This window comes from Furipterus horrens, unplaced genomic scaffold, assembly GCF_987537825.1.
Source record: "Furipterus horrens unplaced genomic scaffold, mFurHor1.1.pri manual_scaffold_1, whole genome shotgun sequence".
NCBI lineage: Eukaryota > Metazoa > Chordata > Mammalia > Chiroptera > Furipteridae > Furipterus > Furipterus horrens.
Window position 1 is genome coordinate 30,110,944 of NW_028327171.1, and position 288,358 is coordinate 30,399,301.

At 34.7% G+C, this 288,358-nt stretch overlaps 1 pseudogene; it reads left to right on the top strand.

Moving 5' to 3' along the window:
• Nucleotides 1-44,854: 44,854 nt before the first annotated feature.
• Nucleotides 44,855-191,566, top strand: LOC150020825 (U2 small nuclear ribonucleoprotein A' pseudogene; annotated as a pseudogene).
• The last annotated feature ends 96,792 nt before the right edge of the window (nt 191,567-288,358 follow it).

Sequence of the window (288,358 nt, forward strand, 5' to 3'; positions counted from 1 at the left end):
GAAAAGAAAGTTCTAGGGCCATATGATAAAAAGATAAGCATGGATTATTTTTTTAATGAAGACTGTAACAACAAATGTCATCTAATTATTATTTTTTAACTCTGTGATTATCTATTTTAAGTATTGTTTGTTTTCAGTAGTAACAGTGAATGAAAGTATTTCCACATTACAAATTTCCAAATAGCTAACACTGAAAACATGTATCTGGTTGGCCATTTATTAAAAGGTGAGCAGCCTGAGGGAAGGAACAGTGCAAGGAACTTTTTCCTTTGTTATCATGATTTACAGCTGTGGGAGGTCATATCTGGGCTGTGTTTTCTGAGATGGCTTTATATTTTTATATGCTCCTTCCAGGCTTCTCAGAATATTGTTAGTCATCCTGTTAAAACTTGTGTCAAACAGACAAAGGGAAAGCCCAAAAGGACATCACTGTTCTTGGAATGGTTCCTTCTAAAGATTGTTCATTTGGGTTTTTGTCAATAATTTAAATGTTAACATTACTATGGCCAACAAACCTTTGTAAAGATGAAAAATACTAAAGACACCACACCATGTGTGTGGGTCCCCCTACAGGCAAGCATTTCCAAATCTGTGGTTTGTAGTTTGAAATTTACTAGCTCCTGTGGTTAACACAATTAGATGGGTGATGGACAATCAAACAGATTATTTTCTAAGCGCAGGACTGCAACCCACTGCCTCAGAAAATAAAACACGACGATGGTTTCTTTAACAAAAATTCAATTTGGAAAGTCAATGCTTTTCTTGATAATGATGGGTAAATAAGAGTACATCTTGGGAGTCATATGTTATGTTAACAGGGATCAGTCTGTAGTTGTTTGGTTTTGAAATTTTCCACATAAAAGGAATGAGAAAATTAATATTTTTGAAAAAGAATTTGTTCTTATGCACAATGAAAGCAATATTTAAAGCCTGTTTGAGATGAAACTTCTCAAGAATGTCATCTTTTGGGGGAGTAGCTCTTAGGAATAAATGTCTATCAGTGAGTTCCTTTGCTCCCTTGCTATTTCATAACGCCATCATGGAAAAACATCAGTGTGTAGGTGGGATTCAGCCAACCTCCTGATCCATAATTGTGCCCTGGCTATTGAGCCTATATCATAGGAGGACAGAGTGGCGCTTATTGTGATCCTCAATCATTTTGGCAATTTTTTATTTATACCATATTGTAAATTCACATGCCTGTAGCAGAGCCCCCTGTGACTTTAATGTCCCTAATATTTTTGGAGCTATAATTAAATGATTTAGTTCACAATTAGGCCTTTGTTCACATGTTAACTGCTCTTGCTGATCAAGTCCTTTTGTTTCAGGAATGTAGTCCTAAATTGCTGACGTGTTCTCTTTTTGTCAAGCAGGAAGAGATCGCTTCAAGGTTGCAAGGAAAATTCGTAAGTATGTTTTCAAAGTAGCTGCTGCCAGCTGCTGGCCCCGGGAGTCTAATGCAAAAAAAAGACTGTCCTTGACTAAGGAAACACAGACTTCTCTCTCAGTTCCCTGGAAGTCTCCTTCCTCCTTTAACTTTTCTGCTTGGTCTGGTTCTTTAGAGATGGCTTGTGAGCATTAGTCTGCCATCTTCCTAGGCAGTTGGCTTCCTGAATAAAAGCAACCTTTTCTTTTCACCCAGCACTTGCCTGTCCAGTATTGGCTTTAAGTGGCAAGTAGCCACACTTGGGTTTTCCAGTTGCATATTTATCCTTTATAATCATTTTAACTTTTCCCCATTCTTCTTAAATGGGTAGTAACTTTAGGTCACCCATCCATTTCAGCAACTGACTTTGCTATGAGATTGAATCTTCTATACTCACCCACATTCATTTTAATTTTGTTTTATTTTTTCCACCTGTTATGGTAGAAAGGCATGGTTCACACTAAGAGCCATCCTTACATTTGTGTTCTGACTCCCATCTTTTCTATCATTACATAAAATGCATTGTGTGACAAATGTCAGTACTTAACATTGGCTGGTACAAGGGTCTCTGACAAGGAACATGTGACTATTTACATTAAATACAAAGAATCAACTTACATTGGGGTATTGTTTAAAAAGTTAGAATTTTACTAAGAATTTTTTGGGCAAATTGAAGAATCACTTTGTGTAACCACTGAATAGAATTTCACTCAGAAACACAATTTAAAGTGTCTATTGTCTGTTCCTTGGTTTCTTTAAACTGTTGCCAACAATATGTTCTTCTTTTCCTTCCTGTATAAAGAGCTCAATAGTTTCTGCTCCCAGATATTCCACATTGGATCTTAGTATCTCTCCACCCCCACCCCCCTCTATCTATCTGTATCTCTCCTCTATGCAGTTAAGGTTAGCTAAGTCATATTTCTCTTAAATGTATACTTTCTTCACCTCTTAAAACTCTGTTCTGCTAAGTAGAAAGTCATTGTTTTGACAATAACCACTTGTACTCAATAGTCTAAAAACTCTCCTCTTACCAGATACCACTTTCCTTAAAAGGAAATGAAAAACTATAAATATCCAAAAAGTAGTTTAGCTACACAATTATTTCATTTCACTACTGTACTAAAACTTTATTTTCTTCTTTGGTCCATCTCCACCACATTTACATATGCTTTAACTGCTTCCACTTTAAGGGAAAATCAAACATTTGAACCCACACCCACATACATACATTCAATCCAGAGGATCCATTACCATCTATAAACAGGTAATTCCCTAACTCTGTCCTCTCTATATGCTAATGAATAGCTCATATAACTCAAAATAAGAATGTCCAAAATAAGATTTACCCATATTTTTCACAAATTTGCCACCGAAGTAATCACCTGACAAAGTTATTCAAGATATTATAATCCCCTAATCTTGGGGAGACCAATATAGTAGAATGGAGTACACAGAGAAGCAGTAGGGGATCTGGTGAGAGTGAGTGGGCTGCAGGTGGCTGTATGTTCTAATTATTTTCTGAAAAGCATTTTTCATGGCAGTTATTTATTGGATCACTTATATGAATATTAAAATATGGTCACCTATCCTTACCCCAGCTACACAAGGGCTCTGAGAAGAGGCAGCTCCTGCTGTCATTATGTACAGACAAAGGACTCTAGAAAATGATTAAGACATACTTCAATTTTAAGAGGTACTATCCTAGGACTTCAGGCAGCCTATGGATGTTGAATCATTGGAAGTCATTCTCATCTACACTCAATGAATAGAAAATGCTGAAGAAAAAATTTGAAGAAATTCAGAGTTGAGATTTTAACTGAAGATTGTACAGGCTGTTTTGTATAAAATATTCCTATTATTGCACTGTTGGCATTTACACTCTTTTGTTATAAGAGATTATTATTATTGTTTAACTTAATTATTAATAGTGATATTTATGAATAATTATTAGCCACTATTTTCCATGTTTAGTACTTAGACAGTGACTAAGAATTGGTGTAATTATTCTCTGGTAAAAACTTACACATGGAGATACAACCTGAACTGGGGTACTAGAGAAGTGAATGCCCCATTACAAACATTCTATAGATAATAAGTATGAGTCTTGTTCTCACTTAATCTTATTGTGAGTGCTTATTTTGAGAGAATCACTTGCTGGGTTTCAGGAATTCAGATATAAGTTACAATGCCTTCAATAGAAAATATCACATATAATTTCAATAATAATACAATAAATATTACAGTAGATGTAATTTTGCAGTTTTATGAGTATATAGAGAAAGTTCCCTAACTTAGCCTGTAAAAAAAAGTGATAAAGTTCATATATATATATATATATATATATATATATATATATATATAATTGATGTTTGGTTCAGGCTGAAATGTAGATGATATATTGGCAAAAATTAACCTGATTTCAATTTTAACACCAGTTTAACAAAAGTCTGATGATTCAGAAGAGAATTGACGGTTTCCAGATCTATAAATTTTGGCTTGCATTAAAGAAAACAAGGTTTATGATTTTTTACTTTAACTTAAAATATAAATTCCTCCAGCACTGAGAAACTTGTTTTGCTGCCTGCCTCTAATCTACGGTTCTCGTTTCATTTGGCCTGAAGAAAACGCAGTTTTTCAGCTGCATATGTTATGGTGATTAGAGAGTGTTGAGTGGAAGATGCATCTTAATTATGAGGCCAAAAATATCTTCCAAATATTTACTGAGGCTTTTTCTGTCAAATATTTTTGGGAGTAGTTTTCGCCTATTTGGAAAAACAGTGAAACTTCTACCAATAGTTGAATTGAACTTCCATCTTACCCATGTAAGAGGGGTCAGCATTCTGTGTGCATAAAACTTTAGAGTCTGTTTTCATTTTTTTATTAAAGTGCTAATATAATGCCTTTGTTCCATTGAAGTTGATAATGTATAACAGTGGGCAAATATATTTGTTGTTTCCAAGTAACCAAAATAAAATAAAAACTGATTGAAAATAAGAGAAAGATTTGTGTTATGGAATCAAAAGGTATTGAAATTGCTGAATTACAAGAATGGAAATATAGCTGAACCTCAGTCATTACTAAAAACAGTGACTCGAGACTCACAAGGACTCTTCAATTTTTTTCTATGTTTTTCTTGGAGTATTGGTTATTTTTCCTCCACTTTTATATGTTCATATTCCAGGAAATATGACTGATACCTTCCAAGTTTTAAATATAATTTCCATTTGGGAAGAAGTTATCCAGAATCTCAGCTTCCAAAGATTATTTAATTAAGCTTAGATCAGATAAATTCTATTCTGATCAATGTGGCCAGAGTCTGAGGTTATATAACAAATTAGAAGCTTCCACAATAACAATAGTTATTGGATACTTGTACCAATAAAATTAAGAAACACCTGGGAAGATACTTTCATTGATGCCACCCATAATATTTTGCAATGAGTTTCAATGCTAATGGATGTCATGCAGAAAGTAATACCACACAGTAGTGCTACATAATAAAATCAAAGAAACTAAGCCTCTCAAGTGTTTCCTCAATGTTTAGAACCACCTATTTTTATTCTACTGAATGTTTTGTTTGACAGAGATATTTTTCAACATGTGAAAGTTATAGACTGCCTTTAAAGTTTTCAAAAAAATTAGTTTAAAATTAGAATTTTTTCTTCACTATATTAATAAGATGGTAGCCTGATATTGGGAACAAGGAACAAAAAATTATTAGTTTTATCCAGTTGCTTAAGGAAGAAAACTGACCTACCTCTCAATAAGAACAAGGTATAAGTCTGTGGTAAAAGAAAGTTTACAGTTGGACATGTGAAAAATAATACAAAAATAAATAATAACACCAAAATAAATTCTATATTTGTGAACTCACAACTATAAATCTACTTATGTGCCAATCTGTATATGCATATATTAGTAATTCTTTAATAGAGATCATTAGTAAGTCTTCAGTAAATGTCATGAAAAAGAAAGCTTTGTTGCTTTAATTTTGCAGTTAGAAATTGTTAAACTTATTTAACAGTTTGAATGAATAATATCATAAATTACCATGTACCCACCAAACAGATTTAATAATTTTCCATGTATATCCAATTTACCAGTATCTCTCATCCATATGTTTTCAAGTGAATACTAAGCATAAAACCATTTTCCAGTAATACTGAAATATGTATATCCATAAGAAAATAAGAAATTTAACTTAGTTTACATGGTTGTTTGGATTAGAGTCAAAAAGATTTTTATACTATGTATTTGTCTAATGAGTCTTTTATATCTTTTTAAAGTTTTTGTTCCAAAAATTGTACGTATTTCTCACATTTTAAAATCATCACCCCTGTAATGGGAGTAATTGCTAATAGATAAAGAGCTTCTCTTTGGGGTGGTAATGACTGCATAACTTTGTGAATAGACTAAAACCATTCAATTGAACATTGTTATATCGTGAAGTTTATGTTATATGGATTATATTTTTTCAAAAGGGAATTAAAATTAAAACATTTAACTGGAATAAAATTAACATATCTTCTGGCCCAATGGTTTCCAAACTGGCTGAGTAATGAAATCACATGAAGAGGTTTCTGTATAATCCAGATTCTCTACACATTCTTACTTCATTGCCTGAGGTGAGACATAGAAATACTATATTTAAGAGAGACTGTTTGATTATGATTACCATTTAGGTTTCAGAACCATGAAGAGGAAAATAAAGCACAAAGAAAAGTGACATGTCCAAGATCAAAGAGCTAGAAGCAGCTGGAACCAGAGGCCAAATTTCCTTTCCTTTTCTTGATCTTTTCATAATGCTGTGCCATTTCCTATTCCAGGCAGCTTCAAATCAATTCAACTGATAGTCATTTCTTTTTATGTCTCTTGTACATCACATGGTGACTCAGGAAAAGCCATCTAAGTTAGGTTTCCTTCTCATTTACCTTAGACCAGTGATCCATCACTTCCTGGTTTCTGCCCTCATCTCTTCAAAATTCCTACTTCTCCCTGTTCTCAGGAACAAGAGAACTGTGGGGTTTATGTTGAAAATTGGAGCAATCATGCTGATAAAGAGGAAGTGGATGTATTAAAAATCACAATTCTGTTTTTTGCTGCATCATTATTGTTTTACATTATTGCTTTTTTCTCCTTGTGTCTGCTTGCCTTTTCAAGTCTTGGTCTCTCCCCCCACTCCTTCATCTTCCCCGCACTATGTTTTTCTTTTCTCTGCTCTGAGACCATATTCTTAACTCCTGAGGAGGATGTCAAGCATGCAGAGTTAATATTACTATGTTACATATGTTATTAATGCCTATACAAATACTTTGTAACTAAAATCAAGGTGTAGTTGTATATCTAAAAAGAATGGAAGAAATAAAAGAAAAACTCTAAGAGAATTATTAGTGTGATTTTCACTTTGACTTTTCTGATTACAAAATCTTCATCCTAGTTGATCTAAAGACCACATCTGCCAGAAAACAGTCTAGCATTCTTTACAGACTTAATCAAAGGTGTATGAGGTTATGATTGAATATGGCGATTAATTTAATTACATGAGTTAATGATTGTACAATGCTTAAAATATGTATGACACATAATGTTTTATAAGCATTAGTTATTATTACCATTAGCATTTCCGGCAGAGTCAAAACAGATTTCTTCCTTTGGTATAATAGTGAAGTTACGACTTCTGCCTCGGTTCTTGAAACCACAGGGTTTGCTTCTCTGTGGGTTAAGTGTAGTTGATACTAGGGGATGATGAAAAGAATTCTGGGATGGGAAATAAGAGATGCAGGCAGGCAGGTACGTTGATAGAAATCAGAACATTTAATAGGCAAAGCACCAAGGACTCCCATTGTTTCCTGCCAACATATGTTTACATACAACTTTCCTCAGACACCTTCTAGAGAGTAAAGCAGGAAAGAACAAGGCTATTGAAGAGACTTAGCATTTTTCCTAGAGAGACTGAACATTAAATGAAAGGACTACTTAAATAATAGAAGGAAGAAAAGGGACTTCCTACAGTTATTTCTTGACTACCATGTTGTATATGATGTTTTCTTCTGAGCATCTCTCATCCTTTCTTCCTGAAATTGCCTCTTTTAGCAATCTATGTTCTCACACTTTCAATTTATATGGATGGACTGACTAATTAACAGATAGAGTCTATATTGCAAATCCATGCATTTCTTTCCACTAGAAATAAAAATTAGCCCTAGGCATGTGATTTAAGCCAGTCCAAACTTAAAGTGATGCCAATCCAAGAATAGGATGATAATATTGTTACTAAAAAAGAAATTGCATTTGTAAATTGCTTTGCATTTATTGAATGTGAGTGTGTTTAAGACTTAAGGAATTTAATAACTACATATATAACTTCATTTTGGTAGTTCCACCTCTTAATTGTATATGTGTTTTTACAAGAGCTGTGATCCTATTTTTGTTAACATTAGTATTAACAGTTGATATTTTTCTCATCTAGAATTCAATGCAAAAGACTTAATAGTTTAAATTGACAGTTATTCTTTTTAAATTAACACAACAGCATCAAAGATAATCCTGAAGCAGCATGCTTGAACTCACAAAATTTCTCACATGGAATTTATTTTTAATACATTTTTTAGTAGTTACACATGACTAGGAGTAACATACCCTTCTTGATAAGCAGCTTTTGAACAGGGATTGTATGCTGCATTTTGTATCCCTTGTTATGGGATAAAATTAATTTTCCCACTCAAATGTATTTAATAAACTACATGATCTTTGTTACCCACTGGTGTCTCCCCACCCTTTTCATTGGAATCATAAGTTGCCTTTGATATGAATGCCAAATGGACAGTGTTAAGGCAATTCAAACAACCATTGAAATACATTTTTAAGGCAAAGATGGAACCATTTCTTCCTGAGGTGTCACATCAGCAAATTGAAACTTAAACAACTTTTTTGTTCCTGTAAATGACCCATTGGACCAGAAACACAGTATATCCAGATAGCCAATCCTCAGCTGCCAAAAATCTATAATTATTTTCTTGTTCAAACTAAGGTCAGATATAAAACCCTAGCCAATAAACTTAAGCCAAATACTGTCCTTAATTCTTGATTCTCTTTCTCAGCAAAATGCAAACTCCTTCCTTACTTTGAAGTTCTCTAAACTCTTGAAAGTGGAGACCATCCTCATCATGCAGTGTAAAATAAAATTGTCTTATTCAATTAAATTGTTTTCTTTGATTATTTTAGAATATCCTGTTATTTAATCTTGCTGTTAGCAAAACATGCCTAAAAGTTTCATGCCACTTATAATTTTGTCTTGCAAAAGGTACCTGAGAGGAAGGTTTTCTTATGGAAAAGAGGAGCAGAAAAAGAACCAATAGGTAGAGAATATTAGTTCTAATCTGATGCATTAAGGGCTGTAACCTCTACCATTTCTGATATTAAAAAAGAATTGAGAAACATAAGATCATTGTCATTAGAATATTATGATGTTTATAGAGAGACTCCACTGAGCCCTACAAGTGAAGCCTGGTGCCTTATCCAGACAAATAGGAGTTCTATGATGCTTAAGATTGTGCTGAAAAGTGTTCATTCCATCTCTTCCACTATTTGCTTTCTGGATTTAGAGTTTCACCAAGCTTGCACAAGAAATATGCATATACTATTCAAAGAACTAAGTTGTAAAAAAGTAACTTCTGTAATAAAGGGTTGAAATTATTTTTTACTATTGCTCACCCATCTCTAAATGAGTGAATAAGTGAATGAGTGAAAGAACACCATTTACAAAAGTCTGAGTATTTAGATAGCTTAATTTGGTTAACTTGGTATTAAAAAATAAAATTAGAAATTGTCATGAAATAATAGAAGCTATCTTACTTTGGTTAACTTGGTATTGAAAGATAAAATTAGAAATTATCATGAAATAATAGAAGCTATAAGCTTCAATTGTGATTAGGCTTTGGGGATCACCTACTGTAAATTTACAATGTTTAAAATAGGGATGTTTAAAAGAGAGGAGTCAATAAATGTTTGATACAATTAGGAAATGCATACTTTCTGACTGTGCAAAAAAATATTATAACAATGTAAATCTAAGTGAGTACTGGCCAGTAATCCTTTGCAGAAGCAAAGTTATTAAACAATCTTTCATTATAAGGAAGAAACCAAGTGACTTAAAAGGGGAAGGGGATAATCCAAGAGCGTGTATGAATGACTCATGGGCATGGACACAGAGAGGGGATTGACTGTGAGCAAGAGGAGTGAGCTGGATGGATGGGGGCAAAAGGGAGAAAAATTGGCACAACTGTAACAGATATATTAAACAATTAAAAAATGAAGTAGAGAAAAAAGAAAAAAATTAAAATTCCCATATCTCAAAACATGGTATTTTCATAGACAATTATTATCCTCTTTTTCTATGAGTTCAGTTAATTTTATACTTATGTGAAACTTGATTATGGAAAACCAGATTCTGTTCAATGAACATCTACTTGCAATAGATATTCAGAAGATTCAGGTAGAAATTTAGCTCATTGGTAAGATCAAAAGGTCAATGACCCCAAAATTGGAGTGTGATTATTCTAATTTCTCATTTTTTAAGTAAAACAATATTTAAAAATTATTTTTTAACTTGGATGTCTTTTATTTCTTCTTGTCTGATCACTGTGACTGAGATTTACAGTTCTATGTTGACTAGAACTGGTTTGATCCTGATCTTAGAGGAAACGCTTGTAGTTTTTGCTCATTGAGTACGATGTTTGCAGTAGATTTTTCATATACAGCCTTTATTATGTTGAAGTGTGTGCTCTATATTCCTACTTTGCTGAAAGTTTTTATCATAAATTGCTGCTGAATTTTACGAAGCACTTTTTCTTCAGCTATTAGTATGATCATGTGATTTTTATATTTTATTTTGTTTCTGTGATGTATCACATTTTATGATTTGCAAATATTGTACCAACCTTGCAACCCTGGAAAAAATCCCACTTGATTGTGGTGTATGATCTTTTTAATGCATTGCTGGATCTGGTTTTCTAATACTTTGTTGATAATTTTAGTGTCTATGTTCATGAAGCATATTGGCCTATAGTTTTCTTTCTTTGTGCCTCTTTACTTGGTTTTGGAATTAGGATAATGCTGATCTCTTAAAAAGATATTGGAAGCCTTCCTTTTCATGAATTTTTAGGAATGGTTTGAGCAGAATAGGTATTAGTTTTCTTTGAATGATTGCTGAAATTTGCTTGTGAAAGCATCTGGCCAAGACTTTTGTTTGCTGGAGTTTTTTGATAATCACTTCAATTTCATTAGTTGTTCTCAGTCTACTCAGATGCTCTACTTCTTCTTGATTCAGTTTTGGGAGATTTTATGACTCTAGAAATTTATTCATTACACACACGTTGTACAATGTCTTGGCATATAATATGTTCTTATAATCCTTTGTATTTCTGTGATATTCGTTGTTTCTTCTTTTTCATTTCTAATTTTATTAATTTGGGTCCTCTCTCTTTTTTCTTTAAGAGTTTAGTTAAAGGTTTGTCAATTTTGTTTGTGTGATTTGAATCTGTTGGTTGAAAGTATGAAAATATAGTATTCATTGATTAGTTATAAAAACAACCTATATAAAATTGAAAAGCAACAGGTTGAATATCAACAAAATTTGGCCAAATTGGTAGATGGTTAAAAAAATATTTATTAAGAACAGTCAATGAGGACATTTATTAATTTAAACCTGTGCATATCTATGAGTTATTTTTCAAGTAAGGCAATGAAAATTAAACTAATTAAATTTAAGACAAGAACTTCAAATCACTACATCACAAAAGATTAAACCAAGCACATTTGGTCATATTAGTTTTATTTAAAAAAATAAAAATGAGTTTCTCTGAAACAAGGTAGTGTTTTGTGTTGTTAACAAATAAAATATTTTAAATATGTATTTCATCATGCTTCTTTGCAAAATTTTTATTTTTATGTCATTTAATAGAGTAGTACATAAATATAACTTTCAAATAAATGCATACACATTTATTAGGATGCACATTCAAGTTTTCAATTGATAAGAATCTTGTCAAAAACATTTGGAGACACATAAAACAATTGTCTTACCCCATGGTTACCTTAAACAGCAAAAACAGATGCTCACAGGGTAAACATTTCTGGGACCAAGACAAGCATTCACCAGACACACTGAAACACCACTTGACATTTTTTGTTATCTTCTTCATCTCCTTCCCTTTGCTCATTTAAATATTTACATGTCTTTCAAAACATAAATGTCACATGTTTTAAACCAGTGTTTGTTGAGATAAAGGAGAAATTGGGATTTTAATCTAGAACATATGACTTCAGAGCCAGTGTTCTACTGACTACTCCTATTTTTCTTCTTTGTTTCTAACACAACTTATATTTCATAATTTTGTCAAAATTTATTATTGAAATGTCAATAACTATGTTAAATTAAATATATTCAGAGCATTATATATATATTTTTTTTTACTGTGAATGTTTTCAGTGTTTCCTTATTGAAGATGATGTTGGTTACTAATTAGAATTGATATTGATACAAGCTCTATAGATATAGTAACAACTATTTTTTTTCTTAGATATTTAAAGAAGGTTGACAAAAATTGAGTGTTTATATGACATTTTGTCTTTTATCACAAAAATATATAATTTTATTCCTTTGAAATTTCATTGGATTTATTAACTTCTTAAGTGTACCGTGGAGCTATTCATATATCCACAGTGTAAAATTTAGTTGGTCATGGTATATTATTATTCTTAACATACATGTATATAAAATTTTAAAAACTTTATAATTTGTATCACTTGGTAGAGATGAATCTGTGTATTTATTCTATATTCATCACCTTTAAAAATTTTTCCCTTTATTTACTCTATGTTAGATATTTTAAGTAGCATAAATATATTATTTTTATGTTTTGAGTTCGAACTTACCTATTAAATAATAGCACAGCATATTTAAATGGGATGAAATTTTGACAATATGTTCATTTCCTTTCAGAGGTATTGGACTCTTGAAGTTTCCTAAAACTTCTAAAGTTAATTATAAAAATTCACATTTTCCTTGGAAACTAGCAATTCATCTAAATATAACAATTTATTTTATAATATTATGTAAAATTACGTCTGAATTTTTATTTTTTTGTTTTATGTACTTGAATTTTATTTAACACATTGACTGTGATATAGTTCACATGCCACATAATTATTCCATTTAAAGTAAATAATTCAATGGTTTTATGTATTCACAGAGTTGTACAACTACCACCATAATTTAATTTTGGAACACTTTTATTACTCTAAAAAATTTCAGTAAAAATTAGCAGTCATTCTCCTTTCTTGTTCCCACCCTCAGGCATAGTCAATCTTGAATCTACTTTTTATCTCATAGATTTGCCTCTTTGAATATTTCATATAAATGCAATAATATAATTTTTGGTTTTTTCATCTGGTTTTCCACATTTAGAATCATATTTTCAAGGTTCAGTTTCTTTGTAGCATGCATTACTTGATTCATTTTTATGGTTAAATAGTATTTCATTGTATGATATATCAAAATTATTTATCTGCTTATGCATTCATTGATATTTGAACTTTTACCAATTTTTGTTTATTATGACTAATGCTACTATGAATATTCATGTACAAGTTTTTGTGTGGATGTACGTTTTAATTTCTTTTGTATATATACTGGATTGGAATTGTTTAATTAAATCTAATTTTAGTAATAATAATAATTTAGAAAATCAACAGAAATTAATCTAGAATATCTATTGAACTCTTTTATGCTTTTATATTTAAAAAATAAATAATTTTCTTCTGCTTTTTATGAACTGTGCTGAAATTTGAAGAATAGATAGATATTTATGTATATTTCTCATCTATGAGAAATCCATATGGGTTTGTACAGGGAAATAAACTATTGATTTTACTCCTTGTTTTCTTCCAAAAATATACCATGTAAGATAAAAATTAGAACCACAAAAGAAATTAAGAGTTGAAGCAATGGAAATTGATAAGATTTCCATATAGAAATTATATAACATTAAACAAACATTAGTCAATTATCTATATGCTCAGTTACAATTGATTTAAAAAAATTTAACCAGGTAACTGATATATACCAAAATGTTGTGATCTTACTGTTGAATTATTTTACAAATAAATATTTTATATTCTGTTATTGAGTTATTTAGGTGTATGTTTATCCATATGTATCTATCTGTCTACACACACACATATACATGTATTCACTCACAGAAGATATATAGATATAGATACAGAGTAGGGCAAAAGTACATTTACAGCTTTGAATAAATGGAAGTTATTATTCTCATATTATTAAGTATTATATTATTTCCCATATGAGTTACTGTGAACATATATTTGCTCCACCCTGTATATTAATCTCTGAAATAACAGGTCTGAACTAAAACAACTGATTTTTGGCCCTTCACTGAATGTCTTTCTTCACCTTTCTTAACAATGTTCTTAAAATCCACCAAAATTCTAAAAATTGTTTAAAAAAGAACAGTCTGAGTCGTTTTGATTTTTCTCCCCGTAAAGGTCCTTGCATGGTCTAGATTCAGCTTATTACTCCATAATCACCACCATTTTTCTCCCTATCCATCAGCTCTCTGTGACAATCCATAACTGGCCTTTTCGGAAATCCTACAGTACTGTTTTCCTCCTTTTGCCTGAAATGTTTGATTGACTTCTTGTTCTTCAAGAATCAGGTTGGTTCCTTCTTCTTTGATCACTAGAATTTCTCATTCTTAACCTGGTTTAATTCTCTCAGATCACTCACTCATCAACAAAGTGAATTATTTTGGGGGGTGTGTGTCTTTACTAAAATACAGGCTCCACTGAGTAAAAAGATCGTGTCCTTTATAGTCATCTTGCAGAATTAATATTAGAAATGATAGAACAAATATTTATGGATTGAAAAAATTAAAAAAAGAAAAAGTCAAGTCAAGCCCTGACCAGTGTAGCTTAATTACTTGGGCAGCACCCTACAAAACAAAATGTCTCAAGTTGAATTCCCAGTTAGGCCCAAGCCTGGGTTGGGGGTTTGGTCCTTGACTGGCATCTACAAGACTCAATTGAATGATGTTTCTCTCTCATATCAACGTCTCTCTCTCTCTTTTTCCCTTCCTTCCCCTCTCTCTAAAAATAAAGTCTTAAACAACAGTTCAAGTGAGGCTTAATTTGTTGGCAATCCATAGAAAGATTTATAAACAAATAATAAACTATCACTTCAGACTCAAAATGAATGACTTTTACTGTTATATTTTTAAATAACACGTTCTTATTTCCATATGTGCAAACTGCCAAGAAACATATAAAGTGCATTTTTGTTAATTTCAGGGAATTTACAAAGGTAAAATAATTTCTTTAAAAATTAAGATTGTCCTGTTCAGATGTCTCAGTTTGTTGGAGTGTCCTTCTGTGTACCAAAACATCGCAGGTTCAATTCTGGTCAGAGCACATACCTAAGTTATAGGTTATATCCCACGTCTGGGCATATGCAGGAGGCAACCTATGGATGTTTCTCTCTCACATCAATGTTTCTCTTTCTCTCTCTCTCTTTCGCCTTTCCTCTCTCTCTAGGTCAACAAACATCCTCAGGTGAGGATAAGAATTTTAATATTACATGCAAGTTAAGGCTAAGAAAATTTTTTTTCTCGGCAGTGATTGTGAAAGGCATGTAAGATTTATCCTTAAAATTATCAAACATATGCATTGTAGAGAGAGTAGTGCATAAAGACAATGTAAGACCACACATTTTCCCCAAATATGCTGACAATGTTTGAAATATTTTTGGATCTTTTTTTTTGGGATTGTTCTCAGAGGCCACAGGACATTCTTTTGAATATTCTCTTTCTTAGAAAATGTTTACCATTTAAAGGTGCATTCCGTTTTTGGAAACCACGAAACCAATTTTGAGTTAAGTTTACTAAATAAAAAAGGGGTTAAGTTGTAAGATACTCCTTAAAGGAAAGAAAAAACAATATAACCAAATAATAAGACCGAACTTCATGATTAGCTCACAAAATTAAATTTTAACGAAATCCCAAGAAATAAATGGCATAATTTTTGAGAAAATATTGTAATGGTACTGGAATAAATTTATTGCATCATAAATGTGAATTATACAGGCCTGTCTAAATTTCAACCTCTCCTTATTAGCAATATTCTGTTGAACTTTCAATATTTTTAACCTGTCCAATGCCTTATATTATCCATTTCAGCTTTGGAAGCCTCTTGACTAAGTAGCCATAGTCACTTTGATTTCTGAACAAGACAGTGGGGCAGGCGTCCTCTGATTCAGTTAGGCTTACATGAGAGCAAAAGTCTTTGAGGAGTCTGCTTCGATCAGGAGCATCTGTTCCTTGTGACCTGGTTTCAAGATGAAGGCTAAGGAGAATTTCCATAGGGCAAGACTGCCTGTCACTATTTATATAGATATTTTGAGTCAGGTTCTCTAGTCAATTACCTGCATCAACACTGGAAAATCAGTCTGGAAAATAAAAGCCCAAATTCTAATCGATGGTTTGTGTTTGGTGTACCACAAGATATTATCTTTCTCATGGGACTTTCGCATAGAGAGACAGAGCCCCCTTCTAGTAGCCAGGAACTACTACCTGAATCTATAAGACAAGGAGAACTTCTAATGTCATGCCCAAATGGATCTAATGATGTTGGCATGATAGACTACAGGAAAGGCTGAGCCTCAAGACAGAATATCTATTAACATTCTTTCCTTAAGCATCTTGCTACCTCATCTCTCAAGTAAACTAGTATATGTTCCGATGATTCTTCTAATTTATTCCTTGAGCAGATGTGAATTCCTCCCATTCCATGCAGTGGAGGTACACATCTCTGCAGTCTTCAAAATGTCAGAACCTTTGCCAGCTGAAGACAAAGCTCAGTACTACTTATTACAATGGAACAGGGTATAAACCACTGCCAAATTAGAGAGAATGTATTCCTGCCCAGAGGACAGTGAGCGACAACTATTTCAGCTACCTTTGAACCTATCCTGGAACTCACTTTACAACAACCTTATAGTTTGGTCATCATTTTCATTGTGGATTTGAGACTTCTCTCAAATCCTGCCAATTGGTTTATGAAGCCTTTCATCCATTCTCTTTCAGAAAGTCATGTATTTCTCATCCCATTCCCATTACTAAAACTGACAAGAAATATGCTTGGTCATATTTAATTCTACTCTCAAGTTAATAAGTTAGTCCGTCACAGTTTTATAAATGCTGAGAGAAGACACAAAACTCCTGGGTTGTCAATGAAGGAAAGATTACTTGCATAGCACCAGTGGTAGTCAGAGAATCAGTATGTTTGCATTGGTTCCCAGAGATATAATTCCCACAGGGCAGAGAAAATAGAGCATTTGATACTTAAACATGGAATTGGTTGTGTTATAAGAAAGAAACATGGAGAAATTCCTAATATTTTATGAAAGGCAGAAAGCACGCCTATTTTTTTCTCTGGCTTCCAATCTCTAGCTTCCAAGGCTGTTGGTTACATAAAAATCTATGTATGGATGTATGTATGTAATGTATATATGTATCTATCTACCATCTATCTATCACCTAATATATATATATATATATATATATATATATATATATATATATATATTATATATGTATATAAAGAAAATCTGAAGCAGCAAGAATATAATATATCAGATATTACTGCCTCTCACACAGTAGCCTTGTCAACATTCCCTCTAACATCCAATTTATATACTAATCACACCCAATTTCACATTCAGCATGTCCACTATTTATTTATTTGTTGTCCTTACATATACCTTACCTTACATAGTGGCTTAGTATCATAAAATTGATTACACAAACTGAAACTACACAAAACATAATTAATAGTCAATAAGAAAATTACATCATTTGTTGACCTTTAAAAATGTCAAAATACTAAAAACTGTGTTAGATTGGTTATAAATAAGCAACAAAGGAATAGTAAAACACTCATTTAGTATAGGTTAATTTCAACATTAGAAACGTTGAGAATTAAAGTGTTTTTTATTTCTTTGTTAAAAAAAATCTTATCAAGTAGTTGAACAGTACTTGACTTTTTCTCACCTTATAACTTATGATGGAGAGTGGATTTTTTCCTGTCTTAAGAAATTTCATACTTCTGAGTTTGGCTTAGCTTCCAACATTTGTCCTTTGCACTTTTAATGTTATAAAAACATATCCAAGAGTCACTTTAATATGAAATATTGTGCTCATGTCACTTTCCCTAAGACACCTACATTCCTTTTAAACAAAATCACTTTCTTTATTTATGTTAATAAGTTTACCTTCACTAAGTTCCTCTGGCTACAGATCCAGTTTCTCAAACAGTAGACTTGTCAACATTTCCACAGGCATTTATCTTTTAATCACATCCAATTTCATATTTGGCATTTTTACTATTTATTTCTCTGTTAGACTTTCATTTTTGCCTACCAATTCCCTCTTTTGATCATTCATTTTTTCAAAATATCTGTAGGTTTATTACTGATAGGCCAGGAGGTAACAGAAGTTCACACATGGCTGTTGTGCATGAAATGAATAAAAGATACACAGCCCTCAATAGACAGTGGACTCGAAAGAAGTGACGTGATTGGACACTGATGCATATTTGTTATTTACACAGTGATTACAGAATGAAACCTAGTGGTAAAAAGTGTCTTTAATGCAATTACTCGCAATTAATATTCCATGGTAACTAAAATCTGACAGAGAAAGACAATGTGTATGCTCTATATTTACTGTTATTAATGGACTTGCAAAGTTCTCATAAACATAGAGGGTACTTTAAGCCTACCAGCTTTTTTCTCTTCATCATGGAGTGAAGTTTTATTCTACTGGCTTATTATTTACTCCAGTTGAAAGAGTTGTGAGATTCTTTAGATTATGCATTAACCACATTCATCCCAGTTGATAGACTGAGAACCTCTGCTAAATTATTTAATTCTCCAGAAAAAGTCAGAGATAATTTCTGATGCAACAAATTTATAAAATAATGTCAATTCAGGGTGCCATTTATTTTGGAATAATTTATCTTTAAAGAATTCAAGGTAATATCTAATATAAAGTCTCCTTATATACTCCCCATATATTTATTGGCAAACATAAAATTTTATTTATTTGCTAATTAGAATGTTAATATGCGTATGAAATCATTTGAATAATAATATTTTAATAATTTTAAAACAATTGTTTAAATTTATTATATTTTCCCTTGTAGTTTCATTTTTAGTGTCATTTCCCCTAATTATATCTGCTGTAACTTGAATCAGTTACAAAAATTTATGTATAACATATAGTCTTGCAAATATTAATATTTAAAATAGGAAAAGCATTAAAAATTACAATAATTAGACTTGATTTTAAGTAGTCAAACAACTGTGGATTTTGAATGAAGGGAAGTATAATAATATTTTTATTATATATTTTATTACTTAACACAGATTACTCCATATAATTTAGTTGTGATCTGATAAGGGCAGATAAAAGTAGATTTAAAAAATAATAATGCCAAGTATAATGTCACCTTATATTCATTGAGACTGATGTTCTTGAAATAAAATATTTTCAAATAATATCTTCTGCAGTGCAACACGTAAAATAACTTTCTTATGTTTCATCATATGAAGGGTGATTTTTGTTTATAACTGAGCATTTTGGAAAAAAAAGTGTTATTCCAACTTTGATATATATTTTTCAAAATAAATTACTTTCAAGCATATGAAAGACTTTAAGGAGGTCTCTGAATAATGATGGTAACAGTAGAAATTAAATAAACTTGATAGCTTGTATTTGTTTTATTGCTAATATATTTTATGATTCAACAGCATTGCAGTGTTTTCTTAATTTTTGCTACAAAGGGAAAGTAAAACAACAGTTTATTGTGGCAATACTTCATATTGGCCTACTTCTGTAAATTGTCTTTAAGCTCTAGGGTACAGAGAGGAACATTCATGTTTTTAAATTGGATACAAAAGCAGTTCTTATCCTGTAGCTGTTGTAGCATAAATTGTCAAATAGAGACTATTAGAGATGTCTAAACATATTGCACTCAGCAAATTATAAACACTTGTTTTGGTATGCTTTACCTGGGGTGAGCTTATTTAGATTTTTATTGAATATTTTAAAGATACAATATAAGTTATTAAACATTTTCAGTTTGCAAAAACATAGTTCTTGTGGTATGTGATGCCAGCTCAGTGCTGTTTCTTCAACATATGTCTTTTTGAAATGGAATATAATCAGTGTTTCTGGGGGCAGGGGTGAGATAAAAAGGGAGGAAGGTAAGAAGGGAAGAAAGGAAGGAAGGAAGGAAGGAAGGAAGGATGGAGGGAGAGAAGGAAGGAAGGAAGAAAGGAAAGAAGACAAGGAAAAATAAGGGAATCAGAATAAGGAAGAAAAAATAAAATAAGAATTAAGCAATTATGCACAGTTATATTGAAGATATGGAAATATGGGCAGGCATTACAAATATTAAGATAATGCCTTCAAATTAATCTCAATAAGTAAGCTTCATAATTAAATACCTTAAAGATCTATTTTGTGGTTTGAAGGGAGCCAAAAGGTTATTTCTGACATGTTCTTTTCACTACAGATGGAAGTTCCTACTGCCATGGTTACAATCTAGTTTTTATATAAATATTTAGTGAAATGAGGTAGTAATTCATAGTGTCCTTCTCTATGTAAGAAAGCACTAATTTAAAATTTGTTTCTTTTATATCTTATAGTAAAAAAAAACATTTTTTTAAATTTCTGTAGGTGCTTATTTTTATATTCATAATTTGGGAACTAAGAGAAAGGGAAAGTTGCAGGATTTTTAATCCTTGCCTCTATATTTTCATTTTTATACTGAAATTGCAATAAGTAAAAATAATGGTTTTACTGGGTTGGTTAATTCAAATTAAAAAAAATGACAATTCAGTGGTTCTTAACTATGTTCTCAGAATAATGATTAACTTTGCCCTTTCCTACCTATGTTCAATGAATATTTCTGTGTAGTTATACTTACAAAAAACCATTTGCACTCTATGTGAATTCATCTAATAACTTCTAATTGTAATGTAGGACTAGCCATACTAATTTTAACATTGTTTATATTGCTTTACCTAGTTTAAATTTTCAATATCACTTCTGATTTTAATTTTTCTCTAGGCTATGTGCCACCTTATGAATGGCAAACGTGATGAGAATATTGTTGTTTTCATCACCTATTTCCAACTAGCCTTTCTACTCTGAGAAGAATGTTTGCTCTACCAGTAGTCAGTATATGTCTGAGGGCAGACTTTCTCCTTATTAGCTTTCATCTGAACTACGTTATCAACTCTGATAAGTTTTCCTTATATTTTTCTCTCTCTTTGAATTTGAGACAAGCAGCTCTTAAAAATCAATGGGGATGGGCTCTCTCATAAGATATCAGCTATCCTCAGAGGGTAACTGCCATAAAATTACATTTATTATAATAGTAACACACATATTCTGCATTTATCTTGGCTAGTTTCTCATTCCAATGAGGTTTCTATGTTCTGGTGATATTTTTTACATAAAGAATGAATGAAAAGAGTGTGTGTATCTCTTCATCATGAAACACTTATAAGTGAATTCTAAATGCAATTCCTTAAGTGTATAAAGACTCTTTCTATAAGAAATTTTAAACACTACACAACATACTCCATTCATTTCTCATAATAACAGCTCTGTCAAATAAAGAGGCAGGTCTGTTTGCAGTGCTATCAATGTATGCCCTGAGAAAGGGCAGCCTATCAAGTTCAAGTATAACTTTAAAGAAAGCACTTGAAAGTTATAACTCCTGCTCTGTGCTTGGAGTTTTGATGATTGTAGATTACCTCTAGTTAAAGGATGCCCATGTTACTGTTCTAAGTTATACTCTTAAGTGTTTGTAATCCAAAAGAGTTTCAAAAGTAAATTTATTGTAGAGCTTGTGCCTTTTGTGTAAATACATATCTGTATTAACTTTATTTTTGTTTATACTAAAATTTCTAATTGATAAAAATAATTATTTTAGGTAAGGATTATGCTTTATTGATGACTGTGGATCATTCTATTTCTCTGTCTTCATACTTTCACAGTGAGCTGAAGAGCTACCATTTCTTTGAAGCCTTTTCTGAAAAGTAAACCTACATTACTTTCTCTCTTCTCTGTCTCTTTTAATATAATTTATTTTAAATAATCAAAGTTTGTATTGCTTCTTTACCAACACCAAACAGACACAGGACAAATTAAATAAAGGGTTCATAAACATTTTTTCTCCCTTTGAAAGTAGATGTAACATTTTGCATTTAGAGAATGACTTCTTACAGTGACAGGTAAGAAGGCAAGCAAGTGTTATAAAATATAGTTTGTTATTGAGTCCAGGGTTTAAAGGGGTATAATGCAAATTATATTATTATTTAAATAGGTGTTAACTACACAACAAAATTAAATTTCAGTAAGCTTAAATCTCTTCTTAGCCATTGTTTTAGGCAACTAGGGCAACCAAAGCAAGATACCACAGAGTGGAAAGCTTAAACAACGGAAATTCATCTTCTCACAGTTCTGGAGGTAGAAGTACAAGATTAGTGTGCTGGCAGGGTTAGTTTCACTCCTCTATGATATGCAGACTATCACCTTCTCATTGTGTCCTCACATGTGGAGAGACAGATCTCTGGTGTTTCTTCTTCTTATGACACCACTCCTATTGCATGAGGGTCCCGCCCTATAACCTTATTCATATTGAATTACTTCTTTACAGGTCCTATATCCAATACACTCACTTTGGGAGTTAGAGCTTCAACATATAAATTTAGAGAAAACACAGTTACTGAGTATGTTATTGTCAAACATCAGTTCTCAACCAAGTTAATGCTGGACTATTAAACAAGACCCAAATAGAAAAACACATGTCTGATTTATGAAATGTGTCTCCTTAAGTCATATAACCTAGTAGAGTTGACAATAAGCACCTGTAATTTAGGATATAATTGCATCAGGAAAATGGGAATCCAGTTTGTTCTTATGAAAGGAATTGAGTGTAGCCTCATAAGCATTCTGAGCCCTCATCACAGACTGACTCTGCATCGCTGCAGCTATTCTGTTAGGTAGACACTCTCAGGATTACCTCCTGGTCCTCTGACTTTCAACAAGATATTGTATGAGGACCTAAGCAGCCTAACAAAGACTTCTTAATACTCCTGTGCACGAAGAGGCTGAGATAGTGACAGGTAGAATTTTTGTCTTTTTTTTTTTTCTTGCCCAACATTACCCTCTTTTAACCACCTGATGTTAGAGTGCTTAACCTGACATAACAATGTGGGTGTGTTAGGAGGAATAGAATAAAGAACTCTAAGTTACCTTAAGGTAACTAAGTATATCATCTGCTACCATGAACCAGGGACATGGACAGAGATGAGAGAAAGGGGGTTAGAGGATGGAACTCTGCAGCTTCAGTCTATTGCTCACAAGTTTTGCTATCTTACTTTCACGCCTGCAGAAGAATATCATGTAACAACATCATTAAATTGTTTTGAGGAGTAGACATGATGTCTACAATATAGTAGTTTGCACATGATAAAGACAATAAAGATTGCTGATATCCTTCCTCAGTGCTATTGTCCTATACCAGAGTTTCATTTTAGGATTACTCTCTAGAGTAGGAATAACTCTAGGGACATGGTTAAACAATTTGCACTGTATTTGACTCTGTCACAATGTAGTACTCTAAATGTAGCAATTATGTAAAAGCAAGCAAACAAACAAACCAGCACATGCTTTATTGATTGCATTTTAGGAAAAATTACTGTTCATATTTTGTAATGTAAGTCATATAGTAATGAGTTTTCTGAGAGAGTGATTAGAAGACAACCCTATAGTAAACTATGGCTTCAAAAAATTTCAAAGTAATAACATGAAATAAATATAATGAATCATTGTGAATCTGTTTTTAACAATGAGAAATATTCTTTATTTCAGGATCTAGTTTCAGATACCAGCTCTGTCATTGGGATTGGTGTTGTAAGTGGGGTGAAAACCAGGTCTCGAAATATTTACATACTAATTATTCTGAAGTTAATACTGAAGGATATGTAGCCTAATCTTTAGATTCACTCTTCTTTTCTTTTGAATTTTTAAAAGATTTTATTTATTTATTTTTAGAGAGATGGAGAAGGGAAGGAGAAAGAAAGGGAGAGAAACATCAATGTGTGGTTGTCTCTTGCATGCCCCCAGCTGGGGGGGCCTGGCCTACAATTCAGGCATGTACCCTCACTGGGTATCAAAGTGGTGACCCTTTGGCTCAGAGGCTGACACTCAATCCACTGAGCCACACCAGCTAGGGTTAAATGAACTTTTCTTAAGTGTTTATGGGTTCCTTGATTCCTTCCCCCTAAACCCTTGTCTGTCATTTGACATAACATGAAGAAATAGTAGTAATTGGATGATGGGTGTAAGTGCTGCATTACTAGTGAAAAGTTTGGGCTGCATTAAGAGTTCCTCCTGCACAGATTATAATATACTCAGAGTAATTTTCAGGCTGGTTTACAATTTGAGGTGCTCTGGTGAATTTGAAAATTATTATATAATCAGTTGCATACCTTTGTGTATTTTTTATTCCACTTCAGTAAGTTCAAAGCAATTGCCAGAAGCAGTCAACCTTAACAAAATTGTAAAAATGAGTTGAGCTTTCTTGGTTGTTTACTAAGAATAACTTTTCCTTCCACCTAGTTATGACATTTTTCAGTTGTCCAATATTTTTTTTTCTGAAGTGTCTCTCCTGAGGTCAATATTTGGAGGCCGACCAGATCTTAATCTTCTAGACATCACTTTCTTCTCTATATATTAACATAGTATTTAAGACCGTGAGCTTTGGACTGAGAGAAAAAAATGTATCTAAATCCCAACAGCAATCCTACTAGTTATGTATCCTTGGTAAGTCTCAGTTTTTCTATTTGTAAAATAAGTGTATTAATAGTTATAACAGAAGGATTTAATGTATATATTTATATAACAAGCTAAAGTAATATCAAGAAAGAATAATACTAAAAAATGTTGTCAGCAATAGTGGCATGAGGAACTCTGCCAACCTTCTCCCATAGAAATAATTATAACTGATCAGTATTATAAAATAGAGCAACCATTTACAGTCATCGAAAATTGTCTTAAGGACATAAATAGGGAAATAAAGTAACATGTTGTAAGCAACCTATACTGTCCTCTCCTTATCCCATATAGTACTAAGCACCCTCTATTTTTCTAAACTATGCATTTGTAGAACTCATCCTCTTTATTGTAAACTTTTGATGGACAAAGACCATGACTGTGTGCATGGCATTCAATAAGTCTATGTTGAATATATGGACAAAAAAAAAACAGAGAAATGTGTAACACATAATATGGTTTTAAAAGCTTAACTATAAAATTAATGTTAAAGAATAGTGAAAGACAATCAGAACTTATAACACCACAATTAAGTTATATGAGAAATTATTTCTCTAGGTGAACAAATATTAAGCAAGTGCTTCATACAAGTTAGCGTACATCAGAATTACCTTTCCAAAACACAGATTGCTGTGCCCTCACTACCAGATTTTCTGATTCAGTAGGTCTTGATGCTCAAGGCTTTATTTCAAGGGAATTTACAGATAACTCCCATAATATGGAGTTGGGATACACTTTGAGAAACACTGAATTAGAATTATTTCTCCATCATTTTAATCTATTTTTTTCATCAGGTAAGTGTAGCAACTATAAATATACAAGTTCCCATGTGGCATGGAAAAAAAAAAGTCACAGATGAGTGAATATGTTAATGTGGTGGGAAGAAGCATAATGCAGTGAAAAGAATACAGGATGTGGTTATATTAAAAGCTAACTTTATTTTCTGGCTCCATATCTTACTTGCTCTTGGCCTTAAACACATCACTGACCTCTGAGTGGATGATATATAGCAGCTCTCAATTAAGAGTAACACTATAAGGGAGTGATAGAAAACAATATTTTAATGGTCTTGACTTGTGTTTTTCTGATCAATATTGATGTTAGGTATCTTTTCTTATATTTGTTGGTCATGTGTGTTTTCTCTTTCATAAAAATGTGTATTTCTCTTGACCATTTTTAAATATGTTTATTGGTTTTAGAGAGAAAGGAATGCAGAAAGAGAAAGAGAGACATTGATGTGAGAAAGAAACATCAGTTGTTTGCATCTTATATACTCCTCGACTGGAATCAAACCCCCAACATTTTGGTGTACTGGGCAATGCTCCAACTGAGCCATGCTGGCCATTTTTGTATTGGGTGCTTTGTTCACTTTTAATTGATTTGTGTTATTTTTATATTTTGACTTGTAACTTGTAAATATTTAGTTTGTAACTTGCTATTTTTAGTTTCTAAAAGTTACTTTTGATGTAAAAATGTTTTATATTTAATTTAAGAAAGCATTTATCTTGTAGAATAGATCTTTTTGTGTCTTGTTTAAGAACTCTTTTCATACCCAAAAGTTATTATATAGTCAAAGTTTTCAAGTTTTGTTGATGTCATCTGTCCATAATCTTCTAGGTTAATTTTGTGTAACATGAGGAACAGATCTATTTTTAGCCTTTTTCCATATGTATAATCAATTTCAAATATCAGTTTTGGTGAAGAGTTTCTATCTTTCTTATTTGATTGCTTTTATAATTAAAATTAAAAGCAAAGGAATATAACTAACAAATTCACTCAGCCTTTTCTTTCTCTGTCGGCTGACCATCATGGTGACACCATGCAGTCCTCACTGTGAACTGAGGGTGTACCTCAGCAGTAGACAGGATTAGAACTGCTCTTTGGTCCTGCTTTTTCCTTGATCATAGAGCTTTTTCCCTGATCATAGATGTACTTTTTCCATTTTATTATGTATTGTTTTTGAGCATACCTGATCATGCAACACAAATAAGTCTTAGAGAACCCGGATTGTTATCGACCACCCCTCAAAATTTGGTTTGAATGTCCAGAATGATAATGTCACACATACAGCAAAAAACTGTGAAATCTTCTTTGCTCACATAATGAAATATATGGAGACCAGGGAGGCTCTCTAGCAGGTTGAAAAATAGATTAAGAGAGAGAGAGGAAGGAGCCTCGACTGGAGGTTTTACTGTGGTTAAGGTATGGGACTAGGATAACGGTTCTTGCTAATGTCAAAAGAGGGAACATCTGGGCTTTTCTATAAGCTGGCCAAAAGATTGGACACATGAAAGGGGGGTGTTGGTGAGGATTAAAAACTATCAGCAAACAACAACAAAAAATGGAGTCAGACTCCGTATTACACAGGTCATTATGGGACTTATGTCTCCATGACCATATTGTCTTGTGGCCCAGTAGCATAAAAGGAGCTCTGTTTCAAATAGTGCGCTGACTTCATTTTTTTTTTTTTTTTTTGATATTTGATGAAAGAAGACATTGTTCAAAAACCTGAAGGCCTACCCTCTCCTACTGGGGCTCTCTGAAAACCTCAAGCAGTGTCTTGAATTCCCATGCATACTTTAGTACTGTAGGACATCCATGTAACATGGCTGCTTTGCACCTCAGCCTGAACCTGCTGCTTTCTTTAGATATAATTTAAAATTAATGGGGATTATTTGGATGGTTATCAGCTGGAAGGGGAAGGGGGGGAATCGGGAAATGGTACAGAGATCAAGAAGCATAATTGGTTGGTACAAAATAGACAGCGGAAAGTTAAAAACAATATAGGAAAGGATGAAGTCAAAGAACATATATGCACAACCCATGGAAATGAGCTAAGTGGGGGTGGAATTGCTGAAGGGAAGTGGGATACTGGGTGGAGGGGAGCAAAGGGGAAAAAATGGGACTACTGTAACAACATTATCAATAAAATATACTAGGGAAAAAATGGGTTTACAAATAATATGTTGCAGAGTTAAATGAGGTAATGTATTTCATGTGCTTAACACAATGTCTATCAGATGATAAGGGATCCACACATTATTATTATTGTTGTAGTTTTACCATAAAGCAACTGAAACTAAACAAAATTGTAAAACTAAGGAAATTTTAAAGTTATATTAGAAAGTGTAATAGATTCTGCACTATCATACTTAGGAAATAAAAAAAAAACTTATTCATTTTTTAATGGAGGCTTTATTTTTATAAAATTCCATAAAATTAGTGGAATTTTGTGTGACTAAAAAATGGATTGGAATAATATCTCCAAATATGAAATATACAACTTTCATATTTCAATAAGTCTACCAAGCATTATTATTCCTTTTTTGTACAGTTAAGTGTGAGATGAAATAATATATTAATTCCTTGGCATGTGACTCACATACCACCAAATGGAGACATACCACTAGATGCCCCCCTCCTTCCCACCAAATTTACTGTTGTGAGGGTTGTGAATCTTAATAAACTTTATCCCCTGCCTTTTAGGGCATCAAGTGTTATAATGTCCCCAGTCATACTTGCCAGTTTTCACTTATCTACTCTGATTACCTTAATATCAATATAGTAGTGAACAGAATAATTAACCTAGCCTTCGGGCAAAAAACATAATATGTGTAATTATCCTTCCTACATAAATGCAAGCTGCTTAAAATTTTTCTTATTAATAGGGAGTAAATTGCTAAATCAATGGCTGTGGACCATATTCCTGAGACTGTATTAGTTTCTCTAAGGAATCATCCATCGGCAGCCGTCCGTCTCGAGAGACGATGGCGTAGCTTCTTGAGAGTCTGTCTGCACCGCCGAGAATGGCTGTGCAGTCCGACTCGGGAGTGACAATCCCTGCCGCACTTGTTACAGGTGAAGGCAGATGGCTGTTGTTGCTGCTGTTGATGCTGCTTCCGCCTCGATCTTTTCTGGACCGCCTCCTCATTGCGCGCTGCCTCTGCGTGTGACGTACCTTGCCTGACCGCGAGCCTCCAGGCTAGGCGGTCGTCTGCTTGAACTTCCCATGTGTTGAGATTGATGGAGCATTGTGTCATATCCTTTTTGCAGATGTCTTTGAACCGCAGTTTTGGGCGCCCTGTCATCCTCTGGCCTTCTGCTAGCTCGCCGTAGAGGAGGTCTTTGGGGATACAGCCTGCATCCATTCTTTTGACATGGCCGAGCCACCTGAGGCATCTCTCGCTAAGAACTGCATGCAAACTGCTCATGTTGGCTCGCTTCAGTACCTCGGTGTTGGGGACCTTATCCTGCCAGGCGACATGCAGGACACGTCGCAGGCACCTCATGTGGAAGCTGTTGAGTTTCCTTTCGTGCCTTGCGTAGGTGGTCCACGTCTCGCTGCCATAGAGGAGAGTGCTGAGTACGCAGGCTTGGTAGATGCGCAGTCTGGTTTTCTCAGTGAGGCTGGAATTGTTCCACGCTCGCCGGTTCAGTTTGGCCATAACTGTGGCTGCCCTGGCGATTCTCCGGTTGACCTCCAAGTCGACTGACAGAGAGCTCGAGATGGTGGACCCGAGGTAAGTGAAGTCGTTGACAACCTCCAGGGTGTATCCGTCGATGGTGATGCATGGGGGAGTCCCCGTGCCTTGAGCCATAACGTTCGTCTTCGTCAGGCTGATGGCTAGTCCGAACTCCTTGCATGCGTGGGAAAGGCAAGTGACTAGCTGCTGGAGTCCCTCTTCGGAGTGTGATGTCAAGGCTGCGTCGTCGGCAAAGAGCATCTCACGGATGAGCACCTCTTTGACTTTGGTCTTGGCTCGTAGACGGGCCAGGTTGTAGAGCTTGCCATCGGATCTGGTGTGAATGAAGACACCCTCGCTGCAGTCCTTAAAGGCGTATTGGAGGAGCATGGAGAAGAAGATTCCGAACAGCGTAGGCGCGAGGACGCAGCCCTGCTTTACTCCGCTGCTGACTGGGAAGGCCTCAGAGGTTGCGCCGTTGTAGGACACCGTGCTGTGCATGTTGTCGTGAAAGGACATGACCACAGCAAGCAGATGTGGTGGACAGCCAATCTTCCGTAGCAAGCTGAAGAGTCCGCTTCGACTGACCAGATCAAACGCCTTCGTGAGGTCAATAAAGGCGAGGTAGAGTGGTTTATGCTGCTCGTGACACTTCTCCTGCAGCTGGCGTAGGGAGAAGATCATGTCCACTGTTGATCGGCCAGCTCTGAAGCCACACTGGGACTCTGGGTAGACGCGGGAAGCAAGGGTCTGCAGGCGGGCAAGAGCGACCCGGGCGAATACTTTGCCGACGACGCTGAGGAGAGAGATGCCCCGGTAGTTGTTGCAGTCGCTGCGGTCTCCTTTGTTCTTGTACATGGTGATAATGTTGGCGTCTCTCATATCCTGGGGGATGTAACCCTCCTTCCAGCAGAGACAGAGTAGATGGTGGAGCGGCTATAGCAGGACTGGTTTCCCGCTCTTTAGGATTTCTGGAGGGATTCCGTCGCTTCCTGGTGCTTTCCCGCAAGCGAGGCGGTCGATGGCTTTGCCGAGCTCTGCCGCAGTAGGTGGGGTGTCTAGCTCCTCCATGACTGGTAGGTCTGGGATGGCGTTAAGAGCAGTGTCTGATACGGTGTTCCTCGTCGCGTACAGCTCGAGGTAGTGCTCGGTCCACCGCCGCATTTGCTGTTCCTGGTCAGTGATGACCTCACCTGTCTTGGACTAAGGGGGGCGATCTTGGAGGGGATTGGGCCTGTTGCCTTCTTGATACCCTCATACATTCCTCGTGCGGTGCCTATATCGGTGGCTTCCTGGATGCTTCTGCACAGGTTTAGCCAATAGGTGTTGGCACAGTGGCGGGCGGTCTTCTGGACTTTGTTCCTGGCAGCCCGTAGAGCTTGAAGTGTACTGGGAGTGGGCGTGGCCTTGTAAGCCAGTAAGGCCTTCCTCTTAGCCTCGATCACGGGTTCCATTTCTTCCCAGTGAGCCTCGTACCAGTCAGCGTTCTTCCGCTCTTTCTTCCCGTAAGCAATAATGGCGGAGTTGTATATGGCATCGCGGAGACGTGGCCAATTGGATTCGATAATGTCATCTGCCGCCATTCCCTCGCCGAGTGCATCTTCCATCCTGTTGATGAATTGCTGGGTCTTAACTGGGTTGCTGGCACAACTGGTGTTGATGTGTGGGCGACCCTTCATCTTGGAGTGGTGCAACCTCTTCGACATTATGCGCACCTTGCTTACCACGAGGGCATGGTCCGTGTCGCAGTCTGCACTGTGGTAGCTGCGGGTGAGGAGGGTGCTGCCAATATCCGTTCTTCTGGTGATGACGAGGTCAAGCTGGTGCCAGTGGCGGGAGCGGGGGTGCCTCCATGACACCTGGTGGATCTCTTTGCACTTGAAGAATGTGTTTGTCATGCACAGGCCGTGGTGACACAAAAGCTCAAGCAGTCGCTGACCATTCTCATTGATCTTTCCTCTCCCAAAGTTTCCGAGGCAGGTGGGCCAGGCCATGTGGTCGGCTCCTACTCTTGCGTTGAAGTCTCCAAGGAGATAGAGAGCGTTACTTCTGGGAATCTTGGATAACGCTTCGTCCAGTGTATGGTAGAACTGTTCTTTCTCTTCGGTGGTGGCGCAGAGGGTTGGGGCGTACTCGCTAAGAATGCTGACTGGGCCGAAAGTTGTTGACAATCGGAGGGTAAGTAATCTCTCTGTGCCTCCTGTGGGTGGCTCTATGGAGTTAACAAGCGTGTTCTTCACAGCGAACCCAACACCGTGCTGTCTTGGTTGGTCCGGAGACTTCCCTTGCCAGTAGAAGGTGTAGTTGGTTTCTCTGATAGTTCCATTGTCAGCCAACCGGGTCTCCTGTAGAGCCGCAATGTCGATGTTTAGTCGTGCCAGTTCCCTGTCGATAATGGCGGTTTTCTTGGCACCATTGATCCACGGAAGGTCTGCAGTAAGTCCGGGACTCATGGTCCTGATGTTCCAGCTAGCGAGGCGAAGAGCTGGAGGCTTCTTTCTTGTTGTTTGCTTGGAATTGTCTGGTGCGAGTGTTTTGTGGCCCACTTTTCAAGAGACGCCTCTCTGATCCCCACGCACCCAGTGGGGCAGGTGAGCCATGGCGAGACGGCACCTAATTGGCTGGGGGCTGCCCAGCTTGAGGCGGGCGGTAGCTGTCCAGTGAGGTGCGATGACCTCTCCCACAGTCAGAGGAGACCCCTGGCGCTCGTTTCCTTTGCCAATCGGATGAGCTTATAACCGGTAACTGTCTCCTCCCGTGTTGAGTCGACATCTTGCAATGACGCTGGAGTGTCCTCTCCAGTGAAGCTACAAAGCCTGGGCAGGGTGATATGGAGGGCCAGCTGTTGCCCATGCAGCAGACCCCCCTCTCTTCGCAGCTGAAGGATCCAAGGGGAAAGACAGAGTCAATACAGCTTGGCTTCAGGTGCGCCGCAGGAGTTGCCGGTGTTGACTACAACGTCAAACCGCCTTAGGGACTCCGGCTCTGGATTTTCTGTCGGGGTTTACTCCCTTAGCCTTTCCCCTGAGGAGGTATGCCGCAAGGCAGCGGAGGATTTTTGAAGTCAGAGTTTTCCTTCTCTGATGTGCCCTGACTGGAAGATCGAACCAGCGACACTTAGCTCGCAGGCCGACGCTCGATCCACTGAGCCAAACCAGCCAGGGGGCTCTAAGGAATATACCACATCAAATACACTACATTGAGATTATTATTCGGTGAAGATGACATAATCTATTATCTGCCAGGATCCACATGAGGAGTTGATACCAATGTCACTGTCCATGGTGTTATCTCTGTGGCATAATTAACTGAGCTATCTAATAGCTGAAAAATCTAGTTTTAGCTAACAATATGAAATTAATGACCACAGGCCTGACTGCTATGCATCCTACCCCTTCCTGATTTCTTCACTGATGTTTTGCAATGCTACTCTTATCCGTTGGTGCTAAGATGTCCAGAAGTAATGAGAAGGTTGCTAGGAGGGCTGTGTGGTCCATTTACAATGACTTTAATATAAACACACTGAAATTTCAAACTGTGTGTTCCGCATCTCTAATAGGTATAAGTTATTCAGAGAAATAAACACATTTCTTTCAACAAGAAAGAATGTACTTTCTTTCATTCTCTTTCTTGAAATTGAATTTTAGAAGAATCACCTAACAAAGAGACATCATAGGGAAAAAGGTATGAGCACAGATAACAAATAGGACTAGATTCAAATTCCAGTTCAATCATTTGTTGGATAAGCAATGTTAGGCAAAAGGTGAAATCTCTGTGAACTTCTCTTTACTGATCTCCGAATGTAGATAGCAATGAATTGGTTACAGTGCCACAGGGAGTTCTAATTTAAGATAACACATGAAAACCAGTTGGTACAAAGCAATTTCCCAGTTGCTTGATCTTAAGTACCATAGAGGCCAGCTGTCTGAGACTTGAAATAAAAATCATGAGCTTAATAATAAATTTGGTTTTCCTAATTTTTTTATATAAATCAGTATCACATGACAACTGCTTTGATATATTTGTAATTATTTACTATCTAAGGAACTTGTGTCTAAGAGTTAAGAAACTTCCTAAAAATGGCACCCTTTACAAAGGCAGTCCCTTCTTCTACATTTCAATTTCCAAATCTTGTTTGTTCTTTATCAAGGCCAGCAGGCACTAGCCAAGGCAGGGCTTCCTCCTGCAGCAGTCATTGCAGACATCTTATTTCACAGTTGTTGACTAATCTAATCGCCGGTAAATTCTGTTAATTTAGAACACAATCTGCTTCACACTAATTTCTAACACATAATCTTAGTTTGACTCTGGAGCCAGACTATTTGCTCATACAATTTGCTCACGCTAAATATTTCGAGAACTATTATTTTCTTCCTATTTTCTCTTTTCCAGATGTTACTCACTTCTGGAGAAATCCCTATTTGAACAAACATCTACAGAGGATTACAAGACAATATATTCTATATACTTCTATCAGATACACTGCCAACAGCTGTGGTGCGGCCAGTCAGGACTCCCCTGTGCATGTCATCATTATGAACATTCAAGCCAAGTATGATCTGCTACTTCAGATGTGAATATACTCTTATAAAATAAGAGGTTGGAAGCTTACTGTCATAAAAATAGTCACAAAATAAGTTTAAACTAGATCATGCTTTTGAAAATACTAAGCCTTTTTGCAGACAGAATTATCAGACCCAGACATGTTAAAAGAAAATTGGGTAAAAGCAGGTATTCTTGTTATCGGTATCCCTGAAAAGGAGCTGGAAATGCCTTTAAATAAATTCTTCTGCTTCTAGTTCTAATATCTGAGCTTTTTGCATTATATCTTGCTTCACATTCACCTCAACTGTTACAGAGCATAATGGTAATGAAACACAAATAATACTGTTTACAAAAAATTTAACTTTGGATTTAGGACTTCAATATGAGAGAGTGCATTGCAAGTGGAGCTCATCAAAACTTCATAAATTGTGTGTTTGAAAATAAAATATATTTGAGAATAGTGATGGTGAATAGTTCCCTAGGTTAACTCAGCAAACCCAGTCAGTTTTTGTACAGCTAGAAATTGTGAAGCATGATCCCTGTTAATCCAATATGTTTGCATGTGCCAACTTGAATACTTTTCTGTCTCCTTGCTCTCCCTTCCTTTAAATATTATACTCAAGCTTATTACATAAATATATGTTAGATTACCAATATTAGACAAAAACCAAGTCAGCCATTAAGTTTGAGTACATATTTCAGCAACTGATAAAGCAACTAGAGAAACAAATTAGTTGTATAAAATAATAATAACCATTTAGACTTAGTAATATTTTATAACACTTCACTCACAACTGCAACATGCACATTTTATTTTCAAATTCATATGATATATTTGTCATGATAAGCCATATGCTGGGTCATAAGGCAAACAAATAAAAGAACCTTAATATATTTTAAAAGATTTATATCTTACAAAATATGATGTTAGTCCAGAATGACATTGAATTAGAATCATGACAAAATCTATATATTAAATATCACTTAGATAGATACCAATAAGAATTTTTATCAAAAAAGTCTCAACTTTATAGAAATATGACACACTTCTAAATAACCCATATGCCAAATAAAATTCTCAAGAGAAATTAGAAAATATTTTAAACTAAACATTAATGAAAATACAGGACAAAATTTGTGAGGTGTCACTAACACGTATAGGGCTTTATAATGATCCAAGGCAAAAACAGAGGCACATAATATTGACTCACTTTCATTGAGACTCCTCTCTTTTTTGGGTTCTTGGCTTCTAAGTTGTGACTGTCTTGGAAGCTTGTTAATGTGCTCAGACATTATATATATAGCCTTTCTAGTTCTCAAAAGTTATTTGTTTGCTAGCAGGTGCTCCATCATATTCAGAAATGGAAGTAATGAACAATCACCTTCAATATCTAGAATTAGGAGATCAAGGTAAACACTAACGATTGTGGCAAGGGCTAAACTGAGATCTTATTTAGTTATCTCAAATTTTTGCACAATTCAGAAATCTTGCAAATATCTAAAAAAAGCTAGATCTCTTGATCTTGATAATTCTGATTTAAGATTGGTACTATATTACCTTGGGGGATAAATTATTTCTTTACAAAGTTGCCCAGAAATATTATTTTCATTGAATCTTACTTCAGCTTTACAGATGTTAGTCTTGATTTCTATATAAAATTTGCCAACACAACCTTGAATAGCAGATTTCTTAATTTAAATTTAAGATGTTATTTTGTAATCATATGAGAGTTAAAGTTTCTTACAAGTTGTTAATTTGTTATACAAATGTCTCAATTTGATTTAATAAAAATAAATAGTTCCCTAATGCTGTTGCTGTAATTAACCATAAAAAGCAATTAAGAAAATTAATTGAACAGTAGCTGAAATTCAACTTTCAGCTGAACCAATAAGAGCAACAAGCTTATAAAAAATCAAATAAACTATTACTTCAATAATGGTAACTCTATCATCAAATAAAATATATACTTGTTAAAATATTAATATGAATTACTATTATATCTATTTTAAGCAGCTTTAATTATCATTTTAAATATTTTATTGGCAAAATGTGTACCATTTCTTTGCTGTGATTTAAACACTGTGAAAATATGCTTGAGTGTTGTATATCATTGCAAATAACTATAGTTTAATCAGAACTAGGATATGATAGAAAGGGAGGAATCTAGCAAGGCCCATTTGCTCAAAGTCCTGTCTGTATCCCATTGCTAAAGATCTACCAAACATTTGCATTTCCAGTTCCAAATGAATTGCCTTCCTGTCCTTTGAAGTCCCAAACCACAACTGTCCCTTTCTTCATAGGTACAGAATGCCATATAAACATCAACGGCCCGATGCCTCTTTGGGTCTCATATCTTGAATGATATCTCTGGTGTGTACTGTACATTCACAATAAACTTTGTACATTTTCTCTCATCAATCTGTCTCTGTTCATTTGACAATTAACCAAGATTAAAAAAGGTGGAAGGTGGGAAATAATTGTTTTCTTCACTCCCTTGTACAATAAAAAATTATTAGACCCAAGATTTATTCCACTTCCTTGCATTAGGTTCAACAAAACTATGAAGCTAATATTGCTGAGTAAATTTTAGAGGAAAAAAATTTAATAGTGAAATTTTTTAATGCTTGTTTTATAAAGAAACACCATTTTACTATTCACAGAAATGACTCTATGGAAGATATTTTCAGACAATAAACAAGTCACCTTTTAGACTGTTGGCTAAACAATAAGTGAATACTTGCATTATTGCTTCAGGTATTACTTCATATTAGTCTATGTTTTTAAGGGTAATTTTGATAGAAACGAAATATGACTTCAAATTTGCTCTGCTGGATGCAGTTTTGACTTTATTATTACTCTACTTCAGAAGATCTCATATAATTTATATTTTGGAGTACTAGTATCATATATGATAAATTTAATTAGCACAGAGTATTTTAGGGAAACTTCCACTCAACACTTATTAAAATAATTCCTGTTTTAATCCTTACTTTCATCAATGTTTGGCTTAAATAAAAAAATGTAAGCCAAAAACTATTACAATTTATACCATAACTAATTTATATTCTCAGAAGTTCTGCTATGTCAAAACACTAATGCATTTTAATAGGTGTAATTCAGACACTATTTGGTGATTAAAATAAAATATTTAGTAATTTTAAACATTAGTTTCTAATGTAATTTATTTTTTCCAATTTATATTTGGCTGCAGCCACAATTTAGGGATTCTTTAGTAATCCTAAAACAAAACCTGACATATTTTATTGACATCTGAAAGAGTTCATTTGGTAGTTGGTTATGTCACATAACCACACATTTGAATCTCTGAGAGAAAACATGTATTTCCATTACTGATAATATTAATGGTAGAACAGTATCACTGCCTATGGAACTAAGGAGATACTATGATGCAATGCTTTACAGTGATAGGAGAGACCTAGGAGAAAACTATGTTTTTTGATGTCCTTATAACTTCTTTTTGTTACCAGTTCTCTATACACTCATACTATGTACCTGGCAGGGAGTAAACATCAGAAGCACAGTGCCAAGATTGTGATTTGGAAAAAAATTAATTAGATTCTCTGTGAAAGATTTTTTCACATTAAAATACTTTTCAAGCATTCAAAGATACCATTGTGAATAGTGATTTACAATTCACCAAACACTTTCCAAGTAAAGAAGAGGATGTTTTTAGAATTTAATTGAAAACTCGCAGTCCAAGATGAACTATAATAAAATAAAAAGTATTTTTAGAAATGCACATAATGTAATAAAAAAATGTAAAAGGCTATTTTTACTTTATTGGTATTATTGTTAAGAAATTAAGAATAGGAAGGGATCCAGAATGAAATATGAGAACTTTTATTTTTTGAGGCTTAAGCTGAACATTATTGTTAAAATAACATCAACAGGATTTTATAAGCGTTGGTCTACAGAGCAAAAAGATTCATCTTTTAAGAGTTAATTTAATCTAATTTTCTTATAAGTTAAACATTCTTTTTATCTAGTGTTCTCTCAGATGTATTCTTTTGGCTATTTTTATATAACATGAACTTGAGGTCTGTGGGCATCCTGTGTCAATGTGAAACAATCTGTATTGCTACAGAAGTGAAGCACATAGGTAATTCTCAGTACATTCATCCATGTACAAGTATTTGTTAAACACCTTTTACATGTTAAGCCTTCTAAGTCCTACAAATACAGCAGTCAACTCCATGCCCTCAAGGAACTTACAGATGTGGTAATAATCACCGAGTGAGATGATTTCTGATGTTAATAAATATTATAAGTAAAACCAAAGAAGTTACAGGAGGGGTAGTATTGGTATAGAGGTTTGCCCTCAGGTAAGGCCTTTCTCAGGAGCTGACATTGGAGTTAAGAGCTTTTTGAAGAGAAGTGAACTTGTAAAGAACAAAAAGATCATTCTGGATAGAACTGAGCAAGTGAGCTGGAAATGTGCTGAATATTTTTGGAGCATTAAAATAGTTCAAATGTTATGTGACTTGGTCAATACTGTTTAATAAGTGAATTCAGTCTACCCTCAGAAAAATAATTGTGGTGGTGTTTATATTCTTCCTCAACAGTAAAGTATAATTTTCTATAGATACAATCCTCTTTCTATGTATCTTTTCAAGTATAACAAAATAATTTGGAGACAGATGTTACACTTCATTTTAATAATCATTTTTCAATATAATAGGTAACAAAGTAACCCTGAATCTTTTGAGAATGCACAATGTGCAACTCTGTTCCAATGACTGTCTGAAAAAAAAATTATATATGTTTAAAAAATTCAGCCAAGTAAATTTGGCTTTATTAAAAAGTTCATGAGTCCGGCAGCATCCTGAAATGAAATCCAGGTTCAGCAGCCTACCACAATGAAAGCCAAATTCATGAAACAGGTGTCGATGAAAAGAAAAGTGATTTATTTGAGTGCTGGGATTTTGAGAAGATGGGGGGACTCTGGTTATCAAAACCCTATCTTAACATCTCTGATCTACCCAATGATTCCTATAAGGAGTTGGTGGGATTTCAGAAGGGGGGAACTCTTTAAGGGGAGTGTGGACATGTAGTTTTTTTTTTTTTTAATTAAATGTCCTGGAGTGACAATAGTTAATACAAATATATAGGTTTCGAGGTACATTTCTGTAATACATGACCTGTGCATTACATTGTGTACCCACGACCCAAAGTCAAATTATCTGTCATCATATATTTGACCTTCTTCACCCTTTACTCTCCCATCCCTCCTACCCCTCTTCCTTCCAGTAACCACCATGCCATTATCAGTGCCTATGTGTTGTATTTGTTTGTTGTTCTTCTTTGTTCATTTGTTGCTTTCAGTTTTATATGCCACATATGAGTAAAATCATTTGGTGTTTGACTTTTTTCTGTCTGTCTTATTTTGCTTAACATGATATTCTCAAGTTCTCATTCTAAATAAAATTTATACATCAGTACTGACTCCTGAGTTCTAAGTTGTTTAGATTAGAATTGCCCACTTTTCCTTTCCCTCTGTGTCTGCACTTTTTAAACTAGATACTCATACATAGAGCAGAGTAAGTATTATACATTTCCTGGGGATTTGAATGAAAAAGAAAACAGTTTTATAAAGAACCAGACACTGATACATCATGGAGTAAAACTCAAAAACCCAATACACTGTAAGACAAAGCTCATGATAGCAAAGAAGCATTACTTATGCTCCCAGGTTCTTGAATTTTCATTTTGAGAAGCAAGATGTTGAATTATGTGTTTGGGATTTGTCTGTTGAAGGAAGAGTTTTTCATGGCATAACTGTGTTCTCTTTACTATTTCCTATTCTCATCACATTCACTATTCAACAAATATAAATATAACTGTGATAGTGTTTACAATATCCATTTATTGTTTTCTTTCTGGGCTAGCAAGAGAATATATTTTGCAGCTTCTTTGACATTAATCAGGGCCTTGTGGCTAGTTCTGGTCAAGCAAACATAAAATAAAGTAAAAAACGTCACTTTTGTTCTGAGACTACAAAACTATACTTCACAGTTGGACAGCATCCTTATTCTTTACTTCAGGAATGGTGGAGAGTATAACCTTCAGTTGGTACAGTTAAAAATCAGTACACAGAGCAGGGTACCACATTAACCTGTGTATGAACACATTTTTAGGGCATGTTGCATGAGCAAGAAATAATATTTTGTTATATTAAATTACTAAGATTTGGGGATTTCTGATAAGGCATTATAACATAACCAATACATGTGCCACTGGATTTTAGGCATGGTTCCATGTCCTTGGAATTCATTGAGGGCCGAAAAAGAAATGAAATTTCCTCCCTTGTTAGAGATTACTATAAAAAAGATAACATCATTTATAGTAAACATATAGCAAATAAGGGACTGGTGAAAAGGAAGAAAAGAAAATGTAAGTAACATAATGGTTATGTTAGGTAGAATAATGGCTCTGCAAGATATCATTTCCTAGTCACTGAGAAGTGCAAATATGTTCCCTTATATATCAATGGAGCATTACAGATACAAGTAGGTTAAGAACCTTGAAATGGGAGTTTATCCCAGATTATCCAAGTGGTTAAATGCAATCATAAAAGTCCTTATAAGAGAATCAGGGAGTTCAGAATCGGATAAGGAGAAGTGAAGAGGGTGACAACGGTTGCAGTGACACAGAGACAAGAGCCAAAGATCATAGTAGCTTCTAGAAGGTAGAAAAGGGAAAGGAATACTTTTATCCCTAAAAGATTGAGGAGAACGTGTCTTGCCGACCCGGTTTAGACTTCTGACTGCCAGAACTGTAAAATGATGCATCTATGTTGTTTTAAGCCCCTAAATTTGGGGGAATTTATAGCAACAATAAGAAAAGAATACAATGTTCTAAAAGATGTTTTACAAGATCTGGTAACCTCACTTCACTGATAAACTGAAGATTTGCCTTCACTGAACAGTACTGGCATTGATTGACTTTATAGCAAAGGTGATAAAGGGTTTAGATATCTTGGAAGTCTTCCTAGTAATTCTTTCTACTCCAACTGCATTATCTTTCCTCATATGCAGAATGCTTTGTTTGTCCTCTACTTTGTCCTCTTGGTACTTGTCACTACTTATTTTATTGCATTCTTCTCTCTTCTCCAATACCGACCAGACTTTGTACAAGGTAGTGTTTTCTTAACTCTCCAATCCCATAACATCTTCTAGAAATAATTTAAAAAAAAAACACTAATTTAGAGGGTTTCACTTTTGAAAACCAGACAAGAGATAACTAAAAAGGTTAGAAATTGTTCAAATTTTTATAGCCTGGATTGCAGGCCAATTTTTAAAAGTTCTCACTTGGCGTGGGAGTTCAAAGATAATTGCAGCTTTTGATATTGATTTATGAAGTTTTCACTCAAAATTGGTCCTGTTCTTAAGAAATGAAATTTGTTCTAAAGATATTCACAACATGTAAAATCAGTGCCAATTGGTGCTACTAGTCTGAGACTCAGTTTAACAGTCCTGTATTTAGGAACAGAGTGATTCTCTCTCAGTATTCCTTTATAGAGCTTCACTCCGTTTTGCTCATTTCGATTTTATTCCAAGAAAACATGTATTTACTAAGTGTATAGCTTTCATCTACTTATTTTGGGAGAGAATCCCTTACCTGCCTCTCCCAAAAGCAAAATATGTATTGTGATATGTACCTGGGTCACAAGAATGAGCCTTAATAGGCTTAACAGTTAGATATCTCCTTATTCCTGCACATAATTTGCATAACATATTTGAAAGTTGGGAATACATATGTACCACGATTGACATTGATCAGTTTTTCATAGAAATATTCATAACCTGTTTTGAAAAGGTTGTGAGGTGTTTTGGTTTTGTTTTAAAATTGATTTATTTTAGAAGTTATGAAGTGTTTTGATCCCTAAGACTGAATATCTGAATAATAAAGAAGTGGAATCTTGTACCATCTTGAGAAACATTCAGCTTATAAATATGTAAACAAGATTCAACAACTGCAGTATTCTTCCAGCCTCACCAGATGTGCTTTCAAAGGGCTGTTTAGAGCCCTTCTTTTATGCCTTTTTCTTTTTTTATTTCCTGCTGCACGAAATATCAGGGAATGGGTAAGTGATTAACACACGATTTTCTTCTACCTATGAAATATGCATGAGATCTGTTCTTACTAACAGTTTACATTTGCCCAGCTGGTCTAAAATGTTTTTGGGGTCTTAGCCTTAATTGCTTCATTAGACCTCCTGCGAAACAGATTTACATAAGAAATGGGAGCTCAATTTAAATAATCCATATGTCTTATAAGAACTCTTTATAAGGAAAGTGCTTTTCTTTCTTAAATAACATTCAAATAAAAAGTAATTTTAAAACTTTGAATGAAAACTGTCCTCTATTCAGGGAAACATCTTTTTTTTTGTTCACATATTTTATGATTGTTTTAATTCTATAACTTTAAATTGCATGAATCTTTGCAATATCATTCTTACTCATGTTTATTCTAATCTTAAATTATTACTGATTTTTCCACAGATTGACTTTTAATCTCAAGACATGAACAAAAATGTATTATGTTTAAATGTTGTGACAGTCTTACATTCATGGGTGGTGTAGTAGAATATATTAAAATAATCAAGAATATTCTAATGTTCAATTATAACACATTTAACAAATAATGACTCTTCTATACTGTATTAAATATATTTACTGTGCAATAACCTTGAGAATGCAGAAACTTTATGGAAATCTTACTTTTTGTAAACAAATTATTTCTTTGTTTCAATTATTTATTTCATAGCATTTATTGAGTGCCTACAAGTTACAGGCACTATTCCCGGTTCTTAGGGTGCATATGTGAATTAAAAAAAAAATTCAAAAGCTCCTTATAGAGAAAATCTTTTAGTAAGGGAGACACTCTGTAAATATAAATGTAATTCTGAAATGTTAAAATTATTGTAATATATTAGAAGATAATGAGTACCTTGAGAAAACAACAAATTAGGCTACTGACTAGGGCCTGGGAGTGAGTTACTATGTAGATTTTTAGAGCATATACATCGTAGAAATAACTGGTATAAATTCTTAAAGTGGAAATGATCCTGGTCTGTTCCTGAAAAACCAAGGAAGGCATTCTGTGTAGTGAGATGACAATTTACTGTAAGAAATTAAGTTAGAGAGAAGTAGTAATGGCTGGGGTGTGAGGGACATAGGGCCTCTATGCATTTTAAGGACTTTGACATGCCTTTTATTAAAATAATGATCCTAAGAAATTTTTTGAGCAGAATAGTGATATGTGAGTTATTGTTCATAGGATTACTCTGATAATTCTCTTGAGAATAGACTATATTTGGGATTGTAATAATCAAGTTTGAGGTGATAATAGCTCAAGTATAGTTGGTAAAAGTGGTGAGAGTGAGAAGTAGTAGGATTTCATTTATGTTTTGAAGGTAGGAATTTTCTTATTGATTAAATGTAATATGAAAAAGAAGTCAGGAGTAAGTATGAGTTATGTTCTGATAAAATGGAAGTACAGAATTGCCATCAACTGAGATGGCATAAACTTCAGCTGGAACAGATTTGAGAGGGAGGCCTGAAGATTAACTTCATTCATGTTCAATTTGAGATGGCTTCTGAGTATCTAAGTGGAAAGTCATAATAACAGCTAGGTATCCTACTCTGGAATTTGGGTGATACATCTGGGCTGGAAATATAAATTTGGGAGCCATTAGATGGTAAATGGTGTTTAAAGTCATAAGACATTATATACTTTTCAAGGAAATGAGTATAGTATTAGAGATTTTTATAATGAAAGTAAAAAACTAAGCCTCGGAATTCCAACAATAAAAGGTTAAAAAGATGAAGAAGAACCAATATTAAAGACTGAGAAAGAACAACCATAGTAGGAAAAAAGAGAGAAGGTAGTGTCCTGGAAGCCAAGTGAATCATAATTCTCTTGTTTTATTCACTTATTTTATTTTCATTAGAAGAGAGTGAAAGTTATGCCAATACCAATGATAGTTCCACCATATCTAGAAGTTGAATACTGCATTTAACAACATGTAATACTTGACTGGTTGAGATAATTTGGTGGGGTGAAAATCTGTCTGAAATGAGTTTGAGATAAAATGGTAGGAAAGTATTTAGAGACAGTGTGGGAAGACAAGGTAAGTTAGATTTCTTTTTTAATGTGAGATAAAATGATGTCATATTGTATGCTTAAGGGAAATATATAACAAAAAATGTTTTGGTGTAGGGAAGAGATGTTCAGAGTGAAGACTACAGTGTAGGGTAAACAATGGGATCCAGCGCAAAAGTAAAGGGCTTTGCCTTAAGTAGGAATCCTAGGACTGCTATACAAGAGGAGACAAGGGAGAGTACTGTTTATGGCAGGGGTCCCCAGCCACCGGGCCACGAACGACATTTTAAATTAGAGGGCCTGCCCCTTTTCAAATAAAGCAAGGGTCAGCACTTCGGATTTCTTCCTTTTGCTGGTGATTTCAATCTTATATTCACGGGAAAGCGCCTGCCCCAGTAAAAATTTCTTCTTAGACCCTTAGACTAAAACAAACAAACAAACAAACAAACAAAACCACCCACAGAAAAAGAAAAAAAGAAAGAAAACAAAAAGAAAAAGAGGGAAAGGGAAGAAATGAAGAAGAGAAGGAAGGAGGAGAGAGGAAGGAGAACATGAAAAGAATGAAGGAGAAGAAGAAAGAGGGAGGAGAAGAAGGAAGAAGAAGAAAGAAGAAAGATGAAACAAAAAAGAAAAAAAGTGCTGCCGGACCATTCAACCTCAGCCGCGTCAGGAAAGTTGCTCAAGGCAGTGTTCTCCTGGTGCTGCTTACCCTGAAAGACTAAGGAAATCAGAACTCCCAGAAGCTAGTTTTCAAAGTCATAAAACAGAAAATGGAATCTTTCTGCTGCCAAATCCCAACGGTGTGTTGAATCGCTTCTTCCTGGGAGCAAGCCGCCCACTGAGACGGTCAAGAATGCGTTCAGTTCACGCACTTACAGCCCCCAGCTTCGCAGTGACAGGGCATCCTGCGCCCGTCTCTCCCAAGTCACACTAGAGCACAGCACAGCTCTTCTCCTTTCTGGATTCTCCGGTTGGAGCTGATGATAATTTTGTGTCCTCTCAGAGGTCACCACTGCAGCCACACAATTAGGTGAACATGAACGGTTGAGGTATCTCACAGGCCCTCCCGTGAGTGTCGTATTGATCGCATGGTCGTTATCTATGCGGAACGTGTACACGCTACGGTTCTGAGACTCACGAAGTTTCTCTTTTCTGTTTGCTACTTCATTGCGAATGATGGTCCCAATATATCCAATGACCATGGCGTGCTTCCTGATGTCTCTAGGAGCGTTCAGGCCCAGCGCCTGAATCTGAGACCAGGCTAGATACCCAGTGGATTTCCACTCAGTCTTCATCTTCTGATACCGCGATGGTTCGGAGTGGACGACCCGAGGGGCGTTTGGTGACTGTGCTTTGGAAGAACTTTAAAGTGCTTGTGCTGTTCAAGGCGTGAGGCCTCTTGACATGGGTACTCATTTTAGGTTCAGGACCCGCACAACCTGCGGGGTTAATAGCAAGAGGGAGTTCCGTGATAGGGTTTCGGCTGTATCAGAAGGTGTCATTTTCACAGGCCTCAACCCCAGGGAGTGATTCTGCCAACCGAGCCACTGCACACAGGCCAGACAGATCACCTCCTTTCAAATACGCTCAGAAAAGCTGGAGCATTTCAGATTTTTTTCCTCACACGTCACAGGCTCCAAGATTTTATCCCTAACACCTTTGGGGGCGCAGTCACTCGCGACTAGCTCTGCATGGCTCTGCTCCGCAATCCTGATGGCCTGTTAGGAACCCAGTCGCACGGCAGGGAGTGCGCGGCAGGCAAGCTTCATCTGGATTTACAGCAGCTCAGATCCCTGCAATACCGCCTCCACCCCCTGGCAGATCAGAGTGGGCCTTAGATTCTCCTAGGAGCCGAACCCTACTGTGAACTGCACCTGTGAGGGATCAAGATTGTGTGCTGCTTATGAGAATCTAATGCCTGATGATCCGAGGTGCAGCTGAGGCGGTGATGCTAAGGCTGAGGAGCGGCTGCAAATACAGATTGTTATTAACAGAGAAGTCTGACTGCACAGAGATCATAGTAAATCAATTGCTTGCAGACTCATATCAAAACCCTATCAGTGAGTGGCAAGTGACAAGCTGTATCTGGTGGCAAGCTATAGAGCATCACCATCCCTACCCGCCCCCCCCCCCCCGTGCCCCCTTCCGTGGAAAAACTATCTTCCACGAAACCTGTCCCCAAAAGTTTGGGAACTGCTTGCTGCTTTATGGGTTCAAATGCTTTTCTATGTATATATGATGGTGGAAATTTATAAATTTCTCCTTTGATTGCTTTTATTTTCTCACTTCAATAGGAAATGGGCTTCGTAAGTAAAGACGACATATATTGGAGATTTGATGACAAAGGATATAATGTTAAAAAGACTAACAAGAGAGGAGTCAGGCGGAGAGCGGATCTCTGCCCGCTGGTAGAGACGGGACTCGACCAAGTGGCATTGGCGCTGAAGGACAGGAGACAGCGTGCTACCGGGCAAGTGAGAACATAATTCTCCTTTATATTTTTCTCTAGTGGATGGTGGAGACGGGAGGAAAGTTTGGGTGGGGTAGGCCGTTCTGGAGGAGCCCAGGCGCACGGGCGCGCTAATCCACTCCTCAACCCTACCATTGGGTCGCGGGGGCGCACATAGGGAAGTGCTCTCATTCACTGGCCCAGGTGCGCCGGGCCGTGAGTCCAGGCGTCCCTCGGACATTCCCCAACGGACATAAGATCAGTGCCCCAACGGGCACAGGGAGGGCCCACTGAACACGCAGAGGACTGTGCACAGACACCCCTAGACAGCTCCCATGGGCGTAGGGCCCCAGGCCGGAAAGCAGACCACTAGCGCAGGCTCTGTTTGTGCCCGCCCAGACGGGTGAGGGAAGGCGGGCGGCTGCAGCACGGGAACAGCGAGAGGCGGAGACCCACGGACGCTCGATTCCACTGAGCGCAAGTGTCCCTGGCCCTGCCCTAAGAGGCGAGAGACCAACTCCCGGAGCTCGGCTCAGCGGGACTGAGGGCACGGGGCAGCGTGCGAGCGTGAAAGCACCTCAGCCCGGGGTCAGTGGGAGCTCTCTGGCCGCCTGTGCGGGCAGGGTCACCTTGGCGCAAACGGGGAACCGCCGCGGCCCAGCGAAAGAAGGAGCCAATCCCGGGGAAAGCGCTCGGGCCGTCCGCGCGGGCAGGGTCACCTCGGCGCGAACGGGGAACTGCCGCGCCCCAGCGAAAGAAGGAGCCAATCCCGGGGAAAGCGCTCGGGCCGCCCGCGCGGACAGAGACACCTTGGCACGAACGGGGAACCACCGCGGCCCGGCAGCAGTGGGCTCCAACCACGGGGCAAACTCTCGGGCCGTCAGAGCGCGCAGGGGCTTACGCGCAAGGGCACCTCAACTGGCTACAGCGGGCAGCAAGGTAGCGCGCCGCGCCGGCAATCGCGGGCGCGCACCATAGCGGCAACCGGGTGCGCACACCAGTCCGGCAAAAGAACAAGAACCTCTGACCTGCCACACTAGACCAGCTGCGGACCCAGAAAAAGAAGGCAACACACCAAGGCTAAAACGCAGTAAAAACATCGTTTTTTTTTTTTTCTCCAAATTTTTTCTCCCAAATTTTTCTCCCTTGTTCTTTCTTTCTTCTTAATAATTTCTTTTCTTTCCTTCTTTCTTTATTCTTTTCCTGGGGTTTTTTTTGGGGGGGGTTTTGGGGGGTATATATATATATATATATATATATATTTTTTTTTTTTTTTTTTTGGTTCAATTTTTTTTTCTCTCTCTTTTTTCTTTCTTCTGTATTCTTTCTTTTCTATCTTTCTTTGTTCCTTTCTTGCTAAACTTTTGGGGTTTTTTGGGGGGGGTTGTGGTAAATTTTTTATTTTCTTCTCTTTCTCTCTTTCTTCTTTTCTTTCTCCTATTTTCTTGGGGATTTTTTGGGGGAGTGTTTTTCCTCCACCTCTTCCAATAATAACAAACTTTATCTCTAACGTGTTGCATATAACCTCTCCTTCTCATCCTTTCTCTTTAATAGTGGTTTATTCGTTTGTGTGTCTAGCTTAGCCCCCCTATTACTTTAAATAATACAATATAATTACTATATAAACCCAAATACAATACAATCCCACTTTCTTACTATACTAAGTATTTTTCTATCCTTTTCTTCTATTTTTCTTAACATACAATGTAAATATTACTAACTGGCTTGCACAGTCTCAACTATTATTAATCTATCAACCCCTCTATCAAAAATTATATTTTTCCTCCCCAAAAACAACTCGTATCTATTCTTCTTATAGTATAAAAGCTCAAATCTCTTTACATTTATATTAATACGGGCTAGTTGGCTAACGATAGCAGGATAGAGTGGGGGATACTTTCTGAGGGTGTGGGTCTCCTGCCTGGGCTGTGTGTTTATGTCTTTAACAGCATATCCACAAAAGAACTCAAGACAAAGCAGATAGAGTGACTCTCAACCAAGTAGCCAGAAGGAAGATCCTATCAAAGAACATCTGAAATATAACCGAACAGCATAAACAAACGACATAAAGGGTAACTTAAGACCATCAGGCTCAGGATATCAAAGAGACTGCACCACTGAAACTCCCAGACCTTCGATAAAGAATATTACACCACAAAGGAGGGAAGTCAAAGCAGACTACCCCCCCAATAAATAAATAGATAAATAAATAAATAAATAAATAAAAACAAAAAGAATCCAACATGGTAAGACGCAAAAATAACCCCTCAATGAAAAGAAAAGAGGAATCCTCAGAAAGAGAGATAGATGAAATAGACATAGCCCAAATGTCAGACATGGAATTCAAAACAATGGTGGTAAAGAAGCTCAATATACTCGACATCCTTAAAATCAACTATGACAACCTTCAAGGAAGTTACCAGCAGCTCCAAGAAAATTACAGGGAACTGGCAGAGAACTACACCAGCATAAAAAAAGACATAGAAATCGTTAACAAGAACCAGGAAGAACTTAAGAATACAATCTCTGAACTGAAAAACACAGTAGAATCAGTCAAAAGCAGACTAAACGAAGCAGAAGATCGGATTAGTGAGTTAGAAGATAATGTAGAGAAAAACTCCCAGACAATACAGCAAAATGAAAAACGATTGAAAAAATATGAACAAGATGTAAGGGAATTACAGGATAGCATTAGGAAAAATAATTTAAGGATCATCGGAATACGAGAGGAAGAAGAAAAGGAACATGGAATTGAAAATCTGATAGGAGAAATAGTGACAGAAAATTTTCCGAACCTGATGAGAGGAAAAGCTATGCAAGTCCAAGAAGCACTGAGAGTTCCAATCAAGAGGAACCCCCAAAAACCCACTCCAAGGCACATCATAGTTAAAATGGCAACATTCCAAGACAAAGAGAGAATCCTAAAAGCAGCAAGAGAAAAGCAGCAAATAACATACAAGGGAGCTCCGATAAGGCTATCAACTGATTTCTCAACAGAAACATTACAAGCCAGAAGGGAATGGTCAAAAATATTTCAAGCAATGAAAAACAAAGGCCTACAACCAAGAATACTCTACCCAGCAAGGCTCTCATTCAAAATAGAAGGTGAAATAAGGAGTTTCTCAGACAAAGGAAGACTGAAAGAATACATCTCCACCAAACCAGCATTGCAAGAGATGCTAAAGGGACTGTTCTAGGAAAAAACAAGAGAGGAGAGGAACAGAGGTACAAAGGGAAATGAATAAATACACGTCAATAATAACCTTAAATGTAAATGGATTAAATGCTCCAATTAAAAGACATAGGGTAACGGAATGGATAAGAAAACAGGACCCACATATTTGCTGTCTACAAGAAACACACCTCAAAACAAAAGATTTACACAGACTGAAAGTAAAGGGATATAAAAAAATATTCCAAGCAAACGGACCGGAAAAAAAAGCCGGGGTAGCAGTTCTCATATCAGACAAAATGGATTTCAAAGCAAGGACAATAAAAAGAGACAAAGAAGGACATTTCATAATACTTAAAGGAACAATCCATCAAGAAGATATGACTTTGATAAACATATATGCACCCAACATAGGAGCACCCAAATACATAAAGCAAATACTAGAAGACCACAAAAAGGATATCAACAACAACACACTCATAGTAGGGGACTTCAACACTCCATTATCAACAATAGACAGATCATCAAAGCAAAGAAACACCAAGGATATACAGGCATTGAACAACACACTAAACCACATGGATCTAACTGATATATATAGAACTTTTCACCCCAAAGAAGCAAAATATACATTCTTTTCAAGTGCACATGGGACATTTTCAAAGATAGACCACATGATAGGTCACAAAACAAGCCTCAACAAATTCAAGAAAATTGAAATCATATCAAGCATCTTTTCAGATCACAATGCCTTGAAACTAGAAATCAACCTCAGAGGAAAAAATCAAAGACACCCAAACTCATGGAGATTGAATAACATGCTATTAAATAATGAATGGGCTAACAATGACATCAAAGAAGCAATCAAGAAATTTCTAGAAACTAATGATAATGAGCACACAACAACCCAAAACCTGTGGGACACAGCAAAAGCAGTCCTGAGAGGGAAGTTTATAGCAATACAGGCATATCTGAAAAGGCTAGAAGAATCTCAAATAAAAAACCTAACCACAATGCTACAAGAACTAGAACAACAACAACAAACAAAGCCTAGGGCAAGAAGAAGGAATGAAATCATCAAGATCAGAGCAGAACTAAATGACATAGAGACTAAACAAACAATCCAAAAGATCAACGAAACTAGGAGCTGGTTCTTCGAAAAAATCAACAAAATCGACAAGCCTCTAGCCAGTCTAATCAAGAAAAAAAGAGAGAAGACACAAATAAACAAAATCAGAAATGAAAGAGGAGAAATCACGACTGATACCTCAGAAATACAAATGATAGTTAGAAATTACTTCAGACAACTGTATGACAAGAAATTTGACAATCTAGAAGAAATGGACAAATTTCTAGAAACATACAACCTTCCAAAACTGAATCAAGAAGAAGTGGAAAGTCTCAACAGACCAATAACAAAGAAGGAAATTGAAACAGTAATCCAAAATCTCCCGGCACACAAAAGCCCTGGACCGGATGGCTTCACAGGCGAATTCTACAAAACATTCAGGGAAGAACTAACTCCTATCCTCCTCAAACTGTTCCAAAAAATCCAAGAAGAAGGGAAAATCCCAAACTCTTTCTATGAAGCCAGTATTATCCTAATCCCCAAACCAGGTCAAGACACAACAAAGAAAGAAAACTACAGGCCAATATCACTGATGAACATCGATGCTAAAATCCTCAATAAAATATTGGCAAACAGGATCCAGCAACACATCAAAAAGATCATACATCATGATCAAGTGGGCTTCATTCCAGGGATGCAAGGATGGTTTAATATTCGCAAATCAATAAATATAATACATCACCTAAACAGAATGAAAGACAAAAATCACATGATCATATCAATAGATGCAGAAAAAGCATTTGATAAAGTTCAACACCCATTTATGATGAAAACACTCAGCAAAATGGGAATAAAGGGAGCATATCTTAACATAATTAAGGCTATATATGAGAAGCCTGAGGCCAACATCATACTCAATGGACAAAAACTGAAAGCATTCCCCCTGAACTCAGGAACGAGACAAGGTTGTCCACTCTCTCCACTCCTTTTCAACATAGTGTTGGAAGTCCTAGCCACAGCAATCAGACAAGAAAAAGAAATAAAAGGAATCCAAATTGGGAAAGAGGAAGTGAAACTTTCATTATATGCAGATGATATGATAGTATACCTAGAAAATCCTATAAACTCCACTAAAAGACTACTCAATATAATAAGTGAATTTGGCAAAATCGCAGGGTACAAAATAAATATACAGAAATCCAAGGCATTTCTGTACACCAACAATAAAATAGCAGAGACAGAGACAAAAAAGAAAATACCATTTACTATAGCAACAAGAAAAATAAAGTACCTAGGAGTAAACTTAACCAAAGAGATAAAAGACCTGTACTCTGAAAATTACATAACATTGAAGAAAGAAATTAAGGAAGAAACAAATAAATGGAAGCAAATACCATGTTCTTGGATGGGAAGAATCAACATCATCAAAATGGCCATACTACCCAAAGCAATTTACAAATTCAATGCAATCCCTATTAAAATACCAATGACATATTTCACAGACCTAGAACAAATACTCCATAAATTCATATGGAACCAAAAAAGACCCCGAATAGCAAAAGCAATCTTGAGACAGAAGAACACAGCAGGAGGAATCACAACACCAGATATCAAACAATACTACAAAGCCACTGTAATCAAAACAGTATGGTACTGGCATAAGAACAGACATATAGATCAGTGGAACAGAATAGAGAGTCCAGAAATAAACCCAGGCCTCTATGGTCAACTAATCTTTGATAAAGGAGGAAGGAACATAAAATGGAGTGAGAAGAGCCTCTTTAACAAATGGTGCTGGGAGAACTGAATAGGGACCTGCAAAAAAATGAAACTAGACCACCAACTTACACCACACACGAGAATAAACTCAAGATGGATCAAAGACTTAAATGTAAGCCGTGACACCATAAAAGTCCTAGAGGAAAACATAGGCAAGAAAATATCAGATATCTCACGTAACAATCTCTTCACGGATACATCTCCTAAAGCAAGAGAAATAAAGGAAAAAATAAATAAATGGGATTACATCAAACTGAAGAGTTTCTGCTCAGCAAAAGAAAACAACAGCAAATTGAAAAGGAAACCAACCATATGGGAAAACATATTTGCCAATGACATCACAGACAGGGGACTGATATCCAAAATATATAAAGAGCTGATACGACTCAACATCAAGAAAACAAACAACCCAATTAAAAAATGGGCAAGGGACCTGAACAAACACTTCTCCGAAGAGGACATACAGAAGGTCCATAGACACATGAAAAAATGCTCAACATCATTAGCCATCAGGGAGATGCAAATAAAAACCACAATGAGATACCACCTTACACCAGTCAGAATGGCCATCATCAACAAATCAACAAGCAACAAGTGCTGGCGAGGATGTGGAGAAATGGGAACCCTACTGCACTGTTGGTGGGAATGCAGACTGGTGCAACCACTATGGAGAACAGTATGGAATTACCTCAAAAGATTAAAAATGGAACTGCCTTTTGAACCAGCGACTCCACTACTAGGATTATACCCGAAGAATCTTGAAACACCAATTCAAAAGAACTTATGCACCCCTATGTTCATAGCAGCACTGTTTACAATAGCTAAGTGCTGGAAACAACCTAAGTGCCCATCTGTAGATGAGTGGATCAAAAAACTGTGGTACATTTACACAATGGAATACTATGTAGCAGAAAGAAAGAAGGAACTCCTACCATTTGCAACAACATGGATGGAACTAGAGAGGATTATGCTTAGTGAAATAAGCCAGGCAAAGAAAGAAAAATACCATATGATATCACCTAATACAGGAAACTAAAGAACAACACAGACAAAGGAACTAAATAGAACAAAAAGCAGAGTAGCAGTCAATAGGGGGGAGGGGAGAGGGAGAGAAGGGGGATAAGTAAGGGAAGGGTTTAATTAAAGAGCCTGTATGAAGGACTCATGGACATGGACAGCGGGGAGGGATATGATTGCGGGAGAGGGGGTGGGCTGGGTGGGGGAGAGAAATTGGGGGAAAAGGGGACAACTGTAATTGAAAAACCAAAATAAAAAAAAAAAAAAAAAAAAAAAAAGACTAACAAAGTAAAGGAGTAAATGAGTCAGACAAATATACTGTGATACACTATAATTAAAGGTTAGAACCAGGGACCACATAAAATTGTGGGCTTGAATGTAATGTGTCATTAGTTAGCACATACCCCAAAGTCTAGTAAGAAACCTGTCCATAAGAAGTCATCATTTGAAGAACTGATGAATAAATACAAAATGTTTGAAATTCTTCTAAAATTATGACACTTAATTTATATTACAGGGGTGACCTATACATGTTTGACTTTCTACTTACTATTATCCCCCAAAGGCCAATTTTTGCACTAATCATGGAGAGAATAAGAACTACTCTATTCCAATTGCCTGGAAAACCATCTCAGAAATCTGCATAAAATATGTTTATTGAGAAATATTTCTAGGGAGCAGAATGGGTGAGTTGAATTGGGCTGTGTGGTGGATTGGAATGTAGTTCTTATAAAGGACTCAACAGATCTTATAGGAAGTCAGAAGGTATCTTGACAAGTTTTTTCAAGGTTCTCTCTTATTCGGTAACACCTGATTAAGCTATGAATTGTTACAAAGCCTTCATGGTCAAAACTATTTAAATGTTTTCGTTAAAAAAAAAAAACTGTAAAAATGAATCACATCATTTTCATAATGTGTAAAGTTCTGTTCCTCAATATTTATATACTTACACTACTTATTTGCATATAAACACATCTGACTAAATATATTCCTGCTTATAAGGTTTTTTTGCATATAAATTCAAGACTGTTAATTCATTGTATGAACACAAGTTTTTATAAATTCAGTATGCATGAGTTCACATTTAACCATTCATAGTTCATTTTTACTCTCAGACTGTAAATTGTCATTCTGAGAAGTGTATTGTCTGTCACTTTACTATGCACAGAAGCTACTGTTTTAATAATAAAAAATGAATATGTGAATCTTTTGTAGTACTACATATTTCATTAAAAGAAAATACATAGCTGAGTGGCAAGGATAACAGAAAATTACCTTATTTTCTGGTATCATTCAATAGAATAAAACTGAATATTTTTTTCATGATTTTTCCTAAACATCTTTTTAGAAATAAAGTCTTTATTTTTACTTTGCATTAAATGATACAATCATTTTGTTTTACTAATCTTTATCATAAAAATTGTTAAAAGTCAGTGTCTTTAAAAATTATTCTTAACTTCTTCTTAAAATTTTATAACTTAATGAAATTTAAAATCAAATTACCTACCACCCAAAGTCAAATCTTCTTCCACCATTATATATTTGACTCCATTTATATAGATGGTACATCATGGAATTGTAGAGTTGAAAACTACCTAATTTTATTAATCAAAGTAACCTCAATAAATTTGATAAAAATAGTAAAATAAAAGTCAATTACTAAATATTAAAGCATCATGTTTAAAACATTTAAATTATGAAAAGGAAAATATAAGTAATCCATAATATGAAACATATTAAAAATTTAACATTCAATGTAATGATCTTAGAAAATTTTGACATTTTTCAATTTTTATAAAAAGTTTATATTTTTAAAAAATAGAGTATAATATCTTCATTTGATTTTGTAGTAGTTTTAAAATTCATGCCAAAACTAATTTGGAGGAAAAAAATACAACATCAAATCAAAGATAATTTAACTTATAAAGCTTTCCTTTCTAGTTCATCAATAATTATACATCTTCATTTTCAAAAATGAGAAGCAGAAATATTACAGAAAAAATTCAATAACTGTTGCTGGCAATAAAAAAAGATTTTAAAAATATCATGAATGCAGTAAATAGCTACGCTCTAAGATTATTTTTAAAAAAATTCATCAGGTTAACATTTGTTCAGATTAAATATAAAAACTATGGTATCTCTGAGTACAATAATTTAACCCTAATGTTTTTTAGTATTAAGAAAGTAAGATTGAACAAAAAGATAACATATAATTCAGAATATACACTGAGACCTATTGTGAATATTCCAAAGATGGCATTATAGCTGAGCAAATGTACTGAAATATTTTCTTTTTCAATTTATACACCTACTTTTAAAATGTGATTTTGTCTTTTTTCAAGTTTCACATAATTAAAACATTTACATTAAATCCAACAGAGAAGAAAGGATGTTATTGACTAAAAAAATAGTAATTTTGTCTTGAGTTTTTTACAAGCTACTCTTAGGAAGAAGGTCATGTTAACAATGGTCATGATTTTCTAAGCTAATACAGAAGATCCAAACATGTAGCTATATAGTTTATCATTTGAATTAGTTTGTATATTGCTAACATTGTTTACAAATATTTGTTTTCCACTTGAAGTGGTTCATTGTGACTTACTATTTTATTTATCATTTTTGAATTAGTTAATTGCCAGCTTAACTTGGCAGAAAAATCATGACTGAAATATATTTACTATCCATACTAAAATAATATAGTTGTCTTAATACCATGGTATAAATATAATCTAATAGATACAGATCTTTCTTAGTCATTCCGATCCTATGTTTTTACAGAGTATAGCACAATATTTTCTAGAAAGAAATGTCTTTGGGACTCAACTGTACAAGAAAGTTGGGGAAATATGTAGGCTAGAACAATTGCAGCAGACCATCTCTCCCATAAATAGTATTTAGAAAAGTTGTAGCTAAACTAAAATCAACAGTTTAAATACATTAGGGTACTGCTAGAAGACTGTAAAGGAGGAAAGAGGAAGGACATCTCTAAAATCAGAGAAGGAAAACTCTGACTCCAAAAAACCTCCGCTGCCTTGCGGCATACCTCTTCAGGGGAAAGGCTAAGGGAGTAAACCCCGACAGAAAATCCGGAGCCGGAGTCCCTAAGGGGGTTTGACGTTGTAGTCAACACCGGCAACTCCTGCGGCGCACCTGAAGCCAAGCTGTATTGACTTTGTCTTTCCCTTGGACCCTTCAGCTGCGAAGAAAGGGGGGGTCTGCTGCATGGGCAACAGCAGACCCTCCATATCACCCTGCCCAGGCTCTGTAGCTTCAGTTTCACTTGAGAGGACACTCCAGCGTCATCGCAAGATGTCGACTCAACACGGGAGGAGACAGATACCGGTTATAAGCTCATCCGATTGGCGAAGGAAACGAGCGCCAGGGGTCTCCTCTGACGGTGGGAGAGGTCATCGCACCTCACTGGACAGCTACCGTCTCGCCATGGCTCGCCTGCCCCACTGGGTGCGTGGGGATCAGAGAGGCGCCTCTCGAAAAGTGGGCCACAAAATACCCGCACCAGTTAATTCCAAGCAAACAACAAGAAAGAAGCCTCCGGCTCTTCGCCTCGCTAGCTGGAACATCAGGACCATGTGCCCCGGACTTACTGCAGACCTTCCGTGGATCAAGGGTGCCAGGAAAACCGCTGTCATCGATAGGGAACTGGCACGACTAAACATCGACATTGCGGCTCTACAGGAGACCCGGTTGGCCGACAACGGAACTATCAGAGAAACCAACTACACCTTCTACTGGCAAGGGAAGTCTCCGGACCAACCAAGACAGCACGGTGTTGGGTTCGCTGTGAAGAACACGCTTGTTAACTCCATAGAGCCACCCACAGGAGGCACAGAGAGATTACTTACCCTCCGATTGTCAACAACTTTCGGCCCAGTCAGCATTCTTAGCGCGTATGCCCCAACCCTCTGCGCCACCACCGAAGAAAAAGAACAGTTCTACCATGCACTGGACGAAGCGTTATCCAAGATTCCCAGAAGTAACGCTCTCTATCTCCTTGGAGACTTCAACGCAAGAGTAGGAGCCGACCGGAGATCCAAGATGGCGGAGGAGTAAATGGAAGCTACACTAACCTCCTCCCAGGACCAGTCTGGGTTTACAACTTAATTTTGGAGAAATCATCTGGAACAACCAACGAACACTAGCTGGAAAGAAGTCTTATAACCACGGAGAGACAGAAAAGGCCGCTACATCACAACGTGACCGGTAGGGAGTGCGGAGACGCGGAAGGGCTGGCTGGGCTCACATGGGTGGCAGCTGAAGGGACTGAGAAACAGCTCAGCAGCCGGGGATTCCCCCTGAGAAGGGCAGGGTCTAAACCCCCAGCTGGGCTTCCCAGCCTACAGCAACAGAGTGGAAAGTAAAACAGTATCAGCTGTGAAAAGCGAAAAGCCACAGGGTTTCTTGCTAGCCGGAGAGAAACAGCAGGAGAAAAAGAGCTCTTAAGTGGATCACATACGAAAATATTTTGGCCACCACTTACCCTGGGCTCAAGCAGAGGGAAGGCAGAGAGGACTGGAGACACTTGGGGAGAGTTTGGCACGGTGGCTTTGAGGGAAGAACTGGAGGAGCAGCCGACTGGGTCCCAGTGCTGACTCATCCCCAGTACTGCGGGTAGACCATTCCCCTCCAAGTGGCGTCAGCCTGAGGGGAAGCAAAAGCCCTGCTGACGGGAATTAAGCTGCCACACCCACAGTCCTTAAGCCTGACAGCTAATCACAGATTGAGCAGATTAACAATCAAAGAAGACAGACAACAGCAGTAGATTCCTGGAAGTCTCCAACAGGCTGCCTAGGGCCAGACTGGTACATGATCTGACGCCACCAGAGGCAGATCCAGGAAGTGCAGATCATTCTAGGAAGCACCAACAAACAATAGGAGTCAAAAAAATGGGGAGACAGAGAAACAACCTCCCATCAAAAGGAAAGGTAGAATCCCCAGAAAGAGTGCTAAATGAAATAGAGGGGAGCGAACTATCAGATATGGAATTCAAAACATGGATTATGGAGAAGCTGAATGAGCTCAGCGGAAACTTCAAAGAACTCCAGAAAAACTACAAGGAACTCACAGAAAATTACGTGAGCATGAAAAGGACATAGAAGCTATCAATAAGAGCCAGGAGGAAATGAAGAATACGATCTCTGAATTGAAGAACACAGTAGAAGGAATTAAAAGCAGGCTAGAGGAAGCAGAAGATCGGATCAGCGAGCTGGAGGACAACCTACACAAAAACTCCCAGACAATGCAACAAAATGAAAAAAGACTGAACAAGACTGAAGAGGTTCTAAGACAGCTGCAGGACAACATGAAACGTAATAATATCCGTATCATAGGAATTCCAGAAGGAGAAGAAGAAGAGCAAGGGATAGAAAACCTCTTTGAAAAACTAATGACAGAAAACTTCCCTAACATGACGAGAGAAAGAGTCACGCAAGTCCAGGAAGCACAGAGGGTCCCAATGAAGATGAACCCCAACAGGCCCACCTCAAGACACATCATAATTAAAATGGCAACATTCAAAGACAAAGAGAGGATCCTAAAAGCAGCAAGAGAAAAACAACTAATAACATACAAGGGTACTCCAATAAGGCTATCATCAGATTTCTCAGCAGAAACACTACAAGCCAGAAGGGAATGGCAAAAAATATTCCAAGCAATGAAAAACAAAGGTCTACAACCTAGAATACTATACCCAGCAAAACTCTCATTCAAAATGGAGGGTGAAATAAGGAGCTTCCAAGACAAAAGAAGGCTAAAAGAATACATCTCCACCAAACCAGCAATGCAAGAGATGCTAAAGGGTCTGCTCTAAGAAGATAAAGAAACAGAGAGAGACAGAGAAGAACACAAGTACAAAGGGGAAAAATGACACTGAATAAGTACTTATCGGTAATAACCTTAAATGTAAATGCATTAAATGCTCCAATTAAAAGACATAGGGTAGCTGAATGGATTAGAAAGAATGACCCACATATATGCTGTCTACAAGAGACCCACCTTAGAACAAAAGATCTACACAGACTGAAAGTAAAGGGATGGAAAAAAGTATTTCAAGCAAATGGGCATGGGAATGACTGGGAATGACTTTCAAAGGTAATAAAAGCCCGCGAAATAAAAGGCCTGCTGCCATGGTTGGTTGTGCGGTCCACAGCAATCTCTCCAGGGAAAGAATGAAGGTTGTTTTCCTGAAAGATGGCTAGAAGGGACCTTAAGGCACAATGGAAAACCATAAAGACTTGGAAAGGACAGGTGTGTACAGGCAAGGATGAATGCCAGGTATGTGGCCCAGCTTCTGTGCCCTGAAGAGCAGACTGAGGGCCACCCTAAATGTTCCTTGGGTAAGTTCCAGCAAAACAGAACTAAAGATCATAAGTGATCATTTGCTGCTCTTGTTATGTTTATGCAAACGAACAGGATAAATTAAAAATGGACTTAATGTAGCCCCTTTAAAGACAAGGAGAGTAATCTTAGGGAGAAAAATCATTATTCAAGGAAAATCACAATGATCAGTGGCAGACTGTAAAGTAGGGCAGCTAACCGTCTTAAAAGTTTCTTCTCACTTAAAAAATGGTTTCACTTGAAAATTAAACCATATCTGTGATATCACCAAAGAGATTCAAGTTGCAGGCAAGTAGAATGTCAAGTGCCTTGCAACTGGATGTCTTCCCAATAAGACAGTCTTACAGATTTAGAGACTTGTTTGTTGGCTATGTTACATAAATTAACATGTGTTTTCTGTTTTCAAAGGGCATAAGCCTATGACCGCATTACCTCAGTGATTGTCTGTACGCAAAAGGCTCACTTAATCCTCTCTGCAGCGCTGCCTCCTGAGACTCAACGGTTTGGCTGAACTAAATGGCTGGGTTGATGAAGAATAGGGTGGTCTGTGGGCTTCACTTTAAAACTGAATTCTCTTTTCTATCCTAATGGCTTGGACAGAAAGGGCCCAGAGGTCTGAGAAGGGGGAAACATAAACTATTTCCCTCAGCCCAAACTAAATATAATGGGCAAAAGGGTTTTGGACAGGCGAGATGTGCCTAGCACACCTTCCTCCAAAGAAGCCCCCCCCCCCTTTTTTTTCTCCTAATGTGGAACATTGAAAAATTAATCCCTGCCTTTTGTCACCTAGTAGTTATGGATTGAATGATGCTTTTTAACCCTTTTTGCCAAATCTGTTCCCCCCAGAACACAACAAGGATGCCAACCTGCTAAACCAAGCACGCCGTTGTCCGGAGACAGCCAACTGACCTGGAGTCTGCACAATCCTTCCCCATGTGGGAAGGCCACCCTCCCCTCCACACCCCCACTATTATTAGGGATTTCTGGACCCAAGGGTAGGTAGGACGACGACCATGTCCAGCTTGAAGCAGCTAGAGGAGCTTGAGACCTTCGCCCATTGTCCTTTACAAGATTACAAAGGGTCTTAATATCTGAGAGGGAGGGATAGTTATTTTTTACGAACCATGGGTACGGACTTGGGGGGGGATGCTGGGGGAGGGAGATACTGGGTGGAGGGGAGTAAAGGGGAAAAAATTGGAACTACTGTAACAACATAATCAATAAAATATACTTAAAAAAAAAAAAAAAAAAAAAAAGAGTAGGAGCCGACCACATGGCCTGGCCCACCTGCCTTGGAAACTTTGGTTGAGGAAAGATCAATGAGAATGGTCAGCGACTGTTTGAACTTTTGTGTCACCACGGCCTGTGCGTGACAAACACATTCTTCAAGTGCAAAGAGATCCATCAGGTGTCATGGAGGCACCCCCGCTCCCGTCATTGGCACGAGCTTGACCTCGTCATCACCAGAAGAACGGATATTGGCAGCACCCTCTTCACCCGCAGCTACCACAGTGCAGACTGCGACACGGACCATGCCCTCGTGGTAAGCAAGGTGCGCATAATGCCGAAGAGGTTGCACCACTCCAAGATGAAGGGTCGCCCACGCATCAACACCAGTTGTGCCAGCAACCCAGTTAAGACCCAGCAATTCATCAACAAGATGGAAGATGCACTCGGCGAGGGAGTGGCGGCAGATGACATTATCGAATCCAATTGGCCACGTCTCCGCGACGCCATATACGACTCCGCCATTATTGCTTACGGGAAGAAAGAGCGGAAGAATGCTGACTGGTACGAGGCTCACTGGGAAGAAATGGAACCCGTGATCGAGGCTAAGAGGAAGGCCCTACTGGCTTACAAGGTCACGCCCACTCCCAGTACACTTCAAGCTCTACGGGCTGCCAGGAACAAAGTCCAGAAGACCGCCCGCCACTGTGCCAACACCTATTGGCTAAACCTGTGCAGAAGCATTCAGAAAGCCACCGATATAGGCAATGCACGAGGAATGTATGAGGGTATCAAGAAGGCAACAGGCCCAATCCCCTCCAAGATCGCCCCCCTTAAGTCCAAGACAGGTGAGGTCATCACTGACCAGGAACAGCAAATGTGGCGGTGGACCGAGCACTACCTCGAGCTGTACGCAACGAAGAACACCGTAACAGACACTGCTCTTAACGCCATCCCAGACCTACCAGTCATGGAGGAGCTAGACACCCCACCTACTGCGGCAGAGCTCGGCAAAGCCATCGACCGCCTCGCTTGCGGGAAAGCACCAGGAAGCGACGGAATCCCTCCAGAAATCCTAAAGAGCGGGAAACCAGTCCTGCTACAGCCGCTCCACCATCTACTCTGTCTCTGCTGGAAGGAGGGTTACATCCCCCAGGATATGAGAGACGCCAACATTATCACCATGTACAAGAACAAAGGAGACCGCAGCGACTGCAACAACTACCGGGGCATCTCTCTCCTCAGCGTCGTCGGCAAAGTATTCGCCCGGGTCGCTCTTGCCCGCCTGCAGACCCTTGCTTCCCGCGTCTACCCAGAGTCCCAGTGTGGCTTCAGAGCTGGCCGATCAACAGTGGACATGATCTTCTCCCTACGCCAGCTGCAGGAGAAGTGTCACGAGCAGCATAAACCACTCTACCTCGCCTTTATTGACCTCACGAAGGCGTTTGATCTGGTCAGTCGAAGCGGACTCTTCAGCTTGCTACGGAAGATTGGCTGTCCACCACATCTGCTTGCTGTGGTCATGTCCTTTCACGACAACATGCACAGCACGGTGTCCTACAACGGCGCAACCTCTGAGGCCTTCCCAGTCAGCAGCGGAGTAAAGCAGGGCTGCGTCCTCGCGCCTACGCTGTTCGGAATCTTCTTCTCCATGCTCCTCCAATACGCCTTTAAGGACTGCAGCGAGGGTGTCTTCATTCACACCAGATCCGATGGCAAGCTCTACAACCTGGCCCGTCTACGAGCCAAGACCAAAGTCAAAGAGGTGCTCATCCGTGAGATGCTCTTCGCCGACGACGCAGCTTTGACATCACACTCCGAAGAGGGACTCCAGCAGCTAGTCACTTGCCTTTCCCACGCATGCAAGGAGTTCGGACTAGCCATCAGCCTGACGAAGACGAATGTTATGGCTCAAGGCACGGGGACTCCCCCATGCATCACCATCGACGGATACACCCTGGAGGTTGTCAACGACTTCACTTACCTCGGGTCCACCATCTCGAGCTCTCTGTCAGTCGACTTGGAGGTCAACCGGAGAATCGCCAGGGCAGCCACAGTTATGGCCAGACTGAACCGGCGAGCGTGGAACAATTCCAGCCTCACTGAGAAAACCAGACTGCGCATCTACCAAGCCTGCGTACTCAGCACTCTCCTCTATGGCAGCGAGACGTGGACCACCTACGCAAGGCACGAAAGGAAACTCAACAGCTTCCACATGAGGTGCCTGCGACGCGTCCTGCATGTCGCCTGGCAGGATAAGGTCCCCAACACCGAGGTGCTGAAGCGAGCCAATATGAGCAGTTTGCATGCAGTTCTTAGCGAGAGACACCTCAGGTGGCTCGGCCATGTCAAAAGAATGGATGCAGGCCGTATTCCCAAAGACCTCCTCTACGGCGAGCTAGCAGAAGGCAAGAGGATGACAGGGCGTCCAAAATTGCGGTTCAAAGACATCTGCAAAAAGGACATGACACAATGCTCCATCAATCTCAACACATGGGAAGTTCAAGCAGACGACCGCCTAGCCTGGAGGCTCGCGGTCAGGCAAGGTACGTCACGCGCGGAGGCTGCGCGCAACGAGGAGGCGGCCCAGAAAAGATCGAGGCGGAAGCAGCGTCAGCAGCAGCAACAACAGCCATCTGCCTTCACCTGTACCAAGTGCGGCAGGGATTGTCACTCCCGAATCGGACTGCACAGCCATTCTCGGCGGTGCAGATAGACTCTCAAGAAGCTACGCCATCGTCTCTCGAGACGGACGGCTGCCGACGACGACGACTGCTAGAAGAAGGAGGAGAGAGCCCTCAATTTTGGAGAGTAGAGGTAGGTGCCAGCTACTGTAAATCACGATTCTCCTGGTGTATTTTCTGATTCTTTGGGCAGACAAGAGACAGAATATTTGATTGCCTGGACTCGGGACTATTGTTGATAGAAACCAGATTCTGCTGCTGCTGCTTCTCCTTCTTGTTCTACTTTAAAATATATTCTCTTGCTATAAAATGTGTTCAGGCAAATCAGAAATTTAGAATTTTATTATTTTCTTTTTATTGAATTTATTGGGGTGACACTTGTTAACAAATTGGCACAGGTTTCAGGTGCACAGTTCCTTAACAATAATCTATACATTGTATTGTGTGTTCACCACCCCAACTTAAGTCTTGGTCTATCACCATTTATAACCCCCATATCCTCCTTCACCTTCTGTTCATCCACTGACTCCTCTCAGCAATGACTACAGTTTTCCATGTTCATAAATTTTCTCTCTCTCTCTTTTTTTATGTTAAGTGAAATAAGACAGTCAGGAAAAGACAAGTAACATGTGATTTCAGTCATATGTGGAATCTAATGAACAAAGTGAGCTCACGAACAAAATTGAGACAGACTCATAGATGGAGAGCAGGTTGACAGGTGGTAGGGTGCAGGGATGTCAAGGAGGTACTGCCAGGTGGGGGTAGAGAGATTGAACAAACAAACAAAAAAATAGAACTTCCTGAGGCCTCAACCATATTTTCTTTTTAAAAATACCTGCTAAATTCTGAAGCTGTGTGGAGGCTTCAATAAATTAATCAGAAAGACAATAAAAAGAAGAGAAGAGATTTTTGGCAGCCCTATGATGCTGAAGAAATAAAAACTAAGATTCAGGACTCCCAAAGAAAGGGAACTTGATGAGTGTGTTATGTTCCAAAGTAAAAGTCCTGGAGGGTTGAACCTTAGATTGGATGGCGGTAACTAGTACCCAACCACAAATGAAACATAGACTTGATTTAGTTTTTTTATTGATTGAATTAGAATGACGAGTCTCTTCTTTATATTTCTATCTGAAAAAAGGATAAAGTCACTGAAATATAGTAACATCTGTAGTCTCTCCAACTTTTTTATACACAGTTTCTAACATTTGGATAAAAATAATTTGTCAAGCCCGGGAACAGGACCATTTGACAAGAAACAAAAATAAAAAACAGACAAAAATATAATATACGTACATGTTAAACTAAAAAGAGGACCAGATAAACCCAAAAGGGCCACAAGCTATCTAGGTATTGAGCAATACTTTAAATAAAAGCAAATTTATTTAAGATAAATTTTAATTATCAAATAGAAGAGATGTAGAATTCCATCAGAGTACTGAAATTTATTTTTAAAAGATCAAATAGAATTTCTATGAATGCAACATAGTAACTGGAATCAACAATTCAATAAATGGGTTTATCAGTAGAGAACAGGATTAGTGAATGGGAAGCAAGGTGGGTAGAAATATATGAACTAAAGCACACAGATAAATACAAATAAGAAACAGTGAATAGAGAAAAAATGAGATATATAAGGAATGAGTTTAAATAATGAAACTGGATTTTCAGAAGGAGAAGAGAGATGGAATATGTAAAGATGAAATGATCAAATATTTTTAAAGCCCTTGAAAGATCAAAAGCCATAGATTTAAGAAATGAAATATCAGACAAATATATGTGATGATAAAGCTATTGTGAAAACAAAGACAATAAGAAAGTCTTTTAAGATTTTGAGATTTTAAGAACATGGAAAAATAAATAACAAATGGGCTTTTGAAGAACCTGCATACTGTTTTCCATAGTGGTTGCATTAATTTATACTCCCACTAAAAGTGTATAACAGTTCCCTTTATCCACATCCTGGTCAATATTTATTATTTAAAAAATATATTTTGGGATAATAGTCACCCTCACAGATATGAGGTGATATTTCATTGAGATTTTGATTTGAATTTTCCTGAAGATTAATGATTTTGAGCTAATCTTCACATGTCTATTGGCCTTATGTCTTTTTGGTAAAATGAATTTTTAGTTCCTTTGCTTACTTATTAATCATATTATGTAGGTGTTTAGCTATTGAGTTATAGGAACTCCTTATATATTCTGGCTATATAACCCTTTGTCATATATACGGTTTGCAAATAGAGCTACCGCATGATCCAACAACCCCACTTCTGTGTATATACATAAAGGAATTAAAATAATAATCTTAGCAACATCTGCACTCCCATGTCCATAGTAGCATTATTCACAATAACCAAGACATGCAAGCAACCTACATGTCCATTTATGGATGAATAGATAAAAAATGTGGTATATACCTACAATGAAAACAGCCTTAAAAAGAAGGAAACCCTGCCATTTGTGACAACATGAATGAACCTGGAGGACAATATGTTAAGTGAAATTAGCCAGATTTAAGGCAAGTACTACATGATACCATTTAGATGAGGAATCTAAAATAACCAAACTCATAGAAGCAGAACAAAGGTGAAAGATGCATACAAGTATAGATTACTATCAAATTATTGCAATCATAACAGTGTGTTTTCAGAATAAGGATATAAAACTGGACACATTGAACAGAATGGGATGTCCAGAAGCAGATCACACATATATACCCCACTGATTTATGACCAGAGACAATAGTTTAGTAGATAAAAGATAGTGTTTTAAAGAAATGTTACTTTGAAAAAATAATGAATCTTTAACTGCTCTCTCACACCTATAAACAAAGACTTTGTAACTGAATTATTGATCTAAATATAGAAATTAAATTATAACTCTTTCAGAATAAAAATTGATTAAATAGCTTCAGAATCTTGGATTAGGTAAAATTTTTTATCTAATATCCAAACACCAATAAATCAAAATAAAACACTGTAATACAGACTACATTGACATTAAGGACTTTTGTATTTCACAAGACATAATTAAGGGTAAAAAACACACCACAGATTGGGAGAAAATGATATATTTTTATATTTCAAAGGATCTTTGGATAAATTAAAAAAAAAAAAAGAAGGTAGAAAACCCCAAACCACATGCGCGTATGTGCACGCACGCACACCCACACAAAATATTTGAAAAGTTTTGTACAAATGAGGCTATCTATTATCCACATGGCTGTACATAAGTAAAAGGTGCTAAACTTCATAGAAACACCAGAATGGCTAAAATGAAAAACAAATAGACAAACCAAGGAAAACATAAATAAATAAATAAATAGATAGATAGATAAATAATAAAATAATACAAAGTTGGCAGTGATTTAGAGCAGCCAGAAACCTGATGCACTGCTGGTGAGAGCATACATTGTTAAAATGCCTCTGGAAAACTGCTTGGCAGTACCTATTAAAATTAAGAACTGCACATTCTTTCCTAGGTCAGTCAGGTGGCTCCACTGGGTGGAGTACTGTCCTGTACACCAAAAGGTTGTAGGTCTTAGTCCTGGTCAGGGTACATGCCTAGGTTGCTGGTTCAATCTTTGGTTGGGATACATATGGGAGGCAGCCAATAGATGTTCATTTCTCACATTGATGTCTGTCTGTCTCTCTCCTGCCTTCCTCTCTCTAAAACAAATAAACTATCCATGGGCGAGGATTTTTAAAAATGCACATTCCATGCATGATACCTATTATCCAGCAATTGTACTTCTATGTAAATAAGCTACAAAATCTATTACAAAATTTATACATATATTTACCAAAAATTATAAATAATTAGTTGTATAATAACACTAACCACACATTGGAAACAACCCAACTATACATCAGCAATAGGATTAATATATGGTGATATATGAGCATCCATACAATGCAATGAAAGACACCCAAAAATCTACCCCCAACACAAGATTGGATAAATTTTACAGAAACAATATTGAGCAGAAAATAAACAAACAAAAATCCCCACAAAAATCAAAGACCAAAAAAGTAACAGCCACACAAAGTACAAGGATACTACTATTCTATTTATTTATATAAGGACGCAGATCTACTTTATTGATGTTGTTAGAAGTAAGAATGATGTCTGCTTTTAGAGGGGATACTGATGGGAAGAGACCATAAGAAGGTATCTGAGGTACACATAATGTTCTGTTTCTTGATCTGTATGTTGGTTGCAACGTGTGTGCTCAACTTACAAAACTTTATCAAGCTATATACCAACGACTTTTGCATCTTTCTCTGTGAATGTTATACTTCAAAACTTTACAAGAAAAAAAGCTCACACTATACCTAACAGTATATAGTAAGCAAATGGATAACATTGTTAAAATTTGTGTTATGAATAATCTTCAATATTCACAAGTCAAGCCCCAAGAAAGTGCTGAAGAATCAGACCCAGAAAGAATCCTCAGTTCCTTACCATCTCAGCAAGTAAACAATGTGACTACTGGTGTGGACACAGATAATGTAGCTATCAAAGTGAAAAGGAAGTGGCTACTTTGACAAAGTTGCTACTGAATTCCATGGACAAAAGTTTACATGGAATACAGAAATTCATCTAAATGGGTGCTTTTCCATGTATTTCCAGGCCAGCAGCATCAGTATCAGCTGGTACTATACCCAGATCTACTGCATCCTAAACTCTGGGGGTGGGTATGAGCCATCTTCGTTTTAACAAGTCCTCCAAATAATTCTAATGCCTGCTAACTTTTAAGATCCGTCAATTTAAAACAAACCTTTTATAATGCTAAGCAAAATGAGTCAGAAAAAGTCAAGGACCATGTGATTTCACTCATTTGGGGAATATGAAACTGAAAGCAACAAATGAACAAACAAGACAAACAAAAATAAACCTCATAGACACAGAAAACAATATACTGGTTACCAGAGTTAAAGTGAGGTGAGAGGGTAGTGGAGGGTAGTGGGGGTCGAGTATATGGTGATGAGAGGAGATGTGACTTTGGATGGTGGGCACACAATGCAATATACAGATGATGCATCATAGAGCTTTACATTTGAAATGTATATAATTTTATTAACCGATTCCACATCAATAAATTTAATACTAAAAAATTAAAAAGATAAAACAAACTTACAGGTATTCTACATTTTTCTGTTTTTGTTGTTGTTGCTTGTGTTTTGCTTTGTAATTTACCAAAAATTATCTGGTACATTGTTAATAATTAATAAATATCAATAGAATGAATAGTGTTTCACATGTTAAATTATATGTAACTTTTTATTGAATTGTATTTAATTGTACCCCATATAAAGGAATGGATCAACAAAGTTTGAATAGTGTTCATGTTGTTTTTACAAATTTTAGTTCAATAATCATGCATTAATATGAGAAAAAGAAAAAGAGAAAAATCTTTTTGTTGACACTTGAGTGCCATATTTCCAAAGAGATGTTGATGTATCCCTAAAGTTTGAAAAAGAATACTTCACAGAACTTCCTGATTAAGGATCATTGACTTGGAAACAAGATAAAATAAAAGTGGGAAACAAATTAATCATTCAAACACTGACTTGTGAGGATTTTTACTTAAAAAAACAAAACCAAAAAACCTCCAATGTAATGAAAGGGTGAAAATAAAAATCCTGCAAAATGCAGAGACTACAGAGTATCTTCCTATTAACTGCCATGGATTAAAATGAAATACCTAAAGCTATAGCAGGTAATCAAACTAATGAAACCAGAAAAAAAGTGATCAGTTTACTTAAATATGAATGCCTAGTTCTCTGTACTCTTTCTGAATAAAATTCAGATGTAGCATCAGTCTCATAGAATAGAAGAGTAAGCAATTTGATCATGAGGTGTTATAACTCATGAATCCATGAAAATTTCATGAGCACCAAAAGTGAGTTTTTATTAAAATGTTTTGAAGCCAGGGTCTCAGATCATTAAGCAGCTACTTAAGTATAAACCTTGCAATTAAAACCATCAAAATTGATGTGCAGCTAAGAGTCCTTCATGTATTAGTTGGATGTTAATCAGAATTTGGTTCACTTACCAAACTGTACATGTCTGTGAGAAAATTTCAGTTTTTTTTTCAAAACTATGAATAGTGGCTTGAATTATACATGAAACAGATATTAGAATACTCACTGGCTTTTGAAGAGGGGGAAATATTTAATAAAATCGCTTTACGTCATAATAACTTGTATGTATTAAAACAAAGAAGATACCCACCAAGCCGTGTGTGGGGCAGGAGTTCAACTCCAGCCATATTTACCATGGATTCGGTGAGACCGAAAAATGACAGCGGAGCATTGGAAAGGGAATTCATAACAAGTTCCTTCTCGTGGCAGCGGGCAAGGACAGCAACCAAATCTGCCTTTCAGTTTTCCTGGCGGTGAGTGAGAACAGGGGCCAGAGAATCATTTGCCTTCAGTCTCGTCCTGCGGAGGTGGCAGAGAACATAGGGAGTCGTGGGAGCAAAAACTATCCACTCTGCCTGAACAGCGGGGACCTGTTTATATACATGAAGTTAACAAAGGTGGCACCTGGCCAGTCTGAGCTGTGTAATGCTTATGCAGAAAGAATTCTCTTAGATAAGGATGACCTAAGAAAATGAAAATATGTGCGTGCAGAGGCGAGGATCCTGGCTACGGTTACCCTGACATGACACTGTGTTTATTCCTTTCTTTTATATCAATCACTTTACTTAGGAGTTAATGTCACGGATATGCAGAAGAAAGAGGATATTTAAACATTTTAGTTTAAGTACTCATTATTTAACGTTTCAGATTAAATATACAAATTGATTGAATGATTGGTCAGCTGATCTATCTACTCACAGTTTACTAGTAAAAGTATATAAATTTAAACTCAAGTCTCAGCGTAAGTAACCTCATGTTTCTATATTTTCTTCAAGTAAATTATGCTTCAAACACTATCTCTATTTTTTAAATATTACTGAACTTCTAGTCAGATCTTGACTCCTTTGGGTAATTTACTCATAGCTTACGCCAAAAAAAAAAAAAAAAAATTCCCTCTAAGAAGGGATATTAATATTAGCCAAGTATTAGGAGTTCAAGATTATGGTTGAAGGATTAATTTCTAATATTTTAAAATGTAAAATATCCCTACCAGTTATATTTTTATCCTCAGGCACTCTTCCAGTATTAATTCACATCCTCATGAGTTCTTTCCTTCTTCACTGTAATGTAACTTCAAGTCAGTGCCTTGGAAGCTGAAACAACTCCTTTAGGAAGAGATGGTATTCCCTTTATAACAGAATAATTAATATAAAATTGCCATTTAGTACCTCAAAATTACTGAACATGATAGTTTTTCATTGTTCAACCTAATAATAACCATGAGATTTATTGGTTAAACTGATACCAATTTAAATACTTTTCAGATTTAATGAGGTATAATTAACAAATAAAATTGTAATACATTCGAAGTGTACAGCATGATGATTTGATATACATATACTTTGTGAAAGAATTCCACCTATTGAGTTAATTACCACATCCATCACCTCACATATTCTCACATATTTACTCTTTTTTTTTTTTTTTGGTGATATTTAGGCTCTTTTCTCTTAGAAAATTGTAATTATGCCATATACTGATTTTTATTATATTCACTATGTTATACAGAGGTGGGCAAATGTAGGTTTACATTTCCATTGTGACATTCTTTTTAGTTAATAAAACCATTGTAATAATCATAACCCACATGCCTTTTTCCATATGAAGATCTGTAAACCTACTTTTGCTCACTCTTGTGCATTAACTAGATCCTCAGAACTAAACTCTTTTGCCAAACTCTTTTTATCTATCCATCTCCTAGCCCCTGGAAGCCACCATTTTACTCTCTGTTTCTATGAGTTTATCAGTTTAGAAGATTTTTTTTAAAACATGCAGTATGTTTCAAAAATTATGTTACATATTAAGAGTACTATGGTAAAAAAAATGATCTCACATGTATAGAATGGCCCTATAAGCAAAGCTATAATGCTAAAATTTAAGTTTATTTTTAATATTGTTATAATAATGCACATATTCATATCTAGAATAAAAGGAGGAAAGGGAAATTTACAGTTGAATCAGAGGAGCCGGCAAATAAGTCTCAGGGAAGAAGGGAACTAATGTGCCTGCCTGCGCCAGCTTAGGTGAGATTCTTCAGTCCAGTCTAATGAACCCAGATGTCTCTCAGTAATAATTACTCCCTCCCTTTTATAAAAGAATCTTTTGTTATTTTATCTTTTATTGTATTTTTTATTCAAGCATATAGGTTCAGATAAGCCTTCTTAACTTTTATTTTATATCTTCTTTTACCTTTTCCTTTCCATCACAGCCAAAGTGTTTTTGGATATTCTGTTATTTTTTATTTCAACATCTTCAAAATATAACATTAAATAGATATAAAAAATATATAAAACATATGTTATAAACATAATGTAAAATGGACAGTTGTAAATTCTATATAAACCAGGAACAAGAAGATAACCAACATTATATCCCCCCCCCAAAAAAAATAATTGTTTTAAACAGTAGAAAACATATCAATAGGTGTATGGCATCAAACGAAGAGTACTTTGAAAGTGACTAAAGTTTAAACATGTAAGAATAAATGCACAATTTTTTATAAATAAATTCTATTTGGGTGAGTCTCCCCTTGTATGTTGTGACTTAGAAGACCAGACTTCCTAGTTTGAATTCTGGATCTGAGAATTTTGGGGTGTAAATAAAGTGAATTACTCAATATATATGTCCCTCCATTTCTTTTTCTGTGAAGTTGGAATACTACTTTCTAACACTTATGAAGCCAGCTGCTGGCATTGTTGTTGAAAGATAGCCCTCATAGGTCAGCCTGTGACCTGGGGGGTGGGGGGACTCTGTTAAAAAGAGCTGCCTCACCCAGTCCCCTTCCCTAGAAAGTCTGGCATCCAGTGGTTGATCGACATAGGGTAATGAAGTCCCAGGTCTCTGTCACCTCAAATTAGTTCTGACAGTCGTTTCATTTTGAGAACTCAGATGGTAAGCTATAGGATCTCTTGAAATTACATCACATTTCTGATTTCTCCTGCTCAATCTAACTTCTTTTTTTCCCACAAGTGTTGTTCACAAGAACAATCACTGATAAACCTCCTGCATATTAATCTGCATCTCAAAGTCAACTTCCTTCTGGATGAACCCAACCTCTCACACTACCTCACGGGAATTTTATTTATGAGAATCAAGTAAGTTAATATATGTAAAACTCTGGAACACTGCTAATTACCATCCAGCTTAAACAAAGACAGAGCAGGGAAGGCTTTTGGAAGAAAACAACCTCCTTACTAAAACCGGAACGTTGAGCAGCTTTTAGCAAGTTTATGTTATAGCGGGTAGAAGAAAGAATGTTTCAAGCATTGGAAACAGCACATGCAAAAATTCTAAAAGAACTAGAAACTGAAAGATGTTCGTCATGGCCTGAGCATACTATGGGAGGAGATGAAGTGATCAAAAGCGAGGCTGGCAGGTAAGCAAGAGTTAGCTCTTGCAGTCTCATCAACTTTGCCTAAATATTCATATATTTTATTAAAATAATGAAAAGAGGCCATGACACGATTTTATAAAAATCAGTGTTGTATATTTGCAAGATTACTCCATTTCCAGAAAATCGTATAAATTAGACAACAGATATTAGTTTGAAAACTATAGCATTAGTCTGGTTTAGTAATAATCCTCTACTCCCTCACTCCACTCACATTGAGCATATACCTGGGTTGATATTTAGGGATTTGCAAGAGACATAAAGTGCCAGAAAATCCAGAACCAAGTAGTTAAGTTCTAACAACAGAGAGGAACCACGATTGCCGTGATTTAGTAAATGATTTGTTAAGGAGAGTGTGAGAGACTGTTGTCACTGTTGATGCTCTGTCCTGTGGCTTCAGTAACTGCATATATGATGGACTTGCTCTTTGTTGAACTAGAAAAACAACAGGAGGAGTTTTGACATGAGTGGAGAGGTTTTAATTAATATTTAGATATGTATTAAGCTACCTATTGGGAAACTCACACAATTAAAAAAATTAAGATTGTATAAAAAAGACAGGTGGTAGGTGTTTTACACATTTTAGTGTTATGACCACATATTTATTAATTTAAATTAGGGAGACAATAAACAAAAAGTAAATATCAAAGATGCTATCACTTGTACAAAAAGGTATTTTTATGACTCATGCATTAGACAATGGAAGTTATTCAGTGCTAAAAGGAAATGAGCTAACATGCTATGAAAATATATAAAGAAAATTGAAATGCATATTACTATGTGAAATAGGCCAGTTCCAAAAGGCTACCTACTATATAATTACTACTATATGACATTCTTAACAAGACAAAAGTGTAAAAAAATGAGTGGATGCCATAGGTTAGGAGAGAGGGACAACTGAAAAAGCAGATCACAGAGGAATTTTAAGTCAGAGAAACTACTCTGTAGGATGCTATAGTGATGGATACATTAAATATGTCATAATACATTTGTCCAAACCCAAAGAATGTACAACGCCAAGAGTGAAGCTATGTAAACTATGAACTTTAGGTAATCATGATGTGATAATGTAAGTTCATCAGTTGTAACAAATGTACCACTGTGGTGAGGAATGTTATTGATATAAGGGAAGCTCTGCTTGGGGGGTATGGATAGGGGGTATATAGGAAATCTCTGTACCTTCTGTTCAATATTGCTGGGAACCTAAAACTGCTCTAAAATTAAAGTATATTTTACAAAAAGGTATTTTATGTATATTTTAGTAAAGATCACTGCTTATATGGCCTATGTCAATGGGACAATAACATAAGTAGCTTGCCAGTTATTTTTCTATTTTGCCTCCTTTCAAACAAAAACAATAAAATATTATCTATTAAATGACAATTCCAACTTAAACCACAATGAAGACATCCATGAGCAAATTTATAAAGAATTTCTGCCGTATGGCTTTTAAATTTTTAGTGACATGAATCACACCCTAAAGAATTAACATAACAGACAGTAAACTGTGGACTTTATTAGAGAGGTAAGTCCGGAAGATAAGAAATTGAATAGATTATGATGAAGGGAATTGGAAGTTTAGGAGATGAAGTCTGCTGGAATTTCAAAGAGGATGGTAGTATGCCACATTAAAGTCTTTTAGCAAAGACTTGAAAAAGTTGCAACTTTTAGTTGAGACAAAGGGAACAAGCAATCATGACCACAACTTTCCCAAACACTTACCTATCCCATTGGGTTTATCCCGATTCCTCCAGGAATGCCAGCATTCTTTTTCAAAATAGAACATTCTATTTTTAAAGAAAAAGAAATCTTTCTTCTCTGCCAGGAATCTGTTAACCTTGAACTTAGCAGAAATCCCTGATCACAAGTTTGCTAAGACACTGTTTCAATTTTTAAATAGTCATGTGGATTTTGCACAATTTTTATTTTAAATTGGTCATAAATCTGGTGTCTGGTGAGATAGCAAAGAAGATAAACCCCTGTTTATGTTGCATGTGAGTCAGACGTCACTGTTCGATGATTTCTAAAATAGTTTAGATATTAGTCTTTCACAGAAGACCTTTCTCTCATATAATTGCTGTGTCCAATGGAGATTAACGTACCTCATTTTTATTTGAATTTATACTTTTTAATTGAGAAAAACTCTAGATAGATGGATATCAATGAATGTAAAATATTACATGCTTTCATTCAACATTAAGTAAAATAATATTTACTCACATTCATTACCAGCCATTAAGAAGTTGATAAACCTATCCAGCAGATGGCAGTGTTACCTCAATTTGTGAGTATTTAATAGATAATTTTGGTCAAAACAGTGGGGGTAGGGGGTCCCGTTTAATTTAAAGGGAATCAGGTATAAAAAACATAAAACCCATCTAGGCAGAGAATCAATAATGTGCATCTTTATTAGGTTTCTCCTTGCCCAGGAGCTCCTGAGTTGGACCAATAATATAAATCCACCAACTCGCTATATTGAAAAAAACACCTTATGTTTTTACTTATTTGTACAGTGGAAATGGATATCTATTTAAAGTACTAATAAATGTGTCTGAGAAAAAAAAAGAAATTGTTATGTGTAGTAATGTAAAAAATATAAAGAATAAGAACACTTTATTAACTTCAGTCTTTTCTAAAGCAATTATGCATGTTACCCTAGTAGAGGAAACTATTGAAACCATATCCTTAAATGTATATTTTCTAAATGGAGAAGGAGGTAAAGAAATATGTTTTCTATACAAAGGTTAAATCACAATAAAATGCAAATAAAAAAAATAATAAATGTGACAAATTCAAATACAAAGATAACCACATTATACCTTGCTTTTGGTTATGATGAAGTAGCTCAAAGCAATACAACTCTCCTACTGAAAACAATTAGAGAAAAACATAAGGAATTTGGAATCCATTTAAGAACATGAGAGCTTCTAGAGAAACTAGGTCTGGAGTGGGCCCAGAATGAAGAGCCAAGAACACCATGGGGAAGTGAGCTAATATTGTAAAGCCATTTTATCCACTCTGTGTGCAGTACAGAAGACTGAGAAGAGGAACATTCTGTAGGCAGAGAGAGGTTGCTCAAGGGAAGAAAGCCATTGAACTTCTTGGAAACCCGGTTCATTGATTCAGGGAGACAAAATTAGAGACTTTGAAGAACAAGGACCAGTAAAAAGAGTGAAATAAAGAACTAAGCCCAATGCACAGATAGTTTCCAAAAATATATCTTAAGTTCTGAAAATGTGTGGGCATCCAATTAGTAAATAAACATTTCAATCCTTTTTTCTTCCCCTTGGCATTATCTATCTGCAGTGAAATACTGTATTTCAGACTTTTCTCTCTGCTACTTAAGCCATTCTAGTACTTATGGAGTGTCCTTTTACAGATTTTTGGTTTTTTTCATCATCAGTTTATATGCTACTTATATGTCTAAACCTAAAAAATATATTTAAAAGTACAAAAGAAATATTTTAAAAGTGTTTGTATTTCTAATAATTTTTGTATTAATTATTTAGGTGCTTTTTTGATGAATACATGTGTTTTGTCATCATATAACCTTTATTTTTTGCCAGTTAAAAATTTTAATCTTAACTTTTTATATTAGTGTAATCAATCTGGATTTTTAAAGTTTTATCTTGTATTTTTTGACCATCCTGTTATTTTCAATCATTCTATTAGATTGAGCTTTCTTTCTTTTTCCCCTTGATTTAATATATTCCTTCTATTTTGCAAACTTTTTTTTCTCTTTATTCAGGTACCTCTCAGGTCTTTTCCTATGTGAGTCTTCTCTTTATTTTGTCTATAATTAGGCTTCACCCTACTTACTTCAAGTCACTTAAAACTGTTCCAAATCAGGATGAAGTCATATTTCTTATGCTTCCATTTACAACAGTTTTATTGTATTTCATACAGTACTTATCCAACGTTACTTTAAATTAGCATTGCTTGTGTATTTGTTTTATCATGTTCAATGGTTTATAAAATCTTTTTCATAATACTGTTTTAATGTTTATTTCATCCCTTAGACCTCTGTATAATGCCTTGCAGATGAAGTTCTAAATGAAAACCATAAAACAGATTTCATGTGGAGCAGGTTATTTTATTTAAATCTTCTTCACTAAATAAATAACAGGCTTAAACACTTAATTCAAATACAGTTCACTAATGAACATCATTAATTTCAATGGGCAAGTAGAACAAGGAAAGTGAATTTATTAACTAGGAAAATAAATCCAATCAATCTTTCCTGCAGTATATAATAAACTTGGGTAAGCTGTTGCCATATGCAAAATAGTTGATATAAAGAAGCAATACTTAAACTATGCCAAAATTTATTAAATACTATACTTACTAGATTGGACTAATTGATTCTAAGACCTGAAATCCATCAGACACTTCTTCTCTTGCATTTTAATAGCAAAATGTCCCCTCAAATATTTGCTAACCTGTAATTGCCTCTTTTAGGTCTGCTAAAATTAGTACCTATTTAGTGTTTCTAATATAAAGAATATTCCAAGTTATGGGAGCAATATGGAAATTTACCTACGCTATAACTTCTAAATTAGTCCTAGCAGGAATTTTATCTTTAAATTTATCATTGCAATTAGTATCTTCACATCACTTTTATTAAACGTATAGCGTAAGATCTAAATATATAAATGTATTATGCATGATATTAAGTTCTGGAGGTAAAAAATCTAATGTGATTTTCACTGGGCTAAGATCAAGATATCAGCAAGGTCACGTTATCTCTAGAAACCCCAAGGCAAACCTTTTTTTTTTTTCTTTTTTTCCAGCTTTCCTGAGTACATGGCCTAATAACTCCAATGCTATGTGGTTCCAATGCTTTCTTCCCTTCATTTCTTTCTCTCTATAAAATTACATAGGCTTGAATTTAGGACCTACACAGATAATACAGAATAATCTATCTCAAAACCTTAAATTTAATCACAAAACAAAACCATTTTTTTGGTCATAAAAGGTAGCATTCACTGGTTTCATAAATTAGCAAATAAATATTTTTGGGGGGGCACTATTCAGCCTAATACACCTTTTTATTCAAATTATGTTCTTAATTAGGTTGTCAGAATATGTAGCCATATTTAGCATCTACAGATACAAGTAAGCATTTTTTTTTGTAATATGTGATGAAGATGACACAATAGAAAAAATATCCCTTTTAAATAGTCCTTTTGTTTAAGCTTCTATAATTGAATCTATAAGTAAAGAATCAGTTATGTGATATCCTTATCAGAAAATTGTATTTATAATTCATATACTAAAATAGAAAAAAATAATTTATACTTACTTAAACAACGTTTATATAGTTGGTAAATGCAGTTGAACATAACCTTTCATTTTCAAAAGAAAAATGACAGTTTTGCTATAAATACATTTTGTCTTCTATGAGATTACCTCAAAAGCTAGTGTATGGATGTACAACATGTTATTAAAATACTAAGAAATGTATACTTGTTTTGTTTCAAGTGTGTGAAAACCATTTACATTAGTTAAGGTGAAAGATAAACTGAGTTAACAGAGGTTCTAAAATTTAGTGGCTTAAAGATAATACATGTTTATTAACTTATCATGTAACAAACACATGAGACAATTCTGGTTGGTAAATAGCTTTGCTCCACCTGGTAAGTCTGGGAAACTTTTTTTCTGGTTGTTTTGTCTTCTCCTAAGGTATTGGCTTCTTATGCATGGTTCCCAAGCATATTCATTTTCTTGTGTAAGCTAAGAAGGAAGGTGACATGTAGAAGGGCCATGTAATGTTTTAAGCCCTAAACCCGAAGAGGAGATCGGCACATTTCTTGTATTAAGGTCTTAATCCCATGACCCCATCTAATAGCAAACATGCTGAAAATATCTCTATTTAAGAAACTATGTGTTCCACTAAAATTGTCTAAGTATAAAATACAATATATTTCATTTTCAATTTTTTCTTCCACATCCTCAAGAACAGATGGTAAAATAGGTAGTATGTTGAACCATGTTGAAAGTGTCCATTTTTAAGAAAGACATTTGAGATAAAACTTGAATAGACATATTATATTAGAGAAAAACTACCAAATTATATTTAATATTTAATTTATTTATTCAATTACTTTTATGCCTGTTATATGTAGGTCCTCAGGACATAAAGGTTAATAAGATCTTTGCCTGGTATCCAGAAAACTCACAGACTGGTTATCAAAATAGTCCAAAATGAAATAAAATTCAAAATAAATGACTTAATCACAAAGGGGGAACTCAAAGCATTTTGAGGACTAAAGAGCACTTATTTTTAGTGCAATTCTGAGATAATTTATTGAGATTGTGTGCAAGCTTCCTTTTTACAGTAATAGTTGAAAAATTAGTCTCAATTATTGGACACAATTTTGGAGAAATATTGGGCTTTCAGTTATAATAAGATGTAAGAGCGAACAAGGTGGTCTCTCAAAAGGTGTTTGTGGGAGCAGGTGGTGATGTGTGTCTACATCCAGTTGAGAAGTTCTAGACATCAAACATGCAGTCCAACAATTTGTACCAGTGTCCCTGGTGTCTGGCTTCCATAATGTTCCAGAGGCTTCCACAGGCTCACAAGCTAGTGGCTTACTCAGGCCTCTGCCTCAACCTTCTTTTGCACTTCCGCCTGTGCATTTGCTTCTTCCTCCACTTGACTCTGATGGTGCAGAGGTTACTGAGAAGATGGTGCTGAGGCCAGAGCCATCATGTTCATTTCACTCATGCTGAATTGCTTTAATATGCTCCACTATATAATTAAAAATGTTGCAATGAGTAAAATTTGAGATAAATTTTGACTCCACTACTAATCAGCCATGTATGCCTGGCTAATTAAGCTGAACTGTGTGACCAGTAATGCTCATCTTGAAGGTATGCTGTTACTGATACAGATAGACAGGCTGACTGGACTGCTGGGAGGGAGCCGAAGGCAGGTAACAGATGGATCTTCGGGGGAGATCACCAACCACTGGGGGCCCTGGTTAACAGCACCAGGTTCTACAGGTGAGGCTGTATTGTCCATGTAACTAAGTGCATGCTTTCCCATCACCAGGCAAGATGGAAGCAGGACCAAGTTCTTACACTGGGCACAAACAAGACTAGCAAGATCATTGGGTGAGAGGAATAAAGCTCTCCTACTCCCTTGCAGTACCAGATTGAGGGTGGGACAAGGGGAAGGAAGGCACATGTGCAATAGAAGTTAAAATGGCCACACGGGGAGGTCAGTGAGTCTAACCAGGGGAAGAGACGATTGGTTGGAAGGTAGACCCACTGAAAGCATAATAGTCATTCTGAGAAAGTACACGGTCTCTCCCACATCCAAAACTAATGTAAACCCAGGAGAACAAAGAAAGTTCTCTCTTGCTCATGGCTGTCTTCTTGAGACCTGCACTCAGAGTGTGCACTGGCTTTTCCTCACCATGTACCATATAAGTTTAGTGGTCATGTGCCCCATGGCCTCAAGAAGATCTGTCTCTCTTGATGAACTGGTGGAACATTTGCTGATCCTTTTGCATGATCTCTGGTGCAGAAATATGAGACCTTGAGACCTTAGAAGTTTCATGGGCCAATGGGCAACTGCAAGAGGAAGCCAGAAGCCTGACAGCAGCTGGAAGCAAGCTAAGCTTCCTGGATGATGACTTAAGAGCTGCTTTGGGTTACAAAGGATAGTACTTTAAAATGGAGCAGGAATTCTGGGCACTGCTGTTTGTTTTGGTCTTGGTGAAGAAAACCAAGTTTTTTCCTGGGTTTTGTGGAGGAGATGAGCTTTAATATGTGGAGTTCTCTATTCCCCCAAATTTTTCAAAATTCAAATAAAAATCTTTTTGCTTTGTCACCTGCCTCTGTCTCTAGAGTTTGCATTTTGGTGGCAGCTGACAACCAAACTCTACTTTTGTCCAGTAACATTATGATTGTATAAAATATGTATCATTTTATCATAGCTAAATATCAGTTTTCTCTTCCATAAAGGTATGATGAAAATTGTTTTGATGATTATTTCAACTCACCTATAAAGAATACGGTGCACAGCCTTACCAGTGAGAATGCATGGAATTAATGTTGGTCATTAAATTAATTGCTTAGATTGTTATAGACATTAATAAATAAAAGGATTTTTAATTACAACCAGACCTAAATTTTATTGCTTGGATTAAGTTTAAGGTCTTCACTAAATTCTACAATATGCATTGTTTTTCATTCATTAAATTTCAATGTTTAAATATATTTATACTTATAATTCATAAAATGTACTATTGTTTAAATGCTTTTATATTTTGCCATAATCTATTTTGTAACTATATTGTTAAATTCATAACAATTCAGATTATTTATATCATCCTGGTATGTGGACATTAAGCAATAAAATTATTTGAATCAAGTAATTGTTTTTTTAACCTTAAAGTTTAATTTGTAAGACATTAATATTGACTTTTGCACTTATATTTGAACAGTGATAATTTCATTAAAACAACTTCATTTTTCTTGTATTCCTTGTGTTCCTGGTTAAAATTTATTGCTTATAAGCCTAGTGTAGTAAAAGTCTTATTTAATATTAGGTACTAAGGTCAACCATGGTTTAAATTATTGGTCAGATGTTTTGCAAGTTCCTTTTTTTAAAGTATGTTTTACTGATTATGCTATTAGAGTTGTCCCAATTTTTCCCCCTTTGCTCTTCTCTTCCCTGTACCTCCTTTTCCTTTCAGGAATCCCCCATCCTCTTAGTTTATGTCCATGGGTCATGTATGTAAGTTCTTTACCTTTTCCATTTCCTATACTATCCTTAACATCTCCCTGTTTATTTTGTATCTACCAGTTATGCTTCTTAATCCCTACACTTTATCCCCCATTCTCCCCTTTCCCCCTCCCCACCAACAACCTTCCATATGATCTCCATACTATGATTCTGTTCCTGTTCTAGTTGTTTCCTTAGTTATTTTTAGATTCATTTATTGATAGTTATGTGCTTGTTTTCATTTTAATGTTCATAGTTTTATCTTCTTTTCCTTAAATGTGTCCCTTTAACATTTCACATAGTAAGAGCTTGATGATGAACTCCTTTAGCTTTACCTTGTCTTTGAAGCACTTTATCTGCCCTTCCATTCTAAATGATAGCTTTACTGAATAGAATAATCTGAGTCATGGCTTCTGGCTGTTTATCACTTTGAATATTTCTTGCCAGTCCCTTCTTGCCTGCTAAGCTTCTTTTGAGAAATCAGCTGACAGCCTTATGGGAACTTCTTTGTAGGTAAGTCTCTGCTTTTTTATTGCTGCTTTTAAGATGCTCTCTTTATCTTTAAACTTTACCATTTTAATTTTGATGTGTCTTGGTGTGGTCCCCTTTGGGTCTAGCTTGTTTGGGACTCTGTGCTTTTTGGATTTGTATGTCTATTTCCTTTTCCACACTAGGGAAGTTTTCCTTCATTAGTTTTTCAAATAAGTTTTCAATTTCTTGCTCTCCCTCTTCTCCTTCTGGCATCACTATGACTTAGATGTTGGTACATTTAAAGCTGTCCCAGAGGTTCTTAAGGTTCTCATTGTTTGTTTTTAATTCTTGTTTCTTCATTCTGTACTGGTTGACTGTTTATTTCTTTCTTATGTTCCATGTTGTTGGTTTGAACCCCAGCTTCCTTCCCTTCACTATTGGTTTTGTGTGGATTCTTTTTCATTTCACTTAGTATAGACTTCACTTCTTCCCTTATGCATTCGCCATACTCAATTGTGTCTCTCCAGTCTGTGAACATAGTTATCACCAGTGTTCTGAACTCTGTGTCTGTTAGGTTGGCTATCTCCTCTTTTCTTGGTTCTTCTTCTAGAGTCTTGATCTGCTACCTCTTTTGGGCCATGCTTCTCTGCCTCTTCATTTGACAGACTTCTATGTTTGCTTCTGTGTCTTAGGTAGAGCTGTTGCACCTGTTACATTGTAATGGGTGGATCCTTAGGTATTTGTCTATGCTGGGTGACCCATATCACCACAGTGTTGTGCTGTATGGATGAGCATTGCTTCTTTATATATTTGTTTGGTGGACTTCCATGCAGTTTGATTTTCTGGTAATTCTAGTTGGGTCTTATTTTGAGGTATATGCAATCCTTCTTATAGTTGTGGAAGGAGGTAACGCTTGTCTACCTATGTCTCTATCTTAGCCAGCTCATGTTCTATGATAAATCAAAATGGGCTTAGTAATCACAATCCTCAGAAACCATTCTTCATTTTTATTGTGAAGGGAAGGGTATAAATGCCAGAACAGTTGAAAAAAGGCTGAGCCTAGGTTTCAATGTTCACCTGCCATAGGTCTTTGGACAGCTTTCTCCAATAGTTTTATACCTGGTATATGTAGAAACTGATATTTTAGGTAAGTAGAATTAAAATACACATATATTTTATCATGTAAAGATTAAAATTTTCATCCTGTTTATATACCCTGATCATGACTACAATTAAATATATTGTTATTTGTCAAAAGTAAAGTTATTTTACGTGATAAAAAGAAACCAATCATTTTCTTCTGAAAAGCATGATTCAGTAATGAAAGAAAAATGTATATTGAATCGCTCTATTAACAAATATATGTTTTTATCTTATGAAAAAAATATAAAATCAGAAGAGCAGATAAAACAATTAGCATCCAAACTGTTCTTACTTTTTTTCTGATTTTGATAGCAAGTTTTCTTTCAGAAAACTCTACTTAGATACTATTCTCTTGGACTGATATAAAATTGACCAGATCTGATTAATTGAATTATTATAAACAAGTGAGACTTCATTGTTTTAAGTTCATCTATCTTCAAAAATCATATATGAAGCAAGTACTACTGTTTTTTAGGTGATATAATTAGATTATATAATTATACAAGATGTTTCAACATATGGTATGCAATGATAAAAATAAGAAATAATGTTTATTTGATAATATTACATAATAACCATATACTTATTGTGAAAATTTGCCAAGTATAGGCATTTCCAATGAAGCAAAATTGCCCATAACCTATCACATCAAGATTATCAGTGTGGATAGTATGATGTGATCAGTTACTTCATTGGAAATTTAATCCTTAACAAAATACAAATCTGGTTTCCACAGGTCAATTTTCAACTGGAAGAGAATGTAGGACCAGGATTTACCACAGGGTTATAAACTACTGTTAACTTTCTTACTTCTCTTCATAAAAATATATCAAAGCCAATATGATTCTTTCCAGCATTAATTGACATCGTGTTCTGACAAAATCTAAAGAAATAAAACAAATTTCTAAAAATTTAAATGATTGTGTAACAGAATTTGCATTCTAAGAAATCTTCAAGAGGTAATGCCTCAGTAAAGTATTTAAATTATTGAGTTAAAGAAGCACCAACAAACAATAGGAGTCACAAAAATGGGGAGACAGAGAAACAACCCCCCATTGAAAGGAAAGGTAGAATTCCCAGAAAGAGTGCTAAATGAAATAGAGGGGAGCAAAATATCAGATATGGAATTCAAAATATGGATTATGGAGAAGCTCAATAAGCTAAGCAGAAACTACAAAGAACTCCAGGGAAACTACAGGGAACTCCAGAAAAACTACAAGGAACTTACTGAGAATTATACCAGCATGAAAAAGGACATAGAAGCTATCAATAAGAGTCGGGAGGAAATGAAGAATATGATCTCTGAATTGAAGAACACAGTAGAGGAAGTTAAAAGCAGGCTAGAGGAAGCAGAAGATCAGATCAGTGAGCTGGAAGACAATGTAGACAAAAATTCCCAGACAGTGCAACAAAATGAAAAAAGACTGAACAAGACTGAAGAGGCTCTAAGACAGCTGCAAGATAACATGAAATGTAATAATATCTGTATCATAGGAATTCCAGAAGGAGAAGAAGAAGAGAAAGAGATAGAAAACCTTTTTGAAAAACTAATGACAGAAAACTTTCCTAACATGAGGACAGAGTCATGCAAGTCCAGGAAGCACAAAGGGTCCCAATGAAGATGAACCCCAACAAGCTCACTTCAAGACACATCATAATTAAAATGGCAACATTCAAAGACAAAGAGAGAATCCTAAAAGCAGCAAGAGAGAAACAACTAATAACATACAAGGGAGCTCCAATAAGGCTATCCTCAGATTTCTCAGCAGAAACACTAAAAGCCAGAAGGGAATGGCAAAAAATATTCCAAGCAATGAAAAACAAAGGCCTACAACCAATTATACTCTACCCAGCAAGACTCTCATTCAAAATGGAAGGTGAAATAAGGAGTTTCTAAGACAAAAGAAGGCTAAAAGAATACATCACCACCAAACCAGCATTGCAAGAGATAATAAAGGGTCTTGTTTAAGAAGATGAAGAAACAGAGAGAGAGAGACAGAGAGAAACACGAGTACAAAGGGGGAAAATTATAATGAATAAGTACTGAAAGAAAGAAGGAACTTCTACCATTTGCAACAACATGGATGGAACTAGAGAGACTTATGCTTAGTGAAATAAGCCAGGCAACAAAAGAAAATTACCTTATGCTAAAACCTATTACAGGAAACTAATGAACAATACAAACAAATGAGCAAAATCGAACCAGAGGTATGTAAACAATGAACAAACTAACAGTAACAAAGGGGGAGATGGGAGGGAGAAAAGGGGGTAAGAAGAGGAAGGGTTCAGTCAAAGAACATGTATAAATGACCCATGGACATGGACAACTGGGTGGGGACTGAATGTGGGAGAAGTGGGGGTGGAATGCAGGGAAGCAAGAGGGGGAAAAAAGTGGGACAACTGAAATGGAAAAACAAACAAAAAATTTAGTGGGGGAAAAAATGATAATATAAAGAATGGAAATGGAAGTTCAGTGAATATTAGAAGGACAAGGATTTTCCTTCACACTGGATATTTTTCTCCCTATCTGATCCCTCCAGAGTGGCATTCTAAAGAAGTAATGGCATAAGTGTTTTTGCAAAAAACTAATAAGACCAGTTGTTAATAGAGATTTTTTTGACTAAGAATTTGACTGGAATGTCATGCCTAAAGGAGACATGCTTGGGCTCTGGTCATTACCAAAAAGCCCTGAGGAACTGGGATTGACTTTCAAAGGTAATAAAAGCCCACGATATAAAAGGCCAAGGCCTGGTACCTTGGTTTGATGTGCAATCCATGGCAATCTTTCCAAGGAAGGAATGAAGGTTGTTTTCCTGAAAGATGGCTAGAAGGGACCTTAAGAGACAATGGAAAACCAGAGGACTTGGAAAAGACAGGTGTTTACAGGCAAGGCTGAATGCCAGGTATGTTGTTCTGCTCCTGTGCCCTGAAGGGCAGACTGAAGGTCACCCTAAATGTTCCTTGCGTAAGTTCCAGCAAAGCAGAACTAAAGATCATAAGTGATCATTTTCTGCTCTTGTTGTGTTTATGCAAATTAACAGGACAGATTAAAAATGGACTTAATGCAGTCCCTTTAATGACAAGGAGGGTAATCTTAGCGAGAAAAATCGTGATTCAAGGAAAATCACAATGCTCAGTGGTAGACTATAAAATAGTGCAGCTAACCATCTTTAAAGTTCATTTTCATTTAACATTTGTCTTCATTTTAAAGTTAAACTACATCTGTGGTATTATCAAAGATGTTTAACTTACAGGCAAGAAGAATGTCAAATGCCTTGCAACTGGATGTGTTTCCGATAAGACATTCCTACAGATTTAGAGACTTGTATGTGGGTTATGTTACATAAATTAACATGTGTTTTCTGTTTTCAAAGGGCATAAGCCTATGATCTCATTACCTGAGTGATTGTCTGTATGTATAGGACTCACTTAATCCTTTCTGCAGCACTGCCTACTGAGACTCAATGGTTTGGCTGAACTAAGCAGCTGAGTTGTTGAAGAATGGGGTGGTCTGTGGGCTTCGCTTTAAAACTGGTTTCTTTTCTGTCCTAATGGCTTGGCCAGAAAGAGCCCAGAGGTCTGAGAGGGGGGAAACCTAAAATATTTCCCTCAGCCCAAACTAAGTATAATGGGCAAAAGGGTTTTGGACAGGTGAGATGTACTTGGCACACTTTCCTCCAAGGAAGCCCTTCTTTTCTCTAATGTGGGACATTGAAAAATTAATACCTGCCTTTTATCATCTAGTGGTTATGGATTGAATGATGTCTTTTAACCCTGTTGCCAAATCTGTTGCCTCCAGAATACAACAAGTATGCCAGCCTGTTAAATCAAGCATTCCATTGTCTGGGGACAGCCAACCAACCTGGAGTCTGCACGATCCTTCTCCATGTGGGAAGGCCACCCTCCCCTCCAGATCCCCACTCTTATTAGGGGTTTCTGGACCCAAGGGTAGGTAGGATGATGACCATGTCCAGCTTGAAGCAGCTAGAGGAGTCTGAGACCTTTGTCCATTGTCCTTTATAAGATTATAAAGGGTCTTAAGTCTGAGAGAGAAGTATTGTTATTTTTTATTGTTAAAATAATTAATTAATTAATTTTTAAAAAGAAGAAGAAGAATATATGAAAGGGTGAGGCAGGAGAGCTTGTATGTATGACCCATGAGCATGGACTTGAGGGTGAATTGTTGGGGGAGTGGTGGTGCTGGGTGGAAGGAAGCAAAAAATTGTAACTATTGTAACAATATAATCAATAAAATATACATAAAAATTATTGACTTATGTTTATAAATTGGAGATAAATGGCAATTGTATAGAATCATCAAAAACTAAAGAGTTAGCAAGGAAAATGGGCCAGACTCATAGATGGAGAGCAGAATGACAACAAAGTGGAAGATGGTAGGGGGTGGAGGGATGGAGGAAAAAAGGGAAAGGGATACACAGACAGGGACAACTGTGTGGTGATTGCTGGGGGCAGGGGAGCATAAGGGGACTAAGTGGTAAAGGAAAAAAATACAATAAAGATAAAAAAGTAAAGATTTAACTAATGAATGCATATTTGATATGAAAAGGTTGTGATAAAATAGAGCAAGGGTTAGAAACTTAAATATGGGTAAGTTTGTAATGAGTGAAGCACTGTGAGTGTAAGAACCTTGAGAGGGGTTGTTTTGAGTAGAGAGTGGGCGTGGCACATGCAAATGGTCACACCAGTCAGCTCAGAGACGCTGTCTTGTGGCAATGCAGGTCCAGTGTTAACACTGCTAGATAGTCTCATTTTTCTAGAGAAATGGAAAATCTGGATCTTTAAGTGAAATATTCTATCTTTATATTTTGATGGGACACACAAGCGAACTACTGTGAATCAACAGGCATTCATCTTCCTCTAAGGCATTTCCTATTGACGTCTGGTATAATGAATTTTTTTTACCATTGAAGTAATGTTTACCACCATTACAATGCATGTAAAAAAATTAAGAATATAATATCGCAGCCTATATTTGGAATTTATAATCCAAAATTATTTTATGACTTTTTTCTCCTAAAAATAAACAATATTTTAAAAACAACCTGAGTGCCACTTGATGAGCCGTTTATTATTTTCAGACTTCCTCAGATTGATTTGTAGGCCCAATTTTTGATACTCCTAATTTTTCTTTCTCAGACCTTCTGTTCGTGAGTCATAGAAGAAATATTATTTTGTTTCCCATGTCATACAACAGAGGCTTTTAACAGTGTAAGATATTTTTCTCCTGAGCACTTCAGGGTGATCCACTATTTATATTCTGTAGCTACAGATCTTAGTATATATAGATATATAGATATAGGTATAGAAAATTCAGGGAGGATTACAAGGAGGGAGAAAGTTTTTATTTTTGACTCATAGGATAATGTTACTTTTGTTTGTTTTTAAAAATATGCTTAGTAATTCCATCCAAATGATATTTGTAAACAAATATACCTTGAAAATTTCTTGTCTTTACTTATTATGTATGTGGGTAGAGGAATAATTTATCTTTGTGAATAGCAGTTGGAAGGTGGCTATGAGAGGATTTCCTTACGCATTTTCTCGTGTCTGGCATAGGATTAACTAGTGGGACTTTGCTGGACTGAAACAGGCTTTTTTAAAACCATGTCTATTTCTAGCATTTAGTTACACAAAGCGCATTTTTTGCTCCAGTTGCTCTTAGTCAGGTGGGATTGCTTATTTTACAAATAAAGTGCTTAGAAAGCTATACTTTTTTCTGTGCGCTCTTCTTGTCTTTTATGTTAGGGAACTGCCCCTTCACAAAGCCTTGCTGTGTTATCTTTGAACATGAGAAATGAAGCCTTTCGAGTCTGACTAAATGGATGACACATGACTCTGGAACTTTATAAGGCGTGGAGGTCGATTCTTATGGACAGTGCAGATTATTCCTCAAGAGACTTTGAACAAATGGGAATGAAGTGTGGGTATAGGTAGGCAATGATCAGCTATCTGCCATGTGTTTCCCATCAATCCAAACTCTTGTGCACCATGGTGAAGAACATATGTGTCAACTGTTTTTTGAATCATAGTAATTCTGGTTGCAGTAGTTACCATAAGTCTTACAATACTGTGTAAATTAGTGACTATCTTCATTACATTCCAGTGAAATTTTAAGTTTTATTAACAACTATTTATAAGTATTGTAACAAAAATAGTATGAAATATTATAAAGGAATGCCAGTCTGATACCATCTTTATACAGAACTTAAGTTATCATATTTAAAATTCTACAGTATGACATTGTTTCTAAGATAAAATAGTGTTGTAAATAAAAATTAGTAATAGCCAATACACACTGGCATAGTGTATATACATAGCTGAAATTCATAAAAGCCATAATAAATACAATAGTTTTTATATTAAAAAATGGGATTTAAGCTTCTTTCTAAGTGATTACCAAAGAGAAAATTGCTATAATTTGTGTGCTGTGGACTCCCAGAAGTTCCATTGTTTACTCACTGACTGACATAATAAGTAGGCTAATTTAAGTTTAATATCTTTTCAGTTCATCTTTTATTAGTGGTGTGAAAGAACATTAAAAAGACCAAAAGCTCCTCTAGCTGCTTCAAGCTGGATGTGAGCTCGAGACCTTCGTCCATTGTCCTTTATAACATTATAAAGGGTCTTAAGTCTGAGAGGGAGGGATTGCTATTTTTTATTGTTAAAATAATTAATTAAATAATAAATTAATTAATTTTTAAAGGAATAATATAGGAAAGGGTGAAGCCAGAGAACTTGTAGGTATGACCCATGGGCATGGACTAGGAGTGGGGTGGGGTGGGGATTGCTGCGGGAGGGGTGATGCTGGGCAGAGGGGAGCAAAGGGGAAAAAATTGGAACTATTGTAACAATATAATCAATAAAATATACTTTAAAAAAAGACCAAAAATCAGGCAAGAAAGAGAAACAATAATATATGCTTAATTTATTGAAGTGTTCTGATAATACTGAATATCTGAGAAACATATATATTCAAATTACATCATTCTTATGTTTAAAACCATACATTTTTTACATGTATTAATATATAAAATACTGTTAACTATATAACTTTTATATTATGGCTTAATCTGTGGAAATAAAGCAGAAGAAAATCAAACAGAAGTCACTGATGCTAAAAGAATTCACAGACAATAATCAGGTAAGTTTTTGACAAACATGGGTAGATGTGTGGCTATAAAATCTTAAACAATGCTAACAAAGACTGACATCATATTAATTAGAATAATCACTCTAACCAAAAGATACTTATACCAATTTAATATAAATATCAAAATTTTTGAGCCTAGCAGGTGTGACTCAGTGGATTGAATGCTGGCCTGTGAACCAAATGGTCACCAGTTCAATTCCCAGTCAGCGCACATGCCTGGGTTGTAGAGCAATGTCCCTAGTTGGAGGTGCATGAGAAGCAACCACACATTGATTTTTCTCTCTCTTTCTCCCTCCTGTCTCTCCAAAAAAAAAAAAAAAAAAAAAAAAAAAATCTTTAAAAAAAATTCTGAGATTGTGCTAGTTTATATGTATTTAATTTAATATTTTAAAGTTATTTTAAATTACAATATATTAAAATAAAAGTTTAAATACACCATATGTAATAGCTATGAAAGTTTAGAATTCACCAAGGACACATTGGAAAAAAAGTTATCAAAATCTAGAAGTGGGGCATAATTTTTTTGTTGGAATCAGTCTAAAGGATAGAGTTTTATTAAAAGGCCATCTTGGAAGACAAATCATAGAATTAACTTTGTAGACAGATCAAAGAAACAGGAGTAGGAAGAAAATCAAATCTGATAATGTTGGATGGAAAAACAAGCAAATCAATCAGGTAAGGTTAATAAGGCCAAGTATCGGGAACCACAATAGAATAAGGTATGTTCCATTAAAGGGTGAGGGCCAGGGACAAATTTGAAGAATCAGTTTATGACAACAAAACATAAATTTGTCATCTTGTTTTTGTTAAGGTACTAAATACTATAATCTTTGCTCCATTTCTCTCTGCCTTAGACGAAATTAGTTTTATGTTTCATGGGTTTGCTTCAGATTTCAGGAAAAGAACATAGTATTAATCTAGTTTGAGTTCAGAAGGTCACTGGATGCAGCTTCTCATATTATCCTTGATAAAATAATTGAATAACAAAAGCTTGATGATAAATAGGTAAAACTATAACTATTTGTATGGTTCAATTTTTAAAAAGTCGATTACTGGAGTGAGGTCAAGCTAGAGGAAAGACAGTATAGAAGAGTCAAAGGACCATGTGATAGTCAATGTATGTTTAAATTATATGATAACACAGAAAACATGATTAAAATTTGTGGATGAAATTGAGTTGATAATATTGTATTAACCAATGCATTGAATAAAAATATTAATATCTTCATCATATAGAAAATTAACATGAAACAATGAATAAAATTATACATAGAAAACTAAACAAATATATTTCATCCAGGATAAAATAATGAATTGACTAATTTAAAAATGTTTTAAGCAGGTTGGCTAATAATTTATGTTAATATGTTATATTAGTTATCTCCTTAGAAGATAATTTAAAGTCACATGACTTTGAAAGAGGTGATCTGGATCATTCTCTTTGGTATAGGACTGATCTATTGCTCTAAATGCTGGGATCAGGAAAGTGACAGAGAATGAAAAGAAGATTGTCAACCATATCATGTAAATAAATGTTGTTAGAATTAGAGTTTATTTTAGCAAAGAAAACTGTTGGTGAGGGAGTGGTATTGTCTCAGTCTTAATTTTCTTACATTGATCAAGTTCTTCCATATTGAATGTGCCAATACTTATTTATGTTATTATTTGATGACACATGCAATCTTGTTGTTCAAGTTGTGTTAGACTCATTGATCTCAAAATTAAAGTTTAAGTGAATTTAAAAGGTTGCCATGGGAAAGAAGTAGGCTTCTCTTTTTACTCTACAGCACGAAATGGTAAGATAAATCAAGGAGGTGATTTTTTATCTTCATTTGTTGAATAATTGTCTAACAATTCAGCACACTATCAGTAATATTTAAGCAAAGGCTGCATACATAACCATTTTCAATCACATGATATAAATAGATTATTTTTTAACAAGGCAAGTAGTCTTATTAACAACCGTCAATGTCCATTTCAAATCCAATATTGTAATGTTTTAGTTTGGTAAGAAAAACACATTTGTCAAACAAATTTTTGTCTGCAATAAAAAATAGCATCAATCAATTAATCACAATAATAATTTTTTAAAAATATAACCTAAATACATTGACTCTTACTTTCTTGATTTTCACTTTTATCTGTACCTCATTCAGCAGGCAACTTTTAGAATTGACATTTTTCATATTACCCATACCCAGCACATCATATTTAATGATTCAAAATATTCTGTCGAATTAGAGAGGACAGAGAAACATCATCATACCCTCAAAGTCAATCTACAATTCTACGGTTTTTACAACTAGTATTATTTTGAGTAAGATACTTCCTAAACAATTATGGTAAAGTACCTAGTTCACTCACAAAGAGAACATGAACATATTACTCATGGACTAACCCATTATCTAGCAGACTGGAGCCTTAGGAAGTTAAGTTTGAAGGTTCTAGAGTAAGATGCACTGCCTAAGGAAGACAGGTTCTGTCATTTTAATGGTTTGGGCTTCTTTTATTGATTAGATTGTTGTTAAACTTATGTAACTACTAGAAAAAATTGAGATAAGCTTAGTTTGCTACACAATGTTGCCTTGTTCTTGTTTATAAAAACTGATAAACATGGTAAATATTTTTATTGTGATAAGAACACATCATGAAATCTACTCTCAACAAATTTTAAGTGCAAAAAATAACACTGTTAACTATAAACATAATGTTATACACTAGATCTCTAGAACTTACTCATCTTATGAAATTGATACTTCATACCTATTAAACAACAACTCCCATTTTCCTCTTCCCAAGCTCCTATCAATCACCATTCTATTCTCTAATTATATATCTTTGACTATTTTAAATATATCATATAAATAGAAGCATTCCACACTCATCCTTCTGTAACTGGCTTATCTCACGTAGCATAGCGCTGACCAGTTTCATCCATGGTGTCACATATGAAAGGATTTTCCAGTTTTTAAATGCTGAGTAAGGGTCAAATATACCAAATGTTATTATCCATTAACTGTTGATGAACTTGTAGGCTGTTCACATATCTTGGTTATTGTGAATAATGTTACAATGCACATGGAATGAAAATATCACTTTGAGATCCTGATTTCAACTACTTGAAGTGGAATTGCTGGATCATAAGGTAGTCCTAATATTATTTCTTTTGAGAAAACTCCATACAGTTTTTCATAGTAGCTCCACCATTTAGCATTCCTACAAATGGTGTACAAGGATTTTAATTTCTTCACACCCCTGTGAACTCTTTTGTTTGTTGAAATAAACTCACACATATAGAGACAACTAATGTTGAATAAGTGTGTCAGAAATAAACAATAAGAGGAAGATAGTTGGTTCAATAAATGGTATTGGGAAAATGGATATCCCTATGTAAAAGAATCCTTTTACTATACACAAAACAACTGAAAATAGGTTAAAAATGTAAACTTAAGACTCAAAACTGTAAAGCTCTTAAAAGCTTTATGACCTTGGTCAAGAAGATGACTTCTTGGATATGACACCAAAAACACAAGCAACAGAATACACAGGTGGGACAACAACAAAGTAAAAAGCTCCGAATGGCAAAGGGAACACCCAACATGGTGAAAAGGCAGACTATGAAATGGGAGAAAATATTTGTCATCCAGATATCTGAGAAGGGGCTAACATCCAAAATATATAAGAAACTCCTATAACTCAGTAGCAAATAATTAAAAAACCCAGCTAAGAAAAGGACAAAGGAATAGAATAAACATTTTTTTTTAAAAGAAGACTTCCAAATGGCCAGTAGGTATAAAAAAATTATCAACCTCACTAATCACCAAAGGAATGCATAGAAAAACTACAATAAAATATCATTTTATAAGTGTGAGAATAGTTATTATAAAAATTGATTTTTTAAATTAAGACTTTTTTTTTCTAGTCACTGGTATATAATCAAAAGAATTTTAATATATCCTCTTTATATAATAGTACTTTTCTCTCTGTAATTATTGCTTCTACATTCCTTTGCTCTAAAAAAAATTAAAGGATAAAAATTAATATTGCTTATGACAAAAAAGTCTTGAGAGTGCTTACAGTAAAGGTTAGCATGACATATAATCTGTAGCTAAGAGCACATGATCTCAAACCACAGTGTCCCTTAGTCAGTCTTTGCTAAATATCACTTCTCTTAGTCAGGCTTGTGCTTGCTGCTGACTAGAAGCAAATTCAAAGGTAGAATTCTGAATATGATGTCAGTTGAGGGTATCAACATGAGCTTTGTTTTAATATCTTTGGACGAACAAATAATGATTATCATAAAAAATTAGTTTTTCACAAAAGTATACATGACTGAAGAGAATCAATATAATACTTATCCAGGGTTTTATTTTAAAATATATTATTTTATTTAAAAATAACTTTATTGTATTTTTAAATACCAGGCACTATTCATAGAACTTTATATCTTTAACATAGCATATGTAATATGCATAACAAAACAAACATAACATAACAAAAAGCAAATAAGTCACATAGTGAGTAAGTAGAAGAGTCAGGATTTGAAACCAGGCATTCTTCTTAGACATTGTCCTTCACCACAACTTTTGCAAAAAAATAAAAAAATAAAGCGTACAGCTGCTTCTCAAGGCAAGGGCACCTGGAAAGTTGAACCTTGATGTGTTCTTTATAATTAATCCCTCAAAATATTTCATGATTAAAGATTCTGTGGTCAAACATATTTGAGATCATACAGACTCTATTCCACATGCCCTTGAAAAATCACAAAGCATATTAGCATTAATTATTAAAGGCTCTGAAACATCCTGAAGAAATAATTCAATGTGTTTATCACTACATTTCCCAAACTTTATTCAATAGAACCCCTAGAATCATATCTCTTAGACTTCTGAAAAATTAGCCACAATATCCAGGAATACACATTGGAGCATTAACATTTGTTAAAGAGTTGATAAAATATTTTAGAGTGAACGTATAATGTCTTATATAACAGTGCATAGACAAAGACCTTTGTGAACTTTTAAAAAAATCTCATTTGAATAGTGATTTATAATTTTGATGACCTTCAAGAAAATGATTTACATTCCAAACATGAGTTGCAAAATATTCTTTTTCTTTTTAATGGGTGAGCCGATAACCTCAGAAAAATTAATTGGTGCAACCAATATCTCAGAGCCTATACATTACCTTTTCTTCCATGTTACTGCAGTGGGTAGTGTATCATCCTTAGGACTGTTATATTTCTCATTTATATAATGTGAGAGATTGTTTTTTTCTTTTTAACCCCAATGCTCTACAAAAGTGTTGACATTTTAAAGCTGCTCTAGTTCAATTCCATTTACTGCATCAGTGCCAATTTCTCCAATTAGTCTTCTGACAACATATGTAGTCACAGTAGTTTAGGTGTCTTGGAATCATTGATCCCAGGACCGAGGATAAATACTGCTAATCTTCAAACCAGTGATCAGAATGGCCTTTCTAATTACGGTTGTACTCTTTCCTTTTAACCTCTATGATACAAGCATTTTTAACAGACTTGAGTCATCTGCCTAGAGGCTATTGTCATTATTCATTAGTATTTCACAATCAAAGGTAAAAACAAATTTCTTGGTTTTCATCTTTAAACCAAAAAGCCTTAGAAACAATTTATTTTTTAATGCTAAAATTAAAATTGTCTTTCCCATTTATTTAATAGTTCACAACTTTATTTTTTCAAAGAAAAATCAAAATTATTATTATAATTTTCATCGTTTTCTACAAGTTTACTAAATATGTTTTGACCCCCCATTTATATGAGTATATCATGACTCGGTCACTTAGGAATAATAATCATTTGACAAATTAATCTACAAATATCTCTGAGTGCACCAAAGCAATATAATTTTTTTGGAGTTTTAAGTTAAAAAATATTAAAGAAAGGTGTGCTGAAATGAAACAGCTTTTTATTTGCCCACATTTAATTACTTAATTAGACATAGATATAACCATGTAGATTACTAGTTAGCTTAAAACCCAAACTCTAGGAGTGGCATTCCTTTAGAATGAGGTAACTTGAATATGTGTGTGTGTGTGTGTGTGTGTGTGTGTGTGTATAAACACACACACATATGTGAGGTTATTCCAACTGAGGTTATTCCAACATGCATTTGTGAGAACTTGGGAGAACGATTAGATAACAAAGGTAAGTATACATTATTTCAGAATTAACTTATAATAATGGTTTTTAAATTTTTATGTGAATCAGAATAATCCATGACACATTTTAAAATATAGATAACTGGACCCCTCAGAAAATCTCAAGGAGTAAGATCTATTAATCAGATTTTAAGTTCTCAAGTAATATTTAAGCACTGTTCACAAAAAACTGTGTTTGAGTGGGCACAAAATATTTTTAATATGTAAAAACCAATATGCATAAAAAACAGGGTTGGATAAATATGTACTGACATATAAAGAACTAGAAAGAAAATAGGACAAGCACATTGTGGAAGAGCTTTAGTTACGATTGGAAAACTGGGATTAGGGTATCCTCTATGAACCCAAATAGACATTTGGAGACATTTTGGAGATTGAAATAAAAGGAATAAAAATTGGTTATTTTCATAACTAAGTTTAATTTAGTGGAAAATGTAACTGCTAAACAATGACATTCATTTTGCCCACCTCCACCTACCCACCACCCCACCTTATGCTCTTTCAAATTGCCTCTTGTTTTGGAGTTTTGGAGACTGACAGATTATTCCGCTGCAGACCTTGGGGTCTGGAGCAAACCTCTCTGAGATTTCAATAGTTCCCAGCTAGCACGCATTTGTGGCTGCCATACTTGCTCAGGGGCTAGCAGCTGTCACACCGATGCTCCCCGCTACAGGTTTGGAACAGATGTCTCAGTGACTTCTGAAGATGCTGAGCTGGGATACGTACTTCATAGGTATTCTGCTCACTTGGAAACTGGCAGAATTCAGCCACCAGCATTCCCTATGACCTGCCATTGCCACTAGAAGAGATGTTTTCCACTACTGTGTGCTTTGTGTGGGTTGCATAAACACTATTTTCTTTTCCTTTTTTCTCTATTCTTTTCCTTTCTTTTATTTTCTTTTATTTTAATCCTCACCCGAAGACATGTTGATTGATTTTGGAAAGAGATACAGGATGGGGTGGGGGGAGAAAGGGAAAGAGAAGGGGAGGGAGAAAGGGAGACAGAGACAGAGACAGAGACATCTATCGGTTGTCTTCCAACACTCTCTGACTGCGGATTAAAGCTGCAACCTAGGTATGTGCCCTGACCAGGAATTAAACCCAAAAACTTTTGGTGTACTGAATGATGCTCCAACTAACTGAGCCACCTGGCTTGGAGGATAGACATTATTTTAAAAACAAACAGCATTGATACACCTTGAGTGTATACTTTTATAATCGTTACCTGTCCTGTGTACATGATAGTTATAGATATACACCATGTTATAAAACCAAATCATTGTCATGTATTATAAAATCTTGACCCCAGTATTATGGTATTAGTACTTGCAACCTTCAGGAGGTAATTATGTCATGATGGTGGAGCTTCATGAATGGGATTGGTGTTCTTACAAAAGAGACCCAGAGAGCACTCTCATTATGCCATCATGTAATGATACTGGCAGAAGACAGTTGTTCATGAACCAGGAAGAAGATTCTCACCAACATCAAATCTACTGGACCCCTTGATCTTGGGTTTCCTAGCTTCCAGACAATGAGAAACAAATGTATGTTATTTAAGTCAACCAGTCCATGGTATTTTTGTTATAGCATCCCAAATAGAACAAGACACATTATCAATGCCGTATGTGCCACTATAAAATAAGATTTACTGAGAAAAAAAATATTAGCAGAGAGGTAATAAATCTTCGCATTTTCTAAACTTAATAGCACATCTTTTTCCAGACATAGATTGACTTTTATATTAAATCAATTGTTCAGTTAACTGGGATCTTTTCCCCTAATTCTTACTGTATTTATAGATAGTGAATGAGAAACCACTATATGATTACATAACAATACAAGTTCCCTGGTAGGGGAAGGAGTCTTCTCACAAAGCTACAGAAAGAAATACCTATTATCAACAATAAATTTTAATAATGCACATCTGTTTTACATCTTTAAGAAAGATATCTCTATAGTATCACTAATAGTAAATTATTGATAAATCTCTTGTACAGGTAGAAGTAAGCATTTTCACTTGGCTGCATGCCAAGCAGTTTTGCTTCCAGAACCATGGCATAGTATGGTTGAATTGAATTTAACTGGATATTGACACCCTTTCTGTTATAATAGGCTAATTTTCTACAAAAGCAGCATTAAAAGAGGCAAATGGGCTTGAAAGAGATGTAGGATAATAGCTTCTAAGTGCCCCTTTGTCTATTTAAATTGCCCTGAAGGAGCAAGGTAAGAAATAAAAAATAAAATATGCTGGAGCCATTAGGAAACTTTAGAACATTTTAGAAATGTCTATTCCATCAGAGTAATTCAAAGTCCTTCATTTTCCAGAAGTATATTCATCAATTAACAAAGGCATATATGCTATATTAATTTACTAGTTAGGTTCTTCAGGAGATTCTTTTATATTTTAAAATTAAATAATTCATATCATGTAAAGCATGTTTAAGTGTTATTTATTTACCTACTTAAAATGATAAGCTAAAGTATTTCATGTTAAGCCACTGGTGGTAACAGCAATGTTTCTTTATTTTTTCAATATATCACATATCATATTAATACAGAAGCATTTGTATGTACAGAAGCATTTGTATGTACAGAATTAAAAGTATTCCTGGAAAACAACCTTCAGTTAGAGTAAGGCTTTAAAATGCCAAAGCTTTAAATTAAACATGACATCTTGCTATTATCTTATCTGTCTCTTATTCTACCTACAGACATTTATATACTAATGACAATAAACTAAATATTAAGCTATGTACTGCCAATGCTTCCTTGAAAATCTTTCTTCTCTTGACATATATAGTTATATTCTAATGTCTTCTAACATTCTGTTTTTAACACTGTTGTTCTAACAGTTCAATGTAATATACTACATTAACAAAACAAAGGAAAAATCATTTATGATCTTATCAATTGATGCATAAAAGCATTTGATAAGATGCAATGTCCATTTATGATTAAAACACTTAAAATGGGTATAGAAGGATAGTACCTCAACATAATAAAGATCATATATAACCAACCCTCAGCCAATATCATAATTAATGGTGAAAACTGAAAGCTTTTCCTCTAAAGTCAGAAACAATACAAGGATGCCCACTTCCACCACTCTTATTCAGTGTAGTACTGGAAGTCCTTTTTCCCTCAATAAACCCATTGCCTGATTCCACAGGGGTCTCCAGGTGATTTCTTAGAGCAAGGCCACCCTGACAGTCCAGGAAAGGCACAAGTCCTAAGAGAGTGTCCTCTCCGTATGCCCTGAGTTCCAGGAGTCCAGATAGAGTCCTTGGTGGCTTTGGAATCAGCTGGAGCAGGCATGGTCAAAGCAGCAGCACGCTCGCTTTCCTACTAGACCAGGCCGCACAACGCAAACTACATAGCTGCTACTTCCCTACAGGCGGCATGGCTGGATTCCCTTCCAGCTCATGGCTCTTTCTTCATGGCCACTCCTCGTCTTCTCTTCTACACTCACTCTGCCAAATGGCCTTCTCTCATGGCAGACCAGCTCTCCTACAAAGTTGCCTAGCTGGTATAACATGCCTCTCTTGCTGCACACCAGACTTCCTCGCCAACTCAATGTGGCTCCTCTCCTTTTATCTTCATGGCTCTCCCTAATGTTAAATGCTGACCTCAAGCACCATAGTTATTGTTACTAAAAGTATCTTAAGCCTATTATCTGCCCTTTCACTCTGAGCTTCAGCACAGCTATTATCTAGTTACCAGTTTGCAATAGATATGCAAAGTACCTTAAAAGCGATACTATCTCCTTCCCTGGTCCTTAAAACAATGAGCTGTGGGTACTTTGGGGAGGGCTTCTGCTCTGTTACAAAATTATGTGACTCAGCAACCCTTTTCTGGGTATCTGTCCAAAATATTCAAAAATATCTTTTCACAAAGATATATGCACCCCTATGTTCATTGCAGTGCTATTCACTGTGGTCAAGACATGGAGACAACCAAAGTGTCCACTGATAGAGGAGTGACTAAAGAATATGTGGTGCATATATACTGTGGAATACTATTCAGCCATAGGAAAGGACGAAATAATGTCATTTGTGACTATTCAAAAGAACCTTGAGAATATTATGCTAAGCAAAATAAGTCAGAAAAAAACAACAACTAAGAACCATATGATCTCACTCATATGTGGGATTTAAAACTAAAACTCACAGACACAGACAACAGCATGGTGGTTACCAGAGGGAAAGGGGATAAGGGGAGATTGATTTTGGGTGGTAGACAAGCAATGCAATATACAGATTATGTATCATAGAAATGTAAACTTGAATACTGTTCAATTGATCTTTTAACCTAAAAATTGATTGTGTCTTCCAAGTTGCATTAAAAATATTGTCAGAAAATGGATCCTCAAAATACTATGCTTAATGTCTTTCTTGACTACTTTATAATGGCTTCTAGCATCACTTCATTCACATGAAAATGCTAAAATTCATTATTTATTTGCCTACATGATTTTCCAAATTGGTTATTACCAGAAATAAAAGCTTTTATTCAAAATGATATAACTCAGAAGTAGAAAAAAGAATGGAGAATACAGACAAAAACTTAGCACTCTCTTTTCTGAATCTACTTCAGGTTCTGTTTTTCATCAAATACAGAGAGGCACAATGGTTTCTCATTTTCACATAATTATAACTTAGGGTTTCATATTTTGAATTTACAATTAGTAAAAAGAAAAGGAGAAACAACAACTGTCAGCATATTTGGAAATTTCTTATATTAAATATTTTCATTGTTTTGGAATAATTACGAGTGATAGAAGAAGGTTGCTGACTAGATATGGTAAGCATTATTTTTATTAATTTTTAAAATTTTATTGTTGACACTATTACAAACGTCACCCATTTCCCCCCTATTACCCCTCTCTAGCAGGTTTCTGTAGTCCCCTGGCCTTCACCGTATTGTTGTTAGTGTCCATGGGCTATGCATATATATATATATATATATATATATATATATATATATATATATCAGAGAAGGAAAACTCTGACTCCAAAAAACCTCCGCTGCCTTGCGGCATACCTCTTCAGGGGAAAGGCTAAGGGAGTAAACCCCGACAGAAAATGCGGAGCCGGAGTCCCTAAGGCGGTTTGACGTTGTAGTCAACACCGGCAACTCCTGCGGCGCACCTGAAGCCAAGCTGTATTGACTCCGTCTTTCCCTTGGACCCTTCAGCTGCGAAGAGAGGGGGGGTCTGCTGCATGGGCAACAGCAGACCCTCCATATCACCCTGCCCAGGCTCTGTAGCTTCAGCTTCACTGGAGAGGACACTCCAGTGTCATCGCAAGATGTTGATTCAACACGGGAGGAGACAGATACCGTGTCACTCCCGAGTCGGACTGCACAACCATTCTCGGCGGTGCAGATAGACTCTTAAGAAGCTACACCATCGTCTCTCGAGACGGACGGCTGCCGACGATATATATATATATAATGTTCTTTGGCTAATCTCTTCCAGTCCCTCCCACCCCCTGCCCTCTGAGATCTGTCAGTTTGTTTCATGTATCCAGGCCTCTGGTCCTATTTTGTTCATCAAAGTTCACAATTGTAATATTAAGTAATTGGTTGGCCTTTTTTTTGTTTCTTTCTGTCTACATGTACGCGTATGCTCATAAATATGTGTATGTGTAAGAACATGTATGTTTATACGTGTCTAATGAAGGCAATGTGTTTTCATGTCTATGAAAATGTCAAAATATTATTTTAAGTATAATCTCAGAGAGTTTTTATTCTCACATTTGAATATCCATACTATTACATGTCATAGGTAGTCCTTGGAAGTCTTCAAGTGGTCTCAACAATTTGGTGCTCTAGAGGGGCTCTCAGCCAGGTTTCACATTTAAAAGTAGTAGCATCAGCATTATTGCAATCTTGTTAGAAATGCAGAATCTCAGTCCCTATTCCTGAACTATGAAATAAGAAACTGTATTTTAACAAAATTCCTAAACAATAACAGGTGCAATATTAAAGTTTAAGAATTGTACTCTAAGCCAGGTGTTATGTGAATCAGGACCATTTCAACATGAAAAATTCTGTGAGAAACTAAATGCTGATGACATTGGTGTTAATTTTTTGAATACCTGGCCAAATGAGATTTTAAAGAGTCCTAGAATCAAAGACCTAGTGAGTTTTGTCTTACAGTTGAAGTTGAGACATGTGCTCATCCATACACTGCTGCATTCAATTCTAGAGTGCATTTCATGGGTTTGTAGTTTCCTTTTTCGTCTGTATAGAGAATGAACAACTTTGGTATTTTTTATGACAAATAAAATAAAATGTAATGAAGGGTTGTACAGTGGCTTATTATTTCTTAATATATTCATACTGGGGTTTTGACGGTTTGAAGTCGCTTCCCAAGACCTTGTAAAAATTTTGGTGTTCTTAGAGCTTTATGAATGTGAAGCTAGTAGCAATTAGTTTTAGACTCAGGGAGTAGTTTGAACTAAAAGAAAAATAGAAAGAAGAAAACCTTGATAATTTTAAAGTATTGTTTGTGTGTTTGTACAGTCTTTAAAAATAAATACACATTTTAGTAATAGTATACTAAAAAAACCTTCTTGTCTCTAATTTAAATTTGCGATAGCTTGACTCATTGTGATATAAACTAAGTTTAAAAAAAACCTGAATACTATTTACTAAGAAAATTAGAATGTATCATTTAATCTTTTCAGTAGAAATGTAGGATGCAAAATTATCATTATAGATGGTTTGCTCATTACCTGCTATACTAAAAAAAAAAAGCATTAGTTACATATTTTCTTTCTTATTCATTAACAGTAATTGTCCATAAGTTCTGAGTGATTCATAAATATGTATTGACAGAAAGAACATGTTTCAATAAATATTGTCTGCATTATGATCTCAAACCTTTAAAAATATATTTATCATAAAAATGTACCATCAAACATTTTAAAATTTGAGAAGTGAATTGATCATACAATTGATTCTGATTTACTAAATAGAGACTTGTTTTGTTTGTGGATGAAAAACTGTGTCTTTATTTTTCATTTCCTTTTCGTTTCCATTCCTTCTTGTATGCTGGCCTCTGTATATGACATCAATATAGACTGCGTTCCTGGCAGTGCAGGTAATGCAGTCTTCCCATGTGCCTCTTGCTCCCCTCATTACATTCCTTCATCATTCTTTCTTTTTTCTTAGACAGAAACCCAGAGATAAATATGTACTGAAAAATGTTTCTAATATTTGTTTTATCATAGAATTAGGAGAAAGAATTCCAATTACTTGGTGTATTATGCAGGAATATGTCTCTTTAATGTATGGGTAACAAAGAAATATTAAATTGTGCATTTTATTAGAAAAACTATTGCATCGAAGTTATTTATAGACCTTAGAGAAGTAACACATTGATTAGAGAAGAAGAGAAAGTAATAAATTAGCTTCCTCATTACAAGTAGAGTATTTTGTATTCAGGCCTAAACAGCATATAGTATAAAAATAATTAAGTGTTTACTGCCTAAAGTTGCTGCAATTTATATACTTATAAGATAAGGGGTTCTTTTTCTGACTAAATTTAATTCTCCATATAACTCTAACACATTATTTACCCTTAAATATGTTACCATAAACATATTTCTTTTTCTTTTTTGATTAGAAACGTGGTACAGAAAACAAAGTATTTTTAAAACCATCAGTGAAAAGATGAGATCTAGTTTTTATTTTTAAGCCATCTCAGAACTCAGAAATGTGAAAATAAACTCTCCAGAGGCAATTGTGAAGGAAGGAAAAGCAATAGGAATGATAGAATGAGTGCACAAAACACAAAAGGCATTATGTTATGATATTAATGCATTATAATATAAGTGTGATTTGTAAAGCAGATGCATCAGCTCTGACTGTGTCTTAGAAACTTAGAATCTTGGGTTTGATTCTCAAACCTACTAAAAGAAAATCTTTTGGGGTGAGGTCCAGAAATCTCTGTATTAACAAACTTTTTATAAAAATGCATATTAGTTTTCTAAAAAGTGTTGTACTAGGTTCTAAAACTTCAAGTTTATTTACAATTGGTACCCAACACCAGCCACATAGCAGGCAATCAGAGAGTATTTTTTGAAAGAAAGTATCACAGAGAAAGAGTGCTATGTACTGTTTGGGTCACCGTGGCATAAAAATAAGACTTCCATCAAAAACAAGCTGTGGAAATTTTACTATAGGCTTCTACAGCTATCTATTATATTTTCAACTTCTTTGCAGTTTCTTGCGCTAATAATTTATTATTAGTTAAGGTGCCAATAACATCTGGAAATAAATTTTTATATTAGAATTTGACATTGTGCTTGATGGCATTATGGAGGTTATCCTTATTTCCCTACCTTAGGGACATCCTGTACACTCCGTATGTAGACATGAGTACTTGAGACAGAGCTTATATGGTGTTGTTCATGGTTAGGGCTAGGGTTGGGTTTAGGGTTAGAGTTAAGGTTAAAATTAGTGTCTCCACCAGCTTGACAACAGTACTTTGTTTTTCATTCAAGCCATGCTCTGCTATCTGTTGCATTCTATGTATACTTTTGTGAATCTTCAAGTGTTGTTCACAATGGCATGTGACATTTTTATCACAGTTAACTATATGCCAAAGAGTTTAGTAAAAAAAATGATTACAAGTAATTATTATAGTTGTCTTGATACTTTGAAAATACTTTTTGAGTTATTATTTTTAATAAATATTTTACATTAAAAAAGACAATGATTATCCATAACTTGGGAGAAAAAAGGCTTAAGTAATTGATATGTATGACAAATTATTGTCCACCAATATTGTTCATTCTGTACTCTTATGCATTAGATTGTTAAAACTCAGAAAACATTCACTATTTTAAGTTTTAGCTATTGCTTCTGCCATTTATGAATAAGGATATTAGCCACAAGTGAAGTAACTCAAATTTAGGTAACAAATGTAGAAGAAGAAATGGTACCAAAAGAAAAGGACAGGTTACTCAAATTCTGTAGTCCTTTTCTAAGTAAGTTCAGGGCATGCTTTACATAAATGCACATATGCATCCTTTCTAAGAATTATGCAGTATTAAGTTTTATTGTTGTTGTATTCATAATTGAAATGTAAGTAGAACAAAGTACCTTTAGTTAGAGAATGTATTATCAGCAAGGGTGATAACTGCACCCAAGGGAACAAAACTTAATTCTTAAGAAATAATACAAAAGTCTAACTATTTTGTATATGTGTAGCACAAGTGTACATATAGTATACAGACATATAAGTTTGTATCATTAAGTTTTCATGTGGGATGATTAGAAAAAAAACATACTTATAGAGGCTTCATATGGGAGTGATAATGAAAAAAAAAAGTAGAGAAATGCTAGCTTGAAGGAAAGTTAACTACAGTGGCAGCTGTGATAACTACAAAATTTCTATATTTAGGGGGAATAGAATGTCAGCATGGCAATCTGTCTGGATGTGTAACAAGGCTAAGAATTGCTTATAGGAAAAAATTAGGCAACATTGCTTGAAGTTTTGTTCCATTTGCATATTGTGGTAGTCACAAATCTAAGATGATGCCCAAGATTCCTGAATCTTGGTGTACATGGCCTCTATAATCCAATCCCCTTGAGAGTAGGCAGGGTCTGAAAATATGATAGATGTTTATCCCATGATTAGATTATATTGCAAAAGGTCAAGGCTTTGTGCAAATGAAATTAAGATCCCAAATCAGTTGACTCTGAGTTGATCAAAAGAGGGATTATGCTCAGTAGGCCTGTCTTAATCAGGGAAAGTCACTAAAAGAGTGAAGCATCAGAAACATCCTCCTGGTCATCTTGAAGAAAGCAAGAGACCATTTAGTGAACTGCCTATAAAAAGATATGAGCTCAGGAGCTGAGGGCCAAGTTCTACAACAGTAAGAAAACATGTTCTGCCAACATCCACATAAGCCTGGAAGAGCACAGTATGCTTCACATGAGAATTGCAGCCCCAGCTCCTGATAATATTGAGGTGTTCTTAGGCCAGAGAAAAACCAGTTAAACTGTTTCAAGATGCTGATCCAGGGAAAAGGAGAAAATCAAGGGGTGTTTTTTAAGCTGGTAAATTTGAAACAATTTGTTACAAAGCTGTAGAAAACTAATATACAGTTTAAATACATGATTTTTAATTAGATTTGTATTATTTTATACATATTTGGAAGCTAATATGGGTAGTAAACCTACTGCTCAAACCTTTGTTACCACTGACAAGAAAGAAGTTTTATAGCAAAAGAAATACTGAGTGAGAAATTAAGTGCTAATCACCCTTCCTACATATCGTCCAGGATAAACGTTCTTCTGATGGTGAGGTCAAATGGATCTTTTTAAATCATGAAAACTCACATCACACTTAACATTTAAAAATGTGTTTTGATATACATGAATCTATTTGTCTTTCAACCTAAGGTAGGTATTGTTAAGTCTGTCTGAGAGTAGGGAACAGTATGACCAAATTGGGTAACCCCAGATGAGATGGTGCTTTGGTAGTGGCTCAAAGCCTAGAATGTAGGCCTTCTGAGGGATTAGACTGTCTCTCCTATACTTTCTTACTTTTGTTCCATTCTCATAATAGTTTATTTATTCACTTAGAATTCAACCTTTATCTGATTTCTGATATTACTTACCAGAAAATTCCACTTTAGGAGAAATGAAGAAAATCGTGTTTTATTGCAAAGGCAGATAAAAATGAATGATGGGAATAAATATATACGGCTATGTTTAGCACTTTAATTTTATGATAAATGCTGTTAATTCTCTTAAAATGGCCTTAGACGTGATGTATTTATGATTTAACTGAAAACTGACATATCCTACAGCAGTGGCTCTTTTACAAGGTAAAAAATTTGATTTTCTATTCAGTTCCAGATCTGTAACCAGGTTATTTATTAAGAAGTTCTATGCTGTAAGAGATTCTCTCTCACAAAATGTTGTAAAGAAACAAACAAACAAAAAATTGAGCCCTTCTGAGATATAGAGAAAAGCCCCATATTCTGAGTATGAGAATATCCATTTAATAATCAATATTTAATAAATTTCCTTACCAAACATTACAATTATTTATTTTTCTCAAAAATTATGGATCCAAACACTTCAATTTCTAAATTTCTCATTATACATCACACAGTTTATATATACTTTTAAAGATTAATAAATGCTTCTTCTTCTGACATGTTAATTCTTAAGAATTGAAAAAAGGATCCTTACGTAAGTTGAGCACATGGTATCTTTTAAGTTATTTTTAACTTGTACATAGCAATGCTACTTGTAGTCCCTTTAGAAATCACTCCTATACAAATACCTAGGGGATATTGATATACTATGGTACATACTGTGTTCCTTTGAAAGATTTTGAGTAATCCAGGATGGGAAACTTTGATATTAACAGCTTTGATGAGTACTGTAGAAGTATTTGAAGGCAAAAGAGACCTTGTTCCAGCCTGTCTCCCCATAAGGGACCACAGAATGTGACACTATAGGACTACAGACTGAGACTTTGACTCTATATTTGAAAACACTATTTAAGTTCATGACTTTTGATATATGACAAATTTAGCTTCATAACAATTTTGGACACTTCATATTTCTTCCCCTTAAAATTATTCCATTTGCCCTCCTAAAATAAATATGTAGGAGAAAAATTATTGTGTTCATTTCTAGTTGCTGATGAAATACATTACTGCAAACTTAGTGACCTAAAATAACACACATTTTTTGGTTTTGTTTTTGTTTTTACAGTTTGTAGACCAATTGTCTGAGATGGTTCTCAATGGATTAGAATCAAAATTTCATCTTGGATTGTTCCTTGTTTCTTAGATGCTAGAGGCTGTCAGCATTACTTGGTTCCTAGTTATACGTATATATTACTTCAATATTTGCTTCCATAATCATATCAGTTTTGTTCTCTCTCTGATCTCCCCCTTATTTTTAATAAGGACCCTTATGATTACATGAGGAGACATAGTTTCCTCATCTCGAAATATTTATCTTTAAAAATTTTATTTACTTATTTTCAGAGAGAGGGGAAGGGAGGGAAAAAGAGAGGGAGAGAAATATCAATGTATGGTTGCCTCTCACAAGATGCCACCCATGGACCTGGACAGCAACCCAGGTATGTGTTCTGACTGGGAATCGAACCAGTGGCCCTTTGGTTCACAGGTTGACACTCAACCCACTGAGCTACACCAGCCAAGGCTCAAAATGTTTACCTTAATCCCAATTGCAAAGTTTCTTTTGCCATAAAATATAACATTGACTGTTTTGGGGGATTAGAATATGAACATCTTTGGAGGGGCAATTATTCAGCCTATTACGATCATTAAATGTTAATTTTATGAGAACTGCTTGTGAGTCACCATTTGGTGACCAGCCAAAAAGAGCCCACCACAAGGATAAATACTTGGAAGGATGATGTTTGAATTCACTAGGGAGCTAGCTGCTTGGTTAAACTGAAAGGGGAAATACAACACAAATCCATGAACTGAAGACCACTAGCTATTGATATGATTGTTCTCAGATCTCTAAAAAGTTGTTTTAAAAAATAGGAGGATTTACAGTAATTAGAAAACTACCATGTCACCAGACTCATGTTTTGTTTATTCAACTGTAGTATTGGAGGCTATATGACTACTGGTCATGAAGGATGGAGAAATGTTGATGTGGCTAGCATGCATACATTATCAAAACATGGTCATGAAGTTTAGAAGAGCATGTAACTTAACTATCACACTTCGGTAATACCAAGGTTCTCTTCTTCAAGACCTGGAGGGCTTCAATTTCCATAGAGTTATCAAATGCACGAGACATTTCTAGATTGCAGATGTAGAACTACATTCATGATTATTTAGTTCCTTTTTTATTTTGTTTGATATTGAATATGCTGTTATTAAGTGGATGTAAAAGCAGCTAGCAGCTAGTAAAGGAAATGTTTAATAGCATAATGTAATAAATCTAAGGCACTGAATTTTCTTGTCCTGGATTTCAGCCAACATACCCTCCTAAGAAAGTATTGAATAATGACAATTATAGGTAATCTTGTATGCTTTTTGTACACTTCCAAGTGCTTTAAATTTATCAATTCATATAATTTTCCAATGTAACATTATGTGGTAGTTGCTATTTTAATATACATATTTACATATTTAGCAATAACAGAAAGCCTTTTTTGAACCCAGACAATTTTGCTTCAAATCTGATATTCTTAGCAACTGACACTATAAATTCATATACACCTTTACCAAACTTCATCAAAATCTATTCCTAAAACCCTGAGAGGAATTAGTTGAAAGAACTAATGTATAAAATGAAGGAAGTAATAAAAATTAACACAATTTGACAAAGAATATAAAATATATACATATGATGACCCACAGTCACAAAGCAAACATCTTCGTGGAGAACTTAGGACTGGTATGGCGAGAAACCAGATCTTTCTTCTCTGGTTCCGCACTCTTCTCTCATGGTGGCCTCATTATGCTTCTTCATTGTATTTAGATCCATTACTCAACATTAATTTAACAAATATGTATTAAACACTCTAAGTAGTAGAAACAGTGTCATCATGAAGTCAGAACGTCTAATAATAAATATGTATTCTCAAAAATATTTTTGCTACAATGTTAAAGGCTAAAAATACCACCACAAAATATCATACTTGTATCCTAATTAATGTAATAATTTCAGAAAATATTTAGTGTGAAAAAGAAGTCTTAAAAACTTAGAATTTATCTTTTCACTATGCAGACTATATCCATTGTATCTGTATTGCTTTAAGCATCTTTTGAGATATGCTCAAATTGTTACAAATATAAATTGTCTCAATACTAAGGCACTCTACAAAGTTACCTCTGCTTTCAAATCTTATTAGAAATCCACAAAAATGCGATAACCTAATCTTGAAGTTAAGAAAATATTAGCTGGTTAAAAATAGTAACATGGCTTTCCGAAAACATGTTCTATCTTTATTGCCACAACTCCCTTCTCTTCATTCCTAATATTTAATTGCTAAAAGCCCTACCATTTCTCTCCCTGGCCCCACTTCTCTCCAGCTATCCATCTAAACATGCAAAGTCCGTACACACCTTTTCCATACTTTAATTGATCTAACAAAAATGGCATTTTTTTTCCCTGGTATTAGAATGCCAACATGTAAACTTTCCACTATGACTGGAATTCCAGATAATGTTGGTCATTTTTTTTTTCTGTTTCGGATTCTCAGCTCACAATCTTATCACCTCTGCTAAGACTATTTTCTGTTTTTGTTTGTTTGTTTGTTTAAAGGTTGTATTTATTTTTAGGGAGAGTGGAAGGGAGGGAGAAAGAAAGGGAGAGAAACATCAATGTGTGGTTGCCTCTCACACGCCCTCAACTGGGGACCTGGCCCACAACCCAGCCATGTGCTCTGAAGGCTACCTACTGTTAATGCCCTAGTCTTATACCAGAATTTATCTCTGTCCCTGTTATACATCACTTAGCTAAAAAAATTCCAGTAAAATGAGCTAAGTCCTAAATGATAGATGGAGTATAATTTTATAAACCTCTTGAAATGTGTATATTAACATGTCTTGGCTGCACACTGTCCATAACATTATCTTTATTGAGTGAGAACACTTTCTTCTCTAGTTGATTTTTGTTACTTAGTTGTCTTCTAGCTATAGTATCAGGCATTAAAAACATAAATATCCTTGCTAGAAAATGTCTTCTTGCTGAGGTCTTACAAGTTGAAAATTGATGTTTTTGTTTACTAAAAATATAAATTGTGGTTTTAATACAGGTTATTATCACCATGCTATTAAAGCTGTCAAGCAACATCCTTGTTACTTTATGTTTATTCCCTCTAGTTTATTCTCTTCTATTTGTAACAGATCCCTCTGTTCTTAGTCAAGTATTAAAAGTGAGTTTTGCTATATGTATTATGATTATAGAAATATAAAATACCGTAATGACCACAAAAAAAGTTAAAATAAGTCCATGATGGCTAATATAATGGGTTCTAGTTATAAATATCAAAAATCAATTTAGCTGACAGAGGGAAAAAGTTGGATTTTAAAGCAAGTTTCCTCTATGGGACTTCTCCCAATTAAAGTAGTTCAGTGCATTTTCAAAAGAAAATAGTTAAAGGAATATGAATTAAGAAAAAAAATAAGTGCTCTAGATACCTTTTGTAAAAATAAATTTAAAATTTTTTCTCAGCTAGCATATATTTTATCTTAACTATCTCAAGCAGCAGATCAAAGTGAATATAGTTCAATTTATTTGGGCAATGTTTTTTTTTGTAATTATTTTGAAGTGAAGAACTTTATTTCATACAATTTTCTGACTACTAAGTAGGACACTGTCTTTTTTTTTTTCATTAACTGTGAAAGTTAGTATAGGGCCATAGTTCTAAAGACTGCTTTCTACAGAAACATTTCTCAGATGCTTTGGAATTGTTGAACTGAATATTACCACCAAAATGTAATGCTAAATAAAATAAAATAAAAATAAAATAAAATAATAGATTTCTAAAGCTGTGGGGTATTATCATTATATACCTAAAAGATAAAAAAAAATGATAAGACTTTATGTGGATAATAAAATACCATGTGGAATTATAAATTAAGGAGGTAAATTTCCCATGTTTTAGAGTATTTAGGGCAGTCTCTCTCTCTCTCTCTCTCTCTCTCCCTCTTTCTCTCTCTTTCTCTCCCTCCCTCCTTAGGCTATGTGTATTTGTGAATACAAATATATTATATCAATGAATCTTGAAAAGGGCCATATCTTCTACCTGATTGTTTTCTATCAGTTCACTTGTCTTCTATAATGTTTATATTGCTCCTTGTTGGATCTGGAACTTCATTATACATAACACACACATTACTACGGGGACCTTAACTGCTGCATATGCTGCAGAAAACAAGAGACTGATGACAGAGACAAATACTTTTATAACAAATAGCACAGCCAGCAGCATGACCTATAGCATAATTGTGTTTTTTTTTTTTGCCCCTCAGTCTCATGGGGCCAACATGAAGCATCCCAGCAGTCCATGGAGGCAGCATGCATGCTGAGTGCACAGTGGTCTTTTTCACAATTGAGGAATGCTGACATTGAGGAATATACTGCTCTTATATCATGCAGTAAGCAAATCTGTTACCAGGCAGGGACTAGCCCTGAGCGGGTCTGCCTCAGGCAGGCCTGTAGTGTGTGGGTTCCTGACTCTGTGTAGGAAAGATTTCGAGAGAATGTTTTTAAAGTCGGAGACAGTGAAACAAAGGAAGGACTTAGGGTAGAAGAGGCAACAGAAGAGAATCTGGGCAGTGCTCTGCTTTGGCTCCCTAAAAACATTATAGGAAAAAAGTGAGCCAAAGCCAGGCTCCTCTTAGCTCACTGGGAAGTGAAGGTCACAGTGACAGAAGTGAGCTAAGGCAGGGCTGCTTTTAGGTCACTGGGAAGTCAGAGAAAAGGGGGTCTTGGAGACAAGATCAGGGGTAAGCCTGGGGCGAGCTGCTCACTGCTCCCCTGGTTGCACATCTCCTGGTGATCTGTAGAGTTTAGAGGGTAGTAAAAAGTTCCTGCCTGAGAGGGGACATGAGCGTGTTCTAGAGCAAGCCTGCACCAGGTCTTTGTGCTAAGGGTTTTTAATCTTTCTTTTGTGGGTGAGAATCTTAGGGCAGGGTTTCAGTGGAATTTTTATCAGCTTTCCAGGTGCATTTTTAACATCCTGTTGCATCAAAATGAGAGTAAAGGAGGGGTTCAAGGTTATTATTTGGTCTGCTTCACTGTTTTACTTTTATCTTGGGTCTATCTGGCTCTAACGGGGATTTTGTTATTTGTTCCCCTGACTTCATCTGCCCTGGGGTTTAGTTTGCACAAATGGTATTAATGGAGTCTCTGTTCTTTATTTCCCTGGTTAGGGTAATTTAAACTATATATTCTCTGGTTAGGGAAGAGAGGTATAAACCATTCACTCGCAAGTGTCCTTGGTTAGGAGAGATAAGGTCTTGTGATTCACCAGTTGGCTGTAAGTTGTTCAAATGGTTTGACCTTATTTAATATTCTTCTCTCAGTTTCCCCATTCCACTTGTCCAGGACTTTTCCCAGCTTCTTACTATCCTGTCACAAACCTACTTTTCATTCCATAATACCTCATCCCTCAAGGTTGCTTACTGCAAAAACAACCCTGAGAAACAGCATAAAGCACTGTCAGAGCCTTGTCATTTTGCCATTCTCAGCAAGATATAGGAAAAGAAGCCAAAAGTAAGTATGTTTTCAGGACTCATCCTGCCCTTTCCCCAAAATAATAGATGCAATTGATGACTAACTTGTTTATACAACTGTAGTATACTTTGGAAGAAATTTTAGAGTTGTAACAATGTACTACTAGTGCATGACTATATATTTTTAAATGAATTTGTTCTATTTTAGAAAAGAGACTATTTGAATAAAATTTAAACAGCAAAAACACCTATTTTTGTTTAAGTTCTAGAAATATAAAATTCTAATAATTTTTAAACAAAGTAACTGCTAAAATTATATAATACGGTTTTATAGTAGTCCAAGGTTTGCAGGTAACTACGAAAGTTATCAGTATGAAAATAAAACTGCTATATAATTACCTCTCTACCAATTTTATCAAAAATAAAAATGTTCTCTAGATGAATGTAGGGAGAAAATAGATAATCAACTCTCATATTTAAAACTTCTATTTATCTGAATACAAGAGGGCTAGAAGAGACAGTAGTCAATATGTAATTTTATAAGTAATAAAATAGGTTTGTAAATCTGAATAAAAGTTAAAAAGATATTCAGAGAGATAAAGTATACTCTAAAGAAATAAAGTATTATTTTATAAATTACTTTATTTTCAGTGCCAGACAAAGTATGGGAATGTAGGTTTTATCCATTTTAATTTTGAAGAAGCTGAAGTTCATATTATTGAAGTGGCATGTTTAATTTCTAGGACTGAAGAGTTGTTTGCAGAGACAACAATTTTAAAATTGAATCTTTGAAGGAATTCAAAAGATGAAAAATTACATTATTTCTTCTTCTTGGCTTGAAATAAAGAATATATAAATCAGAATAATTTGCAATTTATTGCTGGTCTATCAGTTACCATATAAAATAATATATTAAAATCCACAGACTCTACAGTTGAATGGTAATTGGCATTTTATATATGCATGTCTTACCTTCACATGGAGTTTATTAACTACTTGAGAATAAAAGTATATAAAAGTATATTAATATAAAACTATTAAAATTATTTATTGAAATATTGCTTTATATTTTCTCCCCATATGCTCTCTGTTTTCTTTACTTTAAACTGCTTACAAGGGACTATAATTGCTTGCTGTGTAGATTTTGCCCAGGCTTAATGTTTGGAAACATTAAGCAACAGCAGACCCTCCATATCACCCTGCCCAGGCTCTGTAGCTTCAGCTTCACTGGAGAGGACACTCCAGCGTCATCGCAAGATGTCAATTCAACACGGGAGGAGACAGATACCGTGTCACTCCCGAGTCGGACTGCACAACCATTCTCGGCGGTGCAGATAGACTCTTAAGAAGCTACACCATCGTCTCTCGAGACGGACGGCTGCCGCCCCCTCCGCCGCCGACGAATGTTTGGAAAACTGAGAAGAAAGTAGCTTCTCCAGGAAACTCTGAAGGTAATGGTAGCTTATGGTCCAATTTCTATTTTTTAATGAGTTCTTTGCTGATCTTCTTGTTCAACTCGATTATATTGTTTCCCACCTTAGTCTCCTCTTTTTTTTTCTATATAATTATTACCTTCTTAAGATACCATACAATTTACTCATTTGTTGTGTATTGTGATAGTCAGCCTGCCTCTACTAAAAGAAAGTTTCGTGAAGGCAGGGCTTTGTTTTGTTAGTAATTGTTTCCTACTTTATCTACCATCAAAGTTAAAAGAATATTACCCTTTTAAAAATGATGACTAGCAAAATAAAAAATAACTTCAAAAAACCTGGAAAAGTCTTACTTGTAAATGGGAAAATTAAAGATTAAAATAGCTCAGATGTAAAATTTTAATTCAATAACTTTTATATAGGTATATGAACTATACCTACTTATTTTATAAATCAATAAAAAACTGAGTTTTTAATTAATTAGATTAATGGATGACATAGATGAGATGCAGTATATGAATAATTTAACAGGTTAAGGTTACACTGAGTAACTGTTTAACTATAGAAAGGTAATAGTTATAGTGTATGAAAATGATTATAAATAGGAAGTCTGTCCAGAAAGTATCCAGGCATGTGCTTTGAGAAAGAGAGACATTTTTTGAAGAAGATACAAGATACAAGAAACATTGTACATAGGACACTGACACCTCAGACCCTTTCAAAGTAGGCACCTTGGGACCTCACACAGTTCTCCCAATCGCTTTCAGCTGTCTTGTCGTATTTCCCTAAATCTCATCAACAGTCTGAAATCTCTTCCCTTTCAAAGGTAATTTTAGTTTTGTGAAAAGCTAGAAGTCACAGGGCACAAATCTGGTTTGTAGTGGGGCAGAGTCAGCTAGGTGATTTGATGTTTTGCCAAAAACCTGTGCACGAGACGTGATACATGAGCGAGCGTGTTGTGATGAAGCTGCCAATCACTGGTTGCCCATAGCGGCGGTCTTCTGAGTCATCTGAATAGTCTCTTTGAAGGAATATTCAAGTGTAATGAAAACTCTGATACAGATTTTTTTTGGTCTACTCAATCAGTTATTTTGAATGTGATGGCCACACAGTACAAATACTCACACAATGGCATCTACCGCCTCCACTGACTAGTACAGAGAAGTCATCATTGTTCACACATGCACATTCCAGTCCACTCCCCTTGGCTGCCAGGTTACATCGATGTCATGCAAACCTATTTGTTATATTAACAATGGCTAGACTTTTTCCAGACAGACCTCATATACTACTTTATCTCTTTATATAAAAGAGAAGATTGTGAAAAACTGCTTTATTCAGAAGATAAAGAAAAAGATCTATTTTTGTTAGTCATATATTTAAAAATCTATTTTGTAAGTAGTTTCTTTTTCTATGAATATGTATATTTTAAACAGAGAAAATAATTTGAATTTCTTTAAAATTGTTCTAGATCAAGATCTTAAAAACCTATAAATGGTCAGATGAGTATTTTTAGTCACACACACAAAAAAGAAAAAATATATAGTGATTGTTCATTGAAGCACATTTTTAGTGTTTCCATTTTAAAATACACCTGAAAATCATGAAATTTGAATGAAGTAATAATAATCTGTTTTTCTCTGTTTTACTTCAAAATAGTTCAGATAGAATAAAAATGCTCCTTAGCCTGTCAGAATCTAAAGGTGTATGTTTATATCTTTATTTATATCCAGTTATTTTTAAAAAAATTCTATCTAGCACAGTGACAGAGAACAATATGCTAAATCTTATCTCTGTACTTCCTCTTCTATATTTTAATTTTTCTTACTTCAGAAAGACATTTCAGAATAGTAAAACAACACAAGATACTTGAAGGAACTATAAATTCTAGTCCATTCATTAAATCCATATAGTAACCAGGTTAAATTTTCAAACATTTCTGGGACCAATTTTTCTTTTGGTAAAAGACAAAAAGCAATCATGTGTCACTTAACAATGAGGGTATGTTCTGAGAAATGAATCATTAGGCAATTTCATTGTTGTACAAATATCATAGAGTGTACTTACACTAACCCGTTTGTAAAAAGAAATTCTTTTTCCCTCATGAGATGTGACTGAGTTTGAGGGAAAAAGAATTTCTTTTTACAAACGGGCCCAAATCCTTGTGGCAGATACGTGGAGTGTGTTAGAGGGAGAAGGAGATGGCTGCTTTAAGGACATCTCCAGTATTACTATGTTTGCTGACTATCGATTACCTCAGGTTCTTGTTCACCTGGGAGCCCTGAGATACTCTGATGAACTACTGGAGAAACTTCTCAAAGGACAAATGCTCTCGAATGGGAACAGGCAAGAGGTGGAAATCAGAGGGTGCTCACTTTGGTGCGTTGAGTTGATCCGAGATTGTCTTCTGGAACTTATTGAAAAAAAGGGTGAAAAAACTAGTGGAGAGATCAATTCCATTCTTCTGGATTATTTCTTATGGGACTATGCCCGTGATCACAGGGAGGATATGAAAGGAATTCCATTTCATCGAACACGTTGTATATATTATTGACCCAAAATGTAAACTGATCCAAAGAAAACTTGCATTTTTATATCACATAATCATTGATACAATTTCACTCTGATATTAAGAGAAGATGGTGGGGTTAATTTCTCCTGATACATCACTGAGTATTCCCAAATTTATCCTTTATCTGCTTGTTTAGTTTTAACTCTGTTTTTCCTTTTTGTGGACACATGACAAATAGTGATGGAACTTTAATGCTTTCTTTAAATCTCAGATTTCTTAAAGTTAATCATGTCATAATGTGATTAACCTTCAGTGACAATATTTCATCTATTCAATTGGTATCTTTTCTCAAGGTGTACCTTAATCATTGCTTCCAGTCAGGGCACATCAGAGAAGGAAAACTCTGACTCCAAAAAACCTCCGCTGCCTTGCGGCATACCTCTTCAGGGGAAAGGCTAAGGGAGTAAACCCCGACAGAAAATCCGGAGCCGGAGTCCCTAAGGCGGTTTGATGTTGTAGTCAACACCGGCAATTCCTGCGGCGCACCTGAAGCCAAGCTGTATTGACTCCGTCTTTCCCTTGGATCCTTCAGCTGCGAAGAGAGGGGGGGTCTGCTGCATGGGCAACAGCAGACCCTCCATATCACCCTGCCCAGGCTCTGTAGCTTCAGCTCCACTGGAGAGGACACTCCAGCATCATCGCAAGATGTCGATTCAACACGGGAGGAGACAGATACCGTGTCACTCCCGAGTCGGACTGCACAGTCATTCTTGGCGGTGCAGATAGACTCTTAAGAAGCTACACCATCGTCTCTCGAGACGGACGGCTGCCGACGACGACGACGACTTACACTAACCTAGATGGCACAGCTTGCTACACACCTAAGCTATATGGTATAAGTGTAAAATATGAATCCATAGCTCCCCTGGGGAAAATTAAAAAAAAAAAAAACTGGAGAAAAAGTTAACATGGGTCTTGGCAATGATATTTAGATGTGATACCTAACACAAACAACAAAATGAAATATTAATGAGTGGGACTACACCTAACTAAAAAGCTTCTGTACAGGAAAAATATGATCATATTTAAGAAGTAACATATGGAATGGAAGTAAATGTTTGTGAACCATATACAAGTACCTGATAAGGGGTTTATATGTAAAATATATAAAGAACTGATACAACTCAATAGTAAAATAATAATGACTATTATTATTATTATCATCGTCATCTAATTTAAAAAGACAGAAGATCAAAATAGACATTTTTTCCTAAGAATATATTCAAGTGACCAACCAGACATTAGGAAAATGCAAATCAAACCCACAATGATGTATCGCTTCACACATGTTAGAAAAGGTATCATCAAAATGACAATGAAAAACAAATGCTGGAGAAGATGTGGCTTGTTGGGAAACGTAAATTGGTACAACCACTATAGTGAACTGCACAGAGGTTTTAGAAAGACCTGAAAATAGATTACCATATAATCCTCACTTCTATTGGTGAATATATATCTGAAGGAAACAAAATCATGTGTCAAAGATATATCTGCTCCTCCATATTTTTTGCAGCTTACTCAAATAGCCAAGGCATAAAATCAATGGAGGTACCCATTGGTAGATAATTTAATAAAGAAAATGTGATATATATACATATATATGTATATATATATAACTTTATGATATATTTTAGCTATAAAAAATAAAGAAATCTTGCAATTCACGACAATATGAATAAACCTTAAGGGCATTATGCTAAGTGCAATAAGTCAGACAGACAAAGATAAATATTGTATGATCTCATGTGTGGAATCTGAGAAACAACAATAAAAAACAAAAAAAAATCAAAGTTGTGGTTATTGGGGTGAGGGAATTGGGTGATGGTGATGAAGCAGTACAAGCTTCTAGTTATAACTATTGGAGATGTAATGTACATGATGACTATAATTAGCACTGCTGTATGACCTACTTGAAAGTTGCTAAAGTATTGTATTCAAAGTTTCTTATCACAAAGAAAAAACATTATATTTATAACTACATGAGGTGATGAATGTTAACTCAGTTTACTGTGGTAATCATTACACAATATATGTAAGTAATTCACTAGGCTCTACACCTTAAAATTATGCAGTGCTGTATATCAAGTATACCTCAATAAAAAATAAAGTCAACCAAAACAGAAAAGTGAATTAAATTAACATTTATTTATTTTATCCCCTTGGACAAACTTTGATTTTTACGGGAGTATTTTAATAAATGAAAATTAATTTAAGTTTTATTTATGTTTTTTGTATATTTTATCAATTATGTTGTTACAGTTGTCCCAATTTCTTTTCCCTTTGCTACTCTCCATCCAGCACCCCCTCCCTCTAGCAATCCCAGTCCCCCTTAGTCCATGTCCATGTGTCATGCATAAAAGCTCTTCTCTACATCCCCCTGTCTATTCTGCATCCTGCTACAATGTTACTTAATTCCTTCACCATTTCCTTCTTTCTTCCTGCTTCTCCTTCCCAGCTGACACCCCTCCACATGTTCCCCATACCTATGATTCTGTGTCCACTCAGGTTGTCTGCTTAGTTTGCCTTTGTTTCAATTCCGTAGCTTCTGTTTTTGATAATTATGATTCTGTTGTCATTTTAATGTTCATAGTTTAAATCTTCTTCTATTTAAAATTTTTTCTAAGAAATATCATGGAATACATTTTATCTTATTTGTTAAAGTATATCAAAGATAATTCACTGGATATTTTTATTAGCCTAATTTTTTATGGCAGGTGGGATGTTCTGAATGAATCGAATCTAATATAAAACGCTCATATTGCATATTACAATTTGCCAAGCATTATGGGACTATTGTAGTAAGTCTGCGTGTGTGTGTGTGTGTGTGTGTGTTAGTGTGTGTGTGTCTGTGTAGTTAATGCGAGTAGGAGCAAGGTGGAAAAGCAAGGGAAATTCTATAAAGCTCTTTTGAGTTGGGCTCTATAGACTTTCTGTAGGCAAAAATAATATGTAGAAAGAATATTTTAGGCTGAGAAAACAGTGGAAAAATTCAAGGTACATTGGGGAATCTGTAAGTTTTTTTTTTTTAATCAAACAGGAAATTCTCAAGGAAATTATGATGAATTCATCATAGTCTTTTCATCTCTTGCTGAATGCTCTGTCTCAAATGCAGGCATTTCTTGTTAAACTTTAAAGGGATAAGTCAAAACATGAAAAGAAAAAAATCTTTAAAATTATTCAAGTTATAGCTACCAAAATAAAATAAAATTCTGAATCAAGTATATGAAAAAGAGAAACGTCAGACCCAGAAAGATAATTACTATATAATATCACTTATATGAGGCATTTAAAATAGATTTAAACTCATAAATACAGATGGGAGAAAGGGGGTTGGAAAAGAGGGAGGTGATTGTCAGAAGGTATGAATCTTCAGTTATGCAAGATACATTCTGGAAACCTACTATGCAGCATAGTGCCTATAGCTAACAATACTCTATTGTACCCTTAAATTTTGCTAAAAGAATATATGTTATATTAAGTGTTCTTACACACACACACTGTACATAGACACAGCAATAGAAAGAAAAGAGATGGATGTGATGGTATCTGTGTGGCCCTGAAAGTGATGATGGTTTCATGGGTGTATATTTATCCCCAAATTCATTGAGTTGTATATGTTAAACACATACAGCTTTTTACATGTTAGCCATACCTCAACAAAGTATATAAAAGCATATAAAGTGATTTTTAAAAAGTAAAAAACCATAAAAGAACACAATAATACCATAATCTCAATTAAGATCTCAAAACTGTTAACAAACATCCTACTCCACTGAGAAAACCAGATTTCTAGTCAGGGATTATTGTTAGCACTTGAGGATGACCTTTATGGAATTTAAACAGATGAAGGTGGAAAGTGGTGAAGGAGTTTTATTACAAAACAAACGGAGCAAGAAAAGGGATGAGACAGGATAGTAGGATATCTCTGGGAAGGAGTAAGTCAACCAGTTGCACTTTACCAGGAGAATCCTGTAAGGAGTCACAAATTGAGCAGTAGATTTTATACATTGGTCCAATAATACCAGAATGAAAAACCTACATTTTATTCAGTGGAAAGACAGAAGCTTCTGGAAAATGTGTGTTTGTTTTCCTAATGTATGTGATGGTTAATTTTACACAAGTTGACGGCTTAAGAAATTCTCAGACAGCTGGTAAAGCATTATTTCCAGGTGTGTCTATGAGGGTGTTTCTGGAAGAGATTGGTATTTGATTCAGTAGACTTAGTAAAGAGATTCACCCTTACCAATGTGGGTGGGCATCACCCAATGTGTTAAGAGTCTGAATAGAACAAAAAGGCTCAGGAAGGGTGTGCTCACTTTCTCCTTTCTTGAACTAGGACATCCATCTTTTAAAATAAGACATCAGAGATCCTGGTTCTCAGGCCTTTGGACTCAGTCTGAATATATACCACCTGCTTTCCTGGCTCTCCAGCTTGCAGATGGCAGATTGTGGAACTTCTCAGCCTCCACAACTGCATGAATAAATTCCTACAATAAATCGCTTCTTTTATTTGTCTTTATATATTCTATTGGTCTGTTTCTCTGGACAACCCTGACTAATGCAGTGTGTGTTATTTTCTTATAATGTTTTAAAAGGGAAAATGCAGTCTGTACAAATATTTAAAATTGCAAGAAGAAAGTAAAAACGTGATGGACAAGTAAGTAATAAGTTAATTTAATAGAAACATTTTTAAAATACAAAAAATGTATGCTTATTGTGCAAATGCAATAGTAAAGTGTAATTTCTGTCACTTCCAGATGTTTATAATTTGCATATATATGTATACATAATGTGATTGTTTTTATAGTTTCAAAATTATACATATAGACTTATACTGCATTACATCTTGTCTTTCTCTCCACATATATTATAAAGTCCTTTTGTGTTAGTATGTATAAAACTGACTCTGTTTCTCACTTTTTAAAATGTTTTATTTAAGTACAAATGCACACAGAAAAGTGTATATATAAATGACAGCTAAATGAAGGTCACGAAGAAACCTTCCTAAAGAATCAGGTCCTTCCCTGATTAAGAGACAGAAAATTAGCAGTCTTCCAGAAGCCCCAGTTCCCCAACCTTCTTTGAAATCTAAGTCCTTTGCTTTTGAAATTTAAAGCCTTTGGTGTCAGACTTCATTTGCTCAATTTAATGTTTGTGAAATTTATTCATATTATTATTATGTATTACTATAGAATATTCTCATTACTGTTTTAGTATTCCTTTGTTCAATTGTATTATATTTATACAATCTATTGTTTGAGACACGCATATACATATGTACATATGCACATTTGTATTTCTGTTGTACTAGAATTACTGGGTCTGGGGATATTCATTTGTTCAACTTTAGTAGATAATTGAGAATTGTTTCCCAAAATATTTATATACACAAATATTCCCACCAATACTGTATGAAAGTAAGAGTTGTTTTACCTTCTCTGCAATACTCCATTTCTTCTCTCTTTTTTTATTCAACATTTTCCATAAGCTTTTGATAGTATTATATTGTGGATTATATTTTACATTTACCTATTGGGTAATAAGGTTGAGCACTATTTCCTATGTTATTACCACTTTGTTATTCTCTGTGTTTTATGAACTTAAATATATCTCTTGACCATTTTAAAGAATTAGGTTACCTGTCTTTCACTGATCTGTAATAGTGCTTTATATATTTTGCACATAGGACCTATGTTGGATGTATATAGATATTTTCACCCACTCTGTATCTTGCCTTTTCACCTTAAAATGTGTGTATATCTATGCATGTTTGTGTGTCTTATGGGCTATTTTAAACATAGTTTTAAATTTATAGAAAAATTTAGAAGATAGTACAGGGAGATCCCATATTCATTCATTCATTCATTTTGCCCTATTATAAATATCTTATGTTGTGGTGCACATTTTTTTGATTAATAAACCAATATTGATACATTATTATTAATTAAAGGCAATTGTTTATTCAGATCACATTAGATTTTATCTAATGTCCTGTTTATGATCCAGTATACCTTCCAATAATACCATGTTACATCTTTAAATTTACTTTAATTGTCTTTTTTCCATTACCATTTATCCCCTTTTTATACCCCACCCCACAATCACCACACTGTTGTCTAAGTTAATGAGTCCTTTCTCTTTTTTGCTCGATCCTTCCACTCCCTAACATCCCCCCACGCAGAGCTGTCAGCCTGCTCTCTATCTATGAGTATGTCTCTATTTTGCTTATTAGTACAGTTTGCTCATTAGATTCCACATGTGAGTGAAATCGTATGGCACAAAGGGAAGTGGCAGTTGCTTCATCATTGTAGCTGGTGATGAGAGTCCTTACACTCCACTGTGTCTCTTCTGACAGTATCTCCATGAAGAGAGAAAGCAACACCTTTTCACTGCTGGGTATTGGTGGAAATCCAGGCTCCTCAGTGGTCTCCGCTGATACTGCAGGACAAGATGCAGGATGGAATTGCTGACCTTTCCCTTTCTTACTCGACCTTTTTGAGACCTCTTTTGTGATGCATGGTTACAACCTGGCCTTTGCTAAAATGGACAGAGAGATAAGGCCACCGTTGAACTATTTGTGTGTGTCCATGTGTGTCTCTGTGTGTGAGTGAATTGGCTATTTGGTTGGAATAGATTAGTAATTACCCAAAGGTTTCTGACTTTCTAGGCTGTTTTATTTCCTAGTATCTTTGCTACAAGGACTCAAATTGTGTTGGACGTTAGTTTCTCTGTGCTTGCTGGCATTTTGGAGTGCTAGAAAATAAACAAAATGAAAACCCATGGAACACACTATTTTGCTATTTCTTGTATTCTGAGGCCCCTAGCAAGTTTGTCTTCTCACCACTTTTCAAAGACTTTTTATGCCTGGTTTATGTGTGACATACGCATTTGTTAGTTATACTAAATGGAAGAATAGGGGAAAATATGTCTACTCAATCACTCAGAAGGGAAAGCTCAATATGTTTGCTTACTTTTAAGTTAGCAAGGTTTTCAAGGATTTTTATTATTTATATTTCCTATATCTCTTTTATTTTATTTTTAAAAGACCTACTTTTTTAAAGAATGTGACTAACTTGTCTTTCCCAAGAAGATTCAAACACTCTCTATCACATCCTCACCCTGGAGACTTCAGTATTAAAGAATAATTTCAACAAATATATGCTGTTATTTATCCATCTGTAGCAGCTTAATAAATCCAAAGAAAGAATTTCCACAGACTTAAGTCAGCTCAGATGCCAAGGAAGATTTATTAATTTTCTCTGCTCTAAAACACTTCATATTTGTACATGAAGGTTTTGTATATTTATTATTTGATTTCACTTTTCTTCAGATGTAAACATTTGCCTAGTTTTCTATAGGATCATTATTTATCTCATTTAGTGATGAATGTTTTGACTTACAGTTATACATATTCAAGCTAGATATATTTTTTAGTATAATAAGAAATTATTCACAAAAGCATTATATGTTCACAATTTAAAATATGTAGATAAAAAGGTACAATTGAATCATCTTTTCAATGTACTAAAATGAACATTTTTGTTACTATCTTTTAACATGTCATATTTTGCTTAGCAATATCTTGTATATTGTTAATACTCAAAGTTTTACTTATTTTTATGTATATATTAAGAATTTGTCATATTTTATTAACACACCTTTATTTTGTTGTTAAATTGCAACTTTATTTGAAGTTGTTTTATTTTATTTTATAAAAACAGATTTTAAAAATGTTTTAAACCCAAACTATGTGACAGTTTCATTTGTAATCCTTCAACAAATGACTGGTTGTAAAACAATGTGAAATATAAACCCTTTTGGATGAACAGTTTTTATCAAATGCTAGAGTTATTTTCTAAAACTTCAGAACATATACTGCAACTCATATATATGAACCTTATGTAATTAAACTTTTATTAAGATAGATAGGAACAATATAATGGCTATAGCTGTTTAAATGTAAAAAGATAAAAGTCTTACACAGTTTGGAAAAGAACAATGGTTGTCTTCCAGACCCATGTACCTTTTCTACGGACATGCAATTTTAGGGTACTGCTGTTTTGTAGCTGAGTGTGGCTATTTTAGTAAGCCCTCAGGGTCTAATGTCACTAAAATGGTGTGGGCGATACCTTGTGTGCGCTCTTCTCCGTTCTTCTTTTCTTTCTTGTGTGTACAGTGATGATACCCCAGCAACCTTATGTCATTTACTGGCAATGGCAAAGCTATATATACCTTTTTCTTCAACTTCTGTGTGAAACATTTCACTCTCTGCCATGGCCACATTGTTGGAAAACTCATTTGACATTCTGGAATGTCAAATCAGAGGAAAGGAAACCTTTGAGTTTAAACCACTATGGTCTTTGTTAGACCAGATTAGCCTAAATGAATACATAAAGTAGTTAATTTTTAAAAACCCATTGAACTCTAAATAAATACAGATGATTATTATTTGCATATAAGTATGGTATTTTTCGTTTTTATGTTGCATGTGTTAACCAATAAAGAGGTTCAGGCTATAATAAAGAACAAGAAGCATTTATTTGAGCAAAAGGATGGCAATCAGAGAGCCATAGATTCAAGATCAACACAGACTGTGCTCTGGAGAGAAGAAAGGCAAGATTTATAAATGCAAAGACCACAAAATGCAATTCTGTCATGCTAATAAAGAATCTTGGTTATGTCACCAGGAATTGGTTAGTTGCAATATGCAAGGAAGGAAGTAAAGTCCACATGCATCCATACAGCGATTGTTCTAGCTTCTCCTTGAACTGTATTTAATAACATTTTTAACAACTCAGTAGCAGCAACTGAGGCAAAAGATGTGCACAGTAATAGGACAAAAGCCCCTTTCTTGTCACCTCTTTGCCAGAACTAGCTGGACCCCATAAAGCATGACAGACTCTAATTGTTTTAATCCTCAGGAATAGAAAATTAGTGGAAGTGCCCTGAAGACACAGAGGTTCTGGGAACTTACGAAACAGGACAAAACAGACCACAATGACCCGGACTGAACCTTGTGCCCAAAGATAACTTTGAAACAAGTTGCAGTCCAACTGAAATATCCTGCTCTACAATCGCCCCATTACAGATAAAAGACCAAAGTCGTAACCTCTGGGGCTGGTGCATTTCTCTGCACACAGCCCTCTCCCTCCCTTGGGAAACGGAAATATAAAAGCTTTTACTCAGTGCACTTTCTTCTCTTTGTCAATTCTTTCACAGTCCTCATCAAAGACCACCCTAACGCACTGGCCCCACTTTTGATAGCCTCCTGACTACTTTAAATGACTATCTTAACAATGTTTATTCCATTTGATTTTCTCCATTGTCACTTTTTATATCAATATAACTACAGAATGTGGGAATTCTTGAGTACTTGCCAAAATGTAATATAACAATTCCCTTCATTTATGCAGCTTTATAAATTTTGCTTAAATGATAAATAATATTGAGAGATAATAACAAGTCCTATACATATGCAATTGGGGCATGTTAAATGATATTTGTTTTCATTTAGTAAAATCATGGAATTTAATTTTTTTCTCAGATTTAACCCAATGGTCATATCATACTTTTATAAACCAATATACAAACAAGTTTATATTTTATAATCGTGTCAGTCACACACTGACGAGAAAACCTTTTACGTTTGCACCCGTATAGTTGTTGATGTTCTCCAGTTAAAGGCAAGTAAAACAAACACCTGCGGTTGAATAAAGTTGGATTTATGGGCTCATCGCTGTGAGAGAGATCCCATATGATGGGTAACCATAAAGTTTCTCAATAACATAAAATGTATTCTAAATTTGTGAAGTAGTTTGGGGGAGGGTTAAATGAAACAGGATCTTGATGTTGATTGAATGCTTTCGGTAAGCTGGGATAATTTTTATATTTGGGTATCTAAACAATTTTTACTTGGAAGATGAGAATAACGAAGTAGAGCTAAAGCTGCAATTAATAAAGTGGTGGCAATCACTATATTAGTCAGGAAACGGGTGTTTAGCCATTATTTTAGCTTATACAGGGTTACTGTTTTTGTCTGTGCTTAGACATGATTATGAAGTTGTTACTTTTTTAATTCTTTTTCCATCATGGTTACAAGTGGCTTAGCCTGATGTTTGTGTTTTGTGAAATTTTATATGTTCAACAGGAGATCATCCACGCTTAGCTGTGAGCATCAGATCAACATCCTGCAACACCAAATCTTAATTGTCAGTGTGTGACAATTGTCAGGGGTTACCTTTCTCTTTCTTAGCTTTTACTTTTGTCCAAGGATAGATGAAGTGAGGAGTTAAGATAGTAACCTCACTACTGTCAAAATTTTGCTCATCTGGTTGTTTTTCACGCACGTTGTTTGTACTTTGAATAGAATTAATCTTTTCCCGTTCATTTTGATGCATTTGCAATGAAAGTAGCATTTGCAAGACTGAACAGGATCCTTTGGGGAACTGCATCAAAATGGTTATTAATATTTGTGATAGGCGTTAAATATAAGGCCTGAATAACCAAACCTAGGCAATAAAAACATGGCCTAAATCCAGTGGTGCCGTTTTTAAAGCTCCGGTCAGGACTTTTTTTTAAAGCATAGTCACAGACTATTCTATGTAACCTGAAGTATTTATATTCGTGCAGCAAGAAGTGTTTCCCCTTGGCTAAACAGAAATCAAGGGCTATACATTTGTCCATATTAACTTTAGCTAATAAACTTAAGTTTAAACTGGTTTATTGGGCTTTTAGAGCGGAAGTTATGTTCTCATTAGAAGTGCAAATAACCTTGGAAATATTCTGTATGTCATCAGGATGTAATCAATTATTGATTCCTTAAGGTGCAAACATTCTTTAAATGAAGTTAAACTGTTCTCACAAGAGGCAGACAAAAATATATCTAAAGGGAATAATCTAACACGTGTAGCAAAAATAAACCCAATATTACTTTCCATTCCTGGTGGTGGGATAGGTTTTGTTGGTAAGATTGTAATACCTTAGCACAAATATCTGATGATGTGGGTTCAAAGCTCAAAATTAACAAGATCGGAGTTTGAAATTAATTATGTGAGGACATCAGCAGAGAACTTTAAATGATGTTATCTCCTGAAATGTTTAAAGGAAAGTATATATATATATATATATATATATTTTTTTTTTTTTTTTAATTTATTTTTTTGGTCAGTATGGTTAGGTGGGGAATGACATATCCATTAAGTGGTTATATTCAGAGCAAACACCGAAGATCATAGTGTTAAAAGTAACAGAATGAAAGGAAGAAAGAGCACATTGAGAAAACTTTTGTTAAAAGAGCATATCAAAATGTAATAGTATGCAAGATTAATGATAGAATAAAAAGAAAACAGAGGCTACTGAAGAATTAGAAAATTAATCTTGTTCTTTCATCTTGTTCAACAGCTGTCTACTTTTGTAATCATTAACTGGTTTTGCTGTCTTAGATAAAAGCAATCCACTACTATAGTTAGTTTCTGATGGATTTTTAACAATTCTAAATTTGAAATTTCTTAACAAAATTAACACACAGTAATCATGAAAAAGTTATATACCGTATTTTTCACACCATAAGACACACTTTTTCCCCCCCAAAAGTGGGGGGAGATGTCTCTGTGCCTTATGGAGCGAATATTGCATCACAAACCGTGATGTGTATTACTTGACCTGTCAGCGTTGGCAGCGGTTGTTAGAAGAGGAAGCAGAGGGCCCACGTAAAACCTCTGGGGACACTTAAATATCCCACTTTACTGCTGAATCTCAGGGCATCTGGTCAGTATGAAGATAGCGAAGAAAGTGATATCAGTGATTGTGAGCAACTGAGCTTCATAAATTCTGACACTAGCGATGATGAGTTCTTGGGGTTCTCAGAAAACTAGAAGAGTACTTGAACCTAAAGTCTCTCCTAATTTGTTAATGAGAGTGGTGATGGTTCTTTTTTTTTTATATATATGTGCCACCTCTTTCTTCAGTCAACTTTCTTTTTTTTAAGTATATTTTATTGATTATATTGTTGCAATAGTTCCAATTTTTCCCCTTTGCTCCCCTCCACCCAGCACCCCCCTTCCCCAAGTCCATGCCCATGGGTCATACATACAAGGTCTCCTGCCTCACCCTTTCATATATTCTTCTTCTTCTTTTTAAATAATTAAATAATTAATTATTTTAACAATAAAAAATAACAATCTCTCCCTCTCAGACTTAAGACCCTTTATAATCTTATAAAGGACAATAGGCAAAGGTCTCGAGCTCCTCTAGCTGCTTCAAGCTGGACATGGTCGTCGTCTTACCTACCGTTGGGTCCAGAAATCCCTAATAAGAGTGGGGGTGTAGAGGGGAGGGTGGCCTTCCCACATGGGGAAGGATCATGCAGACTCCAGGTTGGTTGGCTGTCCCCGGACAATGGCATGCTTGATTTAACAGGCTGGCATCCTTGTTGTATTCTGGGGGCAACAGATTTGGCAACAGGGTTAAAGGACATCATTCAATCTTAATACCACTGTTGACTGCTGTTCACTTGACATGGTTGGAATATTATTCTGTTATAGTTTCTTAAATATTTTAGTACACCATTGGTTCAGATTTTTTTTCTTGTTTTGCTCCTCTAAACCTAGGTGTGTCTTACAGTTAGGTGTATCTTATAGTTCAAAAAAATAAGGTATTTCTTTTTAGCTGGAAATCAGAAATCAAAGGATAAACACTATGGGGGTTCACTGTTGTGTCAATTGTTAATAGTAATCGATAAGCGTCTTTTCAATTGCATGCAAGGTAGTTTTTCTTGATATATTTTTGAGAAAATCAATTCTTGTTTTAGATCATGTAAGAACTATTTTGGTGATAATTTTGGATATATAATTTGAATGTATTTGTACTGAACCTGTAGGTATCATACAGGTTTATGAAAATATTTAGTCATATTAGGCAGTAATAGAATAGATACCTAAAATCCTCAAAATTTAGGGACAGCCTATTGTTTCTTTTAAAACAACAACATGTTTTTTATTTATTTTTTATCAATATATATTTTTATTGTTGCTCTATTATAGTTGTTTCACTCTCCACCCCATTGCTGTCCCCTGCCCCACCCAACCTCACCCCTCTCCCACAGTCAACCCCCACCTTGTTTTCCATGTTAGCCTATTATTAACTCAGAAAAACTTCTGTGTGCTAGATGCAGTTGATATTATTACCATCAAGGATACAGACAATACTTTGAAACCTGTAAGTGTTAGACTTTCAAATACTTTTGATGCTTATAATTGTAGAATTTCATTACAGTTTCTAAACTTAGTGAGTAATAAAGAAGGTATATTTTATAAGTAAATGGTAAACTTTTGAAGTTCTTTAATAACAGTTCCACTTAAAAGTGCATATTTGTTACTGATGTCATACAATGGGATACTCAATGAAAGTAATACATATCTTTCCTGCAAGTAAAATCCCCAAACCACTGGGAGAAAATGTAACAATAACCAGAAGGTAGTTATAACCTGGTGGGAGGTAGTCAAATAAGCTTAAGGATTAGGTTCTTGTCCATGACCTTTGTACTCATGCCAAAATTATGTAATTGGCAAGTAGGCCATTCATTGGAAAATATGCTTAAATCACTCAACCAGTTTTGGTTCAGTATAATTGCCAATTTATTTCTGCTATCATGGATATTTTCAATAATGGTTTCTTTTTTTAAACTCTGACTTTCTTAGGGCTTTTCCTTAAGCAATTGCAAACTGCATCCAATTTTTTAAATGTGTTGTACATTTCTATAGGTGGTTTCTGTAGCCATTATAAAATAGCTGCTTCTAAAGTATTTTAATATCATCATCTAACCCATAATCATGCCTACTATTCATATTAATATATGTATTTTTATCATATGTCAGCTGCAAGTTTTTGGTGAGGACAATTAATTGAATTGACTAAACTGATTTAATTTATAGAATAATTTTATATTTCAATAATAAATGCACATTAATGATAGCATAACTTGATTGGTAATTTTTGTCGAAGTTTAAATACCGTTATTCATGGATTTTTTAAAGATTTTGTGCATATGTGGTTAATACTCACAAATAATTAATCAATTATTAGTTAATCCTCTTCATATGAGAGAAGGGAGTTAACTCTGTTTAGAGTATTGCACCAATTAATAATGATATGTGAAGGGGAGACAACAACACTTTCAAGGAAAGAAAGTCAACTAAATGGAGAAGTGGTATTTCTGGTCAATAGAAAAGTCCATTGAGTAGACTATCATTATGTTTATTGGAGATCAAGAAATAAAACCAGCCGAAGCTTTCACTAGTTTTGTTGCTACCACCTTGGATTTTGGATTTGATGAAATATTGAAATAAACAATAGCTCTTTGATGATTCTTAAGAAATAAAGTCGGGATCTTAACAGTGCCTGCCCAAATATTTTATGAACAAAAATGGAAAAAGATATTGTGAACCTAAACTCTTAGAAACCAGTCCATTTGTAGACTTAATTTACCAGTCTAATTCTAACCTTAAGCACACCTTTCCAGCTTGAAAAATAACCATGCATTTCTGCTCTGCGAAAAACAATGCAGAGAATAGGAAGAGAGGGAGAAAATATTTGAAAGGACATATCTGATCAAAGATTGATTTCCAAAATACACAAAGAATTCTTGAAATTAACAATATGGAAGTGAGCCAAAGTCTGAACAAAAACTTCATAACAGACATTACAAATGACAAAAAAAAAAAAAAAAGAAAGAAAAAAAATGCTGCAAAGCATATGTCATCTGGAAAAGGCAAATTAAAACAACAATGAGATGCCATTACATACCTGCTAGAGTGGCCAAAATCTGGAACTGCTAACACCAAATGCTGGTGAGGAGTGAAATGATAATAATTCTCATTCTTTGCTGGTAAGAATGCAAAATGATACTGCCTCTTGGGGTGACAGTTTAACAATTTCTTACAAAGCTTATCCTATTTTTACCATATGACTCAGCATATCTATTCCTTGGCACTTAAACAAAGAAGTTGAAAAATTTTACCAACACAAAACCTGCACAGGGATGTTTATAGCAACCTTATTCATAATTATCAAAACTTGAGGGCAAACAAGGTGCCTTAGGTAGGTGTATGTATAATCAAAATGGTACATGCAAGGAATGAAATTAAAATATTTTGTTCAAAAAAGAAAACCATTAAGCCATGACAAGACATGGAGAAATCTTAAATGATCTTAAAAGTCTTACTAAACGGAAGAAGCCAATCTGAAGTGTCTACATACAGTATGATTCTAACTATATGACCTTCTGGGAAAGGCAAAACTGCAGAGACAGTATAAAGGTCAGCGGTTGCCAGAGATTGCCCCGGGAGGTGAGAAGAATAGGCAGAGCACAGAGAATTTGGGGGGGGGGGGGCAACAGAAATACTTTATATTATAAGTTAAAGATGGATATATTTCAATGTCATTGTATGTTTGTCCAAAGCCATATAATATACACTACTGAGTCCACCCTAATGTAAAGGATGAGCTTTGGGTGACTAATATGTTTTGATGTAAGTCCATAAATTGTAACAAATGAACCACTCTGGTGGGAGATGTCACTAATGGGGGAGGCTAGAGCATGTGTGGGTGGGAAAATGGTGTACAGTCGTCGTCGGCAGCCGTCCCTCTCGAGAGACAATGGTGTAGCTTCTTAGGAGTCTATCTGCACCGCCGAGAATGGCTGTGCAGTCCGACTCGGGAGTGACACGGTATCTGTCTCCTCCCATGTTGAATCGACATCTTGCGATGACGCTGGAGTGTCCTCTCCAGTGAAGCTGAAGCTACAGAGCCTGGGCAGGGTGATATGGAGGGTCTGCTGTTGCCCATGCAGCAGACCCCCCCTCTCTTCGCAGCTGAAGGGTCCAAGGGAAAGACGGAGTCAATACAGCTTGGCTTCAGGTGCGCCGCAGGAGTTGCCGGTGTTGACTACAACGTCAAACCGCCTTAGGGACTCCGGCTCCGGATTTTCTGTCGGGGTTTACTCCCTTAGCCTTTCCCCTGAAGAGGTATGCCGCAAGGCAGCGGAGGTTTTTTGGAGTCAGAGTTTTCCTTCTCTGATGTGCACTGACTGGAAGATGGAACCAGTGACACTTAGCTCGCAGGCCGACGCTCAATCCACTGAGCCAAACCAGCCAGGGGCAGGTTTACAGTATTCCCTCACTTATTGTGGATATTACATTCTAGACCCCTCCACGATAGGTGAAAATCTGCAAAGTACGAATCTAACATTTAATACTTATATATATTTTAAGGCTTTATAAACCCTTCCCACACACTTATAAACCATTCCCAGTCCCTTATTAACCTTTCCCACACTTTTATAAACACTACTTATGTTCTTAAACATATTCTACACTCTTAAACCTACGTAACTTTAACAACATATGCATACAGTACTGCAAAAACCCACGATATAGTGAAAAATCTGCGCTAAATAATTAAATACAATATTTTTAAAAATCCCGTGATACAGTGAGGCCGCAATAAGTGAACCATGACATAGAGAGAGACTACTGTATATGGGAAATGTCTGTATTTTCCCCTCAATCATACAATGATCTAAAAGGCTCTGAAAATAAAGTATATAGCACTGACTGGAGAGACTCGGTTGGACGTTGTACCTCAAAGCGAAAGGTTGCAGGTTTGATTCCTGGTCCAGGCACATGCCTGGGTTGCAAGTTTGTTCCCCAGGTCAGGGCACATGTGAGAGGCAGCTGATCAATCTTTCTCTCTCGCATTGATGTTTATCTCCTTCCCTTCTCTCTCTAAAAAGAAATAAATAAAATCATAAATAAATAAATAAAACTTTAACATATATTTAGATTAATATATTTATATTAATATATTTTGAAAGTAATTACAATTTTGAGATTTCTAGACAAATCTAATTATTCCTTCTCATGAAATGGATTGGAATAATCTTTGTGTTAATGACAACTTTAAGATGATATAAGCATAAAATAACATATATTATTCAGAATTTTGGGTCTGAATTTGAGAAAAATAAATTTAAGGGCAGTTTTAGGCAAGACAAATATTATATATATATATATATATATATATATATATATATATTTAAAGAAAAAAGCATCCATAGACATCGTTGTGACAACATTTAGCAATAAAATAACCATGATTGTTAGAAACAACATTTTTAAAAAGAAATACGTTAAAATTGTATTTAACAATATTTCAAAAGAGTGACTTAACAGGATATTTTGTCAACCAAAAGGAAGCTCTACACGTGGGCAGAAAAAAACAGCCATTTTACAAGAAATAAAGTAAGCACAATTCTAACTTATTTTATGTATCATTCATGAAAAATTATATTAAGTATTAATATGCATTTATATATTTGTATCAAGGTACACAGAGATATATAAACATACAAATAACCAATCAATTTAAAGCTTTAACTAAAGCTTTAAAATATGACTAACTACCAGTATATTAAATAAAACAATGTCTGTACCATTTAATTTGTTCCCTTTATAAACTGTAAACAAGAAAAAATTATATTTTATACATATTTGTATTTTTCTGTAATTATTTTATTTAGGGTGGTCATTCATTTATATTAGTCAACTTTAAATAATGATTTAAACCAAATAATGATTAACCAAATCAATGATTTTATTTTATTTTATGACAAAGGGAAAAAAAACTTAAAATTAAAATATATAAACAACTAACATTGGTTATTGTATTTTTTTTTTGGCATGAAAACTGATTTTATATTATTTTAACAAATGTTGAGGTGGCAAGAAAACCAATATCTAAATGTAATATTAGAAAAGGCTTTTGTATGTTCTCTTAATTTTAGTCACTCAAATAAATAAGGTAAATTATAATTATGCTTATTGACAAATGTTTAATGCCTATTTCTAGTTAGATATTGTCCTGGTACATAAATCTTATGTATTAGTTAACAGTACTTTTAGCTTGGATAGTATGAAATAAACTCTTTAAAAGGTATCATTATTACTCCACTTATATTATATATAATATAAATGTATTACATATTATCGTGTATTCCATTTTATGGTATAATTTTAATTTTATGTTATGAATGTTATGTTACATTCAGTATATATAATTTTAACTAATTATGGACACCTGATAATTTACTTAACTCATACATCTAATGCAGGAAGTTTAGGATGTCTAATCTAAATATTGTGCTGATCTAATAATACAATTATTATCTCATCAATATTTAAAATTTCAAAAGTGATGAATGAGAAGAAAAGAGGAGGCAAAGCATCCTACTTTATGTAGCTTATCATGAGTTGTATATCATCATCTTTACCTGCATAGTCTGTATCTTTTGCATATTTCTGTCAGTTATTTTCACACTTGTGGCAACAATATTATAATTTTCTTTTTTTGCCTGTTTCTGGACATTTTAACAACTCTTAAAGACAATTAATCAGAGGTACTTCTAACTTAGATATTTATGTTTGGCTCCATATCAAGTTGTGAGAGTTTTGGCAAAATAACACGTTTTGAATGAACATAAGCAAATTTGGACATTCAATTAAAATTATTTTTCTTTTATTAAAATAAATATCATTACACTATTAGAAGTAAGGAACATAAAATTTCCTATCCATAGCCTTATTTCTAGATAACAATAAAAGCCAATTTTAATATTAACCATTATAAGAGTAGACTTTATTTATTATCAGGTAGGGATAAAATTCCACTTTGTTGGCTTGATGCAATTATAGGTGCTGTATCAGTCAGGGTTCTCCAGAAAAACAGAATCAATGACATCAATAGGAGATCTCTCTATCTATCTCTGTCTCTCTCAATATAATATTTGTATGTATATGCACATAGATAATGTTATAATGTCATTTATATTATAAAATATGTAAATATATGTGTACATATGTATATTAACATATATAAAGAAACAGACAGGCAGACTCTACATACATGCACAGAGGAATTGGGTCATACATTTGTGGGAGGTGGCAAGCCTAAAGTCTATAGGGGAGACCAACAGGCTGGAAACTCAGATATGGCTTCTATATTATTTTTTTGAGGTAGAATTCCTTCTTCTCCAAGACACCTGTTTTTGCTTTTAAGACCTTTAATTAATTTAATGAGTTACACTCACATTATTGAGTATAATGTCCTTTATTTAAAGTCAATTTATTGTAAATATTAATCACATCTACAACATATCCTCATAGCACCATTTAGACTAGTGTTTAACCAAGCAACCAGGAATCAGAGCCTAGCCAAGTAACACATAAAATTTACCTTAATAGATGCTAACCATTCAAAAATGTTCATTTAAGACCCCTGAAACTACTTATTGGCATCACAATTTAGTTAAGTATCTAGTTGGCATCAAGTGTCCCCAAATAGGTTATTTTACTAATTCTGTAATTTGTTTACAAAGTGCTTCTTCTTCTGGAATAAAAGTATATTACATTAAATTTTCCTAGGCTCTCCTTATGTGAAAAAGATCAAACTAGAAATTATTTGCATAGCTCCTAAAAATACATCATTAGCATACAGTGATGCAAGAAATAAACAACAGTTATTGAAAAAAAAAACAACAACCATTATCCCACAAATGTACAATAAGATTTTTATTTCTAGCCAACTTACTTATCAATTACCAAGTAAGAACTTCTGTAAAAAGATATTAGACTATATTTGGAAAGACTGTAGAAATGTTTAAGAAAATTTCACTTTATAAGGTAATTTAATTTAAAAACTGATTTTTTTTCCCCCAAGCATACAATTATGGTCTTTTTGTTATGAACTTTTTATTTCTTAAGATTGTTTACAAGACATGAAAATGTTTTACATGTCTTTATGGTGACATTGATTTTTAAAAAAATAAGCAACATGGATTTCACCTAAAATAGCATTGTCCCTTCCCTTAAGAAATAGAAATCTTTAAAGATAACATGGATATAATACAATATTTATCAAAATATTATAGTCTATATTGCCATAAACGTTTTTTTTTCCTGTGTGTTCAGTAAATTTGAGTAGCTCAAGTAAAATTTTAAAAAGGCAGAATATAATACATTGTAATAAAAAGTAGCCAAGTTTTGCTAGAGGAAACAAAATAACAAATCTATGAAAATAAATTAAAATTTTAAAAACATTATCTAGATATATATTTCCAATTTCAAAGTACACATAAAATAATTCACTTAAATATCATTGTGTTTTTTCTTAAATGTAGAGAATTGCTGGGAAATAATCTCATTCAAAAAGTGTTAAACTAATAAATATGTCATTACTATGAGTAAGAATTTCAAATCTCTTATTTCATTGCAGAGAAAAGGTTATTGTAACTAAAATAGAGCATATTTGATTAAGTATCATTTAAAGTGAAATAGAGTTTTGTAAAACCATTGCACAGACAATACTACAGAACCATGTTTCTATCAGAAAAATGACTTGCTTATGCTATTTACACCTAAATATCTATGCATTTTATTTTGTTGAATAAATCTGATTTATCTTAAATGTATTCATTTCTGAGTTTTTGAGCTTATTTTCTATTATTTGTAAATAATTTCTTTTATTTTGTATCTTCTCCAACATTTTAATTGTTTACTAAAATGTGTCATAACATCATTTGTGGCACTTTTAATCTTTTTACTTGCATGAAAAATGTTAGCTTTTTAATATTTCTTAGGCACCAGAATATTCATGCATTCATCATAGAATTTTGAAAGCGTCCATGCTTACATAGTCCAAAAGGAAAAACTTTTTAAGAGGAAGGAAACAGACTCTGTTATCCAAACAAAAATAAAATTTTATGGAAACTTTTTCTCCAAGAAAATATTTATCTTTAGTATTGCACAAAGAACCCTGAATAATTTTATACAGTAAATAACAGCTTCAAATATCATTAAAAATTATTGCCTTAACATTTTCAGTAGACTGATTGATTTTTAAGGAAAGACGTGTGCATGCCAATAAACCGTAATTAAGTACTGAATACATTTGACAACAAATTGCAGTCCATAGTATCATTAAATACACTTTACTTTCAGAACTGTCCCTGGCTGGTTTGGCTCAGTGGATTGAGCGTCAGCCTGCGAGCTAAGTGTCGCTGGTTCGATCTTCCAGTCAGGGTACATCAGAGAAGGAAAACTCTGACTCCAAAAAACCTCCGCTGCCTTGCGGCATACCTCTTCAGGGGAAAGGCTAGGGGAGTAAACCCCGACAGAAAATCCGGAGCCGGAGTCCCTAAGGCGGTTTGACGTTGTAGTCAACACCGGCAACTCCTGCGGCGCACCTGAAGCCAAGCTGTATTGACTCCGTCTTTCCCTTGGACCCTTCAGCTGCGAAGAGAGGGGGGGTCTGCTGCATGGGCAACAGCAGACCCTCCATATCACCCTGCCCAGGCTCTGTAGCTTCAGCTTTACTGGAGAGGACACTCCAGCGTCATCGCAAGATGTCGATTCAACACGGGAGGAGACAGATACCGTGTCACTCCCGAGTCGGACTGCACAGCCATTCTCGGCAGTGCAGATAGACTCTTAAGAAGCTACACCATCGTCTCTCGAGACGGACGGCTGCCGACAACGACAACTTTCAGAACTTAAGTAATGCTAAAATTTAACATGAGAATTATTGATGGTGATTGATTTTGAGTAACGGTTAACACAATAAAACACACTTCACATGACATAATCATTTCTTTTGTTTTCAGGTCTTGATGTTTCTTATAATGAAGAGCATGGTTTATAATGTCAGATTCAATGATGTTCAGAATTTATTGCTTTTGAAGAGACTAATGTTCTTTTATTAAACTAAAAAGAGTTCTTCAGATTTCATTATAAAATTTGAAAGAAGTCTTGCTTTTAGTTTGAAATATTATCTATTAATTATACAGTAAATTTTATTTTATGTATAACATAATATAAATGTCTAATTAAATAATATGTATGACTATATGTTATTCTTGTGTATAGAATATTCTATTATATATATGTGTGTGTATATATATATGTGTATATATATATATGTATATATATGAGTGATTGACCTTAGTTTGTTCTATTAAATGAAGACTTTAATCCTCCTGACTTTTTAATTTTAGTTTATTAATTGAATATATATCACTCATTTATATTTTCAAATACATTATATGTGAAATGGTTAAAAAAGAAATTATAATTCACCAGAAGCATTTAGAAAATAAAAAAAGATAATAAGAAAAAATAATGAATGCTTTTTCAATGGGAGATTTTTTTTTCTCTTTTGTACATACTAAGAGAAGAATCTGCTCTTTCTATAAATAGACCACTATTCTTAACGGTGCTCTTGTGTAAGCGTCAACACGTGGCATAGCTTTTCATAGCACAGTTTTCCCTTTTCTATTGGAAGCGATCATTACATTTGAAATACTGTCAAAAAACACCCCTTCTTCTCTTCTTATAAACCAGTTCAGTTACAGGCATGTCAATTGCTCCTTAGAGTTGGCAATAAAGAAACTCACTTACAAAACCTAAGGTCCTAGGAGATAGTTCAGAGTTACATCAACTAAATTTATGCCGCCTCTCTTGTCACATCATTTTACTACTAAGTATGCCATCAAATTAAATATTAAAACTTTTTTATAATGTTTAACCAGTAAAATGTATGTGCTGTCTCACAACGTATTAAATTATCCCATTGGACATAGAGTCATCCATCTTACTCATGTCCAGAGCTTGGATCTCCCATGTCATTTCCCATTGTCCCCAATACATACTCTTCACTTCAGAAAGACAGCTGTCCTCCTTTCCCCTTAACGTATCATGGTCATTTACAACTCAAATTAATTATCTCTATTATTTATTATCCTGAAATATTTTTATCTTTTATTACTGCTCAAACATTGTTATCACCTGCCAATAAAGACTTTCTGGCCACTGATTTATTTTTCCTGCCCCCTCTGGCTAACATCCCTGTCTCACTCCCTGAGCTCTATGATACTCCTTTATGTAATGACATACCCACATAAAGATATGTCTCTGAATTGATTTTAAACATATATCCAGCAAGCTCTGCATCTAATGTAGACAATGAAAACTCTTCAGTGCTTAGAATGGATAGACTATACACATGAATGGGCTCAATAAATACCTGTGGAGAAAATTTATTTGGCATTCAAATTACAGAGGGATGGAGGGATCTATTATTTTTGTTCTTATCATTGATTATAAATATAGAGATGGTTTAGGTTTTGTCTATTTCTGAATCCATGATTGCCACCATTGCATTCTAATTTTCATGCTTATGACATTTAATATTTTGGCTTCTAAATGGATATAACATTTCCCTATATATGGCATCATTGGTAGGAAGAATATTTTATTTTAGAATTTTAAATGGTCACTTTTCCCATAGCTGATTAAACCACACCCTGTTGAAGTAATTTTATTTCAGTTCCTTCTACTGGAAATAGAATTAATTAAAGCGCTGTTCTTTTATAATGCATGATAGGTTTGGAAGAAGTGGCTGCATCTTTACTATATCTGAGGAAAACTATAAATGTACCAGTAGCAAGATCACTCGCCAAATATAGCTGTATACCTTTTTAAATTTTAGTGAAGATTAAAATGTTGTCATTTCAGTTCATTACTCAAGTTAGCATGTGCAATAACATTCTCTGGTGAATGATGAAAGGTAGTGATATAATAACTAGAAAGGCATAATGGAAACTGCCTGGGAGAGAAGCTATCCTTATTTGAGTTTTTTTTTTTTTTTAATTCAAAAAGTCTTATAAATATGTGCTTATGAAAATTGTTCTGTGATGAACTAGTTCATAAAAGTATAGTCTTATCTGTAAACTGGGAATAATAATACTGCTGATAAAAAGTTAAAAATACCTTCTAAGAGAGATGTTTACTAGTGCAAATAACTGAGGTCCTGACCAGGTAGCCCATTTGATTAGAGTATCATCTCGATATGCCAAGGTTGCAGGTTCAATTCCTGGTCAGGGCACATACAAGAATAAGCAAATGAATGCATAAAATGAGTGGAACAACAAATTGATGTCTCTATCTGCCTTCCTTTCTCTCTAAAATCAATAAAAAATAACATTAATTTTACTATTTTTGTACTGAAGCTAAACTCATAATGCAGTTATATGAATGAACCTAACAATAAGCTTCAACAATAAAGATTAATGAATTATATCTTCAGTCATTAATTAATTCATTTAAATCTTTTTATTATATGCATATTTTACATATTTATATATACAGTATAGATTGTGTTATATATAACATGTATCATATATATGTTATATAAAATAAAGTATATATCTGTAGATATAATATTTTATTTTCTAAATAGAAGATTCTGATTGTATGTAAACACTGTCAATTGATGTATTTTTGTATCTGCTTAATAATCTGTTCCTGTGATATTAAATACTGTATTTCTCATCTAATGTAGATACCAAGTTCTTCTTGGTGTACATAGAAATTTACTGACAGACTGAAAATTTATTAACACTGAATATCTTCTTACTACAAAGGAATATTCTACTAATGTTAACTACATTTTTCAAAAAATATGAAGTATATAATTTTGCGTGACAATGAAAATAGAATTTTGAGGATGAAGCTCATATGTGAAGTAGCAACATTCCCTTTTTCCCTTTACCTTTACAAAAACACTACCCCTCCCTGCTCCAGCCATTTTTCCATAGAAAATTTTATTGTAGTCCTCTTGCTGCATTGCTCATCAATTATTCTCTCACTCTTCCACAGCCTCACTTCATTGTCCAATGATTTTCCATCTTTTATCCTGCTCTGATACTCTAAAATTTCAATGAATATGATGTGCAGCATCGAGAACTAAAGAGGAGCTTTCCTAAAATATCAAAATGTGATGCCCAAATGGCTATGGGATCCCTGTATATCTTTGAGTACCCAAAATGCTGCTTTACATGTTTTGCTGCAAAGAGTAGTGTCCTTTACTATAAAAGATGATCCTTACCTCATGTCATTAATTTTTTCATTATAATGTACTTTTCCTGTTATAACTGCAAGAGACTTCAAAAGAGACTATAATTGAACCACAATGTGACTCTCCTTATTCCTCTCACTCTGGGAAGTCATGCTATGTGATACTTATGCAATTAATACTACAATGCAAGACATCTGTAATGTAAATGGCTAAAATAGGACTCAGTATTGTGACTCTGTCAATACAAAATGAGTGCAAGCTGATGGCAATAATGCTGCTTTTTCTATTGGCTTTAAATAAAAATCAAACAATTGGAGCATTAGAAAAAAAGATAAAATTCAGTTCCAAGTATTACAAGTGCAAAACCAGGGTGTAAAAGAGGATGTAAATTCCTGTATAAGAGATGATAAAGTATCCAATATCTAAATTGAGGGACAAGTAAGTGTAGAGTGAAAAGATGTGCAAGAAGCTGCCACTGTCCATGAATGCCTTTGAATATGTGAGAGATGATAAGAAATGTATAGTGGAGGAAAAGTTACTTTGTATGTGTGTGTGTGTATGTCATGAGACAAACACCTACTCAGCACATTGCATTTGAAAATATCTTGTTGATTATAATATTTAGAGATCTTAGAGAAGAGAGTGATACTAGAAAAATATACAATGTCTTGCTGCCTTGCAACTGTGACACTATTTTTAAAAATTTGTAATTCAGAGGAATTCATAGTAAAAAGCATCATATAAATGAGATCAAATGATAAGAAAATGGTCGGTGATGAAGAGATATTAGAAAGCTTCAGAAGCTTGTGACACCCAACGATGCAGCTGGTAGCTCTCTAGAACATTGCTATAAACTCTCATTACCCCAGCTTGATGACAATTGTTCCTGCTTTTCACAGCTGTTTGGGTTGCCAGAGCAGCTGTTACCTGCAAAAGATTATGTAAAGAGATTAGTCTCCTGTAGACCATCCAGCAGCTCTCTTAAAAAGAGTGAGACGTGGATGAATAATGCAGCAACAGAAGTAAAACAGATACAAAGTTAGGTCTAAGGTGCCAATTGAAATATTGGCAATTCATGAGGATTAGTGTTTTGATTTCTCAAATTTGTCTCACCCACTGAAGTGATTTCTTTCTTTTTTTTTAATGTGTTTTATTGATTATAATATTACATTTGTGCCAATTTCCCTTCCCTCTGCTCCCCTCCACCCGGTGGCCCCCCTCCCTCCAGTTGTCCCCCCCTTTTAGATCATGTCCATTAGTTGTGCATACAGTTCTTCTCAACCTCTCTCTGTCTATTCCATTCCCTCCTACCATGATCCTTAATGCCTATATCATCTCCCTCCCTCTCCCCATTCCCCCTCCCCGTTGACCTCCCCCCAACATGTTCCCCATACCCATAGCTCTCTTTCCAGTCTCGTTGCCTGTTTAGTTTGCCTTTGTTTCAATTCCCTAGCTTCTGTTGTTTCTTGTGATGCAGTTTTCATTTTAGATTTCATTGTCTTGATCCTCCTTTTTCTAAACCAGTCCCTTTAACATCTCATACAACAGTGGTTTGGATCTAACGAACTCTTTCAGTTTTATTTTGTCCTGGAAACACTTTCTCTGTCCCTCTACTCTGAATGACAATTTCGCTGGATAGAGTATTCGTGGTTGTAGGTTTTGGATTTTCATTACTTTGAATATTTCTTGCCATCCCTTCTTGCCTCCAGGGTCTCCCTTGAGAAGTCAGCTGATAGTCTAATTGGGACCCCTTTGTACATAATTCTTTTCTTCTCTCTTGTTGCTTTTAAGATTCTCTCCTTATCTTTAATCCTTGACATTTTGATTATAATGTGTCTTGGAGTGATTCTCCCTGGGTCCAGCTTCTTTGGAACTCTCTGTGCTTCCTGGACCTGCAAGTCCATTTCCCTCCCCAAGTCTGGGAAGTTCTCCTTTATTATATTTTCACTCAATTTTTCAAGTTCTAGTTCATCTTCCTCGCTCTCTGGCAAACCAATGATTCTTATGTTGGGCCTTTTATAGCTGTCCCAGAGGCTTCTGATCCTCTGATTGTTGCTTCCCATTTTCTCTCTCTGCACTGGTTGACTGTTTGTTCCTTCTCCATATTCCGGTTTGTTGAAATGAACTCTGGATTTTATTTCCTCACCATATGTCTCGTATGTGGTTTTGTTCCTTTTGTTATGAGTGTTTTTCGCTTCTTTCTCATCTTTTTCCAAATCTTTTGTGAATTCTGTAAGCCACCTGATAACAATGGCCCAGAACTGATCATCTGACGGGTTTCTTATCTGTTCATCTGTCAGGTTCTCCATCTGTTGCCTGGTGAGCTGTGCCACCGGGATTTCTATAGTTGTCTGCCTCATTTTGACAGATGCGTTTTGTTTTCTTGGGCCAGCTGTCGGGGGCAGTGCCTGCGTACGCGTCACAGTCCAGCGACCGGCGCCTGTCCGCGACCTATTTCGCAGCCCTGTGGTGCTTTCTTTGGGGGCGGGGGTCCAAGATGGATTCACACAGTTATTCAGCTAGGAGACCGGGATCCGTCCTCCCGCCCCCCCGGGCCTCACTGTTCGGGGCGATGTGGTGGCTGCTTTCCCCAGCGTTGGGGTCGCGCACTGCCAGGGGCCCGACCGCAGCCGGGATTTTTCGCCGCCCCGCCGCTGTCCCAGGTGCGACCGCAAACAGCTCCGCCCCCTTTCGCTTTTACCTGCCCAAAGAGCGCAGCTGGTTTATAACTTCATATGTTGGGCTTCCGTGTAGTTTTATTTTCTGGAATTTCTAGTTATCCTTTGTTTTGAAGTAGTTGTATTCCTCTCTAGTTGTAGAGGGAGACCTAGCGCGTCCGTCTAAGCCTCCATCTTGGCCGGAAGATCCCACTGAAGTGATTTCTGTAACCAATTTCTCACTCCATTTCAAGGAAGAATAACTTTTAAAATGTATAATTAATTGTGATTTTGATTCTTCTGCAGATAACTTTACTTAATTACTATTGTTCTCATAACTCTTAAAACCTAATAATTTTTAAGGTTTTGTGAAAGGAATAAACAAATATTTTCAAAATTATTTTTACCTGAGACTTTAGAAAGTTTTTTTTTTTCATTCCTTGAGTTACTTTTTATACCTTTGACATTGAGCAAAAAAATCATTCGTAATTTTCCACCTGTCATGTGACTCTTGTTTTGAAGATGTTGTAATGGGCTAATTACTGAGAGCAGTGTTTGTTTTCTTTAGAATCTGTGGATATTGAATTTGTTTGAATGGCATTAATAAATTTCAAAGTACTGTGTCAAATCTAGAGAATTTTCTTGTTCTATGTGCCTTGTAGTTTTATGTGAATTAGAGCCCCCTTTTAAGATTTTTCTTCCATTTTGTAATTTTTAAGAGTAGTCGTAATAAAATATGTCATGCAAGATTATCACTTCTGATCTCTCTAGTAATACAAGTGTTAAGAATATTTTGTGAGGACTTTTTAATAGGCACATTCACTTTCTTATATCCTCTTCAGTTTTGTACATGAAGGATGATATAGCAAAACAGCAGTGGTATTTTCACTATGGCAATTTGTAAAATTTAAGATAAAATAAAACTGACTTTCTAATTTTCTTGAGGTATCCTCACACTGCTTTCCACAGTGGCTGCACTAGTCTGCATTCCCAAAAACAGTGCAAGAGGGCTCCCCTTTCTCCACATCGTTGGCAGCACTTGCTGGTTGTGGATTTATTAATGATGGCCATTCTGACTGGAGTGAGGTGGTCTCTCATTTCTCTTTGGAGACATGTCTATTCAGGTCCCTTGCTCATTTTTTAATTGGGTTGTTTGTGGTTTTAGTGTTGTGTTTTGTAAGTTCTTCATAAATTTTGGGTATTAACCCCTTATCAGATGATTGGAAAATATTTTCTCCCATTCCATGGGTTGTCTTTTAATTTTGTTGATGTTTTCCTTTGCTGTTCAAGAATTTTTAGTTTGATATAGTCCCATTTGTTTATTTTTTCCTTTTGTTTCCTTTGTCTGGAGAGATACATCTGATAAAATATTGCAGTGAATAATGTCTGAGATTTTGCTATGTTTTTGTCTATGTATTTTTTAATGATTTGGGCTCTAACTTTTAAGTTTTTTTTATAAATCATAGGTTAAATTTTTTTCTAGATATTAATATAAATACAATCACTTTTTTGTGTCTGGCTTCTTGTGAAGAATGTGGTGTCTGTGAGATCCATTCATATAATTTTATATCAGAAATTTTTTTTCTTTTTTTTAAAATTTATTGTTTTTCTATTACAATTGTCCCACTTTTTCCCCATTGCTCCTCCCCCACCCAACCCCCCACTTCTCCCACAGTCAATCCCCACCCCATTGTCCATGTCCAAGGGTCATTTATATTAGTTCTTTGACTAGACCCATCCCTTAATTATAAAATTTTTAAATGTTCTATAGCATTCCATTCTTCAGATATACTAAATTATATTTATACATTGAATTACTGATGGGTGTTGGAATTATTTCCAGTTATGACAGATTATGAACATTCCAACGAAGTTATTTTTGTATATATGTATTTGTTTTTCTTTGATAAATACCTGGGACTAGAATTGCTAAGCCAAAGAGAAGATACAAGTGTAACTTTGGAAAAATGTTAAAACGTTCAGACCTGGACTTTTCCTTTTGAATAGACTTTCTCAGGGCATAAGGCTCAAAGGCAAGTCTGATGCAACTTTTAATTTAAGGGAAACTATCCTTAATGATAAAAGTAGCTCAATTTTTTTGTTATAGGTGGGTATCCAGAATAAAACATCCTAGTCTTAAACTTCACAACTATGTTTTGATTCTACTTTAGTTTCTTTTGTTCGTTTTGACTTCCTTTTGTTTTAATTCGTGTACTTTCCTCTATACCACTTCTGACACGATCTTGTCTTTCCTGTCCACTAAAATGGTCTCTGAACAAGAACTTTTTCCTCCAGTTTTTGTTTGTGTCCATTTGTCTGCCACACTGTAGAGTTATCTCACTGCTTTCCTATTTGCAAATGTTCTTTTCTGCTTACAAACTTTGGATGACTTTCTATTTGCTCTTATGATAAAAACAAGCCCATTTACTATTTAGAAGGCTTTCCTTTACCTGATTTCTACACATTAATTTTTTATCATATCTTGATTCACTTCTCTTTATACTCTAAGCCCTGAGTATGCTGAACTCTTCATTCATCTAATACACTATATTCAGTTATCCCTGAGCTATTGTGTATCTCTTTCCACTATGTAAAACTAAATTTAACTTCTACTTTTTTTTACTGTCTCAGTTCATCTGTCCTGTACCAGCTTCAACATCACTCTTTCTGAGAAGTATATAATTCACATAAAAATATGATTTTCTTATTGAAACACTCATCTGTGGAGGTAGCAATCATTGTTCTTTGTACACTGTGGTTTCCAGCAGCTTTCACAGTACTTAAAACAATATTAAACTCTTTTAAAAATATCTCTAAAGAAAAAAAACGACATCTCTAAAGATTGTAGTAAGTCTTTGAACAATAATTCTACATTAAAAATGTTAAAAATAATGCACAATTGAGATGCTTTTGAAGTTCTAGATATTTAATTTAAAGATTTATTACACAAATAATTCTTGCAGTTATTTAGAAATATGTAAATATAGTAAAATTTACTAAAGTTTAATTCATACAAAGTGGTGTTTTTCAACTCCAAATGAATTGTTATGCAACCATGAAGTCTATAGCACAAACTTGTTACATTCTCATGGAGAAAGTTTAAAATATACATAATGGTAATGATAGTAAATTTAAAATTTTACATTTTTTTGCAATAAGGTTATTACAAAGATAGTAATTTTTTTTTTTATTTTGAGAAAATCAAGCAACATTTTACATATGTCTTTAATTGAAAATTTACTAAAAGATAAGTTGCAAAAACTGCTTTTGGCTTTTCATTAATAACATTTTTTCTCTTTATTTCTATTTTGGGTAATTTTATTCATTTCCCCATATTCATCATTTTACTTCTATGGCAGTTTGTAAGATTTTTCTTGACTAGTTAGGATAACTATGCATTTTATTACTGGTAAGATCAATGGGTCATGTTCAATGGAATATCTGCAGGACAACATTTGCAAGTAAATTTTCTTCTTCAGTAGAAACAGTATTTATATTCTGTTCAGAAAATAATATCTTATGATTACCAAGTACTTTTTTCAAGTTTATAGAAACAATTAAGACAAGAGCCTCAACAATTTCTTATAATCAAGTGAAATAATGCCAACCTTATAATGAAGATATAATTCAATGAAAACATTGTGTGAATTCAATATGTGTTGCTATGTGAATAAATTCCTTTCACACAACAAACATTAAAGAAACTGTAAAAATCATAATCTTGTTTTTCAATACTATTTTTAAATGTTATAACATTTTTGTTGTTGCTAAAGATATTAACAAGGTATCTTATTTTCCTTTCAACATATTCATTAGTCCAAAAATGGACTGATTTCTACTTAAACTAGTTTTTCCCTTGTATTATGTATCTTGACTAATGACACATTCATCCACACCTAAGAAACTGGACTCTTCCTCTTCCTTGAACTTGTCTAAATCAATAAAGTGTTGAATCCTTTTGATTCTGTCATATTAATAATTTTAACTTCACTTTATCATCCCCCATTACTTCCTTCTTCTAATGTCGATTTCTCCAACTTATGTGGTGGATTTTTATCCAGAATATCTTATTGTTACTCTGCAAGTTCCCTCCCTTTTTTATTTTACTAAAATTATTAATACTGTTACAGATATTCTCTCATAGAGTGGTGGTTGTTTGACCTTACTCATAGTGTATTTTTGTATCTAACTTCCATTCCAAAATTATACATTGTTTTCAGCATTCAATTTTCAGCAATAGTACAGGTAGATTGTTATCGAAATAAAAATGTTTACAACCTAGAAAAAAGATATTAGAGTATAAAAAAGAATATAAAAGTCAGAAAAATATTTGCTAAAATTGGAGCAGAAATTCTAACATATAAAGAACAACATGTTTTAGACTAAACTTAGAGTTTGCTTGCTCTTTTATGTTTGCCAGCTGACGCTGACTCCCTTATCACAACAGTGTATATATGCAGCTTCCAATTATTTGGTCTGCCAGTTTTTAGTTTATGTAATTACTGATGAATTTTCCAAAAAAACTTGGATTTTCATTATTTCAAACTTTGTGAAAAGATATAGATATGTTAAACAGTATTTCAAATGTGCTGCGATAGCTGCTAAAACTTCCATTCTGTCGTTTATTCATATGCTTTATCTTCCATCAAGAGATGCATTTAAACTCCTATTTTCTTATATATGAATTGACTTACTTTGACCATTAAATGGGCAGAAGTGTCACTGTTCCAATTTTTCGCTTAGCTTGTATGAGGTTTTGCAGCCTCTCCCGAATGACCATCTCCACTACTAGAGGATGAGAGACCATGGAGAAAAGACAAATCAAGGCTCGTAGCCAGATCATCTGTCAGTCAGGTGAAAGAAGCCTTCCTGGACACCCAGATTTGGTAGCGTTCCCCATGCACAACCCAGACAAATCATGTGGAGCAAAACCTGGCTTTGAATTATCAACCCACAGAATTATGAGAAATACTATATAATAGTTTCAACACTGTACATTTTAGGGAAGTTTGTTGTAGAGATCTTATGCACATAAAATAAGCATTCACTTTAAATGAGGCTATACTCCTCTGCAATTTCTAAATAGATTATGGTCTTTATTTTCTTCTTACTTAAGATAATCTAATAGAGAATTATAAATAATCTAATGTATAATCTCTCTTGGTAACTATTAATAATGTTTTTAAATTGTTTCATATTCCTCTTTTATTTTTTGCTTGGGTTCCTGTTCATACAATTTACTTCCCCTTGCAGGACACAGCCTAGTTGCCCTTTTTTAATTTAAAGTCTGGTTCTTAACAGTTATTTTCTTAGAGTTATTCTCTTCTTCCTCTATCTCTCTGTGCTCAGTCATAGGAATTATCACCCTTTTGTGTTTGGCTTTATATCTCTGTCAACTGTTGCCCAGGCTAAGCAAACAGGCCTTATCTTTTTCATGTTATATATCAAAAGTCATATGACTGTTTGATAATACTCTTCGAAGAGACTTATTTCTTTCCTTCCCAGTTTGTGAATGTATAAAACATACAAAAGTAATACACAAATCACAGGATTTCCTCTAATATTGGAAGAATGAACAACTGTAGAAGTATCCAGCATTTTTCTGAATAATTTTACTAATCATTTTACTAATATAATTCTGTGGGTAGCAAATTTCTTCTTTCAACATCTGTTGTAAAAATTAAATTATGTAGATTTATCTGTACATACAGAATATATACTCTTTCCACAAAATTAAAAAGGTTTCTGTTTTTGTCTTGAAGTCTAAAATGATATTTATATAGTTACTCTATGGGCATTTCATGTCCTTTTACTCCCATCCAGTCCCTTGGTGTACAGAGAAGTTTTACTTGGTATGCTTAATGGGACAAAAAGAATAAGAGGCAGACCAGAGAATGCCCAGAATCCTAGATATAGTCCTTTTGCTGCCATTTGTCTCCTTGTTGTGAAGATCAACCATCTCAGCCAAAACTTGGAAGATTTATCTTCTCGATTCTTTAATTGAATTAAAAGCCTTACAATTTTCCGAATACAAGTCTTTTACATCTTTGGTTAGGTTCAGTCCTAGGAATTCTGTTCTTTTTGAGACAATTGTGAATGGGATAATTTTCTTAATTTCTCTTTGTGTTACTGTGTTATTGGCATATAAAAATGCAACTGATTTCTCATAGAAATAATTGGACATATCTCCATAGCAAGAGAAACAAAAGAAAAAATAAATGGAACTCTATCAAACTAAAAAGTTTTTGTACAGCAAAAGGAATCATTAACAAATAAAAATACAACCCACAAAAAAGGAGTACATCTGATAAGGGGTTAACAACCAAAATTTATAAAAAACTTACAGAACTCAACACCAAAAAAAAAAAAAAAAAAAAAAAAGGGCAAAGGATCTGAATAGACATTTCTCCAAAGAGGACATACATATAGCCAATAGACACGTGAAAAAGATAATAAGTATCACTAATCATCAGATAAATGAAAATTAAAACCACAATGAGATACCATGTCACACCTGTCAGAATGGCTATCACCAATAAATCAACAAACAACAAGGATGTGGAGAAAGGGAAACATTTTTACATTGTTGGTGGGAATGCAGACTGATGCAGCCACTGTGAAAAGCAGTATGGATATACCTCAAAAAATTAAAAATGGATCTGCCTTTTGACCCAGAGATTCCACTTCTGGGAATATATCCTTAGAAACCCAAAACATGAATTCAAAAGGCATAAGCACCCCTATGTGCTTTGCAGCATTTTTTATAGTAGCCAAGATATGGAAGCAGCCCAAGTGCCCATCAGTAGATGAGTGCATAAAACAGTTATGATACATTGACAGAATGAAATACTAATCAGCAGTAACAAAAAGAAGAAAATGTTACCATTTGGGACAGTATGGATTGACCTGGAGAACACTATGCTAAGTGAAATAACCCGTCAGAGAAAGACAAACACCATGTGATATCACTCATATGTGAACTCTAATGAACAAACTGAACTAACAAGCAATATAGAGACAGACTCACATATAGGGAGCAGGGTGACAGCTAAGGTAGTGGGGGCAAAGTTAGAGGGTAGAGGGATTGAGCAAAAGGGAGAAAGGACTCATGAACATGGACAAGAGTTTTGTGATTGCGGAGGGAAGAAGAGTATAAGGGGACTAAATGGTAATGGAAAATATAATTTAAAAAGTTTTCTGTAAAAAAAAGAAAGAAAGCCTTTGATAATTCAATAGCTGAAAAACAGGAGGTATATTGATTTGTCATAGTGATGATGCCATCTGGTATCACAGATGTGATTATTATCACTGCCTGAGTAAGTTATTCTCTAAGACCTATTTGATTTTTGCGCTGTTCAAACATGTACATTAAAGAGGTATGTGATAGAAGTTATCACCTTATCATTATTCAGGTTTTTGATGAGTGCAATTTTCTAAAGTATTCAGTATTTCTTTTATGTATTATTTTGGTGACAAATGGAAGGCAGTTCTACCTGACTCTGTTTACAAAATTAGCCTTCAACATTCTCACAAGATTTTTTTCAGTAAATGAGTATGTAACTACAGCCTAATTCTTTATTCCCACCAAAACCTCTTTTGATGCACTAAGACTCAAACTCCAATTCTCACCTAAATTCCAGTAACCTCTATAACTAGAAGACGAGAGAAGCATTTTGATTTTCCAGGAAATAAGAAATAGTGTCTGTTCAGAGGAAGAAATTTGAAATAGTTCCTCTTCCAGAATGAAGAGTCACAATGATATATGCCCACCACTCCCTTTGAGGGTAGATATAACCAAAAATGAGAATTAAGTGTGCCCTTAGCATCTGCATTATAGTTCATTCTCAGAGAAGCATGACCTGCCCCTTAAGGGTATCTGTGACTCTGAACTGGTTTAGTACCACAAAAGATTTGCCTCAATATGGGGTAATGCAAACATTCCAAAACAACATATTCTGGAACGGCAGAACTAAGGATAAATAATATGGCCTTGTTATTCTCCTTCCCTCTGCTCTCTTGCTGGTGTCACCTTTTGGTTAACTTCAACCAAAAGATAGATGGCAAGGAAACACCAGTGAAACGGTCTTTGCAGATTTGGCTCCTAGGACACTAATCAAAAAAGAAAAAGGTAGAGACTGAGTAGGCAATGGATCTGGGGAAGCACAGAGAATGAACAGATATGTAAGCTGATTATACACAACCTACTCTTCTCTTAAACATGAGGTTAGGAATCTACTATAGTTGAATGCATGGCTTAGATAGACCTTTATACTTCACAGAACTCCTACTGATAACCCTTAAACAAATAATAAAATTATTTAGTCAAATTACTAAAACAATTCCAAATACCTTAGAACATATACATTTTTAAGAGTTGTGCAGACTGAATAATGTTATGTGATAGTGATAATAATTATATTAATAAGAGTAACAATATCACATGCAATTGAGAAAAAGGTGTATGGTGCTCCATGAATAGCTAAAATCTGTGCATAACTTAATTCATTTAATAATAAAAATTCTACAAGATTGTTACTGATTTCACAATTTTTTTTATATTTAACTACATAGAATTTACATCATTTTTAGTAAGCACATGTTAATGCACCTCAGTAAAAAGATATATATAAACATTTTAAAAATAGAACCTTGTAGTGCAATAACTATCAAAACCAATCCACTGCTTCAACTCAGAGACTACATCTTTTCTTTTTTTTTACAGTATATGTCAGTTATGCTTTCTGTTCCATATATTTGAACAAACATCAGTGCATTTTAAAATCAAGCTAAGCTATTAATACTATTTGAAGTATTAATAATCCATTATAAATTATAATGTGAAAAGTTACTGATCCAATCTAGAAAATCAAAAATTTATAAAATATGTTTGACTGTAATTTAATGTAGATATGAATTTATATCTTCTACCAAACCTGCCATCTGTGGAATGATTATGAAAGAAGGAGGCATGAAGTGAAACAGAATTGATCTGACATACACATTGATTCATGACATGACTCAAAAGTAGGCAGAAATTATAAATCATTCCCTTTCCTTCTAAAAAAAATGTTAGCAGATTTTTACTGATGCCATTCTAAGTTCTCTATGTGACAACATTATTACCTAAATTTAGAAGCTATATTTCCACAGGTGAAACAAGAAGAAACTGCAAAGTACCTTTGGCTGTGCTTGGTTGAACGATGCCAGTGAATGATTGTGTTGGCTCCTTTGAGTCTTTTGAAACAGTAATGTCTTTATTTGAGTTCCATAGACTGAAAAAAATGGAGCTCAATGAGGACTTTTGCTGAGCTCCTGAACTAAGGTATAGCTTAAATCAATATTCCTGGGGCGCTTCCAATTTCAGTGTTGAGGTGACTCTTTAGAGCGTTTAAAGATGTGCTTGTCAGTGTAGTGCTTCTGCCTTCTCCACTAGAATAGCTCACAGAGTCACAGAGTCACTCCTTATACACATCTGTGGTTTAAATCCTTTTTATAGACATTTTCATTTAAAAAAATAGGTATCCATTTAAATATATATGTATTTATATTTGTTTATCTTAAAGTATGTGTGTCTATGTTTAAAATTAAATGTAGAGTCTTTACCTTCCTAGTTGACAAAAAAGCCTTAAAAACTGTTATAATCCCTATTATCCATATTGGCCTAAGATTGAAAAAGCATCTGCCATTCTTAATATGTTTGTTTGTCATCTCTACTGTCTGAGAAGATGTTCCAGTTCACCCATTCTTCCTTCAGAGAGCAAGAAGAGAAAGCAGAGAGTGAGGCAACTAATGTTGTTTTCAGGGACATGACTCATAAGTCACATACATTGATTTTGTTTACTTCCATTGGCCTGAATTTAATCACATGCCTACATGTGGTGGCAAGTGAGGCTAGAAATGCTATAACCAACTTGAAAGCAGGAAATGTGAACTACGAAGAAATCACAGTGGAGGGAGAGAGAAAAGAAGACAGAATAGATATTTAAGAACACCAAGAAGTCCCTCAGACATTGTACATATGCTGACAACAGGTTATTGTTGTGGGGGTAGGGGGTGAATGGGGGATATATGGTAATGGAAGTAATACAATTTAAAAAATAAAAAACATTTTCATGGTCCCACATAGAAATTTATTTTGTAATTTACTGAAATATAGCAAATCACTGGGTACAATGATAAACCCTCATAATTTTGTAAATAAATAAGTATCTTTTAAAGGAGTTTTGAATTAAGTCATGAACTATATTAACTCTGTGACAAAAATATATTCAAGTTGGCATGCCCTATTAATATATTTATTTTTAATGCCCTGCTCTATGATGTATCTGCATAATTGAAACAGGATACAGATCTTCCCCACAGCCCATGTTTGGGGTTTGGGGAAGGAAATGATACAGCTTTTAATGTACTTTGCATATCTATGGCAAGCTGGTAGCTAGATAATAGCTGTGCTATTACCCCAGGGCAAAAGGTGTAAGTGCCCTTTCAGGATTTAAAAGGAAGGGAAGACAGCCTTGAGAGAGAATCATGATGAAGGAGCATGTTGGGGAAGCATGATGGAGGGGTGCCATGGTTGAGGAGGATGTTGGAGCAGCCCTGTGGGAAGCAGTAAGCAGCTATGCAGTTTGCAGTCAGGATTGGGCCATGCGACCTGGGCTAGTAAGAAAGCAGGCATGCTGCTGCTTTGATCAAGTCTACTCTAGCTGACTCTGAAGCCACCAAGGACTCTGCCTTGGAGACCCAGACTCTATCTGGACTCTTGAAACTTGGGACATATAGGGAGAACACTCTTTTAGGAATCATGCCTTTCCTGGACTTCACCATGATCCAATGTAATATGGCACATACTTTTCTGGACCATTATAAGGAGGCTGATGACATAGTACCCCAGATCCTGAAGGAGAGAGCTGACAGATAAGGGATGGGAAACTATTGGGCTTGGTTTTGGTTTATAGCCTTTTGGGGAGCAAGGGAAGTGCTGGGTATTGTGGCAGAACAGGGCTCTGACTGAAGAGCTCCCAGCACCCCCAAGGCTGAAATATTGTAAATAAAGACCTGTTTTTCTCAACACTAATTATTCGGTCCAACACCTAGGTACCATGGTTTGCTCAATAAAGTGATGGCTAAAGTTACTGAAGGAAGGAAATATTTCTAACATATTTTTCTAAATCTTTAATTTAAATTTTATAAAACAAATATATTTAAATTTATTTGGGGTACTACCCAAGATAATATAGAGAACAAAATATAAACATAATATTTGTTACAGGATCTATTTCCAACATTTGAAAAGCTTATAGCCAATCTCATATATAATTATTGAAAAGCCCTAGTAAATATAATGTCTTTAAGATATAGCTTGAAAGTGCCCATTGATCATTTGTGTAAAAGTTCTGTGAGACATTGAAAAGGAAGGCAAAGAAATTGCTCCAAACCCATCTTGAGAATGCTATTCCTGAATAAATGCATTGCCCCATTAGATTAGAACCTAGAAGCATTGTCAGAAGAGAGATAGTTTAAAAACACAATGAGATAAATAAAATGGTTGTATCTAATCATAAAAATTCTTAAGATTGGCCTTCAGAATATGCATGTGGCCATTTTCTGCAACCCTATTGCAAGGCAAAGAAGATACCACACTAAAATGGATAATGTACAAAATCTGTAGGGACTCACTGGATCACGTATTTTGCATGTGAGATAAATATGTTTCCCACTTTCCTATAAATTTCTCAGAACAATTAGAGCATTTTGAACTTTAAGACATGTGAAACCAGAGCACAAGGTTGGGAATCAAGAGACAGAAATTCTGATTCTTTCTTTCACTTAGTGATTACGTACTTTGAAAATAGCTTCCCATCTTTAGGCCTAACAAAAGCATTGAGAACTCTGGACAAGATTATCTCCAGCATTTTTTTCTTGCCAAAATTATTTGCTGGCTTCATTTTTCTACTTTCTGTTTTAGATGAATTCATTGAGTCTTTTATTTTATGAACCATAAGACAAATACACTGTTTCTTCCTACCAAAGGATTTTACCAGACAAGTAAAAAAGTAATTACATCTTTCTTTTATAGGAATAGTGAATTTTTCACAGGAATATATTTCATATACTCCAGAAAACAGACAGTATAATGTGACAGATTGATGGTTTTTTTCTCTATTCTATACATTGTATTTGTTTGTTTGTTAATATCATTAACTACTTCTTTATAATCCAGTCAATACATATTTTACTGAACTATTCTTCACTTGGACACTTCTTTATATGCTATTTTTTATGTTGAGGTTAACATTTTACTAAAGTAAAGAGGGAGTGTTCAAAATAATTACTTGTAAACACTCAAAGAATGGTTAATTAATGGATTGTCACATATAGATTGACTTTTTAACTCTGCATTACATCAAGTAACATAATCCTTGTCAACTTCAGCCTATATGTGGGGTTGTCTGCCATGTACCTGGGGGCTCAATTTCTTTGCATTACTTAACTGAAGAGAGACAGGTCAAGCCATTTCTCCCTCATCAGTTGACAGATGACTACATATGAAATCATCCTTTGCTCTTCCTGTGCTGTGCTTGCTCAATTCAATGACTGCCTTTCTTTCCCAATTTTTCTTCCCAATACACTTTGATGATGTTGCCTTTAAAGCTGTGAGATTTAAAAACATATTCTCGCTTCCTTTTGATCTAGACAATTCTCCATAAACAAAAATGTCATATTTATTGAATACTACTATTACACTAATTAAAGCAAAGACAGTTATAAATGACTCATTTGTATTTCAGTTTCTTTCTTTTGAAGGTAGATGTAGTAGAATAATCTTGTTAGAGAAGAAGAACAAGCTCCTTAATACTTCCCTGAGTTAAAATTTACTCATATTTTAAAAATAACATGTATCATTACATTGTGTATCTGTATTACATTATCTCAGATTAGGTTTTATACAAATTCCATAGACACAGATTTTGAAATTTTGTGAGGGGTAAGATAGGTTAGATTTCCCAAGTTCAAATTTTAAATTCATGTTTTATTATTTTAGGTTCCTAATGAACTAAGTTAAAAACAGAAAAAATATTATATTTTGTTCTGATAGAATAGTTTCTTGTACTGACTATCCACATCAAAAGTCACTGAAAATAGTCTCCTGAAAGAAGTGAGCATGACCAAGAGTGTTAGCTGAGGACAATGCCTGGAAAGATCTGACAGCTAAGAGCAATCAGCCTGGAGCACCCCGGGATCTGGAGGAAAAGTCTGAGTCATTACTGACAGAGAATCTAGAGAGTGGATCAGAGTCTCAGTGACAGTCCACATTATTATTGTCTGGATATATTTCCTTATTAAAACTTCTAGAGACAACAACTACCAGATTACAATGGGCACATTTTCCCCTGGAGAAAATGTATAAGTGAGAATTTAGTGGGACAAAACATAGCATCTGATATTATAGCTGGTATTGAGACCACAATTAATACAAGACTTTTTCTTCCTCTATTTTTACTATCTATTTGAGATTCCCTGAATTCACAGCTAACACTCTGGAGAGTAGATGGCTTCTCTTGTGTAATAACCACCAACTCTCATTCCTGAGAGGTGTTTGCCATTGGCCACCATGTCATTTTCAGACTCTAAGTGCTGAATGTGTATATTTACTATCAAAATAAAGCAAAGCTGTAATAGAAAGTACATGAGAGATCACCTAGAAAAAAATTGATTCCTCCCTGTCCAACCCAACTATTACTTAACAGCAACCATACTTCCTGATTTTCAGGGGTCTGACTTTAAATGGCACATATATGTTTCAGCAACTTTTTTGGTTTGACTCAAGCCTTCTCAAACTTGTGATTTTCTTAGAAGAAATGTCCAGTATAATTAAAGAAAAAATGTATATATTCATCTTTTATTTGCTAGATATTAAGCTAGAGACTAATCCGAGATCATACAACTAGCACCAAAAGCAACACTAATGCTTCTAATGAAGAACTATACACACAAACAGATGATGATTATTAAAGGAGCTAAAATAATGCGCAATATGCATTCAGGCAACTTAAAAAAGGGTAGAAGGTGATGGGTGGGTGAAGAAAGGGAGATGCTAGACAGCAGAAGTGCCCTCAGTAAGAAAGAGCGACTACTGATGAAATGGAAATACAAATATGTTTTCTGTTTTTAACATTTGGAGATGATTGTTAGAGTTTTTGCCAAAAAGGCATATTTTGAGCATCACGTGATGGCTAATTTCCCCAGGTGCTAGTACCAAAGTTGTTACCAGGACATCTTACAGTTTTGTCATTTGCCTCGTTAGCGCTATTGTCTAATGTTTAAGATAATCTGATTCTTTGTAAGTAGAGAAGCTCAGCAAGAGTTTTGATGTTCTGTTTAATTATTTAGTAAAACTAACATGTTTTATGGTGGAGAGTTTCACAAATTGATAAGTTTAGTTCTAAAATCATTGGCAGGATAGGGCAAGCCAAATAGTGTTTTAAAAGATGTTAAAGAAGATGATGTATTGTACAATTTTGCACCTGCAGCCTATGTAATTTTCTTAGGCAACACTACACCAATAAATCCAATAAAAAAATTAAAATTAAAAATTAAAGAAGTAAAAGGAAATTCTCCTTTATATTATAATTTTCCATTAGGAAACATGCTTTATTTATTTATTTACTTACTTACTTACTTATTTATTTATTTATTTACTGCTGGAAGTGATATAAAAGTAACCATGAAAATAATTTACTAGGACAGGAGGGAAGAAATTACTTTGGCTGCACAAATCCTGCTGTATCATTAACACAGCAGCCATCTGCATTTGAAACAAAATGCTCTGAAATCTGCAGTACAGTACAGGAAATAATGGATGTTAGAGCTTGGATAAAGAATGTTTTAAGTTCTTGTTTAGTGTAAATAATGTAATAGAAGCACTGGGGCTCTTAAATGGAGAGCCCAAATTCTATACATGCTGATATAAAATGTAGGGTATGATCCAGTATTTACTGTTACTGTGCACCACAGACAAGGAAAGTTCATTGTCCAGCTGAGTAGATCACTGTCCATAAATATTCAGCATTATAAAGTCAACCAAACAAAAAAAGATAAAGGGAGAGTTTTGAAGTTCATGGCATTTTCGCATTGGTTATATACCTATAATTTGCATAAAATTAGATAATATGCACATTCAGAGATAGCCAGTAGACATACAAAAAGATGCTCAACATTGCTAATTATCAGAGAAATGCAATTTAAAACCACAATGAGATATCACCTCACTCCTATCAGAATGCCTTTATCAATAAATCAACAAACTAGTTTTGTTGAGGATGCAGAGAAAAGGGAACCTTTCTTCACTGTTGGCAGGAATGCAAATTGGTGGTCACTATTGAAACAGTACAGGGATTAGTCAAAAAATTAAAAGTAGAACTACCATATAACTTAGCAATCCCACTTCTGGGTACTTACCCTAAAGAAATCTAAAACATTAATTTAAAAAAATATATGCATCTCTATGTTCATAGCAGCGTTATTTACAATAGACAAGATATGAAAGCAACTAAGGCATCCATTGATAGATAGTGGATAAAGAAGATGTGGTACATGTATACAATGGGATATTAATCAGCCATAAGAAAGAAAGAAATCTTACCACTGTGACAACATGGAGAAGAGGATATTATGCCAAGTGAAACAGGTAAGAGAGAGAAAGACACATGCGATTTTATTTCACTTGTGTATAGATTCTAAAAAACAAAATAAATGAACAAACAAAACAGAAACAGAAACAGGTACAGATAACAAATCGATGTTTTCCAAGTGGGGGGTAATGGAGGGCTGGGTGAAAAAGGTAAAGCATTAAAAAGTACAAATTGGCAATTATGAATAGTTATGGGGATTTAAGTACAACATAGGGAATATAGTCAATAATTATGTATGAAGTCAGGCGTGTACTAGATTTATCTGGAGGATCCCTTTGTCTAACCATTATGCTGTACACATGAAACAAGTATAATATTAAATGTCAGATGTGGTTAAAAACTAAAAAAAAAAGTTAAAGTAAATAATAGAATAATAAGAAAGGTTAAACTTTGAAATGAGGGGAAAGGTAATTTTACTATTTAGTAAACAGGAAACTTTATTTATTTGTTTGTTTATTTATTTATGTTTAGAGAGAGGGGAAAGGAGAAAGAGAGGGAGAGAAACATCACTGTGTGGTTGCCTCTCACTTGCGCCCCCAACTGGGGACCTGACGTGCAACCTAGTCATGTGCCCTGACTGGGAATCGAACCAGCGACACTTGGCTCGCAGGCCGATGCTCAATCCACTGAGCCACAGCAGCCAGAAAACTTTTTTTTTTTTTTAATAGAAACTTTACTATATCCATAGCCAATGAAATCCCAGAGCTATTCTTAGCCATGTCAATATAGACTTTGAAAAAAATTTAATAATATGCTGTTTGCATGATTCCCACATGGTTTTAAGACCAGCACCTTAACTGTGTTCTTCCTCTCTATCAGGGTGACAGCCTCATCTTGCTGGGCGTGCTGTGCTATCACTTTTGTCCTTATTTCATGTAACTTCCTCTCATTCAGTTAATTCAATGTGTTCTTAATGAGGCTCTTTCTTACAGTGATGTTTAATTTATTTATTTTTATATCTATTTGGACTTTGGTCACTTTATCCATTATTTGCTGTTTTCTCCCATGCCATTCAAATTTTATTTATTTATTTATTTATTTATTTATTTTCTGCTTTGTGGCCTGAAAACTTACTCTTCTCCAAAGTAATTGTATCTTTTTTCAGAGAGGCATTATCAGAGATTTTCCGAAAAATCATCTCTTGCATTTTGGTGATCACACTTCTGTAGATGGCATCCTTGTCATACATGACCTATACTAATGCAGATACATACATTTCTTCCTTCCAGAACTGACATCTCCCCTTTTGTGCTCTCACTAAAGTGATTAACAGAGCAATTCCATCTTCAGGAGGAAGCAAGGGCTCAGCTGCTTCTGCAATCACTAGGGAGCTGTGCAGACAGCACCAGACAGGATGAGGAGATATTTAGTCCATCTCTTGCCTTTACACTCTGGAGGCACATAGTGGAAGGTTTTTGGTTTCCAAATCCTAATTGACTTATGCAGAGCTAGCTAATCGGTTACCTTTGGCAAATGGTGGGACTACAAGCCTGATTGGACTGGATGTCCAGAGAACAGGAAGCGAGCAAGCCTCTCATGGAGTTTAGTTCTAAATTGGAATTTTGTATGTGCCCAGAAGATGGAAGGATAGAAGGGCAATGGAAGTTTTTGTTTTGTTCTGCAACAAAACATATTTTATTATGTTTGTATAGGGGAACAATGGAACTGATAGGAAAGGTAGTTATTCATTAGGGAAAGGGCATACTTTCAAGGGCAAAATCTTTGAGTACATCCAAGTGTTGGCATCTAAGTCAAAATTGGAGAGGTTGGATTTGGGAATGTATAAGGTCAGTTTATCCTTTTAAAAAGGATTAGCACAATAGAGAATATGGGTTCCAATGTAGTTTTATGTTTTTACTTTTGAGTGTTTGTTTTTTTGTTGTTGATTCTCCTTAACTGTCTGATAGTTCTTGGATTTGTGTTCATATTATAAAAAGATGATTACTAATTGCTACAGGTAGTATAAGCATATTTCATTGGATGAGAGGGCCGCCTCCCAGCTCTAGGGATGTAGGTGGAGTGTCTAGTCTGAGGTCTCACTGACTGGGGTGCTGGCAGAGAGCAAGTAGGCAGTCTGCCCCTTGCCATTTTCTTACAAGGGAAGGCGCCACATTGGCCAGCCTATTCTCATTCTGGGCAACCTGCACAGCATACTGTCTAGTATCTTAAGGTATGATGTGCTCGGTTTCATTTTGGGGACAAGTTTACATCTCCCCAGGATAGAGGAAGTAGGGGAAAGAATTCTGACACCCTTACCTTCCATCAACCAATTCTTACCAGTCCAACACTATAACCCTACTGTTGTGTGATAGAACAACTCCACCTCATTTTCAGAACGGAGACTTACCTGGGAAGCTTTTATCTTGAAATGTCTTTCTCCACTGTCAATATCTAGCCTCCTAAACTTGCTTTATATTGTTTTGATTGTAAAGATTGGTTATAAGTATGAGTAGAGAATTCCCTATATAAGGCTGCTGACTAATCATTTCCCTTTTAAAATCTTATAACAACTTTCTAGCTTTTCTCTTTTTAGCTCTTCCTCCTGAATCCATTTTAGAAGTGATGTCTTTGATTTGTGTTTTGTTTCATGACTCAATTTAGATTCATTTTCATTCATTTTCTTTTGTTGTATATGATTCTTAATTTTCAACCTCTTAGATATTAGAGCATGTTATAAAAATTCATATTGATTTTTGCTTAAACAATGGGTTATTATGTGAAAATATCTTTAATATGTTCATGAATTTTGCAATTAAGTTTTTAAAATATTGTAAAAAGCTTAATTGAGTATTTGAATATTTTCTCTTATGTGTAAAATAATTTCTACGAAGTCTTTTTTCCAAATATAGCAATTATTTTCCTTTATTTTCAACAAATTCAAAAAATGGTAACTGTCCCTAGAGTCAGTAGGTTTGTTTGTGTAAACTGCCACATCAAGTCCCGTGGGTGGAACTTGACAGCTATATAATGACATACTACAAATTTATCAATAGTTAAGCAGAGAAAGAAATTCCATTTGAACATTTGAAAGTTCAGGAAAAATTTAGTTGAGTAAAAAGATTCACAAAATGGAATATACACAGGTTTTGAAACTTTTTTTTTCTTTTGAAAAGTACTGATGGCCAGAAATAGTTAAAACATTAATTTTATGTCGAAAAGAATATATTGTTTTGTTTCCTTATCTGTGTAATCTTCCAGTTTAGAGAAATAGCTCATTGTTTCGATAACATTTTTAAGAATAGTTTATGGTTAGAAATTGATTTCCTAAGAAAATACAATTTATTTAGTATATTAATATAGAATATCATATCTTGAACATAACATAACGATAAAGTGTATCTTTCAATGTTAGCATAAAAGCTTCCATGAGTGACTCCTTGGAATAAACTCTTACAAATAACATGCTCAATTGTTTTTTGGCAGTATTGAAATAATATTGTTCTTTTTTTCATTTATAATTAAGTGTAAGCAATCTGCCAGGCAATAGTTTAAAAAATAGTCTCAACCATAAAAGATAAGACTCTGCTCTAAGGTTTTAGTTCATTTTAGTCAATTGTGGAAATCTAGACAATACATTTTCAAAATAATGTACAATAAGAATTGTTACATAGGGAAACTGCATCATATTCTTCAGATATACATACCTCGATTTAAATGATAGAATACCACTTATAAATAAAATTATTTCATCTATTCAATAACATTATCTATAAAATGTAAAAAGATAATGCTTTCTGTGCTTAAAAAATAGAAATTATTCAATAATTTTATGTTATTTTAGTATTCAAATCTGCCATAAATTTAAATATTCAAAATTTTTATTTTATTTTCCTTGAATTTAAAAGACTAATAAAAATATATATAAGTATTCAAGAGCATATATATTTCAAAAGTTGAAATAGCCCATGACTATAGTTTCTAAGGAATTACTCATGTGCAACTTGACTGGGTCAAAGGATGCCCAGCAGTACAAGAGAAAAGTTAGTCAAGATCCAAATTCATAAAATAATTTGCATCAAATGATCATAAATACAGGAGACTTCAGCTCCTCTAATCAGAGTAAAGAAGGTCCTAATCTTCTACTTAGCAACATTGGTTTTGAAAGGGTATTGAAAATGCTTGAAGAACTCAGCATCTTTACTAGATCTTTTGTTTAAAAAAATACTAATAAGTGGAATAAGCCAAAGAAAGACAAATACCATATGATTTCATTTATATGTGGAATCTAATGAACAAACTGAACTAACAAGCAAAATGGACTCATAGATAGAGAACAGGATGACAGCTAAAGGTGGTGGCTAGAGGGTTGAGGGATTGAGCAAAAAGGAAAAAGGACTCATGGACATAGACAACATTGTGGTGATTGTGGAAGGAAGGGGTATAAGGGGACTAATTGGTAACAGAAAAAAGCAATAAAAATTTCTAAAACGGAGCTTTGGGTTGAAATAACAAAAAAAAAAGATTGTAGCTACTGAAGAAAAATAATTAAATTTTGATATTGAAAATTAAAAAGAAATAAAAGACATCCCTGCATCTACATCTGGGTTAGATAATCAATAAAAAAGAAAAGAAGCCTTGGGCGATTGATATATATGATTTAGAGGAAAGGGAGTTTCTCATAAATTTTCTGTAAAATTACAAAATTGAAATTTTAATTAAAAAAACAACATGAATGAAACATGCCTTTAAGAAGGCAAACAACATTCAAAAATCATTCGTCACTAACATATTAATTGGCTTATACATAATCTGAAACTAGCAGCTACTAAGAAGTTATTAGAAAATCTATTGCATAGGAAAAACGTATATATATTACACTAATCTAAATTGATAAGGTTTATAAAAGAAAAAGAATCATTCTTGTTGCCATTTGGTGGGGAAAATGGTACTCTTTCTTTGGCATAACAATAACTTCTGAAGAGTAATGATCAGTTTCAAGGGACATTGGGGCAGTTTTGACTTTCACCCCTGAGTACAACCAGAGACAGTAGTGAAATTATCAGTAGTAAATTATAAGCCATTTCATAAATGTGAGGGAATGTTTGTCATGCTTTAATTCACCATTGAACCCTTGCAGATGAAATTGATTATTAACCTCTAAAGTTTCCATGTTTCTTGAAAACTTCTGAGGCTCTCAACTGACCTGTTCAATTTATGAGTGAATTGTACAAAGTACTTCATCGGCACAGGAATTTAATTATGCAATAATTGTATTCAAGGCTTTTTTATTATGTGGTTACTGCCAAAGGCATGGTTATCCACACACTCTGGAGCAAGGATCATTTTCAGCTGCTCTAGGAACAGGTTATCCTGGTTACGTATCATATTGCCAGAGGTATGGATACTAAACCTGTCATACCTACCCAACCCATTGGGACTCAGCATTGATACTGAACAAAACTAGACCTGTCCCAGAAAAACATCATATGTCACGTAGATCCCGTTAACAAAAAAAGACAGTAAAAGCCTTTAGGGTTTGTAAAGGCAGAACAGCTATCAGATAAAGTACACATTGCTATTTTTATTTTTCCAGTTGAAATTTTTCTTGAAGAAAATAGTTTTCTTAAAAATGAAAAGTGTCTTTCGGTAGACGGCCACACATTTAGAGCTTTCTACTCCTAGTAGTCCAATGTGAGCATTTCTGAAGACTATAGTGTTCTTCAAGTGTCATTTTGTTATGTCACAGGTTTGTGTTCTTGTAAAATTCTTCCTCTTGAGTGTATTGTTACCAGCTTACTGGCAGAGAGAACAGTTAACTTCATGATGTAAATATGAGACAATACTGCATAGTTAATAATCTTAATTTTACTTATTCATTGCTCAGAAATGTATTTTATTGATTTAACATGATTGCACATAATTAATTCCTGCCACACAATTTAAGCAAAATAACGAGGCCATGAAAAACTAGAAGTATTCAATTTTCTAAACTACATTTTATATATAAGAATGTTAGTTTCTCCTTTCTTGCAATAGCTTCTTTTAAAAGATATAATATGACAACCTGATTATTCATTTTGTTGGTTTTTATTCTCTTTGTCTTTATGGTTTAAACTTCCCTGAGGCCACTTTTTATTTACTTTAAAAAGTTTTCATTTCCACTTTCTGCTGGATACATGTAAACAATGCTAAGGATTTAAATAATCAAAATAGATGACTTGAAAAAATATTAGAATAAGATTTACAATTTAGAGGATATGAATGTTGATACTAGAGAATGAACTAGAAAACAAAATGGACAGGTTTACTGTGATGGCTTACTGTTTTCTGTCTGTGTTTGGGAGTTTACAGGTGTGGAAGGCTGATGGTATGCATTGTCTACACCATTTTATGTAGGAGACTTGAGCATTCATGGATTTTGGTATCCATGAGGGTGCTAGAATTAATTCCTCATAGATAAGGAAGGACAACTATATTTTTGAAAAGTTGAGAGTTTTATGCATTGTTTAAGGGTCAACTATGTAAACACTGAGTGCCTTTGCATTTTAAGATTTTCAACACAAAGCCACTTTAATATATCTCTCTTAAAATCATATGTGTTATCCATGCTATTATACAGAGATATAATGATAATAACCATGTACGCCTAAACAAAGAACTCATTCTTCTTTATATTTTAAATGATTTATCTTCATTCACGAGATATTTTTAGCAGCTTATATGACATCTGATTACCTCTCTTTTTCTAGTTTATAATCTGTCAGGCTAATTTTAGACTTGAAAAAGCTTTTTTTTTTATCATCTTTTTGTACTCTTAGAATCAATTAATTTTATGATTTTTGAAAAACTAAAAGAAAACATGATCAGCATATAATATGTAGTTACTGGAAATTACAAGACTGTTTTTGAATTTTTAATGAACTCTTAAAAGAACCTGAAGCCTAAATTGATTAAGCAGAAATCTTAAAACCAGATTCTTATTTACTTACCATTTGGCCTAAAGTCAGTTCCATATTCGTTTTCTTGCAGTAGAACAAATGTACTTATGAAGTCTAAAGGGCATACTAGGACTATCTGAAAAAAGTCCAGCCATTGTTAATATAATGAGAATTGTTTGTGCGACATCAATGTAACCTGACAGCCAAGGAGAGTGGACTGGAATGCACATGTGTGAACAATGACAAGTTCATTGTACTAGTCAGTGGGGGTGATAGACATCGTTCAGTGAACATGTGCACCGTGTGACCATTGCATTCAAAATGACTGAGGAAGTAAAGCAATAAATCAACATCAAGCTATGTGTTACGCTTGCCCATTCCTCTGCAGAAACTATTCAGATGATTCATAATGCTGCATCTATGGGCAACTGGTGATTGATGCCCACGCATGCATTATGTCTAGTGTAACTTTTTTGGTGAAACATCAAATCACCCAGGTGACCCAAGTCCCCCTACAGCCCAGATTTGGCACCTTGTGAACTTCTGCCTTTTCCCCAAACTAAAATCACCTTTGAAAAGGAAGAGATTTCAGACCATCAATGGGATTCAAGAAAATATAAAGGGGCAGCTGATGGAGACTGGAAAAACCATGTGAGGTCCCAAAGTGCTTACTAGGAAGGAACTGAGATATCATTGTCCTGTTTACAATATTTCTTGTATGTTGTATCTTCTTCAATAAATGTCTCTATTTTTCATATTACATGGCTGTATATCTTCTGGACAGACTTGTATTCAGCCTTTTCATATCTCTATTAATTTCATGTTTGAGTCAAAATGTTTAATATTAGGATTATACATATCCAAATAAAGATCTTTTAACATCATTTTGAAAGCTTCTTTGTTTAGAAAAAGCCTTCCACATTCACACAAACACATATACACGGTATCCCAATTTGTGAGTTCCTTTTTAAAACAAACACTTCTGGACACTAAAACTAACAAGGTTATATCCTGTGCAGAGAAACTATAATGAGTTCTGAAGAGTGATGTTTTGGTCACAACTTAGCTCTATTTTTATTTTATTTATTTTTTAAAATACTCATCCAAGGATATGTTTATTGATTTTAGAGAGAGGAAGGGAGACACAGAGAGAGAGAAATTCATCAGTTTCCTCCTGATTGTGCCCCTGACCAGGATTGGAGATCCAACCCACAATCTTTTAGTGTATAGGATGGTGCTCCAATAAACCAAGCCATCCAGCCAGCCTTGTAGTTCTATTTTTAATATAATACACAAAACAAATACATTTTAATAAAAATACTTTACAGGTATTATTTATAGACAAATGAAATATATCAAAGTGTAGTTTTAAATCATTTGATTTGTGCATTCTCTATTGCTGTATAAAAAAATACAACACAAACATAAAACTTAAAAGAGCACTTATTTATCATCTCACTGTCTCTGTGGGTCAGGTGCCCACTCGTGGCATGGCTGGCTCTTCTGCAGGGCTACAATCCAGGTGTTGGCCCTGCAGGCTGTCAGATTGACAGTTTTAGTTTCTTGTTGGCTGTCAGTTGGAGGCGGATATGATTCTTCTTCTAAACATACATAAGTAATTATTCTTCTGGTGTTGTACAAATGCATATTGCCATTGTTAATGAATAAATAAATGATTGTGCCCCCAAAATAAATGACTTTTAAATTTAATTTTTTTTTCACTATAGCTATATAAGCACAATTCTTATAGTGATTGTCTCTCATCATTGTACTCTGTGCTGAAAATTCCAACACAAGTCATTGGAGGAAGTAACTGTGTACTGAGAATTTCCTTTTTAATTGCAGTAAGGTTAACCATAGCATTGGTTACTATAGGTGAACCCAAAGAAAACATGTTAGTTGATTTACAAAGTTTGTGACTTACAAAGTTTAACTTTTATTGAAAGCGTCTGTGATGTTTATGTTTAGTTTGGTTTACATTACATATACATATATGTGTGTGTGTGTGTGTGTGTATGATATATATATATATGATTGTAGAAAGTTCAAGATTAGCAGAGAGAATAATCATAATCCTGAAAGAATAAAAGCAGTAAATTGAGAACCACAATAGTGGCAATATTTAACATTTTTCTAAAATAGTACATGTAGACTGGTAGGTGGATGCCCTAGTCCTACTGGCATTAGGACAGGAAGTATTAGATTTAAATCACAAAAAGAGAAGTTGACATTTAAAATAATTATTGATTTTTAAGGTTATGAAATTAAATAACATTTTCTACACATTATTTATAAAATAATTAATTGATATTATTAAATGTTTTCAATATAGATTTATGAAATGAACTTTTTTTCATCTTTAAATACACCAGATTCTTTTACTAACAAAATGAATGAACATTAATATAAATAAATGTTCTCAGTTTTAAAGATAATTTGGTTTAATATATATTTATTAAACTATAATTAATCAAAATATATTGATCATATATAAAGCACTATGCCTGATATTTAGTAAGTCAAGATTTACATACTTGGAAGAAAGAAATCTGATGATAGAAGATCATGTGATTTATGGTCCTCATCATATAGGCTAGAAACAAAATATATGGTGCATTTGAATAGAAAAGAGGAGAATCACTAACACAGGAGGAAACATTTCAAAAGATATCCAAGGTATATCAGTAGAGACTTCCTCCTGATCTATAGAATTTACGTAAGAGAACATTTAAGAAAAAAGACTGAGACTGAATAGAGTTTATTGATCTTCTAACTTATCTGAAAACATAACCATTTTCCTAGACATTTGATGTCAGAAGAACTGATAAATGTCCATGTTAATAACAATAACAAAAAGTATATTGCACAATTATATAAAATAAAAATAATTTAAATTTAAAATTTGTACTTCCAGTTACCTAGTATTTCTACTTGTCAATTTTCACACTAGAGAAATGTGCAACAAGTGCAAGTAGACATCCATGCAAGGATTTCAGAGTAGTAGTACTTGCAGCAGCAAAAATAATGTATAAATACTTAATGCCTACCAATAGATATATAGGTAAAGGAGCTCTGATACACCCATGTTATGGAACACTGTGTAAAATTGTGTAGCACTATGTGTACTCCTGTGAACACATTGCAATGATGTACTGTTAAATTTAATAACGTTCCTACTCTGTGCAGTAATATTTTGGATGACATAATAAACTAAGGTAAGCCACAAACTAATCTCAATAAAGTACCAAATTCATCTGTATATGCAATCATTTCATGATCATTTAAGCATTTATTATGTGTCTTTTACTGCTTTTTGCCTTATTTCTTCACAGTTGTAGCATTTTACGAATTTTAAACCAGAAAGAATTTATCATAGTGATATTTGAGCTTAAAACTGGACAGAAAATACTGGCCGGCTTAGGTTCATTTCTATTTTTTTATATTGCTTCACTTTCTGACTTTTCATTATACCCTTTGTGTAGTAGAGAAGATGAAAATTCCTGGAGTTCTTTTCTCCATCTGAAGTACCTTTCATGCCCTATTCAGTGGAAATGATCTGCCAAAAACATAGATAAAGAGATATATCTTTAATCTTACAAGCTGCCTCCTTGCACAGGATCAGGAAAATGATTTTTTCTTTTAACGGTTGTCAGCATGCTTGACATCTGTCACAAAGGCTTTGGTGTTATTTTTATTTTTTTCCTAGTGAAATCATGCTCTGACACCTGCCCCTTTGATACTTTATATTGATGCTGTAAAAAATTGAGTGTTTTTCAGTCAAAGAACTCTTTATATGTCCTATCTCTTTTGTTTGTTTCAAAAATAATTTAAAATACAACTTATTTTCAGTAGAGTAGATTTGCAGAAATATCCAAAATAAATTAAAATACATTATTATGCAATGAACAATATTTCTTAAAAAGTTATGATCTTAACATATTCAGTCTTCTCAAAAAATTTAAATAACATTCAAAATTATTTTCTATATGTATCAAAACATCTTTAGCATAAAAGTGATATATATTTGTCCATTGTTTCTCTGTAAAAGTTAATAACAAATGCCATAATAACCATATACATGGATGTGATAAAAGTTCATTATATGTTTGTGAATTTTAACATGCTACTTTGTATTATCTGAAAAAAAAAGGTCAAGGACAGGAGGTATAAAGTATTGGGGTGTTTATGTGAGGAAAAGTAAGACAGTACTAAAGGTCAAAGTTTATTAGTCTCTCATTCTGGTGTAAGCAGCTCCAAACTCTCATACCCACAAATAAAAAAAAAAAAAAATCAAGGAAGGCACTGTTATAATCAATTCTTTCAGAACTCTGAAAAACAGTCGAAGATTTACAGCAACCAAGCAAACACTGCACAGTCAAGAAAAAAGGAACTTTAAAATAGTAGGAAAGCTCTGGGTGTTTCACTTGCACTTACTCCTCCCCATTGTCAGTCTAGAAATGGCTACAGACTGTGTTCCCACTGTGCATGCCCTGATACCATGTTTGAGAGGGAGCATAACAGATCTTATTTAGAAATTATTCTGAGTATCTGTACTAACTTCTCAGAAGCTATCTGAAGGACTAACGAAGGGTGTTCAACTTTATTTCTCCTAACTTGAAACTCAGTCCAGAAGCAGCAGCCTCTACTTAAGAAATTCTGGCAGGTAAATTTACAACCTGCAGATGGCTGGGATTAAGATGTACACTAGACAGGCTAAGGCCTGGAGGGAAAATATAGAAGAAATTCTTGGGGAATTAGGACATTCAAAAACACTTGGATACATAAGGATATTTAGAAGGCCACCTGCATGCTTAGAAGACTTTAAAAAATCATGAGCTTTTACCCTGAGCTGATCCCTAGTCTCAGTGCAAATCTGGCTAAGTGGTTGAAGGAATGCCCTAGAAGAGATCTAACTGGCAAAGACTAGGAAAGGAGTTTGTTTTTTGTTGCTTTATTGCTTTTGTATGGTATTGCATTTTTGTTTTGTTTTCTCTATTTTTTTCTTCTTTTTAGCTCTTTTTTATTAAGGACATGTCTATGAAAGCAAATGTACTACTACAACCTTCCAACATTCAAAACAAACCAAAAGAACAAAGCTAAATCTTGAGAAATGAGAACTTGATTTCTAGTGTTACCAAACAATAATGTTTAAATGTCCAGATTTCACCAACAATGAAATCACAGGGCATACAAAGGATCAGAAAAGTATGACCTATTCACAGGAAAAAAAAATGATACAGATTCATTCATGAGGAAGTCCAGCCATCAGACTTACTAGGAAAAAACAGTTAATATAACTTTCTTATTTATGTTCAAGGAATAAAAGAAAACCAGGTCAAAGAACTAAGATTAGTAAAGTGATATATGAACAAAATGAGAATATCAACAAAGGGATGGTTCTTTATATATTATTGATATAAGTCCTTTGATAGATGTTGCTTGCAAATATTTGCTCTCAATCTGCAGCCTTTTTGTTCTCTTAATATTTTAGATCACATAATAAACATTTCTAATTTTTATAAAGTTTAATTTATAAATGTTTCTTCTATTTATTTTTCTTTGGGTATCATGTATATAAACCTTTGCCTAATCCATGCCAGGAAAATATCCTCCTCTATTTCACCAAAAGTTTTATAGATTTGTTTTGTTTTGTTCTATTTTATAATCCAATCTGTCTTGTATTTTGAGTTAATTTTAGTATAAGGTATTACAGTTAGTTAGGTCAAGGTTCTTTTCATGGTTAGCTTGTGGTTGTAAATTATTCCTGTACCATTTGTTGAAAAGATTATTCTTTCTCAAATGAATTTATTTTGCACTTCTGTCAAAAATCAAATGGTCATGTTTGTGTGGGTATATTTATTGACTCTGTTCTGTTTCATTGATCCATTTGTCTTTCCCTTTGCAAATACCACACTTGTTTAGTTTGCTAGCTTTGTAGTAACTCTTAAAATCAGGCAAGGTGTGTTAGTTTCCCATTGCTGCTGTGATAAATTACCACAACTTTACTGGCTTAAAAAGAAGTTATTATCTTATGGTTCTAGAGCTCCAAAGTCCGAAATCAGTTTCATTGAGCTAAAGCAAGGCTGTGTTCCTTTTGGATGTTTTTGGTGCTCTGGGTTTTTGCCTTTTTCAGCTTATAAAGTCCTCAACTCATGCCCCTCCTGTGGAAATAATGTCACACCGACACTTACTTCTGTAGTCACATTTATTTCTCTGACTTTGACCCTTCTATGTATTTCTTATAAGCATCCAGATAACTGACAATAATAGTTCTATCTCAAAATCTTTAATTTAGTCACATCTGCAAAGTTCCCATAACACATTAATCTGTTTTGGGGATTTGGATATGAATACATTTAGGGAGACATTTTTCTGACTACTATATGGTGAGAGAATCTACTTTACCTGGTTTCATTTATTTCTATTTATAAGGTTCTTTCTTTTATAATATAGTCTACTTTGAGTATCCCTTGTGCAGATGAAATAGGATGTATTTTTTTAAAGCACTCAACTGTCTTGAATAAAAGTCATAACAATTGGATATAATTTTCTAATATTTAAAAATCAATATAATTGCTATTATTTTAGATTGTTTACCAGACAACATTCACTCTGTCATTTCATAATACATCTTCCAAGGGAGACATGTATTATACTTCCCCACCTCATTAATCATGTATCTTGCTTTGACTTTATGATGAGTAGAGTGAATTTCACAATTTTTGATATGGTCATGTGATCAACTTTAGCCAACTGATATTAACAGATGCCATGTGAGTACAAATATGAACTGTGTTTACTCATTTGGAGTATACTGTTTCTGAATTTGAACAACAACAGCAAAAAGATGTCTCAGATTATCTCTGGTTCAAAGAGTTTGTGAAACTTTTGAGATACATCTGAACTCAACTTTGTGATTGGAGACAAGTCAGCCCTAAATCATCCCAAACCCTGACTATCTACTCAGTCAACACAAAAGCAGGAATTAATGTAGATGGTTGTATGCTACTGAATCTGTGGCTGATTTTTACTGCAGACTTACTGTGGCAATAACTGATTAATTGTATGAATGAGTAAAAATTGCATTAATATATATAAAGTCTAAATGTTAGATCCTTTATAATATTGGGTTGGTTAAAAAGTTCATTTTTTCTGTAAGATAAAAGACACATTTTCACTTTCAGCAATAACTATTGACTTGGATATTTTGAGTACTTGGCTATTCCTGCTGTTGGTTTCTAGTGGGTAGAGGCCACGGGAGCTGCTGAATATCTTCCAATGCATAAGACAGCCCCACAGCAAAGAACTACTTGGCCAAAATGTCAATAGTACCCAAAACTTTGTAACCCACTTTTGACAGGTTTGATCAGTCACACATTGCACAAATCTTTTTTTTTTTGAGTTTCAGTTGCCTTTTTACTTTTCTTGAAATAATAAAGCATAATACACTAAGAGTGTTGCATATCTTCTTCCATCTTCAATATTAAAATGCCTTCACAAAAATTCACCAATTTTGATGTTTTTAAAAAATGCATGCTAATGTGACAGCTGTCACAATACAATATAAGAAACTTGTTTCAAATGAAGTTAAAGACAACTAAGTACTACTAGAGTTATTGTACAGAGAAAACAAAATAAACTTTTTGGGCAGCCCAATAAAATGTCAATTTCAACACACACATAAACTGGCATGATTATACAAATGCAACAGATATAAACAGATACCACTATGTTGTACTGACAACTCCAATGAAAGAATATCTTGGTAAAATTTCAAACAAATTCAATATAAAGTGTCATATAAGTTTCCCTTAGTACTTATATCATGAAAAGAAGATTGGTGTATGTAAAATTAAGCAAAGACATCCTCCATTCACATATGATATAAAGTCAAATTGCAGGCTCAGATAAATTATAAACATATTTATCACTTATTTAGTATCTGGTAGGCCATTTGGAAATCCAGTGGCATAGTGCCTATCTATGTATAGTATTATTAAGCATATCAACACATTTAGCATCCTATTTTCCAGTTATGAATATATGAAGAGCTCACAACTATTCTGGGAAATAGAAACACTTCCATAAATTTTAAGGTGTCTTCTTCATGGACTGTAAAAATCACAAATGAAAATCTCTGTTAAATATATAGTAAACCTAAGAACAACTCAGTCAGTCGAAGTGCATCTGGGTATGTCTATGTCAATAAATATTTACAACTGCATAGAAAGGAACATTTTCATGATATAGTAGAGGGGGGAAACTCAAAATTCAAAATATTTGCAAAATAGAGTACAAAGGGTCCCCAAAATGAGCATATAAAGTAGCAGATCTTCAGAACATGAGGAAAACTCCTGGCTATTGCAAATATAAAGGGAAGTACATCAATGAATTTAAAATCTAAATAAAAGAAAGATAGCTAAAGAAAATAAGAATTTATAAGAAATTATCTTAGCAGTGCAACTACATAAACCCATAAAACCCTCTTGTTACATTTACACATATCTCAAAGGAAAAGTTTCATAAAGAAACAACTAAGTGTTCCCTGATACACACTTCAACTCATATTGACAATTATATCATAAAACCAAAAAACCATCTGAGCAAATAATCTGGTGTTAATTAAACTACAGTTAATGGATATATCCTAATACTCAGTAGTATTGACAGAATCACTTATCCATGTAGTTACAACAAATTGGATAATAGAACTTCACTGTAGTCTGTGATTTCAGATACATAGGAGGTGTGGAAAGTAAGGCATTTCAGAAAATAAAAATTAAGAAGCAAGAAAACTATGAAAATACTTCTTAATTCAAGGTAATTCTCTGGACTGCTGAAATAATTCCTGGTTACAAATACAGTTATGTATATGGCTCATTATTCTGAACATTGAAGAGTCACTTCCCTTTAAATTTGATTTAGTCCAGGCAAGAGAACCAAATATTATGCAATGTAGGATAGGTTAGAGGTTGACAAATTATGTTAAGAATTTTTATTACTAGTTTTTTCTTACTCTTGAAGTACATTTCTTTTTACCATCTTTAAAATTGAATTTCATCTTACAAATTATTGTTTCTTAGATAAAAGGCAGGAGTGTGTCAATCTTTTCTAATTTAAAAAGTCTATTTAAGGTACTCTCTTAGGAAAAAATCCATTCTTCTGTAATAGTCTCTCCTTAAAAGGGCCCTTGGCAGACTTGAGACATGCAAAAACTTGCAGTGAAAGGATCGGGAGACCTGGGACCTGCAGACTAACAATCGATTGCTTTTCTCTTTTCCCTTTGGCTTCCACATTAGAGCCTTTCTCAGGTTTCTGTATAGCTTGTCGGCATCTGCTACTGAAATCGCAAGTGTTGATCCCGTGGTCTGTTCGTTCGGCCTATTCAGGGCTGTCTTCCCTGTATGCTTTTGGTTTTGCCTCATGATGCTGTAGATATGTTTGCCTTTGAGTCATATTCTCCATACAATCTGTGGGGCAGCTAGTCACCCTCAAAGCCTTTGCAGTTTCGTAATTCTAATTCTGCCAAAGGCCCTCTTCTCCAAGGTGTGGGATCTCAGCTTCACTATCTCTTATTCCGTGGGGCTTTGAGGAGCATATGCATAATTTACATGCTACAGTAAGAATTTAGAAAGGGACTTCCGGCCAAGATGGAGGCTTAGACGGACACGCTAGGTCTCCCTCTACAACTAGAGAGGCATACAACTACTTCAAAACAAAGGATAACTAGAAATTCCAGAAAATAAAACTACACGGAAGTCCAACATATGAAGTTATAAACCAGCGGTGCCACTTGGGCAGGTAAGAGTTAAAGAGGGCAGTGCTGTTTGCGGTCGCACCTGGACAGCGGCGGCGGCGAGGAATCCCCTGGCGGTGCGCGACTCCAGCGCTGGGGAGAGCGGCCGCCGCATCGCCTTGAACAGTGAGGCCCAGGGGGGCGGGAGGACGGATCCCGGTCTCCTAGCTGAATAACTGTGTGAATCCATCTTGGACCCCCGCCCCCAAAGAAAGCACCACAGGGCTGCGAAATAGGTCGCGGACAGGCAGGCGCCGGTCGCTGATTTGTGACGCATACACAGGCACTGCCCCGGACAGCCGGCCCAAGAAAACAAAACGCATCTGTCAAAATGAGGCAGACAACTATAGAAATCCCGGTGACACAACTCACCAGGCAGCAGATAGAGAACCTGACAGATGAACAGATAAGAAACCTGTCAGAGGCTCAGTTCTGGGCCATTGTTATCAGGTGGCTTACAGAATTCACAAAAGAGCAGGAAAAAGATAAGAAAGAAGCGAAAAACTTTCATAACGAAAGGAACAAAACCGCATACAAGATAGATGGTGAGAAAAAAAAATCCAGAGTTCATTTCAACAAACTGGAATATGGAGAAGGAACAAGCAGTCAACCAATGCAGCGAGAGGAAATGGGAAGCAACAATGAGAGGATCAGAAACCTCTGGGACAGCTATAAAAGGCCCAACATAAGAATCATTGGTTTGCCAGAGAATGAGGAAGATGAACTAGAACTTGAAAAATTGAGTGAAAATATAATAAAGGAGAACTTCCCAGACTTGGGGAAGGGAATAGACTTGCAGGTCCAGGAAGCAAGGAGAGTTCCCAAGAGACTGGACCCAGGGAGAACCACCCCAAGACACATTATAATCAAAATGTCAAAAATTAAAGATAAAGAGAGAATCTTAAAAGCAGCAAGAGAGAAGAAAAGAATTATTACAAAGGGGTTCCAATTAGACTATCAGCTGACTTCTCAAGGGAAACCCTACAGGCAAGAAGAGACTGGCAAGAAATATTCAAAGTAATGAAAATCCAAAACCTACAACCACGAATACTCTATCCAGCGAAATTGTCATTCAGAATAGAAGGACAGAGAAAGTGTTTCCAGGACAAAATAAAACTGAAAGAGTTCATTAGATCCAAACCACTGTTATATGAGATGTTAAAGGGACTGGTTTAAAAAAACAGAAGCTAGGGAGATGAAACAAAGGCAAACTAAACAGGCAACGAGAGTGGAAAAGGAACTGTGGGTACGGGAAGCATATTGGGGGGAGGTCAACAGGGAGGGGGAATGGGGAAAGGGAGGGAGATGATATAGGAATTGGGGATCAAGGTAGGAGGGAATGGAATAGACGGATAGAGGTTGGGAGGAACTGTATGCACAACTAATGGACATAATCTAAAAGGGGGGGACAACTGGAGGGAGGGGGGCCACCGGGTGGAGGGGAGCAGAGGGAAGGGAAATTGGCACAAATGTAATATTTTAATCAATAAAACACATTAAATCTGAAAGAAAAAAAAAAGACAAGAAATAGCAAGTGTTGGAGAGGATGTGGAGAAAAGGAAACCCTTGTGCACTATTTGTGGAAATGTAAATTGGTGCGACCACTATGGAAAACAGTATGTAGGTCCCTCAAAAAATTATAATTGGAACTACCATATGACCCAGTAATTCAACCTCTGAGTATTTATCTAAAGGGGAAAAAAAAAAAACACTAACTCAAAATGATATGTGCATTCCCATGTTTATTGCAGCATTAGTTACCATAGCCAAGACATGGAAACAACTTAAGTGTCCATTGATAGATGAGTGGATAAATGAAATGTGGTTTATATGTACAATGAAATATTATTCAGACATAAAAAAGAATAAAATATTGCCATTTGTGACAAGTAAAAAAAAAAAAAAAAAAAAAAAAGAATTTAGAAAGGTCCAGGAGGATAATTCATAACTTTTAGTGATGATCTACTCTGTGTTGACAGTATAGTTCTCTGTTTCATCTATGCTACGTTGATTGGGTTCTCCCTGTGTGGCTGTCTGCTCTTGGGGTTACGAACAGATAGCTACTTCAAAGTTCTGTCCCCCACTTTTTTTCTTTTTACTACTTCAATAAATGTACTTGACCATACCACCCCGGTTGCAAGAAAAAAAAGCAGCAAAAGCGTTCAGTGATAAAACATCTCCTAATTACTTCTGGGTGATACAGTAGAAAGTCTACCAGGATGATTTGAAGATTACTTTTACCTCCATTTTAGAGATGGATATATCCTACTGTCAGTTGTCAATACAGCATTCCCTCACTTATCATGGGTATTACATTTCAGAACCCCACATGAAGTAGGAACTTTACATTTATTCTACACTCTTAAACCTATATAACTTTAACAACATACGTAAACAGTACGGCAAAATCCCGTGATATAGCGAAAAATCCGTGATAAATAATTAAATATAATATTTTTAAAAATCCCACGATATAATGAGGCCATGATAAGTGAACCGCAACATAGAGAGGGATTACTGTGCCATATAATATTAAATTAAATAATTAGTATTTTCTATAGTAAGTCCTTTCTCAACAAGGGACTTTTTGATAATTTCCTTTTCTGTAAAGTAAATTACTCAGAAAACATCTTACTTAAACATAGTCAAAGAACTAATTTCTTAAGTCTTATATTTATAATTTAGCTTAAATATGCAAAATACTTTACGCTTTCTATATGTCAGTCTCTTGTGTGTTTTGTTCATATGAATCAGCATTCATCAAATACTTTGAGACACTAGCAAGAGAGAATTTATGAAATTATGAGGTTGGAATCAAGACTGAAATTATGTTGGGTTCCTAGAGGTAAAATGGCTCTTTGAGGATATAACTGAGGAGCTATCCAGATTTTTACAAGTACCATCTTCTTATTTGCCTGAAAATTTTAATTAGTGTTTTTCATCCAACTTTTACAAACATGGCTTATCTCTGCCACATTATAGCTTGACTCAAACCTCTCATCTGAAATGTTTTTAAATAGATTTATGCAAATAAGAATTTAGACTATGGATTAAAAGCCCTTACTATTTTGGACCAATTGTTAAAAAGACAGCAAAAAATAATGCCCAAATCATACTTACTGTTTTCCACAGTCGTCGTCGGCAGCCGTCCGTCTCGAGAGATGATGGTGTAGCTTCTTAAGAGTCTATCTGCACCGCCGAGAATGGTTGTGCAGTCCAACTCGGGAGTGACACGGTATCTGTCTCCTCCCGTGTTGAATCGACATCTTGCGATGACGCTGGAGTGTCCTCTCCAGTGAAGCTGAAGCTACAGAGCCTGGGCAGGGTGATATGGAGGGTCTGCTGTTGCCCATGCAGCAGACCCCCCCTCTCTTCGCAGCTGAAGGATCCAAGGGAAAGACAGAGTCAATACAGCTTGGCTTCAGGTGCGCCGCAGGAGTTGCCGGTGTTGACTACAACGTCAAACCGCCTTAGGGACTCCACAGTAAGTAATAAAATTTTCATGTCTTTAAAATATTAAGAATGATTTTTAAAAGTAGATTACTGTAAAAACAGTTTGTTACTATAAAATAGTTTTTAATAAAATTTAACCACAAGAAGACATCAATATAAACTAAATATTGTGAGCCAACTATTGGCTTGATACTATAAGAGATAGATAAATTTAATTTAAGTCTTTTATCCAATGACTTATAGGAAGTTCAGAGTCATTCCACAATTTCTGGAATTTTCAAGAAAATTCATGATTACTTTTATTTGAACACCCAGGATTTTAATCCTTTCACCTGAAAAGTATCTCATCCTACTATTCTCTTTGCTCTTCACCAACTCAAATGTTCTCTCCTGCTCACTCTCTCTGCCTCTCTGTTTCTCTGTCTCTGTCTCTGTCTCTGTCTCTCTCTCTCTCTCGCTCTCGCTCTTGCTCTCGCTCTCACTCTCTTGCCTTTCTCTAATTTCCACAGGGTGATGGTGGCAGTAGGGGACTTATGAAGTGTGTGTAAGGAACAAGATTTACTATAAGATTGTGTAAACAAACAAAATAAATATTTTAGGAAAAACAAATAAAAATAAAATATTACAGCAAATTTAACAAGATTATCTGTTGTCTTCAGGGTGTTTACTGCATATTTCAAAGGGTGTGCTAACCTAGATGTACAGAAACAATGGACAGAGCTTACTTAAGGCAAAGATAAGACTTTTACTGGAAATTTATAGGCCAGGGCTGTGACTACATACCATGACCTGCCCAGTTAGGAATTTATAAACAGCTTACTCTGTGAGGTCACTCCCCACAGAACCCCCCTTTTTTCACCTCACTTGTATTATCAAGAATTTTATCTGATCAAGCTTCATCATAGCATAGTCATGTCAGTTATTTTTTCTGAACTAAAACTATCAAGGATATCAGCTACCACTTCCAACCTCCACTTCCCACCAATGTTGTAAATCCATTTTAAAAATCCAGACAGTGTGACTTTGAATACACATATCCAAATCCATGGAAATTATTATAGCATTGTTTGTCTTAAGATTTACTTTATGATTAATTTACTATGTACATATATTTAAAAGTGTACATAAGATATTTTATTTGCTTTTGCATATTTTGAAACTGATTTTAATTATCAATCCAAAATCACACATGAAATAACCTTTCTTTTTACATGTATTTTGGGTTTTCTGAAATACAAATTTACCTTGTTGTACTTTAAATTCTGCATGCTTTTGTAGTTCAGATTACTCATAAAAAGTGATAAATTTCATTTTTTGTTGATAACTAAATTGTCAATTTTAGAAGCTAAAATAAATAATGTACCTATCATTTCTATACAACATGAATTGGATAAAATTTATAATATCGCCTTGGTGAAAAATACATATATTTATAACCATTGATTTTCACCATTATCTTCATATTTCTTAAGTGGATATTTTATAAATGTATATTAAATTTAAGGTTATTTATTATTTAAATGCACTTGCTTATCATTTAGCTTTGAAAATATCTTTTTCTTACAAACAACTGAAATATACTAGGCACCCAATGTGTTGATTCTCAAACAAAACTAATTACTCTGTATAAGAGATGGGGCTCAGGGCAGACCACTCAAAATATGCCCAAATGCCATATGGATTATTTTTGAATTACAGTTACTTGAGAAACAACCAACACAAGAACACTATGACCCTCCTCTGTCTGTCCCCCTAAAATCAGGAAATAAATGTTTCATGTGAAATGTACCCTTCCTGCACCAGGAGATAGAAAGACATCTTATTGCTAGAGGAAACTGAAGATTTGGCAACCTGTATAAAGAAACCTTATTACTTCTTTACTAATTGACTTCCCTAAACCCAAACTCTGCTTAGATTCTTCACTAATTAAGCAGCCAAGCCCAAGTTTCTTTGTCTTGTCAATTTCTCATGAATTGATTGATTGATTGATTGCCTGCAAAGTATAAAAGCTGTTTGTTTTTATTTAGGTCCCATTTTTATAAGATTTCTGCATGCATAAAATAAATTTGAATCCTTTGTCCTCATAATTTTTTTTTGGCAATTAATTTGTTATACCAGCCAGAAAAACTAAGAAGAACAAGGAGAAATTTTCCCTTTCCCAATATAAGAGTCAATAACAAAGATACCATTCTCTATAAAGAAACAAGCATTTTCTACATCCAATTTACAAGCAAAAAATTTAATATTTTAACTGATAATGATGATAAGCACAATCATTTTGTGAATCACTTATATGTAAATTTCTGGTCCATTTCTACTTGTCAATTAATTATAAAGATAGCATCTATACAAGTATAGTTATTTTATATTATAAAAATATATATCCTTTCCTATATCTAAATTCTCAGATAATCATTTTACTCTATTTTTAATGACTCCTAGTCAGCTCTTTTAATCCACTCTATGTGATTTTTTGGTTTAACTCATCTTCCTTTAATTCACAGTGCTGCTTTCCTAGTCCAGAATCTCTCAGGGGGTTTATTACAGTAGCCTAGTTTTCTCTGTTGGGAAATAATTCTCCTTCAGCGCTCACATTTCTGCCATTTTATATACTGACTGCCTTTGTTCCAGACTATCTTTTCAAGGTTGATTGTGTAACAAATAACCTTGGTGTACCGAGAGAGTGTGTTTCCAGGTTTGCTGATGTTGCAGAATTGTAAAGATGTCTCCCTATGGGACAAAAGTCAAGAACACTTATTGTTCTTCATGAAAGACTTCTCCATGAAGCTCTCTCTGATCTTTTCTGGATAAAAGTAAATTCACTCCCTTCTATGTCATCCTAATATTTAATTTACAGCTCTCTCAAGCAAATTCTGACTTGAGTTATAGCTCATTGTAAACATATCTATTGCTTTGAGCACATTTTAAATCCCTTACATTTAGCACTTAAGAATATTTTAACTATATCTAGAAAATCCATCCTTCATAAACTTCAGAATTTTAAATAGTCTTAGATATTTATGGGTTGAGGTGATGAAGGAGTTCCTCATGAGGTTGTTTTCCCCTGAGACAATGGTCATTTATCTCACAAATTATTAACTAAAAGGTATTTGACAACAGGTGATTATTTTCTGACAGATAAAAAGGATTAACAACAGACAAGTACTCATATGTACGCTACCTTTTTCACCTCCATCAGTCTGTAACCGCGTCTTTGAAAAGGAAACTGAAATATCTAGGTAGATGGAGGTAGAGATGAAATAACTAATGAGGTTTTGTTTTTGGTCACCCAAACTGCTCAAGTTTCATCTTTGAATCTTTGATTTTGCTTTTATTTAGTAATGCTGTTAGGCTATATTTGAAATATATATCTCTTTTTAAATTTCCTCTTTTTTCTCCCTGAATTTTTTAGTTGTTGCTTACTTGTCATTAAACACAGATACACACAAAACTCAGGACTTCAACATATAATGAAACCTGTTTAATTTGGATAAAGTTGTAACAATGCTCAAAGCTCCACTCCTACAAAACAGTCCCTATTGCATCTCCAGTAGATCTCAGTTTCTACTGAAAATAACTTGAAGTTCTAATCTGTAAATTATTTTTTAGCTTTAAAAGACTCATCCAAAACTCAAAAGAAAATTATTTTCATTTTTGCTTTTATGTCTTCTTATGATACAAAATATGAAATTTCTTTTGAAGTATGTAAGCTTTTTCTTAATACTTGGTGTTATCCAAATTACCATTGGAAAAATATATGAAACTTCTTGTTAGTGCTCTGAATGTGTGCTATGTATTTGTGTCTGAGTATGTGTGTGTACATAAACAGATGTGTGTATATATGTGTGTACATATTGCATACATTTAAATATTATATAAAATATAACTTGTATTAATGATATATTTTACATATATATTTTGTATTTTATTATATATTTGTATATACATAAAAATATTTAGCTCCATTGTTATCAGTTACATAGTAAATGACTCAGAAAGCAATTACCTCTCAAATCTCTAACACAGTAATGAAGAACCAGTTATTTATGAATTTAAAAAGCATCTTGCCAGATAACAAATTTAAAATGACATAATTCTGAAACTGCCATTTAAAGGCAGTTTCTATAGTGTGAAAAAAACACAATGTTGCAAGATTTTAAGTGTTTTGGCCTTTTCTAATTCTTTAAAATAGCTTTTAGATTTCTTTTTGACTTTTAAGAATTTAACAAGATGATCTTTTCTTTAAAACTTTATCTGCCAAAAAAAGGTCAAGAAAACTGTGTAGGTCACCTAAAAATTGTGTAAGCCAGTTTTAAGAGCTGTATTAAGAAATGATCTAACTAAGATGCTGCATGCTCCTCTATTTATTGGAATCGTTGAGACTTTTTTCAGTTATTTGAATATCCTCTCTGTTTATGCTATAGTAATAAAATTGGCATTGAAATTGGTATTTAGAAAGTTCAAAAAATATTTCTTTCTTTATTGTCAGTTTTAAATTAACATGTTGTACCAAACTATAACAGTTTAAAACTTTTCAAGTCTTCAAAATTGCAATAAACTGAAACTTTTGAACATTACTTCAAAGCTTCAGACTGTGATCCACCTGATTCTTACTGTACAGCGCCCAAGTGCGTATGTTCCAATATCGATCTGTTCCATGAAATCTGGTTCCACACCTCCCCTCCTTTGTCCTTCTCTCCAACACATCAAAAACATGTTCAACTATGTATGTAGATCGTTATGTATGTAGATCGCTAGAACTTTTGGAAATTTGTGCTAAAATTTCATTTCTTCATTTCAACTGCAGTCAGATACACTAAACTGGGTTTTCTCTGAGAGGTCCCATCCCCGCTCCTCCTTTTGCCTTCCTCTTCTTACTCCATGGCACTGTGTGAACTCTAACTTTATTAGACTAACATGTACTGATCACCTTTCAGTCACAGCTTAAGCATTTTTTTCCAAAATGGCATATTATGAGCTTCAAATTATGCTTATACACTTTCATAGCATATTATGTTTTGTTTTGTATTTTTTGGTATTTGTCACAATTTATTCATTATAATAACTATAATAGACTTCTCTTTAGTCTTCATGTGCTTTGTACGCGGTCTCTCTTTACCTTTATGCTCTTTCTGCCTGCAATGTTACCCACACATGCTTTTGGCAGTTAATTTGTAACCATTCTTTGAGTACTACTTGGCTTTAGATTAATAATTTTTTTGTGATTGCTGATTGTTTTAATTTTACCCTGTACTTCTCCTACCATCAGAACATTAATTGTGCAGGAAATTTTCTTCCCTGATATGCTATTGGGTATATAAGAAAATAACCTTTCCTGGACAACCCAACATCACCAGAATGAAAAAGATTGTCTGGAATACATTTATAGGATGAATAGTCTATCCTGATTTTTAGTATATAAAATCTATTTATGGCTACATGAACAAGTTTCATGAAAAAAATGGAGAAGTTTAAAATTTTTTCTTACTGATGTTTATTTTAAGCAGGAAGTACAGTCTATTAATGTTTGATCTGTATTTGTTATATTGGTTTTAACTAATGTTTTTAATTCATATATTAACAGAAAATTTATTACACTAACTACATCACCTTATAAATTAATGTATAAAATATTGATGTATATGTAGCATTAATAAAATAGTGTGCATATACTGAAACATAAACTGTATTATAAAGTATCAGTAATTGTGTTTAATGTACCTGTTTATCTATTTATTATTCAAACAAATAAATTTAGTGAGTGTATCTGTATGCTGTTTTTTCCTCTACACAAGTGAACACAAAAAGTCAAAATGAATTTAGTTGACTTTGTTAAACTGTTTCATATTCACAACCATTGTGCAAAGGTTTATTGAGTACTGTCTATGCAGAAGCTTTGTTAAGCATTTATTATTGTGGGTAGAGTGGTAAACAAAATAAACTAAGATCTTACCACAGAGATCTCTTAATGTAGTTAGAAAAATGGAGAGAAAAGATATATAATAACATCAGTCAGCAACAATACTGTGGGAAAAATAATATACATGAATGTTTAGAGCAGTGAATTTCAACATTTTTCATCTCATTACACACATGAACTAATTACTAAAATTCTGTGGCACACCAGAAATACTATTATATATATTTTTGGGGGAAAATAACAAAAATTAGGTATAATTTTGATTCATTCTCATAGGATACCTTTGTGTTGACTGTTATCATATTTTTTGACTGTTATCATATTTTTAATTTGACAGTCTAAGAGAAAAAGAAGGTCAATGTCTCTGACTAAATAGTCAGGTATTAAATGTTTTAAAAATTCTTATAGCACTCTGTTGAAAATTGCTGATTTAGAGTGATAAAAACAGTTTTTGATAGAGAAAACTAGAATGTCTTCTCTGAGATAATTTCAAGTGAACTTGTTAAGACACGAGTGAGCTATGTAAATAGCCTCAGTCAAAATAATGTTGAAACCACATTATGAGTAACTGAAGAATTAAGCTTTGTGTATTGAATTGAGATATTCATTGAAGAAAATAATTAAAAGTTGGATTAACATGACCAAAAACATTACCACACTCATATCAGACTAGACTGCTAATGGATAAATAACATTTTTTTCTATTTTATATGGGATTGTAAAGACTCAAATAATGGATGGATACTTACTGCAATATGAAACATCTGTCATTGTGATATTCTTATTTGATAAATAAAAAAGAGAATGATTTTTGTCAGTTACTAGATATTGTTAAAATTAATTAAAATTTCAAGGGAAAGATATGTCCTTTTTTAAAAAAATGAAACCATTGGAATATTAAGTACTTGAAATTGAGTAAATGTGAAAATTCTACACATTGAAGTCTATACAAGCCAGAAGCCTTTTTATAGCTGTTATTATCCTCTAACATTTCTTCCACCACTGACTAAGTAACTATTCCATTTTTATCATCACAATATCTATGTGTATTTACAAAGATGACTTTGTAATTTGGTGATTTACATCTTATCCCTGTATATTTAGTTGGCTTTTACCTATATATGCGAGAATAACTGTGCCACTGCTCAGTTCAGTGCATTTATAGGCACATTTTTAATGAACAGATTGAAGATTCAAGACTAAAGAGAGAGTGAATAAAAGAGATGCAATGATATTTATGAGAAAGATTGAGGAAAGCAGAGATTTAAAAATTGAATAGCTTCACACACACAATGTGACGAATACAAAGAGCCTATTTGAAACAAAAAGTAATCCATTAGAGATTTACTGAATTTAAAGTGTGATTGAAATGATGTTAGGCAACTAATAAAACAAATGAAGAGAGAGGGAAATAAGTAGATAATAGCAATATCATAAAGATAATTACTATATAAAAACCATATGGTATTTCTTGTTTAGGATGATGGACATAACATGTTTTTACCCACATTCCCTTACACGCACTCCATTAAAGTAATGGCAATTTAATAAAAATGGTAAAAGTTGCAAGAATGAAAAAAAAGTGAAAAGGTCCATTAATGAATGAAATATATTTCAAAAGCATTTTATACAATGAAAAGCACATAAAAATTATGAGTAAAATTTGAGACACAAGTAAGGAAGTCATAATCTATGTGAAAAGCAGTAGCTCATGTGTTCTGCTGAATCTGTGAAAGCCTAGGTAGTAAGAATTGTTAAGCCTGACAAGATGGTAGGAGTGAGATATAAATCTGAAGTTGCAATTAAAGATCTATAAATGGAATACCTTCCTACCACCACCATCACACACTCTTAACAACATGAGATGAGTGCCCATTTACTGGAGTTTATTTCTATAGAAGTAGAATAAACACTCTGAGTAGAAATTGTGCAGATGTGGCATTAGTTACCCAAGACAGAGACCTCCCTATTTACCTATTTCTGAGCTCCAAGTCAAATATTTCCCCCTCCAATTTAGCTAAAAACATATCAGACACTCAGTTGCATGAACTCTACTAGTTTCATTGTAAATTATAAGACAATCAAGAACCACAAAATGCCAGAGGTAGCCTTTCAACACAAAGATGAAAAAAGTAAATATACACATGGAATAGAAATTACTCCTTAGAAAATGTAAATTATCAAAGAACATAAGAGAGCAATAAAACCATTGCAAAAATGTCTAATTATCACCACAGACTCTTTGTTTGTTTTGATATTGCACCCACTAAATACATTTCTAGAAGAAAAAAATTACATTACAAAAAATAGTTTTGGGAAATTAAAATTAGAGAGATTTCAATAAATGATGCTGGAACAAACATATATTTACATTCAAAAGAATGAATCAACACAGATATATTCTTCACAAAAAGTAACTGAAAGTGAAGCACTGTTTAAAATGTAAAACAAATAGTAAAATTATTAAGAAATGAGCATAAGAGAAATTCTACATGACATGAAATATGGCAATGGCTTTTTGGACACAACATCAAAGACACACCCATTAAAAAAATATCATTGATAAGCTGGACTTCATTAAAATTAAAAACTTCTGCTTTGTGACAGCTAATGTGCATAAAATTATACAAGAAGTCTAAGAGTAAGAAAAAGTATTTATAAAAGCTACATCTGTGTAAAATGACCTTAGGATTTTAATAAGGATTACATTAAGTCTATAGATAGGTTTAAGTAGCATGGGCATTTTAAGAATATTTATTCTTCTGATCCATGAACATAGGATAACTTTCTATTTATTTGTCTTTTCCACTTTCTTACATCAAAGTCTTACAATTTTCATTGCACAGATATTTGCTTCATTGATTAAATTTATTCCTAAGTGATGTATTGTTTTTGACATCATTGTGAATGGGATAGTTTATTTCCTTTTCAAATATTTTGTTGTTAGTGTAGAGAAATGCAACTTATTTCTTTATGTCGATTTTGCTAACATATTTTGAAAATGTTTACACTTATACTTATCAGAGATATTTATGCTTAGTTTTTCATTCACAGAAATAGCATGTACCCAAATTTCTATGGAGCCAGAAAAGATTCCAGACAGCTAAAACAATCCCAAGAAAGAACATAGCTGTAGACATCACACTTCCTGATTTAAAACTATACTACAAAGCTATAGTAATAAAAATCATATGGCAATGACATAAAAATGGACACATAAATTAATGGAACAGAACAGAATAGACAGCCCATTAAGAAACCTCCGCATATATAAGGTCAACTAACATTTGACAAGGAATACAGGAATGCTTAATGAGGAAAAGATAGTCTCAACAGATGGTTTTAAGTAAACTGGATAGTCACATGCAAAAAAAAAAAAAAGAAATTAGAATCCTATCTCACACTGTCCACACAAATAAATTCAAAATGGATTAAAAACATAAACACAAGACCTGGTACTGTAACACTATCAGTGGAAAAACAATGGGAAGTACCTTTTTTTTTTTTTGGTCTTAACAAAGATATTTTTGGAAATGACACCTAAAGCACAAGCAACAAAAGCAAAACTCAACAAGTGGAACTACATCATACTAAAAAGCATCTGCACAGCAAAGGAAACAATCAACAAAATGCAAAGGCAGCCTTATGAAGGTGGATCTGTCCAGAGGCAACTGGCGCTGGCAGTGCACTGGGCGCAGGGGAGGGGCTGGTGAAAGGGACAGTGAAGTTGATCAAAGGCGGCGCTGGACCCTGAGCTTGATTTCCGAGGATATAAAATTCCTGTCAGTAAAAATCTAAATGCCACCTTAGACCAGTTTGATGTTATTGACTTCCATGGCAATGAAACCAGAAAATGTTTTTGTCTGCTTGTTTTGTTTTGTGTTGAGAAGACTGAAAACATTATTAGTGAACAGCAACAGAATACGCCATGTAGGTAAGGGACACGATTAGGCTCTGCCCTGACAGAACCCATTCTCACCAACAATAGTTTGTGGAAGTAGGTTATCTAGCCCCTTTATTATCTCTCAATGCTTACCTAAGTATCCTGAGAAATCCTGTAAAAACAAGGAACATTCCAGACTGTATATACTTTATAAAGTTCCACAAATCATATTGGATTTTCAGGAAGTGAAAGTAAAAGAGCGTCAGGAAGCAGAGAAAGTGTTCAATGGCAAATGGGGTGTACAACTTATAAAAAATATTTCCAAGAGAAGCAAAACTTTCAATCCAGGTTCTGGTTTGTCCACTGACAAAAAGAAAGGTGAGCTATCTCTAGGGGATGGAGAAACAATCAAGAATGCTGTAGGAATGAAGCAATTATGGCTGAAGTGGAGCCACTGAGAGGCTTGCTACAGTTGGGTCAGATTCCTGGCAGAGAATGCAGATCAGACTCCTCCTATGATGGTGAAGAGGGGATGGAAGAAGACACAGACACAAATGTGTCCTGAGCAGTGTGGCCTGAGTATCCACAGCTATGTATATCATGTCCGCTTAGGACAAGTCCTGCATTTTGAACATGTCATAGCCTTGTTTGTGTCAGCAAAGGCTATGACACAAACTGATGTTTCAAACTGATTCTGGTAATTTTGTAATGTATAATTTGAATTCTAAACTCCAGTTTTCTATAAATAATAAAAGTAAAGGATTCTTACTGTGCTTAAAAAGGGCAACTTATGAAATGAAAGAAAATAATTCCAAGTCATATATGTAATTAGGCGTTAATATAAAAATAAAAGAACTTGTACAACTCAATAACAAAAAGAAAATCCAATTACAAAAAAGGACATCCAAATGACTAATAGATACATGGGAAGTTGCTAATCACCAGGTAAATGCAAATAAAAAGCATGAGATATCACCTCGCACTTGTTAGAATGGCTATTTTCTAAAGGACAACAGATAACAGTTTTGGGAAAGATGCAGAGAAAAGGGAACATTTACATGCACAGAAATACCTGCACTTGAATCTTTATAGTAGCTTTATTTATAATTGCCAAAACTTGAAAACAAGTAAGATGTCCTTAAGTAAATAAAAGCATAAATATACAGTGGCACATCCAGATAATGAAATAATATTTAGAACTAAAAATAAATGAGCTATAAAACCATGAAAAGACATGGAGTTACCTTACATGCATATTACTAAGACAAAGAAGCCAATATTTTGCTTTATATGTAATGTATTATATAGTTAAAAGAGTTTAAAACAAGAAGAATAACTTTTTAATATATACAAATGTCAAATTATTAGGCTGTACCTCTGAAACTAATATGGTGTTATATGTTAATTATACCTCAATTAAAAAAGACATGAAGAATAATAGCTTTTCCTTTTTAGTCTTCATCCATGAATTACTTACAATTTAAACAAAAATTTTTAATGTATTTAAAATGTCTTAGGAATAATTGAGTGCAGGTAAGAAGTCCAAATTTGATTGTTACATAAATAGATAAATTTACATTATTTGAACTGACACTTGAGGGCAGCTCTCATTGTGCCAATAAGAAACCTTGGATCCAAGGAGAAATATGACTTCTTAAAAATAATAAAACTAATAGAGTTAAGCAATTAATAAAATAAAACCAATAGGGCAGTGATTGTTGGGGTGGAGGGTATAAAAGACTTAAATGATAATGGGAAAATATGCAATTAAGATTAAATAAAAATAAAATAAATAAGTTTAAAAAATAAAATAAGTAAAGATAAATAAAGTGCAAATATAACGTTTCATGCACCCCTCACTTTGTAAAATTAAAAAACATAAGCTACCTTATAATCACTATGTATTTTCTATGAATTCCACTTGCTATCTTTATTCCAGTAATATGTAAAGCTATACATCAGTGATAATTGAAGTAAAAAAAATGTGCATTAATCATTTTGATTGGTGTAATGATTTATTTGTGATATTTCTCACAATTGTATTTATAATTTCAGTGAAATCATGCTATATAATTCTGGACTGATAAATGATTAATAAAATGTATAAAACTTAAAGATTAACAAAAAAACAAAATGATTTCCAGATAAATTATCAATATATAAACCAAGATTCCTAAGCAATATTTTTAGAGACTTTATAAACAAAAGTCAAAGAGAAAATATTGCTGACATATGTTTTCTTTGTACATACCCCTCTTGTAGATTTACAACAAATTGGTAATTAAAGGACCTGAAATATTCTGTAATAGAATACTTCTAAAACTTTAGTGGCCATCATCTGAAAACCAAAAATTAAACCTATTTTGAACAATATATCTTTTTAAGCTTACCTCTTAACACTATTTAGAAAAAAAATTTTCTTAGCACTAATGTATCAAACTGGTAGTTAAGTTTAAGGAAGTGCAAATACCTATGGCATTTCATCTCCTGTCATCAAAGATCTGATGCTAACTTTAAATGTGTTGACTTAGCAGCGTAATTCAGAGCTACAACTCTGAAACTATACAAGCCATTGTTAGCCTATGGTTCCTAAGCAATATTACTATTGCACCAGATTGATTATCACAACTTGGTGACTGAATGAGTTAGTTAACTTGAACTTAAGTGAACTACTGAACTCCATCATCTATTTCATTCATTAAGAAGTGTGAAAAAGTCTATATGCATTAACTGATACTGATTTTCAGTGAAACTGTATTACATATTCTTGCCTGAATCCATCATAATTTCCAAACCCAAAGATTCATGTCTTCAGCCCAGCATGGAAAATTATGTGTTAATATCTCTTCAAACAGTAATTCTCTTCAATGTTCCTTACTATGACTTACAGAATTCTATTAAATTGGTATGGGCCCTTCTAAAAGCTGCAGAAGCCTACTTATGTTGTCTTACCTCCAGGAACAAAATAAATAAATCATTCTTTCTGCTTGCTTGGGAGCCAGGTCTATTGTACCTTTGTCAAAATGAGCAAGGCCTTAACCTGGCAATTAGGACAAGATAGCAGCTGTAGACAGAGCAAGGCCACACTCAGTAAGCATGTATTCTTTTCAAAATAGTATTTGAATCAAATTGGGATGTTTTGTTTCCTGGTAACCTGAAAACTCACTTTTAAATTACTATTGAAAGAAAGGGGCATTTATTTCATAGATTACATAATTTTACAGGTTACACATTCCACAATTGGTCCTTACCATTTGCTTTTGTTCTTTTCTCCTTTATGCATTTCATTTTCAAAGAGAGTTCCACAGGTCTTACTCACCCTGTCTAAATCTTTTCACTTAATTCACTTAAATGAACATGATGAATATTGGCTGTCAGCAAGTAGGTCTACTTCCTCCCAGGTCCAAAATTATAGAGACATCTTTTATTTTCTTTAGTTTTTTTTTTTTTTTTTTTTTTTTTTTTTTTATGACATGCTGTCATACATGTACAGGATTGATGCTGAGGGAGATATAGTAAAATTTATTTTTCAACTGACATGTATCAATGTGGCTAGCATGATCAACCTGCAGTGTTTGGAAAAGCATGTGTTACACTGTCTTTATGAAGTATTTGTAATCTTCAACCTAGATAGGGTCACATGAACCAACTTTGTAGTTACAAACCAAAGTAACAGGTGTAGCTTCCTCTAAAATACATGCACCACAAATGGGTAAGATGCAGTTTGGCAAAAAAACATTTCAGGTACTCTTACCCGTAGGAAATGAAATTGTTGTTGAGCAACACATTATTAAGACACTGAGGTAACTGACCAAAAATAAAATTTCACAACCACTTACAGTTAGAAAAAAAGGATGTGTATGGTACATAAATAGAACTTAGAGATGCCTAAAAGTGACTTTCATATATGTATTATATGTTAAATCAGAATACATATGCTTGTGATAGGTTTTATTAATATTTGCCAAATATTCCTTTTTTCCTTTCTGTTTTGCCCATCTCTGAAGCAGCATTATAAATCCTAACCCTAGAATCTCATGGTTGACTTGGCTTGGCCGTTGAAATGTGAGTAGAAGTGATATATGTCACTTCCAGGCAGAGCTTTAAAGACATTGTGTGATTTTACATCTTGTTTTTCCCACAGTGACTTCTAAGGTATCCAAATAAAAGCTGGATACTGGAATAAAGATGCAGTGAAACAAGATGAGCCTGCTAAGGATAGACACTTGGAATAACAAATAAATATTTATTGATATAAGGCACTAAATATTTGATTTTATTTGTTGTAATATGCCAGTGAAAATCCTAACAACACAATCCTTTTTCTTTCTTCCTTCCTTCCTTCCTTCCTTCCTTCCTTCCTTCCTTCCTTCCTTCCTTCCTTCCTTTTTTCTTCCTTCCTTCCTTCCTTCCTTTCTTTCTTTCTTTCTTTCTTTCTTTCTTTCTTTCTTTCTTTCTTTCTTTCTTTCTTCAAAGTGTTTATCAAGTACTTTCATGGTCAAAATTAGTAAAAAGTTAAATTTATTAACCCATCATGAAGTATCTTAAGGTGTTCTTTTATCAATTTTGGAGGATGGCAAATAAAGATGGTTTAATTGTAGAACATTTGAAACCAAAGAATGGTAAGAAAATTAACATTGTCTATGTTCCCCAGTATTAAATTATTTGAGAATACTCTTACAAAGACTATCCTTTGAGGACAGGTTGCATTATCTTGAAACCAAAAACATCATCACATTTATTTCTTTGGATAAACACATTTGTATTATGCAAGCTTCCATCCTGCCTGACTATAGAAAATTATTTTATTTCATTAACCTTGAGAAACCTCAAAGGATGCTTATGCTTAGATATTCCACAAATGAGTCCTTGCCATGCACTCTATTCTTCCCCTCCTTAAATCATCAATCTATCTACTCAGGTAGCTGTCACTCCCCTGTTATTTTTATATCCAGCATGAAAAAAGGTCCATCACCTAATACTATACTACATAGCTAAGACAAGACTATTTCACTTGGGAAAATGTCATTCCTGCAGGCTTGGGGATAAAAAAATAAGCTATAAACAAGACAACTTAAAACATCCCACTGGCTATGGTTATTGAGCTAGGATTTTAACACCAGCATTCTCCATTCAAGACTGGCTTTAAATTTGCATAACTAAAACCAAAAAATGAACATTTTCCTAAACACTGTACTCCAAAAGATCCCTTTTCAAAAATGCATGAAAATAAAAATGTATATTTCCAAGATTAATATGTTTTTTCCACTTTTACAAAATACATTTTATGATGCATTTAAAAATCTAGTCTTATTCAGAATATTTTCTGGCAATAAAACTCAGGCATAAAATATATTTGTCTACAGCATTTTCTGCTCATTTAACACTCATTTCCCCCTGATAGTAGAAAATACAAATTAGTCAGTTCTAAAGAGACATGATCAATATAGTATTCTTTGGTCATTTCATCTATAATTTAATTCAATTCCATATTTCCACTCACCATCTTCCCCAAAATGCCATAGATATTTGTGAATTTCATACCTCAGAAGGGAAGGAGTATTTGATCCAAAGCCATCCTTGGTCTTTCCACCATTCCTGGTCATTAATCCATGAACTATTCTTTTCTTTATCTTGTTATGTATGTCAGTGCTCTTCTTAGCCATTCTTTACTCTTCTGCCAATATTTGATGCTATCTCATATTTTTACTGCAAATAGGAAACTCAGGGGATCATCTTGGAGCAACAAATGTCCTGGAGATGTTTATAGTTTCCCCAAGCATCAACAAGAAAAAAAGGAAAAATAAAAGAAAAAGAAAACAAAGCAATCTGTTTGACTTTCATCTTTTTATATGTCTAGGGTTCCTATTGCAAGCACTTCTATTATCCCGGGGCTTGGAACCTTTACAAGCCTTAATAGCAAACCAATGTTTTTTTCCATTGCTCTTCTTTCGGAAACTGCTCCATCGGTCTAGGTAACATTTAAATAATCATAAGGGGTGAAGTGCTAGAGTTTCCCGTTTGATCTCCTATCAACCTATTTTTATGGTTTAGCATACGCTTCGAATTTTCCACAGCTTAGACATGAAACTCAGTTTCCTTTGTAATGATACATACAGCGAAGTGTTTAGAATAAAGTATACTGATGTATGTAAATTATTTAGAAAGTCATTCAAACATAAGATTAATAGGTTATACATAAATGGATATTGAAGGGATTAGTCAAGGAACATATATGCATAACCCACAGACATAGGCAGAGGGAAGGGGGTGCAAGGGCTGGGGGCAAATGGGCATGAGGGTAATGGTCATGGGGGGGAAATGGGGATATCTGTATTAATGTCAATACTAAAAATAAAGTAAAAAATAGAAAATAAAACATAACAAAGGTTAAAAATAAAATAAATGTATATTTTTTGATAAAGCTGATATAGTAAGAAATTCATGGTAAAATACAGAAGGATTGTAAACTGCTTTCAACATTTCTGTATACATAAATATCTGGGGGAGGGCTAGCTGGGTATCTCAGTCAGTTAGAGTGTTGTTCTGATTTCCAAAAGTTACAGGTTCAATCCCCTGTCAGAGCACATACAAGAATCAACCAATGAATGCGTGAAAGAGTGGAACAAATCAACCTTTCCCTGTCTCTTTCTCTCCTTCTTCTCTCCCTCTCTAAAAATAAATAAATAAATAATTTAAATTGGAAGAATTTTTTTGGAGTCCATTTAAATATGTAAAACATAAAGAATTTGGACATTTGATGTATGGCCTTTGAACATTTCTTCTACTTTGAGTTCATAGGCAAAGGTCAATATGTTAGAAGAAGATATGTGAAAAGTAGTAGAATAGAATCTTAGTTAATACAAAATTGTATTGTGATACATATATGGATTTATATTTGCACAGATCATATCATATAGATCATATTTTATATGTTAAAAATGCAAGTGAACTACATTATGAACAGCTTAGATTCCTATTTCCTTGCTTTTCCACAAAGCTCTGTTTCATGGAAATCTGACGATATTATGAAATTTTTTAGATATACTGTGGAACATTTTGTGGTTTGAATATTTAAAACATTTTTATCATCTTGTTTTTTCAATATGCAAGTTATTACAAATTTATTTCATAAATAACAATAAAAATAATTGCAATGATAGTTATAAGAATGCCCTCAAATTACTTTTAAGGGTAAAACCCTAAGATGTGAAACTATTGACAGAAATAATATGCATACCTTTAAGATTTTTGTTATATACTGTAACAGTATCATATAAAAGGTTGTTAACATACCTCCTACAAAAGATAAGTGTATCTGTTTAGCACATTTGTTCTTAACATAACATATTTTTCTCCAAATGCATAAGGCAAAATGATTTATTATGAAATTTCTTCAATTTTTAGCAAAGTTAAACAAAGCCATACATATATATTTGTATCTATAGTTTGTAGATTGGTTTTCATGTCCTTTGCCCATTTTTAACTTAATAATTATATTATTAATATTTAAGACAAAATTTGCATACTAGATACTTTCTAGATTTTTACCCTGTAATATAAATGTACTTTCTAAATTAGTTGTTTTATTTTTTGTGTTATTTTGAAACTATAGAATCTAATTTAACTACACAAATTTACCAAATTCACATTTGTAAGTTTTCTTAGGATTAACACTCAACAAGACCTTTTGCATGGTTAACTGAAGTAAATATTCAACTATAATGTCTAGTTTCTTTGCTGCTTCACTTATTATATTTTACATTAGCATATTTTCAGAAATTACATCAATGACATATCCGTCTGTTAAATATAGTTAACCAATTACCACAATTTATTTGATAAAAATCCTCCTTACTACTCTACATCACAAATTCATTTTGAAATAATCCTGCCTTACTTTTTTAGTAAAATAAATCACATACCACATATTTAAAAGAGAGTATAACCTCACAATCTGAGTTTCCTAGATTTATATTAGGTATATAAATAAATATTCATACATTATAGATTTATATTTTCAATGACATTTTGGAAGTCAAGGACTAGGATTCTAGAAAGAGAACTGTATGTTTTGCTGTGTTGTTCCTCTTTCAACTTCCTATCAAGGCTACAAAAACATGTAAGTCAAAATGTGTCTTGCTCACACTACATATTTATATTATAGCAGCAAGAGGTTCTTCTCCACTTTATTTTCACACAAAGTGAAAGAAGCATTTCAGGCCATCTGAAATACTACCAGTTAGCCACAGCAGGGTGGACAGAGAGCATGGAAACATAGAATCACGTGTTTGCTTTCCTTTCACTGTTCCTGGAGTCCATACATCAATTTCAACTCTTATTTTACTGGTCAAAACAAACTGGCCTCATCCAACATCAAAACACAAGGGGTATGCGAACTTGCTAAGAATGCCAATAATTGGATTAGATTAGATAAGACTGATTTGGATTAGATTAGATTAAAGCCAGTAATAATGGTGAACAGATCCTTAAATATAAACAATTAATATCTGAAGTGTTAAATGGATGCTTTTGGAAGGTTAGATCATGAACTGTTCTTTGCTGGAACACAGTTAATTTTTGGACAAAAGATATTGAAAATTAAATAAAGTAGATTTAAACCATCTGGACAAGTGTATGACCACAAAAGACACTTAAATATATGTCTTAAATTAAAAAGGTGCCAAATACAGATGATTTTATAATGGAAGCTATATAACTTGAGGAGTGTCTAGCTTTTGTAAAGATTGAAGGTATGCAATTCCATAGCTTTGAAATTTGTTAACACATTTCAAATATATTACATGAATAAAGCATGTTATAAGAAAACTCTAATAAGCATAGTGCAAAAAAAAAGATCACATACAATTTTCAACAAAATATTAACATATTTATTTATTTATTTATTTTTTAATGTGTTTTATTGATTATAATATTACATTTGTGCCAATTTCCCTTCCCTCTGCTCCCCTGCACCTGGTGGTCCCCCTCCCTCCAGTTGTCCCCCCCTTTTAGATCATGTCCATTAGTTGTGCATATAGTTCTTCTCAACCTCTGTCTATTCCATTCCCTCCTACCATGATCCTTAATTCCTATATCATCTCCCTCCCTCTCCCCATTCCCCCTCCCTGTTGACCTCCCCCCCAATATGTTCCCCATACCTATAGTTCTTTTTCCACTCTCATTGCCTGTTTAGTTTGCCTTTGTTTCAATTCCCTAGCTCCTGTTGTTTCTTGTGATGCAGTTTTCATTTTAGATTTCATAGTCTTGATCCTCCTTTTTCTAAACCAGTCCCTTTAACATCTCATATAACAGTGGTTTGGATCTAATGAACTCTTTCAGTTTTATTTTGTCCTGGAAACACTTTCTCTGCCCTTCTATTCTGAATGACAGTTTCGCTGGATAGAGTATTCGTGGTTGTAGGTTTTGGATTTTCATTACTTTGAATATTGCCAGTCCCTTCTTGCCTGCAGGGTCTCCCTTGAGAAGTCAGCTGATAGTCTAATTGGGACCCCTTTGTACATGATTCTTTTCTTCTTTCTTGCTGCTTTTAGGATTCTCTCTTTATCTTTAATTTTTGACATTTTGATTATAATGTGTCTTGGAGTGGTTCTCCCTGGGTCCAGTATTTTTGGAATTCTCTGTGCTTCCTGGACCTGTAAGTCTATTTCCCTCCCCAAGTCTGGGAAGTTCTCCTTTATTATATTTTCACTCAATTTTTCAAGTTCTAGTTCATCTTCCTCGCTCTCTGGTAAACCAATGATTCTTATGTTTGGCCTTTTATAGCTGTCCCAGAGGTTTCTGATCCTCTCATCGTTGCTTCCCATTTCCTCTCGCTGCATTGGTTGACTGCTTGTTCCTTCTCTATGTTCCGGTTTGTTGAAATGAACTCTGGATTTTTTTTCCTCACCATCTGTCTCGTATGTGGTTTTGTTCCTTTTGTTATGAGTGTTTTTCGCTTCTTTCTTATCTTTTTCCAGATCTTTTGTTAATTCTGTAAGCCACCTGATAACAATGGCCCTGAACTAAGCCTCTGAAAGGTTTCTTATTTGTTCATCTGTCAGATTCCTCATCTGTTGCCTGGTGAGCTGTGCCACCGGGATTTCTATAGTTGTCTGCCTCATTTTGACAGATGCGTTTTGCTTTCCTGGGCCGGCAATAGGGGGCAGTGTCTGTGTACTCGTCACAACCCAGCGACCGGCGCCTGTCCGTGACCTATTTCACAGCGCTGTGGCGCTTTCTTTGGTGGCGGGGGTCCAAGATGGATTCACACAGTTATTCCGCTAGGAGACCGGGATCCGTCCTCATGCCCCCCTGGGTCTCACTGTTCAAGGCGATGTGGTGGCTGCTTTTCCCAGCGTCGGGGTCGTGAGCTGCCGGGGGTTCGACTGCAGCCGGGATTGTCCTCCCTGCTGCTGGGATTCTTCTTTCTGCCGCTGTCCCTGATGCGACCGCAAACAGCACTGCCCCCTTTCGCTCCCCTTACCCGCCCAAAGGGCGCCGCTGGTTTATAACTTCATACGTTGGGCTTCCGTGTAGTTTTATTTTCTGGAATTTCTAGTTATCTTTTGTTTTGAAGTAGTTGTATTCCTCTCTAGTTGTAGAGGGAGACCGAGCGCGTCAGTCTAAGCCTCCATCTTGGCCGGAAGTCAATATTAACATATTTAATTCAACAACATGGTAAAAGAAAAATAACACAACTTAAGCTAGGTATATCAATGAATGTAGTAACAGTGAAATTTAGTATTAAAGAGTATACTGTCTTTATCTCAGAATTTTCCCTAAATATGCTACTAACAATAAGTTATACATATCATCTAATTTAAATGGAGTAGGCATCCTTCTGGGGTCACTAAGAGGTGGTCAAGTTGGTCCCTAAGCCACTTATATTATGTCTTAAAAAAGGTAAGTTCCTTGCCAATGCTTGTGTACTAAGTATCAAGAAGAGGACTTGAACCAACTCTAGTCAATATCAATACTTATGACACATAACACTACCTAATATTGTTTCAAATAAATATCTTACTTTAAAATATTTCACAAAAATCAATAGTTTTCACAAATGCCATTGACAAATATTTTTAAAAATAAAGTTAAAAAGATACAATTCATAGTGTCAACAAGAGTTTCCAATTAAAATAACAAGTAGATCAATGAAGTACTTGAATGAAGAAAAATACTTTACCAAACAACATAAAATAATAATTTAAAAATAGTTTCCCTCCTGTGTTTTTGCATAGACAAGTCCTGAGGATGTGAAATTTCTTGTGTCCTCTCTCCTATTGCACACTTTAGGTAGGTGTGCTAGCCAGTCAAGCATGCAAGAGAAGCTTTTAAGAAATTGACAGAAGGTTGTCTTCCCAAATAAGATGACATAATATTATAAAGACACTAATTTCCTATAAAACTCAATACAAATTTAAATTCATTCCACTTAAAAACCTTGGGAAAACAGAACTTTACAAAATTATTCTGACATCATCTGAAAGAGTAAAAGGTTGAAGATAGCTAAGGAAATTTTTAAAAGAAAAATAATTTAAAAAATTAATCTATCAAATACTAAAATGTTTTATATGTTAAAATAAATTAAAGCAGTGTTTACTTGCTCAAATATATTAAGGCAGACCAGTAGAACAAAGTAAAGAACAAAGAAAAAAATTATGCTAAATGAAATAAACTAGTCAGAGAAAGTCAAGTATCACATGACTTCACTCATATGTGGAACATAATGAACATACTGAACTAATAAGCAAAATAAAGTTAGATTCATAGATGGAGAGCAGGCTGACAGCACTTGGGGGAGGGGATGGAGGGATTGAGGGGTCAATCATAAAACAAAAAGAATTCAATATGGACAACAATGGACAAAAATGTAGTGATTTGGACAAATATGCATTACTTAAGCTAAAATGGAAATTAATTAAAAGTTTTAAAATATCATCTGCCACTGTAGAACAATCAGTTTGAGTATTTTAGTTACATAAAAGGAGAAATAAAAGAAGATACATGGGAAAAGATGTTAAGTTTTTAGTAAAATATGCTATCAACTATGAAAAAAATGAAAACTTTTAGAAAAATCAATGGAAAATAAATAAGGCTCAGACTGACAAGAGAGGATGGTTCTCATCATCCCATAAAATCACTTTGCTATTACTTTAGTGCTCTGCTAATGGAAAATGGGAAATGCAGCAGAAGCCTATATTCCTAAATAAGAAAATCTAGTACAAATGACTAATTGATTCTGAAAAAGAAATGAGCACTCTACCTTCTGCTCATGCCCTGTATTTCATAGTCATTTATTCTCCTGTCCTGCCCCCATATACTAGGCATGAAAGAATATAACGAAACAAAACATTTAGCAACAGCAGATAAACTAATAATCATTCTAATTCTGAAATTAATTTTATTCATTTGACACTACTTCCAAACTGTCAGAAGAGCTATGAAGTTTAAAGACTAATGCAAGGGAAGAGTTTGAAAGGCATTTATCTGTATCTCTATGTAGCTGCATGAAAGGAAAAATAAAAAAAACATTTTTGTAGTTTTATTTAATTCAAAGTTTAATTTAAAAATCATTTGTTACCTTACTTTTTAATTGTTATATGAACTATATAGTAAAATCAGTAAATCTGATCTGTATAAAAAAAGAAGTAAATGGAAAAAAAAAGTGTCACCAACAGAGTCCTTCTCAGTGGGAAAGTCTATATGATTTTGGAAAGTAATGCTCTCAACAGAGATTAATATTTACTATAAACCAGTAGTTCCTCCCCCATTTTACTTTGAGGGTGTAAGTCCCAGGATCCTCATATAAACTGGAGTTAGAGTATAAAATAAGAACACATATTATGGACATCACACAACGTTTCAAGTGAAAGCCCAGAGCCAAGATTAATTTAACTTGAATAAATAGATGCCATACATCTTGCAACTCACAAAATCATAGAGCAATTTATATGTTTCATGCAAAATTTCTTATAGAAATCTGGTGCTTGCTATTTTGTTTCTAGGTTACCAAGAATAATTTATCTTAGATAAAACCTGGTAGTAAATTTAACCAGAAGTGAAAATAAAAAGTTGGACAAGGCTGAGAATAGTAAATTAATAAAGTAGCTTGTTTATTTCAAATACTTCTTTTAAAACTACTGAACAATTCATGTGTCAGAGATTCACAAAATGTGCATGTGACTTGGTCCGATACACAACATAGGAATCAATTTATGGATTTTTCATGAATGAAGAAGTGAAACAAGTAGGCTTTTTTTTTTTTTTCTATTAAATCTTGCTGATGAACAAATAAATTCACAATCCTAGTTTCTACTATTGAAATTCAAGTAACTTTCAGGCTTTAATTCAGGATGCAAAAATCACAGAGTGAAATAGAAAAGAATGATTTAGGGTGGAAATGTAAAGAAAAATAATTAGTATAATTAATTATCTAACCTCTACTTATGTCATTTTCAGTGACATTTTGTAACATTTTTATGGGGAAAAGATTAAAACATTTTAGAGACTTCAGAGGCTCTTCATAGATACACAATTTAGAACATGGGTTTAACTTCATTGAACAAAGCTCCCAAATATCATTACAACAAACAATATAGATTATAGGTGATATAACACCAGGATGATGGGAAATTAAATTAAACATTCTAAAAAAAGACGAGAGCAAATTGGTACACAAGACTCATATTGTAGGTTTCTTTATAATTTTAAGGAATTATGATTAGGATATGAATTATTTTTTTTTCTGTACAGGTTATAAATTCAAGTTGGAAACAAGGTCAGTTATATAATTCATCTCATACCAAAATAATGGCAAAGTCTCAGCCTAATTATAATTATAATGTAAATTGATTTTAAAGTTCTTCAAGAAGAGTTGTATGTGTCTGTGGTATAGGAAACAATATTTTGAAAAACACCCACAATTAAGACAAAATTAGTAGTTTACACACCTTAAAATTTAAATCCCAAACTGGGAATTTAAATTTTTAAATTTTTAGTCACTGGTCAGCTATAATTTAGGCTAGCTGCTTATGTATTCAAAAGCTGATATTTTCAGTCATGAAACAAGAATACCCACCAAGGTCACTGTGACAATTTAATATGATACTTTATATAAAGAGCTTATAAAAGCCAGTTATCTTTACAATATGTTTAGCCAAGGATTAATGACATGTATAATATAATAAAATATTTATTATTAGAATCTGGGAAATGAGAAAATAATAAGCATGTGGAGTGTTTGAGGTGGGACCAAAAAGTTTTTTTCAATTTATTTTATTTAATTTTTAAAAGGGTTACTTTTATTTTATTTTTTTATTTTATTTATCTGTTTTTAGAGAGAGGAGAAAGGAGAAAAAGAGAGAGAGAAACATCAATGTGTGGTTGCCTCTCACGCGCCCCCAACTAGGGACCTGGCATGCAACCCAGTCATGTGCCCTGACTGGGAATCAAACCAGCGACACTTGGTTTGCAGGCCAATGCTCAACCCACTGAGCCACAGCAGCCAGGGCCTGAGGTGGGACCAAAATTTTAAAATCTGTAGTAAAATATACATATATATATATATAATGTATAAATATATATTACTTATCACATTAGTTTACCAGATGCCGACAGGTATAATTCATGTAAAGTAACTAAATATAGGGAAAAAAATACTTGAAGGAACATAATTGCTATTATTTTCACTCTAAATTTAATCAGTAATCAATCATCTTATAAAAAGTGACAGATAAAACTTCTTTTTTTTTTCAGATTTAATGTGTTTTATTGATTAAAATATTACATTTGTGCCAATTTCCCGTCCCTCTGCTCCCCTCCACCCGGTGGCCCCCCTCCCTCCAGTTGTCCCCCCCTTTTAGATTATGTCCATTAGTTGTGCATACAGTTCCTCCCAACCTCTCTCCGTCTATTCCATTCCCTCCTACCATGATCCCCAATTCCTATATCATCTCCCTCCCTCCCCCACTCCCCCTCCCTGTTGACCTCCCCCCAATATGCTTCCCGTACCCACAGTTCCTTTTCCACTCTCATTGCTTGTTTAGTTTGCCTTTGTTTCATCTCCCTAGCTTCTGTTTTTTAAACCAGTCCCTTTAACATCTCATATAACAGTGGTTTGGATCTAACGAACTCTTTCAGTTTTATTTTGTCCTGGAAACACTTTCTCTGTCCTTCTATTCTGAATGACAATTTCGCTGGATAGAGTATTCGTGGTTGTAGGTTTTGGATTTTCATTACTTTGAATATTTCTTGCCAGTCCCTTCTTGCCTGTAGGGTCTCTCTTGAGAAGTCAGCTGATAGTCTAATTGGGACCCCTTTGTACATAATTCTTTTCTTCTCTCTTGCTGCTTTTAAGATTCTCTCTTTATCTTTAATTTTTGACATTTTGATTATAATGTGTCTTGGAGTGGTTCTCCCTGGGTCCAGTCTCTTGGGAACTCTCCTTGCTTCCTGGACCTGCAAGTCTATTCCCTTCCCCAAGTCTGGGAAGTTCTCCTTTATTATATTTTCACTCAATTTTTCAAGTTCTAGTTCATCTTCCTCGCTCTCTGGCAAACCAATGATTCTTATGTTGGGCCTTTTATAACTGTCCCAGAGGTTTCTGATCCTCTCATTGTTGCTTCCCATTTCCTCTCTCTGCATTGGTTGACTGACTGCTTGTTCCTTCTCCATATTCCAGTTTGTTGAAATGAACTCTGGATTTTTTTTTCCTCACCATCTGTCTCATATGTGGTTTTGTTCCTTTCGTTATGAATGTTTTTCGCTTCTTTCTTATCTTTTTCCTGCTCTTTTGTCAATTCTATAAGCCACCTGATAACAATGGCCCAGAACTGAGCATCTGACAGGTTTCTTATCTGTTCATCTGTCAGATTCCTCATCTGTTGCCTGGTGAGCTGTGCCACCGGGATTTCTATAGTTGTCTGCCTCATTTTGACAGATGCGTTTTGTTTTCTTGGGCCGGCTGTGGGGGGCAGTGCCTGTGTACGCGTCACAATTCAGCGACCGGCGCCTGTCCGCGACCTATTTCGCAGCCCTGTGGTGCTTTCTTTGGGGGCGGGGGTCCAAGATGGATTCACACAGTTATTCAGCTAGGAGACCGGGATCCGTCCTCCCGCCCCCCTGGGCCTCACTGTTCAAGGCGATGCAGCGGCCGTCCGCAGCGCCGGGGTCGCTCACCGCCAGGGGCTTGACCGCAGCTGGGATTCCTCGCCGCCCCGCCGCTGTCCCAGGTGCGACCGCAAACATTGCTTCCCTCTTTAACTCTTACCTGCCCAAATGGCACCGCTGGTTTATAACTTCATATGTTGGGCTTCCGTGTAGTTTTATTTTCTGGAATTTCTAGTTATCCTTTGTTTTGAAGTAGTTGTATTCCTCTCTAGTTGTAGAGGGAGACCTAGCGTGTCCGTCTAAGCCTCCATCTTGGCCGGTCAGATAAAACTTCTTGAGCGCCTGTATTCTAATATCTCTGTTTTCTGTAATCACTTTTCATTTTCTCCTCATTTTATGTATGATTTCTTTATCTATAATTAGCCCTATTATTTTTACTTTTTACTCAGTATCACATCTTCTCCTTATGACACATCTATTATTTTCTGTTCTCATCATGTAGCAATCTTTTTTCTTTTTATAAACTATTTTATTTTGATATTATAACAGATTCACAGAAAGTGGGGCAACCTATAGTACAGAGAGGTTCTTTGGATACTTTGCTTAAGTTTCCCCAATTGTTACATTTAATATTTGTGCAGCACAATATCAAAACCAGTGAACTGTCATTGGTATAATATGTGTGCATATTTCTATGGCATTGAACCCATGTAAATTTATATAACCACCACCATAATCAAGATACAGAATGATTGCATCACACCCACTTGCTGCTCCCCTAAGATCCCTATCTCCTGCAATCACTAATCAGTTCTCTATTTCTATAATTTTGTCATTTTGAAAATGACCATTTAATTTTCCCCCCACTCATCACAATTCCCTTAAGAATCATCCAAGTTGTTGCATTTATCAATAGTTTATTCCTTTTTGTTGTTGCATGTAGTGGAGTCATATTTTTTAGTTTTATACCATTATCTACTAACCGGTCTCTTTTTTAAATTTTATTTATTGATTTTAAAGAGAGAGTGAGAAAGAGGAAGGGAAAGAGAGAGAGAAGAGAGAGAGAGGAAAAAGAGAGAGCGGAAGGGAGAGAAAGAGAAACATCAATTTGTTGTTCCTCTTGTTTATGCATCTTGTACATGCCTCAACCCTGGATGGACTCCATAACCTTGGCATATGGGGCAATGCTCCAGCCAAGTGAGTTACCCAGCCCAGGCCATCTCTCTCCTTTAACTGTTTTTTTTTTTTGTTTGTTTGTTTGTTTGTTTGTTTTCTATTTATTTCTTTTGTGTTTTTTTTCTGTTTTCCTTGTTTTTCTGTAGGTTATTTGACATTTTTAGAATTTTGTTTTGATTATCTATAGTATATTTTTAGTGTATCTCCTCCTATAGGTTTTTAAGTAATTGCTCTATGTGAGTATATTATACATTCGTAGCAGTCTATTTTAGTCAAAATTTTATTAGATTAAGTGAGTTGTAGAAATATTATATTACGTTAATTTATTTTACCTTTCTTTGTTTATAATACAATAGTCTTAAACATTTCTTTTTCATAATTTAGACCTACATAAGACAATTTAATCTTTTTTTGTTTCAAAAAGCAAACATAACTTAGAAAATTCAAGAAGAAAAGGAAAATCTATTATACTTACCCATATTTCTACTCTTTCCATTATATTATATTTCATCTTGACCTTAATACAATTCCTTCCATTATCATTTTCTTCCTGTTTAAAGAATATCCTCTAGGTATTATTTAATTGTGAGTTTGCTAGCAACAATTTTTCTTCTTTTCCTTTCATCTGAGAATATCTTGATTTTTGCCTTCAATTCTGAGAGATATTTTTGCTATTTGTAGGGTTTGGAGTTAACAACTCTCTTTCAGCACTGGAAAAATGTATCACTTCCTACTTACTTCCATGGATTCTGATGAAAAGTTCAGTCATACAAATTGTTTTTCTCTATTATATGTCATTTCTCTCAATTTCAAAATAGTTTTCCTTGTCTTTAGTTTTCCTAAACTTGATTATGATGGTTTAATGTGGATTTGTTTGGGGATTCACCCTTGAGTCTGTAAATCTGTAATTTCATGAAATTTGGGGAAGTTTGGTCATAATTTCAATGCATATAATTTACATTTATACCATTCCCCTCACCCCCTCTCTTTACAGGTTAGTCAGGACAAGAATGTCAGCTCTTTTGTTATAGTCTCATTATTCCCCGAGGCTCTGTCCATAACTTTTCATTCTGTTTTCTCTCAGCTGTTCAGATTGTGGGATTTACACTGTTCACTCATGTTTGCAGACTTTTCTTCTTCTTCTGTTCAAAAAATATATTTAATTTTTTTAATTATTGTATTTTTTGTTCTAAATTTTCTATCTGCTGAGATTTTATAATTCTTCATTTATTTCAAGTGAATTGAAGTGTCTGTGTCATCTCACTCCCGGCATTTGTGGATCATCTTCACTCATTCAGATTGTGCTTTGCCTGGTTCTTGTAAGGATGAGTAATTTCCAATCAAATATTGGGTGCCGTGAGCATTATATTGTAAGGCTGCATCTTACTTAAATATGTTATTTTATCAGGACTACTGTGACCCTGTGTGAATACAAAAAAGGGTCACAATACTGATAGAAGGGGTTGGAAGTCCCAACTTCCTTCCGTGAACTCATTAGTGCTTGTGGAGGCTCCCAATTTTGTTTCTGCTGATATCACCCTGGCTGAGAAGGGTAGTAGTCCTTCTTTACAGATTTTCGGTGTTAATCTCCATTGACACGATGATGGGTAGCCTCATTATTTCAGAGCAGAAGTGAACACTCTAAGTCTCCTAGGCCTCTTCTGATACCACTCAACAAGGGTTGTTACAGCCAGGTGAGAGTCCACCGACATTGTAAGTGGAAGGAGGCTTGTGGCCAAATAGCAGGCATGAGAGGCCCAGCTCCACACTTGGCCTTCTCTGATCTCACAGGTGGCGTGTGTGTGTGTGTGTGTGTGTATGTGTCATGAGTCTTTTAATCTTGCAAGGGAGAAGATCTAGGCTCTACACAGCATGTGATGGTGGAAGAGGGTCGTTGTTTTTTCTGTGATATTTGGCTAGAGTACAGTGGTTATTGTGTGGAAGTTCTGTGTCTTGCCTGACCTGCTCTTCTTTTTTCTTTGGCTAAACAGATCACTTTTTATGCGGTCTAGGTATTTTCAGGTTATTACTATTTCTAACACCAAGGCCAGAATATATGAAGAAAATTGAAAGCCAAAATGGCTCATAATCATGTTGCTTCTCAGGCTCTGAGGTCCCTAGGTGGTATGCCTTCTGTCAACCTTTCAGTCTTTTTATGTGTAATGTCCAGGGATTTTTGCTCTAAATAGTGAACAAATAGGAAAATAGTGCATCCACTTCATCTTTCCAAAGGTGAAAGTTTTGTCTTCTACTTTTCTAAATATTTGAAACATATAAAGTAATATTGTAACAGTTATGCAATTTTTAAATTTTATGTAATGGATGTAATGAACATTAATATAATGAATGCCTACAAATCACGGTCTGTTACTAGAGGCACATAAACCTTTATCTATCAATCTGCCCCCTAGGTATTAAATAAAATGTGTGTATATAAGTACCTCCATTTTAATTGATTTATCAGCTTTCAACAATTCATTTTATGCATATAAAAATATTACTTTATTCATATACAAGCATATATGTGTCTTTTTTTCCAAGTTAACAAGATCATCTTTGCAAACGATTCTGCAGTTTACAAAGTAACTGTACTTTGATGTCTTTGCAAAGTCTTCTTGTAAAACATACATTCTGAAACAATATTGTTCTTGACAAAACATTTCTGAAACTGAGAGTTCACATTATGTATTATACTTGGCTTATTTCAGTTTGGCAAACATATTGTGCTATTTCATTTGACTTTGCCTCATTTGACTTTTTGTATGTTCAACATTCCTCTGAGACATATACAAACTAGATAAAAAATTAGAATAATACAGTTTTTGTTTACTGTTCCTCATTTTCTGGATAAGTATATTTATCTAGGTATAGTTTTAGCTTGCTTAACATTATTCACATGGGCATTCACAGAGTCATAAATTGTATCTTGAAAGGGATCATGACACTGAACTTATTCCAGATGCCACTTCTCATTTCAGCATCTAAAACTATGGCACAAAAGAAACAGTTTGGATTTCCCCACCTGTCATATTTTTTAAAGTCAGAGTTGAATAATATATTCTAGTTAATGAGCACAAAATTTAACCAAAGAAATTCATGAGCTACACAGACAATGTTGTTTAGATCTTGCTTCCCCACATACTTGCTTGTTATTTGTTCCTTTAGATAAAATCTACATTTGCAGGGTATTCACAACAAAAGCATGCATCAGAAGCTATGACAGAAACTTGCATTTTTCAGCATTATTAAAAGAGAAAGGAGAGATGATTCCTAATTAGCTTTCAATTTATTTATAGCATATTATCCCTAGGTCGTCGTCGGCAGCCCTCCGTCTCGAGAGACGATGGTGTAGCTTCTTAAGAGTCTATCTGCACCGCCGAGAATGGCTGTGCAGTCCAACTCGGGAGTGACACGGTATATGTCTCCTCCCGTGTTGAATCGACATCTTGCGATGACGCTGGAGTGTCCTCTCCAGTGAAGCTGAAGCTACAGAGCCTGGGCAGGGTGATATGGAGGATCTGCTGTTGCCCATGCAGCAGACCCCCCCTCTCTTTGCAGCTGAAGGATCCAAGGGAAAGACGGAGTCAATACAGCTTGGCTTCAGGTGCGCCGCAGGAGTTGCCGGTGTTGACTACAACGTCAAACCGCCTTAGGGACTGCGGCTCCGGATTTTCTGTCGGGGTTTACTCCCTTAGCCTTTCCCCTGAAGAGGTATGCTGCAAGGCAGCGGAGGTTTTTTGGAATCAGAGTTTTCCTTCTCTGATGTGCCCTGACTGGAAGATCAAACCAGCGACACTTAGCTCGCAGGCCGACGCTCAATCCACTGAGCCAAACCAGCCAGGGTTTATCCCTAGGTACTTCTAACACAAATGGTAGAACTATAATTTATCAAACTTTAAGGGCTAGCTAAATTTACAATAAAATTTTATTATGACTAATACTTAGACTTTTGATTAGCAATAATATGCATTATTAATTTTATCATCTTTGACAGAAATATAATAAATCAATAGAAATATTAATGAGAAAAAAGTCAGGAAAATTTTCCAATTAAAAACTGTTCAAAGAATTGTTCCAGAAATTATAATTATATATATATATATATACACACACACACACATATACATACACTCATATATATACGTACATATATATATATATATATATATATATATATAAGACTCACTGTGTCAGTAACTTTTGACGTATTTTATAAATATTAAAATATGAATTAGGTCATATTCATAACAATCCTTTGAGGTTGGCACTATTATGATCTCCATATTGTAGATGAGGAAATTGTGGCACAGAAAAGTTAAGTTATTGCCAAAGAGCACACATCTTGTTAGAGATAAAACTAGGCTAAAAATCCAGGCAATCTGCCTCCATAGTCTACATTCTTTACCATTAATCTGTGCTGTCTCAATTCTCTACATCCCTCCAAAATATTGAGGTGATATTAAAATTAAAAACAAGAAATAAACTTCTTAATTATTTTTAAGTAATAGTTAAGCAAAGTACTTAGTACTAAATTTTTTAGTGCCGTATTTATCTCTATCTCAATTATATGCATGAATGTTCTAATTCTGACTAACGCCAAATAACCAATTACTTTTCTTATTAGTACTTGCTAATCTATGTATTTATCTCCACTTAATTTGACTATAATTACTTTCTTATTCAATATTTCTGGAATAGCTTCAGTTATTTCTGTACTAGGTTTTCTTTAATGTTTCTTCTATATTTGCAGCACCTGTGTATATGTACTGGTTGACTTTACTCTTTCAGTGAATTTGTGTGAATGCCTTGATGTCAACTCATCCTTTAATAAAGAGCATTCTAGCACAAACACTGAGTAGAGGGACCCAGGGCATGTTCCACAGTCTCACTTATTAATATCTGGGTATGGTTAAAGAGAAAAAAGGGAAGTGGTGCTAATTTTCCCTGACTGAAAATTATAATTTTTCTTTTCCTCCAGTTAGAAGAAGGATAACTTTTATGTAAACTGCCTGAAGAAGTGGCTTTGGTTTTCTGGATAGAGAGAGTATGCAATAACAACAATATGGTGTAAGAACTCTGTGTACATAAATGTAGTTCTACTAGGTGTCAATAATTGGGCTCAGTTGATTCATAGCCACACTTTGTATTAATCAATTGCAAGAAGTCAATGTTCTAAGAAAATCTTATAATGGTGTAACAAATGAGTTTACAGTTTGAACCTGATATTTTTACAAAGTTAGACAAAAGCTTAGTGAATATACATAAAAAGAATAAAAGAGATTAAAGCTCAAAAGAGATTTTCCAAGTACATCTCCAAACATAATACTTATCTAAATAATTTGCATTTGGGAGACAATTATATTTTTCAACAACTACTGCTTGAACCAATAAATTGGATATATGGATAAATAAATGAACATTATAGCTCAGAAATAACTTTGTTTTTACCTATTAGCACTTGTCAATCAAAGTATATGTATAGAAAAATATGTACTGTTTTGTGTTAAAAGATACAAGGACAGATTTCCCCTATATTAGTTTCCTTTTGCTTATCTAACAAATTCCTACGAACTTAATGGCTTCAACACAACAAAGTAATATCTTTCATTTACGGTCAGAAGTCCAAAATAAATCTTACAGGGCTAAAATCAAGGCACCCATGCTTCTTCTAGTTTCTAGAAGTTGCTGGCACAGTTTGGCTTCTGGATACATCATTCTGATTTCCTTTCTCCTCCTTTTCTTTTGTAAAGATCTTGTGATTAAATTAAGACCACCTTGATAAGTCTGCCTTACCTTAATCACACCCACAGAACCCCTGTAACAAGTAGGAAATCAGACAGTGGTTATACCAGTTTACATTCCCACCAGCAGTGAATGGGGGTTCCTTTTCTCCACAACCTTTCCAACACTTATTATTGTCTTGTTGATCATAGACCTTCTGACAGGTTTGAGGTGGTATCTCATGGCACTTTTGATTTGCACTTCCCTAATGGTTACTGAAAATGAGCATATTTTCATATATCAGTTGGTTATTTGTATGTCTTCTTGGGAGAAGAGTCTGTTCAGGTTTTCTTCTAATTTTTTTATTGGATCATTTGTTCAGTGTTGAATTGTATGAGTTCTTTATTTATCCTGCTTATTAATTCATTGTCAGAGTTGTTTGCAAATATACAGATTATGTATCATAGAAATGTATACTCAAAACCTGTATAACCTTATTAACCAATAACACATGGATAAATTTAATTAAAAGAAAATAACAGAAAGAAAAGAACAAGAGAATAAATATGAGATAAATATGCATTGGATTCACCTGTCACTTTTTATGATAAATAGAAAAAATTCCCCTGAAGCTTAAACCCACAACTCTTCTACACTGCATTTGCAAGAGTCTGTCACAAGACCTACAAGATATCATAGAGCTTAGGAAGAAACTAGACACAGTCCTTTCTCCAAAGTAAGAGATTAGATTTGGCCTAGGCCACTGCCAACATCTGTCAGAGTTTGCTAATAGCTTTCTTATAGAAGTGTTTTCTCATACATTTCATTATCAAAGATTGTGGCTTTCAAGAGAAGTTTGGTGGGAAGCATTTTAATGCACATAGCCCTCAGCTTCCTCAACATGATTATGGCATTATGAAATACATCGTGGACATAAAGACGTTAACATAAGATTGTGGCGAGAAATTCCATACCTTCTCTTTTCCATCTCCCAACATTTGAAAACTATCATCCTATACATACAATGAATTATGAACCTTCCACAAGCAAATGCAGAAAATGTATGGGTCTCTAATCTTTATACAAAGATTGTCCATGAGAAAATTAATGAGAGGCATTTCCTAAGTTACTTTCTACATTTCTATTTAACTGCAAACTAAAGTTGAGAAATATCTCACTAATGAGATCTAAGAGATGTGTAGGGAGCATGTGTTAAAAACAGATAATCCACAACATTACTCAATATGTGATAATGACTTGTAAATTAAGAAAAACTGTAATGGAAGGCACAGCTATTTAGAAGAACTGGCTTACAATGATTTAAGCACCTTTACTGAGAAAGAGGATTTTTGGAGACCATTAATTATTATCAACTTTAGTTCTTGAAATTTAAAATTGGGAAAAAGCGGCAGTCCATTTTATTGCATACTATATTTATAAAAGATAATTTGTAGTCTTGTTCATGGAGAACAATGATACTTTGAAAAATGTAATATATTTTTGATTATACATACCTTTTACCTATGATATTTTCTGAGTTTGGGAACCTTGACACATCCTTTTAATAAACTTTAGATGTAATAGCAGGATAATAGCAGAAACAATCTTAATTTAATTCTCTAATAATATCAATAATTTTATGGTATTCATTACAAAAATAAATTAATGAACAATTTAATATGATTAGTAAAAATTGTGGGGAGTGACAAAACAAAAATTTTCCACTGAGTATACTCAATTTATTTTTTCAGAAACTCTATAGAGTAGGTGAATTTTTTAGATTTATCCTGTTGGTTTGCTGAGAAGAGAAAAGGTAAGCAGAAGGAGATAGAAATTGAAAGATTTATATGGAGCAAAGTAAATCTGAATTAAAATAATAAATACTTTGATGCTACCAAGATAATTGTTTCTGTCTTTCCATAACTTTTGACAAGTCCTTTTTATATTTTAATAGCCTTCTTGTTATAAATAAGGGATAACGCATGAGGCCATTTATTTTTATACAAAAACACTAATGAAAATTTTCATTTAGTAGAATTATTATGTAAGAACAGATAACATAATGAATTGGAATGGACACATTATATCATATTAGAATATTATGTATTTAAATTGATATTTTATAGATATTTTAAAGGTAAGGTTTCAGAAGTTGACAATGGTATGGAAAGAGCTTTATTTCTTTGTGTACTCTGGTTTAACATTCCTTCTGAAAAAAATTCCCTTTGCAATATCCTTAAGAGAGAGCAGTTTATATTTGTGTTGCACACATGTAACTAGTTTCCAGAATATGACTCTATTATCAGGCCACAGCCAATTTTTAACCAAAACTAGTTGATAAATCAATATATATTAAAACATGCATATAAATATATGAACATATACATGTATTTATTATATATTAATGCATTATATATTTCAATGAATATACATACACATACATAATAACTAACGTAATAAGGATTAGTCTAAGTGGTCTGGTCAAAGAAAATTATTGAAAAAAGGTATATACTAAATTGAACTAATTATATTGTTATGTATGTTAAGTCATATTAATGATGGAGTACTAAGTTTTCAGTAAGGGATTTCAAGCTTCTGTGGGAATAACTATTATCCTTCAGGAGTTAATCACGGGAGATGTTATTAATGAGCTAGAACTATTGCTGCATGCCATAATGATATTACAGAATCCTGCAAAGCTTAACCAGAGGGCCAAGCCTCCTAATATTGTTATTTCCATATGTATCCATATTATTAACCTGAATTTTTAGATATTAACTGAATAATCCTTTTTTTTTTTTTGCTAACTGGAAGAGTGTCCAGAATTACACAATTTTAGGTCATCGTAGTAAGCTCCCATTATATAGTGACTTTCTAGGGTCTGATGGTAGTTTAGGTAAAGGTAGATAATATAAAAATCTATGCATATGTTTAAGAGTAAGAAAATTTCTTACCATATTTTCAAGAGGAAGTGTTCTAGTCTCCAGACAGTTTGATAACAAAGCTCAACCACTGTGCCTTGATATACATCAACAAACAACATCATGTGGAAGTGGAGAATTATTTTCACACATTCTATATTGTTAAACTTTTTGAGAAAAGAAAAATTAAAAGGACCAATCTTAAAATATGACATGTGGTTGCTAAGCCTCCTACTAGAACTCACACAGTAGGGGACCTCTGGCTTTCCTGTTTATTAACAATGATTCTGGCTTTTATGACACTTTTATGTAGAAGCAGGAGACTATTTGGGATTTAAAAATGTGAATTATAGTTCCATTGTACTTCCACTAAATTATGAGTCAGAGAATTATTTAATATTACTGGTGCTGTTCACTGAAAAGATGATTCTCTTTGGTGTGTTAATGAAGTATGGTATTTCTTGCATCTGCAGGACAATTTAAATATCATTTAGAGAATTCTTCTTCAGGTAAATTGCATATTTCACTTGTAGCTTGGTAGAGAAGTTCTAATATAAAGATAATGCTATTGAAACTAATAAAAAACAAGAGAGAGTATTCTAATCTATTATATTATTTTCAAACTTTAGAAATGTTATTAAATATTTTGTGACTAATTTATGTGGCTCTAATATGGTGGAGTGAATGTATAAGGTACACTTTTGAGAAAAGAGCATGAAGAAGGTACTTGTGCTTAAAAAAATAAAAGATATGGATATTCAATACAGTAAAACTTGGTCAAAGTCTGTGCTTTGCAACCCAGTATAGACTCAGAGTTGATTTGTACATATTCTAGCACATGCCATTTTGCTTATGCTTACCTTGTTGTGCTGTGTTCCCATGCTGCAAATATAAAACATCATTCCCTCATTTTGATTCCTTTTGTTCTATACACAATTGCATCAGTATATTGATGATGATAATTAAAATCATGATTGGTATTATCATACCTGGAATTTTATATGTACAATGCAGTATGCTACGCTCTTATACCCATAATTTTATTTTATACTCGAAACAACACAATGCAATAGGCATCAACAGAGTGGTTAAATGAATTGGCTCTGGAATCAGTGCACCTGCTCTAATTTCTGCTCTACCAGTAATGAGCTTTGTGACCTTATTATCTACCTTCCAATGTGTTAGTTACCTCACACATAGATATCTCATTGTAATAAAATGAAAATAATGATATGTCCTATTCAGATTCTTGTGAGGATTAAATGAGTGCTAGGCACATGGTAAGCAGTTCTTAAATTATTGTTGTTGTTATTCATATACTTAGATTCAGGTTACAGTTCAGAGAATTAAAGATGAAAATATTTTTTCATTATTATATAGCTACTGAATAGTTTATACAACACTTGGATTGAGATATTCTTTCTGAAACCAAAACCACACTTTTTAGTACTATGGCTGTATTATAATAACACTAACAGAGGTCTTTAAAAATGTCAATGTTTAATCTCTACCCACGGAAAATCCTATATTCTTTATATAAAGAGGCTGAATGTTTTAACTGAATATAATTGAAGATGGGGGTATAATGCATAAAGCTGGGTTTAGCAAAAAGATAAGAAATGCTCCTTTGCTAACATACATGCTATTCAAGCAGCTCTTGTTGGAATAAAGAAATAACCACATGAACAGATGCACGTGCTCCTATGAGTAAGCTGAAGAATGAATGCAAATTAGTAATTAAGAATTACGGGATATAGAAAGCATGAAAACTGATGCTTATGAGGAAATGGAACTAACAATTTCTAACAGAGCACCATGGCCCTACATGTCCATTCTTATGTTTATTATCAAATGATTCCACAAGTATTATTATTCCAATTTAGAAGTAATAAAATTGATACTCACAGATGTTGGAGAACTTCCTCAACATCGTATTACGGGAACAGAAATTAATAGAGACCAGCAAAATTAAGAAAATGTTAGAAAAATTTTTAGTTAAAAACATGTGTTTGTTGCAATTAAACCTGAAAATCATTTAGAATGGCATTTTAAGATCTGGTGACAGTTTTAAATAAATTCCTGTCAGCTGCATTGTTTGATGGTTTTGTTAATACCATTACCACACTGAACCAGTGATGACCCCCATTTTCCCACAATCACTTTGTGACCCAGTTCTTTCATTTGGTATGCATTTCTCTTATCTTAATGTGTAGTCCTTATATCTTTATCACATTTTAATTTTTTAATTTTATTTTTATTGTTTACACTATTACAGTTGTCCCCATTTTTCCCTTTGCCCACGTTCACCCAGTCTTTCTTCCCCAACCCCTGCTTCTCTCAGGCCATCACCTCACTGTTTTCTGTGTTTTGGGGCTATGCATATATGTTTGTGACTGTGTTTTTAAGCAAAATTTGTTCCATTTTGTTAACTCAGTCTTGTTGGAGGATTTACTAATAAATAACTAAAAACCAAAAATTACTGAAATAGAATAATTAAAAGTTGATATTGGTCAAAATCAGCAAATAATAGAAGCAGATCAGGTAGGTATATTTGTTCTGAATAAATCCCATGTATGAGGCATGAGAATATTACAAGGAGTTTGGATAAAAGAGCATTGACTAAACAACAGTGAAAAAGTCATTCAATAGAAATGTAAGGGTTAGTTAAGCATTCTCTGAAAAAGTACCCTGGAGGCCGGTTCAATTTTCTGTGGTCAAAAAAATGGAATAAAGCAAGCACAAGGCTGTAGAAGAAACAAAAGTGTATATGTTGCTAAATGCATTCCTTTAGTTTGAGGACAATATCAATCTTATCCAGAGGATAAAACTAGTATTCAAAGAAATAGAGATAAAACAGAAAGGATGAGATTCAAATGAGATAGGAGGATAATAAAGGTGTGAGGCTCAGCCAGTACTATTATTTATAAATTAGGAAACAATATACTTATTATAGAATTGTCCTAAAATTAACTTGATAATGTGTAAGACAAGACCCATCACATACTACACCTGAAATTTTACTTTGTTCTCTCTAAAACCTCTTTACACACATACAAAATAAAAGCCCCCATTTATGACGCGTTAGCTCTATCAAGCCTCCCTCAAGGTATATCAGCAGAATCACAATATTGAAACACTTCTGTCTTTTGCGATCTGCTTCTAGCAATATTTCTTTGCAGAGCTAGGATTTTTAACAGGAAGTATGTGTGTGCTTTGGGATCAAGAAACTCCAAATTAAAATGTAAATCTCCTTTTCAGTAAAACTTGCAATTTCTGTAGGCAATAAGCAAGCTAAATGGCATGCTGACTTTATCCAATATGGTTTAATTTATTGTGTTGCCCACAGATTGTCCTTATCTTGAGGCAACTGGGATCCATTCCCACAAATGAAATGCCTGAGCTGAAGCCTGGGAGTTGGGGAGAAAGTGGAGAATCTTATTTTCTTCTCTGTTTCTTGATTTGATGTCACATTCAAGAAAGTGGATAACCAGCTTCGTTGATACCCCACTAGCTATGAAACTTTAGAGATCCTCATTGAGGCCATAATTTGGAATATAGAAGTTTTGTATTATCAATTAGATAATAATAAAACTGGGAAGCTATGCATATTTATATTATAGAATGTAACTATGGATAGATGTTTGGAAGACAATGGGTAAATTTATTTCATTTTTAAAGTTTTCAGTATTTTTGTTTTGAATGCAACTTTATATTGTTGATCCCAAGTATATTAAAGTATATATTTTGTTGTTTTTCTTTTTGTTTTGAGCATGTTACATTCCTTGTTTAATCATTTTTATTTTATATATAAAAACTATTTTTAAACATATCCATTCTAACATCTTCTCTTTAGTATTCCCTGTTTCCATAAACTCATTAATCTTGACTTGTGTTTCATTGTATTATCAAAGTATCTTATATACTTATTTTATTTTACATTATTATTTATGTAATTCATTCAACATATGAATTAATTAAATACTTACTTTGCTAGGTATGAGGAATAAAACATAATGTAGACATTTGGCTCTACTAGGAGTTTGGATAACTTGTAAGAAGTAAAATAAAACAGTTAAATTAATTTTAATAATATATTACTATGTATAAAATAGTATTTCAGAAGGTAATTAATACAAAATTTATTTTATTTTATTAAAAATATTTTATTGTTTTATTACAGTTGTTCTATTACAGTTGTCCCAATCTTCCTCCCTTTGCCCTCCTCCACCTAGTCTACCCCCTGCTCCCACAGTCAATACTCACACTGTTGTCTATGTTCACGGATCATTCATACATGTTCTTTGACTAGTCCCTTCCCCTTTTTTCCAACATTATCCCTCTCCCCCCTGTCTCTGGTTGCTATTAGAGTGTTACTGAGATATATTCTTTTTCTCATTCTCAGTATTAGAAATTATGTATGACTTTTATAATTATGGTATGATTCAACTTTGGCTACCCACATTTCAACTGCACAAAAGCCACATGTGGATAGCAGCTACTCTATTAGATAGCGCAGATATAATGAATCAATATTCAACAAGGTCTGTCCAGAAGGCATCCAGATATGTAATACGGAAAATAGAGGCATTTATTGAAGAGGATACAAAATACAAGAAATACTGTACATAGGACAATGATGCCTCAGTTCCTTCAAAGCAAGTACCTTGGGAACTCAGAGAGTTCTTCCAATCACTCTCAGATATCCCATTGTATTTTCCTGAATCTCATCAGTGGTCTGAAATCTCTTCCCTTTCAAAGGTGATTTTAGTTTGTGGAAAAGCCAGAAGTTGCAAGACACCAAATCTGGGCTCTAGCGGGGCTGAGTCCCCTGGGTGATTTGTTGTTTCAGCAAAGGACTCTTCACAAGACATGGTGCATGAGTGGGCATGTTGTTGTGATGAAGCTGCCAATCACCAGTTGCCCACAGCTGGGGCCTTCTAAATCATATGAGGAATGTTTAAGCTTAATGCAAAATTTGATGTAGATTTGTTGCTCTACTCGCTCAGTTATTTTGAATGTAGTGGCTACACAGTACACAAGCTCACTCAACTTCATCTACTGTCCCCACTGACTAGTACAGTGAAGTCATCATTGTTCATACATGCAAATCCCTGTCCCCTCTCCTTGGTTGCACTCAAACCATTCTCATTGTATTAGCAATGGCTGGACTTTTTCCAGACAGACCTTGTATGTAAATGAAACAAAATTGCACTTAGAATGAGTTATTTTGCATGTCAGCATGTCCTATTAAAAAAAAATAATAATAAAAATAAAAATACTAATGGTATATTTTGGGGAAAATTTTATAATAAGCCTATAATAGAGAGATTTTTAGTAATGTAAAACTGTTTTCTTATATAGTCATGGAAGTGAGATGCCCAGTAATAAAATTGAATGAGCTTTACTTATTTAAATTTACAATACTTCCTTAGCAGCAGATCTAGAAAGGCCATCAGTAAATTTTGATAAACTATAGTTTAGAAATTCTGTCTTGTACCTTAGCCTTTCAGAAACTTAATGCTGAGAAAGTAAAAAAGACAGAATCATGAGTGGTCATAAAATGAGGAAAACTATGTTTGACAGAGCTCTAAGGTACCTGGGAAAATATATGAGCTTTATAAGATTACTTCCTTCAAGAGAAATCTCTGGATGTGGTAAAACTATGTGTTTATATTCTATGACTCTGTAATTTCAAGACTTGATAATTTTCCTAATGTAGTAATTTAACATTTATTGAAGTTCTAATAAAATATTACATCAATGGAAATAATTACCAACCTTAATTTTTATATATCAACATGCCAATATTTTAGTATAAGTCTTTTCAAAGCTCCCATCTTTACCTCTCCATTTGGAAAATTTATTTTTGACAAATGTTTTTAAAGGATAATATTTGTTGAATAAGTTGTCTCTTTGTATGACTCTTTTGAATGTTCACTAGATGTTTCAAAACCTTTATCCTTAATTTCACCCCCAGGGATTATATTTATCGAATAAAAACAAGGTTTCTCAACCTCAGTGCAGTTGATATTTTAGGACAGATAATTATTTTTTGTAGAAGGAAAGTAAGTGCATTGTAGAAAGTTCAGCAACATCCTTGGACTTTACACATTAAATATCGGTAGCCGTATCAAAATTGTAATAACCAGCATCTCCAGACATTGGTTGAAAATCATGAACAAAAAGTAATAACTCCATAAAAACCCTTTCAATATGTTGTAAAATTCTAAAATTTAATTATAAATATTCAAAATTAGGCCTTATTTATTTACTACCTGTTCTGACATCTTTAATTTAGTTAGCTTCACTGTGCTTTGCAGACATAAATTTCAAGGTCTTTCCATGTGCAAACTTTGTTTCCAATAATGACATTTCATTAGAATCTACAAGAGGTGAAGTATTTCAGGTTTAATAATAGAATAATTTATTGAAAATTATACACACAAGAACAAAATTTTCACATGCTAATAACAAATTGCAACCAAGTTTAGGATCATTATAAATGTATTCAATGCCATTTTGAATTACATTTATTTTTTAAAAATAGCTTGTAAAAACTCAAAATTTGTAATATCTTGATGGCAGATAGCAAAGGAACAAAACGAATACTGACCTCTTTAAAATTTTTAAAATTCAATGTCTAATTTGTCACAAAAATTTTCAAGTTAAAATATTTTATTTGTGAGTTACCATATAACCCAGCAATCTCTCTTCTGAATATCTGCCTCAAATTTTTGAAAACATTTATTTGCAAGGATATATGTCCCTGTATGTTCATTGAAACATTATTAATGGTAGTCAAGACATGGAAACAACTGAAGTGTCCCTCAATAAATGATTGGATTAAAAAAGATGTGGTACATACATACAATGGAATACTACTCAGCCATCAGAAATAAAGAAATACTGCCATTTTCGACAACATGGATGGACCTTGAGAATATCACGCTAAGCGAAGTCAGAGAGAAAGGCTTAAGAACTATATACAGTAATTTGTCTCATAAAGTGAATGCAACCAACTAACAAGCAAAACAAAATAACCAGAAACTCATAGACACAGACAACAGTATGATGGTACCAGAGGGTATGGGGGTGGGTGGTAAAAGGTGATAAAAAGAGACTTGACTTGAGATTGTGAATACACAATAAAATATACAGTTGATGTATTATAAAATTGAACACTTGAAACTTACATAATTTTATCAATCAGTGTCACCACAATCAATTTAATAAAATTAAAAAAAATAATTTGTTTATGTTAAACATACTTACTTGTAAGCTTTGAAAATTATATACCTCTTATTTTGATTTATCATGTTTTTATGAAATACAATTATAAATTAAGGTAATAAAGATAATACAAAACACATTTTATGTTATATTGAATTCATAATATTATCTTGACCATGACTCCATTAAAAATTTATATTTTCTTCAATGTTAAATTCTTTGATTAATTTTTATTATCATTTATAATAATAGTTTGGTTACATGAATTCTATGAAATGATGAAACTACTATTAGAAAAATTGGCTTTCTATTGGAAGCAGATAAAACTGGCCTCACTTTAAGTGTTTGCAAAAGCCTTCTAATAGAGTCGGCACTCACAGCTATGATTTCACTTTTTGCAAAAAAATTAAAATATTATTTGAAGAAGGATGTTTACAGAAATAATCAGTTAAGATGAGGTCACTGAAGTGGACCCTAATTTAAAATGACTGATGTCCTTATTTTTAAAAAAGCAAAATTGGACACAGAGACAGAGATCTGACGAAGAAATAAAATGTAAAGACACAAGGAGGGCACCTCTGCAAGGCGAGGAATGCCTAAAGCTACCAAGAAGCCAGGAGAGAAGGTGGGACAGATTGTTCCTCATAACTCTCAGAAGGAATAAACTCTGCTGACACCTTAATCTAGGATTTCTAAGCTGCAGAACCGTGAGCCAATTAATGTCTGTTGTTTAAACTACCCAGTTTGTGATATTTTATTACAGAGCCCTAGGAAGCTGATACAGGTTCAAGACAAAAATTCTTTATCCTCTAGTGTGCATAATTTTCAATCAATCTTTTAAGTTTACATTAGCTGTTATTTCATTTTACTGTTTATTGGAAATTCTTTGGCTAACTTCTTACTCTAAAGAAGAAAAGCTACAAATTTTTACTTTGCAATTCACTGTATATCATAGTAGTCGACGTTATGTGTAAATCATAATATAACTTTAAGGTAAAGTATTCTGTCTAAAAAATTGTTAGTGTTTAAGAAAAAAATGCTATGCTATGGAACTAATAAAACTTTTAAAATAAATATTGATATGGGTTGTGAGTCAGCACAGATCTCTTATGAGTTATGTCACTGGATTACTTTACATAGGATACATTTTTAAAAGCTGGAGCAGCGCAAATAACTGATTTTCAATGATGTTATATATCTTTTCTATGCCTGATTAGCTGCTTGCATTATTTATAGCTCTTAGTTTGTGATGGCAACATAGGTTAAGATTCATGAATCTTTACGCCTCAGTTGGCAAGGCAACTAATACATCATTAAGCTTCCCCATTCTTGTCAAACTTACCTGTAAACCAGTAGTGTCAGTCCTGAATTATTTTTTATATTGAATCTATTGATGAACTGCAAAGGTTAAAATTAAAGTGTGATTTATGCTGTGATCAAGAGCATGCTGTTCGAGCACCAAGTAATCTGCGCAAATTATAACCTGCTCTGAAGCTTTACATTCTTTTGCTTTCTCCCTCAAGGAGATTCCTTAGGATAAGAGTGCTGATAAAAAATCGGTCTTTCAGATCATGATGACTTTGTGAACAAAGCCAGAGCACCTGCTTGTTCCCTCTTTGTAGCTTCATTCAGCTGGAATTTTGAGACTTTGAACAGATGAATGTGAGCAGTATGATCTGCGCTCTATTACTTGTTGCCAAGTGTTATGGATAAGAAAACCACTCATTGTAGTTCACGGTAGTTTAGAAAAGCTTGATATCTTTCCTAGTTAAGGGAATACATGAGTCATTGAAATCTTTACTTTTCCACATCTCTAAACTCTATTTGAAGACTAGCATTTCAATTCTCTTCAGCTTATCTCATTTAAGCAGACAGTTTTCAATGGCAGGTTATCAAGGTACATGTAGGCACAGATTAAGTTAAATATAAAAACGAAGGATAAACCTACTGGGCCAGAATGCCAGAATATCAAAGGTTATGTATTAAGGTGGGTGGATTATCTGAAATATAAATGTGTAAATATCATCAAGCCTGAGGGTGTGAACAGCAGGAGTCTTGAAAATGTCACTAGTTCTTCCCAAATACTAGATATGACCTGACTAGCCCATGGGATTGGATTAATAGCTTAATCATTATATTTCACCAGAATATGAAATACAGGAGGATTTTGCCTTCATTTTTTCTTCCTCTTTTTTTGATTTTGAAGTAAAAGTTAGTGTGCCACATATCCTTTGGATTAAGGGCTTAAAATGTGCCTGTTTATAGATACAATTTTTACCAATACTTTAAGTTTAAAAAATGTCATCCCTGAATTGATTCATGCTTTGTACTTATGGAAATATACATGTATACACATTTTAATGATTATAGTAAAACCACAGGACATAATGGATTTCCTTATGAGATTGTATAAATAGTGAAAAATATTTACCTTATACATTAGTATGTATAAAAATAAATTTGAAAATGAATTATTTTCAATTTACTTGTGAGATTGGGATTTAAAAATATGTAACATTAAGAACTAATTCACAGAGTAAAGTGCTATCAAAGTTTAAATTTTTTTTAACAATTTGGAAATATATTTTTTTCTGACAAATATTATTAAGCTTTGATAAATGCAAGTACATTCTATGAAGAAATTAGTGATTAAAATATTTTATTGAAAAAATATGTATAGCATTTTAATGACCAATATCATAATTTGAATTAAATAAGAATTTAAGGAGGGAGCTAGACCCTCAGAGAACAATGCTATTGTAGGACTACATATTTTTCTCTTCTGCCTCAAATGAGGTGATGTATTTGTGATTTCCTGAAATAAATAATCAAATTTTTATCATCTAATAAATGTGTATGACTCAGTTGATGACTATATAAAATTTTAGCGTTGCTTATTCAAAATTTACATTGTAAGAATATTAGTATTTTTGGTTTTTTGTGATAAAATGCTTTTAAAATTTACTCGATTTACATACTCATTTTAATTGTCAGTAGTTTCATTTGTACTTTCTAATAGAAATGAAATCATAACTGGATAAAATTGTTCTTTATTATTTATTTGCTATGGTTTACACTGGTTTATTAAGCAGTGCCAGTCAATGCAACAGTGAAAGCTGTCAGGCTATACCCTCTTACTTCCCTGACAAAATGGACACATATTTTCTGAACAAGTCCTACACTGTCTACCCTGTTTCTCACTGGAAATCACTGGTCTTTGAAGTAGACTTACTTATGTGTGTGAATATATATCGATATAAGCTTTAGGGCAAGATAAAAATGACTATTGTTAAAAAGTGTGTTATGTTTAAAATGTGTCATAATTTTTAAAGAAAAAGTATTTTCTTATATTACAGACATTTCAATGAAGCTATTAAATTAGCATCAACATTTATTAAATATTAAGTATCTCACTGGATTCTAGAAATATAAACTTAAATAGGACAAAAGTATCCCTCTCCTTTTCATAAGAGAGAGTGTCACAAATTATCCATTTGCTTATGTATTTTTCTGAATCTCTTTTGTAATTAGGTTGGGGTCACATGACTAATTTTATTCAATAGACCATGCATAGAAGTGCTGTGTGTCACTTTTAATTCAAGTACCTAAGAGCTATTGTCAGTTCTCTATACTGTAAGTTCAGATGTCACCCTGACACCAGGATAAATGTATTAAAATGAAACTGAGCCATAATATTGACACGGTCTAAAAACTTGAATCACTATCTGAAAGAGAAGTGCCCTGGAGAGAGAAGCCTTGCATCAAGTCAATGAGATGGTGAGATTCGCTTGTTGCCGCATAGCTGCTTCTGCTCTGACAAATGCAGCCTAGATTACTTTAATTGCAAGGGATAGAAATCCAATTGAAATCCATCAAAGAGAATAAATGAAAATGATTACAATGATACAATGTTATCTCATCTGGATGGGGTATCATCTCAACTACATGAAATGAAGAGATACAAATGGGCCTTAAAGAATCCTGTAAGCAGTGTTTTGGACATCTTTAAAAAAGTTCTGATCTCTGATCTCTGTTTCTCTGTATAGTGATATATTTCATTCTACTACCAGTATGCTTCCTCCACGGCTCTGGAAGGAATAGTAATTTTAACTCATTTACCAGTCACAGTTCAGTTAGAAAAGCACGGTTACTATAAGTAAAATGAGTGTACAGTGAGTTATCTAATTTATGTTCTACACAGATGTGGGAACAGCTGGTTAAGGAAGTGTAGGATGCCAGGGAAAGAATCTATATTAATGTAATGATGGTGTGAGTGGACAAGTAAGACTCTCAGAACTCAGAGACACCTAATGCATCTTGCCCATATAATAAGTTCACAAAAGGACTCTTATAGAAAGATATATAGAAGCTGATATTTTAGTATACTATTTCTCCTGTTGATCGGTATCCAAGATTTTAGTGATGAACCTGGGGACACTGTTGGATAACAGTCAACAGTTGGAAAGAAAACAATTGAAAAGATGTGAAACAATATGACCCGCCAGGTACCTTTGTTGATCTGTCCCTACATCTAACAGTGATAACTGTACAATTAGCATGACTCTACTTCATTTAACTATCAAAATCTACTATAGTATTTATTTTGGCTGACTACAACTCAGAACCAACCATACAGGAAAGCAGACTCTGGGGAACACAATTCTTGGTTGTATCTATGTTACTATAGAAAAATATGGCACAGTAAGTTAATAGAGAAGTGTTATTTTTCTCATAATAGCAATTAAGGAGAATAACTAATTAAGTAAATTACAGTATGTTAAAGTACCTCTATAATGTCCTCTGTTTTATTTAGAAACATAATTTTACTTTTATTTAAAAACAGATTATTAGACTGAATGTAAAATACATATAGAATGTTTACATAAAAAACAGTTCAAATAATATTCATATATTTAATCACATCATTGATATTTCATAGACATTATATCCAAGTAAAGTTTCTATAGTTGATATTTTGAAATTATTAGTGTACCTGAGATTTCTTTCCTGGTGAGTCAGAAAATTAATTTAAGCAGAGCACTTCTTGTTTTAGAGATCGCAAATCCAAAACATATTTGCTTAAATACAAAGAGAGGATTTATTTATTTATAAAATTGAGAGTTCAGGGGGAAGCTGTTAGGTACAGATAGACACAAGCACTTAAATATAATGGGACACTGCTTTTCTCTCTCAGTGCTTCAATTTTTTCTATATTGGCTTTATTATTAGCTAAATTCTGTTCAATGGTAAAATAAAGGAATTGTTCCAAGAGCTTTTCTAAGATTTAATTCTAACAGCAACCACATGAACGTGTCCTTTCTTCACAGGTCAAACAAAAATTCAGGAGACGGTGCTCGCTAGCATGGTTTGGCCATATTCCAGTCACTAAAACAATCACTGTGGCTGGGGATGCAGCACTGATTAGCATGGATTAAATCATATGCCCATTTCTGCAGAGGTAGGTAAGATTCATTTACACTCAGGCATCATAAATAGACTCCTAAAAATAAATAGAGCTAACATTGCTAAAACCAGGAGGAACTGATTGTGGGAAAATGTTATTGGTTGAATTTTGTCTTCCCAAAATTCATGTGTTGACCTTATTTGGAAATATAATCATTGCAGTTATAAATAAAGTTAAGATGAGATGATTAGGTAAGACATTAATCCAATATGACTAGAGTCCTTATAAAAAGAAGAAAATTGCACACAGAGGCATTCAAATCAGGAGAGTGCCATTTGAGAATAAACTTCAAGAATAAGATGATTCTTCTACAAACCAAGCAAAAAGTTCCAAAGATTCCCAGAAAACAACTAGAAGTTAGGTAAGAGGCAAGGAACAGATGACCTTTCATAGTCCTCAAAAGGAACCAATCCTGTGTACAATTTGATCTTGGACTTCTAGCTTCCACGACTGTGAGACAATACATTTCTAGTGCTTAAACAGCCCTAGAAAACTAATATAAAAGGCAAAACCAATAATTGTCCATACATCAGCTATTCTAGATAAACTCTCTTAGATAAATGTCAGTATTTACTACAATATACCAAAAGCTATTGTGCTTTTAAAATTTTGAACATAAAGATAGGAGATAATGTGTGTTCAAATCTTTTTGTATGGGAACCTATACCTATTTATTCCCCATAATAACAGGCTTTGTGTCTGATTTATATTATGATGTACCTCAGAGTCTAATAGAGTTCCTTGCATGACATAATAGGTGTTGGTAAATATTTATTGATTTTAAAAACCTATAATATAGTATTTACAGTAAGAATTTACTAACAGTAGCATTGATGGAATGTGCTAGTGACTGGATTAGTTACTCTCAGGGAAAGAAGCAAAAAACACAAAACTTCACTTTCAGAAATGTATTAGTTCTATTGATATGGTAGCAAGTTGCTACAAACTAATGACTTTAAAACAATATAAATGCATTGCCTTATAATTCTGTAAGTTATAAATCCAACATGGGTTTTAATTAACTAAGTTTAAGGTATTGTTGGCAGAGCCGAGTTCCTTTCTGAAGGCTTTAAGAATAAGGTCCATTTTATTACTTTTTCCAGCTTCTAGTGGTAACTCACATTCCTTGCTTCACCCTGAGTCCTCTTTCTGCTTCTTAAAACACAGCAAAGTTGCATTTCTGATCAGTCCACCATAGTCCCATCTCCCTTGACTCTATTCTGCCTTTCTTTTTCACCTTTAGCGATCTTTGTAATTACATTGGGTTCACTTGAAAAATCCAGGATACTTTTTCTGTTTTAAGGTAATCTGGTTAGCAACTTTAATTTCATCTGCAAACTTAGTCACCCTTGTCACATAGCATATTCTTCACAGATCCAAAGGATTAAAATGAGCACAGCTTTGGGTGCCCATTTTTTTTTTACAATATCTACTACAAGAAACTCACAGTCATTTCCTTGGGGTGAGGTGGGGAAAAGGAAGAACATAGAGATAAATTTATTTCAGGTTACCAATGTATGATATAGTTATTTTCATCTTAACTAATAAAACTGGTACTTATTTTAAAAAGTATATTATCACAGTACTGTAGCTTTCTCCTTCCCCCTTGGGAGTTGTTAATAGAACAAGAACAATAATATATTTCTTTTGTGTCTTTTTTACAAAGTAATGTATTCAATTATTTTAGTGTTTTCTTATATTTTAAAGCTATTGATTAATTATGCTTTAAAACCATTTAAAAAATCATATTGAAATCTATTCATATTCTCTAAGGTATTAACTCTAATTCAATATTATATTAACATAAAGCTTAATGATTAATTCTGTTCTAGAATATGTATTTTTAGTGTATTAAAGATGTGCAAAATTTATGAAAATATTTTTCTAATCCAGAAAAGTACTAAATTATGCAGTTAATTAAATAAACTATGATAGGGAATAAAATATTGTGTACTGGCATAGTAGGAGAAAAATGAAAATAAACCTTGTACTTTCTTTTCTTCAACATTTTTAGCATTAAGAAAAGTGGCAACCATAAAATGTCTAACAGATGGTAAAAGACACAAGTGTTATAGTTTGGTTGATCTCAAAGATGAAGTTATTATAAGAAATCACACATTTAGGACTTTGCAAAAGCAGGGTGACCTGAAGTATAGAACTATAATTCTTAAATCTTCTGGTTAGAAATATTTTTTAAATAATCTAATCCTTGAGAGGTGAGTAGTTGGGGTTTTCTATAAATAAATTCATTGCTATCAGGGGGTTTAAAACCAATGACAGCTAATGAAGGGTTAGAGCATTTGAATTTTGAACTAAAACTATGATTAAGGTTATGAACCATTGCTTAAGAGTTTGTCCATATTTCCTCATTAGATCTTACTTTTGAGATTTATTATGTGTAAGGAAAAATCTTCTAATGTCTTGAAGACATTTTGGGCTAATTTTTTACCCTGGATGGAGTCTTTTTTAATTTTGTTAGTTCCATAATATGATTTCTGAGAAAAAAAATCAATACATGGTGAACAAAAAGTAGGTTAAATTACCAGCTATCATTACCTAAAAGATAAATCATAATTCTGATACAAATAATAACAGTAATAATAAGGCAAATAATACCAATAAATACAATAATTAGTAAATAAATAAATAATATAGGAATAAACTCTGTGTTTCGTGTACTTACAATTGCAAACCTACATTTGCCCACTCCTGTAGATGCAAGTTAGAAGAGAAAATAACACACTCCACCTTTTACTCACCCTCTGAACTAAGGCTTACACATTTTGTAAAGCATATACCTTCCACACTTTTTCACAGCTTATAGTATCAAACTTTTATAACTCAACATAGTAGCTTGACTGGTATTTATAGTTCCCTAATAATTAGGACAACTGGATTGATTGTTTTGCTTTTACAAGACATTCTAGGACTTCTTAAGGTCATGTAAAAACATTGCATTTTCTCTGTGCTACTTTTATTTTGGGGGCAGAATCTGAATACCTGTTGGGCAATGGCAATGATACAGACAACTCTATTCTCTAAACTTTGCCTCAAAATTTCTCTATAAATTTAGAATATAAAGTTTTCAAGGGTGACAGGGGCAGAGGTCACAAAGAGGGAGAATTATGATGCAATTTTGTCTCCACTGATTCCAATTGATATAAAACTTCAATCAACCAATTTTGACACAAGATGGCAAAGAAGTAAGTGGAAGCTGCACAAACCTCCTTCCAGGAACAAACTGGAATTACAGCTACATTGTAGATAAATAATCCTAAATAACCAACTGAACATGAGCTAAAGAGAAGCCTTATAACCAAAGACTTACAGAAAAAACGACTTTGCCACAATGTGACTGGTAGGGAGTGCAGAGGAGGTTTGAGAAGGTTGACTGGGTTCCCATGTGGCACTTATGCTGGGCTGCTGAGGCGTACAGCAGGCGGTTATCTCACTGATTAAGTTTAACAACTAAGGTGGATGTCTGGGAGCTCTGAGACCTTAGCTGAACCACCCCTGGGACCAGTACTAGTAAAAGCAGGCCTTGGTGCACAACCAGGTTCTTTCTGCCCACAAACAGGCCTAGCAGAGGGAGCCACAAGCTGTGGCTCACTAATAGCTCCAAACAAGTTACCCATGGCCAGTCACAGGCAGCATCTGACATAGGCCTATGCCAGTATTTGCAGATCAACCTAATGCATAGAAACAAACACAAAGAGGCAACAAAAATGGGAAGATAAATAAATAGGCTCCACGTTAAAAAAAAAAAGGGAGAGAGAGAGAGAGAGAGAATCTTCCAGAAGATCTAAGTAAAAGGGAAGCAACCAATGTGTCAGATATAGAGTTTAGATTAATGATTATAAAGATACACAATAGCATGAAAAAGGACATAGAAACAATAAAAAAAGGCCTATCAGAAATAATGCAATATCTGAAATAAATAATACACTGGAATGAATGAACAGTGGGTTAAATGAAGCAAAGGATTGAATCAGCAATTTGGAAGACAATGTATAAAAATACCCAAGCAGAGCAGCAAAAAGAAAAATAATAATAACTTTAAAAATGAGGATAGCTTAAAAAACCTTTGGGACAACATGTAACATAACAGCATCCACATCATTGGATACCAAAAGGAGAAGAGACAGAGCAAGCATTCAAGGACCATTTGAAGAAATAATAACCTAAAACTTCTCTAGTCTGGTGAAAGAAAAAGACATACAAGTCCAGAAAGAGAAGAGGATCCCAAACAAGATGGGTCCAAAGAGGACTACACCAAAAACATCATAATTAAAATGACAAAGGTTAAAGACAAGGAAAGAAACCTAAAAGCCCCAACAGAAAAGCAGGTAGTTACCTACAAGGGAGCTCCAATTAGGCTGACCTCTGATCTCTCAAGAGAAACACTTCAGTCCAGAAGAGAGTGGCATGAAGTATTCAAGGTGATGAAAAGCAAGGACATACAACCAAAGGTACCTTACACAGCAAGGTTATCATCTGAAATTGAAGGAGAAATAAAGAGCTTCTTAGACAAGAAAAAGCTAAAGGAATTTGTTAATACCAAACCAGTACTACCAGAAAAGTTAAATGGCTTGCCTTAAGAAGTAGAAAAAGAAAAACAGAGGAAAATGGTTTAAAAATAAAGTGGTAATAGATGTGTATCTATCAGTAATCACCTTAAAAGTAAATAGCTTAAACTGTGTAACCAAAAAACATAGGGTAGCTAAAGGTATAAGAAAACAAGACACATACATGTGCTGTCTCAAAGATACCCACCTGAAATTGAAAGAGATGCACAAACTAAAAATAGGGAATGGAAAAATATATTAATGCAAATGGAAAGGGAAAAGAAAGCTGGAGTGGCGATGCTTATATGCAACAAAATAGACTTTAAAAACAAAGCTATAGTAAGAGACAAAGAAGAACACCACATGATGATAAAAGGAACAATCCAACAAGAGAATATAACCCTAGTAAATATTTATGCACCTAACACAGGAGAACCTAAATATGTAAAGCAAATCTTGATGGACATGAAAAATACAGTCACAATAAGAGATTTTAATACCTCATTGATTTCAAAAGATAGATTTTTCATACAGAAAATTAACAGGGAGACACAGGCCTCACATGAAACACTAGATCAAGTGGATTTAATTGATATCTTCAGGACATTTCACACCAAAACAACAAAATATACATACTTTTCAAGTACATATGGAACATTTTCTAGGATAGACCACACATTGGGACACAAAACAAGCATCAATAAATTTAAAAATATTGAAATTACATTAAGCATTTTCTCTGACCACAATGCTATGAAACTAGAAATCAATCACAAGAGCACTGAAAAATACACAAAACTTGGAAGCTAAATAATATGCTATTAAACAATTAATGGGTCAACCATGAGATCAAGGGAGAAATTAAAAGATAACTTGAAAAAATAAAAATTAAAACACAACAATTCAAAAAATCTGTGGTACATAGGGAGGGCAATCCTAAGACAGAAGCTGCCAAAGTGTCCATCAGTAGAGGATGGATAAAACATAGATAAAACAACTATAGAACATTTACACCATGGAGTACTACAGCCATAAAAAAAGAAGTAAATTTTACCCTTTGTGACAACATAGACAAACCTGGAGAACATTATGTTATGTGAAATACTTCACTCATGTGGAATCAAATGAACAAACTGAACTGATAGCAAAATAGAGACAGTCTCATAGGTAAGGAAGAGAATGACAGCTATGGAGGGGGAGGGGAGGGCAGAGGGATCCAGCAAAAAAAGAAAAAGGATTCATGGACAACAGTGTGGTGATCGTTGGGGGAGGGGCATATAAGGGGTTAAATGGTAAATATAAATTAAAATGTGGGAAAAGTAAAACAAATAACCAACAAACAAAAACTTCAACCAACCAATTTAATGACAATAACTGGATATTTCTGGTTTCCACTGAATTCTAGTTAATTGGCATAGCTTTGATATGTTAATAGTTGATTATCTATATATGCTGAAAGATTAATAGACTGATTAAAGTTTTTGGATATATCTGAGGAGGAAAGAACTGATTTGGCAATATATTTGAAGTCTCGAAGTACAACACTTAATATTCACCTACATTGAATACCTAATCATTCCCTGTGCTGAGAGAAAATTAAAATGGCAAATTCTACTCTTTTACAACCTACTCATTTCCATTACAAATGTAGCCTATGGTTAAAAAGATACTAACTTCTCCAATAAGGACTAAACTATGTCAAGTAAGGTTCTCAAACACTTCTTAAAATACATTATATAATGCAATATGTCGTAAGTTGTCACTAAAATATTGTGACTGTTGCAATAAGTTCTAAGACTTCTAATGCAGGCTCTGAAGTCATTTCCTGACCAAAATGACTTACTTAAGGGACTTAGTGTTCTTTAGTGTATTTCTTTTTCTTCACAGGACAATATTTATTTAATGTCTATTAGCTTAAACTTCAGAGGAACAATGATAAAGACATGGTAATAATGTTCGGAAAATTCACATATAATGGGGGAGGGAATGTGTAGATATCATTTCAGTATACTTTGCAAGTATTAAAAATGTATGAACAAAGTGAATAAACAGTAACTAACTTTACTTGAGGCCCATACAGACACAGAGGGGATTTACATCTGAGAAAGCTTTCTAATTGTATCTTATTGCATTTTATGAACATAGAAGGGTGAAGAAATTACCAGGCATAAAGAGGACTATATTCATCAGTCTAGTCAAGAGACAGAAACCACACTGTTTAATGTGAACAGGGGAAATATAAAGAATTGTTAATTACTAAAATGGTTAAAAGAGAAAAATCAAAACTCAAAGATATGAAAAATAGTAAATACAGAAAGTGATCACTATCTCTAGAGTTGGAGGAACACATTTGGAAATGTGCACCCCCTCTCTCTACTCCTCACTCCAAACCCAGGCTAAGTAAGAGTCAGAGTTCCTTGGAAGGAGTGAGTAAGCAACTTGCTAATGGTGAAGAAATTTGCTGAAAGTTTGGGGTGCAAGCTGGTTTATGGGATCAGCATATTGTAAATCTGCTAGAGGATGAGGGTAGGTAGAGTTGGTTCACAGGAACCAGGACCGTGTGGCTGAGATCTTCACTGGGGTGTCTGCAGGCAGGAGCTGGTCTAAAGGAGTGTGAGAGTGGGTGTTGCTGAACTTCCCTTAAGCCACTGGGAGCTGTGCTGGGGGAATAGGAGGGATGCTTTTTGGAACAAGAGGGACTTCTTCTGTTATGGCCTTACAGGGGCCCTTCATCACCCCTTTATTGACAAAACCTTACTTTGTGCCAGCTCACTAAGGAAAACCCATAGTCAAGTCTCATAAAGCAGGACAAAGATGAGTGGATTGGAGCTGAGAAGCAATATGACTTGTGAGATATTGGCTTTGCATGATCATAGAATAGCATATAGAATTTGGGAAATATCAAATAGTTAAGTGTGGCTTAGAGAGAGTAGCTTTGGTAAAGTGTGTGGAATGGTGGAGATATTGAAGCCAGATAGCCAAAGAACTCTAAAAAATTCCGAGATTGTGGACAGTGATTAGAAGAGATTTGTTATTTTGAATGCTCTCATAGAAGATGCAACAAATGATTCAAAGTTCTTAAAGACTGAATCTCACTCTTGAAAGTGCATCAGAACCACCTGAGGAGATTTAAAATATCACAGGATTCTGTGCCCATTCTATATCAAAATCTATAGCTAGGGTAGCACTCTTAAACCAGGAGATTATAATGCTGATTGAACTGGGTGTTACCCCAGTGCAGAGATGAGAATGACCCAAATCAAGAGAGCAGTATGAAGGCAGGAATGGGGAAACTTAGTCTTCTAAAACTGCTTATTGTTAAGTGACTTTTGTTTTCTCATAAACAACTTTGTACATGAAATATATGTAGTTATCTCCAGGCAAAATTTTATCTTCTGTACCCTTCCCCTTGACACTATCTCAACAAGTAATTCAAAAACTAATCAAAATCTGTCTGGAAAGGTTCTCGTCATTCACAGCTATGGTGATAGCAATTTAAACCAAGGTGTTCTTTTTCTTAGAAGTATTTGCATTTTGAATCTGGTCTGGCACTTCAGCATAGATGACTTTGTTCTTACTATAGTAATTCAAGTATCAAGGGGATAAAGGGGCCACGTAGCTTGCCCTCATCCATTAAAATTATATAAAGAAATGATCACTCGCCCTTGCAACACTTAAAGATGGTTCAAGTGTTATCAAAATAATAGAATATTAAAACTCAGAATCCAAATGTTTATAATCCTGAATTAACAAATTATAAGTATATGACTTTTACTTTAGTTGATTCATTTCTTTTGTCAGTTTCTATCCGGTAAGGCTTAAAGCTTGCACAGAAGAGACAGGGTAAACTAATATACCTGGTGTTTTGAATGTTTGGTAATGCCGAAGCTGTTCTCCTGTGCTGAAAGAATTGGAAAATAAAGATCATAAAGGAAGAGCAGAAGCTTATTTCATTTTATACTTAGCAAAGTTTGAGTATCTTGAATCAAAGGCTACAATAGCTAAAGATTTTTTTTAAGTTCCTTGGTAGAATAATTAACAAATCATTACTGAAGCCAAACTCACATGACATTTTCTGACATTTAACTATGTTTAAGGTCTGAAATAATGCAGTGTGCTATGTTGACAATTAAAAAACAGATTTGAAAAGGTTGCCTGCTTTGGTGTAATTTATTTTAGTGTCTGAAAAATTAGTTTAATCAAAAAATGGTTCATCCCTTAAAGTGGCCAGTTCTGACAAAGGAAATGTAAATAAAAGGCCACTTGGTTTACTTACATGTGAAACATATTGAGCAGATATGCTTTAGAAATTGGAAAGCTTTCAAATTTGCAGTTACTGCACTGCATCCTTTATAGTGCTTTCTGTATTGGCTCAATCAAAAATAGTTCACATGGTTGGAACTGTGATTAATTAAAACAAAAGCAAAGAGTAAGTGTAACTACTGTTCTAGAATTGCCTCAAGTTTCTAAACAGTCTCTGGCTCATTTCATTATTAGAATTGCCACAACATTGCACTTCATTGGCAATATTCATAACAGCTTTCAAGGATCACCCAAAAAAGAAAGCAAGGCTGATTATTGTATCTTATATCATGACTGGTTGTTACAAAGACATGTAAATGAAAAATATATCTGGATATTAGAACTATTTTTGAACCTTTAAATTATTTACCCCTTAAGCTTAATCCACTAAGGACCTAAAATGAAAGGAAGATGTTAGGGGAAGAGGTTGACAAAGATTGTTTAATATTTCAATAAATTCTTTGGGGTTTTTTTTAGACCATATTCTTTTTAAGGTCTCTGTGTAATGAGACCTAGTATAGTTGATGTTGATTGAAAAAGAATGAAAAAGCTTACCACCACAGTAGATAATCTGGGTAAGATTTTAAAAAAAAGATTATGAAATCTGATTGAAGGAAAACAAGATTTATATTTGAGAGTGAAGAAGTATTTTAAATATAATATTTACATATCTGAGTATTCAGTTCAAGTGATCCTGAAAGCATCTAGGGTCAACACAAAAATGAGTGTTGTAAGAACTGAAAATCATTGTGGAAAGGGCTCAAGACACATACAATTAGTGAAGATATATAGAGCTTATTGGGAGGAAATAAAGGAAGACATCTAGTAGACTACACATAACCCCTTTCCTACCCAACCTCCAGTATCCCATGGCTTCTGCAAGATTTATACGGTCAGCACTTACCATGACCACTGTAGAATATCAGTAGACTGTCCCTGTTTCTGTAATATTTTGCATATTTACTGCATGTGGGGTGGGAGAAGACAACATCTATAAAACTATAAAATGAGGATTTACTAGTCAGAAAAGTGGACATGTAATAAAGAGGGAGTCTCTGGAGTTTACTGTTAGGTAGCAGTTTGTTTTGTTGACCTCACCTAGGCCTTCTATGCAAAATATTAAATCTGGAATCTTTGCATCAGGTCTATCAGAACCCTAATGCCCCAGGTTCTCTCTCATTTTCTAACTTGCACATCTACTAAGAACAGTTATTGACCTGACTCCTGGTATTTCTATGGGCCTCTATTGCCATTTATTGCTGTCAGTGTCAAAATTCCTTTCTGCCTCTAGTTGATTCATTTGGTTAAAAATAACTTGAGTTACCTCAGATGATGATAGATAAAAGCAATTCCTTCTTTGCATTTAAATAGGTTGAAAGGACTGTTAGTATCAGAATCTAAATATTAGGGCCACAATGAATACAGAATTTAGTAACTCCAAAATGCCATATTTAAGTCATTATATAGTCATGATAAATTATGCATTTTTTCTATGGCAATGATGTGCCTTGTGTTGAATGCAATTGTAAGACTTTATCAAAGTCTTTGGTTTGTTAATTGCCGTGTGTGCCCAGTTTTTCACTTGTTCCAGTGGGAAGTCAGACTCAAGACTCATGTATCATTTGATCAATGTGATGAATACCACTATAGAATGTGAAGGTGTTTAAAGCTACTTATAAAGATTCAACAGTGTTTCTATAATTAGAAATAGGAATCATTGGAAGCAAGGGAGAGTGTTTGTTTTAACATTTTCATATGGACTCCTTATTAGATATGTAGATCTACTTCGCACTGCATCAGTGACCATATCTTGCTTGGTGAAGTAAAATTTAATTGCCTCAGGAAGTAAAATTTGTTGATTTAGCAGCTACTCCTTAGTATAAAGTTCTTACTTTTGCTTACTTAACACAGGATGTAACATCAATAAAACAGGAGTTACACAAGTTTTCTTATATGTCAAGGGAAAGTAATTGAAATAATTTTAGGAATCTTTTGCATACTCTATATCTGAGATCCCAGCTTTTGTCTTTTTTGTTCCTGTTCATTCTAAGTTGAATCTATTTTTCTTTGTAGACAAGGGCAAAACCCTCAATATGGAAACTGATATGAACCATAAGGTCCATATATATTTTCCATGGGGGAAAAATGAATGAAAACTTGGTGCTAATAGTATTAGGTGTTAATAGGATTTCTATTAAGATACAACATGGACTAAATCCATTTTCATGAAATAATCTAGGAACCAACCATCATCTTGTATATCATTGTTTCCAAAGCAAAACACTTTCCAAGTTAGGAATAACTGGAATAATATTAAAATAATCAGAACATAATATACTTGAAAATTGATAAACAGCTATTTTTTTCTTGTTTTGGTCTTTATTGCATATTTGCATTATATATATGCACCTTGCAATATTAGGTCAGATGAAAAGTATTAGCATTGACATTGAATTAGAGATTCCATAGGACTGAACTACACAAACATACATTTTATGGCAGGTAAATACAATATTGTTTATATATTTTTGAGGTAAAAAGTAAAAGAGCAGCTTTGCACAATTTCATTTAAAGAATATCACATTGTTAAAGTATGCTCAGAACACTTTAAAAAATACATTCTATATGTTATGTGAAATACTGTGATAATGTCATGTTACATAACTTAAATTTTTAATTATTTTTGAAAAATATCTAGAGAAATTAATTTAGAAATATTTTATAATTTTCATTAGTGGTTTTATTGATTCAAAGGTTATTATTCTATGCAAAATTCAGTATCAACTCAATTATCTTTAGCCATTAACTGGTGATCAATTTTTAAAACACTCTTATTCCCACTATTAAATAAAGGAAATGTTAATGATATTCCGTCAGCTTCAAATTGACTGATTTATCACATCATTATCCAGATATCCTTGATTGGTATAGCTTTAAAATAATAAAACACTATTTGTTCTATTGTTGAAAATGTTAGTATAAATGTAAATCAAACACCAAAAAACAAAGGACTCTGGAATAGTTAGATGATTTTGACTTCTATACTACTGATTCTTTGACTCTGTGATACCTACCCTTCTATAATCAATTACCTATATAAAATATCTGGGTTGGCTGGTTCTGACCATTGGCTTTACAAAGATAAATTTTATAATCACAAATTATAAGTTTATAATAATTATGTATTTAGGATGCACATGGTCAGAACAAGTCAAACTCCTAAAAAGGCTATAAATTGTAATGGGTTCACTCCTAAACTTATGACTATGAATTTTTAGTAAAATGTAAATTAAAAAATCAAGCAGAATTACTATTTTTATCTTCTTTTTATTTCCATGTTATGACTATATATGTATACAATTTATATAATGAAGGAAGAACCTCCAAAAACTGGGATTTTTTTATTTAAAAATTGTGTATCTATTTTGATATGTTTAAACTTCAGTCACCTTCAAAATACCATCTGTTTGATGCAATATACATACCGAGACTTTTTTCCTACTGCTCAAAACAGTTTTTAAACTTGTTTATTTTGATGTCTTATAGTAGTTTCCGCCATTTTTTTGTTTCATATTTTCCACATTGGTAAAATGTTTCCCTTTGAGGATTTTTTTTTTTCATCTGTATAAACAAAAAATAAGCAAGATTGGGTAAATAAGGTGGGGCATCATAGGGTCATGTCATTTTTGTCAAAAACTGCTGAATACTCAGCATGGTATGGGCAGGTTTGCTTGTAAACCACCCATTATGAAGTGGGCAAATGCATTGAAAGGTCTTAAGAAAAATTCACTGAAGCCAAGTGCAGCCACTCACAATACTGCCAGCTGATAGATACACTGATACAGATGGGTTCTGAGAACACTCACCTAGCGAGAAAAGCCTGTACTACAAGGGGCCTGCACTCTGCAAGATAATTTATATTTTGGGGGGGTCTCCTCATTATGTATAATGAAATGTATATGGAAGTAAAAGTAATAAAAATGTGTTTTTACCTCTTTAAATGATTAAAATTATTATATCATCCATATGATTGCTTTTGGTTTTAAACCATCTGCACAAGTATCTTAACCAAGTACTTTATTAACCAAAGCAAATTTAGAATTGATTATATTTTGTAAAGCACACATTAGTACCTGTATTTTGAAATAATTAAAAGTAAAAGAGAAGAGTATCTTGAAATTTTAAATTTAAGAAGGTATCGTTTAAAATGGTAAATTGGCTTCAGTATTTTGAAAATGGAATTGAATCTAGGTTATATCCTATTCTAAATGATTTGTTCAACCTAATTGGGTGCTGGGTGGAGGTGGGCAAAAGCAAGAGATGGGGACATCTTTAGTAGTGTCAACAATAAAAATAAAATTAAAAAAATAACTAATTGGGGACCATATCAAAATTACCACTGAACTACAGAACAACCATCATTCAAAACCACTTCATATCTAGTTGAATGGAAGTCTACAACAGAGGTTTAAAGAAGAAGCCACATTGCAAATGGTAGGAGGATCACAGATGCAGAGCAGGTTGGTTCCACACCCACGTGCAGCACATAAACATTGGGAAGGACCCCTCGGCTGTGTAGATCTCCCCTGAGGAGAAGTGATCCCAGCGCCATACTGGGCCCCTCAGTACAGTGTTCCAGTGCCAGGAAGAAAAATTCCCATGACTTCTGGCTGTACAAATAAGTGGAGATTATAGCTCAAGGAAATGGAGTTTCCTGAAGTCCCAGGTGTTTCTCTAAAAGGGACCCCACATGGATTTACTCAGACTCACTCTGAGCTCCAATGCTGAGGCAGAAGATTGAAAAGAGCCAGGAATATATGAGGAGAAACTGAATTGTCTGGCATCAGGATAAGAATTGGAAGTGTAGCTTTCCTTAAGACAGAAGTGCTGGCAGAGGCCATTATTCTTTTTCTGAGATTGCCCCTTACCCCACAGAGCTGGAAGGATGGTGGCATATATTTGTCTTCATTAACTGGATGATTGTCTGAGACCCTGCCCTCACAAACATGTGGGCTCTTCCAAGCTATTTCCATTGTTTTTTCCATACAAATATCTGTTTTGGCTCATGCTTACCTCAGATAAGCATCATCTGTCCTCAGCATGATGTGTGCCTCATGCTAAGTGGACCCAGGCCTGGCACTAGCAGCAGTTTTGTTTTGCCAGGGTGTCTCCAAGACCAGCACAAGTAGCAGCTATTTGCAGATCGTTTTGTAGCTCATGCTGGGTGGCCCCAGAAAAAGGTAGCAGCTAACCTTTGGCCTGCAAATCAAAAGATATACCAGAGCTAGTGCACTCAACGGATAGCTTCAGACCACAGTGAAGCACCACCCAAATACTTCACAAGCTACACACTAAAGAAGCAGACTGACTGAACACTAGAGCCCCACTGAAGTAAGTTCTGCTCCCCGGGGTGAGCATCTCCACAACTCATACTCTGCAAGTTGGTTTTGGTGGTCACAGACATTGCTTGCAACTAATAGGCCTGGGGGTAAATCCCTCTCATTGATGTGGCAACAGAAAACAAGGCTCAACTACAACAAGAAGGTGTGCATAGTACATATAGGGGGCACACCGGGAGTGTCCAGCTTGGGTGATCAGGGAGGCTGTGCCATTGAACCCTATAGAACACCTACTACTTAAGGCCGTGCTACTAAGACCAGGTGACATAGCAGCTCTACCTAATACATAGAAATAAAAACATTCAGGCAGCCAAAATGAGGAGACAAAAATGTCCCAAATGAAAGAATAGAACAAAATTCCAGAAAAATAACTAAACAAAATGGTCAAAAACAACCTACTAGATGTAGAGTTCAAAACACTGGTTATAAAGATGATCAATGAACTTAGTGAGAACTTCAACATAAAAAATGACATATACCATAAAATGAACAAAAATTAAAGATACACTAACTGAAATGAAGAATAATTTATAGGGAATCAACAGTAAAATTGATAATCAAAACAGCAATTGGGAATATAAGTAAGAAGAAAAATGCTCAATCAGAACAGTGAAATGAAAAAAGAATCAAAAAAAAAAAAATGAAGTTACTGTAAGTAGCCTCTGGGATAACTTCAAGCATACCAACATTTGCATCATGGAGGTGCTAGAAGAGGAAGAGAGAGAGCAAGACATTGAAAACCTATTTGAAAAAATAATAATAAAAAAAATCTTCCCGACTTCCGGCCAAGATGGAGGCTTAGACGGACACACTAGGTCTCCCTCTACAACTAAAGAGGAATACAACTACTTCAAAACAAAGGATAACTAGAAATTCCAGAAAATAAAACTACACGGAAGTCCAACATATGAAGTTATAAACCAGCGGTGCCACTTGGGCAGGTAAGAGTTAAAGAGGGCAGTGCTGTCTGCGGTCGCACCCGGAGCGGCGGGCGGCGAGGAGTCCCAGCTGCGCAAGCCCCTGGCGGTGCGCGACCCCGGCGAGGAGTCCCAGCTGCGGCCAAGCCCCTGCCGGTGCGCGACTCCGGCGCTGGGGAGAGCGGCCGCCACATCGCCTTGAACAGTGAGGCCCAGGGGGGGCGGGAGGACGGATCCCGGTCTCCTGGCTGAATAACTGTGTGAATCCATCTTGGACCCCCGCCCCCAAAGAAAGCACCACAGGGCTGCGAAATAGGTCGCGGACAGGCAGGCGCCGGCGGGTCGCTGATTTGTGACGCGTACACAGGCACTGCCCCCGACAGCCAGCCCAAGAAAACAAAACGCATCTGTCAAAATGAGGCAGACAACTATAGAAATCCTGGTGGCGCAGCTCACCAGACAGCAGATAGAGAACCTGACAGATGAACAGATAAGAAACCTGTCAGAGGCTCAGTTCTGGGCCATTGTTATCAGGTGGCTTACAGAATTCACAAAAGAGCAGGAAAAAGATATGAAAGAAGCGAAAAACTTTCATAACGAAAGGAACAAAACCGCATACGAGACAGAAAGAAAGGAAATAAAATCCAGAGTTCATTTCAACAAACTGGAATATGGAGAAGGAACAAGCAGTCAACCAATGCAGCGAGAGGAAATGGCAAGCAACAATGAGAGGATCAGAAACCTCTGGGACAGCTATAAAAGGCCCAACATAAGAATCATTGGTTTGCCAGAGAGCGAGGAAGATGAACTAGAACTTGAAAAATTGAGTGAAAATATAATAAAGGAGAACTTCCCAGACTTGGGGAAGGGAATAGACTTGCAGGTCCAGGAAGCACAGAGAGTTCCCAAGAGACTGGACCCAGGGAGAACCACTCCAAGACACATTATAATCAAAATGTCAAAAATTAAAGATAAAGAGAGAATCTTAAAAGCAGCAAGAGAGAAGAAAAGAATTATGTACAAAGGGGTCCCAATTAGACTATCAGCTGACTTCTCAAGGGAGACCCTACAGGCAAGAAGGGACTGGCAAGAAATATTCAAAGTAATGAAAATCCAAAACCTACAACCACGAATACTCTACCCAGCAAAATTGTCATTCAGAATAGAAGGACAGAGAAAGTGTTTCCAGGACAAAATAAAACTGAAAGAGTTCATTAGATCCAAACCACTGTTATATGAGATGTTAAAGGGACTGGGTTAAAAAAAACAGAAGCTAGGGAGATGAAACAAAGGCAAACTAAATAGGCAACGAGAGTGGAAAAGGAACTGTGGGTACGGGAAACATATTGGGGGGAGGTCAACAGGGAGGGGAAATGGGGAAAGGGAGGGAGATGATATAGGAATTGGGGATCAAGGTAGGAGGGAATGGAATAGACGGAGAGAGGTTGGGAGGAACTGTATGCACAACTAATGGACATAATCTAAAAGGGGGGGACAACTGGAGGGAGGGGGGCCACCGGGTGGAGGGGAGCAGAGGGAAGGGAAATTGGCACAAATGTAATATTTTAATCAATAAAACACATTAAATCTGAAAAAAAAAATGGGCAAAGGACATGAATAGACACTTCTCTAAGGAGGACATACAGAAGGCTTGTAGACATGAAAAAGTCCTTAACATCACTAGTCATCAGAGACATGCAAATTAAAACCACAATGAATTATCACCTCATATCAGCCAAAATGGTTATTAACAAATCAACAAACAAGTGCTGGCGAGGTTGTGGAGAAAAGGGAATCTCAGTGCACTGTTGGTGGGAATGCAGATTGGTGCAGCCACTGTGGAAAACAGTATGGAATTTCCTCAAAAAATTGAAAATGGAACTGCCTTTTGACCCAATGATTCCACTGCTGGAAATATACCCAAAGAATCCCTGAGCACCAATTCAAAAGAATTTATGTGCCCCTATGTTCATAGCAGCACTATTTACAATAGCCAAGATTTGGAAACAGCCTAAGTGCCCATCAGAATGTGAGTGGATTAAAAAACTGGTACATTTCACAATGGAATACTATGCAGCAGTGAAAAAGAAGGAATTCCTACCTTTTGTGGCAGCATGGATGGAACTGGAGACTATTATGCTAAGTGAAATAAGGTGGTAGGTAAAAGACAGTTACCATATGATCTCACTTATAAGAGGAATCTAATGAACAAAATAAACTAATGAGCAAAATAGAACCAGAGAAATAGGGTCATGAAATAGACTGATAGCTGTAAAAGAGGAGGCGGAAGTGGGGAGTTACTGAAAAAAGGTGAAGGGATTAGCCAAAAAATATACATGAAGCATCAATGGACATGGACAATGGTGTGGGGATTGACTGTGGAAGTGGTGGGCAATTTGGGTGGAGGAAGGCAAAGGGAGAAAAATTGAGACAACTGTAATAGCGTAAACAATAACATATTAAAAGGAAAAAGAACAAAGAGGTTCCTAGAATGAGGTGTGATGTGATGTTTACGAGAATCACCTGGGTAGAGATGAAGAATTTCTCCAGTGGAGGAATCTGGAAAAGTTACTGCTTAACATTTCTGCTGCTTTACAATCTGAGGGCAACTCAAGCCCGCTGTTCTAGGCATTAAAAAACAATTCTGTTCTGTTTCTTTGAGGTATTCAAATGAGTCAATAAACCTCACTCCCCTGAAAAAAAAAAAAAAAATCTTCCCAAACATAATGAAAGGAATAAATATACAAGTTTAGGAAGTGCAGAATGTCAAAAATAAAATGAATCAAACGAGATCCACACAAAGACAAATCATAATTAAAACATAAAAGTTTTAAGACAAATAGAGAATCTTAAAAGCAGCAGGAGAAAAGCAGTTAGTTACCTGTAAGGGAGCTCCCATAAATCTATTAAGTTATTTCTCAACAGAAACTTTGCAGGCTAAAACAGAGTGGTAATAAATATTCAAAGTGATGGAAAGCAAAGAACTCCAATCAAGATCGCTCTACCCTGAAAAGCTATCATTTAGAATTGAACTACAGATAAGGAGATTCCCAGACAAGAAAAAAATAAAGGAGTTCATCACCACCAAATGAGAAAGTACATGAAATGTTAGTCTACTTTAAAAAGACGGGAAAAAAAGATCATAACTATAAATAGTAAAGTGGTAGTAAGTACATATCTATTAACAAATGAATGTAAAAAAATAAAAAACAAAGTAAAAAACAAATAAACAGACTCATAGATACAGAGAATATTTTGATGGTTACCAGATGGAAGGGGAATAGGGAGATGGGTGAAAAAGATTTACAGATAAAGAAATACAATTATTTGTCATAGAATAGTCATGGGAGATGTAAAGTACAGTGTAAGTAATATAGTCAATAATATTCTAATAACTATGTATGATGTCAGCTGGGTAACAGATTTCTCAAGATGATCATTTAGTAAGTTATATGATGTCTAATCACTTGGGTGTACACCTGAGATTAATATAATATTGCATGCCAACTGTAGTTAAAAAAATAAAAGATAACAAATATTTGAAAAGAATTAACTTTAATACTCACAGAGAGGTGTTTTACAGTTTGTAAATATTATAATACTAATTAGATTAATTTTATTTTAGGGGAACTTGTACATAAAAATTGAAAGGAAGATTCCTTATAGGAAAGTCATGCAATATGTCATGATTCTTTAATTATAATATAAGATTAAAATATTATTTTATCCAAATCAAAATTAACAGTAAATATATTCTCCCAAGGCAGGTTTTTAATTACTTCCTTCCATAATAATCTTATTAAGAATTATTTTTTAAAGTAGGGATATTTTTAAGCCTATGATGACATTGCATTATGCAAATTTAGTGTATTTTTATTTTTATTTAACACTTTGAAATACAAAATGGACTGCTAATGTTTAGAAATGGTAGTAATACTTAATTAAATTCAAATTATATACATATATATCTCTAACAGTATATATATATTTTTTTCTATCAATAGAGCTCTTCTGAAAACATATCTTTATTTATACCTATATCAACATATCTATATTTATGTCTATATTTACTGTTACAGAACATGCAAATTAATATATTTAACTGGTCCTATATTGATGTGTAGTTTGTTTCAGGTTTTGGCTTTGAATAACAATCCTATAATAAACTTTATAGCCCCACAGGTATTTGCATACATATAAGATTACACTTACAAATAGTGTATACAGACAGAATTGTTCATTCAAATACTATGGGTTTTTTTATTATTTTGATAATTGTCAACTTTTTCTTCACTTGCACCAATTTATTTTACCATCTACCCAGGTTAATAATGTCTATTTCCCTACAACCTCACCAATACTTAGTGTTACCAAGCCTCTTGTGTTTGCCAATATGACAGGTGAAAAATATTGTATTTCTCTAAGTGTATTGTTTGATTATGGAAAAGGTTGAGCATCTTTTTCAGGACCACTATGATTATTCATTGCCCGGGGATGCCCAGTGAAGGAATGATCTGAAATATAGCCTATAAACAGCTTCTAAGTAATGTGTTGTGTTGGGGGGTTGGACTGCTTGCTCTAATTTACAGCAAGCTGTCACAAAGTTAGTAAGGACACTGATTTCCTTATGAGCTACAAATAAATTTCAGTTTCCTTTGGGTGGGTTATTTTATTGTGGTAGATATTTACTATAACAAGCCTTCATTTTATGTAGTAAAATTATCACTTTTTTCTTGTTATGTTTGTAAGAAATTATCTTCTTTAATGTAAGAAATTATTTGCCCATATTTTCTTTTATATATTTAAAGTTACATAGTTATGTTAAATTTTTGAATCCCCTAAAATACATTTTGGTATAACAGTGAGCTAAAAATCAGCTATTTCTTATCTCCAGATAACTAAATATGCCCTTACCTTATTTAAATGTCACTTTTAACATTATCTCTAATATATATTGAAATATATTTCTAGACATTTATTCGTCTTTGATATATGTCCACAGAACTATTTTACTATTTTATTATAATAATGTAACTTAAAGTATAGGAGGGTAAATCATCAGAGAAGGAAAACTCTGACTCCAAAAAACCTCCGCTGCCTTGCGGCATACCTCTTCAGGGGAAAGGCTAAGGGAGTAAACCCCGACAGAAAATCCGGAACCGGAGTCCCTAAGGCGGTTTGACGTTTTAGTCAACACCGGCAACTCCTGCGGCGCACCTGAAGCCAAGCTGTATTGACTCCGTCTTTCCCTTGGACCCTTCAGCTGCGAAGAGAGGGGGGATCTGCTGCATGGGCAACAGCAGACCCTCCATATCACCCTGCCCAGGCTCTGTCGCTTCAGCTCCACTGGAGAGGACACTCCAGCGTCATCGCAAGATGTCGATTCAACACGGGAGGAGACAGATACCGTGTCACTCCCGAGGAGTCGGACTGCACAACCATTCTCGGCGGTGCAGATAGACTCTTAAGAAGCTACACCATCGTCTCTCGAGACGGACGGCTGCCGACGATGAGGAGGGTAAATTCCACCTTACTTTGTTTTCCCCAGAATGGTTTGTTTGATCTTAAATATTTAATATTATAGATATCTTTAGTTTCAATTTTTTAAATATCTTCTGTCATTTTAATTGGTATAATAATTAATTGGAGATTTAAAAATGTTTTCCATGTGATCCTGAACTGGTGTGGCTCATTTGGTTTGGCATTGTCTCACAAAGAGAAGGGTTGCTGGTTCGATTCCTGGTCAAGGTACATGCCTAGATTGTGGGCCCGTCCACAGTTGGGGCACACATGAGAGGCAACTGATCAACTGACCAATGTTCTTCTCTCACATCAATGTTTCTCTTCCTCCCTTTACCCCTCCATTTTCCTCTATCTAAAAATAATATTTATAAAAATAAAAATAAAAATGTTTTTCATGTGAATGGAAACTATAAAAAACAAAAAGATAGAGGAAATTCTTTTTTTATATGTATTTTATTGATTATATTATTACAATAGTTCCAACTTCCTCCCCTTTATTCCCCTCCACCCAGCTGAGGAAATTCTTATATGAAAATACATCTGGAAAAAATAAGCCAATATATTGGAAATTTAGACTATTTACAGAAGAGTTTGAATATAGTGAGATAATGCTTAAGGTATCACGTTCATCAGAGATACATTATGGAAGTTTCTCATAAATTTTAATCTTGCTTAACATTTCTTAGTTTAACTGCAGCTATCCTCATTGTTTCTACAAGATCTCCCTGATGTTTTATAATAACAGTAGTATTCTGGTGATATGTGACTAAGCTGTTTACCCCCATGGGTTGAACTCTTGGTAGACTTATTTTGAAAATTTATACCCAAGACTTTTGGCCAAGATGGAGGCCTAGACTGACACGCTCCATCCCCCTCCACAACTAAGAAGGAATACATCTACCACAAAACCAGAAATAACCAGAAGTTTCAGAAAATAAAGCTACATGAAAATCCAACATATGAAGATACAGAGAAGTGGTGCTTGTCTGGATGGGTAGGAGGGGTGAAACCAGGGCAGAGAGGTCAAGTTGTGCTGGTGGTGGCAACTGCAGCGACAGCAGTGGGATGGCAGTAAGCACAGACACCTTTATTTAAAAAGAAGTGAAAAACACCTGGGGAGCACCCCTGGATGAAGATCAGACCCGTCAGCTCACGATTCCAATGCCAGAGAAGGCAGACTTCCCATTGCCTTGGACTGTGAAGGCCGCAGGGTGTGGGGAGAGAGGAAGAAGCTCCCGGTCTCTCAGCAGAGAGTAAATGGCAAGAATCCATCTTGGACCATAGCATGTTGAGAAGGGTCGCCCAGTAGTGACGAGTACACAGGGCTTTGCCCCCTATAGCATAGGAGGTGTGGCAGCCCTGCCCAGGAAGCAAAGGAAACACAAAACTGTCAGGATGGCACAGATCATGATAAAGATCCCAGTGACACAGCTGGCCAGCCAGCAAATATCTGATCTAATGGATCAGCACATAGAAAATATTTCTGAGGCACAGTTTAGAGCTTTGGTTATAAGAACGCAGATCTTAAGACAGGGAGGAATGAAGCCTAGTCCTGCTGAAATGAACAAAAATACATATGAAACAAGTGGTGAAGGAAAGAAAACCAGGGATCAAATCAACAAATTGGAACATAAGGAAGGAACAAATAGTCAACCAGTGCAGAAAGAGGAAATGAAAAATGAGGAAAATGAGGAGAGGCTCAGAAACCTATGGGACAGCTATAAGTGGACCAACATCTAAGTCATAGGTTTACCAGAAGGTGAAGAAGAAGAACTAGAAATTGAAAAATTATGTGAAAATATAATAAAGCAGAATTTCCCTAACTTGGGGAAGGAAATAGACTTACAGGTACAGGAAACACAGAGAGTTCCAAAAAAAACTGGACCCAGGGAGAACCACACCAAGACACATTATAATCAAAATGTCAAAAATTAAAGATAAAGAGTGAATCTTAAAAGCAGCAAGAGAGAAGAAGATAATTATGTACAAAGGGGTCCCAATAAGACTATCAGCTGATTTCTTAAAAGGAACTTTGCAGGCAAGAAGGGACTGGCAAGAAATATTCAAAGTAATGAAAAGCAAAAACCTACAACCACGATTACTCTATCCAGTGAAGCTGTCATTCAGAATAGAAGGGCAGAGAAAGTGCTTCCAGGACAAAGTAAAACTGGAGGAGTTCATCAGATCCAAACCACTGTTATATGAAATGCTAAAGGGACTGTTTAGGAGAAAGAGGATCAAAACTATGAATATTAAAGTGAAAATTGTATCACAACAACCAACAACAGACACTAGGGAATCAAAACAAAGGCAAACCAAATAGGTAACAAGAGTTAGAAAAGAATTATAGGTATGGGGAACATATTGGGGGGAGGTCAGCTTGGAAGGGGGGGAAGCTAGAGATGGTGTAGGAATTAAGAAGCATAGTAGGAGCGAGTGAAGTAGATAGGAAGATGTTGAAAAGAACTACATGCACAACCAATGGGCACGGACTGGTGGGGGGGGGCAACTGGAAAGAAAGGGATCACTGGGTGGAGGGGAACAAAGGGAAAAGAAATTGGGACACTGTAACAGCATAATCAATAAAGCATATTTAAAAAATCCATACCCTATATACATGACTCCATTTACGTATGCCATAGCCATTTAGATTCCAAGATCTTATGTCACCTGCAGATTATTCTGGATTCCATCCCCCATATTTTGCTGTCAGTTTCAACTGTCTGCTGCTAAACTGCACAGAACAAATTATACATTTAAAATATGCTAAATACTGAAACAGTTAAGGAATAAATGCAAAATATAAATCTCATAAGTTATTAGTTGAAAAACTTACACAAAGTTAGTTTTTATTTTTACAAAATCGCTAATTTGTTGCACTGCTATTGTATCTGTACATTGGCTCAGCAAGCACTAATATTAAATTATACTCCTGTATTTAAGCAAACAAATAGTACAAAACTAAGAAACAAATGTATTTGTATTTGAGATTTTAATTATGCTGTATGGAAACAATTTAAAAATAAAAATTATGACCAGAATTTCATCATCACCCTTTCTTCACACCAACCTGTACTCAAGCCTTTTTAATCTCTATTTCTGGGTCTATTTCTATCTTCCATTAATTCCTAAAATCCTATCACTGCTCTTGTTGGAATTCATGATAATGAGTTTTGCCCTCAACCTTTCTTTGGACATTCCTTTCATCTTCTTTTACTAAGACATTGCTTGAAAGCAAATTTTTTTTTGATGATAACAATAACAAAAAACAATTCATAAGGACTCTCTTCACCCATTTTTCGGTTGCCTCTTGAGAATGCACCAATGTAGGGACTGAACCCACAACGCAGGCATGGTGCCTTGACCAGGAATCAAACTGATGACCCTTCACTTTGCAGAATGATGCCCAACCAGCTGAGCCACACCAGTCAGGGCTGTAATTTAATATTCTTAGAATATATTGGTCAAGAACATTGGCTGCTGAAGATGTACTGAACAAAATGTATATGATTGAGGTCTACAGAGATCTATACTTAGTGACCTATGTCTAGTTGCAAGAGAGACCATAATCTATTTCTAAATGCCTTTAGTTTCCCATATATAAAATATTTTTCATAAGACTAAGGACATGGAAATATATACAAGGTAAAATTTGTAAAACCTATATATTCATTTTGTCTCTGTTGGGCCAAATAGAACTGATCTAAACCACAACTGTTAGAGAACTGTGAAATGTAACTCACAAAAAAACTGAACAAACTTTCTAGTTTGTCTTTCTAGCACTTTATGTATGTATATATATATATATATATATATATATATATATATATACATAAAGTGATAAAAGAATTCATAATAGATAAAGCCAAATGATGCTCTATGAAGATATAAAAATCTGGTATTGATTTTCTTCTTTTTCCCATGTCTGAAATCAAGTTTATTTATCAGATCATGAAAAGAGTTTGAATTTTGGGTTTATTCTTTTTTTCTGAAGAGCGCTTGCAAAAATCAAACTTGCTATGAATTATGCTTCAGTGCATGAACCCTGCGATGAGAGTTTTACATTATGAAAACAAGACTGAAGAATAAAAGTAAACACTTCCAAAACTATTCCTCTTGTAGTTTTTAGAAACTTTAGATTACAAATCATGGAAAACATGGTAATGTATTTCTTAGAAAGAACATGTTTTCCCATTTAAAAGAATACATTACTAATAAAGAGGAAAATGGCTATTTAAATTTTTAAAAATATTATACTATAACTCTTTAAGTTTTTAGGTTGTAACAAATGTAGTTTTAGTACCTCTTTTTAATTTTATTTTTTGCTAAATAGTTTTTTATTGTTACTCTAGTACAGTTGTCCTAATTTTCCCCCCTCTGTCCTCCTTTACCCACAGTCAATTCCCACACTGTTGCCCATGTCCGTAGGTCATCATTAAGGAATGTCATGATTTTTTATTCTTATATTTTACTGATTTGATGACTGAAGAGTAGTTATCATCTGGACAAAAGTCTAATTTAATCATTTGGATCTGAATTTCCTCATGGTGAAGCTATTTCAATACTGGTAAATTTTTAGTTCTCTGCTCATAATTAATCTTATGCAGATCATTTTTACATAATGCAAATTTATTTCTTGCTTTTAGTAATTGCATATCTAATTTACTGTGAAAATAAGAAGCCAATATTGCATCTGCTAAAGTAACTAAAAAGCACAACTGAAAACATCATCCACTAATGATTTTCATTACTTTGTTAACTTTTGGAACTTTGAAAAATAGTGTTGCTTTTGGCCAGAATTTTAAATTACAACTTTTATGTGGAAGATGAATTGTGTGTTGGCGTGAAAGAATACTTTATTTTAAACACCGCAAGTTTCTTGTTAATAGTTATATAAAGAAAGTAATCCAATAATCACCATTGACAGAAAACATACTTAAATAAAGCTGCTTTTATTTTTTAAGCTGAAGCCCAAGGGACAAATAAGGAGCAGTGGAAAATATTTTGAAGAGCAGTGCAGTTGTAAAATATGCTTGAAAACAGGACTTACTTCATTATAGTTGTTCCTTCCTTTAATTGTAAACCATCCTGCTCCAATGAAAATTATCTTGAGCATAACTCTTTCTTCTGGTCATGTCAGCAGAAGATTCAATAGGTTTGCTCTGTGAAAGTAAAGGGTCACAGGCAAATTTATCAAGTAGAACTGAGGAGAAGAATTCAGTTTCCTGTAAACTTGCCCTTGAAAAGACTAAGTTAATATAAGTTAAATTCTGCTAACAACTAAAATTTATGGGTATTATTATCAACAGTCCAAAATTAGAATAAAAATAAGTATATTTCTCCATAACTATCAAGAAATATTAATTCATATTTGCCTTATTTTTTTCTATAGAATCAATCTAACAGGACATATGTATGTATGTATGTATGTATGTATCTTTTTTCCTCCCTGGCAAAACATTTTTATCCTGATTTATTGCCTGAGTGGTTTCTGATAGGGCTACTTGATTTCAAGTTCTTCCTATCACTCTTTGAGTTTTTTTCAAAACATTATTGTTAATGCTTTGAGAGAGTTTTCCTGTGTAAGAGGGATATTCTTCAATTCCCTGCTAGACACTGAGTTAAAATCCTGACATTCATGTGTAGTATCAAGGACCTTGACATCAAATTTCATCAAGGAATACTTGTTCTGTCTCAAAGTTTACCACTCATTGTTTTCTCACCCTGGAGCAGCAAGCTATTTCTACTTGTGTGAAAACCTTTATTTTCCTCATTTTTCTTAATTTGAATAAATGAAAATGATTTCTGAACCCTAGACAATCCCCAAGGTATTTATTTTATTGTATTGCTTCATCAGATTTCCCATTTTATCCCATGGATTATCATAAACTCAATAAGGATTTTTGATTGATATGAATTTCTAACTGTTGCTTAAATTTGAGTTCTTACTTCTACCTTAGCAAATTCTTCCATAAATTTGTTTGACTTCAGTTATTGGAGCAAGCTTTATGAAAATTTAAATTTCATTGAAAGTGTGAAGTTTTAAATGGCTTCCAGTTTGTGATGGGATGTCAAATCTTCCTATAATTTATCTGATTTGTCAAGACTAAAGACAAGATAATAGGTCATATTTATTTCTAGTTTAATGTAAAAAGTTTAGCAGCAGAGATTTAAATACCACACCAATCCATTATATGCTTCTTTAAAGCATTTGCAAGTAAAGTAAAAGGTGCATATTTTACCCGTGAAAGCATTTATTCCACTGCTTGGTTAAGTCTTTGTTTTAAAACCTGATTTCTATGTGAACCCCAACCAAAATTTTATATTACAAATAGGCACTTATTTTCACAAAGGCATTCTGTGATGTATACATGAAGTTTGCAGGTAGATTTCTGAGGGGTGAATCAAGATAATTAGTTTAAAATTAATTATGGTCTTTTGGATCACATACTTTCTTCTGAGTTATATTCTATTATTTTCTCATCAATAGTAAATACTAACCTATACCCAATGATATAAAACAGAAAAGTCACAAATCTTAGATTTTTGCAATATATTTCTTCCACCGTAACAAAGAATTGGAAATATGGATGTATCATATATAGTTTTTAATAAATATGTGTTCTAAGTAGCATACATTCTGTGCATAACACTTATTACTTCATAAGAAAACAATTTAAACTCTTTGTTTTTATCTTCATTTCCATACTTTATGTATGAGTATAATGTGTTTTTATCAAATCTGATAAACTCATAAGCATATATCATCCTTATTGAGCAGACTTGTATAAAAACTTATGTTAGAGTAAAAATTTCCTAGTTACATATAAATGTATTTTAAAGTATTCAGTCAACTAAATATACCTAACTATTAAAATGTCAGCTATCTCCATTCGTGTATTCCAATGAAAACATATATGCTGTTATAATATCAGTTACGTATTTGCTTTTCCTCTTTGACTAGAATAAAAAGCAAAGTCCTCTTGATTTATTACAATAATTAGTGATGTCATAAAAGAGCATGCTGTAATGTCTGAGGCATTTGGTTACTATTTTGACTTTACATTTCTCTGTGTAGATTTCTAGTTTTATAATATTTTCACATAATTTTATTAGAGTGTGGCATCTAAAATAAATACATGCATTTACCTCTTTCCAAAAAAGTTAAAATAGAGTCATGGTCAACTTATTGTTATTAAAGTAATGACAGTGTAGTTTAATTTTTACTCTATTGTTGTTCTAAGTATGTTTCCTAACAGTTAATGATATAAATAGGTTGTAAGTATTTTAAAAATTATACTCACCTACTTTTCTTGTTCTTCCTAATGTACCTTGTAATTATCATTAGAAGATAATTAGAAGATAATTATGGATCCTTATAGTACATTTCTTTAAATACATATGATAAATTTAAATGACAGTCTTTTCATTATGAAACACTGCAACATGCCCTTCAGTTTCACAAAACATTTAATAAAGTTTCAGACATACATTAAACAATGTACTTACCAATTTTTAATTAAGTCAACATACAAAGAAAGTCAGGTTTCTAATCATATTTCTTTCATAACAGACCTTGAATTATTTCTTCTTTGCTAATGGTGAATCTCTCAAAGAATTTTTCAACCAAACATACAACTGTCATTTATGACAATAGTATAGTGTTCTTTTCTGGTATATAATATTTGTTAAGAATTTAGATAAAAACTTTAAATTGTCACTGGAAGTTAAATACGTGACTATAAAATGTCAGCTTTTTATTGTTGTACAAATAAATACTCACATTTTTCTTTCATTGCTTTTGGCTCCTTCCTTATTCAACTTCCTTCCTCATTTTAATATATGTTTTCTGCTTCTGCCTCAGCAAAGGCCTCTGTATTTATCATTTGGTTAAATTCCATTTCTCTTGAAGCCTCAAGTTAATAACATTAATTTCAAATTTAGTTAGCAGATTTTATTATCCAGTAGCCAACTCCAATCTGTGATAGGTTGTTTGTTTAATGTACTTGTCAGCACAGAATATTCAGTGATAAATCACACGTCTATTTCTATTTCATACACTGTCATCATATTCCAACTGGTTAGCTTCAAAATGGCAGCTATTGTGTTCTTCATTTCTTGGGTGTACATCATAAAATTTCTGGGCAATTGTTCCCCGATAAAATCAATTTACACTACTAAATTCTGATAGTTTGGCCATCACCTCAGATTTAGTAGTTTGTAACAATTGGATTATGGCTCTCATTTCCTTTTCTAGCCTTAAGTCTGACTTTTGTTGGAAGCACCGATGTCCCTCTCTGCTTCTTGTTGTGGTAATAAATAACTAGAACAAGCTGAAAATGGCACCAGGTTTGCTGGAGGATATGTGCATTTATAAATCGGTGAATTAAAGTGTCAACTTAATGTCAACGTTTGCTTTTTAATGTCTCATTGTTATTTACTCTGTATCTCTGCTGGTTTTAATGGGGCTTAGTTGACATATAAGCCATATACAGTATGTCACATGTCACTTTTAGGTAACCTACCTTATTTCCTAATGGCATCAACATGTTTTCAAAAATTTTTAGAACTTACTATGTTGAGTTACTTTTAGAAATGTTATTTACTTCAATATTTTAAATGAATATCAAATAGGTTCTAGTATACATCAAATTAAACCATGTAGATGTATGAAATAATGTGAAAAGAGCTAACATAATTCAAAGGATCTTATTTCCTTTCAAGGGGCATACAGGTGCTCACTTTGCTTTACTCAGGTGTTTATATTACACACACAATAATATTTTAATTTTGGTCGGACTAGTTTATAACAAAACACATGTATTAAACTTATATTTTTGATCATCATAGAATTTAATTCAATTTTCTGTACCATCAATGTTATTAATTCAATAAAATAATACTTGGATTTGTACTTAGATGTTTTAGAAAAAAATTAAAAGTCTCTGTATAACTCATATTTTTCCTTGGAAAAAGGCTCAAATAAATAAATTATCAGACATTCAACTTCTAAAATTTTAGTATTTCCCACATTTTTGAGTTGGTAAATGACCTTCTTTAATTAAAGACAATGTTAAGTGTAATTGAGAAGCTTGGTTGGTTTCCATTTCTAGTACCAATATCTGTTTTTAATAAATGCAGACAAAAGGTTTCCTTTGACATTATTCAAATATTTCTCTATAAAAAATATTCTTATTAAAAAGAAAAGTAATAATTTTTGCCACATTTTTTCAATTTATAAGATAATTTGCAGATAACAGTAAATAAATAGATCTTTCAATCTGTTCAAAATAGTTCAAAAATTAATATTAGGCATTTTTCACAAATACATCATTTAAATGAACACGCTACTGTCTTTTAAAAATAACTATAAATATGATAGGTATATATAACTTTTATGCACATATATGCACACTTATATGTATAGTTATCCTTTAAATAAAAGTATTTTGCTGATTATTATATATAATACTTTGAAAAAAACATGATTGCTAAACATTAACAATCTACATTTTATCATAAATTGTTCAAGGTACTTTGTTTTGTATTTCATTTAAAATTGAGAGCCACATTAAGTCAGATAATTGCAGAAAATATTTTGAAGACTTACTATTCTATTCCTCTTATGTAAAAATTATTTTACTGATTATTACATTTGTGATTTTTGTTAGTTTAACTTCTCTTTTGTGTGGTATATAAAAGTTGGGATAAAATACGCAATTTTATGACCGTTTTTATTTAGTTATATATGCTCTTTAAATTTTGACAGGCATTATTACTAATATAACAGCATTTCCAAGGGTATCTCAAATATAAATGTTTGCCTCTCAGAATGTTTATTAAAATTCAAGTTTAATCACACAGAATTCTCAAAACAAATAATTCAAATCATACTCATCTTATAAAAAACAAAAGCCAAAGTTTCAACTGTAATCAAATAATTATTAAACAATTGGTTTCTGAAATCCCATATATTCTGTAGCATTCTGATGTATACATATATATACATATCCCTGGTTGTCATTTTCTCTTCTCATAAGGACACCAGTCCTATTGGATGTGGGCCCCACACTATGACTTTACCTCTTTAAATACTCTATTTTTGGATTCAGTCACATTGTGAAGTTAGGGCTTGAAAATATGAATTTGAGAATACAACTTAATCCAAAATAGTTAATATAAGGATAAGTATAAAACCATGATAGTAGGCAACACACTCTCAATCCTCATTTATCAGTTATATTTTCAAAAGACTCTTGTAACAGTTTAAAACTAAAACGCATATCACTTAAAAATACCAATGTCAGAAGGCAAAGATAACCATATGGCTAATGGAAAGTCATGAACTGAGAAATAACTAGATCTAATATCCCCTATGATATTTTCAGTCATAACATCTCTGTATTAATACCAACATTAAACGATTTGAAATTAAAAACAGAATACAATTTACGATAGCTCTCAAAAAATGAAATACTTAAGCATCAGTCTAACAAAATATGTAGAAAAATCTGTAGGAGGAAAACTACAAAATTATGATGAATGAAATCAAAGAAGAACTAAGTATAGAGATAGACCTTGTTTGTAGACAGAATGAGTCAATCTAGCTGAGAGGCCAAGTTTTTCCCAACTTGATCTATAGATTCAATGCACTCCCTATCAAAAGCACATTAGTTTATTTTATGGGTATAGATAAACTGATTCTAAAAATGATATGAAAGAGAAAAGACACAGACTAGTCAACATGCTATTGAAGGAGAACAAAGTTGGAAAACTGTACTTCTTGACTTTGAGACTTACACTAAAAGTACAGTAATCAAGACAGAGTGGTGTTGGTGAAATAATAGAAAAAATAGATGAGTGAGATAGAATAGAGAACCCAGAAATGGACTCACATAAATGTAGTCAACTGGTTTTTGATAAAGGACCAAAGTAAAGAGAGTATCTTTAATAAATGGTGATGAAACAACTACACACACACAATCTCTAGATAAGAAATTTACTCAAAATATATCATAACACTAAATGTAAAATGCATAACTATAAAACTTCTAGAAAATAATATAAGTGAAAATCTAGATTATCTAGAATTTGACAATGCCTTTTTGATATAATGCCAAAGATACAATCAATAAAAGAAATAATTAAAAAGCTGAACTCTATTAAATTAGAAAGAAAAATCTGTGTAAAATACAATGCCAAAAGAATTAAAGTTCAAGCCACAGACTGAAAAAAATATCTAAAAAATATAGATCTGACAGACTTCCATTATCTATTTTGTACAAAGAGTCTTAAAACTCAACAATAAAAAAATAACCAGATTAAGGTATGGGTCAAATATCTTAACAGACATGTCACCAAATAAGATATATATATGCTGAAAAAGAATATGAAATGATGTTCCACATTCTGTGCCATCAGGGCAATGTAAATTAAAACAAAAAGATATTGTTAAAATGGCAAAATCAAAAAACTGACAACACCAAATGTTGGTTAGCATGTGGAACAAAAGGAATTCTCATTCATTGCTCATGAAAATGCAAAATTGTACAGCTACTTTAGAAGACAGTTTGGTAGTTTCTTAGAAACCTAAACATACTCTTAACATATGATCCAGCAATTGTGCTTGTTGATATTTACCCAAAAGAGTTGAATATTTATGTCCACACACACATCTATAAATGGTTGTTTATAGCAGCTTTACTCATAAATGCTAAAACTTGAAATCAATCAAGATTTTCTACAGTAGGTGAATAGATAAATAACTTATGGTAAATCCAGGCAATTAAGTATTACTCAGTAATAAAAAAGGAATGAGCTAGCAACCAGGAAAAAAAGACATGGAAGAATCTTAAATACATATAATTAAGTTAAAGAGGTCAATTTGAAAGGTTACTTTTCAAAACTTGATTTTTTTAAATGTGTTTTATTGATTACAGTGTTACATTTGTTCCAATTTCCCTTCCCTCTGCTCCCCTCCACCCGGTGGCCCCCCTCCCTCCCCTTGTCCCCCCCTTTTAGTCCATGACCATTGGTTGTGCATATAGTTCTTCTCAACCTCTCTCTGTCTATTCCATTCCCTCCTACGATGTTTCTTGATTCCTATACCATCTCCCTCCCTCTCCTCCTTCCCCTTCGCTGCTGACCTCCCTCCAATATGCTCCCCATACCTATAGTTCTTTTTCCACTCTCATTGCCTATTTAGTTTGCCTTTGTTTCAATTCCCTAGCTTCCGATTTTTTTTGTGATTCAGTTTTCATTTTAGTGTTCATAGTTTTGATCCTCCTTTTTCTAAACCAGTCCTTTTAACATCTCATATAACAGCGGTTTGGATCTAATGAACTCCTTCAGTTTTATTTTGTCCTGGAAACACTTTCTCTGCCCTTCTATTCTGAATGACAGCTTCACTGGATAGAGTATTCATGGTTGTAGGTTTTGGATTTTCATTACTTTGAATATTTCTTGCCAGTCCCTTCTTGCCTGCAGGGTCTCCCTTGAGAAGTCAGCTGATAGTCTAACTGGGACCTCTTTGTACATGATTCTTTTCTTCTCTCTTGCTGCTTTTAAGATTCTCTCTTTATCTTTAACTTTTGACATTTTGATTATAATGTGTCTTGGAGTGGTTCTCCCTGGGTCCAGTTGTTTTGGAACTCTCTGTGCTTCCTGGACCTGTAAGTCTATTTCTTTCCCCAAGTTTGGGAAGTTCTGCTTTATTATATTTTTACTTAATTTTTCAATTTCTAGTTCTTCTTCTTCGCCCTCTGGCAATCTGATCATCCGTATGTTCAATCTCTTATAGCTGTCCCAGAGGTTTCTGATCCTCTCATCATTTTTCTTGCTTCCCGTTTCCTCTCTCTGCACTGGTTGACTGTTTGTTCCTTCTCTATGTTCTGGTTTGTTGATTTGAACTCTGGATTTTATTTCCTCACCATCTGTCTCGTATGAGGTTTTGTTCCTTTCAGTGTGAGTGTTTTTCAACTCTTTCTCATCTTTTTTTCAGATCTTTTGTTAATTCTGTAAGCCACCTGATAACAGTGGCCCTGAACTGAGCCTCTGACAGGTTTCTTATTTGTTCATCTGTCAGGTTCTTCATCTGTTGCCTGGTGAGCTGCGTCACCAGGATTTCTATAGTTGTCTGCCTCATTTTGACAGATGCGTTTTGTTTTCTTGGGCCGGCTATAGGGGGCAGTGCCTGTGTACTCGTCACAACCCAGCAACTGGTCAAAACTTGATTTTGGTGGTTTGTAAGAAAGTAGATCTCTCTTACTTAACTTAAATTAATTTATTAGATTAATTTCAAGAGTGAAGAGTTCAATTACAGGATTACTATAAATTAAGCATCAGAAGGATGGGAAAGACTGAGCCTACTTTTTTTCTATGATAGTCCAAACTCCCAGTATAGTAGCAAATTGGGCATTTATAAGTATTTTTGAATAAATTATTCAGGTTAAAATACATAGAAAGTGTTTAAATTGTAATAGTTGTATGACTTGCTCATTTATAAGTATTTGCCAAGCATTTTAAATTAAATCAGGTAAAAGTGAACATGGCACTCCCAAAACAGTGGCCCCCAATACTGTGGAGGAAACTCATGAGAAAGATGCCATCATTTTGGAGTGCATAAAAGATTGATTTAGAATTTCCATGAAACATGAGACAGAATTAATCACCACATCACATTTTCCATACTAAAAATAACTATGCATATGATAGAAAAGGACCACAGCATATGAATATAGGTGCATTGGTATAATTGACCCATATGTTGACTAAGGACATAGATGTGCTAAGGTTCAATCTCATTCTCAGAGTAGTCACCTTTAGACAAAACACTTTCAATAATATTTTCTATAGTTCAAAATATTAGGCTCTCACATGTGTTACTAGTGTACAGGTGTGTCTTTTATATTGAGAGTTACTCATATGAACGCAGAAAAGCATTTGTGATGAAGTGGCCAAAAAGGGCATTTGAGTCATTCGTTGTGGTTTTATATAAATATGTATTACAAAATTATCCTTGGAAATACTTCTCAAATTGAATTCTGATAACAATTCTTTATAAGAGGGGTTACCAATGAGAAAGGAAAGTGGCTTATAGGGCAAATAATGCCGAGTATCCCTATCTTTGTGAAGTAAAGGAAATAACAAGGCCATCAAAATATGATGTACTCTACAAGGAAAAAAAGAAAGAAAGAAAAAAAAAATCAAGCAACTCCAGAGTTTCATACCAAGAATAATACAGAGAATGTTATATGGTTCTAGAAGGTTGTATATTTCCCATGACTCTGTAATTGATGTTCCTATCTATTTCCATAATGTGATTACAGAAAAAGCCTCTCTTCTGGGAGAAAACAAGTATGCAGTGTCTCAGTACTACACAAATTGGCCTTGTCCACTTGCATAATTTTGAATAATTGGTCCCTTAAGGCACACCATAGCTCTAAAGCATATGTTTACCATTGTGTGAAGAATCACATCTTACTAACCGGAGAGTTAAGTTGAAAACTTTTATGTGCCATTATCATCTGAATTGGGGAAATCAAGTATGGGAGCTTTGAAGCAAGCAAAATAATTATTGTCTATATGGAATTTTAAAAATGTAATCATGCAAGCAAATTGTTAATGGAGCGGAAAGGTTATTCACAGAAATGATAATATCACCTTCAAATTAGCTTTGACAATATTTCTTATATTAGTTTATATGCGAGATACGAAAGCTCTAAGTACTATGGAGCATGCCAAGAATTTCAAAATGAAAAAGAATGCGATGATTTAAAATGTTATATACAGGGGGGACCAAGATGGCCGCGGAGTAGGAACAGTGTTTTCAGCTCGCTCCTGTTAAGGAGACAATCCAGGAGGAACAAACTCGGGGAGGAATGACTGAGTGAGTGGGAATATCTGATAACGTGAACGGGGAGGAGATCGTGGGAGCAGCGTGGAGGGGGGTGGAGGGGTTTATCACAAACTGCAGGCTGAGTCATTCTGCGTTTGCAGTATCAAGCCGGAGAGCTCACTAGCCGGGAGTGAATTCTTGTAGGGAGTTAGGGAGAGGATTTGGCCGAAAAAGCCAGAGGAGGGAGAGAACAGTGAACAACCAGGACTGGGAGAAACTGTGTGACCTGAGTCTAGAGAGAAACATCCTCAGCTGCAACCTCCGATGGAAAGCTCGGCATCCCGGGCGCGCCCAGGACTTGCACTAGGGCCCTACAGAACAAAGGAGCAGTTTTGGGGCAAAGAGACGGACGGCACAGAAAAACTGCTGCGGAACTCCGGACCGGGGGAGAACTGTGTTCTTGAAATCAGTGTTTGCTCTTTAGTCGCGCTAGAATCCCACAGAACAAAAGGCAGGTTTGGGGCTAGGAGAGAAACAGGACGGGCAGGGTGTGTAAGTAGGGAAGAGAGCAGAGGCAGAGGTTCTGGAGGGGAGACGGTTTTAGGGCGGGGAGAAGGGTCCGCAGGGAAGGGCTGCTGCGGAGCTCCAGACCGGCAGAGAGCTCCGGGAAAGGAGAGTGCTGCGCTGACCGACCACACTAGAGTCCCACAGAACAAAGGGACGGTGCTGTGGCGGGAAGAAAGATAGAGCGCGCAGGCCGATAGACAGGGAAGCCAGCAGAAGCGGTAGCTCGAAATAGAGAAAGTTTTGGGGCAAGGAGAAGAGCACAGGCAGGAAAGCCACTGCAAAGCTCCAGACTAGGGGAGAGGCCCTGGGCAGGAAAGGGCCACTGGGCCCGGCACTTTGACCGACTGTGCCAGAGTCCCGCAGAACAAAAGGACGATCTTGAGACAGGGAGAGAGGTAGGGTGCGCAGGCATATAGACAAGGAAGAGAGCAGAAGCTGTAGCCTTGGAATAGAGACAGGACTGGAGGCAGGGCGGGGATTGCTGGCAGGCACAGGCCGGACCAACAGAGGGAAGGAGTAGCTGGACAAGCCTGAGGAGGGCTGAGGCTGCCTCAGGAGGGGACAACTAAAGGCAGCTCACAGCAGAGCGGCGGTAGGCCCACGAAAAAAAGACTAGCAACCCCAGAATCAAGCAGAACCCTCCCACAGCCAGCCAACCAACCAGAAAAGATTTGAAACTCATGGAATTTTGAATAGGAGCAGACTCAGGAAGGAAGCAAGGAAAAACCAAAAAACAAACAAACCAAAAATACCCAGAGACTGTGCATAAAAGTTGAATTGAGTTAAAATTCTCATTCTTTTATCTCTCACTCTCTCTCTAACTACCCCTACCGTCAGTCCCTTCTTATTCTCGCTCCTTTTCTCCCCTCCCCTTCCCTCCCTTCTCTCCCCTTAGCATTCTCCCCTGCATCCTATTCTCAGTTAATTTTATAATTTTAAGTTCTCTCCCTTTCTCACCCTCTCCTTTCTCTGCGCTATGCACCTTCAACTTTATTAAATTTCTTTCTTTATTTTGTCCCCCTTCAGTCTACATTCATTTTTCTTTCATCTCTTGTCCTTATTTTCCTTCTCTCCCTATACATAATCTCTCTCTCTCCCTATTACACTTTATATTCTAATCTCTTAATATTCAAATTATAATTCTAATCTATCCCCCTCTCCCTTTACTCTCCCATTCTTACCCCTTCTCTTTTTCTACCCCACCCCCCCCACTTCTTTCCCTACCTCTTGTATTTCTCTCCTTCATCCTATCTTTTGCCAACTCTTCAATTTCAATCCTCCCCTCCCTAATATCTCCTCTTCCTCCTGATTTCCTTCCCTCCTCTGAGCTCTTTTCCTCCCAAATCCTCTTGCTTTCCTATCTCCTATTCCTCTCTCTCTATATTCACCTTTTCTCTCTATCTTGCAACTTTATATCATGTTTTAATCTCCTAATCTTTTTTATAACATATAATTTAAAAAAGAATTTTAATCCAGTCCCCTCTCTTCTACCTCCCCTTCTTCTTTTGTTCTCTCTCCTACCCTTCTCTTCTCTACTTTCTCTCTCTCTTTCCTCTCTCCCTTCCTGTCTTGCTATTTTCTACTCTGTATTTTTATCCTTAAAAAATTCTCTCTCAATCTATTTCCTACCTTCTAACCTCCCCAGCCCTCTCTTTCAATTTCTGGCTGTCTGTCTACCTGGATGTCTGTTGTGTCTACCCTACCTCCCACGCTAATCATATAGTATATACCGATTATATAATCCTAATACTATACACTTCCACTTTCTCTCTCCACACTGTAACCCTCCCCTCCTTTTCAAACAGACAGTGCAAGTGTTAATTGCTCTCTTACATAACCTTGATCCCAATTGCTAACATTAATACTCTATCAACTTCCAGCTCAAAAATTACCCTTCCTTCATTTAAAACAACTCCTTTCTGTTTCTCCTACGAAATAAGAGTCCCAGTATCTCCACAAGTATATTAACACGGGCTCATTTGCAACCTATAGTGGGATTGTATTTGGGGGAGACATTGGAGGGTGTGGGTTTCTTGCCTGGGTTGTGTAATTATGTTTTAGCAGCACCTTCACAAAAGATCTCAAGACAAGGTGGGCAGAGTGACTCTCAATCAACTAACCAGAGAAAAAGATCCACCAAAAAGTAGCTGAAATACAACCAGACAGATTAAAGAAATATCATCAAGGACAACACAGACGGAGATCCAGGAGGGTGGAGGAGTAAGTGGAAGCTACACTAACCCCCTCCCAGGACCAGCCAGTGCTGACTCAGCCCCAGTACAGCAGACAGACCATCCCCCTCCAAGTGGTGTCATACTAAGGGGAAATAAAAGCCCTGCCTACAGGAATTAAGTTGCCACACCCACGGTCCTTAAGCCTGATGGCTGACCACAGATTGAGTATAGTAACAACTAAAGAAGAGAGACAAAGGCAGTAGATCCCTGGAAGTCTCCAACAGGCTGCCTAGGGCCAGTCTGGTACATGATCTGACGCTACCAGAGGCAGATCCAGGAAGAACTGATCATTCCAAGAAGCACCAACAAACAAAAGGAATCACAAAAATGGGGAGACAGAGAAACAACCCCCCATCAAACGGAAAGGTAGAATCCCCAGAAAGAGTGCTAAATGAAATAGAGGGGAGCAAAATATCAGATACAGAATTTAAAACATGGATTATGGAGAAGCTAAATGAGCTCAGCGGAAACTACAAAGAACTCCAGAAAAACTACAGTGAACTCCAGAAGAACTATAAGGAACTTACTGAGAATTATACCAGCATCAAAAAGGACATGGAAGCTATCAATAAGAGCCAGGAGGAAATGAAGAATACAATCTCTGAATTGAAGAACACCATAGAAGGAATTAAAAGCAGGCTAGAGGAAGCAGAAGATCGGATCAGCGAGCTGGAGGACAACGTACACAAAAACTCCCAGACAATGCAACAAAATGAAAAAAGACTGAACAAGACTGAAGAGGTTCTAAGACAGCTGCAGGACAACATGAAACATAACAATATCCGTATCATTGGAATTCCAGAAGGAGAAGAAGAAGAGCAAGGGATAGAAAACCTCTTTGAAAAACTAATGACAGAAAACTTCCCTCACATGAGGAGAGAAAGAGTCACGCAAATCCAGGAGGCACAGAGGGTTCCAATGAAGATGAACCCCAACAGGCCCACCTCAAGACACATCATAATTAAAATGGCAACATCCAAAGACAAAGAGAGAATCCTAAAAGCAGCAAGAGGGAAACAACTAATAACATACAAGGGAGCTCCAATAAGGCTATCCTCAGATTTCTCAGCAGAAACACTACAAGCCAGAAGGGAATGGCAAAAAATATTCCAAGCAATGAAAAACAAAGGCCTACAACCAAGAATACTCTACCCAGCAAGGCTCTCATTCAAAATGGAAGGCGAAATAAGGAGTTTCTCAGACAAAGGAAGACTAAAAGAATACATCTCCACCAAACCAGCAATGCAAGAGATGCTAAAGGGTCTGCTCTAAGAAGATAAAGAAATAGAGAGAAACAGAGAAGAACACGAGTACAAAGGGGGAAAATGACAATGAATAAGTACTTATCAGTAATAACCTTAAACGTAAATGGATTAAACGCTCCAATTAAAAGACATAGGGTAGCTGAATGGATTAGAAAGAATGACCCACATATATGCTGTCTACAAGAGACCCACCTAAGAACAAAAGATCTACACAGACTGAAAGTAAAGGGATGGAAAAATGTATTCCAAGCAAATGGACATGAAAAAAAAGCCAGGGTAGCAATACTTATATCAGACAAAACAGATTTCACAGCAAAGTCCATAAAAAGAGACAAAGAAGGGCATTTCATAATACTTAAGGGAAAAATCCATCAAGAAGATATAACCCTTATAAATATATATGCACCCAACTTAGGAGCACCCAAATATGTAAGGAAAATTTTGAAAGACTCCAAGAAAGATATAGGCAGCAACACACTCATCGTAGGGGACTTTAACACCCCATTGTCAACAATGGACAGATCCTCAAAGCAAAGAAACACCAAAGATATTGAGGCACTGAACAACACTTTAGATCAAATGGACTTAGTCGATATATATAGAAGTTTACACCCCAAAGAAGCAAAATATACATATTTCTCAAGTGCACATGGAACATTTTCAAAGATAGACCACATGGTAGGACACAAAACAAGCCTCAATAAATTCAAGAAAATTGAAATTATATCAAGCATCTTCTCAGATCACAATGCCTTAAAATTGGAAATCAACCTCAAGGAAAAAACTCAAAAACATTCAAACTCATGGAGAATGAATAACATGCTATTAAATAATGAATGGGTTAACAATGACATCAAGGAAGAAATCAAAAAGTTCCTGGAAACCAATGATAATGAACACACAACAACCCAAAACCTATGGGATACAGCGAAAGCAGTCCTAAGAGGAAAGTTCATAGCAATACAAGCCTACCTATAAAAGCTAGAAGAATTTCTAATAAAAAATTTAACCCTACAGCTACAAGAACTAGAGGAAGAACAACAAGCAAAACCCAGATCAAGTAGAAGGAAGGAAATCATCAAGATCAGAGCAGAATTAAATGACATAGAGTCTAAAGTAACAATTCAAAAGATCAACAAGAGTAGGAGCTGGTTCTTTGAAAAGATAAACAAAATTGACAAGCCTTTAGCCAGGCTCATCAAGAAAAAAAGAGAGAGAATCCAAATAAATAAAATCAGAAATGAAAGAGGAGAAATCACAACTGATACCACAGAAATACAAAGAATTATAAGAAATTATTACGAACAACTGTACGGCAAGAAATTTGACAACCTAGAGGAAATGGACAGATTCCTGGAAAACTATAGTCTGCCCAAACTGAATCAAGAAGAAGCAGAAAGTCTGAATAGACCAATAACAGCTAGCGAAATTGAAGCAGTAATCAAAAAACTCCCAGCACACTAAAGCCCAGGACCAGATGGCTTCACAAGTGAATTCTACAAAACATTTAGAAAAGAACTAACTCCTATCCTCCTCAGACTATTCCAAAAGATACAAGAAGAGGGAAGACTCCCAAACTCGTTCTATGAAGCCAGTATAACCCTAATTCCAAAACCAGGTCAAGACACAACAAAGAAAGAAAACTACAGACCAATATCGCTGATGAACATAGATGCTAAAATCCTCAACAAAATATTGGCAAACCGGATCCAGCAACACATTAGAAAGATCATACACCACGATCAAGTAGGATTCATCCCAGGGATGCAAGGATGGTTTAATATTCGCAAATCAATAAACGTGATACACTACATAAACAAAATGAAAGACAAAAACCACATGATCATATCAATAGATGCGGAAAAAGCATTTGATAAAGTACAACACCAATTTATGATAAAAACTCTCAGCAAAATGGGAATAGAGGGAGCATACCTCAACATAATAAAGGCCATATATGAGAAACCTGAAGCCAACATCATACTCAATGGGCAAAAACTGAGAGCATTCCCCCTGAGATCAGGAACAAGACAAGGATGTCCGCTCTCTCCACTCCTATTCAACATAGTCTTGGAAGTTCTAGCCACAGCAATCAGACAAGAAAGAGAAATAAAAGGCATCCAAATTGGAAAAGAGGAAGTAAAACTATCACTATTTGCAGATGACATGATAGTGTACATAGAAAATCCTTTAGACTCCACAGAAAAACTACTCAATCTAATAAGTGAATTCGGCAAAATAGCAAGATACAAAGTCAATATTAAGAAATCGAAGGCATTTTTATACACCAACAATAAAAACTCAGAGATAGAAACTGAAAGAAAAATCCCATTTACCATAGCAACAAGAAAAATAAAATACCTAGGAATAAACTTAACCAAAGAGGTAAAAGACCTGTACACAGAAAACTACATAACACTGAAGAAAGAAATTAAAGAAGATACAAATAAATGGAAGCGTATACCATGCTCATGGATGGGAAGAATCAACATCATTAAAATGTCCATACTACCCAAAGCAATTTATAGATTCAATGCAATCCCTATTAAAATACCAGCAACATATTTCACAGACCTAGAACAAATACTTCAAAAATTTATATGGAACCAAAAAAGAGCCTGAATAGCCACAGCAATTTTGAGGCAGAACACAGTAGGAGGAATCACAATACCCGATATCAAACTATACTACAAGGCCACGGTAATCAAAACGGTCTGGTGCTGGCATAAAAACAGACATATAGATCAATGGAACAGAATAGAGAACCCAGAAATAAGCCCAGGTTCATATGGTCAACTAATATTTGACAAAGGGGGAAAGAACATCAAGTGGAGTGAAAAGAGCCTCTTCAACAAATGGTGTTGTGAGAACTGGACAGGGACATGCAAAAAAATGAAACTAGACCACCAGCTCACACCATACAACAGAATAAACTCAAGATGGATCAAAGACTTAAATGTAAGCCGTGACACCATAAAAATCCTACAGGAAAAAATAGGCAGGAAAATTTCAGATATCCCACGTAGCAACATTTTCACTGATACATCTCCTAAGGCAAGGGAAATAAAGGAAAGAATAAACAAATGGGACTACATCAAACTAAAAAGTTTCTGCTCAGCTAAAGAAAACATCAGCAAGATGCAAAGGAAACCAACCATATGGGAAAATATATTCGCCAATGACATCTCAGACAAGGGACTGATCTCTAAAATATATAAAGAACTCATACGACTCAACACCAAGAAGACAGACAACCCAATTAAAAAATGGGCAAAGGACCTGAACAAACACTTCTCCAAAGAAGACATACAGAGGGCCCATAGACATATGAAAGTATGCTCAACATCACTAGCCATCAGAGAGATGCAAATTAAAACCACAATGAGATACCACCTCACACCAGTCAAAATGGCAATCATCAACAAATCAACAAACAACTTGTGCTGGAGAGGATGCGGAGAAACGGGAACCCTGGTGCATTGCTGGTGGGAATGCAGATTGGTGCAGCCACTGTGGAAAACAGTTTGGAATTTCCTTAAAAAACTAAAAATGGAACTGCCTTTTGAACCAGCAATTCCATTGCTAGGATTATATCCAAAAAATCCCGAAACACCAATTCAAAAGAACCTATGCACTCCAATGTTCATAGCAGCACTATTTACAATAGCCAAGTGCTGGAAACAACCTAAATGCCCATCTGTAGATGAGTGGATCAAAAAACTGTGGTACATTTACACAATGGAATTCTATGTAGCAGAAAGAAAGAAGGAACTTCTACCATTTGCAACAACATGGATGGAACTAGAGAAAATTATTCTTAGTGAAATAAGCCAGGCAACAAAAGAAAAATACCTTATGCTGTCACCTATTACAGGAAACTAATGAACAACACAAACAAATGAGCAAAATTGAACCAGAGGTATGTAAACAAGAAGTAGACTAACAGTAACAAGGGGGGCGGGAGGGAGGAAAAGAAAGGTGTAAGGGGAGGGGTCAAGTTAAAAAATATATATATATATGAATGACCCACAGACAGGAGCAACTGAGTGGGGACTAAATGTGGGGGAGGGGAGGGACAGGGTGCAGGGAAACAAGAGGGCTAAAAAAGTGAGACAACTGTAATGAAAAACAAACAAAAATTTTTTAGTGGGGGAAAAATGAAAATATGAAGAATGGAAATGCCAGTTCAGTGAATATTAGGACAAAGATTTTCCTTCACGTTGTATATTTTTCTCCCTATTTGATCCCTCCAGAGTTTGGCATTCTAAACAAGTAAGTAATGACATAAGTTCCTTTGCATAGAACTAATAAGACCAGTTGTCAACAGAGGTTCTTTTTTTTTTTTTTTTTTTTTTTCCTGACCAAGTCTTTGACTGGAATGTCAAGCCTAAAGGAAACATACTTGGGCTCAGATTGTTATCAGAAAGCCCTGAGGAACTGGGAATGACTTTCAAAGGTAATAAAAGCCCGTGAGATAAAAGGCCTGGTACCATGGTTGGTTGTGCGGTCCACAGCAATCTTTCCAGGGAAGGAACGAAGATTGTTTTCCTGAAAGATGGCTAGAAGGGACCTTAAGGCACAAGGAAAGACCAGAAAGACTTGGAAAAAACAGGTGTGTACAGGCAAGGATGAATGCCAGATATGTGGCACAGCTTCTGTGCCCTGAAGAACAGACTGAAGGTCACCCCAAATATTCCTTGGGTAAGTTCCAGCAAAGCAGAACTAAAGATCATGAGTGATCATTTGCTGCTCTTGTTATGTTTATGCAAACGAACAGGATAAATTTAAAATGGACTTAATGTAGTCCCTTTAAAGACAAGGAGGGTAACCTTAGGGAGAAAAATTATTATTCAAGGAAAATCACAATGATCAGTAGTAGAGTATAAAACAGGGCAACTAACCGTCTTAAAAGTTTCTTCTCCAGATTTAGAGACTTGTTTGCGGGTTATGTTACATAAATTAACACGTGTTTTTTGTTTTCAAAGGACATAAGCTTATGATCGCATTACCTGAGTGATTATCTGTACGCATAAGCCTCACTTAATCCTCTCTGCAGCGCTGCCTCCTGAGACTCAATGGTTTGGCTGAACTAAATGGCTGGGTTGGGGAAGAATGGGGTGGTCTGTGGGCTTCACTTTAAAACGGGTTTCTCTTTTCTATCCTAATGGCTTGGACAGAAAAGGCCCAGAGGTCTGAGAGGGGGAAAAACCTAAACTATTTACCTCAGCCCAAACTAAGTATAATGGGCAAAAGGGTTTTGGACAGGCGAGATGTGCCTAGCACACCTTCTTACAAAGAAGCCTTTGTGTTTTTTTTTTTCCTAATATGGAACATTGAAAAATTAATCCCTGCCTTTTGTCATCTAGTAGTTATGGATTGAATGATGTCTTTAAACCCTTTTTGCCAAATCTGTTGCCCCCAGAACACAACAAGGACACCAGCCTGTTAAACCAAGCACGCCGTTGACCAGAGACAGCCAACTGACCTGGAGTCTGCACGATCCTTCCCCATGTGGGAAGGCCACCCTCCCCTCCACACCCCCACTCTTATTAGGGTTTTCTGGACCCAAGGGTAGGTAGGACGATGACCATGTCCAGCTTGAAGCAGCTAGAGGAGCTTGAGACCTTCGCCCATTGTCCTTTACAAGATTACAAAGGGTCCTAATATTTGAGAGGGGGGGATAGTTAATTTTTACGAACCAGGGGTATGGACTTGGGGGGGATTGCTGGGGGAGGGGGGTGCTGGGTGGAGGGGAACAAGGGGGAGAAAATTGGAACTGTTGTAACAATATAATCAATAAAAAATAATAAAAAAATAAAAAAAATAAAATGTTATATACAGAAATAATTTATAAACAAGAATATGAGAGGTTACTAAAATCCCACAGAATGATAAGCATATCCCCAAATCCTGATTTACTTGGACTATAGTACGTATATACAATTTGCATTTTGAAAACTAAATGAATATTAAAAAACAAACAAACAACAAGAACAAAAAAAACTGAACTTGCTTCTCCAGTTCTTCAAAATGGAAAAAAAAAATACAGAGGTACAATGATAGAATGAGGCATACTAATACATTCCTTCCAGGCAATAACTATATTCTATTTTCCTTAAATTCCCTAGAAATAAAGAGTCTCTGCCTAAGACATAAAAGATGATAAGTAAATGTTTAAATAACGAAAATAAACTGAATCCTGATTACAATAATCAATGGAGTCAGACAGTTTTAGTTAAATTCTTGAAACCATCATTTATATGCTGAGCAGTCTGGGAAAAAGTTATTTAATCTGACTCTTATTTTTGTGTCCTTTAAAATAAGAATAATTGTTCCTCCTTTGTTAGGTCATTGTAAGGATTAAATGAGGCTAGATAAGTATTGTCAAATGTGCAAACAGGAACGTGTTGTTAGAACTCAGAGAATGACAGCGGTTGTCAGTAATCTCCTGTGGTTTTTAGGGGTTTCCTAGCCCCCAGGACTGCTCTCTTAGCCTCAGTTAAAATGCTACCTGACGAAGAAGCCTACCTTGATTATTCCCAGATAAGATTACATCTCCTCACCTCTCCAGTTACTTTTAGTGTAATTCGTTCACTTAGGTTAATTCTTATTATTGCATACACAGTGCTATTTTAAAATGATCTGCTTTTTCATGAATCTGCTTTAATATTTTGTGATTTACTTAAAAATAAGAAGCATGTAATATGTTTTCATATCTCCAGGGACTGGTGCAATTTTATTAAGTTCTGTTTTACAATTAAATTTATTGAGACATAGGAAAAAATTTTCCTCATTTTTTTCATTTTTAGTTTTTATGGATAAATATTTTTTCAATAGAATAAGTTAAATTTTATACATTATGTTATAACATTATTAAAAATAAAGTATAGTGTTATGATACAAAATACTGTTGTCAATCCATTTTGAATGCAGAGTTCTAGATATTTTCTTAAGGATGATGTAATGGGACTAGGAAAGAATAGAGAAGTGCTAAAATAACAATCCAGATATAAGAAGACTTATTTGGTTATTGCTATACACAAAATTTTCATTGTGTTTACCTAGAGTTAGATTAACGCAACGCTGAATAATCATGAGATCCAAGAAGAGAACATACTATTCTACGTCCTGACCTTATGGGAGTTTAATCAGTCTGTTACATGGGATAAACACACTTTGGTATATCTTCAGAGACCAAGTAAAAGAAATTTTAATTTACTTTGTGAATCATAAGCTTCAAAGTATTTGAATTGCTTATAAAAACGAATTAAATAAAGAATTGGGAAATGTCATGAATAATAGATCCACAATAGAATATTTTTAAAAAGATTAATGAGGAGCTAATATATTCCTCACCTTTGGAAGTATTAATTCTTGAAAACTATTTATATGCTGTCCTATGAAAACATTTTAGGGTTATTTTTAGAAAAGTTTAGATAAATTTCACCCATCATTGTATTTTGTATATCCTTAACTATGAAGAAAGTTGAAATGTCATATCCTCTGTTTTGATGTTCTAGAAGGAAGAGAATTGCAACCTAAGTCTCTGGAATATATTTAGTAGATTTCAGAAATTCTCATATGATTAAGGTCTCCAAAATATAGAACTCTAAGACAAAATAAACTCAGTAAAGAATAAATGAATGAATAAAGGAAGGAGGAAGGGAAGGAGGGAGGAAGGAAACAGGAAAAGTGAAGTGTCTGGACATCGTTACTAAGATTTTTATACAGCTGAGGTATGAAAATTGATATCACATTAGAACTCTTATCTCCAAGGCAGACTTCAGGGAGATTTTAGGTCAGTTTGGTAGGACTATCTCAAAGGAGATGAACTTCAAATTTGAGATGCAGAGAATGTGGTCAATGAGGGAACTATTCCAGTGGCCCGATGGATTGGATTTCAGCTCTGTTTTTATCCTGCTTAATATAATCTTCTGATATATATATATATATATATATATATATATATCGTCGTCGGCAGCCGTCCGTCTCGAGAGACGATGGTGTAGCTTCTTAAGAGTCTATCTGCACCGCCGAGAATGGCTGTGCAGTCCGACTTGGGAGTGACACGGTATCTGTCTCCTCCCGTGTTGAATCGACATCTTGCGATGACGCTGGAGTGTCCTCTCCAGTGAAGCTGAAGCTACAGAGCCTGGGCAGGGTGATATGGAGGGTCTGCTGTTGCCCATGCAGCAGACCCCCCCTCTCTTCGCAGCTGAAGGGTCCAAGGGAAAGACGGAGTCAATACAGCTTGGCTTCAGGTGCGCCGCAGAAGTTGCCGGTGTTGACTACAACGTCAAAACGCCTTAGGGACTCCGGCTCCGGATTTTCTGTCGGGGGTTTACTTCCTTAGCCTTTCCCCTGAAGAGGTATGCCGCAAGGCAGCGGAGGTTTTTTGGAGTCAGAGTTTTCCTTCTCTCTCTCTCTCTCTCTCTCTCTCTCTCTGTCTCTCTCTCTCTCTCTCTCTCTATATATATATATATACTGTATTGCAAGAGCTTGTAAAAGCATATTTCTCAAATTGTTATAACCTAATTCTTACACAAATAGTGAGTGCATGTTAAAATTTTATGTAACCCATTAAATTATCATTTCAGCAGAATGACACGTGATAGTCCAAAAATAAAATATAATAAAATAAAGGAACAGAGGTATACACAGTTAACAAAGGCAATAAGAAGATATGATTGCTAAATTATGCATAAATTGGTTAATGTTCTGTAAGCTAATTGGACTGTAACAAATGGAGGTCATTTTTTCTGTGGGAAAGAAAAACACAATTAACACACCTTACACTTTTCTGCAAAGTTAACCTGTAACCATATAGGGTTTTAAAACAGCAAAAATCAGTCAACTATGAAGTTATTCCAACAAAGTTAAATTCCGTAAGAGAGACAGATGGTATTAGAAAAATATATTACAACATGACCTAGCATGATTTTAAAAAGTCTCACAATCATCATATATTCCATTTCTATATATTTTGTGCAGATCAGCTAAAGAAAATAAAATAGCTTAAGGCATGACTCTAAGTTATTTATGAAATTCAAGTATGAGAAAGAAAAATGCATAAATAATTAAAAAACTACTATAAAAATGTAGAGAAAGTGAAATACTATATCTACACAGATGAGTGAAAAAGATGTGTGGTAAAAAGACACTCAGTGCTATGTACATAGGGGTGTATAAATTTTTTTGAATTGGTGTTTTGGGATTGCTAGGGTATATTATTAGCAGTTCAATTGTTGGATCAAAGGGCAGTTCCATCTTTAATTTTTTGATGCAATCCCATACTGTTTTCCACAGTGGCTGCACCATTTTGCATTCCTATCAACAGTGCACTAGGGTTCCCTTTTCCCCACTTCCTCACCAGCACTTGTTGTTTGTTGATTTGTTAATGATGGCCATTCTGACAAGTGTGAGGTGGTATTTCATTGTGGTTTTACTTTTCAGTTCTCTGGTGGTCAATGATGTTGAGCATTTTTTTCATATGCTTATGGTCCATCTGTTTATCTTCCTTGGATAACTGTCTATTCAGATTGTTAGCCCATTTTTTAATTGTATTCTTTTTGTCATCTTGGTTGAGTAGTATGAGTTCTTTATACAGTTATCTATGTTCTCCATTTTCATTTTGATGATGGTTTTTTAAATATGCAGATGTTTTTTAATTTGGTGTAGTCCCATTTGTTTATTTTTTCTTTTATTTCCCTTGCCCTAGGAAATATATCAGCAAAAATATTGCTGCATGACATATATGAAATTTTACTGCTTGTATTTTCTACCAGGACATTTATGGTATCATGACATATTTAAATCCTTTATCCATTTTGAATTTAGTGTGATGTATGGTGTAAGTTGGTGGTGTAGTTCATTTTTTCTGTATGTACATCTCTAGTTCTTGCAACACCATTTATTGAAAAGACTGTCTTTATTCCATTGTATGCTCATGCCCCCTTTGTCAAATATTAGTTGATCATAAAGACATGTGTTTGTTTCTTGGATTTCTATTCTGTTCCATTGATATTTCTGTATTTTTTTTTTTCTTATTCCAGTACTCGACTGTTTTGATTATAGTAGGCTTGTTGTATAATTTGATATTGGGTATCATGATCCCTCTATCATTGTTTTTCTTTCTCAAGATCGCTGAGACCACTTAGGGTCATTTTTGGTTCCATATAATTTTGAAAGTATTTGTTCTAGATCTGTATAATATGACATTGGTAATTTAATAGGCAGCCCTGGCTGGTTTGGCTCAGAGAATTGAGCGTCAGCCTGCGAGCCAAGTGTCGCTGGTTCGATCTTCCAGTCAGGGCACATCAGAGAAGGAAAACTCTGATTCCAAAAAACCTCCGCTGCCTTGCGGCATACCTCTTCAGGGGAAAGGCTAAGGGAGTAAACCCCCGACAGAAAATCCGGAGCCGGAGTCCCTAAGGCGGTTTGACGTTGTAGTCAACACCGGCAACTCCTGCGGCGCACCTGAAGCCAAGCTGTATTGACTCCCTCTTTCCCTTGGATCCTTCAGCTGCGAAGAGAGGGGGGGTCTGCTGCATGGGCAACAGCAGACCCTCCATATCACCCTGCCCAGGCTCAGTAGCTTCAGCTTCACTGGAGAGGACACTCCAGCGTCATCGCAAGATGTCGATTCAACACGGGAGGAGACAGATACCGTGTCACTCCCGAGTCGGACTGCACAACCATTCTCGGCAGTGCAGATAGACTCTTAAGAAGCTACACCATCGTCTCTCGAGACGGACGGCTGCCGACGAATTTAATAGTAATTCCATTGAACTTATGTATTCCTTTTGGGTAGTAAGTTCATTTTAATGATATTCATTCTTCCAATCTATGAACATGGTATATGTTTCCATATAATTGTAGTTTTAGTGTTTAAGAGTTACTCTTATATGTTCCTTAGTAATAACTTTTAATAGTTACAACCCATTGATTTTGAAAAGTAAATAGCTGCAGACATTGGAAAGAGAATTATAATAGTTAACTAGGAAATTTTTCATGTTTTTTACTAGCTTATGAGGTATTTTAAGTTGGAGATTATTAATCAATATTATAATATTAATTTACATAGCAGTGCTAAATGAGATCACAAGCAAAAATCTCTGTCAGAAGAGTAGAAAGAATTAACAGAACAGAAGAAAGTACACCAATTTTTAAGAAGAAATAATGAAACTCAAATATAAAAACATCAGATACTAAGCAAAAATTTAACCTCACATGTAAAAAGTATAAGTAACTTGTCTAGTAACTAGAATATGCAGCAAGCGTATTTCTCCAGTTTTTTCTAAGTAATAACTTGAACACTAACAATGCAGAATTCTTTCTGTATTATTAAAAGTTTAATTTCTTACTACTTGTACAATATAAATGAATGCTACTTTTCACAGTGTTTTTGTTTCAGAATATTTGAGTGTAGATAATTAACAGATATGTTCTTAAAGTAATTATTAAATTTTTAAGAGTCAGAATAAATGACTGCTAGACTTCGTCTGTAGAATATGTTTCTCTTAACATTGTAGTGGGTAGTAATGAAAACAGTAGGAAGACCTGTGCCTTGCAGAACACGATTGTATGCTGCCACAGGAGATCAAATGTTGGTGATTTTCTTTGTAATCTTCTAAGTGTGAAAAATGAAAAATATATTCCTAGAGACTGCTAAGATACATAAGTAAAGATTTCTAAACTCATCTAAGATTCCTAGCCTTAAAGAGAGATCATTGAAACTTTAGAGTCCTACAGTTTCTATATTTTGATATATCAAAAAAGATATCATTTTTTCATATGCTTTACTTTACCTATAAACATATACATGTATCCTCTGAATTGATGTTTAATTCTGTTTAAAATACTTTTTTTTGTTCAATATTTTTATTGCTATTCTATTACAGTTGTCCCAATTTTCCCCCCTTTGCCCTCCTCTGCCTGTCCCATCCCCCTCCCTCACTGCTTTCACAGTCAATTCCCACACTGTTGTACATTTCTGTGGGTCATTCACACATGTTCTTTGTCTAGTACCTTACTCTTCTTTCTACTGTCACTCCTTTAAGACATCATTTCTATTCCATTCTACTTTAACCATCTAAATAAGTGACATGACCTTCTACTGGAGAATTTTGCCTCCAGAGTACATTTGGTGATATTGGGAGGTATTATTGCTTCTCAGATGAGTGACATGGAAAATCTACTAGCATCTAGTGGATAGAGATTAGAAATGCTATTAAATATTTTGCAGTGACCAGAACCACAGCACACCAAAGATCATCTGCAGTAAAGGTTAACAGAGAGTGAGTTGAGAAACCCTGATCTAGAACATAGAAAATCTGGCTAGAGTAGAGGCTAAAGCTGGGAAAATGGAGTAAGTAAAGATTGTGAAGTGTTTTGTGTAACAGCGTCTGTTTGCCTAATAAACTGTCATTCACATTTCTCCTCTACTAACTAGACTCAATATTTAGGGAATAGGTTATAAATGCTAAAACTTTTCTGACCAAAGATGTCTGCTGGAGACTTTGGGGATTGTTGAAATCATCACTCCAGCAAAGAAGAGAAATCAACAACTAAAAATCTGTTTTATTCTTTCTTCTTTCCAGGCCTTGGGATCTGTTATTTGAGATTATGATACCTGAAGTTATATCAGCTATCAGGTGGCAAACCAGTGTGTCAAATCCAACATTCAGAAGATTTCAGAGTGAATATGTCCTGTGTCAATATCCCACTTATAGAACTGTTATTTATAGAATACGAATAAATAAAAACATGTGAGATGGTCATATTCAGCTATAGTTGAATGGTTGATATCAAATAACACTTCTGCTGATAATAAAATCCATAAAGGGTTCTAAATTGACCTTTTAATGTACTAAAGAGGAACCGGACATCTGGACTTGAGAATCCAAGATCTTTGTTAGAAAGCAAGTTCAGTAACACAGACCTTCTATTCACTGCTGTTTTTTATTCACTGAACATTTAATGATTAACATTAAAGTACAGGGCTTCAAAATATTTTAAGAATCAAGGTTCTGCAGAAAAAGAAATTGAAGACAAATGAGTCAAATATTCTACACATGAAAGAGTCTGAAAAGCTGAACAGAAAGTAAGTGTTAAGGGGCTAAAAAGCAAATTTAGCAATCAATCATGGTTGAGAAGTCAACAACTGGAGCTAAGGGTCATCCAAGGGAAAATAAAACTGGTAAAAATTCCTTGCTTTTAGTGAAGAACACAAAAAGCTTAAGACTTAAGAGGAAGGGTAAAGGGGAGATATCCCACCCATGAAAAAGGAATCAGAGACAGTCTCAAAATATTTCACTTTCTTATTGGATCCAGGTAATCTATCCACATTTTTGTCTGCCAGAAGAAAAATCATGCTATCTAAAGGGATATAATGCCACCCAGACACTCCAAAATTTTAAATAATAATATGCCACATTTAATATAAAATACTATATTTGTCACAACAATAACAAAACAATCCAATAGGAAACAAACAAATGAATAAAAAAAAGACAAAAAATAAATGTACAGTGATCCAGGTATTAGCATCAGAGAATATATTTTAGTATAGCCATGACTAATGTGTACATTAATGCAAAATATATAGTTATTTATTAACAACTTGTACAGTAATATAACTAAGAAAAGTATTAAAAAGGAATTCTAGAATTAAAAAGTACACTAAAATACATTGAATAGATACATTAAAGGCAGTTGGACATATCAGAGAAGAGGTTTAGTAGTCTAAAACAAAAATAAGGATGAAAAAATCCTAATTGACTCACATACAAAAAAACAAATAGTAAATACAAGGAAAAAGCATAAAATACCATACAGGTCAGGGTAAAAGTAAAAATATATATTTGTTTTGAATATGAGTTTAAAAATTAAAGAGAATGATGCAAGTGCAATATTTGAAGAGCTAATTACTGCCTAATATTTGAAGACATACTTAATTCTCAAACTTCCAATATCAAGTCACATATTCAGGAGTTGCTATAAACACCAAATAAGATTTTTAGAAAAACTAAGAAACCCTTAGAAACAGTATAGTCATGCCATTGTTGAGCACCAAAGAAAGAAAAGGACAAAAATATTCAAAACCACCAAAAAGAAGAAGAAAAAAGGAAGAAGAAGAAGAAGAAGAAGAGGAGGAGGAGGAGGAGGAGGAGGAGGAGGAGGAGGAGGAGGGAGGAGGAGGGAGGAGGAGGGAGGAGGAGGGAGGAGGAGGGAGGAGGAGGGAGGAGGAGGGAGGAGGAGGGAGGAGGAGGGAGGAGGAGGGAGGAGGAGGGAGGAGGAGGGAGGAGGAGGGAGGAGGAGGGAGGAGGAGGGAGGAGGAGGGAGGAGGAGGGAGGAGGAGGGAGGAGGAGGGAGGAGGAGGAGGAGGAGGAGGAGGAGGAGGAGGAGGAGGAGGAGGAGGAGGAGGAGGAGGAGGAAGGAGAAGAAGAAGAAGAAGAAGAAGAAGAAAGGGAGGGAGGAGAAAGAAAGAGAGTGAAAGAAAGAAAGAGAAAGGAAGGAAGAAAGAAAGAAAGAAAGAAAGAAAGAAAGAAAGAAAGAAAGAAAGAAAGAAAGAAAGAAAGAAAGAAAGAAAGAAAGAAAGAAAGAAAGAAAGAAAGAAAGAAAGAAAGAAAGAAAGAAAGAAAGAAAGAAATGAGAGAAAGAGGGAGGAATGGAGGTGGGGAGAGAGAGAGAGGGAGGGAGGAAGGGAGAGAGACAGAGAGAGAGAGGGAGGGAGGAAGGGAGAGAGACAGAGAGAGAGAGGGAGGGAGGAAGGGAGAGAGAGAGAAAATAAGGGAACAATATTTTTAAAAGAGCAGTACTAAAATAGCTTCTAAGCTCAATGGGAGCCAAATGACATTAGAATGAAATCTATAAAATAAGGATATTAAATAACTGTCAACCTAGGTAGAATTCAATAAACAGTATAAACATCTTTTTAAAAGAAGTATAAATAAAAAAATTTAGCCAAAAATAGTTGTAAGCATTCAATAAGAATATAATAACATTTTTAAATTCGTATGCATTCAACACATAAGCTTTAGTATATGTAAAACATAGACTCACACAACTAAAAAGAACAATAGTTCTATTCATAATCAAAGCTGAATATTTTAATATTTCTCTTAGTAACAGAAAAATACAATAATCAATGAGGAAATATTTAATAGATCTAAACCATAAAACTAATAAATTTAAATAATTGATTTAATTGATTTAAATAAAATGTTATAGACAAAAACTGCAGAATAGATAGTTCTTTAAAATCTCAAAATGGGAGAAGATATTTAGAAAAAGATTCTATAGCTACTTGTCGGTATGTATGTACATGTAGGTGTATGCGTGTATGAAAAAGAATTCATCACTATCCAGATTATATGAAGGATTCTTACACATAAGAAAAAAAGTAAATGAAAGAATACTTGAGATACTTCACAGAAGGGAGTAGCAAAATGCCAATTAGCATAAGCTCACATATTCAATATTTAGTCATCAAGAAAATGCAAAACAAAACCATGACTACCTTACACGTACCCTAGACAAGCTCAAACAAAAAACAGACAGTAAAACCAAACCAAACCAAAACAAAACAGCTAAAAGGGCAGGTTTTAGCTTGAATATGAAGCAACCAGAATGCTTACTACTGATAAAATAGCAGTTCCTAATAAAGTTGACTATATATACAACTATATAGTTGTGAATATAAATTTCAGTAATTCTATCTACAGATATATATTTGACATTTGTATACTTTTGAGTATTAGAAAATTTGTATATAAATATGAATATGCAAACACTATTAAGAACCGATGCCCATCAAACATTGAATGAATAAATAAACTATTATTTTCATACAATGATATATCTATAACCATGAAATGAACAAACTGCTACATGCCTGAATGTGGATGGAACTCATGAATATTACATAGAACAAAAGAAGACAAATATAAAAGAAAATTTAATTTTACGTATAAAATGTTGAAAAGACAAACTTTAAAATATATAATTATATAATAATATTATATACATATTAAAACATTACATTTGGGTAGGCACCTGAACCAGGCTTCTATAGTGTGGGTAATAGTCTATATTTTGATGTAGCTAGTCATTATACAGATATATTCATTTTGTAAAAATGTAACAAGTTGTAGAGTCAAGATTTGTGCATATAATTTATGCAAACATCATTCTTCAATCTGATGAGTACCAATGGAATCCTCTTAAATTTTGTGTGATTTATACTCAAAATTTTCCAACATATACACATTGAAAAATATATTAGTAACACTGCTACGATGTGCAGATAGAAACTTCAAAATAAATTGATGTGGAAGAAACATGTTTATGTCTTTATTTTGGAAAGGTTATAGGCATGTAGTATTGATTACATGGTGCAATTTTGTTGACAGAATGATTAGTTTGAAATTGATCTCATTGCATTCCAGAGATATGGAAATAAGGAACAAACTGCCAGGGACCTGAGGGGAGGGGAAAGGAGGGTAGCAGGGGAAAGAAGGAAGAGGGTCTTGTCAAGGACCAAGTATAAAGTGATCATGAACATGGACAACAAGGTGGGGATTGACTGTAGGAGCTGGGGTGGGAAGAGGGGCAGGGGAGAGCAATGAGGGAGAAAATGGGACAACTGTAATTGAATAACAATAAAATTAAACAGAATATTCTCAGAAATCCTTAAAAAGAAAAGATTATTTGAGTTGTCCTTGACTAGTCCCTTAATCTCAAAATAAACCCTATAGGCTCTACTTTCCAAATATATCTGTGATTCAAACATTTTTATAATTTTTATCCTTATCAAAGTATTATAATGTCTAATCTAAATTGTTATATATTATTATTTAGATTTTTATTATTGTTTATTCTATTACAGTAATGTTGGGACTATGGGTGGGAGGGTATTATAATTTAAATGAGAGGTCAAAGCAGATCTTGTAAAGGTGAGATTTGAGCATAGGTTTAGTGATGAAGTGAGCCATGCAGGTAACTGCGACTAAGGCAATCAAGACAGTATTTCACCATATTTGACCAAAAGGAAGAAGGCCAATGAGGCTGTGACAGAACGAGCTAAAAGTAGAGATAGTATTAGAGAAACAACAAAGAACCACATTGTGTAAGAGATTGTCAGGTAGAAATAAACCGATGATATGTAAACTGATACATGATATAATAATCTTTGAGTAAATGGACCTGTTATAGAATTAGACAAACAGCAAAATAAGATAGAAGGGGCTCGAATTGTCATTTAGAACAGAGATTCTCAGTGGGGGAGAGACTTTTCCTTCACCTTTTTGTAATGTCTGGAGAACTTTTTGATTGTTATGACTAAAGGAAAGGGGTGGGGTAGTGCCCTGGAATATGGTGGGAACAGGCCAAGGATGCTGCTTAACAGACCACATTGCACAGGACAGCCTCTCCTAACAATGTAGTAGTGCTGGGCTTAATTATATGATAAGTTTCTGTCTTAGAGCCTTGATTACTGTCTCCCCTAAGATAATATATACCCTAAAGTATCTTAGAAGAATATGCAAATATATAAATTATAAATATATACATATAATTATAAATATATGTATGCATATATATATTGCTGTTATATATGTGATTAGAAAAACTAATATGAACTTAAGAATACATTTTAGATTCATAAATAACACTGTTACACTCTGTCATTGTTTGTTCTTTGAAAATTGTTATTTGTAAATTACCAACCCAACACATAAATGTGATATGTCTAACTCTACCTAAAAATGCTTCATCTGAAAAAAAAAAAAATGTAGTATGCCTCATGGAAGAAAAATCACACATAGAAAATGTCAGGTCTCAGGGTGGGAATTTGGGTTTCCTCTGCTGCTTGGCTGCCATATGACCCCGAGCAGTGCCTGGCTTCTCTGGCACTTAATGCATCCATTTCCAAATGAACATAACACCACCAGCTCATAAGATCATTGTGAGAAGGCTCTAATAAAAATTCACTTTTCAAAAATGCTGAATAAATGCTAAACATAGTAAAAGAGGTCTCTTATCTGTCACATTTATGGGAGCTTTACATGCGAATTCCCCTTTAATGATGAGCACCTCACTGAGCTTCAACATCCTTTTCAAATACCATAGAGGAAATTCTTTAATTTATGTGAATTGAAGAGATCTATAGATATGTCTGTTTTCCACACAGAGAAGCAAATTGATCATGAATATGCACATGTTCTGCTATATTGCATAAATATGTAAAATCTGTTTATAACTAATGTTAAAGGTAAAGAATATAATATAGTGTTCTGCAATAGAGCAAAATATTATATTTCATATTTGGGTGCAACTGAAAATATGGTGGATTAAATATTCATATTTTAATTTGTCAGACTTTTTAGGGAGATTTGAGAACAAATATATGATAATAACATAATTAACTAACTGTTTTAGTGGAATTGAAGAAACTATGCTCTAGGTTAGATTAGTTTTATGTTTTCTATTTTATTTATATATATATATAAATTCAAATAAATAATCTTAGAATTTTGTTGAATTGGCAGAATTCACTTTTCAAACAAAAAAATTTTTAATAAATTATTTAATATTATGTGCTTAAAATTAACATTATATTAAGGAAAATTATAGAAGTATAACACATGAAAGTTTCAAAATCCTAATGAAGGTAGATTGGCATTGCATGTAGACATAGGTCTAAACTGGCTGGCCCTATGTATCCTTGGAGTAGTGAGTCTAAGTTATACTGTATAATATATAGAAAATGTCACCTTTTTTATCACTATTTTTTTATTTCATAAGTTAAAGGAAAATATTGTGACTACAGTGATACCAAGCATGCGAAGCTTGTAATTTTAACATTACAGTGATATGTTTTTTCTTCTGTGTAGTATACACACAGCCTCCTAAAATGTTGAAGACAGAAGAGATAACAGTAGTAATCTAGTCTTGTGAGTCTCAAAATGGAATGTTCATTTCAATAACCTCTGAAATTCAAATTTGTAATACAGTAATACAGTTTACTGGGCACTACTTAATTCTGTAGATCTGAGTTTGGGCCTCAAAAAATTAGTTTGGGCTTTTAAAAATACTAGTTTTTAAGTGATTCTGTTGAGCTATTAGTA